Genomic DNA, 288358 nt, shown 5'->3' on the forward strand with positions numbered 1-288358 from the left:
TTGAGAAAGTGAGAGCAAAGTGGGCTGATAATTTAGGAGATTCTGAAATAGTGGTTGAGGACCTTCTCTTATTGTCAAAAGAGGCACTAATGTCTGCTAATTTAAAAGCCCAATTTTTAAAAACTTTGTTTTATTTATATTATACTCCCGCACGTATGGCTAAATGGGGCGAGGGAGTTGATGGAAAATGCTTTCGGTGTAAAGCTGATCATGCTGATAGTACACATATTTTTTTCTCTTGCCCTAGGTTATATGATTTTATAGGAGGAATTGAAAAATTAATCTCTTTAGTTCTTAACATCCCAGTAACAATACCCCCCGCTATGTTGCTTTTGGGGAAAATTCCTATAGATAGCCCTTCTGAGAGGCTATATCCGCATCGTCACTTAATTTTTTTCTCAATGACAGTGGCACGATTGCGTATTGCTACAGAGTGGCCTCAGGAAAAGCCGCCTCTCTATCAACAATGGAGATCTAGGATGTATAATTTATATAAATTGGAGTGGGGGCTTTTTTCAATTAGTGGCTCAAGGAGGAAAAAGAGAATGGGTTTAAAAATCTGGGGTGCTTTCTCTGCTTATTATGAGGATCAAGAATGTATTTAAACATGAAATGTACTTTGTCAATAATGGATTTACATGGATATCTGAGGATTAATCATTTGTCATATGTATAGCATAGATAATCCTTTCTTTTGACGGATCTTGATGTACTTTATCATTTTGTTGTTTTCTGATGAATTATGTATTATTGTTAATACTGTATATACAAAGCTTTGTATCACTTTTCTCTGTGAACTCAATAAAAAATAAATTAAAAAAAAGGAAATGTCAAGCGTGGTTTTGAACCTTTTACGCCCAAGGCTATCCACAAGAGAAGAACTGTGAGTATTCTGCACCGCACACGTACGACAATGTGAGTTTAAGTGGCGGTAATCCAATACCAAATGGTAAGAACCATCTGACTTGGTAACAGTAAAAAGCGGATTATTCATCGGAGACACAGACATTTCAATTACACCTTGATATTCCAATTGTTCAAGGATTTCGGCTACAGAGGCTTTCCCCTCACGCCATATGGGGTATTGGGGTTGTGGCTGTGGCATGGACCGCAAGGGGATCTCATGTCGAGGGGAAAATTTGACCCATCCACAGCGAGTATTGTACAACACCTGCGCAAGCGCCTAAGCCCATTCTTTTGCAAAATGCAGTGCCTGCTCCTTCGACACAGTGTGCGCGAAAGCGGGGAGGATCACCTCCTCCCCTTGTGGAGCGGCCAAGACAAAAGGTGGGGGCCAGTCAACCTCCGCCAACAAAATATTATAAGTAACCATTAGATTTTCCCAAAAACCCTTTTATGGTACGTTCTATGGCACCTTCAATTACAAGGATAATTTCATAAAGTCTTTCAGGGGGAGCCACTCTAATGTCAGCTGTTTCCCTACAACGAAGGTGACAGTCGCTGTCACCATCAGTAGTGGATGCAGCGCCTCTCGAACGATGGTAATCTCCACCGCGCTGTCCAGCAGGGTCAGAGCCCATGTCAGATTCCGTATCTGCGTTCTCACTATCTGTGGCATATCTCGCAGTTACAGCAGCAACTTTCTTCTTTTGAAACTGGGGTCTTTGACGTGGTGACTCATCCTGCTTGCCTTTTCCGTCAGCCTTACGAGACTGCTCACGGCTCTGTTGGGCACCTTGACCTCTGCTGCCGCCTCCTCCACTGGTGGCTGTTACCGATGTTTCATGCAAAGAGTGAGGAGAACGTTGTTCAGGAACCTGAAACCTATCAGGCGACTTAATAGTACTGCGGTTTCGTAAATCATATTTACGCTCAACAGGGGCAGGTGTAGGTGAAGCGGGACGGGAACCCTGTTTCTGCTGCTGCTGCTTTCCCTGTTTTTTGTTCTTACTCCAATTTTGTTTCTGAACCTTCGGGCGGTCATCCTTGCTGAGTTTGCTGTTGCTTTTCTTTTTTTGCGAAAGGCTTAACACGTAAAATATTACGGCCCACGTTCTTATAAGCCTCCGTAATCATTTTCGGCAACTGACGGGGTGTGTCGGCATCGGGGACCTCGCGCAGAGCATTAGAGACTTGGAAACTCAATGCATCCACCTTGACATTTGCAAGGATGAGATCGCGTACCATATCAAACAGTTCCACAAGTCGCATTCCCAACTCCACTTCTGCCTCTGGTCCGTGCTCATCCTGAACACGCTTGATCACAGTGGGCAAAACAGTCATTGACGGGGTGCCAAAAATCACCCCCCAAGTTGTACACTCAGTTACGTCAGGCACTAAGTCTTTCTGCAAACTCACGGTGAGAATCCTGTGTTTCTCAACAGGACTAGTATTTGGGAACACTGCTTCCAGTTGGTCAAATTTCTCAGCAAGCCAAAAAGGCATCTCTTCCTTATCCTGGGGACGCTTGCCCATAACCGCATTAACCATGACAGACTAAGTTTGACTCCGCCACCGCCAACTGGATGCGCCGCACCACCCAGGGCCCCACCCGGGAGGTTGCGACTAATGTAGTGAACCAGACCCCTAATAACTGCCACCGAAGAATGGACAACGGTCTATGTCCGACCACTGTAAGAATGTGTGGGAGGGCGCCATTAAACCAAACAGCATGCTGCCAAACAGAAATCGGAATTTCTACTGTCCGATATGGAGCGTAAACTGCAGAGCATCAGCGGGGGTATATGAGTGAAAAACACCAGAATTTGCATCGACCGTGGGGAACGTGACCCATGAGTAATACAACTCAAACGGGTACGCCTCATTGGCAGAGACCATAAAAACCACCGCCTGACCCTCTAGAGAAACGAGGTAATCCTGCCAAAGATTCCGCATAACTACACAACTGTGTGCTGGGATATAAACCGCAGCCATATTGAAACAGTAATGAAGAAGTACAATACAATACTATAACGCATAACTGGGAAGTAATTCAAATAGTAAACCTTTGAGAAGTATCAAGCTTGGAATAACCTATGTAAATATAGGTAGGTCTTTTATTCGTCACCACCGTCAACCGGAAACGATAGTGAGGGGGTCGTAGACTGATATAAGCACTACTCAAGTGTCTCACAATAAGACCACACTTGTTGGCGGCGCCATGTTACAGGGATTCAGCTCAGACACAGAACTGTGCATAGAGACTTAGGACCTCAGTGAATTAGGGTGTGCAAAACTCACCTTAGCACCCAAAATCCCCTACCAGACTAGCAATCAGTGTCACATTAGCAAAGAAACCAATGATTAGACAACCTAGAACAAGCGACTTAGGGCTATCTTTGGAATGGTAGGAAGTGAGAACACTCTTTTGTTATACGTTCATAACAGTCCACAACAGGAGTAAAATAGATACACGGTAAGGTTAAAATGTTTATTTTAATGAGGTGATCTCAAGCGCAGTATTTTAATCAATATAAGCATACATATGATTAAGAATAATACGGTCAGCATGGTTACAATTCCATAAAATACAAAAGGAGGAATCATATTATAATGATAGTGCAAACAGGTGATAAAAGCGCCTATTTGAAGCACCCTCCCTATCTAGGAACTATGTATTATAAAACTATAGAAGGTCTCTTGAGCTTTCTTAGTGAGGGACCCCATTTACCTGTCCGCTCAGTAAGTGTAAATTACATCAGGATCAGTTAATCTCTCTGCATGCCTGGAATCTTCCAAGTGTGTTAAATTCTGGCAAGTGTGCTATGATAAAGGCGCCAGAATCCTACTCGGCTTGTAGCTGCCAAATTGTTGTGTCTAGAATGTGTTACACGGATACGCTGATAAACAGGCTTGCACGTTATGATAACCTTGGTGGCTCAGCACTCACTGTACAGATTGGGGGCACGATGTATGTCTAGAGATGTCGAAAAACAAATCTTTTCTCATGTATAGACCTTTGTGAAAGCTAACTCTGCAAAAACAGCTAAGCAGTGTTGTGTGCAAAAAAGCAGCAAAAGGAAAATGGGGTTTAAACTCCTAATAAGCCATGCTAACTTAACATGCACGCAGAAAGAGGCCCATAAACCACACTACAGGCTAGCTGGTGGGGCTGTGTTTAGGGCTTGCTGTGTTGTTGGATATGCTGGCTCTGGGGTGTGTTCCACCTGGTGTCCCACCCCTCTTTTTTGTATTTGTGCTGCTTCTGACCCGGACCTGTGGTGTCCTGTGGTCTCTGCCTTGCGAGGTCTCAGCCTAATGGGTGGCTGGTCCCCCTGCGGTCAGGTCCTTGTGGGTGAGGGGTGGTCCTGTCATTTTTGGCCTCAGCCCGCAGTTCTGGATGGCCCGGTCTTTGCCTGTGCGACCGCACCTGTCTTCCCTGCATGCCCCTCAAGAGCCTGCTCCCAATGGTGGTGCCAGTTGGTTGGCGTGCGCCCTCAAACCCTGTCGGGGCACGGTCACTTGGTGTTTGTCTTGCCATTTTGGGTGCCTGCCCGTCTTGCTGCTGGTTTTCCTGGTGCTTGGCGCTGTGGTTCAGGCAGGGCCTTGTCTGCTCCCTCCTGTTCCTGGGCTGTTGTCCCTCTGCCTGCGGCCTCTGTTTTCTGGGTGGGAGTTTCACTGTTTTGTTGTTCTTGTGGCTTGCTCTCTGCCGTCTTGTTGTGTCTAGGAAGGTTGGCCTGTTTGGGGCTTTTCCTGTGCTTTGGGTTGCGGTTTTGCTTCTGTCCCTCTTCCGGTCTCTGCTTCCTCGTTGCGGGATGGGGCTGTGTGTCCTCTGTGTTCGACGGCCTTCTGGTCTGGTTGTGGGGCTTTGGCTTTTGCCTCTATGTGGGCCTGGCTGTTCTGTTCTCAGCCCTTGCTGGTCAGGGCTGTTGGGCTGGAGCCTTGTTTGTGTTTAGGTCCTGCGAGTTATGTGCCGGTGGCCTCTGCAAACCTCCCAGCCCTTTGCTTTTGCCTGTGCTCTGCATGGGCCTTCCCCGTGTGTGGGTTGGGCCGTCGGGCCCTCCTTACCCGGGCGGGTTGCTAGGCTTCGGGCCCTGGCTTCCAGCCACTTTTAGGGTTCTGTTGCCTTGGTTATTATTATTATTATACAGCTTATAGAGCGCCTGGTTACTCCATCGGAATGTCCCTGCGCTAGAACACCAGATTAGTACACAGCAGCTGAACCAAGCCCCCCCACATCCTGGAATCAGGACCCCCTAAGAACAGCTAACATCGGGCCTATTGCCCGCCATCTAAGGGAAAGCAGAATAGCCGTGTCTTGATTTTTTTTCTGAAACACCGTCTCCGACTGGCACATCCTTAGGTCAGCAGGAAGGTTATTCCAGGCTTTCACTGCAAGGAAGGCAAAGGGCCTCCTACCCGCCCTAGCCTTCCGCACAACCAGCTTCGCCGTGACCATGGACCTTAAGCAACGTGCCGGACTATAGACGATAAGAAGGGGGAGCAAAAAGCCAGGTTCTACCTTATTGAAAATCCGGTGAGTAAAACATAAGGCCTTAAAGATAACTCTAGCTTGTACGGGGAGCCAGTGTAATTTCCTCAGAGCCTCTCCTACCGAGGCCCGTCTAGGAATGTTCAGAATTAGGCGGGCTGCAGCATTCTGCACCTTCTGTAGTATGTGCAGATTTCCTTGGGTTACCCCTAGGTAAAGGATGTTACAATAGTCTAAGTGAGACGTGCCTGGAGCCTGTATGACAGTCCGTCTAGCCTCCACGGGGAGAAGATCCAGAATTTTCCATAGCATCCTCAGGGTACCAAAACAGGCACCCGCCACAGCTGATATCTGTTCAGAGAATGAAAGGGAGTCATTAAACGACACTCCAAGATTCTTAACCTTGGCCTTGGGGGTCGGGGGAGAACCCATCGCCTCCGGCCACCACAAGTGTGACCAAAGGGAGGGCTGCTTGCCAACTACCATCACCTCCGTCTTACCCACGTTCAGTTGCAGACAACTGAACTTCATCCAGTTGGCAAGCTCCCCCAAGCAGGCCTTGAACTTGGCAGCCGTTCCTACTTCCTCTTGCTCCACGGTAACTATCAGCTGAGTATCATCAGCATAAGATACCAGTTTTACCCCATGTCTCATCACAATGTTTGCAAAGTGGCTGGTTTCCTAGTCTGTCTTTCTGCCCTGGGGGTGTTTCTCCTCTGCTTCTGCCCTCCCCTGTTGTTTGCTGGGCCATGGCTTTGGTATGCCTGTGCGGTCTGCTTGGCTTCTGCCCCAGCTTCTGTTGCCTCTGAGGCTTGGCTGGTTTTGGGGGGGCTCTCTCCCCTCTGTGGTTGAGGGTTTCAGGGTGTTGACTGTTTGCCCAGTCCCACCCCTTCCGGGCCTGTGTGGGTCCCCATGTTGGTGTCCTCCGGTCTTTGCTGGCCTGTCTGTGGCTCGGTCGGCTGGCTGCTCAGTCCCTGTGGGGGCGTCTCTTGCTGGATTCTTGTTTTCTGCTGTTTCTAGTCTTGTTCTTTCTGCTACTGGTGGTCCCTTGGTGTGGCCATTGCTTCTCTGGGTCGATTGGTTGGCTGGCTGTTCAGGTGGGGGCCCCTTGCGCCTCTTCTCCAGTGGTCAGTGTGTGTGTCTTCTCTGGGGCTATGGTTTTTGCTGCTGCAGTTGCCCTCTGGGTTTGTGGTTGGGATGTCCTCCTGGGGGTGTGTTGTTTGGGGCGGGGTCTTCCCTATTGTGCCTCTTTGTTCTTTGGGTTACCCTGGTCTCTGTGGCCTTCGCGGTTAGCCTCACCAGCCCATGCTGCTCTGGCCTTTCGTGTCTGGCCCCAGTTCGGTTTGGGTCAGGGTCTGCCTTTCCTTTGGTGAGGCTCTGTTGCTGGCCTTGATTCCTTGTGGGGTGTTGGGCCTCACGGGATTCTGGTCTCTGGCTCTTCCCTCCCTGTCCTTTCCAGTTTGGTTGGGGCTGGGGTCTGGCTGCCTTGACCTCAACGTTGGTCTTTCGGCAGCTGGTTTTCTTTTAGGTGCTCGGGCCTGCTCCCTTCTGGCTCTGGGACCCTTTATTGGGCTGAGTTCTGTGGGTTGTGTCCGGGCTTCCCCGGCTTTCTTGTGTGTCCCTTGGACTTTGCCTCTTTGCCTGACCCTGGCTCCCTCCATGGCTCCTTCTCCCATGCTGGGTGCTTGGCGGTTGTCCTATGTCAGCACTGGTGGTTGGTGCTGGATGTTCATGCCCTGAGGCCTGGTCATCCTCTGTGGGGTTTAGGTGGTGGTGCCCTCTTGGCTCTCTGGGGGGGCCGGATCAGTCTGGTGAGGGGGGATGGTGATTGGTCGGTGCTTACTCCATTCCTGGTTTAGTCTGTGTGGCCTTGCCCTTAGTTGGTCCTTTGGGTTTGTGCCTTTGCCCTGTTGGCTGGCCCTCTCCTCCTTCTTTTTTGAGTTGATCTCTGGTGGGACTACCCAGTGGTGTTGGGGTTTGTCCTGTGGTTGGCCCTTTTCACCCTGCATGCCTGGTTGAGATGGGGGATGTGGGGTCTTCCCTTTCTTCCCCTTATCTTTCTTTGGAGTTGCTTGTGTGTCTGTTTGGCTTTCAGAGCTTCCCTTCCATTCTTGTTTGGGTTCACTCTGTGTTTGTTCTGCTGCGGGGTCAGTGTAGTTGCCTGGTGGTGCTGGGCTTGCCGGCTTTTTGTCCGGTGGGCACAATTGTTTGTTTTTCATGTCCTGTTAGGGCTTTGTCTTTTCTGGTCCTCTGGGTGCTGGTGGTGTTGGTTGCTTCGGCCCCTGTTTCCCTTCTGGGGCTTTGCCTTTTGGGTCTCTGTGGTATGTGCAGATTTCCTTGGGTTACCCCTAGGTAAAGGATGTTACAATAGTCTAAGTGAGACGTGCCTGGAGCCTGTATGACAGTCCGTCTAGCCTCCACGGGGAGAAGATCCAGAATTTTCCATAGCATCCTCAGGGTACCAAAACAGGCACCCGCCACAGCTGATATCTGTTCAGAGAATGAAAGGGAGTCATTAAACGACACTCCAAGATTCTTAACCTTGGCCTTGGGGGTCGGGGGAGAACCCATCGCCTCCGGCCACCACAAGTGTGACCAAAGGGAGGGCTGCTTGCCAACTACCATCACCTCCGTCTTACCCACGTTCAGTTGCAGACAACTGAACTTCATCCAGTTGGCAAGCTCCCCCAAGCAGGCCTTGAACTTGGCAGCCGTTCCTACTTCCTCTTGCTCCACGGTAACTATCAGCTGAGTATCATCAGCATAAGATACCAGTTTTACCCCATGTCTCATCACAATGTTTGCAAAGTGGCTGGTTTCCTAGTCTGTCTTTCTGCCCTGGGGGTGTTTCTCCTCTGCTTCTGCCCTCCCCTGTTGTTTGCTGGGCCATGGCTTTGGTATGCCTGTGCGGTCTGCTTGGCTTCTGCCCCAGCTTCTGTTGCCTCTGAGGCTTGGCTGGTTTTGGGGGGCTCTCTCCCCTCTGTGGTTGAGGGTTTCAGGGTGTTGACTGTTTGCCCAGTCCCACCCCTTCCGGGCCTGTGTGGGTCCCCATGTTGGTGTCCTCCGGTCTTTGCTGGCCTGTCTGTGGCTCGGTCGGCTGGCTGCTCAGTCCCTGTGGGGGCGTCTCTTGCTGGATTCTTGTTTTCTGCTGTTTCTAGTCTTGTTCTTTCTGCTACTGGTGGTCCCTTGGTGTGGCCATTGCTTCTCTGGGTCGATTGGTTGGCTGGCTGTTCAGGTGGGGGCCCCTTGCGCCTCTTCTCCAGTGGTCAGTGTGTGTGTCTTCTCTGGGGCTATGGTTTTTGCTGCTGCAGTTGCCCTCTGGGTTTGTGGTTGGGATGTCCTCCTGGGGGTGTGTTGTTTGGGGCGGGGTCTTCCCTATTGTGCCTCTTTGTTCTTTGGGTTACCCTGGTCTCTGTGGCCTTCGCGGTTAGCCTCACCAGCCCATGCTGCTCTGGCCTTTCGTGTCTGGCCCCAGTTCGGTTTGGGTCAGGGTCTGCCTTTCCTTTGGTGAGGCTCTGTTGCTGGCCTTGATTCCTTGTGGGGTGTTGGGCCTCACGGGATTCTGGTCTCTGGCTCTTCCCTCCCTGTCCTTTCCAGTTTGGTTGGGGCTGGGGTCTGGCTGCCTTGACCTCAACGTTGGTCTTTCGGCAGCTGGTTTTCTTTTAGGTGCTCGGGCCTGCTCCCTTCTGGCTCTGGGACCCTTTATTGGGCTGAGTTCTGTGGGTTGTGTCCGGGCTTCCCCGGCTTTCTTGTGTGTCCCTTGGACTTTGCCTCTTTGCCTGACCCTGGCTCCCTCCATGGCTCCTTCTCCCATGCTGGGTGCTTGGCGGTTGTCCTATGTCAGCACTGGTGGTTGGTGCTGGATGTTCATGCCCTGAGGCCTGGTCATCCTCTGTGGGGTTTAGGTGGTGGTGCCCTCTTGGCTCTCTGGGGGGGCCGGATCAGTCTGGTGAGGGGGGATGGTGATTGGTCGGTGCTTACTCCATTCCTGGTTTAGTCTGTCCAGCAACGACTGGAATAATCTACCCATCGAACTGAGGATGGAGCCGTCTGAAACCAGGTTCAGACAGAGGCTGAAAACCCATCTTTTCCCTAAGTTAAATCCAGTATAGTTCACTCGTGCTCCTGTGTTCACCCTCTGCGAGCCAAGCTGAAGAGATGTAGGTAGGCTCGTCAGCGCGGGGACGCACTGTTCTCTGTGCAACCAAGCGCTTAACAAATGCCATAAACTAAACTAAACTAAACTGTGTGGCCTTGCCCTTAGTTGGTCCTTTGGGTTTGTGCCTTTGCCCTGTTGGCTGGCCCTCTCCTCCTTCTTTTTTGAGTTGATCTCTGGTGGGACTACCCAGTGGTGTTGGGGTTTGTCCTGTGATTGGCCCTTTTCACCCTGCATGCCTGGTTGAGATGGGGGATGTGGGGTCTTCCCTTTCTTCCCCTTATCTTTCTTTGGAGTTGCTTGTGTGTCTGTTTGGCTTTCAGAGCTTCCCTTCCATTCTTGTTTGGGTTCACTCTGTGTTTGTTCTGCTGCGGGGTCAGTGTAGTTGCCTGGTGGTGCTGGGCTTGCCGGCTTTTTGTCCGGTGGGCACAATTGTTTGTTTTTCATGTCCTGTTAGGGCTTTGTCTTTTCTGGTCCTCTGGGTGCTGGTGGTGTTGGTTGCTTCGGCCCCTGTTTCCCTTCTGGGGCTTTGCCTTTTGGGTCTCTGTGGGGTGCCTCCTTTTCGGCCTTAGTTTCTTTGCCTTGTCACCTTTGTGGCGTACTTCCTTCCACTTGGCGATTTGGGGATTGCCTATGATGGGGCCTGGGTGCTCTGTTTTTTGTTTCTCTGGTTGGCTGCCTCCTTAGTTTCGCAGCCACCTTCTGCTTTCCGCGGTCCTGGTTTCTGGACCTTGGTTGTGTCCCTGTTCCTGGCGGGTTTGGCCGCTTGGGGTCTTCTGCCGTGTGTGGCCTCCTCGATGTCCTTTTGTTGTTGGAAGCCCTGGTGGTTTATTGGTGGGTTCTCCTCCTTCCTTTTTGGTTCGGGGGGGATCATGGTGTGTGTTGGTCTCCATCTGGGTGGTGACACTGTGGGTTTTCTCTTTTTTTAGCTTGGTCGTTTTCTGGTTGTTTGGGGGGAGGGGGTCCTGCATTTTGGAGGGGTGCTTTATGCTCTGCCTATTGTTTCCTGCGGTTCTCCTTTTTCCTTCCCTTGGGTTGCTGCTTTTGGTGTGGTTTCCTGGGTGTGCTTGAGGGTTTTCTATGGTCCGGTTTCAAGCTTTGGTGTTCTACACATGCCATGAATGGGACGAGGATAGGAGGGACCTGGGGTAATGCCCTATTACTTACCGGTCATCTTCATTAGTCCTGGGCCTGTTGTCTTTGTCCCATTGATTATGACCCGCCCTCCCACTCGAACGGCTGCCTTTCCTGTTGGGGGCTTGGAAGTTCAGGCGGAATGCTGAGTAAGTGCTGCTCATGTACTCCCAGTGGGAGGGGTTGGGGTTAGGGTCCCAGCATTCCTCTGTTTTTTTTCTGTCAGGAAATGATTATCTCCACATGTTGTAAATGGGACGAGGACAACAGGAACAGGGGTAATGAAGATTTCCGGTATGCCAGGTATGTAAGTGGCCACTTCTGGTTATCATTAATTAAGCAGATATAGTAGAGCTGGGGCCCAGGGGTTTGAGGGGCCCACTGCATCACAATTATGACTGTCTACCTTTCAAAATGGGGAATGGGGGCTTATTTTATTTTTAGCATTAGGACTGAGGGCACGTTTGCAGAAAAAAAGGGAGGCATCATGTGGGAGCTCTTTTTTTCTGAAAGGGACAGAGAGCCTGATGGTCAGGCACGGTGGGAAAGAGGTTAAAGATGCAGAGGCGATAGCCTGCTACTCAGGACTGTGGATATCATTAATGCAGCAGGTATAGTTGCTTTGGGATCCAAGAGTGTGAGGGGCTCAGAACACCCCAATTATGGGGAGCAGTATTTTTTGGATAATACATGTTTTTGTTTGATGTATTTGCTGTTTTATAAGCTTCACATTTAGGGTGGTTGATGAGCTATAGAAAAAGTACCCCTGAAATCATCTCATAAGTCCCGCCCTTGCACACAGCCATGTCCCTCCCGCTCCCCCAATCCTTGCCATAAAGGTTTGGAGGGGGGCCTGTCCTCAAAACATTTTTCTTGGGGGAGCAGAGAGGGGGGCTCAGAGCAAAAAGGTTTGAAGACCTCTGTCCTACAACTACACTAATTTCACTTAGATCATCTGCTAGCTGAAGAATCACTAAGAGCTTAACTCTTATGTCTGACCTCAGTCCTTCCAGCAATAGGCCAGTCAGTATCTTTCAATCACCTAAGCCTTAAAAACAGAGGCTCTTGCATGTGGAAACTGAGCCTAGTATCACCCCACTGCATCTGACTCCCTCAAATTTGGACCACCCCCAACACACACCACTGGTATGAGGAACCTAGAATTGATCATGGACACTAATATCTCACTTCTTCCACAAAAGGTCAAGTAACTAAGTACTTCTTCACCATGAGAATTTGTGTCAGACTCTCACGTGGTACATATCACCAGTGCCTTAATAGTCTTTTTCTAGACTAAATAAAATCATTACACTTTGGGGAACTCTCACAGTTCCCTTCAAGTGTTTCACTGGTAGTCACTGGCTGTCAGTGTAAAGATCTACTTTGCAAGACTCGCTGCATCGCCCACTGGGCCATGAACTGTACTGGATTGACCTTTACACAACTGAACTTCATAATTACCGATAAATAGACCCCCAGGTCAGACTAACTTTACTTTTGCACATTTCTACAAACATAAATTCTTGATTTGAAGGCACATAAATTTCAATACAAACAGGCAAGTTCTGGGACCCCGTCTGAGCAAGAACGAGAAACCTCCACAACCACCTCACGTTTCAATAACTTAGAAAAGATGAGGCTGTTCTCAAACACCGGACCAAGCGGCCACGCTGATCCCACGCGGTGACTGATTACACTTACGATGGCCAATAGGGAGATGTTATGTATCCACAGGTGACTCTCAATTTGCCATATACCCATGTGCTTTATTTCATGGCTAAGAGAAGTCAAACAGCTGAAGACAAGTCACTGAATCAGCTTCCAACCTCAAGCACAAAAAGCCAGTTCTCCTCACAAAACTGTCACACAATGAACACACACTCTCCCAGCGAGGAAGAAAAGCAAAGTAGTCTGCGGCCAACCTACTCAGGAGAGCACTACAGAGCTAAGCCGTGGTGTGATGCTCTAAACAAATGCTATACTTCAGTACAGTCTTTTAAGCATATGTTAGGTGATAAGCATTTTGAGTGCATTGTCCTTATAATGAATGGCAGTGGGAAGACAACAGCAGCGTAAGCATCTTATAACATTTTGTTTTATGGAGCCCTGTTCAATAAAGTTGTTCTCGTGTAAAAAAGCCTGGGCATAATTTCTGGTTGTTGATGCATAATTGTAATGTATTCCATGTGTGCTATATTATTTTCTCTTGAAACTTTATTTTGATCGTAAGATCATAAAAGTACAATAAACAATATACAGTAAACATAGTACATACAACAAGAAGGGTAGTTCCTCATTCCATATAAAATACCACAGTAACCAATGGGAGAAACATTTCACGCTTGGCATGAGCATGTTCGCTCAAAAGATCCTTATCTATTGTCAATAAAATACACAATTGTGCAAAGGCTCACTAATTTGATCATTATAAAAATTTGGTTCTTATCAACCAAAGAGAAAACCAGTATCTCGATAGACCAAATACCACAACCCTACTGGTGTCAGTACTCAGGGTTCTAAAGACCTCTAAATAGTGGGCTGGGCCAATAACCCTACATAGAGGGATTACCCATTTTCTCCTCAGGCCTTTGTAGATTGGGCAAAAAAACAACAGGTGTACAATTGTTTCTGCATTTAATTTACAGGCAGGACATAAGTCCTCTGTGGGTCCATCCTTGCCCCATTTGCTACAGAAATTTCTCATGGGTAACGTTTTATAGCAAAATTGCATAAGACGTTTCCGAGCCAGGGAGGGAGTTACCTCATCCAGAGTAGCCTCAAAACAAGGAGCGTTTTTAAAACAAAAAATTAGCAATGAGGCTATTCTCTTGCTTAATTTGTAAAAAAAGAAGTGCAGGTGCTAAAGATTTGCCAGGGAGGCCACCGCTCGCGTCTTCGTCCGGTGAGCCCCACTTTCAACACTCTCACTGCCTTAGTCTCTATCTTCTAACCTTGATCTGTTGTCTGTCCCCTAAGTCTTTGCTCTAAAAGTCTATCCTCTCACCTCTCTAATTATTTTCTAGCATCTTTGTCACACCCTGTATTTCTTATTTGCCCTCTATTCATTTTAGCTCTGCCCTTTTTACCCTCTACACTTTTATCCATGCTCTGCTCTCTCTTTCTTCAATCTTGGCTCTTTACTATCACTCTCTAGCAGTGATTAGCTGTGTCTCCATTTTATCATTTGTCTGCTTTTTTTCCTCGGTCCTGTCCTCCACATCCTTTCATTCTATCTTCTCTCTTTGTAATGCTTACTTCATGACTGCTTTCTCTTTGTATCTGATTTGCTCTCCTCCTTTTCTTCCACTTTGCTCCGTTATATCTCTCTCCTCTCTTGTTGTTTCTTCTCTTTACTCTTGCTGTCTCTTATCTCTAACAAGGCTGCTGCCTGTGACCACTGTCTTCAGCCTGTACATGTCCCTGCTATTCTGAAGTCTGCGTTTTCCTGTTGTCATTCCTAAAGAAGCGGAAGATGATGTGTTTTACTTTCTTGCCTACACCGAGTGTAAAAACAAAATGTACACCAAATGAAAATGCTTTTTTGCATATATTAATCAGTGTGGTATGACTGGGTTTATTGCGGAACAGGCGGCTGCTTGAGCACAACAGGTCATGTCACTGCTAGTGCTGCCTGTAATTAGTAGGTCCAGGGATGGCGATGGCATAGACATCCACTGCTCAGCTTGCTGTGACCCTGACTGCTACAGCACAAGCATTGTCCCCAGCAGTAATGCTGCCAATGCCGGTAAGTATGGGTGTGGTGCCTACTGGACTCACGCATGCTCCGCAATTACCATGCTGGGGTGCAGTGCACAGATTCTATAGGTGACGCCATGGCGCACAAAAGTTGTGTTGGGCCACAGCTGTATCGAGCACATTGAGAATAGCAGCAATGCAGGGCTGCCGGATATGCTTCTCTGGCTACGCAACAAATGGAAAGTCCACACTTACTTTCATTTATTCTTCCTCAAGAGCCCTTACTCCCAAGTTCCAAATGCACTCTTGCAGCTTCCTTGCCTCAACTCCGTCATGAGCCAGCCCCCATCTACAATTATCCAATGGGAGGTTTAGGATCAGGCAGTGGCAGGGTGCAGCAGACTAGGGGAATAGAATGCAAGCCATAGTTTGTCGATGACTTCTTGGATTTGTGTTCAGCGTGATGACATCATCACTAACGTGGTGATACACAATCATGCCTGCCTGGACAGGCGTATGCTGGCCTGCCTATGAATATTTACCAGCCAGTCACCATGCAATGTATGTTATTGTTTTAATTTTGAATTTGAATAATTAATATTGAGACCACCACCTGCAGGTTCAGAAATTGTAGCCCCGGCCCTGTGAAAGAAGTGCAGGTGCTGAGCACCTGAAAGCACCTGCTCAAAATAAGCACTTACGAGTGCTTCCCCATATTATCCCAGAACAGTGCTTTCAATCTGGTCTTTGATATAAGATACTGTGCTCCCAGGGTCTGTCCAAAAGCCCATCAGATCAAGCCTTTCCAATATAGTTCTTAGGGACTTGAACAAGGGTAAAGAAATGGTTCTTGGAACTTTTAGAAGATCTAGAATGAGCTCCCTAAAAGAATATAGATCTTCTACAGTCCATAATCTATACCAAAACATTAGTAATTTATAGCTGATTTTAAATGCTAACTCTCTATGAGCTAGATCAAGGTATAGTGGTACTAAGGGTGTATTTACAGGTAGGCCCAACAAAGACCTTATAAAACGATTTTCTATTGAGAATAGAGAGGTAATTGAGCCAGTGCCCCACAATTCTGCCCCATAGAGAATAACCCCACAAGATGTTTGCATTATATATCTCAAGGGCGGTAGTTGGCCTGCCCAGGTTTTGTTCCGTTTCTAACACCTTACGATCCTTGCACTGGCTGCCGGTCAAGACGAGAATTCATTTTAAGGTCTTATGTTTGGCCTTCAAAATCTTGAAAGGTTCTGCTCCCCAAATCCTTACCAACTTCTTGTCTTTGTATGTTCCGACACGCTCTCTCAGATCCTTGGGCCAGGCTCTCGCTGTGGTCCCCCGTTCAAGCTTTGTGGAGCTGGGGGCCGATCTTTTCGAGTATGAGCTGCGGCTATCTGGAACTCCCTTCCGGTAGAGATCCGTTTGCTGGAGGACCTCCTGCTGTTCCGTAAGGCCATTAAAACCTTCTTATTTTAAATTTTGCCCCCGCAGTTGTTTCTCTTTTCTGTCTTTGCAATTAGCGGTGTTGTGTTCTTCCTTGTCCTGCGCCAGGACGCTCCTTTGCTGGAGCATCTGTGCGCATTATAAGTGTTCATAGCATAGCATAGCATAGCATAGCATAGCTGCCTGGTCCCCGTTTTACTATGGATCTTACTGAGATTTGCAGTTTGATGAATAAGATGCATCTTAGCTTTTTCTATATAAGGTTCCTGTGGTAAATGCTTTCTATATCTTTTCCTCTCTACCACTTTATCAGAATGTCCTCTGACATCATGGAATGTTAGTGTGCCTCACTGAGGTTAGATTGTCAGTTGGTCATCTCAGGGTAGATGAGAGGCGTATACCCAAATAGTCAAAGCCTCAACTCTTTCTAACTTACTATTCCCCAATATAAGCATTTTGAGTGCGTTGTCCTTATAATGAATGGCATTGGGAAGACAACATCAGCGTTAGCATCTTATAACATTTTGTTTTATGGAGCCCTGTTCAATAAAGTTGTTCTCGTGTAAAAAAGGCTGGGCATAATTTCTGGTTGTTGATGCATAATTGTAATGGACTCCATGTGTGCTATATTATTTTATATTATCAGACAAAGCCAGCAATTAAACATACATTTATAATTCGATGGACTTTGGTTTATGTCACTTTATCAACACTACAAAACGATGGAAGTGGAGCTTGTGGTTTCATTAGGACAGAACACGACACTAAAAAATGTTACTATTAAATTGCAAGCCTTCTTTTTTTAATACAATATTTAGCGCTTGCTGAATGCTACTCTTTAATTTGAAAGAGTAGGTCGCATCGCCCAGATAACATATTTGAGCTAGTATTAAGGCCTGCCCTTCTTATGGTGCCTCTTCTTTTAGGTAAAGTACGACCTTTCCCCCATTTGAGTAGCAATTAGTAACGGCACCTCCTGTGGCTCTTTGTCGGCGAGTACAGTTGTACACTTATGCTCTGTATGAGCCGAAGCCCTCTACGTCTCAGAACAGCATAAAGCCTCCCAGAACCCTTCAGAACCTTCTGTGAATGGCGCATTCCAGTATCTTAGCCCTTGAACACAAACTAAGAAGCAACGCGCTGTGATTGGCTGTCACCATGGCAGCCGCTACTCTAACAGCGCGCCGGTACTTAAAGATGCGCTGCTGCCTCTCCTAGCTCAGTGTTTCAGGAGTTCCCGAGTTGCGCGGAGCTGCTCCGGGGAACAGCGTGGGTCACTGGTGCGCATCACTTGGACCTAAGTTCAGGAGGTCTAATACATAAGTTATTGACAGCAGGTAGCGCCTGTTGTTTTTCCAACACAGACAGGCAAGGCGGAGCTGATACCTGCTTCACATGAAGGCAGATGAGACTGGTGGTGAAAACTTGTGCCCCGAGCCCGACGGGCAGGTCCAGGCCGCTCAGGAGAAAAGTCAGGTGTGCCCGGGTGACCCACAGTGTACTGGACCTGCCACCCGCCAGAAACGCCGCAGTAGGAGAAGGCGTAGGGCGGGAAGCCGGAGACCGAACCGTGTGAGGCAGCGCAGGAGGCGCCGCCGGCACCGTGGCCGCAGACCCCAACGCCGCAGGGCGCGCAGAGCCCTGCGTGGGGCCTCACGCTCCCCGCCACCCTCGGTCCTCGCGCTGCTGCGCCCGGTCAACCTTTATGGCCATCGGGCTCCAGGCATGCGTGCCCCCCGCAACACCACCCAGTTTCTGATGCATCAGGTTTACCAAGATATGAACAAGAGCCGTCGGCAGGAGAAGAAGGAGAAGGAGCAGCCACCAGCTCGCATCCCGGAACCCAGCGACCTGCAGCAGGAGGAAGACCGTCTGCTCTGGCTGCAGTGCCTAGGGGAAGCCATGCACGAGATCCACGGCGCCACCACCCTCTTCCACCTGGTGAAGAGCTTAAAGAACGGGAACTGGGCCACCCTCTGCCCGTGGCTCACCGAACAGAAATGCTGCCAACCATTGGACACAGAATCTGACGTGGATCCGGAAAGCGATGTCGAGGAGAAAACTCTAGGACAATGAACTGTGTTCCGAGTCATATTAAATCAATATTCGAACTATATCTAACGAAGCACTGGTGTCTGACTCCCGTTTTTCACCCTATGCCAACATTACCCGACCTTCGTTTTCATTGCATTCCGCAATGTTCGATTAATTTTTTTACTCATTCCCCAGAAACTTTTTTCATTGATCTTGTTTCTCCAAGCCAAAGCATGATTTCTAGTATAAATCAATGGGAGATCGTGAAATGTATGAAGCCCAGTCTGTTTTTCACAAATATGGCATCATTGTTGTGTTAATATAACACATCCCCGTATGATTGCATACATTATTGAAAATAGTGCTACGAATTTGGAGAATACTTGCTCCACAAACTCCATTTTTTTGGTTTCTTCACAAAATCCAAATATGCTGTTTCTTAGATCTGAATGTGATTATGTGTATTCTGTAGAAGGTTTAAAAGGTCAAAATGTTAACGCTAAAGTACACAATTCAAAACGTCCTATATCGGGGAAAGCAAACAAAAAGGTAGCATTTTCAAGTACTGAATAACTTTTGCCACCTGTTTATCCCGTTTTTATGTTAACGCTAAAGTACACAATTCAAAACGCCTTATATCGGGGATGCAAACAAAAAGGTAGCGTTGTCAAGTACTGAATAACTTTTGCCACTTATTTATCACGTTTTTATGTTAGCCAAAAGAAGGAAGGAAATCTCAGCCCATGCTCCAATTAATGTCAGAACACTAATGGCACTGACTGCCACTGCTGCATTTGCTTTTATGATAAACGGATAAGTAAGTAATGCTATCAGGGCATTAGACATCCTAAGACTGAAACAAGTGTTGTGAGATACAAGTCAAAGAAAGTCAGAATAACTAAGTTGAAACTATTAAGGTTAATGGTTTAGGTAGGAAACAGGACTGGGTTGATAGGGTATTGTAGCAGTAGTTGTCCCTAACTTATCAGTAATTCTTTTCTAGGTTGTGGAACTCCTGGAGGGACTGGTCTAAGGCAAAATTAATGGGGCACCAAACAGAATGTTGTGAGGGGCACCAAATGCTCCCATATCTCACAGACCTTTATAGGCCTTGGGTTCAGTTGGGGTCCATTCAAGGATGGGGTCCCCCTGTGCTACAGGGACCTCTGTTATGGCACTTTTTGAGGGTTTTAAAACTGCAAGGACCAGAATGCAAACTTTGAATTCGCAAAAATTGCACACCAACGTTTTAGCAAATTGAATGATATTTTGCACGCAAACTATATACTATTTGGTTGGTTTGCAAAACCATTATTCAGTGTTGGTAACAAACAGTCTAACCTACATCATTATTATTAACGAGGTAGGTAGCAAATTGTGACTCAATCCAATTGGATGACATCGTAGAAATGAGGGACTACTGGGAAAAGACACCACCATGTCCGTGATCGCCTTTAAATAAAGTATTCTTTGTTTTAAATGCAGGCCATTTTCCCTAAGGAAACGGATGTGCATGTAAGAAAAAAATATTTGTATATTTTTTAAACTTTGTTAAGGGTTGGCAGTGGCCCCATGGACCACTTCTAAAACCTGAACCAATTTTTTTCATTCTTTTCACATTGGGACCCCTTCCACCTTTGCAACTCAGATAACGACCACCTATGAGGAGTCATAACCTTCCAATGGTTTGCAACTGAAATTGATGTTGCAAACTGTTGATACATTGCATCCAAATCTCAATTTGGAACTGAGGCCCTAAACAAACCCCTTCCAATTTGCAATTCATTATGCCCTTCTCAACCCTCTTTGGAATTCAGTAACCTGTTACCAAATTGCAAAATGGCTTTAGTACATAAAACAAAGCCATTCAGTGGTTGCAAACCCTGCATTATAGCAAATCTCAGGTTTTGCAACCATTAAATGGCTTTGTGCATCTGGCTCCATGCTCTTGAAGGCAGAGTGTTCCAGTGCTCACACTCTTTCAGATTGATGTATCTTTGCATTTTGTTGTCACAAAGCCAGCAAAATGCAAAATCACTGGCTACATGGTTGCCAAATGCAAGAATTAAATGTATTAAAGGCCTTTTGAGAGTCTGGAAAAAACCTATCTGGGTCACAAAATGCCTTTTGCATTGAACTATAAATTGCAGTTTTGAAGGAGCCTGATTCTGAGACGCAATGAAATGTATCTATGGTTTGTTACTGCAATTGTAGTCGTAAACCATTGAAAAGTTACTAACTCCTAGTCTGGTTTCACAATGTACTCACAAAGGGGAAGCCATCCAAGTGGGACAGCTTCCTCTTTAAGAATCATGGAACACAGCCTCGGAGAGCAGACAGTGTTAACAAGGACAACTGGAGATATGCAATTTCAAAGACTTCAGGTACATTGAGCACATACAGGCACACCGCTGCGCTCACAGTTATCAGGTTGTGCGATACCGGGTGAAAGTCTCAAGTCAGGCCAACCGCGATGGATCACAGGCAAGGTACAGGGGCAAGGGTAGTCCAGTTGAATATTTTACCTTCTAGAATTTAGTGCGAGGAGTTCCGTTCGTTGTGGAGCAGGCCGCGAGGAGTAAGGAGAGCATTGTGGAGCGTCATCGCTGTAGCGCGAAGAGCAGGCCAGGCATCAAGGACATTCATTGCTGTAGGGCAGATCCTGTCAGGCATTGTGGACAGGCATTGCTGGAAATTTGTGTAGGGACTCACTTTTGAAGAGGCCAGCAGAACTCAGGCATCCAGTTGCGGGTCCAGGCAGCGGGTCAGCTTGGCAGGTGCAGGGAGGTTTCTGGTGCTTGTTGTGTCCCTCCAGCTCAGAACAGGAGGTCAGTGAGCAGACCCTTAGAGTCACTCAGACTGTGATGAAGGCAGACGGTCCAGTCATCCATCTCAGTAATCAAGGCCCGCCTCAGCATCAAGGTAGAACTTCTGCTAGCAGGGCAGTCTTTTTCCTTCATAGGATCCACAGCTCCAGGTATGTACATAAATTGGATCTGAGGATCCTGTTTTTATTACTGATACCCCCTTTGAAGTAGGAGAAGCTTCAAGAGTTTCCCCCTTGCAGACGTTTCTGGAATTTCCTGCCTCCCAGTCCTGGTCCCAGATTGTCTTGGATTTCAATAAGCCAATGTGAACTCCTTTGTATGTGGGCTGGGCAGGAAACAACCTTTACGCTGGTGCTCGAACCCCACTGTCCCTTTGTATATGTATATGCTAAAAGTACCTGTCCAACTCTTTAAATACAACAAATCCTGCCCTATTGACCTTCATTAAAACAGGAAGAGTGAAGGCAAAAGTTTGGCTATGACCTTGCAGAAAGGTCATGTTCAACAGTCTCAATCTGGCCACCCTCGTCAATCTTCATGAGGTAGGTCGCAAATTGTGACTGAGTCCGATTGGTGGCCATTGTAGGGATAGTCGCCTGCTGGGTTCCACAGACCACCTTACTTGTGTTTGCTTTATAAGTGCAGCCCATTTTCTTTAAAGGAAATGGCGCTACATTAAAGAAAAAGTTTGAAACCATTAATGTTGATCAATAGATGAAGAAGAGACAGCCCAAATTTGTTGATAGGCTCCTGCGGTTGTGCCTGAAAGCCATTATTATACGACATGTAATTGTCACACATTAATCTTGAGGATCTTTGAAAGCCCTGTCACACAATTTAGTGCTTCATGTTGTCTCTATATTTATTATAATCCCTTATGCAATGCAGGGAAGTATCAAGACGAGGGCAAAGTGATCAATTACACTGGATCCCACCTTCCATGGGACTCCCCGATTAAGTGAATGGCTCAGTCAAAATTCCTGCCATAATATTGCTCATAAAAGTGCATTTCTTTTTCAAACAGCCAATAATGCTTAACTGAATCATGGCCAAGATTTACTAAGGGTTTGCATAAGGATAAAACAAAGCAGGATACATTTTTGCAACAATCTTTGCTTTCTAGCTTAAAAAAGTATTTTGCACCCAAAAGGTGTCCTTTTTCCAACACAAATAGTTTTTTGCAATGTATTGCCCCACTTTGCATCAAGGTGGGATTAATCAGGAGTAATTTTGCCAATTAGAACAAGTTTCCATATTTTGTGACGCAAATCTAGACGGAGGTAGCAAGAAATGTTTTCATTTCTCCAAACATTCCATACATTGAATGTGCACTGCACTGTACAGCACACATACAATATGTGGAATGTTTAAGAATTTTTCTAGCCATAGGATGTTGTGCTAGAAGGTTATGTTTCCAGTTAAAATCCTATGGTACACTGCATTAACATGGTGAAAAGGTTGTTTGTGTTTCTATGTAGCCTGCTTGCACGCCAAAGCAGGTGCAGTGAGCGGAGCAGTCCATTTGTTATCAAATAGGCTCAGTGCTATTTTCTATTTCTTGCTCATTGCTGCACAGCAAATCTGGTTGCTGCACTGCATTTTTCTAATAAATGGTAACTCTCTCCCTTAGTGTATATGAATGGCCTGCCCAGCATCACTCTCTATTTCCCTCTCTCACCCTCAACTCTCGACCTCATCCCTCTCTATACTTTAATGCTCTTTTTCCATCTAACTTTCCTGCATCTCTCCTCCATTTACTACACTTCCCACAAACAAATCTCTTTACTTCACCTCTATCTCTCCCCATGTCTCTACGACATTCCTTCTACCCCTGCCTCCTCTTCCTCTGCCTCGCCACTCCCCCTCATCTCTTTATCCAGTTTTTCTGTCTACCTCACATGTCCCTCACCTCCCTACTATTATCTTTACCTGGCCTGTTGTTCGATACCTCTTCTCATTTTGCTTTCTAACTCTATGTTTGTCCGTAAGTCTCTTTGTCTACTTCTTCCTCTTTCTCTTCCTCCTCCTTTCTGCCCCAACTAGTTTCTCTTACCTAGCTGGGTCACATATAACTGTCTGGCCAGGGAAGTGCATAAATAGAAAGATGGACGAGAAGAGGGTCAAGGCAGGCGACGAGAAATGAGGAGCACGTTAATATATTTTAATCAATGGAATGAAAAATCCAAGGAGCAGAGCTATGATGTTGACTTGCTGCAAGACGTCAGTAGTGAGAGCGATATATTTGAGATTACAAATATTCGGAAAAAGAAGCTACCATTTTAAGCCCTATCTGTATATGTCTCAGTTTAATATTATGCACTAGTCCACTAAATATCTAACAGGTTAGCCTTTACATCTGATTCTTACAGTGGCAGTAACAAGCTGGATGGACACTGAATTCCACATCAAATGTTGTTGTTGCATGTAAATAAAACAAGATCTAAACTCAAATAGAAATGGCTTTATCAATAGTTGTTTAAGTTTAATATAAAAATGTAACATTGTAATTACAAGGGCTGAGCTAAAAAGTGGGTAATAAATAAAACATTGTTACAAATAGTGGGCCCCAAAATATATCTTGTCCGAGATCCAAAATTCCTTAAGATGTTGCTGACTTCGTCTTTTCTGTAATTTCGGTCAATCATGCTTTGTGTAGGCCTGGGTGAAATTTAAATTATGTCTGCTTAATTTGCATAATTTCAGGAATTTTGCCTTATGCTTGTAATGTTAAATTCTTGTAATGACGCCATTATGCCAGTATTCATAATTATGTGCCATTCTCAGTATACATTTACAGTGAAATGCGCCATTCACGCTAAATATTTACTACAAATGCACTTGAACGACAGAAAGTGAGCGCTGTTGTTGTTGCACCAAATGTGACACAAGTACGCATTCTGTAATAAATTATAGCTCAAAATGATGGATTTACCCTTCACGTAATTACACATCATTTTGCAGAACTTTGCCACAACTTTGCGTAATTCTGCAAAAACAAATAAACCGAATTTCGCACACCACTAGTTTCCTCATAGCTTTCAAAATATGTTCTAGTACATGCCAGATTTTAAGGATATGCAAGTAAGATATATAAAAATGCTAATTGGGCAGAATAAAACAAATGTTCATAGTCAGTAATTAGCCTAAAAATCTGTTGTGGATCTAGCCCTGCTGCCTGGGCTGAAATCCTGTTCGTTTACAAGCGAAATAAACAGATTAATTCTGCCCAAGTTAAGGCACGCCTGCTCACCCTCTCTCGAGCATAAGGAGACTCAGAAGCAGCGAGCCACTTTACTTTTCAGTCTCAAAGTTCAGATCCTCCCATCACAAAATCAGACGTTTTAGGGGGTAGGTACATCATTTTGGAACTCAGTGCTGATTTAAGAACCCAGTCATTTCTCCTTTCCATTAAAAATACATAAATGGTCACCTCTTCATGTAATTTCTGAACAAATATTGTCAGACAATTCAAGGGCAAACTCTAAACAAACCATATACTGTAACGACAACACCTCTCTTTCCTTTGTAATTTGTCTCTCTTTTATGCAATTGGGCATTTGTTATCTAAATCTAACTTGTTATCTAAATCTAAACTCAATCTAAACACTGCTTTATTACACACATGTGTAATAGAGCAGTGATATAGAACTCTCTTAAATGAATATACAAGTTGCAATTGTCAGGATTTCCCCGTTGGGGCATATGCATGGATACTGTTCTTCTAGAAAACATGGAATAAACAGGTCCAGATGGGTTGGATTTATGCCAGGCTATTAGCATTACCACTGATGTTGTAAATGAGATTCAATTATAGCTATGCTGTATACGTGTATGCAATGTGAATATCCCTAAAATGTACAGTGGATTTGGTCTTTCTACTCCTTTATTGGATCGTATTAGGCCCATGAGATCTTCTCTCTAAGATGTTGCTGGAGCACGGTCGAAAGACTATATATTTGTTAAAGGTAGGTTTCACAAGAGCTTTAATTTGATGTTTGAAGGACCCATTAATTGAAAATTTGTGAGCAATAACCCAGGTGTCAGTTTGTTGATAACTTATTAGGTTATGTCAATGGTTGCCGCAGAATTGGTCACTACTTATTTTGGCATTGATTAAATATATGAAAATGTAAACTGAGGCCAATAGTTGAAGGGTTAAACTTGATTATACTATACATCTTCTTTTTATGAGAATGTATCCTACATGTTTATTTCTAGTTACTCTTTTAATTGAATGTTACTGTGACCAATGAATTATATTATTTATATTGAAAGCAAATAGAAAATCAAACATGCAAAAGGTGAAGGGAGGATGCTTGAAATGGGTTTAACCACTGGCAATTGCTCAGGGTATTGTTCCAACCCCTCGTTCTTTTGCCCACCATGTCGCCTCAGATTCAATCCAGCTATATACAAATCACGCCCTGCCTCATTAGGAATAGTCCAACATGAGCTGCCAAGCCAAGTCCTCTCTGACTCAGAACGCAAGCAACCCAAGACTGTTTTCACCCTGACTGGGGCTCTTCAGTAGCTTGGTTCCAGTGGCACAGGAGGCAACTAGAGAATAGCTGAACTGAAGCTGGTTACATTTGTCTCCCAACTTGTAGTCTTTTCTGGAGAAGGTAGTCTTTAAAACTTATGCTGCTACAGTATGCATATGAGACATGGACACCATTTTGCATCCTGCCTTTGAGTCCACCATCCCACTTGCTGGTCTGCCTTGATTCAATGGAGGTGAAAATGGTGTTCCAACTCATAAGCAGGGGCATTTGGCTGATGATTGCTCAAAGTGGTATTACCAACTTCATGTGCTAATAAATAAAGAATCAGATCTCTTATCGCTCGTACATGAGGAGTTTGGCAGGACAGGAGCACTGCAATAAATTAGTGGTGTTCCCACCCATCCAGACTAATGGTTCCCCCACTCCAACTAAACTCAGAGGAAGCGATGGGTTTCCGATAGTGGAGCTTCAGCTGGTTCACCCATCAGAAACTTCTGATTTAATGGTCCATCCCCCACAAGACCATCAGGTACCAGTGACCTTTACCCGACTCAATGTAGGGTTCCATGACCATTACTAGATTTTCCTGCCTGTGACTGTAGTTCCGTCAGTGAATTCACCCAATGCTCCCCAAACTTGCTGGAAAATCTCCCTGCACACCGTGGACATTGTTTCTTTTGTTTTTCAAGAAGAAGCCCATAGTTTGGAAGTTTATCCTTGAAAACTTAAAAGAATGGATACGTCAATCATGTAACATGCTTGGCAACCCTTCACAACATTAATTGGAGCCAGAACCATACCAGCTCCATTGAAGGCACGGAGATTGCTGCCTGTCTGGTAGGATCTGTAAGTATGGCAGGCTGTCTTTCACCTGGAATGTGAAGGTGAAGGCGTCTGCCCTCCTGATATTTAAATTACCCATTAATTCTAGACTGCTGTTCCCTATTTCCAAAAACTTTAAGTAACATTTTCCCGGAGCTCAATGATCAAAACAAAGGCCTGGAAGGATTACCTCCTAATGTATATGGAGCAAAGGGGGGTGATTTGAACACAAGGCCCTCTAGAAGTAATCGCACAAAATGCTCGTAACATAACAGAACCCAGGTCACCAAATTCAAACGTTTATTTCAGATAGAACTCAGAAACAACACATAAAACCAACAATACAGTAACAAAATGAACAAAAGGTTAAAACAATAGACAGCAATAATCATCACAAGCCAGGAACCTGCTGCCTAGAATGCCAGGCAGTGAGAATGTATCTGGCCACAGTAGCCTCCAACTCATAATGTGTAGGAAATTTCAGTATCTCCAGAGCGATTTTTAATTTTAGGACACCTGTCGCTCCTAATGGGGGCAACAGCCATTTACATCTTGGAGCAGTGTGTGCTATGCAAAAGAATATCAAGTGTGCCTATCTTCAATGGCACTAGTACAAATTGGACAAGGGGATTTGACAATAAGATGTGCCTCTTTGGAGATAAAATGGTTCAGTGGCAAAGTGCCCACCCTAAATTTAATGTTTTAAATAAAACCAGACTTATATCAACTGAAAATAGCTCAAATCTGGGCATGTGTTTTTGAAGTACAAAACTCTTGGTCAGGCTGCCATAATGTGCTTTGGATACATGATTTCACATGGATTACAGTTTATATGCTGACTTTACGTGTAAGGTGCTGCCACATATGATTATTTTAGGTTGGTCCCAAAATTGTGAAAGATCTGTTTACTCTTATTGTGTTCTCGACACACCTGAACCACCCCAGTTCAAGGCTTTCAGGAAAACCTAGTACATCAACAACAGTAACCCTAAGGTCGAGGAGCTACGGTATACCCAAAACTAGGGTTGGCAAGAGGAAAAATGTCACTAATAACAAAATCTAGTAACAAAGGGCGAGATGGGGTACTAGGTGGAAGTTTCAGCAGATTCATTAAGAACCATGTCTCATATATGGCCAAATCTGCCAAGTTTGAGTGGCCCCAAAGTTCATCAATGTCTAGAGGTCTGGCACTGTGCCTTATTTACTTCCAAAACAAATACAAGGAAATGATGGACAGAGTGCTGAAACTTTTCAGACCCTCACCCCCAGTCACAGATCTGGGTTGAATCCATTATCGTTCTTTATCTCACTTTGCACCTCAGTACAGACCCGGCCATATTCAAATTTGTCTTTACCCTATTCCTCATGGGAATAGTCCAGCCCGAACTCCCAAGCCAGGTCTTCCCTGGACCGGAAACAAGCATCCTGGGACAGGTTTCGGAGTAATATCCCTCATCAGATAGGCTAGCTTGAATCCAGTGGCAGAGTGAGCAAGGGACCCTCGTCTGGACATGCCCTGTCAACTAAAGATGACCAAAGCAAACAGAATGAGATGATGGATGGAGCACTGAAACTTTTTAGACACTCACGCCCGTCACAGATCTGGGTTGAATCCATCATCGTTCTATAGCTTACTTTGCCACCCCAGTTCAGATCCAGCCATATACAAATTAGTCGTGACCCTATTCCTCATGGGAATAGCCCAGCCAGAACTGCTATGCCAGGTCTTCCCTGGACCGGAAACAAGTCTCCTGGGACCAGTTTAGGGGTAACACACCTTATCAGTTAGGCTAGCTTGAATCCAGTGACAAAGTGAGCAAGGGACCCTTGTCTGGGCATACCCTGCCAACTTCGATTGGGGCGGGGTATGCCCAGACATGGGTCCTGTGCTCTCCATGCCACTGGAGTCAAGTTATCCTGGCTGATGAGGGGTGAAACCCCAAAACCGGTACTAGGTTGCTTGTTTCCAGTTGAGGGAGGACCTGGCCTGGCCTGGCAGTTCGGTCTGGACTGTTGCCATTGGGTGCAGGGTCAAGACTGATTTGCATATGGCTGGGTTCAAACTGGAATGGCATGGAGAGAGAAGAAGGATTTAGGCCCAGATCTCTGTACTGGGTTGAATGTATGACATTGTTCTTCATTCTGTCCATCTATTGTTCTTTTTGCGCTTTGTTTATTTCCAAAGCAGGTGACACAAAATGTCCCCCACTTTCGGCAGCAACGCGGGCTATGGCTCCTGCCCTTTGTGCCAGAATGTTCCTCAGTCTGGAGACTTGTGACTTCCACAAGGTGTGTGATGACAGATGAATCCATAAATAGGGAACACACCCACCTGTTCTAACCTAGAATTGATATGTGTAAAGTTGTTTCTCACACCTTTGTGTGGTCTAAACATTATTCATGTTGTCTTGTCTGCATTAACATTAATTATTCACCCCTTTTGTAGCAAAACTCAGCAAATGTATTTAAAATTGATTTGTAGGCCTTTAGAAGATTGATAGGCGAAAAGGCAACCTTAATGCCTGCTGGGTAATGAGCATCATTTATATACTGACTAACCTTTTCAAACACCTGATTTAAGTATAAGGTAACATGAGGAGGTTGCATGGGAAAAACCTTGTCAGTAATCTTTGCTCACTGGAAAGACTTTGTGTGTTTTCCCCCCCAGTTCCACATTTGACAGTGGCCAAATTCTTGATATGCAGATGAATCAAGATGTTTAATAAGTGCAAGGAAACGCCCATCTCCTGAATATAGTTCCATTATAGGTGGGTAGGACCCAGAGGTTTCTGGTCAGTGACATAAAAGCTTGGTGTGACAATTGGAGAGCTAAGAGGCGAAGATCACTTCATACATGCTCTATCACCATCATGTCGAAGATCAGGTGGCAGCTGTCAAGATCAATGAATACACAATCTATAATGCTCTTGCAAAGACCATTAGCAAAAATATAATGTCTGGGAGAATGTTGATTCTCACAGATTTATTGCATAGAGAATCATGATTTTATGAAAGACAAGGAATCTACCACAATGCATAATACCTTTATACACCACTTCTGAGCAGCACTTTAAAGAACTTTAGAATACAACCTTAACATAAACAATTGAAAAGAACACTAATGTCCAATAAGACTCTGCTGTCTGTCATCTTCTTCCTAGTTTGTTTCTTCTTCTCCAAACTTCTTTTTGAACTAATGTAACATCTTCTGAAAAATTACCCCTTATAACCGCATAGATCCAGAAATGAACCTCAAATTTTTGCAAATAATAAAACAATAAATTATTGTACCAATACTCTATTCCACTACATGATATCGTTTTTCACTATTCTGTATCTTACTTAAAACGTATTCTCAATTAAATATACGTCTTAAGAATACTCATCATAAAAACACAACTACCCCCTTCTCCAAACCCAAAATCAGGGTGGGAGGGAGGAATGTTGCTAGCTTCCTTCTCTTTAATAAAATCACAAATCTCAATGCAATAAATCTGTGGGAATCAACATTTTATGGCAAGACAGGAGGCTAGCACTATGCATGTTCAAAGCCATCTAAATTCTTTTTTGCAACATGCTCAACAGGTTTGAAATTAAACTTCCTGAAAACCTCAGCCAAAGACCAATCAGCAGCTTTTAAGATGTCATTTAAACTTCCTCCATTCAAGTATGCCTTTCTAGCCATTGCTCTCCTCACAGAATGTGCTGTAAAACAATCCAAGTCAACACCTGCTTCCTTCATAACTGATCTTACCCATCTTAACATACAAAATCAGCAACTGATCTACACCATGCACTCTATACACCTAAACCCTGCTCTCATATTTCTACAAACGTTTCACAATACAAAGCTTCGGGTACGCATCCAACAAAGGATAAAAGACTGTCCTTTACACTGTCTTAGTTCTTCTCCTAATCTCAAACACCACTCCTTGAGGATGATAAAACTTAGAACTAACATCCAATGCCTTTACATCTGATACTCTTGATCAAAATCAAACATAGCAAACTCGCCATCTTCCACCTTAATTCTCTCAATCCCATATACCAATTTGCAGGCCATCCTTCAAAAAACTTAAATATTAAATTTACATCCCAAACCAAACCATACTTAGGTTTAGGAGGTCTCTATAACCTAATACCCTTCATTATTCTACACTCCACTGGACTCTTTCCTATCGATGCCCCCTGGATTATGGTGTGCCCAGCCGAAATTGCCGACATATAACAATAGTAGTCCTGTGTGATAACCCTTTCTCAAACTGATCTGTTAACAAATTTGATACCATCATCTCATCAGCCTCCACGGGATCCAAATCCCTTTCCAGGCACCAACATAACCATACTGACCATGCACCCCTATAGCTCTTTCTAATCCTAGGTGGCCACGATTCATTGAGTAAAGCTGAAGCTGATCCCAAAAGGCCTAAGAATCTTTTGGATCTCCTGATATATTCCTAATTAGAAGGTTAAGCGAACCTTCCTCCACCAAAGGATTATCGATCCCTTCCTGACCAATCAACATTCCACTGTAAGCCCTTATCAAAAAAGATTTCTCCATCACCATCTCTAATATTGAAGGGAACCATGCCTACAAAATCCAAAATGGAGTCACCAACACAATCTGAGTAACCTGTCTCTGTACCGGTACCAACACCCTCTGAATCATTGCTAACATGGTAAAAGCATATCCCCTCCTCTCCTTCCAATTCTGAGTGAATATATCGACCGCTAAGGCCCCTGGATCTGGTCTCCAACTGAAATAATCCTCTAAGTGGATGGTCAGTCTGGAAGCAAATATATCTATATCCAGGGACAAAAATGACTCTGAATCTCCTGAAAAACCTCCTTGTCCAGCATCCAGTCACTGTAATCTATCAAATTTCTTGAGTACCAATCTGCAGCCATGGTCTGTTGCCCCAGTAGATCTTGAGCCTGTAGAGCAATTCTGTGTTCCATGCAAAATTCCCAAATGTCCTGTGCAATTTTTGTCAATCTCCTTTATCTGCTTCTGCTTAACTTGTTTATATGTGTGACTGCTGTGATATTGTCCATTTTTAGAAGGACAGAATTTACCTTAGAATTGAGACCTGAAACTTTGAAAAGCAAAACTCCCTGCCTTCATTTTTAAATAATTAATATGTTCCATCCTGTTCCAAACTCCACCTGTTCTCCCCAACCAAAATTGCTCGCATCTGTTTCCAACACAAAACTCAGTTTTGTACCAAAAATTTCTCGACAATTCCATGCTTCCAGATTTTCTAACCACCAAACTAGCTCTCTCCTTGCTTCTTCTGTTATCGCTACACAATCTCCATACCATAAACAAAATGCCAGATCCAAAGTCTTTAAGCTTTGCAAAGCTCTGTAATGCAAAGGCCCCGGAAACACTGCTTGTATTGAGGGTGATAAAAGACCTATAACCCTTGCTAACTCACTCAAACTTTTTTTATCTTCTTTTCTGGTAATAACAAATGTCCTGTATCCACTATAAAACCTAAAAACTCTAATGCTGGAGCTGGCTCTAAAATAGATTTCTCTACATTTATCAGAAATCCCAAAGATTGCAACAGCTCTTTGACTGTCCCTAATTGTGATCTCAACACTGTCATATCTTGATTAATAAGCAGAAGATCGTCTAAATAAACAATCATCTGAATTCCCCTTTCTATAAAAAAAACAACTGATCTCATCATTTTGTAAAACACCATGGGGCTGAAGACACCCCGAAAGGTAGGCAAACAAAGTGAAACACCCGTCCTTCCCACCTGAATTGGAGATATCTCTGACTTTCATTGTTAATTGGAATCATTAAATATGCATCTTTCAGATCCAAATTCACTAAACAATTTAAATCCTTTAAACTATCTTTCAACGAATGAGTTCCCTCCATCTTGAAATGCTTTGAATTTGAATTGAGGAGGGTGGTGGTAATCAAACCCTGTGTGGGACGTGCTACCAGGTTGCAAACCGGACACTTTGTACCGCCATTTTCGAAATTTTGCTGTCTAGTGGTTAAACTGGGGGAAATAAAACAGGACGCTGGGCGAGTGCCCTAGGCCCTGATATAGAGCAGTCAGCTGCTCGCATGCTCGTGTCTAAGCTGCAAATTTTGCTATTTTGCACATAATTTTGAAGCACCTACTTTGTTTTAAATTGTTTATGGCATCCCTTATTGTGTTTTAAACTGTTTTAAAATGTAAAAGTGTCTGCACATTGAAATTTGAATTGAGGAGGGTAGTGTGAATCGAACCCTGAGTGGGGCACGCTACCAGGTTGCAAATCGGACACTTTGTACTGCCATTTTTGACATTTTGCGGTCTTGTGGTTAGACTGGGGGAAAAAAATGGGATGCTGAGCAAACGCGCTTTACTCTAATACAGAGCAGTCAGCTGCTCGTGTCTTAGCTGCTAATTTTGCGATTTTGCACAGAATTTTGAAGCACCTACTTTGTTTTAAATTGTTTATGGCATCCCTTATTGTGTTTTAAAATGTAAAAGTGTCTGCACATTGAATTTTTAATTGAGGAGGGGGGTGGAAATGGAACCCTGAGTAGGACATGCTACCAGGTTGCAAACCAGACACTTTGTACCGCAATTTTTTACATTTTGCGGTCTGGTGGGTAAACTGGGGGAAATAAAACAGGACGTTGCGTGAGCGCGCAGTGGGTGTGCCGCTGGCGCGTCGAATGCGCGCCTCAAGCAAGCCCGTCTGCGCCCATCAGCGTCCCGGAGGTGCCCGGCACCGGAAAGGGTGTTGGAGACTCGCCGGATTCCAAGTATGGTATTAAGTACCACAGATCTGAACTATTAGCCACCGGTAAGTGCATGAGCGGCCACCCCCATCTATCTCTGTTAGCCAATGTGGACTGCCTTGCTTGTAAATTTTGTGGATGGACAGCCTCTCCCAGTGCGACGTGCACGGAGGCTCACCAGAAATCCAAAAAAGGCGCCCACCAGGATAGGACCTTAGGGGAAGGGAGCCCCCTGAAGGCTATCCTCTTCCCTTTTAAAACTATGACTCCTGAGGTGCGTGACTCCTTTGCCCGGGGGATGAAGGAGGTGGCACGCTGGATGGCAGCCAACTTCCTTCAGTGTAACGTCTCCAAAACCGAGGTTATGCTCTTCGGAGAGGCTAAACGCCTGTGGACTCCGGATTGGTGGCCTGAAGATCTTGGCCCCGTCCCTGAGCCCTAAATGGTGGTAAAAGACCTTGGAGTGAAACTGGATCATGAGCTTGCCCTAACACAACAAGCAAATCAAGTGGTAGGCTCATGTTTTCATGTTATTGGGATGCTCAGGAGAGTATTCCCTCTGTTACCGGATACCACCAGGAGAACGTTGGTCCAGTCACTGGTGTTAAGCAGGCTGGATTACTGCAATGGGTTGATGCTAGCTGCCAATGAGGGGATATTTGCCAGACTACAGGTTGTGCAGAACACTGCTGCGCGATTGGTTCTAAATGCCCCGCCTCGTACTCTCTCAAAGCCGCTGCTGACCAAACTCCATTGGCTTACAGTGAAGCAGAGGGTGATGTTTAAAATCTGTTGTGTTATCCACAAATGCCTCATCGGGAAAGGTCCTGGTTACCTTACTGAGAAATTCATCCCTTATGTTCCATCTAGATCTTTGAGATCAGGAGATCAGGAACTGTTATGTGTTCCCAGGGCCTTGAAGGCAAGAAAAGGAGGCAGGGCCTTATCAGTAGCTGGCCCCAAGTTATGGAACCAACTCCCAAAGGAAATCAGAATATGTAGGGAACATTTCCCTTTCAGAAAAAAACTTAAAACTTTCCTCTTTAATTTCTAGCTGCCTAGGGTTTACTCAATAAATCAGGACTAGTTGGCTGTCTTCAGATGCTGCCTAAGGCGCGGAGATATTCCTTCGGGAGTCGATTCCCAGCGCCATACAAACATGCAAATAAATAAATAAACATGCAAATAAACATCAGGTTATTAAGAAAACATGAGCTTCAGCTCTTCGACCTTTTAACTGACTTAAAGCCTGACATTATGTTTGTAATGGAAACCTGGTTAAATAATGGCTCCAACCCCACTATTACCAATGCAATTCCCCCGGGGTACAGGATCCTTAGAAAGGACAGATCAGGGGTGGGGGAGAGGCCATTATTTATAAAAACCTTTATTCCTGCTCGCTACTCCCTATCACAGAGATAGAGGGAGAAGAGGGACTCGGCTTCTTTCTAACTGTGTGAGCAAACCAATCCATCGCTGGAGTGGTAATCTTCTGACCCCCGGGTACGGCCGGAAAGATTTTAGAATCAATTGGTCTTGCTATAGCCCCTATTGCTACCAAATACAAGCATTGCCTGGTACTTAGAGATTTTAATATCCATATGGAACCACCTGGAGAACCGGAGCCTACCAAGTTGTTTGAAACACTGGGTATATTTAACCTGGCTCCCTATGTCTTCTTGCCCACTCATGAAAAAGGTCACATCTTAAACCAGGCTTTCTCATCAGTCAGTATAGAAATTGAAGTGCTTCTCCCTGTAATATGGTCGTATCACTTTCTGCTTACGTTCAGAGTCCCTAAAGAATCCAGTAGGCCTGTATCATACGGCAGACCCTGCCCAAATAGTTTTAGACCTTTTAAAAATTTCACGGTTGAGGCACTGGACAATGCTCTAAGTCTACATTCCATTCCTTCTAATGGAATGTTGGAGAGCGATGTACTCTCCTTGGAGAACTGGCTACAGCTCCGCTCGGCGGAGCTGGCCCCTCCGACAACTCGGGCACCTAATGCCAGTATGGCCTCCGCGCCATGGTTTACGGAGGCCCTTAGAAAAAGTAAAAGAGCATGTAAATGCCTTGAGAGAATATGGCGGAAGAATTTTATTTCCTCTGACAAAGCCATTTATAAACAGGCCTTGAAAGTTCATTACTCATAGGTCCGCGACGAAAAGAAACTCTTCCTATCCACCAAAGTTGAACAGGCGGGGAACAAGAGTAAGAAACTGTTTAAAATCGTTAAAGGCTTTACATCCCCGAATGCTATGAACAGCCCATTTATTCCGACCAGCGACTGGACCAACAGTTTAGCACAGTACTTCTTTGAGAGGATTAACGACATTCAAGATTCTTTTAAGGACATGCCCTGGGTAGAGGGATTAAACACAACTGCTCTCCCCAGAGTTAACTCTACGCCAGGGGTGTCTCTCTCACAATTCCCGCCTATCCCACTAGATAAATCTCTTGAGATAATGAAGGCTCTAGAATTCGGTTCCCCTGTGGACCCAAGTCCAGCGCGAGTATTGGCGTCAATTGCTGAAGTGATTAATCAGGCAGTGAATCGAGTTCTGAATTCCTCCTTGTCAGAGGGAATAATGCCTGAGAGCTGGAAACACGCTAGAATTCTCCCACTGTTAAAAAATACCTACAGCAGACCCTCTGATAGCATGTAACTAAAGGCCTATTTCACTGCTGCCTTTCTTTTCTGAAGTTTTGGAGAAATATGTAAACATAGTTACTACGGAGTTTGTGGAGGCTAATAACATATTACATCTGAGTCAGTCAGGGTTCAGCTCAAACTTCAGTGCTGAGACGGCCTTACTAGAAGTCTCTGAAACTTTAAAAACTACCTTGGATAGTGGGAGCAATACGGTACTGGTACTATTAGATCTGCCTGCGGCCTTTGATACCATGCCCAATGACCAACTCCTGGAAAGACTTCAGGACTGCGGTATTGGTGGCACCGTTCTCAAATGGTATACTTCCTTTTAAAGTGGCTGCCAGCAAACTGTATGGTCCCCCCTTTCTCAACCCGTATCACCCCCATGAAAGTAGGAGTTCCCCAAGGCTCAGTTCTAAGTCTGGCCCTGTTCAATATGTATATGGTCCCCCCTTGCACTCTTAGCGGAGGAATAGGGCCCTAAAATTGTGTCTTACACCAATGACATGCAACTTCTGTTCACCAGCGAGAAGGGCCCGTGTTCAGAGGCAGTGAGATAAACATCTGCCTAACGGAGGTCTTTTCCTTGCTCAGAGGGAGCCAATTAAAGTGCAATCCCGAAAAGTCTGAGATTATTTTTTTCGGTTCCAATTTGAGTGTAGAGTGGCGCCAGTGGTGGCCACTGGACATGTCCCCCCCCCCGAAGTGCTCTGTTACCACCGTAAAAAACCTCAAGGTGAAGTTGGACTCAGACATGTCCATGAAGACCCATATTCAAACTGTGGCCGGCACCTGCTTTGGGCTTTTAAAAATGCTGAGGAACTTCCACCCCTGCTCCCGGTCCCCCTCAGAAAGACGGTAGTTCAGGCCCTGATTGCATTAAGTCTGGAATACGCAAATGTCCTAGATTTAGGCTTACCGGAATATCTTCTGAGTCGCCTACAGGTGATTCAGAATGCGGTGGCCAGAGCTATTCTGATGATAGGACCCAGGGCTCATATGACCCCCCTACTTAAAATCTCTTCATTGGCTTCTGGTGCGTAAGAGGGTCCAGTTTAAGGCTCTTACCTTGGCCTTTAAGGCCTTACACAACTCAGGCGCCCATTATATTAGGAAAAGGATACAGCACTATGCCCCTCAACAGACATTGAGGTTCTCGATTCAGTACCTGGTGACTATTCCTAGGTTTTCCCGTTATTGCATGAGTGGCCGCTCTTTTTAATTGGTGGCATCCAGCATGTGGAACAGTCTGTTAATTTCTCTTAGACAGACATCTGACTTAGGTGTGTTCAGGAGGAAATTTAAGACTTGGCTATTTCAACAGTAGTACTAGCTAGTAGCCGTGAGTTCACTCTGCCTGTTTCAGTGGTTGTTAGCGCCGGGGCACTCCGTGGAGTAGCCATGCGCTTTACAAATACCCAATTACAATTACAATTTAAATCACATAACAATTTAGGTCCCTCAAATTTATGAATCCTTTTCTCCAATCACAGGGTGCAAACATTCTGCCCTCATAATATTACATTCACCCTTCTCCAGTGGTCTTCTTGACCAATGTCTAATATAATCCTGACCATCTTTGCTGTTGCCATGAACACCCTATCTCTGTGAGCCACTTGTGACTCCATTTCCTTCAGCACTGCAATCCAGATGCTTCCTTTTACTCTTACATTTACCTCCTTTATGAACCCTTTCTTCATTTTCTGAAACAGAAAACTACTCCTCCTCCTCATAATCACAAGGTCTCGTCATACCTGACATGGCAGTCTTTACAGTCTCTTGTGTACGTTTCTTGATCTCCTCAAATAAAATGTTTTTAACCATTATCCCTGACTCTTCAACATGCACCTCTTCCCCAGACATCTTATCTAAAAGCTATGAATTTAAATCACGAACAACTGTTTTGACCCCTTCAGCACAGCTGATCTACACCTAACACCTGCACCTTCCGTTATTTGGAACGTTAAAAGATTGCCTAGCAATGCTCTGATTTCTACAAAGAAAGCCCATCAACTCTAGAAAATAACCTGTGTGCATCACCCAAACTTGCCTAATCTAAAATGGCGGCGGCAAACTTATCTCTTATCTTTTCACCTTTATCCCATTATCTTTATACTTTCCTTTTTAAAAAAATCAAAAAACACTTGAATTATTTCAAATTCGTTATAGTACTTCTCTGTTTACATAAATAAAGTCACCGCTCGCCTAAAGTACGTTATGATGTACGTCACGCTCGTTGGCCAATCCTAAAATGGCTGGCCGCTCCACAGGCAAGGCACAAGCTCCCTTTTACAGAGCTCATTTCACTAAGATGTCCGCTCGCACTGCTTTCCTGCCTTGAGCTACCACGCTGGAATGATGCTTTCTGAAGTCTCACGCCAGAAAACGGTAAGCGCAACTTTAAAACAAAACTACTGTTTTCTTTTATTTGCTTTACTCGTTAGTTCCAAACTTTCGCTTGATAAACCTGCATTCGCTATGACTTTAATAACACATATACTTTGTTTCCAGTCTAGCCTTAATAAAATAAATAACATTTTAATTAAAAAACATAAAAAAATAAGAAAACACCCAAATCAACAAAGATTTAGCCAATAAATTTGACTCCTTTCTACAAGACAAAACTTCATACACCCATTCCGGCAAATTAAATAATAAAATTTAAATAAACATAGAGTACTTATCTGCTCGAGAAGCAGCAAACAAAAGAGGAAGAAGATGGCGGACACCAGGATCTTATGGCACATTAGTGTTATTTTCAATTGTCTGATGTTAAGGTTCTATTCTAAAGTTCTTTAAAGTGCTGCCCAGAAGTAGTGAATATGCATAATACTAGCCTTCTGTCGTGCCATAAAATCTGAATTTACTCTACAATTACATTCCCAGAGGCTATGTCTGAGTGTGAGATTAGAAAGTGCAGTATTCAATGTCCCCTCTCCTGTAACTCAGGAACACCCTTAGCCTGGTTCTGCTCTGTATTTCCTTCAATCGCTTGTCAGTTTGAAGTTGTTGAAATTATCAGACCAGTGCTGTTAATCGTGGGAGCTCGTCGTGAAGATTTAAGATGGGCATCCAGGTGATACAGGAATATGACTCTGCTCTTTTCTCTGTTTGTCTACTATAAATGTTGAAGTGGTGTTCTTTTTTATAAAGGATATCAGCAGATGTTTAATGTTTTATGTTTTGTGGTTATTTCAGTTATATTACAGGTGAACGTGGTACACACCCAAATTATTAGACCCCTACTGAAGGTCTGCCTCTAATGCCCTTTAAAACAGGGATGCAGAATGTTTAAAGCCTTGTTAGGGATCAATAAGTAAAACCTGAGCTCAACCTTTGATAGGTGTAGCACCGAGCAGGCAGGCTTAACTTAGGGGAAATGTGTAAAACATTTATCAGTATCAATACAGTTACAAAACAGAAAACACAACCCAATTAAAAGCCCACTACTATTATAAAAATAGAGTAACATTCACGAAACAAATCAGACACCAAAATATCAAAAATAGAATGTAGGGAACGGGAGATATGATTTTGAAATGTTTCAGTCAAAATAGCGCTAAAAAGCATAAAGTGTTGATCGTGTGTACCTGGTTGAACTAGATTGGGTCCAAGTCAATAGTTAAGGCCGGTCGTGAGCCACTTCCAATTGGGTACAGAGATCAGGTTTATCAAAATGGAAACTTTGTTTTCTGATTCACAAATAGTTTCTGCAGAAATGTCTTCGTTGACAGGTAGTCAGCAGATCAGGTTGCTGGCTAGATCCAAACCCTTGCTGGAAACTTGGTACAGTCATTGTCAATGGTGGGAAAGCTCCGAGTGGGAATGACAGGAATCTGTGCCCAGGAAGGTTTCTTCAGCAGTCGGATACTGTTGAACGTCAATCTCAGTGAAACTTCTCTACTTTGAGGGAAGTTGAAATCCTTTCAGTGGGGAAAACCTGCAAGTTTGACATTGACGTATAGGGCATCCGCATCAGTCCTGGCCTTTGCTGGTTCTCTGGGAGACAAAATTCTGAAAGAGTTTTTCAAGTGCCCAGTTTTTAGGGTCAGAGGAGAATACTCTATCATGAGCCAGGGGCCCAAGACCTTGTGGGCACCACTTGGGAGATAAGATTCACTCTTGCAGAAGCCACCAGCAGGGTCCAGGGCAAATTCAGTTGGAATTGGTCAGCTGGGCGATTGCAAAAAAAGTGACTTCTTGTGTCTTTTGTGATGCTGCAGCTTAACAGAAGGTCATCCAACTGACCTTGGAGTTCGCTTTTCTGTCCTGGGTACAAGTGGAAGTCGGTCCAGCCTTTGGGGTCTAACCCAACAGGTCAAACAGCAGGTGTCTTCCATTGGTCCAGAAGTGTTCTGAAGAAGATATCCAAAGATGCTACATTTACGACTGGCACTAGCTTGTGGGTAGGTAAAACTTCTTGACCAATAGGAGAAAAGGTCCAGGAGAAACTTTACCCACTTTAACATCACTTCCTATGTTTTTGGCCCTAAACAACTCCACAGCACAATGCTCTGCTAAAATCCAAAATAGAAGAACATTTCTTTTCCTGGGAAGAGCTCTAGAAACACCCTTGAAGTGTATCTATGAAATGAGAATCTCCCCCTGCAGGTGGAGATATTGAACCAGATGGTAATAAAGCTCTGCTAATAATTAAATGCAGGTTCAGAACTTACAAATCTGAAACAAATACTGCCCTGAAAACAAATGAGTATTTAACCCACTCTCCAGGCTGCTAGACCTACTCCAGGATCCAAAGTCAACAGACATGCAACCTCATTAACATTTTTGTTGTTGGGAGCACTGCCAAGCAGTGGAGGAAGATGACCTCTCTTCCCAGATTCCTCCACTAGGTACCCCATTGTTTCTCTTTTCTGTCCTTCAATATAGCAACTTTAGTCGCATTATATGTTAATGCCTACAATTCCTCAGGCAGAGGCCTAGCATTTATTTTACTCTTTTGGGCCAGATTATAAGTTATACAATGTACGGTTCTTAGAATTATGAGGGAGCTCAGGTCACAGGGCCTGGAATGGGCATACTGTTCTGTCCTACTCATATTCTAAACCAATGTTGTGTTAAATGTACATAGTGGCCCGGACTCTGTTAACCCCTTCCACCAGGTGCTATGTGTACTCTTTTATATATGCCCTCAGAAACTAAAGTCATGCTTGGAAAAAGCATGCAGTTTGTGCAGAAAACCTTTTTAAACCGAGAGTGCCTACCATGCTTTATTGACCTCATCTGAATTGAATTACTGAATGTTGCCCACTTTATGCTGAAACTCCTATAAAATGAGGTGTACTCCTGATTAAGCGTGGGCAGAGTTCTGCTCAGCAGAGTGTGGTAAGTCATGCTGCTCGCACTGATTATTAGCATCAGGAATTTGTTCTGCACTATATAATTCACGCAAACATCATTACGTGTCGCATCAGAGGGCGCTACTTCTTTCTTCCACTCGAGTAGACATCCTACTCGAGCAGCAGATTTCTCAACACAGAGGACAGATTTCTCAGCGTGAGTGGTTGGGACCTGCCGTGACCGCCCGCACTGAGAAATCTCTCTGAGAGGAGGTCTTATGTGCGATTTTTCTCACTTAGCATTGGCGAACCGTGCAAGAGAAACAAACTCCTCTCTGCTTCACTTCGTGAAGTTTTGCAGAACTGCGCATGTAGTGGGCAAAACTCCACAAACTCTGCATACGGAGCAGAATTCTTCACCCACCTCTACGTCGGATGCCACTTGCCAGACCTTTCCTTGCTTCTGCATAATAACTTTTGACCATTGCCAGTTGATTACATTTGTTGCAAGATATTTTATGCCATTTTCTTTTGTTGTTATACTTGGCTAAGTCTTGTTTGGTATAATTTTTTTGAATGTCTTTTGTAATGTGTTTCCTTTGTATGCCCTTTTCTAAGCATGCAAGGAGGTAAGGTTGAAATTGCTCATAAAGCTTGTAACTGCAGTTTTAAGGTATGATAAACTCTGGCACATGTGCTCTAAAAATGGGCGTGAATATGAATTACCAAATGAACAATATGTATACAAATAAATAATTGTAGCATGGCGAAAATTATGACTCATCAACGGTATTCCGATATTAACGGTCCAAAATCATTTGATTTGATAAAAAGGGAGCTCTTCTGTTATTATGTACATTTACAACTGTCAGACATCACATTGAGCTTTTTTACCCTTATCATATTTGTCAGCCCCAAAACATATTTGCATTGCTCTTTAAAGAATCACACTTCTACCATTTTATATGTGGAGGTTAGAATTTGAATAACCTCCTCATCCTCCCTTGCTTACATAGACCCCGCCATTCAGCACACTCCAAAAGACAAGGTCCGCCTACACCCTCACTGTTTCTTTCGGTCTTCAACAAACCTACACCAACTGTGTGTGGGGCAGTGGCTGCATCATCATTCCTCCATCCGAGGTTTATGGAGCGATGAGGCACTGCAGAGCCATCAGACACTCCATGCATGCTAGCTTCTGGACAGAATTAAGTTGCTTTGCAAATGGAAGACATGGTTGGTTCAAGGTGGACAGAGTGGTATTTGGATGGTTTAGAGGTGTGCCAGTGCTTGTCCCCGGTTTACAGGTGACATGATTCAGCGCTTGGGGCACGTCTTGGCTGCTGGAAGTAACATTGCACTCCCAAAGTAAGGTGCCCTGCTGCCAGTCATGTGAGTGCCCCCCGGGGTGATGTTTTTTTCTATGAGCATTTGTTTTTAGATAATAATGCATATTTACAGACTAAGTGAAGGCAGGTGTAACTAAGGGTATTTGACCATTGAAGATCTCTGCATTTTTAAGGCAACCTGTTGGACGTTTTGGACTGAGCAATTTCAAGAACATTCTGGAATATTTAGGGTCCTATGGTCTGCCTGGATTTATCTCAGTTGCGGAAGGTTTGTAAAATGGTTGGAAAGAGGTGTGAAAGAGTAAGCATATCTCCTCATCTTCTTCAGAGAATGAGATAGAACAGTTCAAAAGGAGCAGATCGAAAGGCCCTCCTTCCTTACCTACTCAGAGTTCTGCATACATATTGACCTCAAAAGTCCAAGATATGCAAGAGGTAGCTGCCTCCATGGCTCTGGTAGCAAAAACTCAGAACAATGAGAAGCATACTAAGGCTGCCAGATCCAGTGCTCATTCTGGGGTGGATCCTTCTTCTGTCTCAGATTCAAATGTTCCCAGAACTTCAGCCTCTGAGAAGCATGTTAGGATGGAGCTGTTGCCACAATTCTTGGATTGTCTCCCTTGCCTTCACCTGAGGACACAGAATAACATTTTTCTCAGTATGAAAGGCCTCCATCCATGATATTGCCATTGCATTAGAAGATTGGGACTTACTTATCAGAGAGAGGAAGGATTAAGAACACTCCGAGAATCTGAGAATCAATGCCATTTTAGCTCCTCTTATAGGGCGTCAAGCCAGACGATTGCTCCTCTATGTATCCTGTTAACAAAAATGTAGATAGAGCTCTAAAGAAGTCCTTTTCAGCAAATATTCTGCTTCTCAGAGCTGGTACCTATGCAGCCTATGCTTCTCAGTCTCTTGTGAGAAGTTTGAGAATTGGCGTAAGCCTGGGCGGAAGTGCAAAAAAAACTCCGAACGCACTACTCGGAGCACCGCAATCTGCGGAGTGCATGAGATAAATGCTGTTCACTGTGATTTTCTGTGTCAGGTGCTTGTCCGCACTGTGAAATCAATGCAAATGGCACCGTGCACCGTGCAAGCAGGAGCTGCTTCCTTTTTGCCGCTTGAGTAGATTTTAACTCGAGCTGCAGCTTTTTCAATGCGAACGGGCAGTTTCTCAATGCGAGCGGTGACGAGCATACGCGGCCACTCGTAATGAGAAATCTGACTGCCCGCGTTGAGAAATCTCACCAGGAGGTTGATTTTTTGTGCTCCCCAACTTGATGTTGACAAGCGTCTTCTGTAACTGCTACGAGAGCTGTCTCTGTCCCTAACTTGGGGCAGAAACCTGTCTGGGAGTCATGAAGTAGATTGTTAGACTCTAAGTAGTGAACTAGGATTGAGTTTATGTGTTTCTCAGTTAGCTTGCTCAGCTAGGGGAGAAGCGAAATGGGGCGATAATTGGCCATGTTAGAGGTGTCTAAATTAGGTTTTGTCAGAAGAGCTCTGACTAGCGCACATTTCCATGCCACAGGCACCTGTTCTGAGGGGATGGAGGCATTGATAGCATTCAGGATTACCGGACAGACAACATCAGTAACTAAAGTGAGGTGTTGCAGCGGAGCAGGGTCCGTGGGAGAACCTGAGGTTACATGAGCGATAAGTATATTCAGCAAACTCTCATCTAGCAGGGGAAACTCCGTGAGAGGACACTGTGAATCAGAATAGGAACTCTCGGTGCACGAGATAGTAGATCCAGTCTGGCCAGGTAGAAATGTTTGGGATATGACCTGAATTTTTTGATGGAAATATTCCGCCTAACTATTGCAGCAGGCTTGTGCATCCTCTGGATTGGGGGGTTTCTGCGGTGCGGTAATAAGAGATTTGGCAATACGGAATATTTCCTTTGGTGCATTTGCAGCAGCGCTGATTCTGTCCTCATTGAATGAGGATTGTGCGATCTTTATTTCGGCCTTGTAATTCCTGATAGCTACTCTATATACACTTTTGCTATCGTCTGCTAAATTTAGTCTCCAGCTACTTTCCAGTTGTCTACACATTTGTTTAAGCTCTCTTAATTTGAGGAGAACCAAGGTGCCAGTTTATGTTTGGAGTTCTTATAGGAAGGTTTCTTTGGGAGTAATGAGTCAAGCGACTTTTGTATCCAGAGATTGAAGTTACTGTTAGGCTTCTCAGGGTCTGGGTCCGAGACGGGGGTAGAAGCGGCTAACAATGAATACCACTCGTTAACGGAGGGGTTTGACCACTTCCTTTCCATTGTTTTTTAATTTCTAGATGGGTTAAGTAATATTTGGCCTCAAAATAAAGTAATCTGCAAATTTCTGGATCTATTGATTGCTATTGGCTTCCAGGTAATTATGTCTAATTGGAAATCTACGAACAATACCATATTACAACAGAGGTGGAACTTGGTTTGTCATAACCACCCTCTGGATTGTTACAATTTACACTCTTCATCGCTGTCGGCAAAATGTGTTCAACTTTGGAAACCACTGAATAGATATCTGTCTTTGTATGCTCGTACTACAACTAAATTACCCAATGCATTTCAACATACTGATTATAGGTTGTTGTTTGTGTATTGTCCTTTGGATTATATTGTTCTTTTTTACCATGTAATGTATATTTCTTAGGCGGTTTCCCTCAATAATTTAACAGAATTTACAGTTCTCTTCTTCTCTATCTGTTCTGTTTTCATCTCTTTACTTTACTCTCCCATTTTACTCTTTACCTTCCAGTTTTCGTTAGATAACATTCCGTTCAATCCAGTTACAAACTCAATATGTTCTGTACTCCCGATCTTAGCATGAGTATTTTTACTTAGTTCATTGCATACTGGTTTACTGGAATTCATGTATATCTTCCATTACTTCAATAACAATACTAAACTAGCAAAAACAAAAAACAAAGAAAGGCTATTTTACAGACTTTATGCCTGTCCTCCAGACTCCTGATCCATCCTAACTCCTGTTTCCAGGGATCATGTCAAGTGCCATGCCCTTTGGGAAGGGATCCAATTGTAAAGGAAAATGGGAACAATAATTTTGGTTCCACCATAAAAAATCAGAAGAGGAGTTAATTAAATTTAGGATCCTACAGACCAGTACATAATTTTGATTGAGGTATTTCTACCCAAGTGTTCATACTAAGGTGGAAATAACTCAATTAAAAATTGTGACATTGCAGTAGATCTCTGCGCTAATTTACAAAAGGGATTTTCACTTAAGTATAGAATTGGAGGATGCCTATCTGCAGACCCCCATCCATGCAAGGAACCAAGAATATTTGCATAGACAATCTTAATTTCCAGTTTATTGCTCTCTCTTTCGGGCTAACGTCAGCCCCAAGGATCTTCACCAAGGTTCTGGTGGCATTGGTAGCACTACTTTGTCAGAAGGGGATTTTCATTTACCCTGTTTGGAAGTTTGGCTGATTCATTCTCTATCACAAATTCAGATGGAAAGTCAAAAAGAAAGAGTTCTTTCATTCTTACGAGACCATGGGTTTTTGGTGAACCTGTAGAAATCTCTGATGGTACTATCTCAGGACCAACTTTTCATGGGGAAGATTTCAGTCAGACTTGGATTTGGTCACGCTCCCAGCCAAGAAAGTATCCAAGATCGACACAAGTTTCCTCTCTCTCAACTCTCCCGCAGTGGCAGATTGGTTACAGATCCAGGGAGATCAGACAGCAACCATTGTCCTAGTACCTTGTGTAGGATTCCACTTTGACTATATTATTGAAAGAGTTTTGGTTTCATTCCATGAGATAATACGAAGGCCACTCATCAAAAAAACATATTCAAAACTAAGCATAGAGATGCATGACTGTTGAAGAAAGTGTGATAAGTAAGGTGCAAGAGGCAGAGTGAAAATGGGTAGTACAAGTACCGATAGGAAGCAGAACTAGATAAGAGAGGGAAATGCACATGCCAAGAAAAAAAGGAAGGCAGGAATTGACAGAAGGGAAGGAAAGTAGAACAGCTAGCTTGATGTATCCAGTTAAACATGCCAAGTTGAAAATAGTAAAATACCACAGAAATGTAGAAATAGAAAGAGATTGCAATAAAATGGAGGGTAAAGCGGAGAGGAAAAGAGTGGGAGAAAGGGAGGAAATAAAGGAGATAGAGGGGAGAAGCGAGAGGGGAACACATTCACCCTGTGAGTGTAAACAAAAAAAAGGTGACAAAAAGCCAAAAGACTTTAGTCATATGATCACAGAAAAAAATAACATTAATGGAGGGGTGACACAAAAAGGATAGAGGTCATTCCAGAGAGAGACACCAAGAAAGAACACGTTTACTGATATAAAAGGAAGACAACTGAACATTATAATCTGTAAAGGTAAACATAAGGAACACAATGGAAGGGACCTTAGCAAACAATGGGGAAGACAAAGGAATTCATACACAACAAAACAGATGGACAACGCATATAGGGACGTCAGCATTGACAAGTTGCATGGGGTGAACATAAAAAACAAGAGAGAGAACATATGAGAGGACAATTAAGATTTCCTCAGTTCCATAGCTTCTCCTTTATGAACTTGAATGAATTTCCTAAGCTTAACAGGATCTTCGAAAGTAAAGGTTCTGTCCTTATACGTCACTTTAAAGAAGCATGGATGATTGACTGTTGCGAGCGTTCATGGAACTCAATGATGGTCTGATGTCTAGAAACTCTTTTCGATGATTGGCAGTAGGCTTGGAAACATCTTGACTGAAGAAGATGTTGTGGCTAGACCAGAGCATCTGTTTATGTTGCTTGGCTGTGTTGAGGATTGCAATGAGATCAGAATATAGTAGAAAATATGCAATGATTCCCTGTGGTTTATTTGAGGAAGATGTGTTCTGTGGGCCTAATCTGTGCGCTCTGTGGATGTTAAGATCAGCAGATTTCGACAGACCAACTATCTGTGGAACGTGAACCTTCAAGAAGTAGATCATATCCGAGCCTTCAGAACCTTCCGGAATTTTGTAAACTCGTAGGTTGTTGCGTCTATTTTGATTTTCTAAATACTCTGTAGCTTTGTTCAGTTGCGTAACTTCACGAGAAAGAATGTGCACTTTGGCAACAACATCTTGTGCATCATTGATTTTTTTGTTCCACATCCGAAAGTCTTGATTCCAACCTGGACCACTTCTCTTCAATTCTCTGAAGTGTTGCAGTAGTGTCCATCATAAAGGGTCTAATATAGCGCAATTTGTCCATGATGTCCTCCAACGTCAAAGAAACAGGTGCTTCCGTTGGGTTGGATGGATTTGTATTGACACGTTTGTCAGCACTACCAACCGAATCCTTGCACCCACCAGAATTGGAACCAACAACTCCATGAGTCTTATTTGAATGTGGAGGGTCCATGACAAGAGCACAGTGTATCAATGCAGCTTGTGAAAAATCCCCACAAGGCACAAAACTACAAGGTCACGTGCAATAGAGACTAGCTAGAGGTTGTGCTGACAAACCCTATAGAAAGCCTGACTAAAATTGCTGGCTGAGTAATCTCAGTGCCCCAGGGGGAGAGATGAATGTATTTAAGGGAGAAAAGACATTCATTGAAATTATGGCCATCTCACCACGAAGTAGTAGAAATTATGTTGAAAATGTCCCAAAAGGATAGGAAAGTCCAGTCAAAGGAATATAGCTGCATCGTCGCCCCCTGTGGAAAGTGTGGGTATTGAGCATACAAAATGGCTGCCGCAATGCAAGGCTGAATGAGGCAGAAAGAAAATGAAGAAAAAGTATCCAAAAAGACCTCTTGAAGCCAAAAAAAACTTGCCCCAGCACTCTGCCCATCTTCCGACGGGAGAATCCATTGTTATTTCTCCGCTCCGATGAAAAAGGAAAGCCTTTCGGCTCCGTCTGCTCCTCAGTGTCACGGAGCTGATTCACGGAACAGCCATTTTGGTTCGCCGCTGCAGCGCGCACTTCAAGTATGTAATTTATTAAATGCTAGCAAGGCTTTGGATATCACTTTTGGTTTTATTTTATAGCTTGCGTCAGAGAGGAAGGAAATTCAGAAAATGCGGTGGCAAAACACAGTCCTAGACACACACTCTCTTTGTGAATTGTACATTTATTCAAACCTCACAAAAAGTCAAGATTCCTACATAGGCTGAAAATTTTTTTGTTTTTTGCACTCACATCTGGGATCATTTACCAGCATGACAGCAATCCATGGAAACTACTTAATTGTACCTTGAATCACAGCATTAAAGATGAAATCAAGTCAACGCTGATAAAGTAACAGGTTAGATAAGCGGTTCTTAAACTTTTTACTTAAGTGGTCCCTTGCTAAATTATTACCTTGAAGACAGGGACCCCACTTACGCAATTTATATATTTTAATAAAAAAAACTATGAACAGAAACAAAGAAATTAATAAATATCAAACAGATACACAAACTATCTCACACAAAAAATACGAGAACATTCAAACTTTAAGTTTAATGCTAATGTTAGATCTTTTCATAACGTAGTTTTTTTGAAAAAATACGAAACAATATGCTAGCATATCACTGTCTTTTTGCTCCAGATGCATGGGGCCTCATTTATGAGGCCTTGCATCAATTTTGCAATTTTGATGCAGCACTTTTTGTGACGCATAGGCGGCGTAAAACATGCCTCCTGTTGCGCACTATTTACAAAGTGACGCATCTAAGCAGATGCGTCACTTTGTAAACCCCTGCGCTACATTATACCTGAGTCAGGTATAATGTATGCGGGGGGGGCGTTTCCCCACAAAAAGCCTTGTAGAAGTGATGGAGTGAAATCAATGAGATTTCACTGAGTCGCTTCTAGGACGCCATTGCGTCAAAATCTTACTCCTGCCTCACAGCAGGCGTAAGACAGACGTAGGCCCTTTCACATGGGGCTTGCCCCATGTGAAAGGACGCATTGTTTGAGTTGCGTCACTTTTGTGACACACTCCAGCAATGAGTCACTTTTGCGCCATACAGATACGTCAGAAATACTGACGTATCTGTAACTTTTTGCGACATGATGCGTCATACAGTAAATATGATGCATCAGGTGTGTCGCAAGGAGTGCGCACTGAGAAGTGGCACATCTCTGCTTTCACACAGTGATGCGTCATTTCTAATACATGAGGCCCATGGTCTCTTTTTGTTGGCGCATAACAGTGCTGCTTCAATTGCTGCTACTAATGCTCCATACTAGATACCAATCCCCCCCCTCCCCCAGCTATAAATACCCGCGGGCTTTGAGTGCAAGTTATTTATAAAACACCCATGCACACCTCCTGCCCTGCGCCGCACAGACTTCTTGGTCTCCCATATCCCACTGATATTCATAATCCTTGAAAGCCTCCCCCTGAAGAGTTGGGGACCCCTGAAGGCTGGGACTCTGCGGGGATTGCAGGGGCTTGTGGTACGCCCTTGCTAGTGATTTGTTTTTTGCTATTGATTTTTCTGATATTATTACAAACATAGGGGCAGATTTACAAGAAAGTGACGCATCTGTAGTGATGCATAATTTTGCCTTTGCCACCGTGGGAAACCCTTGCGCCTCCATGGATGCACCGTATTCACAGTATGGCATCCCATGGAGCAAGGATTGACAGATGCATTTTGAGGCCTATTCCCACTACGCTGCGTCACTCCTTAAGCCCAGGCGTAAGGTTTTGACGCAGTGGCGTCCTAGAAGTGACATTGTGAAATCTTGGAAACCCCCACCCTGTATACATTATACCTGACGCAGGTATAATGTGATGCAGGGCTTTTCAACGTGACGCATCTCGGTAGATGCTTTTTTACGCCACTTCTGCATTAAAAAAGTGACGCAACAGTATTGCAAAAGATTTGCAGGGGTCTTATAAATCTACCCCATAGCCTGAAGCAAGCACCAATGCATTCAGTCCTCCAAAGCTTGCATGACGACTCTCCAGCCTGCGCTTACGCGTTTAAAACCACCCTTATTCACAAATTCAGGCCACTGGTTTACCGATCTAATTTCCTAATTGGGGGCAAATTTTAATTTGTGGCCCGGTCCCTTCTTTCTGTCCCAGTGCATCTTGGTGTCTACAGTAATTGCATTTTGAAACCTCCCTTGCCAATGCATTCTAATGCAAAGACGAAACCACGCATGAGAGAATTGTAAACCACTGCACCAGTTTTCTCGACGGCAAGAAAGTGTTTATCTCTCTCCGACATGCTGCCATTTCACGGAATACTTTTTAAAATGTATTTGGTAAAGGACGTAGTATTGAAAAGTAGCACACGGTGGCGGTACAACCTCTCTTATTGAGTTTACGCTCCAAGAGCTCAGAGAGGGGAAGACAGCAATCCTTACAGCGAAAGCGGGCTCCGAAACATTGACTGCAGTGCTTACTTACATCAAGGAAGGTCACTTGCCAAAGCCTTAAAACACGCCTGTGAAATGCTGCCCAATGAGTCGGACCAGAATAAGGACAGACTTAGGAACTGCCACACCAATGTCCTACAAACATCTGAGTGAAGTTAAGTAAATATATCAAGTATGTTTGAAAAATAGATTAACAATAACTGCCCGGGCGGGGCCCTCTATGTTGTACAACTGGGAAATGCTGTGGACTGCTTACAATGCTGATGGACACCCACCTTAGCCGAAGCCTAAAGTCAGCTGTCCAGCAGTAGCCAGTGGAGATGCATTGGCATCCGCAGAAATGTTTCGGGGGGGGGCAACATTTTAACTTCATCACCATCCTCTGACATGATTGAGCACAAGTATTAAATACATAAGAAAACATCCAATAAGACAAAGAGCTTAAATAAACAAAGAAACGCATAGGGGGAAGAGAAAAATCTTGTGGGGCGCCACATCAGATGACCTGGCAACTACAATAAAACACAGGGAAAAACTAAAAATGACCAGAAAAAAACGAAGACATTCTAAATCAGGTTGATGCAGTTCTAGAGCATGGGTACTCACAAACTTTCTCTCGGGGGCCAAATTTAAAGTGTGGTTTGTGGCCGAGGGCCGCACCAGTGGGGGGGATCGGTCAGTGGGGAGGGGGGAGAGGATACAGCAACAAAAAAACTATGACCATGCGGTTGAACACAGGTCCCTGCAGTGGACGCCTTCGTTCACTTAGCCACCAGACCCGGCATACACTCATCTTTCTTTCTCTCTCTCTCTCGTGCTCTCTCTGTCTCTCTGTCTCCCTCCCTCTCTATCTCTCCCTCTCCCTGTCTCCCTCTGTCTCACTCACTCTGTCTGTCTATCTCTCTCTCCCTCGCTCTCTCCCTGTCTCCCTCCCTCTCTCTCCCTGTCTCTCTCCCCCTGTCTCCCTCCATCTGTCTCCCTCCCTCTGTCTCCCTCCCTCATTCTCTCTCTCCCTCCCTCTGTCTGTCTCTCTCCCTCTGTCTGTCTACCTCCCTCTGGCGCCCTCCTCCCTCTGTCTGTCTCCCTCTGTCTGCTTCCCTCTGTCTGTCGCCCTTTGTCTGTCGCCCTCTGTCTGTCGCTCTCTGTCTGTCTCCCTCTGTCTCTCTCTCTGTCTCTCTCTCTCCCTCCCTCCACCTCTCTCTGTCTCCCTCTGTCTCACTCACTCTGTCTACCTCTCTCTCCCTGTCTCCCTCCCTCTCTCTCCCTGTCTCTCTCCCCCTGTCTCCCTCCATCTGTCTCCCTCCCTCTGTCTCCCTCCCTCATTCTCTCTCTCCCTCCCTCTGTCTGTCTCTCTCCCTCTGTCTGTCTACCTCCCTCTGGCGCCCTCCTCCCTCTGTCTGTCTCCTTCTGTCTGTCTCCCTCTGTCTGTCACCCTCTGTCTGTCTGTCTCCCTCTGTCTCCCTCCCTCCCTTGGTCTCCCTCCCTCTGTCTCCCTCTCTGTCTCACTCTGTCTCCCTCTCTTTGTCTCCCTCTCTTTGTCTCCCTCTCTTTGTTTCCCTCTCTTTGTCTCCTTCCCTCTGTCTGTCGCCCTCTGTCTGTCGCCCTCTGACTTTTGCCTTCTGACTGTCTCCCTCTGACTGTCTCCCTCTGGCTGTCTCCCTCCCTGTGTCCCCCTCCCTCTGTCTCCACCCCCGTCTCCCTCCCTCATTGTGTTTATCTATAATTATGTCCCCCCCCTCTCGCCTCTTTTCCTATCTTCTCTCGTCAATCATTTCTCCTTCTTTCCTCCCCCCTCTCCGTTTGTCTCTACTCCCCACTACGTCTCTTATTTTCCTTTTGGTCCGGTCTCTCTCTTTATCTCTCCTCTGCTCTTACGTCTCCCTTGGCCTCAACATGGAGGGTTAATTACATTTTTCACTACCTTGTTAAAATCGAATTTTCATTTTTTTCCATTTTTAGTCATATTGTTCTTTAAATGTAGTTAGTTCAGTCCTTAGTGTTTTTTCCGGAGTTTTTTCACTGTTAGCTGTATACAGCATGCTCCCCCTTGCACAAACGGATGGAATTTCATAAGAAAGTTTCAATTTCTATCCGGTCTGTCACTTCACAGTTTTTAAACTAAGAATGTTTGCACTAACCCCGCTCCCCAAACGCCCCCACCCGCGCCCCGTAGCTTGTTATTTTATTGTTGTGGCCTGCTGTGAGAGACTAAAGCTCCCATCCCCTGCCTAAGACTTGCTAATTGCGCTGCTCATCTTCTGAGGCCTGGGATGGGCGGAGATGCTCCATGCTGTGCCTCCTCTGCCGGCCCATTGTCATTCTGCCCATGGCAATGGACCGGCCTCACTCTGTGACCTGCTGAGAGTCACACTCGGCGCTGTAGCGACCTTTCAGGTAGGAAAGTTGGCCCAGGTATGTGGGCCCATCCTCTAGAACTGGGCCTGGATACAGGGGGGGGCAAGCGCCCCCTCTTGCCCCCCCCTGCGGACGCCCATGTGGAGATGCCCAAAAAGTCCATTTCGGTACATGTATCTTTATATAGGTGCATATGTATGCGTGTATTGTAGCGTGTGTGTTGTATGATGCAAATAACTACCACCAAGCAACGAAAGCAGTCTATACACCAATCCTAATGAAAGATATGGCTTAGTTGAACTCTTATCAACTTTTTCCAAGGCATGATTGGGGTGTCCATCAAGCTGCCCAGTTCTGAATATATGCTTTTCTTTATTGTTAAACGTGTGGCTTACCTAACAGCCATGTAAGATGTTCTCCCAGTGCAAAACAAAATACATGTTGAAGCTGCTGATTATCTATCCCTTAATTAATCAATAATCACGAATACTGAAAGGGTGATGTTGCTGATTCCAAGCATTGAAATAATTCTGATCCAAGTAGAGGAATCAGTAGAAATAAATGCAACGTTTTGTGAATGTGTTATTTTTATCAAAATTAAATCTCCCAAAGGGTGTTCTTTCCACCCTCTCAGAAGTGCAGTACACAATTTAAATAGTGGGTGATTGTTGATAGGAAAAATGGCTTGATTTCTAAAATGTAATCTTAATATTCTTCTTATTTGACAACACCTTTAGCTTCACTCTTCAAAGGCTTTGGAATACGAATTTGCATACTGACACAATTCATAAGGTATCCCCAAATCCCTCAGCAGACCGGGAGGGCCAAACCCACATTTTGTATTAAGGGGAGATTTTGAAAGAGTGTCGATTGATTTTCCCTGCAAAGTATTGGGGCAGCCATGAACACGCTTCAAGAAAAGTTCGAAGGAGTAAGTTAAAACTAGAGGCAATCGGAGACACGCCTGTTTACTACTGTGTCTGATACAGAAGCTTTATGCCGAAGGCCCGTAAGACTGATTCGAGCCATCGCAGAGTTAAGTAAAGACTGGGTTCAAGATAGACTTTGTACTCTGATTCGAAACCTGGGAGGAGAGACCAGAGCAAGTACCACGACACTCTGTCAAAAGGGTTCTTGGTTATCCAACATGATATTTGGAACGTTTAAGTTATTAGCTTGAGGGATATTAAAAAAAAATGTAAACCATTGTACTGACATGAATTGTGTTTTTGACCTGAGCCTAAACTGAGCCTAAAAACCCTGTTTTAAAGATGGGGCGACTGCCCCCAAAATAGTAGCTAACAGATATATCTGTGAAACGGACTGGAGCAGAGGTGTAAGATAGTATGAACCATAACTCGTAGCCACCTTATTTAAACAAACATTTGCAATGCAATAGGTCTTGCATTTGCAAGAGTTGCTATTGGTATTGTAAATGACAGTGTATTTTATTTATGTGTTTTGACAACCTGCAAGCGGTAGTCAGTCAGAATATCTTTATTCGACTTATTCAAAGTCATACAAAGAAAAAACAATAAAACATTTCATACAGAATATTTTTCTTAAGAGCGATAATATAAATATACAATCCTTTAAAAAGTATTATACACCATTAAAAAATGTTACATACATAAAATGATCATACATAATGAAACATTTACTTTAAGGCGAAGTTTGGCAGACAGCTTTCACCCTTGAGGCTGCCACCAGGAAATGAGCTATGCAGAAAGTAATGCGAGGATTAGGCAGTAGTTGTAAAAAAAGCAGGGCCGGTCTCACTTGGGTGAAGCCAGCCTCTTTCAGGATAGGGAACAAATATTTTTTCCTCTGCTCTATATACAACCCACAAAACGTAACAAAATGCATTGTATCCTGCACAGAAAACTGGTCACAGCTACAGGGGGGGGCTAAATCCGGCTTCTGCCAAGTTTTAAAAGAACCTAGATAAAAATGTAACAAATTAAATCTAAACTTCGTTAATAAAAACCTGTGAAAGGGGATTGTGACGTAACTAAGGTAAGATGCAAGTGAGGATGGGCTGACCAGGAGGCAATGTTCCCTTACTGATGGTTTCACCAATTCAAATTCCTCTCGACGTGCTTCCTTCCTCTCCCTAAATGACTTTTTTATAAAGTCAATGTCTTGTACCTTAATTTTCTCTGGGGAGGAAAAAAGCTCCGAACGTCCCAAGCCTGCAAATGTTTTAGCTAAATAAGCCAGCCATGGGATCTTGTTAAATTTGTCCAAGGACAAAACATCGTGCATAATTTTATGGTTCAGAGGAAGATCTTCGTTCATCCACATTTTCAGCCAAAAAATCAAAGGGGACATACTCAGAGTATCTGACAAATAGGGTAGGCCCACTTCTTTGTGAATTGAGTAAGTTGGGGTTGACTGTGGTACAGAAAGCAGGGTTCTAATAAATCTGTTCTCTGCTCTCTGTATTAGATCTAAATTTACATACCCCCATAAAGCGGAACCATATGATGCAATGGCCACAGATTTACACTTATAGATTTTTAAAAGGGCTTCCATAGGCCTAGCCCCTAACTTGCCAGCAAAGCCCAGAAGAGCTGATGACGATCTAATTACGGCCAACCTCTTTGCTCTTATCTGTGGCCCCCAAGACCCTTTCTGATCAAACAGTACACCTAGGTAGGGGAATGTAGAAACTTTGGAGACAGTGTCCCCCCTGCAAGAAAATGTTTTATGACTTTTCTTGTTGCACTCTCGCCCCATTACCATTGTGTGCGACTTAGTTACATTTACCTTAAGGTCCAAACGCTCCATGAATGAGCCGAAAGCATCCAAAAGGTGCTGAAGGCCGACACCCGTGCGGGCGATCAGCACAGCGTCATCCGCATACAGAAGTGCCGGGATTTGGACATCTCCTGCATGCGGGACGTCGGCTCCCTGCCCCCTCAGGTGTGCACCCAACCCATTGATGTAGATGGTGAAAAGCAAGGGGGCTAGTATACAACCTTGCCGTACCCCTTTTAAAGATTTGAAAGGGGGGGTACGTCTACCATCGTTTGTTACACGCTCAGCTGCAGAGAGCTCCTGGTGCAAAGTGGCCATGAACGCAACCAAGGCTTCATCAATGCCCAACTCCAACAGGGTCAACCACAGCTTTGACCTATTGACCAAATCAAAAGCCGAGGAGAGGTCCATGAATGCAAGATACACGGACTCCTCCTTGGCCACGGTATACTTGGAGATAAGCAAATACAAATTAACGCACTGTTCAATGGTCCCTTTTCTTTCTCTAAAGCCATATTGTATCTTGGACAGCCCACCACAGCTCTCGACATTTCCCCTCAATCTAGCTTAAAGGACTCGTCCTAAGATTTTTACAGTTGAGTCCAAGAGGGATATAGGCCTGTAACAGGCGGGATCATCCCGCTGACCTTTGTTTTTAAAAATCGGAACAATAGTAGATGTAGCCCATGAGGCTGGAACTGGGTTACCATTAACTGCATTAAACACATTTGACAACACCTCTGCCCACAGTTTTGGTGAATGCATAAAAAAGTCGGCAGGGACACCATCAGGACCGGGTGCCTTGTGCTTTGTAGTAGCCAAAATTGCTTTTTCCACTTCTTGAGGGTTAAAAAGGATAGGGCAGACAGCTACAATGACCAACGGGACATCTTTAACTTCTTTATCCTCCTCCCCGTAAACATTTTTAAAATGAGACAGCCATTTTTCATCGGGGATGACGCAGTCCATGGGTTCATTATTATCGTCTGAAAATAAAGGCTGTTTAATAATCTCCCAGAATTTCCTGCTGTCCTTCAGCACTGCCGCTGAGAGGAGATTTTCCCATGCTTCGCCTTTGATGGTGTCCTTTCGTTTCTTTATAGCTAACTTGTAGATTTTCCTAAGTCTGGTAATGTCATCTTTTACCCTGGGGGTATTTTTTAGGGCTACCAACAGTGATCTGTGGGCGTTTGAACATGCTGCGTCAAACCAGCGCATATTCCTGGAATTCCTTTTTTTGGCTTTGCTAAAAGGTCCTGTGACACCTGGCCACATATTAGCTCAAATGACTCTACTATTTCTTTGCCCTGCGCACAATGATTTTTGCAGATCTCGACCTTGTCCTTGATTTTGGGGAAATTTTTTGCATAAAATTTTTCTGGGATCACTTTAGCCCATTTCACTCGCCTATCTTGGTCAGTAATCCTCAAGGGGTGGGCTAAATTTGCTATTGTTGGGGATGCTCCCATCTGGGCCCCCCAAGCCACTTCGAGTACTACCGGGTTATGATCGCTAAAGTGTATTTGTACTGTGCGATAATCCATAATCCGGTTTAATAAACCTTGTGAAACAAAGATGTAATCTATTATTGTGCCTTGCTGGGCACCAATAAAGGTTGGCAGTCTCACCCCGCCATCAGGTTCATAAAGGTCGAAGTTAGCTAGCAGGTCTTCTAGCTCCTCCCCCTCTGTAGAGTGTTCAAAGTGAGGGCCCTGTGGTCCCTCGTCCCCATCGTCACTACTTCCCCTACAGGCTAGGTTACACAAATGAATGTTAAAATCGCCTAATAAAATGAACTCAAAAACATACTTGATATTCTGGGTAACTTTTTTTAAAATACTGTCTAGATTAGACACGTTGCAACCTCTGTGATCACTGTTACCTGAGTTGTAGAAGTTTATGTATATAGTCCTGCTAGTATTGTTAATCACCCTTTCAACCATTAGGATATTGTGGGAATCGATGCTTATCTGCCTATAACTTCCCTTCAAGTCTAAAGAGAACAAGATCACTAGACCTCCCTTGGCTCTCCCCATGCGACTGGGGACTGCTGGTTTTTCGAAACTGGTGAACCCATCCCACCAGAGATTAGCGGAAGTATCCCAGGTTTCCTGGAGTGCAATGATATGGTGACTTAAAACGAAACTTGACCATGCCTTATCCTGTCTTTTGGCACTTAGCCCTGCTATGTTCCAGCATATAATATTGCAGGAATCTGTGGGTTTCTTAGATTCTTGGTACCCCGCCGGGGTCCCTTCAGCTAATCATGGCAGTTTTGTCCTCTCGTTACTTCCCGCTTGCGAAGGACTCTGTGAGTTATCGCTGGCAGGGCTCTGGGTTGCACAGTGCTCCGGCCGATTTAGTGTAAGGAGATAGTCATGATTTAATATGACTTGGCCCTGTGACACTGTCTGGGGGGTGAGCTCACTGAGGTCTTGGCCGTTGGTGTGTTGACTTCTCTTGGGTGGTAACATATTCAGAACATCAATTGCCAAATCAGTTCCATCTGTGAGTCAATCACAATCGTTTAGATTCGATAAAGGACCATACCTGTTCCCCATTCCGAATCCCCAATCAAAAGGAGTAGCTACCTGGCTCCATCCACTGGCTGTTGTATTCCATATAGGATGTGGGGTGTTTGGGCGCATCAAATACTGATCATTTCCCATCCGTGATATAAACCCATTACCCTGAGCTCTATCATCGTAACCCAGAATTCCAGGGCCCCAACCATTTGTAGTGGGCCCATGCGACATTACTGATCTGGCAATTGGCTCGATCGGGTAATTATATTTTCTTGTCTCATGATTTGGCATAGGCTGATAACGGTCATTATTATTATATCGGGGTCTTGTATCCCCTCCCCAGTTGGTGGTATTTATATATCTCCTGGATCTAGGTATATTGGGGAAGGTAGCAAACTGGGTCTCATTGTAAAAGAATTTTAGGGTGAGGGGAATTATGGAGCCATTTCGTCGTTGGGGTGGAAAGATGTTAGACAGGATATTTGGGAGAACCTCTGCGTTAGCAAAATTTTATATTACGCAGTCCCCTTTAAACTTTTTCGGCTTATTCCCAATCCATGAAACCCTCCTTGTCATAACAATGTCCCCTGCTAGTTGATCAAACCCTTGATATGCCATATGCATATTGTTTGTGAGCCAGTGTAACGCTTTATCTTTTAGACCCTGGTTAGATTCTTTTTTGTCTTGTGATAGAACAGGGACATTTGCCAATACCAGTACTACTGGAGAAGCTTCCATAATGAATTGGGCTGAGTCATCCTCTTGTTGCAGGCGTGCTGATGCAGCAGATGGTAATGCGGAGGCATCTCCTACTAGTTCCTGACTGGGCACAGGTAATGATGGTAATGATGGCGATGCTGTTGGCTGCCCCTGCGGTATAGGCTGTGTTTGACTTTCCAATGGGATATCCTCCGCATCCGCCTCCGTGGCCACCAGTTTTGTAACGAGGGTAGATAGGTTCTCCACCTCTTCGATCAGCTTACTTTGTGGCCCGTCCAACTTATTAACCTCGGAAGTTAATTTATCCAATTTCCCGATCATAGGCTTTATAATTGTCCTAATTTTCATGTCTATCATATCTTGAATCCTATTAAATAGGTCGTCATCAATGATGCGTCTTGACTCCTCATCAACATCAAGCTCTATGGTTTTCCCTTCCTGTCTTGGTGATGTAGCCAGCTTTTTCCTACCTTGCTGTTTCCCCCCACGCTTAGCTTGAGACTTTCTACAGGTTCTCACAGCCCGTACTGCAGGCAACTGGGGTGGTGGGACTTCATCCACCGTGTCTATCTGATGATTAAAATCAGAGACAACGTTTGTAGACAGATCTGCTAGTGGGTCTGAGTCACCGTCCTCCATGCCAATATCTTGAGGATTAGAGTCTGATATGTGTATGGGAGGGTTTTCGACAGGAATGTCGGGCATTAAAACACTGGAGGGAGGGCTTTCTGGGAGCAAAGTTGGCGATTGGCTCAAACCTAGGGATTGCCTTCTTTCATTATTGATCTTGCTGACAACTTGTACTAGGTAAGAGTCTAAGGTATTGAGTGGTTCAGTGGCAGTGGCAGCGGGTACCAATTTTTTGCCCATGATAGGAATAGGCTTTTGAGGGTTATCAGGAGGCTAAACGTTACTCCAGGGATGAACTCCAAATATTTTTCCCGGTATTAGCAGGGCAACAGAATGTAGCTATCATGCATCAATGTACGCTTTCTTATTCAACTCACGCCAACTCGAGACGCATGCTTAAGTAAGGATCAATGGATACAGTACCTTTGCAGCTCGGTGCAGGAAATATCAGGGGGATGGCCTTGACTGGCCTTTTCGTGCCTCTGAGGGCCACAGAGGGCCCGCCCTTTGCCCGGGCTTCGCCCCGGGCATCCCGCTCGCGTCCCGCGACGCTGAGGGCTTGCTGATTATCTAGCCCCTCCTGGCGCCTATTCCCCGTCAGGGAACGCGCCGCCGCAAAGGCTGCCGGGATATGGAGTCCCGGGGCGGCGGGCGCGCCTGAAGGAAGCGGTGACTGTGATCCCCGGTGGTTGGTCTGCTGGCAATGCGCTCCTCTCGGTCCTCTCTCCACTCAGGTAAGGCAGTAGTGGCGTTTAGGTCCCCACGCTCCCCCGAGGGCTTGCTGATTATCTAGCCCCTCCTGGCGCCTATTCCGCGTCAGGGAACGCGCCGCCGCAAAGGCTGCCGGGATATGGAGTCCCGGGGCGGCGGGCGCGCCTGAAGGAAGCGGTGACTGTGATCCCCGGTGGTTGGTCTGCTGGCAATGCGCTCCTCTCGGTCCTCTCTCCACTCAGGTAAGGCAGTAGTGGCGTTTAGGTCCCCACGCTCCCCCGAGGGCTTGCTGATTATCTAGCCCCTCCTGGCGCCTATTCCGCGTCAGGGAACGCGCTGCCGCAAAGGCTGCCGGGATATGGAGTCCCGGGGCGGCGAGTGCGCCTGAAGGAAGCGGTGACTGTGATCCCCGGTGGTTGGTCTGCTGGCAATGCGCTCCTCTCGGTCATCTCTCCACTCAGGTAAGGCAGTAGTGGCATTTAGGTCCCCACGCTCCCCCGAGGGCTTGCTGATTATCTAGCCCCTCCTGGCGCCTATTCCGCGTCAGGGAACGCGCCGCCGCAAAGGCTGCCGGGATATGGAGTCCCGGGGCGGCGGGCGCGCCTGAAGGAAGCGGTGACTGTGATCCCCGGTGGTTGGTCTGCTGGCAATGCGCTCCTCTCGGTCCTCTCTCCACTCAGGTAAGGCAGTAGTGGCGTTTAGGTCCCCACGCTCCCCCGAGGGCTTGCTGATTATCTAGCCCCTCCTGGCGCCTATTCCGCATCAGTGAACGCGCCGCCGCAAAGGCTGCCGGGATATGGAGTCCCGGGGCGGCGGGCGCGCCTGAAGGAAGCGGTGACTGTGATCCCCGGTGGTTGGTCTGCTGGCAATGCGCTCCTCTCGGTCCTCTCTCCACTCAGGTAAGGCAGTAGTGGCGTTTAGGTCCCCACGCTCCCCCGAGGGCTTGCTGATTATCTAGCCCCTCCTAGCGCCTATTCCGCGTCAGGGAACGCGCCGCCGCAAAGGCTGCCGGGATATGGAGTCCCGGGGCGGCGGGCGCGCCTGAAGGAAGCGGTGACTGTGATCCCCGGTGGTTGGTCTGCTGGCAATGCGCTCCTCTCGGTCCTCTCTCCACTCAGGTAAGGCAGTAGTGGCGTTTAGGTCCATAACACACACTTTGTACTTATAGTCCTTGCTTATGAGAATCAAGGCTGACAGTAAAAGAGATTCAGTTACTGCTAGCCTTGCTTCTCGTAATCAATGACTATAAGTACAAAGTGTGTGTTTACACACCGCTTGCAGGTTTTCAAAACACATAAATAAAAACTCATTGTTATTTACAATTAAAGTGCTCTAAAAAAGGCAAACTACTTGGTAAACCAAGCACAATAGTTAGTTTGGGCCTGATTCACAGAACTAACTTAAAACAAAATCCTAAACTTACTACCATTTTGGTATTCACAGAAAGCACTTACTCATTTCGGTATTCCCAGAAGTTAGGAGTCTTAAAGTTAGGACTCCTAAATGCCTTTTGTGAATGCCGAAAGTCTTAAAGTTAGGATTTTTCTCGGTTTAGGAGTAGTAAAGTTAGGTCTACTAACTTTAGGACTAATGAAAAAGGGGAGAGATTTCCCTATTGAACCCAGAAAGTACCGGGAAGTAAATCAACAAAAAAAGGAAACTTCCTTTCTGAGTATTACAACATTACAGTTGACATGAACGTTCACTTAGGCTTCTACACAACAACAGTTACCCCAGGAAGTCTTATTCAACCAAACCTAACAAACGTATGTATCAAAATATAGTTTTTATTTTGAGTTTTTTCAAAGCAAAGCAAATACATTCATAAAATTGCTAAACACATTTAAAATCCTAATGTCATGATCATAATTACATGGAATCATAAAAGTCCTTTTATACAAAAAAACATTTTATACAAATACATTCAGTTTATAAAAAGAGCCATAATCTTCTAATGTACAAAACACCAATTAATAGTACATATTAAATTAAAAAACAGTTTGTCGACGCGTTTCGGTGATATGTTCTTTAGAACACCTTCTTCAGGACTTTCTAAAGGATCTTCTTAATCTAAAAATAGATACATAACAATTTGTTAGATGTTAAACTATCGGGGGAGTTGTGCCAAATAACTGTTGACGATGCCCTAAAGTTTCTTACATTTAAAAGTGGTCCTTTTATACATTGCCACATCAGGGTACTGGAGTTAATACTGTTTACGAAAGGCTACATCAGAAGCAGTATATTTAAGCATATTGTTCTTTTAAAATTCATCCAGCTTTGAATAGCTGTACAATAAATGCCACAGCATATTACATGCCTGAATGCTGATTCTGTCACTATGTTTTGATTGCGCTGAAAATAAAAATTTCTGCCTGCATGTCAAGATGGTGTTCCTTCCTACTCTTTAAAACTCATATGGTAGTACTGAAGTCATTTTCGGATTCTGTTAGGGAATTTTATAAAGAGTTGTATGAAGTTAGAATTCTGTTGCAGAAGAGAAGGAGTGCTCTTTCACAAAAAAGATGATTTTATTGTGGTAACATTTGTAGGGCACAATTTATTTACCAAATAAACTAATAAGGCAGCGTCTTACAAATGAAGCATGCTGTTTGGTGAGACGCTGCTTTAGTCTTCATACTTTCTTTGTTAACTATCACGTTCTTTTTGAGGAAAAACTAATCAAATTAGGATTTGAAAAAGAGACTATTGCAAAACACAGAAAATACTTACTTATTCGTATTTTGCATCTAACGTAGTTGTTGTATCTGTATCTAACTCATTAAAATACATTGATAGAGGATTCTAATGTGAATGAAGCAAGATAGCTAGGGTATTAGACTGATATGGTTCAATCCTCTGTGTGTGTATACCCAGTCCAATAATAGTTTAGCTCAATTTGACAGGCCAGCCTCTCCTGGGATGATGGGTTTTAATTAGCTACCCTACAGTGTCAGAAATGAAATGAAGCCAGCCATGCTCACACTCTACTCAACAGAACACAAAAGTGATTGGTCGAATCCTTGCAAAAAGTTGCTCTTCAACTAAAACAGAAAAGTGTTGGATAAAATGATTGCAAAAGTCTTAGCCACAGGCAATCACTCGAGTCACATTTCAGTTAAACATTTTAGAATGATACTCCAGACAAAAGCCAACCCTATGCAAAGTAATGTTGCTCCTAATTCAATTAGACAAGTCTATCCTGTACGCCCAGTCCAGGCTTCCACTGGTCAGAAACACAAGCAACCCCACACCAGTTACGACCTTGTTGGCCCTAATGTGTAAGGTGCAGCTTAAGTAATATGACACTGAGCACAGGCCCCATGCCTGGGAATCCCGGTTGCACCTGGATGCATACATTTTTATAAGGTTGGTTTCTAAGCACATGGGTCCTGAGTTCGCTCTGCCACAGGACTCATGGTGTGCTTCATCGAAGAGGCCCAACAATGCTAAACCTTGTCTGAGGTTGTGTCACACTGGTGAGGCCTAACAGGGCGTAAACTATTCAGATATTTCTTGTGTTCTCCTCTTGAGGGGGCCTGTGCTGTCAGTTTGAGATAGACTGTAGCCACTCTGGAAGGACCAAATCTGATTTGCAGTTAGCTGATCTTTCTCTTGAGTGTCATAGTGGCCCAAAATAATCAATGGACTGAAATTGTGCCCTGAGTACTTCGTCAGTAGCTGAGCTTAATTTACGCATTCCACCCATCACTTTTTTATTTTGCTTAGTGAGATGCCTTGAATGTGATGGACATACCATTATGTGAGCCCTTGTTCACTGTTGGGATAGGCATGTCCTTTGCATGTTAAAATGACATGTACCCTTGCACTGTGTGCTGGACGTCTTGTGAAACTGGTATCCTGGCTTTTCTTTTGGCCCTGATGTCATGCTGATCTAATGTATATGAAGTAACCTAGGCCTGTTCATGGTAATATGAAGTCCAGAAAGTGTTATATGACCAAGCATGTCCTTATAATGGGCATCTGACTACTGTCCGTGTCTTGGGTGTATGGCATAATGCTGTGGTGGCAGCATGCTGTGTACTCAGTCCTTTTTAGCTCTCGCCTATGCAGCGCGCATGCACTGCATAGGAAAAAGACCTTTAGCCATCGCTTCAGCTTGCTGCCACAAACGTGCATTGCTTTCAATGGCAATGCATGCACGTTTGGCAATTCCCTTGCAAGAGCGAGCTTTAAAACCATCTGGTTTTAATTAACATATGGTCCCTGCTTGCTCCCGCAAGGGAAACAGATGCAGATCCCCTGCTGCCTCCTACTCTTTCAGCGCGAGGCTCCCACTGTTGTTGCTGCGTCTCTTTCCTAAAGCCACTTTTAATCAATCAATCAATCAATCAATCAGTGAACTTGTAAAGTGCACTACTTACCTGTGAGGGTCTCAAGGCGCTGAGGGGAGGGGGTGCTGCTACTGCTCGAAGCGGTACAAAAGGGGGTGGTGATGGACGGAGCATCTGAACCAATCAAACACTCACACCCAGTCAAAAGATCTGGGTTTGATCCATCACCGTTCTTTAGCCCACTCTGCCACCCCAGTTCAGACATGGCTATATGCAAATCAGTCTGACCCTGTGCCTCATGGGAACAGTCCAGCCCGAACTGCCAAGCCATGCCTTCCCTGGACCGGAAACAAGCTTCCGAGGACCGGTTTCTGGCATTACAGCCGTCTTCAGCCCGGCTTGCTTGAATCCAGTGGCAAAGTGAGCAAGGGACTCACGTCTGAGCATACCCTGCCACACTTATGGCGGCCAAAGCGGTACAAAAGGGGGTGGTGATGGATGGAGCATCTGAACCAATCAAACACTCACACCCAGTCAAAAGATCTGGGTTTGATCCATCACTGTTCTTTAGCCCACTCTGCCACCCCAATTCAGCTACTGCTCGAAGAGCCAGGTCTTGAGGAGCTTTCTGAAGGTGAGCAGGTCTTGGGTCTGCCGCAGATGGGTGGGGAGGGTGTTCCAGGTCTTGGCGGCGAGGAAGGAGAAGGATCTGCCTCCGGAGGTTGTTCGTGGATGCGTGGGATGGCGGCGAGGGTGAGGCTGGCGGAGCGGAGCTGGCGGGCGGGCTCTAGAAGTTGAGTCTTTTGTTCAGGTAGGCTGGTCCGGTGTTGTGGAGTGCTTTGTGTGCGAGGGTGAGGAGTTTGAAGGTGATCCTCTTGTTGACGTGGAGCCAGTGCAGGTCTCTTAGGTGGGAGGTGATGTGGCTGTGGTGGGGTACGTTGAGGATCAGTGGGCCAGACGCGTATTGGATGCGTTGTAGTCGTCGCAGGTGTTTGCCCGGGATTCCTGCGTAGAGTGCATTGCCATAGTCCAGCCTGCTGCTGATGAGGGCTTGGGTCACCGTTCTCTGGTTTCGGTCGGGAACCATTTGTAGATCCTGCAAAGCATGCGTAGGGTGTTGTAGCAGGAGGAGGAGATGGCGTTGGCCTGCTTCGACATGGAGAGGGAGGAGTCGAGGATGAATCCTAGGTTGCGTGCATGGTCTGTGGGTGTTGGAGCTGTTCCCAGTGTGGTCGGTCACCAGGACTCGTCCCAGGCGGAATGGGGTGGGGCCGAGGATGAGGACTTCCGTCTTATTCGAGTTCAGTTTCAGGCGGCTGCTCCTCATCCACTCGGCGACGGCCTTCATTCCCTCGTGGAGGTTGGTTTTGGCGGTGTGTGGGTCCTTGGTGAGGGAGAGGATTGTAGTGTAGTTCCTATATTCCCAATAGGCTCTGCGCATTGGAACAATATATTCAGCAGTGTAGACGTAGGACTGAGGTCGACTAGGTCTCTACTGACTATATTAGACTTAAGTTTTGCCAGCTAGCTCAGAGGTCACTAGAAACTTTCTCGAATAAACGAGGAGGAGTTTAACCTCCCTGGATAGACAAGAAGGGATTAGCTTCTGACAACCATATAACATGACAACTTTGCTCCCTCAGAATAAGAGTGTATCTCTAGAGTTGTGTGAAAACAATAGACAGCTATTTCACTCTGTCAAGTGTGCATACTTAGTTTCACCAGAGTGCAGAGAAAAGAGAGACGGGCGTTTTCAATAAAAGGTTGTTATTTATTGAGCAGTCTTCTTTCTCATGCAAGAGAAATGAATTGCCAACATTGCAATACTCATAGTAAAGTAAAGTGCGTACAGTAAAAGGAGGATTAAGAAATAATATTGTAAAAGCATTGATATGGTTTCTTAGCCATAAGATACTTTAAAATAGATAAAATAGATACATACTTATATACATTGACTAACGTACTCAACTGGTGCTTCTAAATACGCCTACCCCGGTGTACCTGACATAAGCCTAATACGTGGGAAGGAGTAAGTAAGTAGCAGTTTAAGTTAAGTTGGTTTTGCCAAGAATCTGAGTCAAGAATTCTCTCTAAGGTTTTAGTCAGCTCCGTACCTGGGTATTAGAAAGCAGGAGGTCTTGTATCTCTCTCTCAGGACTCGATATCCCAGTAACCCGCGAAGGTATCTGCAAACACCGGAGCTGGATTTCTCGGCAGGAGAAAAGACAGCGTCTCTCTCAGTGCGTCAAAAGGGAGGGGCAGCGTCCGTGGGCTCTCGCATCAGCTGGGCTCTCGGGCAAGTAGATAGCCGCTCTGCTCCAAAACCACCACCTTGTGTTTGCTTAAGGCAACGTTGGTATATTTATACCTGAAAGGTGCCGGGTTTTGACGTAAGGTTGGACATAAGACGTCAATAAAGATGTCACTAAGAACTGGCCGTTCTTAGAGTGCTCACAGGAGTTCTAGGACGAAATCAAAACAAAAGCAATGCGGAATTCCCAGGTTGCTGAGGTTTGGTTTGTTTACAGAACTTGTTGTACTTTATAGGAGCCTGGGGAAGTAGCCTTTGCATAATGTGGACTGCATGGGCTACGACTAAATATGGATATGATTCTTATGCCTTTATAGGGATATTATTTATTATAACCACATAAGGGCACAAATCAGGACTATGGAATTTAGGGTCCTAGATAGAACTACAACACCCACTCCACGATCTAATGTCCTTCATTACTTAAAACTAAGCAATAGTAAACATATAAACATATAATGATGCATGTGTTTTTCCAACCCACCCCAAAATACATAAATTTGCATATTGAAATGGTATATGGTAATACACGAAAGTGAGTATTGGTACTGTACGCTTTTTAAGCAGTGTTATCATTCAGAAAAAAGGATTGCATATAATTATCAGCTGAACGATTCGTGAAAATTACACATGAAATGGCTCTTAATACAGAAGAGAAGGTCGAGACCATTCCATCCCATAATAATACAAAATGCTGTACATGTGCTAGAGGCTGAGGTAATATATTGTCTCTAGAGTCCCTAAAAATAGAAGCTCTGTTCTCTAAGAATAGTTCTACTTTAAGCAGAGTACATGTGCCAGAAAAAGGTAAATATTTTGGAAGTGGAAAAAAAATTATTTTGCTTCAGGGGAAAAAATAGTTCCAAATATTTTCAGTAGCTTTTGTTTATCAAAGCTGAAGTTCGAATTCAGAGTTCAGGGAACGCTGTGTGCTTGTTGCTTAAAAAGTTATTCTTTCTGTTCAGGGGAGAACATCATTTCAGACAGACTCTCAAAAAATTGGTCTACTGCTTCAGGTGAAAGTTCGACCAAGTTTGAAAATGCCGCAACAGTACAGTCGTGAGAATGATTGCTATCATCGATGTCAGGATAGCAATGCTCACAGAAGGTCGTACCTGGGTGATGCTGCTCTCACCTCGTACATCACTACCCCCTAATCGTAGTGGTGAAGTCTCGATGAATGCCGTCATCAGAATGGGTAGCCGCTTGGGACAACACAATGCATGAGCCGTTACAGGACTTAGCAAAGTATCTGTATCCAATGGTAGTGCTGATGGTAGTGTAAGACAGACGTCCAACACACATTCTTCTCCGCATAGCATACATCGAAGCACAGGTAAGATGCAATTCTGCCAGATGGGTCTGAATGAAAGAAACCAGGTCATATTTATATCTCTTAGCCGGGCTAATCCAAGGACTTTAGTTATGCGGTCCCGATAGCGTATAGCTAGGATCGTTTCTTCCATTGTTGCTGGAGTCTTGTCTGCGACTTGGCTTGCCATATCGAAGCAGAAGGATCAAAAATAAAATTCCTGCTACGAGTCCCAAAAGAAGTGGTAGGCCGCCAAAGACAGAATGGACAAAATTAGGAAAAATACCCAGAACTGTTTCGAAGGGTGTTAACAGTCCCGAAAAAATTGCGTCTTAAATATATGTGGGATACCAATGGTATCAGACATATTTAGAATTTGGCTTAGCATTTCTACGAAATGCACGGGGCAATTTGTTGATAAAAGGCTATGTATCTCTGCTGTTGTCCTTGCAACTTGCAGATCAAACGTTGGATGTATGACGTTACAACGCAGGCTATTACAACGCCTGCCTTTACAACGCGGTTTTTACATTGCAAACCTTTACAACGCCTAGCGCTTAAAGGTGCTGGATAGTGAAAAGTTTAATTTTCTATTCCAACTTCAGTCCCCGTGGACACTAGGGAAGGTGTTGGATAGAAAATTAAACGTATTCCCTATCCTAGAGCGCCCCCAGCGCAATGCGTTGTAATGGTTTGCGTTGTAATGACCACGTTGTAATGGTAGTGCGTTGTAAAAGTTTCGTTGTAAAGGTTGTTCACCCATACGTTTCTTTTGATGACGTTAAGGGCACAGTTGTCTGTAAAAGTACAGACTTTATTCTACTTAAAGTATCAATTCGAATAGAAGAGATATTCAAAGAAGGCCAACTTGTTGCCTCCGTATCTGGAGTGCTGTTTGGATACAATACTTGCATACAGCAAGTGACCATGGAACTCACGCTCACGAGTTAGGCTTTTCCTGGCACCATGCCACAACAGCTGTGGTCCACTTATAGAATGTAACTCCCGTTAGAAAGTCGTCTAAAGAATGGCTCTATTTGTGTTGCAGGTGTGCCGTGCTGGTGACATGAAAGGTTATTTGAAGTCCCCTCACAGGCCCCATGCAGGTCAATACCTTGACACAGAAGTATACCGCTTAGTGATTGTTTACAATTATTTCCACTAAGAAATACATTCTGTTTCTTTTCACTGTAACATGTGTGTGTATAAGGTAATTTCCATGATGACCTAATGTACCCTTTACCCAACCTTTCATACAGGCCCGTTGGTATATACTCTTGGCAGTATTTAAATTGGAAAGTTGTTATCGGAACTGTAATTATTCCGTGTATTATCCATTCAATGACGGGTCTTTCTGACATTGTCAATGGTAATCTCTCAAGTTTTTCAATGCTCAGAATCGTATAGTCTGCTCCTTTTTGTGCCAAACAGATTTGTGTATCAATAAGGTTAAATATAGAGAATACTGACGTTGTGTTGATTAAACGCCAGGACACGTAGCCTGAACGCAGATTTTGCAACGTCCAGCCAAGCTGTACAATAGAACGTAATTGGGACTGACCGTGTTGTAACATTAGTAAGTCCTGCTCTATTATATCAATAGCAGATGATACAATACTGTCCAGTGAATATATTCTGGAGGACAGAGTCATTAACCCATTGTCCACAACAGAGAGTGATTTTTCCAAATTAATACGATCAATTTCTCGTATTTTTTCTGCTGTTTCAATTTGCATTACTTTCCAAGCTTCGTTGTACGTAGGGTATATACCGGCCGCTATGAAACGTTTTTGACGCTGTTTGTGTGGTCCCATTATAAAATCACGCAAGTCAGCACCGTCTTTAAGTAAAGTCAAGTGTTGCTTAATTTCAGCCAGTGTGGATTTCTTTAGCCATTCGAGGCAGAGTTTCCCTATACTGTATGTTGTAACTATCCCTGGATGTTGTCTCTGGGAGTATCTTGGGTCTGGCCTGGTCATTTCTAACCCCTGTATTTTGTTCAGGAATCTATCTTGACAGTTATTAGTGTCTGTTGGCCAGATCAACCATTTTTTCCAATCAGGATGTGTTCTGTTTTGGTTAAAAATATGGGATACGTCTATCTCAACATCTGTAGTGCTATTACTGTCAGGTGTTGGCTTTGGAATAAACGGTTTGTTTAAGTCTTTTATCTTGGCTAGGCCAAGACAGGTTGTCTGTTGAATGGTATCATTCAAAAATATAATTTGTTCTGGGATCATGCAGGCTCTAAATAATGCTTCTAGACCTTGGACCTGCCAATCGTTGGTACCCCCGATGGTTTTTGTTTCAATGGTGTTTTTCCAGAAATCAAAACCAAATGTAATCATTTTTTCTTAAAATGTTTCCGAATAGATCAATTTAGTATTAGTCAGCATTGTTTTTACCCCTGTCGTATTTAACAGTTTGAAATAAAACGTTTCTGCATCACTTGTGTTAAATCCTGAAAAATATGGGAATTTCCCATAAAATGTTTTCGAACTGCTTTTAGGTGGAGTTGCACAATGTTCCCATTGATTATAATTAAAAACATTTCTAGGCTGAGCAGATTTATGCAAATAGTGATGTGCAAAGTGAATATAACAGTACATTTCTTCATAATTTGATGAACCCTGTAAGTAATCATGTTCTGTAAATATTTCTGACATTACTAAATCTGACATCATATCATTAATACTTTCAAAGTCCCAATCATCAGAGAATGTACTTGGTTTTAAAAAGTCAGTTAATGAAATCTTTAACTGATATGGATATTTCAAGAGCTCAACCGGGCCATAGATTTCATAATCCGTTTTGTCCCATGCTACCCCACCGGGTATTGGATTGGCTTTGACATTCACTGATGATAGTTCTCTTTTCTCGATGTGAGATGACTTGTGAGGCTTTAGGACCAAGTTGATGTTGTGACTTGCTGTGTCCATTGTACTGTATTTTCCCTCAATTAATTTTCCCAAACAAAGAACCATGATGAGCCAAAGTAGGAGGAAAAGTACACCTAACATAATCCAAAATTCAATCCATGGAGAAATCAGATAGGTTTCTTTGAGTTGATGTTGAAGTTCAGTTATTTTGTCTTTAAAAGTTTTTGTTGCTGGCATTTCTTCAGGCTCGCTTGGATCTTCAGAAAAGTTATCGAAATTGATGAAGTAGCCAGATGCAGTTCTGTCAATTGTTGGAATTGCTTCCGGATTTTCATTTGCTTTTGCATTTTTTGTTTCATTAGCATAGTCTGAGGCTACATCATTGTAGACAGGTGTTTCTTGACGAACTGTTGCAATTTGGGTTTCAAGAGGCACAAGTTCCATGGCATTGTTGCATAGTCCTTTTTTATTCACTGCAGGTTTATCATATGTGATTAGTCTCTCAGTTTGAACCTCTTGTATTGTAGCAAGTTTTGGTACTCTGCTACTTCTTGGGAGTCCACTGGGTCTACTACTTATTATTGGCCACATGATTGTGGTTTTACCAGGTCGATGGATACAACTCGGTTCTCCTTTTTACCAGCAAGGGGCGGTAAAACAACTGATCTTGTTCCGCTGATAGCTAAGACAGGTACTGCTTTTCTGTAAGAAGGCCCAAATTCCTTCTTCACCGCGATCTTCTCTCTGACCAGATCCCCAATCTTTGGAATCCAGACAGGCCTTGCTGGGACAGGTGGTTTATCTTCAGTGGCTGTTGGCTGCTGTTTTAACTTTACGTTGCTCAGGTCTTTTCTTGTTTCATTTAAGTCCTGTAAAATAGCCAAACGATCTTTGATATCAAAGCATTTTTCTTCTACCACTGAAGTCTGACTATCTAAGTCCTGAATATGCATTCTAGTCCCGAACAATAGTTCGTACGGACTGAAACCTTTTAGAGAATGTCTTGGCAGATTATTAGCACTACGTTGGACACTTGTTAAATGTTGGACCCACCCATCACCCGAACCTAATACCCTCGCCCTTATAGATTGCTTTATGTCCCGGTTTTTTCTTTCCACAATCCCATTTCCCTCAGGATGGAAGGGACAAGAGTACCGCAATGCAATGCCCATGCTGGTCATGGCCTCCTTAAAAGTTCGAGAGCTAAAAGCAGGACCCTGGTCAGAATGTAGCATGCCAATTGCGTATGTGCCGATATGGACTCGCAAATCTTTTATAACAGTTCCGGCGTCAGCCGAGCGCTGGTGTCTACATTTTAAGTGAATCTGGTCTTAAACATAAATGGGACGCATTTCTCCTATTGGATTTCTGCGTATAGATAGCCTTATGCTTTCTAAAAGAAGGGTCCTGGCATTACTCCAGCTGGTTCGCCACTGCGATCTCTGTTGCAGTTTTGACAGCCCATCGCAAATCTGTAGTTATGCAGGCTCATCCCCGGCCACCAGTATTCTGATTGTAATTCTTTCAGAGATGTCAAGATCTCCTGGTGCCTCAGACCTAATCCCATATGTGCTTCTTGAATCAAGAAGATTCTCCTGTTCGTGTTTGGAATCACTCTATCCCCCACTTCAGGGATTCGAGCAAAAGGAACGGAGTTTGCATCTATTACGTATGTATAATTGAGTGGATAGTTCACGGGTAATGCTGCACAATCGCCCTTTGAAGACGTTTTTACCGCCAGCATGGTTTCCCCATCTATGTATTTTTCTGAATGCTTTTTTGTGGCTACGGAAGCCGGATTAGTTGCTTCCGCTGTGGCTGTGTCAGCCAATGAAGTCCCTGCAACGTGAACGCCATCACGCCGATGACTCAGTGTATGTATCACATGAGTCTTTTGTAGTTCCTTCTGCAAGAGAACTACTTGTTCCCAAAGCTTTTTATGCTTTATTGTGACACATGTGTGATCTTTGTAATCGTTTTTAACCCAGTTCTGCAAGTCATTATTGTAAGATTTGACGCAGTAATGCGACTCACACACTATTAGTGTGGGGAATTCGCGATCAGCATTTTCAAGCGCCATCTTTAAGGATCTTATTTCAGCTCGCTGAGTTGAACAGTTTCTGAGTGATTCAGTTTTGGTAATTAGCGGTCTGAATTTACCCAAGCGCCAGTGACCTTTAACGATCGCGCACGCAGCGTTGTAGGATTTTTTCTCTACATCGTAATGTTGTGCAAATCTATCCATGTAGATTACACATTTATATTGTTTGAGAGGTAGAATGTCGATTGGCAGAGGATATTCTTCTTCATATTCTAGATTTTCTAGTTTTTTCATGTTCGGGTCAAAATAGTATTTAACGTCTTCTGCAGCAAGAGAATTTTCCCATTTGATCCATTTTGGATCTAATGCCACCTTAGTCATATTGCGTGGGCTTGTTAATGCCTCAAAGGCTGATTCTGCTGTTAAAACAGTTATCCTTTTGCCTTGTGCTTGGGCTCTTTCTTTTGCTACAGCAGTTTGAACCGCATTTACAATGCTTTCCGTAAGACTGAATGTTTTTTCAGCTTGTGTATACAAGTGTGATTTGTAAGCTATTGGTACCTTTTCTCCCTCATTAGAGGTCAGGTACGTGAATCCGCATCTTCCTGGGATGACTCGGATTACAAGGTTGCGTATGTTTTCGCGAGTTTGTAATTTAGTTTTACCTAACATGTCTGTTTGCAATGATCTTACAATTTCTGTGTGTTTTTGAGTCCAATTGATTGGTTTGAAATCATCTGGCTTGGAGACAGGAAACAAAGGATTGTTCATTTGAGAGGTGCATGTTTCAATCACCCCCTGATATTCAAGTTGATCTAAGATCTCCCTGACTTGCGTTTTAGCTTCTTGTTTAATTGGGTACTGCCTTTGTGCAGTGGGTTGACATTTTAAGTCCTCATCCCATCCTACATGATTTTTGTATAATGCAGGAGCTTGGGCTGCTGCCCATTTTCTTGCATATGTATATTTTCTATGAATTGGAATATGATTTGAGAAGGCAGGCATAATCATTTCTTCGCCTTGTGGGCACTCCCTGAGAAACTCTGGTGGCCAGTCTTTCTCAGCTAAAAGGATGTCATAGCCTTTCAAAAGATTATCCCAAAAGAGACCTCTTATTTTCCTGGTCTTATCTCCCTCTATACGTAAAGTTATCTCGTATATTTCATGAGGTTTGCTAACTCTGGTATCTGCAGTTTCCACCTGAATGTATTCATTCGTGTCCACTGTCTCCAGATGATTCATCAGGATCTTGCGAGCTATTGTCACTTCTGCTGCACTGTCTAGCATTGTCTAGCATTGTCTGGGCCCAATCTCCGTTTTTCAGTTGTGTCCTCAGTGTCCTCGGCATGTTTAATTATTTTAATACTGGCTACCTTCTTTCTTGGAAATTGTAATTTTTTATTTAGATGAGCAGGTTCCTTGTCTTTGGACTTGACGTGCTCTTCCCTGTGTTCTGACCGTCCTCTTCTTTCCGATTTCTGTGAGGAAGTCTGAAAAGATCGAGAGGGACGTGTATCAATATCTTGATATCTATCAGGTTTTTTCAAATTATCCCTATTTCTAAGGTTGCATCTTTTCTCAGAGGGCTCCCTCTGGGGAGACTTGTGCCCTTGGTCCGGAGATCTTTCTCTCACCGAGGAGACCTTCCTCTGGACTGGAATCTTTTTTCTTTGGGAGTTGATTGTTTATTTCCATCCCAGTTCTTTTTTGGAGTGTTTAGATTATTTTTAATAAATATATTTTCAGGATTTTCAGTTAGTTGGGGTTTCACTGGTTTCCCACCCAAACTATCTCTTCCTAGTTCTTCATAGGATTTTTCTATGATTCTGGCAAGTTCAAATGGCTGTTCTGCTATATCTGTTTCTTTCCAGTTCTAGCGGATCACCACAGATGCTGCTTCTCCTTTTATGTTGGCTAATAATATAGCCGAGACCTGCTTGAAGTCTTTCAGTAGTTTCATACCCAGAGTTAAAGCAGGTTCTGGACCGTATTCATTTTGAATCTGTCTTAGTACATCTGGTATTACCGCCATGGACGGAACACCATGTGTTTTTGTGTATATGGAAGCAAAGACTGTGCCCCAAGTGTCACAGTCCTCCACATGTGGTGCGATCCCCATTGGAAGACAGATAGTCAGAATTCTGTGTTTCTCAGTAGGGGTAGTATCCGGAAATACTGCCTCTATTTGAGTTATTTTTTGTGCTAACCAGAATGAAATATGTTCCCGTTTTGCGGGTGTTTTACCAAGACATGATTGTATGTTCTGTGGTGTTATTTTGTTTGTGTTCCCCTGATGAGGGGTCAGCTGTGGAATGTTAATTGCTGGTTGGACTGTTGTAGTCTGTATTACATATTGGACTAATTGTCTATGTATTTTAATCAGTTGTTTTAGCTGTGCTAAAAGTTCTGGTACTGACATTTTTTCAATGTCTGGATGTGGTGTGTAGCTGGTTAGAACCGGCCACGTTGCTCCTGGTCTACCTAGTGGCCCGAGCCTTGTGATGTGATTGTTATGTTTAAGGGCGCCATTAAATCAGAGTAGGTGCTCTTGGTAATTTAGTAGGATTTCCACCTCCTCGAAAGGGGTGTACTCTTCCGGAGGTTCCTCTATTTTGTAATAGTGGAACTCGTGTGTGACAGTGTTTGCTGCTGGAAAGTTTATCCATGAATAGAATACCTCTGTCTGCCGATATTCATGGGCCTCTATCACGAATATGACTATACCACCTTGTGATGTTAGTCCGTTTTCTATAAGTTTAAGAGTTATAGTTTTTCTTATGTTGACCGGAATGAGTTTAACATTCGGGTCATTGTCTCGGAGACTTGTGTCATCCGCTTGGAGTTGAGCTGCTATTCTAGCTGCCTCCCTTTCGTCTTCACTTTCTGATATTTTTTACTGACAGAAAGGTTTTTGTTGCAGATCAAGTTTCAAGGAAACAAAGATTAGGTGCACAATATTTTGAAACACTGTATCCTTCAACGTTGACTAAACCAAAAACTATACATAGGAATCTCTTCCTACTCTTCAACAATGCGAAGTTTGTAGCCTGTGTTGTTTATGGGCCTAACAAAGATGAACCCAGAATATTCGATCAGCTAAATATAGCATTATTAGACTGGGAGGGAGAATTAATAGTCATGGGAGACTTCAATTGTATCTTGAACGGTCAAATAGATACTACTCGGCCGGGTAACCACAAACGAATGTCCAAAACTAGAGCATCTATTTTAGATCTATGCAAGGTACATAATGTTAGAGATGTATGGAGATATTTATATCCGAACTCTCCTGGCTACACTTACTACTCAGCTCCTCACAAGTTATGCTCTCGCCTAGACATGGCTTTCGTTTCAGATCTTCTGATGAATTCTGCATCAATAGTAATCCACCCCCGTATAACATCTGATCATAACCCCATCATGGTCGAATTTTCTACTTCTATGAATCGTAAACCTCCTAGACCTTTTATGTTCCCTAGGAATTTAATATCAAATACGTCTTATATTTTGCAGTTAAAACATCATATACCAGAATTTTTAGACATCAACAGGAACACTGCTTCATGCTTAATAGTATGGGATACGTGTAAAGCCAGTAGCCGAGGGTTTACGCAATCATTTGTCCTGAAACAGAATTACGAAAGATATAAGAATAATATAGCCTTGATATCTGATATTGCTGCTGAAGAGACACGGTTAGCACAAGCCTTAAGAGATAATTTATCTACTCTGGAAATCTGCGCAAATCTTAGTCAGTTAAAATTTAAGACTAAAGAAATACTTCTAAAAAAAAAAAGTGCTCAGATACACAAACATACATTTTTTAACTATGAGGGCGGAGATAAAATAGGCAAAATTCTAGCATTTAAAGTGGCAGAAGATAGAGTGGAGTCTACGATTGCTCAAATTACAGGGCTTGACAATAAGAAATATAATCAGCCAAATGATATCATCCAACAGTTTGCTAAATATTATGAAGCTCTGTATACCCCGGAAAGCATGCCTAATGGTTCTGTAATTGAGGATTACTTAAGAGAAAATTTAACGAATCAGCTAACGGCGACTGAAGTAGATGATCTGGCTATAGAAATAACGAGAGAAGAACTAAAGGAGGCTATACTATCACTGCCTATAGGTAAAGCCACGGGCGAAGATACCATTCCATTGGAAATTTACAAATTATGCCTAGATGAACTAATACCTTCTCTTTTAGAAGTGGTAATACATATTGGCAGAACAGGGCTGGCCCCTCGCTCCTGGAATAAAGCTAAAATAATATTTTTTCACAAAAAGGGTAAACCTAAAGAGGAGATGGGCTCATATAGACCGATATCCTTGATTAATGCAGACGCAAAGGTCTTCGCAAAATGTTTGGCTAAAAGACTTGCACCACTAATGCCCAGAATTGTAAACACACAGCAGCACGGGTTTATAGTAGGGAGGGACACATCAGCCCATGTCAACACGGCAATAACAGCATTTGACATAGCAGAGGTAGAGGCAACACCCCTTGCTATGATAATGCTCGATGCCGAAAAGGCACTTGACCGAGTGGGATGGGACTATTATGGCGTACATTGGGATCTTTGGGGTTTGAAGGAGAATTTTTAAACGGGATCCGCGCACTCTACGACAAACCAACGGCATACACCAGCTATGGAGGGCTCACCTCGCCGTTCTTCCCAATCTTGAGGGGCACTCGTCAAGGGTGCCCCCTGTCACCTTTACTATTTGCCCTCTCACTGGAACCGTTCTTAAAGGCTCTGGATACCCAACCTGGAATAACACCATTTAAGACTGGCACGCAAAGTCTAAAAATTACAGCGTATGCAGACGATATTGCTATTTATTCGTCTGAAGCAATCGAGTCCTTAAGAGCTATCAATCTCGGAGCACTTAAGTTCGGTATAGTTTCAGGCTATAAACTGAACGTACATAAAACCCAAATAATAGCCAATTTTGCCCCCCCGACACCGGTACCAGAAATCTGTAAGGTTGCAACCTATCTTGGAGTTAAAATCACCTCAAATATTAAAGAACTCATTGCTATCAATTATAAAGACTTAACGAAAACCACCATCCTGACTTTGAAAAAATGGCATCGACTTCCACTAAGTCTTATTGGTAGAATAAACTTGATTAAAATGAAAATTATACCCAAATATTTATATTTATTTAGATCAATCCCTTTGATACTGAGCAGGCTTTTCTTTAAATAATTAGATGGGATTTTTGGTAACTTTATCTGGGGGTACAAGAAGGCTAGGAGATCACTAAAGGTACTGAAAAATCAGATCGGATCAGGCGGCCTTAACTTTCCCGATATGAAATCATACTTTTGGGTATCATTTGTAAGACGCATACGGTCATTACTAAACATTGAGGACTTGCTTTTTTACCACCATCTATTACTAAAAGGCGACTCTAACCAATTTCTACTTCATAAAACAGACCCCAACTACTACAAACGGGTCAAGTTCAAGACCGCACGTGATATAATAAGAGTATGGAAGGATATTCTTGATTATTGTAAAACTACTATATATCACTCTCAGCTGATTCTTTGGAACAATCCTGGTCTACCGAATATATTTAGCGATGGGGAATTCCGAAGGTGGCAGCTGAAAGGCGTAACAGTTTTGGGTGATCTTTATAATTCTCAAGGCATATTAGATTTTTCTACTCTAAAACACCTATACTGTTTATCTGAAATACATAGGTTTAAATATATACAAATCTATGACTTTTTAGTGTGTAAAAATAGAATCAAGAGCGTGTCGAGCGGTGGTATCTGGGACTGTTTAAATTCTAGGAAAGAGAAATCAAGTATTAGTTCGACATATAAATATTTCATTGGCCTTAGATCTGACGATAGCGATGTACTTGCTAACAAGTGGAACTCAAAACTTGGAACAAATTTTACAGGAAAACATATAATTCAATCTTATACTAATATCCATAACTCCGTACGGTCATCTAGCTTACGACTTCAACAATATAGAACCACCTACATGCTCTATTATACGCCAGAAATTTTTTCGAAATGGTCGTCAAGTAATGCCTTGGGAGATAAAACTAAATGCCCGAAATGCGCCGAATATGCGGCAGACTTGGTACATATGTTGTTTTCCTGTCCAATGCTTGGGAAATTTTGGGAAGAAGTGGAAAAAATTTTAGCTGCTAAAAACATTCTTAGCTTCCCTATAACGGCACCTATGGTAATATTTGGCTCACATCTGACTAACCAACCACACTATACATTAGTATCAATACTAATTTCATGTGCTAAATTAATCCTAGCAAGGGCCTGGATTAGCCCTAATACACCTAATGCTATGGAATGGTGGTACTTGGTCAATGAAATTAAAACTATGGAGCGTACTTTAGCAGAATTAAGAGGCATTCAGTCGCTAAAGAAATTTGAGAAAATTTGGGGGGACTTAGATTGAACTGAATGACCTAAAGACTACTTCTAATTGTCTTTCTGATGTTGATGATATATCCTAGCGTCTTTATTTTGAAATTTGAAATTTGATTTACATATTTCTGTTTATGTATATGAAATATTTGATGATGTGAAATCATTTTTGAATGTATTATTGTCTCGTACCAGGTGAAAATTAAATTTAAAAAAAATAAAAAATAAAAAAAGGAATCTCTTCCTACTAAGTTCCGACGGATTTTAACCTTTTACCCACTCCAGACGTCTTTTGGAGTATTTACGGGAAAAAGGGGTCTGTGTGAAAAAGCACAACTGAGTTACTCTAACGTCTTGCATTAGATTTATCGCCTTACCAAACGTTGGGCGCCATGTAGTGTAGTTCCTATATTCCCAATAGGCACTGCGCATTGGAATAATATATTCAGCAGTGTAGACGTAGGACTGAGGTCGACTAGGTCTCTACTGACTATATTAGACTTAAGTTTTGCCAGCTAGCTCAGAGGTCACTAGAAACTTTCTCGAATAAACGAGGAGGAGTTTAACCTCCCTGGATAGACAAGAAGGGATTAGCTTCTGACAACCATATAACATGACAACTTTGCTCCCTCAGAATAAGAGTGTATCTCTAGAGTCGTGTGAAAACAATAGACAGCTATTTCACTCAGTCAAGTGTGCATACTTAGTTTCACCAGAATGCAGAGAAAAGAGAGACGGGCGTTTTCAATAAAAGGTTGTTATTTATTGAGCAGTCTTCTTTCTCATGCAAGAGAAATGAATTGCCAACATTTCAATACTCATAGTAAAGTAAAGTGCGTACAGTAAAAGGAGGATTAAGAAATAATACTGTAAAAGCATTGATATGGTTTCTTAGCCATAAGATACTTTAAAATAGGTAAAATATATACATACTTATATACATTGACTAACGTACTCAACTGGTGCTTCTAAATACGCCTACCCCGGTGTACCTGACCTAAGCCTAATACGTGGGAAGGAGTAAGTAAGTAGCAGTTTAAGTTAAGTTGGTTTTGCCAAGAATCTGAGTCAAGAATTCTCTCTAAGGTTTTAGTCAGCTCCGTACCTGGGTATTAGAAAGCAGGAGGTCTTGAATCTCTCTCTCAGGACTCGATATCCCAGTAGCCCGCGAAGGTATCTGGAAACACCGGAGCTGGATTTCTTGGCAGGAGAAAAGACAGCGTCTCTCTCAGTGCGTCAAAAGGGAGGGGCAGCGTCCGTGCGCTCTCGCATCAGCTGGGCTCTCGGGCAAGTAGATAGCCGCTCTGCTCCAAAACCACCACCGTCTGTTTGCTTAAGGCAACGTTGGTATATTTATACCTGAAAGGTGCTGGGTTTTGACGTAAGGTTGGACATAAGACGTCAATAAAGATGTCACTAAGAACTGGCCGTTCTTAGAGTGCTCACAGGAGTTCTAGGACAAAATCAAAACAAAAGCAATAGGGAATTCCCAGGTTGCTGGAGGTTTGGTTTGTTTACAGAACTCGTTGTACTGTCTAGGAGCCTGGGGAAGTAGCCTTTGCTTAATGTGGACTGCATGGGCTACGACTAAATATGGATATGATTCTTATGCCTTTATAGGGATATTATTTATTATAACCACATAAGGGCACAAATCAGGACTATCGAATTTAGGGTCCTAGATAGAACTACAACAGGATGAGCTGGGTGTCGTCGGCATAGGAGATGATGTTCAAGTTGTGCTGGCGGGCCACTTGTGCGTGGGGGGCCATGTATATGTTGAACAGGGTTGGGCTGAGGGATGAGCCCTGGGTTACGCCGCAGATGATGTCAGTGGCTTCGGAACGGAAGGGTGGGAGGCGGACTCTCTGGGTTCTGAGAGGGAGGACGTGGTCCAGTCCAGAGCCTTCTTCTGGATTCCGGCTTCTTGAAGGCATGTTCTTAGTGTGCGGTGGCAGACCGTGTCGAAGGCGGCTGACAGGTCCAGGGGGATGAGGGCTGAAGTTTCGCCGTTGTCTAGTTGGCGCCTGATGTCGTCTGTAGCTGCGATGAGGGCTGCCTCGGTGCTGTGGGTTTGTCTGAATCCGGACTGGAGTGGGTCTAGGATGTTGTTGTCCTCGAGGTGGCGGTTCAGCTGCATGTTGGCGATTTTCTCGATGTCCTTCGCCGGGAAGGGGAGCAGGGAGATGGACCGGAAGTTCTTGAGGTCTTTGGGGTGCGATGGTTGCGTCAGCTTCGTTGAAGACGTGATGTGGGCAGGGGTCTGTCGGGGATCCTGAGTGGATGGAGTTCATGACCTTGCAGGTTTCGTCGTCGTTGACGTAGGACCAGGAGGCCAGCTGGTTGGTGCAGGTGGCGTTCATGGTGGGGTCTGTTGTGGTCGGGGTGGATGAGGTGTTGAATCTGTCGTGGATGTCAGCGATCTTGCGATGGAAGAAGGTGGCCAGTGAGACGCACAGATCTTGCGAGGGCGGGATGTTGTTGGTGTTGGCGCTGGGGTTGGAGAGTTCTTTCAATATGTTGAAAAGCTCTTTGCTGTCATGCGCGTTGTTGTCCAGGCGGGTTTTGAAGAAAGATCTCTTGGCTGTTCTGATGAGGTGGGGATGTCTGCGGATGGCGTCCTTATGGGCTGCGTGGATGTCTGGTGTGTGGTCGTAGAGCTATTTCTTCTCCATCTTCCGGCATGTACGTTTGGAGGTCTGGAGTTCTTTGGTGAACTAGGCGGCTTTCTTGCTGGGGTGGTTGATGGAGGGTTTCTTGAGCGGGGCCAGAGTGTTGGCACAGTCGTCGATCCACTGTCTGAAGTTACGTGCGGCGGCATCTGTGTCGGTGGGGTCAGTCGGTGGGTTCTGGGTGAGGGTGGAGGTCAGATGGTCTTCGGTGACTTTGCTCCAGCAGCGGTGAGGCAGCAGTTGGGTGTGGCGGTGTGTGGTTGGTTTCTTGAAGGTGAAGTGGATGCAGCGGTGGTCGGTCCAATGGAGTTCGGTGGTGTGGTTGAATGCAATGTGGGTGCTAGTGGAGAAGACGGGGTCGAGCGTGTGGCCGGCGGCGTAGGTAGTTGACGGAGACCGAGGTTGGCGAGGTTGGCGATCAGGGTGGCGGAGTTGGCGTCGTTGTTGTTCTTGAGATAGAAGTTCAGGTTCCCAAGGAGGATGTAGTCCGTGGAGGTGAGTGCGTGGGTGCTGGCGAGATCTGTGATGGAGTCGCTGAAGAGGGCCCAGGGTCCGGGAGGTCTGTAAACGAATGTTCCTCTGAGGGTGGTGTTGGGGTCGGTTTGGATCCGGAAGTGAAGGTGTTCGGCGGAGTTGAGGGAGTCGTCTGCGAGGGTTTGGACCTGGAGGGTGGACTTGTGGACGATGGCTATTCCTCCTCCAATTCCGTTGGTCCGGTCTCTGAGGGAGATCTTGTAGCCGTCCGGGATGGCTATGGTGATGTCAGATGCCGAAGAGTCGTTCCACCAGGTCTCGGTCAGGAAGGCCACGTCTGGGGCGGTGGTGTCGAGTAGGTCCCAGAGCTCGATGGCGTGTTTGCGTGCAGAGCGGGTGTTGAGGAGTATGCAGTGGAGGTGGTTGGGACCGGTCCTTGGAGGTTTGGTGGTTCTGTCGCAGGTGAAGTTGCAGGTGTGGCAGGCGAAGGGTCCGTGGGTGCGTTTCAGGGGGGCCCGGAAGCAGTGGTGGTCCCGTCCGGTGTCGAGAGCATGGAGGGTGTTGGCGTCGTATCGGAGTCTGGCGTCGTGGCGGGTGCGGGGTCCTGGCGCTGGGTGCGGTCCAGGCGCGGATGGGTGCAGACGGGCTTGCCTCTGGCCAGCGTCTGGTGTGGCCGCTGCGCGGCCTCCTCTCAGCTTGCATAAGAGGAGGCTTGGGAGGGAGGAGCAGCTGGGAGGCAGGAGCGGGGAGGCCAATGGGTGTGCTGGGGGTCGGGCCGCAGGGAGGCAGCGGCAGGAAGGCTGTGACGGGTGCGGTGGGGTGCAGGGGGAAAAAGGAAACTGGCGCGCAGGGCCGGGGAAGCCCAGGGACCAGGAGGCGGCAGCAGGGGCACAGGATCAGCTGGTGATGAGTGGCGGAATGGCGGTGTGGGGGCGACCTGCCTGCAAGCAGGGTTAATGAGCACTAGTGTGTGCCCCGCCCTGTCTTTGTGCATGCCATGCTGCAACTGTCTTCCCTCCTCTTGTGCTCTTGTGCTCTGTGCCCCTTCTGCCAACTTCCTGTCTCCGTGATTTGTTCCGCCATGACAGTGCCCGTTCAGTGTGTGTGTATGTCAAAGCGAGGGGCTCAGGAGGCTCAGCGGCAACTCTAGTGCCTGCCGTGCTTCTCCTCCTGTAGCTCCTCTTATGTTGTGAATCCAATCTGCCATGAGCGCGCGCGCCCTAACTTTACAACGACTTCTTGTCACAAGGTGTCAGCTAAAGACGCATCTGACCAGAGTAAAGTAAACACCCCTCGCCGAAGTACTCTCTCCCGGCCGGGGTCACATGAACATCAAAGCCCCCATTCTCCACAGTGCGGGTCCCTGTCCTTGCGTGGAATCATGTGGGTCAAAGCCACCGCGCTGCGTCCTACCCATATTCCACAGTGGGGTACCCGGCCCTTTGAGGGGTCATGAACATCAAAGCTACCCTGCTAGCACCCATATTCCATAGCACAGTGGGGCGCCCTGGCCTGGCATTGGTTGGGGTTGCACTAACCAGAGGAACAGACAATGCCTACATTCCATAGTGGTGTACCCTGACCTTCCACAGAGGTCACATACATCAAAGCCCCTCTCGCTAACACCCATATTCCACAGTAGGGGGTACTGGTCTTAATCTGGGGTCGCTTACGTTGAAGGGAAAAAAGCCCGCCAACGCTACATAGCTGGGCACCCTGACCTCGGCTGACCGTCGTCATTAACACCCGCATTCCGTAACGAACCGTGCCCGCGTTGTCTGGAAAGGAGTTACGCGATTGATAAAATCTTCAAGTCCTGCCTGGTGTCTTAATTTACAATGAATGTTAGCCAAGGCTTCGCTTACAGTGTTTAACAAAGAGTAGGCCCCACCGTCCCAGGAGGTGCGGGACTCCCAGCTCTTCTGAGCACATTCTTGGCAGAGGCCTCCTCAGTTCTTCCAGAGAACACGGTGTCCGGGGTTTGATCTGGCATCCCCGTCTCCGGCTCTTGCCTCATTCTGCCCTAACTAAGATCTCCCACCTTTAGGTCAGGCTAGGCCAAATTCACAAATGAACGGAAATTGAAAATATACAATTTCTACTGATAAATCCAATCGTACCCTCTGACGTTTTATGTAACGCCCTCTCACCGGCTAGGCTTGTACATGGGCCGGGTCAACCCAGAAGTTAATTAAACCCCTACGGTTCCCATCACAAGGCATGCACTTGTAGCCTGTGAAGATGTCCTGATGGATTATGTAATGCTAGGGCTGCTTCACAGGCAGGATAAGCCTGCTTTAAGGAAGATGTGGTGAAACCCGAATGTAGTGGCAGGTCTCTCGCCTTGCATTCATTTGAGGAGATGGGCAGCCTAAGTAGGGACTGTGGTTATGCTCTGACAGTCTGCGCTCTGCTTATTAGGCATCATCAATAAGTCTTGCATTATTTAAAGCAGTAGCAGCTGGCCAGGGAATATGTCCATCTCCGCACATGCTGCGGTGAGTGGAAGAGGCGTTGTGCGCTTGACTTCTTTAGTGATATAATGCTTTTAGATCTTGTTTCCTGTGCATCACTATGCATTATTTGTGCTTTTATTATTCTACATCATTTAGTTTGGGATTATTTATTTAATCTCTTGCTTTCTGAGTACTTTACTCGAGTGACACTTTAGTAGTTTCACATAGGGTTTGTGTGCTTCTGAGTTCTCATGCCCTGAAACATCATTGTTACAGAACTAGATTATGTAAGGACAATGCATTTCATAGTTAACAAGCATTGGCATAGCCAATAGGTCTCATCTTTGGGACCTTAGAAGTGTTTAGACATGCAACAGTTGATGTTTTTGCACCAAGGATATTGTGCTGCATCACTAAATACTTATAAGGTCCCAAAAGCGAGACCTATTGGCTATGCAAATGCTTGTTCATTGAGTTAAGGAGAGACAAACCTCCTTGCTGCTTTTATGTAAAGTTTAGCTGCTATGTGAAACTCACAACCTTGTACTGATATCCCATGTACCCGTCAAGCAAGCGGATGAATGCGCAGTGTGTGGGTAGCACATGTGTCATAATTAGGGGTGGGCAGTCAGTGATTTACTCTGCAGAATTCCACGGTGTTACATAAAAAGTCAATACAATTCTGCAGAGTTCCACCCACCCTAGACTACGCAATAACGCACAGACTTGTTCTGAATTTTTGCATGTGCTCTTCTAGATGTTCCATTCCTGTCCCTTCTGTGTGAATGTGTTTCACACCGTCGAGTTGTCTCTGTTTTAAATAGAGCTCGGCGAGTTGTGGACCACGGGCAAAGAGGCTCAGCTTTGCAACAAACTGCCAAGCTCGCCAGGTACACACAGCTATTGTTGCTAGTCCCCATGCTCACATTTGTCTTCTGGCAGTTGCTATAAATAACATAACGGTTTGTATTTCCAAGGAAAGAGACCCAGCGGAACAAAATGGTTACTGCACAGTTTAGTAGATTGCAAAATAAACTTGGGCTTGGAAAAATAAAATGCACCCCAACATGAATAATTGGCAGGAAAAACATAATTCAGAGGAAGAGACATGTTGGTCGAAAACAACAAGTGGATGCATAGGTTTTCTCTAAAGATATAAGTGGATAAGCAATGTATATGAACGCTAAGGCACTTAAATATTTAATGTGATCCATATTCTACACTTTTTTGTTTGCATTAGCTGCCGGACAGTAAACTAAATTGTTGTTTTTCACGTAACATATTCTGGTTGCCTTGAAGTTACATAGGCTACATCTTACAGCGATGCTGTTGGCGCCGATTAAGGTTCATCTTCTATTACATTTCTATTTTCCAATCCACTCACAGTCATCCTTCCTGAGTTTTTTGATGCTCTCTGAAGTAGATTCGGAACGTTCATTTCTAGCGGCAGCTCAACAAACATTCATACCAACAAGCCATGGATCTGCTCTAGTTATGCTGCACGGTTGTGTTCTGCATGCTCATGCCACTATTCCTTTCACCCTGATAGGCTCTCAAGGCAGCTCCTCACCTGCTGCTTGCAGCCACAATGTTGAAGAGGTATCTGGCTAGTTTGGTTGTTATAGCCAGCATCAACCCCCCCCCCCACCCCCTTCCCCAGGGGCAGCAGAATCGCTCATTGTGACTTCTGAATGTAGGGGCATATTAGCAAGAACCTCGTAAAAATTGGTGCAGATTTTAGCAGCAGGAAACTGCTGCTCAAACGGCGATAATGGGCTTGCTAATATGCGTTATAGAATTCCAATAGAAGCCCAGGTTAGATGTCCTGCACATCTAACCTCGGCTTCTATTGGAATTCTTTAACGCATTTTAGCAAACCCATTATCGCCGTTTTAGCGGCAGTTTCCTGCCGATAAAACAGCGATAATTTTAACGATGTTCTTGCTAATATGCCCCGTAGTGTGTTGGTTTTTCCCTAGCATGTTTTTTGTCTTTTCCTAATGCACACACTCTGATTTTTAGATTGCTTCTACCTACAGGTTTCTCAGCATGAGTGGAGCAGGCCGGTTTCACAGATGAACCAGCGGTCTGTGCTGCTGATTTCAATCCTTAAACTTTGTCAAGTCAAGATCAAGTGCTGGTGTTGCCCCTCTCCATGGCAAGGTATTTCTCATGAGAGTAAACCCAATTGCGGCTTGAGCGTCGCCCCACTGAAGAAAAGAAAAAACAACATGATGATAACTATCGTTATTATCATGTCATTTTTGCTGTAGCTGTCAGACCAATATCCCTGTTACCCGTATTGGGGAAAATTACAGAGAAAATTGTATATAAGGAATTGGCGGATTACTTAGAGACGACAAAGGCTCTCCATCCTTGTCAGTCTGGTTTCAGACCAAAATATTCTACTGAGTCAGCCTTGTTGGAGATAGCAGATACCATCAAATGTATTCTGGCTGAGGGAAAGAAGGCAGTTCTGATCTTGTTGGATCTGTCAGCTGCGTTTGACTCGATTTCGCATAAAATTCTGCTCGCCAGATTAAGTGCATGTGGAATATCAGATCAAGTCCTGTCATGGATATCATCTTTCCTGACTAACAGGACCCAATCGATCACTCTGGGGCCCTTCAAATCATCAGTCCAAGTCATCTCTACAGGGGTGCCGCAGGGGGCTTCTTTGAGCCCTTTGTTGTTCAATGTATATATGCCCCTCTAGTTTCACTGATATCTGACTATAGGATCGAGACAACATCGTATGCTGGTGACACCCAATTGATCCTCTCCCTGGATAAGACCACCTGTAAGGCAGAGGGGAATTTTAAAAACTGTCTGACGGCAGTGCTGCAATGGATGAGGGAAAATCATCTCTGTTGTAACACTAGCAAGACAGACATTTTATCAAATGGGAAGGACAATCTTTTTCATCCAAATGATTGGTGGCCAGATGACACCACAGCACCACCATCAACTGTGGAAGTTGCCAGAAACCTAGGCATATGGTTTGACTCTCGTCTGTCCTTTAAGCCTTATGTCTCGAAACTGACTGGGACCTGCTTTGGACTCATAAAAACCTTGAGGAAATTTCTTAATCTGATTCCCCTGGTGGCAAAAAAGACAGTGGCAGTGGCCCTCATATCATCTAGGTTAGACTACTGTAATAGTCTCCTTGTGGGAATTAATAAAACAATCCTAAGGAGTTAAAGGTAGTCCAGAATGCAGCTGCCAGACTGGTGTTGGGCCTACCACGTAAGGCATCGGCCACAGTGGCATTGAATACCCTCCACTGGCTACCGGTGTGTAAGAGAATCCTGTTTAAACTGTTACTAACAACCTTCAGAGCCTTTCATCAACTTGGGCCAGATTATCTCTCAGCAAGATTTAAGCCATATACAACGACGAGAACATTAAGGTCAACCACGGCTAACTTGATCAGAGTCCCAGTATTCAGGCTAGCCACCAGAGGCGGAAGGTCAGCAACCGTTCTGGGAGCTAAAGCTTGGAACAGTATGCCCAACACACTTAGGTCCATCAAACAAGAGGGGGCGTTCAGAAAGCAGTTAAAAACATGGATTTTCGGGTTGTCAGTGGATTGCTGCCAAAAGCTTATTTAGGCTTTCATCACCTTCTGACTAGTTGTTGTTCAGCGCCAGGAGACTTCGTTAGGAGTGACAGTTAGCGCGTTATACATTTTCATTTCATTTCATTTCATTTCATTTCAGTGGCTCTGGTGCAGGGCGGGGCTGAGCAGAGTAGAGGAGGAGTGGTGTGTACTCCCTAAGTGCGAACTGTTTGGCCGGCCCTCATGGGCCGACCAAATAGTTCATGAACACTTTGCATGTTCCTACCAGGCTGCATTACACAGCTTGGTGAGGAACATGCACAGACTCCCTGTTCCAGTCTGAGCGCCGATCCACAGCGCTCAGACCAATCGCAATGCTGCATTTCAGTGTTGTGATTGGCTCAGGGCAGCTTGTGTGCCGGGTGCTTCCTGCTGCTGGCTAGGAGTCTGCAAGAAGATAACAGAGGATGCAGGAGAGGCCGCAGCTGGCCAGTCTGCCAGCGGTTCCAGGTAAGTGGAATTTTTATTTTAAATCTTTCGTTCCCGCCCACCACCCAGGTCTGGCAGCATCCACTACTGAGTAAACCCACTCCGTATTTCTTCAGTGCAGCCCAGGTAGGTGTCATCGCTCACTTCTCGTTGTAGAAACCCGAGCCCCATGTTCTCCACCATGACAGAGCACACAACTGCTGTCAGGGGCTCAGTATTGGTTTTAGGGTGTTTTAGACCGCTTCAGCATGCCAGCAAACCCTGCATAATCTGAGTCGCTAAAGCAGGCCGACTGCTTCCAGTGTGTGTGCTACAGCATAACGCGTGATACGGGGAGAGCGGATAAATCATCCATCTTGGAATGCGTAGAAACAGTTACTGTACTGGATACATGGGTGTAGGAAGTGTGAGAGACGCGGGGGATATATCCCCCCATATTTTGGAGTCGGGGGACATGGTGGACAAGGGTGGGGGGGACAAGGGGACAAAGGAATTTCCTCTCTCCCTTCTGGTATTCGCAGGGCCATTAGCACGCTAAAGCGTTACCTAATGGCACTGCACTTGTCCTGTATGCTGCCTGCAGTCAAAGAGGCCACCTGCCCTCTTTTTCCTTTGTTATGCTGCAGTAAGTCTTCCTAGGTCTGGGACGGGCAGAGAAGGAAAACAACTCTTGTCTCTTTTCCTTCTCAGAGAAGGCAAGGACAGTGTGCACTTCTCCTGCTCTGCCTCTGGCAGCTGCCCTCCTCCCCTCTCTCTCTTTATTCCTCCATCTCTTTCTGTCTCTGTCTCGCTCCTCCTTAAGTTCTGATTTCAAAGAGACAGCTGTTACATACTCTCTCTTGCCTCTCCTTTTCGTTATTTGTTCCCTTATGAAATGGATCCAAAAAACGAGCACAACACTTTGCTGGAAATATCTTCATTTTCAAAATAAGAAAAAATATTAAATACCCTAATAAAGCAATACAGAGTGATCATCAGACAGGCAATATTGTTATTTATACCCATGCACCTCAGCGCTGCTTTACAGAGTTTTCCAGTGAAGCGCTACTTTCTTTTTATCTTCTTTCTTTGAACAACATTGTTTTCCCAGGTTTGTAAGTGCACCATTCCAAAAGGGACTGCAATACCTGGTTGATGGGTGGAGTAGAAAACGTTTAATATGATCGTTTTCAACTGTTTTAATTATTTTAGCTTATAAAATGTGTACAGCAGCTCTGTGTTTAGGGATGTGGTCTTTTTTAAACCAAACTGCTTACATTTTGTAAGGATATAAGCAATGGACATTGAAACGGGTCCCTTCCTGGTCCTGTAGTCATGTCCTGAACTTTTCAGGCAAAATTACTTACTGGTTTGTGAATAATGAGTTTAAAACCATTAAGGTAACCATGTTGTTCCTGCTTACATTTCACATGCTTTGCTCATCCTTGCATTCCTATGAGTGTTTGCATTTTTCAGGGTGTTAATACTTTTTTTCAGCGGTACAAAAGGGGGTGGTGATGGACGGAGCATCTGAACCAATTAAACACTCACATACTTACTTTTTTTCAGGCAGCATTTTACTTTTGTCTAATGCATAATTTGAATTGAGTCACACAACAATTGGGTTGTAGCTGAACGCAGAGCGAGTTTCTCCCAGTGGGGCAGTATGGTGTTCAGTGTGGGAGAGGATGCGGCACTCTGGCCAGAACTGCCAAATTTGGAACAGGAGAACCATGTTCAGCCTTGTTGACCAGTCCACCAGACCACTCTCCTGACAGAGCACATTCTGATGCTATACCTTAGAAGGCCTGATGGTCCTTGGAAGCCTTGGTGTCTTAGCACCAGTAGGTAGAACTTAACGGTGGCAAGTGTGGGTTAACCTTGAAGGCCTGTCCACCACAATCCATGCAGTTCACCTCCAGTCTAATGGGCAAGCATACAAAGAAGTACACACTAGAGCGACAGTGACTCTGTCACTGAGTTCACAAGACCCTTGAGGCCAGTCCACCTCACCCATTGGTACCTCCATTGGCCTTTTTCAGCACTTGTATTGCAACTTACCTGGGGTTGGCAATGTAGGATTTGCATGCACACCAACCTTAGGGGGTGATTATAATGGTGGTGGGACCGCCACATCACCCCGTCGGTGACAGTCCCACCACCATCGGTGACTACATCACTGCTTGCCATATTACAATGGCCGGTGGTTTCCTGGCAGTCGGAAAGACCAATCGCCACGCACCCTGCAGGCTCCTTGAGCCCCCTGTGCAGCGAAGGGGCTCGTAGTTCCTACAATGCTGGTGGTGCCTACCAGGCACTGCAGTAGGGATTACGATGTCCCTTACCCCGCAGCCTATCCATGGCGGTTCACCCGCCATAGAAAAGCTGACGGAAAGGGACATTGGGGGGCCCATAGAAGGCCCCTTTACCCCTGGCTCCCATACATGGGACCTGGGGGGCACCCCTACATATCACTGCACCATGCGGCACTGCCACATAGTGCAGTGATATCTGTAACATGTCCCTTTTTTACATTGCGGCGGGTGAGGCAGCCAGCAGCACCTGAGCAATGTAAAAGATAGGCATTGCGAACACCGTAGTGGCGGTCGCATTGTAATGCCTATTGTGGGGCCGCCGCTTTGTAGGCGAGCGGTCCCATTCCCCATTCGATGGCAGACGGACTGAGGTCCCCCTGCCGTCGTAATCAGTCCCTAGGTTTCGCAAACATCATGGTGTCTGCTTCGTGCACAAACACTTTTAACATGTGCAGCCTGCTTTTGGGCCACTGGAGTTATGAAGCAATGGAGGCCAAAATTATGTTGCAGTGTTGACTAAATTATGCAGCAAAAAAAAGGCTGCAGCGTAATGCGGTACATTTCATGATACTTTATCATTTTGACATAGTTATATATACTAACAGCCTCTGCAAATCTTTTGCCTCATTAGTATCTGGGTAACATACAAATGCAGCAGTGAGAAAGGTGACCAGTCAACCTTTACAAAGGGCCCTACACTTCACAGCAACATAAGTCACATTTATTTTATTATTTTTTGATCCGTTTGAGCTACGATATGAAGATATGATAAAATTATTTGTTGAGCGCACGTTCACCAGCGTTTTCTTGGTGCTTAAGCGGAGATGCTTTGAAAAATACAGTTAGAGGTAATTAGTTATAGGCCTGGGAAAAAGAGCCACGTCTTAAGGGATTTCCTAAACTGAGGATAGGAGGTAACTTGGTGCAGTTCGGGGAGAGGGTGTTCCAGAAGTGCGGCGCCAGCGTCGAGAATCTTAGACCGCCAAGTTTTTTTCGTTTGAATGGGCAAGGGGTGAATAGATTCAAACTGGAAGAACATAGCTCATGAGAGGGGGCATATGGCTGTATTCTAGTGGCAATAAAGACAGGTCCATGGGACGACAAGGCTCTGTGGATCAGGCAGCCAAGTTTAAAGAGGCTGCGCTGGGTCACTGGGAGCCAGTGCAGACTCTTAAGCAGTGGTTTCCCGTGGTGGAATTTCTGCTGGCCGTAAACAAGCCTAGCGGCTTGATTCTGTACCATTTGTAACCGGTGTGATATGCAGGGATTCCGGCGTACAGTGAATTGGCGTAATCGATAAGCGACATTACTAAGGCCAGAGTAACTTGGATAAGAGCCTCAAAGGATAGGAATCTGCTTATTTTCCGAATTCATCGCAAGTGAAAGAAGCAAGCGGAAACCACTGAGTTAATCTGGGCCTTCATGGTGAGGTCACTACTAATTGTGACACCTACGCTTTTGACCATGCTGACTGGGGAGGGTGGGCATCTCAAAGAATGGGGCCAGAAGTAAGAGTTCCACAGGTTGGCTGAAGACCCAATAAGGACCAGCTCCGTCTTGTCAGAGTTTAGCTTTAAATGGTTCAAGTTCATCGAGTTGCTGATGAAGTTCATGGTCGATTGAAAGTTCTCCATGGAGCAGGGTGATGAATCAATGTTGAAAACAAGCTGGAGGTCATCAGCATAATTAAAAGTAACTATTTCTCTCTTTCGAAGGTCTAAAATCAGGGGAAAATAAACAGATTAAAAAGAAGAAGGGAGAGAGAAGAGCCCTAGGGGACCTCGCAGGTCAGTCTTTTTTTCTCAGATGAAAAATTAGAGAGACAAACCGCTTGGTAGCGATGGCTGAGAAAGGGGATGATCCATCTTAGCGGGAGGCCCCAGATGCCGGCGCTGTTGACCCGATCAACCGGCAAGTTATGGTCGATGGTGTCGAAAGCTGCCGACAGATCCAGGAGCACTAGTGCCTGTGTGATGTTCTGGTCAGCCCCCTTTCTGAGATCGTCGTGATCAGCCAGAATAATGGAGTCGGTAGAATGTTGGGCCTGAAGCCTGCTTGATGTGAGTCTAAATAGTGGGATTGTTCCACAAATGTGCTCAGGCAGTTTGCTACATAGGCCTCCAAAATTTTACCCAGGAAGGGTAGCAGCGATATTGGGCGGAAGTTGCTAAGTACAAGGGGGTCAGAGCCTACTGTTTTTTAGGTTATGTACAACTTCCGCAGTCTTGAAGAGGTTAGGGACAATGCCCGTGGTGAGGTAGTTGTTGAGGAGCGATAGGGGAGGTTCAGGAATGTGGGAAAAGACCTCCTGAGCGATGTGAGAAGGACAATTGTCCGTCGGGGAGCCTGAGCGAATCCTTTTGAGGAGGGAGAAGAAAACCTCCTGAGTAATCGGTGGGATAAGGTCAAGGTGAAGGGGATTACGGAAAGCACAACCGGGATCAGGGGGTGGGGTGGCCTTGGGGATGCTGGCTTTGATACTGATAATTTTGTCAATAAAGTTAGCATTAAGAGAGTCACAGAGGGATTGTCATGGGGAAGGTTTAACAGTGACGCGGTCAGGTTTAACAAGTTCGTTGACAATGGAGAAGATGTCTTTAGCTTTGTTAGTGGATTCCAGAATTTTCAGAGAAAAAAATTCTGATTTGGCTCTGAGGATGGCACTTTTATATTCTTTAAGGGCTGATGTAGGGCAATAGTGCTGTCTCCACTTACACTCAGTTTGGCGCAAGGCGACTTTCTTGTCCTTGAGGTTGTTGATAAACCAACGCTGGGTGTCGTGGTGCCTCTTGTTATTGAGCTTTATCAGCGGAGCCAGGCTATCTTTCGCCGAGGCCAACCAGGCATTGATGTTTTCTACCTGAGTATGTGGTGAGACCGGATAGCCCGTGGGCTGAGAGGTGCAGGGCAAAGAGGTGGCTACAAGGGTGCAGAATGTTGTGATATCTACCAGGCTCCAGTTCCGGACCATAAACAAATCTGGAGGAGGAGCTTTGGTGACAGGGTATTAGAGATAGAAAAAGAAAGACAGTGGTGATGAGACCAGGAGCAGGGAGTGATTCGGAGGTCAGTGATCTCGAGATTGGAAGTCCAGGCCTGATGCAGGATATGTCCTTTTATGTGGGTGGCTACTTTGATGTGCTGGGTGAAGTTCATTCCTTTCAGCAAGTCAGTAGAGTTTGCAGAGCAAGAGCTTTCACACGAATCATATGGCCAGTAATTAAAATCGCCTATGATCAGTACTCTGGCATGGTTTATAGCCAACTCCGCAATCGCATTACCAAATAATTGCGGAAAATTGGGCATGTGTATAGGGAGTAAAATAACGCACAGGTAAAGGAGGAACTATTAGATTCAAACTTAAAAAGGAGCTGTCAACAGAGGGGATTACTGATGTGGTTAAATAAGTAAATTTGTGTGACTGTGATATTATGGCTGCAACCCCACCCCCCACCTTACTCTCAAGCTTGTTGGCCTGTAGGGCATAGTAGTTGTCAGAGATTGCAGCTAAGATGTCTGGGGTGGATTCGGCTGTTAGCCAGGTTTCCAATAAAAGGAGTATGCCAGGCTTAATGGTGTCTAGGAGATTAAAGATCTCTAATTGATGATTGACCATCAAGCAGATGTTGAGGTACCAAATGGTCAGATTGTCCTGGCTTATGCTGGTAAGGGGGTGGGAGCTTTGGGGAGAGCGTCCCTCGGGCTAGTAGGTAGTGTGTGATCAGAGGGATTGATAGTAGATCTACAGGCGGTGTTTTTGCGGGACAGAATCCCTAGTTTATCTATGAAACTCCTAGTGTCCGGGTTGATGGCCCACTCCCCTGAAGGGAGTTAAGCTTAGCTGAGGAGTAACGGAGAGGAAAATGGGCATAAAGCCTGGCCCCTGGCCGCGGCCGGCCGCAGACGGGTGCAGATGGGCTTGCCTGAGCGACGGGTAACACCTTGGCAGATATAGGCTGCAAGCACGGCGCTAGATGCGGTGCTCCGCCCCCAACTGACCCTGAAGAAATCCTGTCTGCCTGTGTCAGCCTGCACCCTCCACAACAATCGGGAGAGCCCCATGGTGGACCCGGGTGCAGGCGGCAATACAAAGACTGAGGGTGAGTAGGTATACTTTGAAGTCAGTAAAATGTGCATATGAGCAAAACAGTTTTAAAAAGAACAATCAATTTAAAAACGATACTGTGAGGCTAGCGGTCTGCTATAACTAATGCTGGGCATAAGAACTCACCAAGCCTTACATAATTACATAGTCGCTGCAATTGTCAGCGCGCGTCCACTTCAAAATTGTTTTTGGGAGAAATTGTTAGAATATGCAGCAGATGATGTATTATGTGGCAAATATGGTACAGCCATAATTAAGTGGAAAACATTTTTTATTCTAGGATATTTTACCATTCATGTTTGAACTGCTCTTGTGGAATAAGTGAGTAGAAGTGCTGATGATAGAGACTGCATGGCTCGGAGACAAATGGTTTGTGATTTCACTTTTTAGAGTATTAGGCACAATCTGTGATTGAAAACATATCTCTCTTTGTGAATGTATTTTAATGTCAATAACTCACACTAACCCTTACATAAGCATGTGTATCTATTGGTTGAATTAACTGGTCAGTGATATGCCAAATAAATACTAAAAATAGGGAAGTTTTGTTCTTTCTGACCACACCTCTGACTTCGACCACAGACCCATATCTCAGGTTATTCTCGCACTCTGATTCTCTGCCCACAGGTCTTCTACTTTTTTTTCTCCACTTCAACCACTGCTTCCTGCCTATTGTGTTTTGAATGTCGAGTCCTTTCCAACTGAAGTATTATCGGAGCCTGTGGGGTTAAGCGCCACACTCGCAGATCACAGTTGGCTCATGTGGGAACTGGGGCTTGCAAATAGGAATCACAGACTGCATAGGGCACTTTCGCTGTGCCTTCCTACTTCACTCAGAAGCCTAGTAAAGGTACCAGATGATACTGTATCAGGAAAAAATGCTATTTTGCAGTCCCCGACTTTCCTTAAACACAATAATGCATTCTGGGATAGATATTCTTGCATTACATCAGCTTAACCAAGTGGATTAATACACTGAGAGCAATGTCAGGAAAAGGGAACGCTGATGACTTGACCCTTGTGTCTCTTATGATATAATGGAGTTCTCTGGTAACATAAAAGCTGAGCCACACTTATTCAAGCAGTACCACTGTGAACACGGATAGAAATATGAGGGCCCATTTTGCAGGCACACAAAGTGTAAACTAAGTTGCCCCATTATCGCGTCTGAACCATTAATGGCCTGACAATGTTACCAATTTAAAACTTAATTTTCCCACTTAGGCCTGTTGTGCTTGTGATTCACAAAAAGTGCAAGAGATTAGTCACAATATTGCACCAACAATCGAAATGTCCCCACTGCGCCATTTGGCGCCCTGTCTACCTTTAGAATTTTCAGGCCTGCTCGGGAATCTTCTTTAAATACTCAATAAAACATGTGCCAAGTGCTTTAGCACCACATGCCCTCTGTGCTGTCTCTTTGTGTTTGTCTAGGACAGCTGTGGGTCTTCTTGAATTAGGGACACTTAAGTGGGCTTTTGTTAAGAAACAATTCTTTTGAATACTGTACAAATCAGATTTTCAGCAGAATAACTTAAAATGTTAAAGATCCAAGTGGACAAGAAATACAGATGAGATCATCAGCCAGTCATGGCTCTTTAGCCAGCAGCCCTTTGCATACTGGTACTTGCAGATTTACATTGTCTACTGTGGGCATGGACTTTGAAATCCAGGTATGGAAAGTACAGTGGGACAAAAATCCAGAATGACCTGAAGGGCCTACATTTGACATGTGGCAAATTGGCAGCTAGGAGTGTAACAGCTCTAGCTATGAATCTGGGTCCAGGTTAACAGATGGATGATGGTTTTAAAAGAATGCAATCTGTGGAATTCACTTTGTCAACAACCTGGGGCAGTATGAATACTACTGAATTGGCTATCGGGGTACAAACTCAGCAGGCAGTTGTAAGTGCTGTACACATCACTGGTGAGTCCTAATCTGCAGTATTAGGCCAAGTCATGTAGGTCATATCTATAAACTTTGGAAAATGATCAATGGGCCAGTCAGGGACATATTCAGACACCCTCATTCAGGGGGACACAGACATTCAAGAACCAATAAAACAATGAGGAAACAGGCCTACACCATCTCACACACTCAGAATCTGTAATTACATCTGTGTATCCATTAGGACCACCCCACGTATACTTCAGGTTAGGAAGGATCTGAAGATGCATATTTTTAAAGAACACTACGGGCCCTATTCACAGAAATAACTTAAGACAACATCCTAAACTTACTGCCATTTTGGTATTCACAGAAGCTACTTACTCATTTTGGTATTAAGAGAAGGCACTTACTCATTTCGGTATTCACAGAAGTTAGGAATCCTAACTTTAGGACTCCTACATGCCTTCTCTGAATACCGAAAGTCTAGGACTCCTAACTTCTGTGAATACCAAAATGAGTAAGTGCCTTCTGTGAATACCAAAATGGTAGTAAGTTTAGGATTTTGCCTTAAGTTAGTTCTGTGAATCGGGCCCAATATCACAACACAGTACAGAGTTCACCTCCCATCACAGAACGCAGGACCTCCCACCCAGATTCACTTTCTGGTTGTATCTCTGCCTTTGACCATGTAAAGCTGTCCATTGCCTTTGAACTACTTGTGCACTTTACAAATACAATTAATGAGAACAACCACTGCCTGTACAGGTTAGACCAGAGGGGCCGATAAGAAGGGGGAGATTTTGACAGACAACGAGGGAAAATGAATTATTTAAATTTTCCTCGTGGACGTCTGTCAAATCCCCCCCAACCGGGCCCCACCGTTCTTTCCTGCATGCTCCGCGGCTGATTGTGAATATGATGGCATGAGGTTCAAGCAACAAGTCCTGCCTGTGGAGGCTCTATGGGGCATATTAGTAAGAACCTCATTAAAATTATCACCATTTTAGCGGCGGGAAACTGCCGCTAAAACAGAGAGAATGGACTTGCTAATATGCGTTATAGAATTCCAATAGAAGCCCAGATTAGATGTCTTGCACATCTAACCTTGGCTTCTATTGGAATTCTATAACGCATAATAGCAAGCCCATTATCGCCATTTTAGCGGCAGTTTCCTTCCGCTAAAACAGCGAAAATTTTAACGAGGTTTTTGCTAATATGCCCCTATATTCTTACATACTGTGGGAGGGTACGTGGGGGGAGGCATGAATGAGAATTAGCAGAAGCTATACACAGCGCAGTTGGCAAGCATTCTTTAGTAGTGGAACCCTCCGACGATTACAGACAAGAGACTGGTAGCTGTTGATGCTCTGAAGCAGCATTCACTCTGATGGAAATAGTAATGTAGGTACCCCAGCAGAAGTAATAAGGATTGGAAAAGATACATTAAAATGGACTCTTATTTACACCAGAGTCAGTTGTGCTGAGTAAGAACAGTTAACTTGGAAGACTGTTTTAAGGAGAAAGGGGGAAGGGACTTTGAGATGAGGTTGGCCATGTGGCCCTTATTTTTGGTCATATGCCATGTTTTCTGTGCTACTGATCCAGCGGCCTATCGAAAATATATCATAAACAACGCTACCCAACTTCATAACCTATAAACAAAATTCTACACTAACTTATGGACCCATTTATAAACATGACATATTTTGGGCCTACTGAATCAGGTGGTCAGACTAAATCTTTATACACATTATCTACAAACTATATACAATTTTATACATCTGTGGAAAGAATATTGTCATTAGAATAAATCCTAACCATTTAAACGACCACCATTGGCGATGGGATCTAGCTAATAGTAACCTACACTTCTGAATAACCAAGACCAGCTTGTTTGTCAAAAGTAAGATTTTATTTACTAAATTATGGTATTTCAAATTGTAATTTTATAAATGCATTTTTATTAGCATTAAAGTAAGCATGTTTGAAAAGTTTCATAAGAAAAATACATTTTAGTAAGAAATTCAAAGTTTAAGTAAGATTTTAAAAGTTTAGCATTTCTAAAGCCTAGGGGCCAGATGTAGGTAAAACTTATTTACCGATTCTTAATTACCGAATTTTACCGATTCGGTAATTAAGAATCGGTAAATAAGAAGTGGGGGTATGTAGGAACATCCAGATGTTCCATTTACCGAATAGTTAAGAATCGGTATTTACCGATTCGGTAAATACCGACCGGTAATGCTCCATTCATTCCTATGGGCTTTGAAGCCCATAGGAATGAATGGGGCATTACTGGTCGGTATTTACCGATCGGTAAATACCGATTTTTGGCAAGGGTGCAGGGGGTGTCACTTTGACACCCTCTAGCACCCCCAAAAAAGGTTCGGGGGCCATATGGCAGGCAGACCTGCCCTAAGGGCAGGTCTGCCTGTCATATGGCACAGGTGTGCATGCACACATGTGCATGCACACCTGAATCGGTATTTCACCATCAAATTGAATTTGATGGTAAAATACCGATTTCTTAGGCCTTGTGGGACTCAGAAGAGTCCCACCTACATATCAATTTTACCGAATCTGTAAAAATACCGGTCGGTAAATTTACCGACCGGTATATTTACAGATTCGGTAAAATTACCGATTTGCCCAGTTTACCTGCCCCTACATCTCGGTAGCCAAATACCGGTCGGTAACGGCCGAATTCGGCCGTTACCGACCGGTATTTGGCTACCTACATCTGGCCCTAAGTCCCTAGCCAAGCTAAATAAATGGAAAATATAGTAAAGTTCTTTGAGGATTCTTACGTGCTCCACGCAAAGTCCAGCAGCACTTCACCCTCATCGGAAAGTCAGAAAGCAGCAGCCAGCCCATCCCTAGGGGCATGACTTTTTATACCTTTCTATGCTAGCTAAACTGAGCAAAGGAAAGTTTTCAAAAATCCTCGAAGTCCCATTGGCTGAGAGTGACAAGTGACATGTCACCCATATTTCAAAAGTTCCATTAGGTCACGTTTCTTAAAGACCATTGTCTTTTCCGAATGCAACCAGGAGCTTCCTTGGTTTGCAACAATTGTAAATCAATATTCTCACAGTGTTCATTTCGTTTCCGCGGATGCCAAGTTAAAGCTGACAAAATTGTCCTTTATCACATATCCGTCCTTGGCCACGTCCGACAGAATGATGACAGCACATCAGTTTTTGCTTTGTGAATGCAGCTTTGACGAACACTTTTTTCAGAATGGGCTTCTCGTGACTTGTGCAGAAGTAAAATTCAGCTTTTAGCAAACTCGAGTAAACTAGGCCCAAAAGTAGTCAACTTATGCTTTCTAGTAATAAACAAAAACAAGAAAAGTATTAATTAAAGAAATAATGTTGGTTCTGTATCCACCCTAGGTTTACTAATTAATTAACCCTCCCAATTAGTCTGATGTTACCTAGCAAATGCAAACAAATAAAGCAGCGTTTATATCTACCAGTCTTCATTAATCCATGAGACTTATGTGCACCTAAAATAGTAGAAATGACATCACATAGACAAGGAAAAGCAAAATAAGCACATGCTTCTTTAAGTTTGCTGCAGTTAGTAATGACAAAAACTAAAACGACAAATTATTTTTATTATTTTGCACGAACAAAAAGATGCAACATTTATGCACGTTTATGAGCACACATGTTAGTCCCCCCATGTGTAAAGTTTAATCTAGGTTGTATTAATACAATACATCACAAATCATTAATATTATTATTCATGTTATGGAAATGTGACTTTGCGAGTTTAAACAAAATTTTGTTTTCTATCTCGCTCCATCAACTCCCTCATCTGGTGATTAACAAATCACCACACCAACACCCAAAATTTTGGTAATTTAGATTTCCGAGAAATCGATTCAAATTCATTTGTATCAGTAATCCTAAAAGTCTGTTTCTGCATAATCTTTGGAATTAGCATAACGCTCTCTATGTAACTCCTGTAATTCGATCTAACTTTCTTCTTCTTTTCTAAGTTTATAGATTCTTTTCTTTTCTTTCAACTGCTTCTTTCTCTTATGCAACAAACAACCTATTTTTGTCAAAATAAAAATGAATACTATTATAATCAAAGGTGCCAAAATCTTGCCAAGAATTGAACTACCAATATCATGAAACCAATTTTTAATAGCTTGGAATCTTTTTGAAAGTTTCCCTGTAAAATCATCTTCTTCTAAAGGAATTATCTCTGAATGCATTTGTGTAATGTTTTTAATGTACATCTCTATATTCTTACTTTCATCAGGTATATATGTGCAACAATGTTGTACATGTAAAATGCCACAGACTCCTCCCTCTTTTGCTAGGAGTATGTCTAAAGCAAGACGATCTTGAATCACCATAGATCTGATTGCAACTACTTCAACATTCACTAATTGGAATCCATCAGCAGTGTCTGTTGACAATCTGTCAACAATTGTGGACAATTTTCTAATTCTCCCTGCATTTAGAGTTATACCAACAAAAGGTATCACTGCTTGAAAAATATCTCCCAGAACTTCTGTAAAAGTTTCTCTTTTGACTCTATTTACGTAATTATGAATTTTGAACAATCCTTCTGAATCTCTATCAACATGAAACACTTTAGGAAAAACAATTCCCACATAACAAGTTCCATACCAGTGGTCTGGAAGGTTGTAGTAGGCTTTGTCACCACAAACAAAATAAATCCCAGGGAAGATTGGATCTTTTCCACCTTTGAATCCCCAACCTCCCAAAATCTGATAAGTATCTTCACAGTTACTTGCACCTACAAAATAATTATCAAAAAGTGTATTATCTCTTCTAATGCAAAGCTTTCCACTAACTGGTTTATCTATGTGAATAGCAACATTTTCAAGCATTTTACCATTTAATTTCTCATCCTCTTTTTGCCAGAATTTTGACTTAGTCTGCTTGACTAATTCATTTCTTTTGTAAATTGCTCTTCTCTCTTCAACCATATTCAAAAATTTCTTTCCCTCAGCACTCAATTTGCATGTTAGATTATTCTTGTAAGCATACTCGTAAGTGAGTTCGTTAGTAACAAGGAAAAATTCTTTCATTTGTTTTGCTTTCTTGTGTTTATTTAAAGCACCATCAATCTTTATATTCGCAAAAATCTCGTCAAAATCTGAATAGTAATATTCTAAGCGTCCAGTTTGATAAAATAAGCTAGTTAACACACTACATGTTACACCATATGTGAGAGGAAGCATATTGTATGTCACTCCCTCAGAAACAGAAGCAGGTAACTTGACGCAGACATAGCAGTCTTTAGCATCCATTACCTTGACATATTCACTCAAAAGCTTAGTGAATGTATTACTTGAAAAATCACTAATAGATTTATCTTGATGAAAGTTAGGTTGATGATCAATAACTTTAGCAGATGCACTATGTTTAGTTTGACTAACCAAAGCTTTGCTTGTCATGTTAACTTTGTGTAATTCTCTATTCATCTCTAATGGGATAATCACAGCTAAAACTAACCAGAGCAGAATTAAAATGAGCAGACACACCAGAGTCATCTTACAGCATCTCTTAAAAACAGAACACTTTGAAGTGCTCTCCTTAATATAAGGCATTTTGGTTAGTTTTGCCACAAAATTAAAAACAAAATTAATTTTAAAATTTCTAAGACTTAAACTATTTATACCCCCCTTTTAAAATAATTTTATTTTTAAAACCCTAAACAAGTTTTCTTCGACCTTATGTCATACATAAGATTTCTTCAACTAAACAGTTTTTCTTCGACCTTATGTCAGCTAACAAAATTTCTTCAGCCTTTTGCCAAATTAAAATTTCTGTACTTCAATCATTGTCACTAATTTCCTCTATTTCGTTTTCTTCTTCACTACTACCATAAATGTCAATAACGGGTGGAATTACTAAATAAGTCCACTCAGGAGACTTGTATTTCTGGTTTGGTCTCACTATTCTTTTTCCTTTTCTCGACACCACTTCAATTTTCCTTCCAACTCCCACTTCTTTTCCAGGACTCTTTTGACTACTGATTTCTTCAACTTGTTCTTTAGGTTTCTTGATCAACCTGACTCTCAATCTTCCACCAGGCCAGTAGTCTGCTTTTCTCACGTATTTCTTCTTTGGTTCAGAAGCATTTGATTCTGACTTCCAAGCCCTTTTCTTTCTGTTTTCACTTGCACCATCCACGTCACTTTCTTCAGTTTCGTAGTCTGAAATTTCAATTGACTCAGGAACTTCTCTATTCGGCAGTTTTACTCCTTCAGGAACACTTCTCTGATTTCCAATACTGGTACTTGGTAATTCGTCTTCTTCTTCTTCTTCAATTACCTCCAACTTCCCAGACTTTGGATCTCTATTCCTTACTTCAGAGCTTGTTTTCTGCTTTTCGATACTCTCCTGGTCTGAAACTTCTTTTTGTTTCGCTTCTGTCGCTTCTCTGTCTTTAATAGAAACAACTGAATCCTCAGTTTTCTTTCCTTTTAACAGATTCTCTTCACCTTCAGAATCGATTTCAATAATTTCCAAGTCTTTTCTTGTTGAATTTTCATTCACAGATACAGGTTCCAGATGTCGACCTTCTTGTCGATCTTCAAGATCTGGATTTATTTCACCTTCTGCTTCAGAATCAGAATCATCTGTAGTATCACTTTCAACATCAGAACTTTCAGGAGTCGGTACTGGAATAGTATGACTTGGATGAATCCAACGTTTCAATCCTTTGCATTTTACAGCATTAGTAGTGATCAAAATTATTTGCCTAGGCTTCTGCCATCTAGGAGCCAGACAATTTCTTCTCCGATGTACTTTCGTTCTGACCCAGTCACCAGGTCTCAGGTCATGTGTCAAAACTTTCTCATTTGATTGTGCTTCAGTTCCCACCTGATTAGACACAGAAGTCACTATATCAGATAACCTTTTACAGTAATCCAAAATAGCACTGTCATTTATGCTCAACAGTTTACCTACAGGTACAAAAGCTTGTCTCATAACTCTTCCCATTAAAATTTCATGAGGACTCAAACCTGTCTTTTTATCTGGTGTACTTCTTAATGACATCAAAACAAGTGGAAGAGCATCTGTCCACTTTACACCTGTTTCAAGACACATTTTTCCAATTCTGTTTTTAATCGTTCCATTAATCTGTTCAACTACCCCAGATGCCTCTGGTCTGTATGCACAGTGTATTTTCTGCTCAATGCTCAAAGCTTCACAAATTAACTTCATCAGTTTGTTATCGAAATGGCTTCCTCCATCACTCTCAATAGTGACTGGAAAACCGTACCTTGGGATAATTTCTCTGAGCAGTAGTTTTGCTACTGTAATTGAATCACAATGTCTTGTAGGAAATGCTTCTACCCATCTTGAAAATAAACAAACGATTACAAGAACATATTTTAAGCAATTGTGTAAGGGCATTTCAATGAAATCCATCTGTAACCTGGTAAAAGGACCACCCTCTCGACCAATTATTCCTGTCCCCACCAATGATTTTCTGTTTGGATTCATTTGTTGGCAAGACAAACACCTTTGACAAAAAGATTCTGCAATTGTTCTGAATTTAGTATTGAACCAAGTTTCTCTGAAAAGTCTAATCATAGAATCTCTTCCAAGATGTGCTGGACCATGATATAATCTGGCCATATCTGCAATTAAACAATTCGGTAAGACTACTCTGCCATCTTTGTAAACCCACACTCCATCTTCTTCACGTGGTCTACAATCTGATCTTAAGCACAGATCTTTTTCCTCATCATCTGCTTCATTTTGTAATTCTCTAATCTCATTCCATGTTTCTACAACTGTTGTTAGCATTAATGAATTTGAATCAGTTTCTTTACTCCTTTCCCGATTGTAAGAATAACCTTTTCTTGCACAGAACTTTGCCGTTTCATCTGCAAATGCATTGCCTTTTGAGATATAATCAACTCCTTTTGTGTGCGCTGCACACTTGACAATTGCGATTTCTTTCGGCAATTGTATTGCTTCAATTAATCTCCTAATGAAAATTGCATTTTTAATTGGAGATCCTGCTGATGTCATATAGCCTCTCTGAGACCAGAGTTGTCCATAATCATGTACAACTCCATACCCATACTGACTATCAGTAATGATGGTAACTCTTATATCCTTTGATACTTCACAAGCACGAATTAAAGCAATCAATTCAGCCACTTGTGCTGATCGAACTCCTTCAAGACATGATGCTTCTTCAACTTCTTTAACTGTACAGACTGAATATGAGGCTTTCAAGACACCTCCTTCTGATCTTAAACAAGAGCCATCCACAAAGTAGACAAACTCTGATTCAGGTAGAGGTCTATCTTTGATATCATGTCTTGGTTTCGTGCAGAATTCCATAACATCTAAACATTCATGTTCTGTTTCGATGTTATCAATGATCTCAGAATCAGGCAGTAATGTAGAAGGGTTCAGATTCAAACATCTTGAAATTGAAACATTATCTGCTCCTAGTATGATTTTCTCATACTTTGTCAATCTGCTACTTGTCAGATGCTGAGTTTTACCTCTTGTCAGCAATATTTCAACTGAATGAGGCACAAAAACTTTTACAGGAAATCCCATAATGATTCCTTCACTTTGCTCAAGACTAACACTTGTAGCTGCAACTGCTTTCAAGCAGCCTGGTAATGCTTTTGCAATGGGATCAAGAACTGCAGAGAAGTATGCAATAGGCTTCTTTAAATTCCCATGTCTCTGAATCAATACAGACAATGCACATCCTTCTCTCTCACTGCAATACAGTTCAAAATCTTTCTCATAATTCGGCATTCCTAAAGCAGGGGCTTGGCATAAGCTCTTTTTCAAATTCTCAAAGGATTCCATCTCAATTTCATTGAGAATGATTGGATCTTTTACGTCGGACTTTGTCAGTCTTTGTAGTGGTTTTGCAATTACTGAAAATCCACTTATCCATTGTCGACAGTAACCGACCATTCCTAAGAACATTCTGACCTGTCTTTGTGTTCTTGGAGGTTGCATTGCTTGAATCATTTTAATTCTCTCAACTGTTACTTGCCTTTTTCCCTTTGCAATTCTGTGACCAAGGTATTTTACTTCTTGTTTGCAAAATTGTAATTTTGCTGGAGACACTTTATGTCCCTCTTCTGCAAGGCGATTTAACAGTATTATTGTGTCTGTCACACAATTTTCTCTTGTCTTTGCAGCTATCAACAAATCGTCAATATACTGCACTAACGTAGACCTACCTGGTAAATCCAAGTTTTCCAAAGATCTTTTTAACAACTCATTAAAGATTGAAGGACTTTCTGTATAGCCTTGTGGGATTCTTGACCATCCGAGGGTCTTACCTTGGAATCTGAAAGCAAAGATTTCATAACTGTCTGGATGTAAGGGAACAGTAAAGAATGCATTGCAAAGATCAATGACAGTATACCATTCAGCATCATGTGGAATCTGGTACAGAATTACTGCTGGATTTGGAACCACAGGACAACATGGAACAACTATTTGATTAACCTTTCTCAAATCTTGTACGATTCTAAATGTTCCATTAGACTTTTTAACTCCCATAATTGGTGAATTACAAGGACTACTCTCCATTTCTATTAATACACCTTGTTTGATTAATTTTTCAATTATAGGTGTAATACCTTCGATTGTTTCTGCTTTCATTTTATACTGTGGAATGTTAGGAAATTCTATTCCCTGTTTCAATGTAATTTTTACTGGATCTACGTTTTTCATCAGACCCATCTCGTTTCCAGTAAAATCCCATATATCAGATTTCACTGTTTCCTTGAGCTCTTCAGGCAAATTTTTCTCTTCAAATGCAGGAAACAATTTTGTTTCTTCTGCTTCCATCATCATCATTGTCATTCTGTACAAACCATCTTCCTCCATTGTTTGTAACTCAACTCCATCAGGAGAACAATATATTCTGCAATTCATTTTACACAGAATATCTCTGCCTAGTAAATTTACTGGACTACTATTACAAACCACAAATCTGTGTTTGTCTCTATAATTTCCAATTTCAACTGGAACTGGATCAGTTAAATCAGTTTTAATTTGTTGATTGCTTACTCCAACAACTTGGATGGTATCCCCAGAGAGAGGTAGGTTTTCAATTTCCACTGATCTAACAGTAGAACGGGTAGCACCAGTGTCCACTAGAAAAGTGATGTCTACATCGTTAACTTTCCCATTTACAAATGGACCGGACTGGTCAACCTCAAGAGTGGCTCCAACAACACACTCTTCCTCCTCTCTCGGGCACCGTCAGCAATAATCATCAGAATCACTGTCTTGGCTTTCTGTTAACAAAAATTGTTGTGAAGCATTTTGCATTTGCACTCTTTGTTGTTTTTGCTGTTTTTGTGGTCTTATTACCTGCTCATTTCCCTGAAATCCCACGTTTGGATTATATTTTTGAACTCCCCCACAATTCGGAAATGGTGGTTGTGGCAATTGATCCTGGCAGTTATTCACCTGTTGTTGTTGCTGTCGCTGAATGTTTAACTCGTTTAACCCCTGTTGCATCTGTAGCTGTTGCTGCAGGTCAACACCATTCTGCATCTGTGGATTTAATAAGGGATTCTTTAAGTTTCTAGGAGGTTTAGGACACTCGTCTCTCCAATGTCCAATTTCGCCACAATTAAAACAAGGTAATCTTTGTTTCAACTCCTCAATCTTTGGGCTAAATTTTCTTGGAAAAATATTACCTTTAAGCTTTCCTTGTATCTGGTTCGTATTTCCAGTTTGAACAAAATTTGTGTTCTTATTACCCATGCTGGCAATTTGTTGCTCAGCTACCTTTACCTGAGCCCACATGGCTTTCTCCTTGAGCTTCTTTTGTCTCACTTCTAACTCATCACTGCAATACTTAGCTTTTCTTAGAATATCGTCCACAGAAAGTGATTGCCATCCTACAATGCTATTCCTAATCATATCTGCAATTTCAGGTTTTAGTCCATAAACGAATCTATAGATAAAATGACTCATGTCCTTTTCATCTAATTTTTCATAGCCACTGTATTGTTTAAAAATTAACAGTAACCTCTCATAAAAGGAATGAACTGATTCTTTTGTTTCCTGATTTGTCCTTTCTATTTTAACCCAATCAACTTCTTTGGGTGGAATTTTGTTTTTCATCCAAACGATCACTTTTTCGTAAAAATCCATTACAAGAGGATTTGGGGCACCTGTTTCTTTGATTCGTTCAGGTTCTGTTTTTGGCCAACTTATTGATATTTTACATTCTGTCCAAAGATCTGATGGTACGACAATGTCGAAAAATCCATCTAAATCAATCCACAGAACTTTTGACACTTTGATAAATCTATCCACTTGTCTATACCATTCCACTGGTTTCTCCCTCAATTTTGGAAAGTCATTTGTGAATAGCAGTATGTCCTGTCTTGACCAAGGGACATGAACATATCCTCCACCTGCAATCTCTCTCATTGGAAATTGTTTTGACAATTTTTCCAATCTTTCATCCTCCTTCTTTTTCGTCCATTTTACTCTCCATTTATTGAGTTCTCCCAGCTTTTTGATGTAAACAATCAAATCTTTTATATGTACTATTCTTCCCATTGAGTTCAAACTCTCAATGTCACTTTCTGAAAAGTCTAGTCTGTAATGTTTTGCAAAATTCTTTTGTTTACTCACATCGATTTCAAGTTCCGCTGCTAGATCTTCTAATTGATCATATTTATTTTTAGTTTTCCACTGAATACTTTTACAAATGAACAGTAGTTCATCATCTCGGTAATAGTTTAAACTATCTGGACCAATTGTTCCAATTATTAATTCTTCGATATTTGCTTTTAATTTAGCCACATCAAGTTTTGGAGTAGTTACCCTAATTTCAGGACTTCCTACATCTGAAATAGCACCCATTGGTGTTTTTGGAGATAAATCTTCATTAAAGGTTAAATCTGGCATTCTCGATCTCGAAGAGTTTATTTCGGATATGTCTGAGTAAAATTTTTCAGCAGCCTTTTGAATTTCTGCATTTAAAGGAATAGTTAACCCTGTTTTGTTTGATTCTCTTTGGTCAAATACAGGCTGAACAGGACCAATCGTTACTGGAACTGTCACAGCTTCCATGCTTTTTGTCATTTGTTTAATTAATTCTTCTTTAGATTTAAAATATTCAGCAGAATCAACAGCCTCAACATTTCTTGTTTCCCTTGCATAGTCTTTTGGAGCTTCCCTTGCTCTTGGAGTCATTGCAAAATGTCTACCTTCATTTCGAACATTATCAAATTCTGGTCTTCTTGGGGTTTCAATAATTTCACAATTATTTGGATAAAGTTTTGGAGCTTCATTAATTGGAGGTGCACTCGGTGAAGTTTCAGTAGAAACCACCGGAGTAGACCATGATCTAGGAGGTCTTAAAGGTTGATTCTTTCTAGCTGTAGTGTATATTTCTTCCATAACTGCATCTTCAGATTCGCTTTCTATAGATTTCCCAGCAGGAGTACCCATAACCATTTCCTGAATTAAATATAATCCTTCACTCATGTTTCCCTGCCTCCACATTCGCAATCTGTCTTCATGAGTTTCTCTTCTCCAAGGTGGAGTTTTAGTAGTTCTTTTAATTCCACTAGCTTCTCTTTGTAACTGATACATCTCATCTTCCCACTCAACTAAAGCTTCAAATTGAGTTGGTCTCGGTTTTGGAATAAGAGCATTCATTTTCTCTCTTAAATTTCTCAAGACTTTTACGTTAAATGAACCATCATCAGGCCAAGTTAAAACACCGTCGTTCTTTGTATAGCGTTTCCAGCTATCAAACCATAAAACAGTATGATATCCATATTCACCTTCCATGTACGCTGCAGGTGTTTTATACTTATGAAGTAATTTACCACCTCGCGTTTCGATTTTCTTGTCAGGTGAGAATACGTTTTTAAGTTTCTGAAATAATGTTGGCTTTTTCTCAACATGTTTAAAATGATAACTCATTTTTAAAAGTTAAATTTAATTCGCAAAATCGTTCGTAAAATATTTCCGGGATGTTCCGCAAAGCAACCAATCCGTGCGCGAAACACACCAACAAGCCAATGACGGTTGAGCTACGTCAGTTTCCTGCTCAACGAATAAAAATGGAGTTTTTCTGAAGGACCAATCAGCTTACAGGTCGTCAGAGACTCAAGAGCCAATCAGAATATAGCTTGTGACGTAGGTCACCCAATCCCAGCGCGGCTCTGTGACGTACACAGCAGCTGCGGTTTCTTGCTTCTCACTCCTAGCGCTTACCCCTCCTTTACAAAATCTTTTCACAGCGCCATTTTAAGGACACTTTTTAGTGTAAATTAATTCTTAAACAATGACAATAAGGACTCATCTGTTTGTTTCACTATTTAGGATAGTTTACATACATTCAAGTATCCACACTTCGGAATAGTCGGCGCTATTCACACTAAGGATAATTTTCAATCGTCGGTAGAGTAACTCTTACCCCACCCTTCTAACACGTAAAATTATGAACTCGTTTTCCTCTGAACGCACCGCGAAGTGACAGTTCTAAGAGTTCCACTTGAACATAAATTACAAATCAAATTCGCACTTTCACACGGAAAATTCCCTAATTTCAAACACACATGAAATCCGTACAGGACTCTCACCTGTTTATAGAAATCATGCACCGTTAGCAAAATAACGACGTTATCCGTACAGGACTCTAACCTGTTTATAGATATAAAACATGTACCCCTACAGGACTCTAACCTGTTTATAGATAATCATGCACCGACGCTACTCTGCCCTTCATTCAAGCTCGGATATAACTAATACTTTTATCACAGTGAGTTTTATGGAAGGCGCTTTGTCCCTATTCTCATGCTGCTCTAATTTCTTAGAAAACCCTCACTTTACAAGATTCACACCTAGCCCTAACACTGTGCTGCTCGGCGACAACACTATGGTACACGGCGATACCTCTTGTGATACTCGGCGATATCACTGCAAACAGAACAGATGACTTGCGTGACTAATTTCTCGCCACACAATCTATACCGGTATAGCTTACAGATAACACGAAAAACAAACTCAACATGTGTTAAAACATCGATCCTATTTCCATACCATAATACTTTAGTAACCCTTAGCAACCAACATATTACCTTGGTTACCCTTAGCAACCATCAATTTCTGCTACCAGAGAATTGATCCAGCGGCCTATAGAAAATATATCATAAACAACGCTACCCAACTTCATAACCTATAAACAAAATTCTACACTAACTTATGGACCCATTTATAAACATGACATATTTTGGGCCTACTGAATCAGGTGGTCAGACTAAATCTTTATACACATTATCTACAAACTATATACAATTTTATACATCTGTGGAAAGAATATTGTCATTAGAATAAATCCTAACCATTTAAACGACCACCATTGGCGATGGGATCTAGCTAATAGTAACCTACACTTCTGAATAACCAAGACCAGCTTGTTTGTCAAAAGTAAGATTTTATTTACTAAATTATGGTATTTCAAATTGTAATTTTATAAATGCATTTTTATTAGCATTAAAGTAAGCATGTTTGAAAAGTTTCATAAGAAAAATACATTTTAGTAAGAAATTCAAAGTTTAAGTAAGATTTTAAAAGTTTAGCATTTCTAAAGCCTAAGTCCCTAGCCAAGCTAAATAAATGGAAAATATAGTAAAGTTCTTTGAGGATTCTTACGTGCTCCACGCAAAGTCCAGCAGCACTTCACCCTCATCGGAAAGTCAGAAAGCAGCAGCCAGCCCATCCCTAGGGGCATGACTTTTTATACCTTTCTATGCTAGCTAAACTGAGCAAAGGAAAGTTTTCAAAAATCCTCGAAGTCCCATTGGCTGAGAGTGACAAGTGACATGTCACCCATATTTCAAAAGTTCCATTAGGTCACGTTTCTTAAAGACCATTGTCTTTTCCGAATGCAACCAGGAGCTTCCTTGGTTTGCAACAATTGTAAATCAATATTCTCACAGTGTTCATTTCGTTTCCGCGGATGCCAAGTTAAAGCTGACAAAATTGTCCTTTATCACATATCCGTCCTTGGCCACGTCCGACAGAATGATGACAGCACATCAGTTTTTGCTTTGTGAATGCAGCTTTGACGAACACTTTTTTCAGAATGGGCTTCTCGTGACTTGTGCAGAAGTAAAATTCAGCTTTTAGCAAACTCGAGTAAACTAGGCCCAAAAGTAGTCAACTTATGCTTTCTAGTAATAAACAAAAACAAGAAAAGTATTAATTAAAGAAATAATGTTGGTTCTGTATCCACCCTAGGTTTACTAATTAATTAACCCTCCCAATTAGTCTGATGTTACCTAGCAAATGCAAACAAATAAAGCAGCGTTTATATCTACCAGTCTTCATTAATCCATGAGACTTATGTGCACCTAAAATAGTAGAAATGACATCACATAGACAAGGAAAAGCAAAATAAGCACATGCTTCTTTAAGTTTGCTGCAGTTAGTAATGACAAAAACTAAAACGACAAATTATTTTTATTATTTTGCACGAACAAAAAGATGCAACATTTATGCACGTTTATGAGCACACATGTTAGTCCCCCCATGTGTAAAGTTTAATCTAGGTTGTATTAATACAATACATCACAAATCATTAATATTATTATTCATGTTATGGAAATGTGACTTTGCGAGTTTAAACAAAATTTTGTTTTCTATCTCGCTCCATCACTACGTCATGGGGAAAGGAGAAGGCTGTGGTCCTTGTGTCTTGCAGAAAGGAGGGAAAAGACTGTAAAACCAAACAAGAGAACGGCATCAAGATTTTTGGTGAGAAGGAGGAAGGGAAATATGAAAAACAGAGAAGAGGGAGAAGGCAAAGATAAGAAAGAACCTGGAAGAGTGGGATAATGTGGAAGGTGAGTATGTTGGTGGATAAAGGAGGCAGGAGCTGAAATCAAATAGACAGCCTTGGTATTCAACAACCCAGCTCCGCCACGGATTCCCTCACTACCACCCTTTATTAGTGCTGCTGAAGTCTCCATAACCACTCACTCAGATGCATTTAATTAGTTATATAGCGCCATTCATACCAGTGCAGGGTGTCAGCACTTTACATCACTCACACCACACAAAAGCAGTCAATGAGAGGTGTGTAAATCTGTGTATAGGAAATGTTACATAAAACTACAGGGTGTAGGAGTCACATGTCATCCATACTTGTAGACAGTATTGTTCAAGAGTGCTTGGTCTGGAGGTTGGAAAGTGGGTTTATAGTAGAGGCAAATGTATATCTGTCCCCGATAATAAGGCCACTACCTCAATATTTGGCTCAGTACTGGTCTTCGAAAATTATTCCCATGCTCAACCCTTGGTAGCTTGGCTGTGAAAAGGTGGGCTTCACTTCAAAGACAGATATGTAAAGCATTTAAAAACACCAATTCAGTAAATAATTAAGACACAACACACAATAAAAATGCAACACCAATTTATAAAAATAGGAAATATTATTCTCTTTTAAATGAAATAAAATCCAATGTAGAGAACCAGGGATACTACTTTTTAAAGATTTAACACTATATTGCACATAGAAACGTATAGCCCCTTTTGGTACATTTGGTCACGCTAGACCTGCTCAAAGTCTGATTCGGTGAGGATTCGACGAGCTCCCGGTCAAACTTATGGAAGTCCAACCTCCGGAGCTTTCTAGCGGTACGAGCCAGGACCCAGGCTGGCACACACTTGATGGTGGGTGGCTTGGCTCTCGTGATTGGTCCTGGTCACCTTTTCGACGTTCGGAATTAGAAACCTTTACAGAGCTTTTTCTTCTGGGGTCCCTCGATAGTTTTTGCTAGGCCAGATTCGGTAAGAGTTCGCCAGCTTGGGTTTCCGCCTACACCCGATTAAACTCTGGAAGTCGGACCCCTGGAGATTTTTAGCTGGAGGAACCTGGACGGCAGGCCAACTCATGCTTGATGGTTGCCGGCTTGGCTGGCCAGGGTAAGTCGGTCCACTTTTGGAGGTTTTTTCCAAAGTTGCTCCAAACTTCTCCAAATCTCTGGGACTTCTTCCTGAAGTTTTCCAAAGGGTCTCAAAGTGTCCAAAATGTATTCCAAGTGTCTGGAATCTCCAAGATGGTCCTTGAAAGCGACTTCAGTTCCCACAATCCACTTGGACAAAACCCTTACAAATTCACTGGTAGTTCTCCAGGCTGGGGATTCTTGGTGGTGATGGTCTAGGTGAGCTCTGTTAACCTTCAGCTTGCAGGGAGTCCACTCTTTAGTCCTTTTGAAGCAGTGTAATACACAGGACTGTAATTCCAGATTGTGCAACAGGCACAATCTTCAGAGTCCAGGGCCTGGTTGGTGCGAATCAAACTCCTCAGCAGGGACCCTTCTTCTCCCAAATTTGAAGCAGCATCATCTGAGAGGCTTGGTCCCTCTCAGATACTTATTCCAAGTTCTCTGGGTCAAGAAGGAGGCCACTCCTGTGCAATGAGGTGCAGGGCAATGTTCCAGGGCATGACAATATCCTCTAAAGTGTGGCATTATTCCATTACAGAGAGCAAACTTTCTTCAAAATTCATCCTGGCTAAAGAACTAACTAAACCCGCCTACAGGATGGCTTCATCTACCTAGGTCCACTTCCCTTACATCTGGGAATTCCTCCTTAATCCCCCATCTGGCTGTGGGGCAGGGGGGAGCGGTGTAAATGAAAGTGATTTCTTCAGCTTGTCTCCTTCACCCCTTGAAGAGCATTATTTACTACCCCTCCCCCTGGCTCTGGCATTCCCAGTCCCAGCAACCTCTCCTCCCAGAAAGGCTTCCTAACTCCAGGGGTCATTTATCACTTCTTCAAACAGCCAGGCTAATCCACTTACCTTTGACCAATCAAGGCAGAGCACTAGAGGGCTGAATTGTGGCTTACAGACAAGAAAGTCTGATAACTTCTTGTCTGTACATTTTATAATAAATTCAACAATACCACATTGTTTCATGTATCATTAACATTCTTCTGAGTCATTTAATCCTAGTTTTATGGCTTTCCTTTCTCCAGTTATTAATTAATAACCTCTTGCAATGTTAGCCTATGGGTAGGGGATCTGCAGTGGAAAAATGAACAGGCCAATTTTTCCAATACCAGGGCCTTTAGAAGGTCCCTGCTTATACCTATTGAACCCCCCACCCCTGGACAACCCAGGAAAGACTTTAGAGGTTCTGATTATATGATAATATTGCAGATCCTCACTTCACAGTGCTCCTAGAACAAAAGCCAATTTGGGAAGCACTTTACTACAATGTAGACAGTGAAATGTGCAATTTCACTAAACCCAGGGCATATAAAACACATTTTATAAGGGTCCCCCTTGTAGATACCTAACCCCCGACCCCTGGGACACCTAGGGGAAACCCTGGGGATACCTAATATACCCAAATATTATAGTTTATCGATTTGCAAATACCCCAAACCCAAAAGTCAAGTTTGGGCACAATTTGCATTTTAAAAGCAGTCCTGCAACACAGACCTGCTTTTAAACTGACCTCAGGCTTCAGCAGTGCACACATGCAAGTGCAGGAAGGGCTGCTGGCCTCTGAACCCCCAGGCCCTAATATATACTAGGGACTTAAAGATAGTTTCAATCCCCATGTCCTATTATGTACTAAGGCCTTATAGGAGAGGAGATGCCAATCATAGTGGTAACCTAACCTATAGTGCACCCTAGTGTATGTAGGTGTTTTCACTGTATTTTAAAGTGTCTCTTTCAGCATAGCACTGGCCCTGGGCCTGGTTAGGCAGAGCCCGGGGTCAGTCAGAGTCAGGTACCACCAGTACCAGTCAGCAAAAAGTTGGGGTGTGCCCAGGACACAGGGTGGCTTGTCAACACTAGAGAAGCACAAACTCTCTTTAATAATCAGAATTGATTTAGATCCTAATGAACCCATTTTCCAACATTAGGATAATGAAAGACATTGGGAAAAATCATAAAGCTCTAATCTACACCTTGCAGTTTTCATGTAGCTCTTTGATGACGGTTAATAGCTCACTGTTCAATGTTAGGATTTTAACTTATAAACTGCAAATAGCAAAAGAATCTATCAGACAAGAGCAGTAACTCACTGACCTATTTACATTATATACATTTTATGATCTGTGTGGTACACGTTCTTTTCAGCAGGCATATTAACACACTGTGGCCACTATTATCATGAGTCAAAACTTTCACAAGTCAAACCTCTGATCTCTCCCAATAAAGAACATTAATCACCGAAGTTATCTTCACATTTTCATTGTTGCCTGAAAATTGCTGGAGACCAGGAATGCAGCAGCTGGTACTTTTCAAACCATAATGCACTTGCAAACACGACTCCCTCACCCGAAGTCAGCGCCCTTTGTTTGCTTGGTGCATGAAGATGCAAGATTCATGTACATGTTTTCTTAACATTTGGTCTCATTACTATGTAAATGTGAATAACAATAAAGCATACATGCAACCCGTGACTACATGCCTGCTTTTCTCAATATTTCACTTCAAAACTATGCGATTGTATTTGTTTAACAGGCAGTGATTTGTATGGTCACTGGAAAGTCCACAAGATTGTCCCTGTTCCCTCCCAGAATTTTAGTGTCTCCTATGCCCCTGACTGGATGTCGAGCTGTGCATTTCCAAGACACACACACACTCTCTCTCTCTCTCTCTCTCTCTCTCTCTCTCTCTCTCTCTCTCTCTCTCTCTCTCTCTCTCTCTCTCTCTCTCTCTCTCTCTCTCTATACCTTTCTTGGCTTTTCTTTATTGGCATTGATGGTGTTATATTTACCTACTGTCTGTGTTTTCCTTGGAGTGCCTCTACAACAATTGGTGACAAGCGACTTGTGGACTTTATATATTTCAAATCTAAGTCAATTGAGTCGATTTCCCATGGTTTCAATAGAGAAAAACTTGTGGAATGATTCCTGATCCAGAAGAATTTCTGTGAGTTAACTTTCTCTATTTCAGACTCATTCCATGATTGGGCTGACATGTACAAGCAGCAAATTTGATCTTCCTTGAAAGTAAGCAGTTAACTGTAAATGCACTGTGGAGTGAGACTTGCCCAGCACGCAGGCATGTCCTTTAAAACCCAGTTATTAACACTCTGTCTGTTTGCTAAGTGTTAACTGGATGGATATCACACCATTACCCAAGATGCAGTGCGGGTTATGCTTAGTGCTGATTAATTCCGCATTACAGTGTAACTCTGAATTACTAAATTCCTTCTATTCACCCAGCGGAATAAAATATTCTGCCCACCCCTAGTCATAATGGGTCTATTTGGGTAGTAGTAATATGAGCACTGAGGCCAGTGGGCTCCATTGTGGATGCTTCTGGTTTAACATGATACAGGATGAAGGTTGAGGACAGTTACACCCAGACAGTGGAAGTATATTGCCTGCCGTCTTCTGACTGGAGGATGGATACCTAGACACTGAAGCAAAGGAGGATGAAGACAGTGGTTCCATTACAAATTAAATGAGGACCTAGTTTGCAAAGGTCTAATGATGAATCCTATCTGAATAATTACATTGTGTACATGTTAATGGTGAAGGGGGGACTACAGTTTCTGTTGTTGAAGACGAGGAGGTTTCTAGGCTAGGCTTATCCCTTTGCATGTCCCTGATTACTAGTTCAGGAAGGCAGAGGACAGTGTTGTGTAGAGATCTCATACTCAATTGTGCCCATGTTTTGATACTCCTGCTTGAATCCAGCCTAATTGTTACCTGCTGGATGAGCCATTACCTTGCACAAAGGTTATGTCAGAGGCCAGAAGATGATAGTTGAAAAAGAACCAGCTCAACCCGTTTTTTACTTTCTAGAAAGTTTCTTAAAAGTGGGAATTCAACCACCCAACTTTGTTCCAGTTCAAAGTTTTTCATGAGCAAGGTCTCTGCAGAATTCTTGAAGAGCTGATGTGTGACCATCACTAGTGTATACATGACAGCCCTTCTCCCGTAGTTGAAGGGATATCACCTGAAGTCTGCAGAACATGCTTTAGAAACTGAATGTTAGACTAGGCAACTTTGGCGTGGTTTACCCTGACTTTTTGCCTCTCCCTCATGCTGTACTAGATTTAGTTTTTGCTGGCTTAGATGCTTTGGGCACTTTGCCACTGTTGATCAGTGTTAACGTGCAAGGCCTCCCTATGTAACTTGTTATTACAACTGGTTCTCCCTGATTGGCATATTTGATTTACTGGTAAATCCCTAGTAAAGTGCACTGAAGTTTGTCAGGGCCTGTAAATCAAATGCTACTAGTGAACCTGCAGCACGGATTGTGCCACCTACATGAGTAACCCAGAAAAGGTAACCCAGACCTGCCATTGCAGTGTCTGTGTGCAGTTGTTAACTACCATGTCGACCTGGCAAGTGAACCTATTTCATTGACACCATTCTCAAAAAATATCTTGAAAACTGAATTTTGGGCATAAACACAAAATAGTATTTTCCAAAGTTCAGAAATTGGCAGATTGACATCCCAGTTCCTCCTTACAAAATAACTTCCATTATTTTGAGCAATAGCTGGACAAAGGTCTACCTCAACTGGCAAAATCTTTGTACATGAAGTTCCGCTATGGCGTTTGCAAGTACATTCTAACACAGCAAAATGGGCACATAAAAATGGGTTTTGACAATGATGACTACTGCCCTTTATGTCAACCCCATGCAGTAGAAAATGATTCCCATATGCTATTTTGTTGCCCAGTATATGTCATCCCAAGGTGCAAATGAGTCAAACCTATTTCCTGGGACTTGGGAATTAGGTCTTGTTCAGATGCAACAAGAATTCTAAAAACAGACACTTCATAGAAAATTGTTTTACCTGGCCCTGAAGGAACAGGTACTGTCCAGGAGGAGAATCCCATGTAGTTCCTGAAATAAGAAGCATTAGACATTGCTGTCTGCCCTTGGGAGCAAAGCAAAGCTGAACTGTATAGTAATGGTTCTCCTTGGCTTCCATTGCAGCCTCTTACAATGGACTACATACAGAAAGGGGGTGCTGAACCCTTTGTGTGGTTCAGCACCCCCTGTGGAGTTTGAAGGTGTAGCGCTGCTACTGCCAACCCATAGTGAATCTCAAGGAGGAGATGGTTTTGATGCCAAAGCGGAAGCCAATCCTGGCCTGAAGGCCATAGCTGCCTGAAAAAACAAACCAATCCCTGTGTGAACCTACCCAGAGGCAGAAGCTGCAGCACTCATCAGATCTCAACCTGGAGGCTGCATCAGCTGGGATGGGCACCTGCCAGACAGTCGTTCTGTGCTGCTCCCTCACCACAGTCCCAGCTCCAAGTTGAACTGTGACAGCAGTACTGTGTCAGTGGAGACACCACTGAGAACACTAATTCAATGATAGCTCTCCAGTGCCATTTGATTGACAATGTGAGCAGGTAACAATGCCCTACTTGATATACTAAAGCAGAAAACCAGATCATGTTCTGCGGTGGGTTGTTCTGTTGAGGTCTTCTTCCCACACTACCTCCCTGAGAAGCCTTTGACAGCTCTTCCTTGTTACCCTGAAAGTCAAATCTGGAAAGGGTGTACTTTGTCAAGTTTTCAGAGTCCTCCTACTAGGATGGCTACCAGGACACCAGTGACAAAGGATCTCAATCACCACTGTTGCCACTGTCTGCCCCTCATTTAGCACCCAATGTTTTACCTGGAAAAGCCTCATGCTTTTAGCAGCTGGAGCTTCCCTAGCTGAAATGCTTCTGATCCTCAGAGTTACCACAGATTATCTAATCCTGACTGCACCATAATTGCCTTTCTCTTAAGAACCCATTAAGTATATGGCCAGTAGACAGAGAAGAAAATAGAGGACACTGATTTTCGTACTGCTATAATGGAAAAGGTCTGCTATATGGCTATAGAGAAAATGCATCCCTGCCCTCAGTTCCCCATAGCAAGCTCTGAAGGCTTTTGACTTTTAGCTTCAATACACTATACAATCATGTATGGGCGGGGAAAGCTTTCTATTACATGGAATCCACCAAAGGCCAGACCCCTATGGTAGGGAGGGTAGCATACAGTGAACCCTCCTTTACTGAGAATGACTAATGTCAGCTCACCGGTCTCTTGAGCACTGATAGTGATGGCATCAACAGATTATACTGTCAGGGTTTGCCACCTTCCAGGAAGAGTCATCCCCTGGCCTCTTCTGTGTTTTTGATTGGGTTTGCCAGTTTTCTTCAGTTGAATTTGTTACTCTATCCATGTGGGTCACAGATGTTGCAAGTGTATCGGTATGTGCAGAAAACAGTGCATGGAATTAGATGTGACTGTAGTTACACAGGAATCCATTCTGATTCTGTAATCAAAGTGTTACATACAATGGAAGTTGGAGAGAGCATCTGAGTAGGAAAGTGCCTCTTTTTACATGGTTTGCCCCCACTTTTGCCTGATGTAATTTCGAACTGTAAGTGCATTGGGCCCCTGCTAACCAGGTCCCCAGTGTTAGATCACTTTTCCCAAAACTGAACCACGATTGGCACAACTTCATTGGCCCTTGTAAGTCCCTAATAAATGGCACCCCTGGTACCCAGGGCATGGGTACTGAGGAGAGGCCTCTAGGGATGCAGCACTAGTTGTGCTACCCCAGGGACCCCTCACCAAAGCTATGCGCTCTGCCATGTTTTGGTGCATAGTAATTTGAAGAGTCGACCTGGCGCACAGCCCTGTGTGCCATACCTCCCATACATTGTATGGTATATAGGTAAGTCACTGCTACTGCAGGCCTTTAGCCCTACGGCAGAGTGCAATATATCATGTGTGGGCATATCAGCATAAGCAGATATGCCCTTACAATGTCTATTTCATTCTGGGATGTTGTAAGTGCAAAGGGAAGCTATAAAGAGTACAAGGCTGGAGACTTGTCAACACGATTTTCCTAGCTCCATGACAGCTTCAATGATTTCTGCAATGTAGGATACCAAACATCTTGTATTAATTAACCCTCACTGATGCCAGTGGTGGATTTATGAATAAATTCACACAGAACACTGTTTTAGAGGATCCCCTGAAAACCTAAAAAAGTACTGGTGTTGTTAATGACTTGTTTTAGCCAACCTGCCATGACAAGACATGTTTCTGATCTCATGGGGTGAGAGCCAGCGTTCTCAGAGGACAGAGACAAAGCTTGCTCTGGGCAGAGGTGCTTCACATCTCCTCCAGGACAGGAAGGCCTTCCTGGACGAGACACTTTAAATGCAATGCAGCCTTTTAAATCCAATCCAGATTGTTGGGGAAGCCAAGACCCCTTTCCTGCTCCACTTTTGGCGGGGAAATTAGTTAGATGAGGAGGAGCATCCCCAATTAGCCTACACTACCCCTAGGGCAGGACACGTGATGGGAACCCCTCACCTGAAATTCCACCATCTTGGAATGTTGGAGAAACCTCAAATCAGGGCTAGGGCAGTGCCTCTTCCCACCGAAAGTGGTCACTAGAGGATGTAGACACCCTAAAGGTAAGTAGCCCATTGTCTCCTACCTGTCTCCCCTTGTAACACCCCTAAATTCAGTATTTAGGTGGCACCTGAGACATGAACATTAGATTTAAGGGACAAGAGAAGACCAGGACAAAAAATACCCACTGCTCGAGCACTGAAGCACTGCTGCAGAAGAAACATATGCCAAGCCCTGCATGCTGCTCCCATGACTTTACAATCACTGCTGCTGTGTCATCCTGAAACTTGAAAGAACTCAAAGAACTCAGGAACACCTCCAGCCTTCAAGAAGTCACCTGGAAGGTCCTTGAAGGGAAGGTATCACTACCCGCCACACCACAGACACAGATCCTATGAAATACGGTTTGTCGACTTGCTGCTCCCTGATGACCTCAATGCAGCACCAAAACAAGAAGAGGCACAACAGCTCCAGCAGGTCAGATCTGCCTTCTCACGATGTTTGGAGGCACCAGGACCTATCAGAGCCGTGGTGTACCAATACTTGGAGTACCGGACCCCCAATGATAAAAACCAAGAAGAAGAATCCACATCAGACTCCCAAAAGACAGAGGCAAGCACCCAATGAGGGATATCGAAACACCTGAGACCCACTTCCTGAGAGGCCCAGCTGTCCCGAGATCGCCTCTCCAAGTTTCCTTCTCCTGGTTGTGAGGGCTTCAAGATGCACAACTCCTGGCTGACCTGTTTGCCCTGCACCTGGGCCCACCAACCCCAGCACCGACCAACCATCCCTGCTTACAAGACCTCAGGGTCTCTGCTCCCAGCCAATCTGAGATGCTCCCGAGCTTCCCCTGCTGGAACTTTGGACCTGGGGCCAACAGCAACCTAAAATGAAAAGGTGAACTTTGTGTAAGCATTGCCTGAATTTCTGTTCATTTTCCTGCTTTTCCCCCATTGGTTCATATGTTGAGTAATTGCACATAGATGTCAAATATTTTCCAATCTATGAAAAAATCATAACTCCAATAGTACTTACCTTAGAACTGTGTTTATGGTCTTAGAAATTATAAAAATCGATGTTATTTTTACAAATTGGTCACACATTTATTTGTAGGTGTGTATGTCATTTATTGCCTCTGTACGTACAACACATGCTTAATGCTACCCTCGGATAAGCCTAAGTGCTCGCCCACACTACTACAAAAAGAGAGTTAGTATTATCTACTTAAACCTTTACCTGCCTTTTGTGGATCCCTCGCACTCTCTATATAGTGTACTTAATTTTAGTACACTGTACAGAGAGGCTGTTTCCTACAAACAGACAGCAATGTTAGCTGCAAAGCTTCTCTAAAGCATAACTAAGATCATTTGTTAAGATTCAACCTTTAAGCAGTGGAGGAGAGGGGAGCGAGAGGTTCCTTTTGAAGCTTAGGTACATTTCTCTGCTGTGTCCTGCTCCTCTATTCCCTGGAAAGGCTACCACCACGGTTAACTTGTAGTTAAATAACCTCTATATCATGTAGGTCCTTCATTTTGATTTCTCCTGCCAGAAGACTCCCCAGGCTTGCAACTTGACACCAATTTCCTTCTAACACCTGAACATAAAGACTATGGCTGGAATAGTCTGTAAGGAATCAGGACAAGGGAAGATGTGACCGAAATCAGTTTCAGAGATGGATGCATAAAATACACCATCTCTTCCTGCAACCTTGATATAATGTTGGTACAGAAAATACCAACCAGTATACCAAGATTTTTCTAATAGATCCTGGAGTTCCACACCAGTGGAGACCAAGAAGCTGTTTTTATACCATGTTTTAAATCACTGACTGCCAGATACCGTTTGCCAGATTCAGAAACAAGACCCTGGAGATGCTGCAAGTATGACATGCATGGCCGTCTGAGGTCTGTAGGGAGGATAGGAGATGACTGACTGCTGAGGAGGGGTGTTGGAGGTGCCCTTTTACAAAGAAGATATTGCCTTGATAAGAAGGACTTAGAGTAGCTGGATAGGGCATCTGCATCCCAAGGGAGGATCTACACTGCCAGTCCAAGTGGTGGGCCTTGTTACCCTTTCGCCCGATGCCAAGAAGTGAAGAGCTTGTGAATGGTAGTCACCTTAATTGAAATCTAGGTCCCCGGGAGAGAGAGTGTGGGTGCTACAGCAAGATTATAAACTGCAATTAGTTGTTCCCAATGACCTCCACTGGGGCTGGAGGGGGGCGTTAGTTTGTTGAGCTGAGGAGTCAGAAGTGCAAGGTTTTACTTGTATGGCTAAACTAAGGCTAAACTCACTACTGGGTATAGTTGCCTCTCCACTTGTATATAATGGAAATTATGTAAGCTCAATGAGCAGCTGACCATCGAGGTGCGAAACATGCTGTTGTAATTTACTGTCTATGATACTATTAGGTAGTGCAGCTGTGTAATCCCTGGCTACTTTCCTTTCTTGTTCATCAGCGAGGACCCACCTGGATCTGAGCAGTGCTGGCCCATTGCAGCTTTTATCTAAACGGAACACGTCACCCTACTTTCTTCACTGAATCATGAGCCTGAGCCATTGACTTGAGTCCGACAGCATCGACAGTGTCGGCTCGCATGGGACACAGTCAGCGCGCCTGCTCTGGGTGGGCGATGCAGTACCACACGCAACTGGGGGCTGTGCTGCCTTGCTAGCAACAGCCAGATTGGAATGAGCCACTCAGAACAGACAGACACTGACATATAGTGCAAAGGAGCGACCTTAAAGGAACTGTGAGATTTCTATGTACCATATCTTCCTATGGGAGAAATAGAAGGGGATAGAAAAACCCAGAAATGGGAGAGCAGAAGACCTAATTCCACAAGTCCCTGTAAAGTGGTAATTATACTGTCTAGCATTCACTATTACCCCGACAAAGTGGTTGTCACATCGATAACGGTGTATTATATTTTTCTTTGCCTTTAATACTATACAGTGTTGTTATTTTTTATGACTGAAGTAAGGTACTTTTTTCTCTTTGAGAAAAAGCACTATCTGGACATTGATTAACAGATGGCTAAAAGATGCTAATTGAGTTCTGAGCCTTTACTACACATCACCTGTCTGAGTAAGCTTTGCCCATGTGCTCAGTTGTGATCTCAATAGCAGGGTCAAGCACAAGGACATTAGTGGTAACAGGTTCTGATTGTCACAAAAAGCTCTCAAATTTGGTAGCAAGCTGTGATGGAGCACTAGATTCCAGTGAACACGAATTGCAGTTAATGCAGCCAGCCTTTTCCACACAGTCTGCAGAGATGAAAAACCTGTCCCCAGATTAAATAATAAGAGGAAGGAAATGTGTTGGGATAGAAGATGGAGGGGCTCCAAGATCCACGGAAAGTTAAATCATCTTAGCTTTGAAAATTGAACAATTGGAGAAGCAAGCCTTCACAGAGACAGAGAAGGCAGCAAGAAGCTCAGGGTAGGGCAGAGTTCTGCAGATGCAGGCTCTAACAGGCCTACATTGCAGACTTTCCCTATACTGTCTGCCGCTGGTATTCCTTAGATTGTTTCCTGGAATTTCTACTATACTGTGTGCTCCACCATTCTCTAGGGTACCTACGCCCCTTGATATCGAGACCATTTACTTAAGAAGACTAAGCTTCAGTGAAACCCTGAAACATGAGCTAGGGAACCAAAGAGCTGACAGATTGCAGGAAAATGACTTGAGAGTTTATAGGGGAGAAACTCTGCTTAGCCCACCTGAAAGAAGAGGAAAGAAATGTGAAGTAAAAGGCCGGGTGAATGGGCAAGAAAAGATAGAAAGAGGTAAGGGAAAGGACAGGAGAAATAGACAGATAGTGAACTGGAGAAGAAGCAGAGAGACAGAGATAAAGAGGTCAGATTGGAATGAGAAAAGGGGGATTGCTATGGCAATAGTCGTGCCCTCTTCAAATCTAAGAAATACACTACTAAAGTACCAAAAGGTGTGATATGCATATAGGTACCAGGCACAGACATTTTTTTGGGGATGGTTCCACAGTCTTGTGATTGAATGTAAGGTGCCACCCTTTTATGCTAAGTCCAAGGCAACCACTGTACTGAATCACCTTCTTTCTGCAGGGAATAAGGTTTTTCAAACGAGGCCAGAGAATGACAATCTGACGAACGAATGCATGAAGGAAACTCTGTTTTGTCAGTCCAGTACTTACAGAGGCTCTGGGCAATGAAGACGATGGATGCCGTTCAGTTAGAGAACTAGGGGCCATATGTATTATGCCCAAATGCGTTTGCAAACGCCGAAATTCGCAGAATTTCGGCGTTTGCGAATGCATTTTCGCAAAATGGAATGTATCACCCAAATCTGCATGCAAAATAAGGAATCGCAAAATTTGCGATTCCTTATTTTGCGATTGCATTTAAGGAATCGCAAATTTTGCGATTCCTTAAATGCAATGTAAGAGGCCAAAACAATTTGCTAAATGGCCTTAAGGAATCACAACTTACCACCAACTTCTAGTTGGTGGTAAGTTGCGAATTCCTTGAAAAATGCACATTTTTGCATTTTTCAAAGTGCCATGTGCCGCACATACATGCCCTTAGGGCATGTATGTGCGCCACATGTGCACCCATGCATATTTCAGGGGTGCAACAGGGTGTCCTCTGAAATTATTCTCAATTTGCGATTCGCAAATTGCGAATCGCACATTGAGAATAACTTCTCATTCATTCCTATGGGCCTCCTGGCCCATAGAAATGAATGGGAAAGTATTCCTTAATTGCGAATTCGCAATTTGCGAATTCGCAATTAGGGATTATCAAGAAATCACTAAAAAATTGCAATTTTCTTGATACATACCAGTTAGCGATTCTGAAATAGCGATTTCTTGAAAATCGCTATTACAGAATCGCTAATTTTGGTACCTTGATACATATGGCCCTAGATCCATGACATGGTGCGTGATTGTAGTGCATGGTTGAGATGTATGAAACCAAAGATTACTAGTCCCTCAATTATCTCATGAAAGCTGCTCCTAGTATTTGTATTTGTCTGATGTGACAAGGAGGGAACCAGTGAAATTGACTGACAAGTAGTTAGCTAACTGACTTACCAGGGGGCTGAGTGGAAGAAGAGCTCCCAAAAGACTAGTTATATGCTAGAAAGAAAAGGTCTGAATGGTTTCTGTAGGTCACTGCCAGGACAGAGTCTTAAGGGGGAGTGGATTTCTAGCTAGGACCAAAAAGAAGAAAGGAGAGTCGCTCTTTGCCCAAGGTGGTAACTTGGTTTCGGTACCAACAGGAATGGCAGTACAAGAATGTTTAATCAGCTAAGTACCCATTTTCTGCTGCACTAATGAAAGGTAGTATGCTGTCAGTATGGGTGAGATGGGATGACTACTAGTAAAGGTCAAGTGTCACGCAACCTAGACACCATGGACCCAGATGCTCCTAGGCACATCCATCCAAACACCATATGGTTTGTCAATTTGGTGGGTATAAAAGGAAAAAAGGTTCCTGCCCAGAGTTATTCTGGTGAACGGAAGTGTCTCACACCCAAGATGTTCTCGCTGGTGTCATAAGCAATGGCATGGTAGCTAGGGCAAATGGCATGGGGTACCTGCTTGCCAGGCTTAGGTTGAAGTCAATGGCAAGATGGCCAAGGCCCACATTTGCGTGTGAGAAAAACAGAAAGTTTAATGCTTGCTGAGCAATGACCTGATTGTGCCCAGAGCAGTGAAAAAGGTCAAATGTCTATATAGCACAAACAACATAAACTATGCTTACTAGGGCACAAGCTGCATGTCATCATCATTAGAAGGCTATGGTCACTCCTGGAGTGAAAGGGTCAGAGAAGAGCAGTATAGTGTGGAGCAGAGCAGTCTCAGAGAGAATACCGGCTGTTGTGTCCATCATCTCTACACCAGATAGACCAGGTAGAGGAAGATGAGGCTCAAGATGCAGATGATGTGTTAAGGTTGGGGGTCACTGTGACTGCAGGAGTTGTTGGGAATTGTCACCCAGTAGAAGTTTTGCTAGGCACAGGAACAGTGCCCTACTCTGGTGAGCTTACACAAAGTGACCCAGGAACACACTCCCATAGGAGCGATTGGCAGACACAGTATGATGTGGGAGGAGATCCTGCTGGCTAGTGAGCCTTTGCACCCAGAAGGCAGTGCCAGCAACAGTCTTATGGCACCACAAGCTCAGAAGAACTTCTGGTTGTCATTACCCCATGCTGTACCTTATCCAGGCATGTGGGCATAAAGAAAACTAAGGACAGGTTGCAACCCATGTTCTAGTGGTCAGAGGTATGACAACATGTGAAAGTTTTGATGAATCTGCCCAACTTGTCATGTGAGTTGCAAGCCTGGCAGCCAAACTAAGGCACTGTTAGTGCCTCTACCAACCCATCTCTAGGGTTGGACTTTACAGGACTCTGGTCCCTGACAGTGGGAGGCAAATCATCTGTTTATACATGAATATGATTTGACAGCAAGCTTCAGTAACTCATAATTTCTCCACTGAGTACCACCCCTTGCCCAGTGAGCAGGTAGACCAATTTTACACTACTCTGAAGAGCATGATGAGATCTCCATCAGAGGCTCTAAGAAGGAAATGGAATCTCCTACCATTTATTTTCGTATCAGACAGGGAAATGCCACAGAAGGAGCCCTTTGAAGTTTTGTTTTGGATTCATGTCAATCAATCAATCAAGTTTCTTGTGAAGCTTGACTACTCACCAGTTAGGGTCTTAAGGCACTGAGTGGGGGCGGGGGTAGATGTGTGGTTCAGTCAAATACCCAGGTCTTGATGTCCTTCCTGAATTGAGGCAGTGACGATGATTGCCTAAGATGGAGAGACAGGGAGTTCTAGGTCCAAGTAGCGAGGTAGGAAAAGGATTTTCCTCCAGCCATGGTCTTGCGAATCTGTGGGATGGTGGCCAGGACCAGTTGGGCGGAGTGGAGATGTCTGGTGGGAGTGTAGAAGGTGAGGCAGCTCAACATCCTGTGATTCTGGACAAATCACTTAGGGCCAGAGGTACGACCATAGCATTTTGCAACTCACAAAATGTGCCTCGCAATTGAGAACAATTTGTGAGTTGCAAAATGCTATGGTCGTACCTCTGGCCCTAAGTGATTTGTCCAGAATCACAGGATGTTGAGAGTCATTGCTGAGACTCGAACCTGGTTCCCCAGATTTGAGCTCTACCATCCTAGCTGTTAGGCTACATCCTCTCCAAGATTAAATGTTGTTTGACACAGGTGGTACTCCGGAATCCAAGAAGCGATCCTTCTAAACCAGAGGTAGTACTACAACTAACATCCTGGGAATGGCAAAAGAGGTTGAGGAGAAGAGTCAACCCCCTCAGACCAGTTATGGAAATGATGGCTCCGTAGATTGGATAAACGTGACCCTGACCTTACTAATTAACAGCAGATGTAGACGTTTTTCTGGCCTGGATTGAATCCAGTTTGTATCCATGATACAGTCACCAGGGATAGTCTGCATGTGAAAAACAAACATACGAAATCTGACCAACTCCAGGGGTCCTTAAAACATGTTGCCAACATGTAGGTTCTGAGAGTCATTGAGCACTCCCATAATCAATAGGATAGTTCTGTGATACTGATGCCTATGAAGGGGTTGACTGTATTCTGTTTGTGCATGAATGATCTGGCTCTCAAAACTGTCATGAATATGGATGATCATCCTATTCTATTGTGCAAATGAGCTGGTGGATGGAATGGTCACAGCCAAGTACCTCAGTATTTTTGATCTGAGTGGTAGCTATTTTTGGGTTGCCGCAGCACCTGGAGCCAAAATAACAAGGACATTCTCTACACTGGCGAGCCTGTGCCAGTTTTATGTCATGCATTTTGGGCAAAAGAATGCTCATGCCACTTTTCTCTATCTGATTAAGTAGGTTTTGTTTGGCCTGCATATGTACTGCATGGCCTGATTGAAAGACATTGCTGTTCGTGCAAGGACCAGCTGAAGCACCTAGAGAGTAAGAGCAGGCAAGAATGCAGTGGGCAAAACTTACCATCAAGGCTATGAAGTGCCAGGTCCGTCAGTTCTCTCTTGTCTGTCTTGGACATCAGGTAGGGAATAAAAGAATTTCTTACTAGAGGCTAAAGTGAAAAGCAGCACTGGATGAGGTTCTCATGACTCAGACCCAGGGAAGAGCTTTTATAAACTTCACCAGGGACCACAGAAACCTTGTGGACAACTCTATGCCATACATGTTTTGTTGACAGCTCTGACCTCAAGGAAACAGGCCAGGAAGATGATCTGGATGGAGGACTGTGGGAAGTTTACAATGCACCAGATTTGAAGGCCCCTGACTGCAGTCAACTTGCAAATGTGCAAATGTATGCTTCTGACAGGGAAGTTTGGATGGCCCTCACCCAACTCCAGGAAAAGGACAGGGCACATTTGGTCACCTTCATCAGCCATTGGTTACTGCCTAGTGAACAAAACTGTGCTGTCATTAAAAGATGGCTTTCTAATAGGTGGGCTCTTCACTAGTTCTAGCTTCACTTTTGTAGAATGAGGTTTGTGGTACAGACAAGTCACAAACCTCTAAGGTGGCTGATGACTATGAAAGGAGAGACTTTCCAGTTCCTGTGATTGATGTTTTAGTAGAGATTGGATGTTACCATAGCGCACAAGATGGGATTACATCTCAAGAAGGCAGAAGTACTTCCCTATCAATTTTCCCAATGAGATGACTGGGCTTCCCCTATGGTGTGTTACGTCCCTGGACTTTCCAATCTTGGGGCGAGGAAGCATTTTTTGGGACAGTAAAGATTCTTTAAATAATTTTGACTTGAGTTCACTATTGCAAGTTCTGCACGTTTTTTTCTTTTGCCTCAGTCCACATGAAAATCAAACCTGTTTGCTAAGGACCTCGAGTTCTATGAGATACATCCCAGGACAGGGATTTGTTTTCTGAAGGGGCATACCAAGTGTGCTTTCCTTTGCTTAGAGGGCCTATGTTCTTCTCATCAGAATTTTTAGGGCTGGAAGTGGCAGCAGCAACAGATTAAAGTGGCTTAAGGTACTTTTTTACTTGTCACCTGCCAGAGATATTGATTACTGGCCTCCTAACTGGTTGCTGGATGTGAATGTGTAACTCTTGTGCAGAGGCTGTGCATGGTGTATCGCCTATGGGTGGCTTTGACTACTCAGGAATGCAGTTTGATTTCCTAAGCCAAAGTAGTGCATAAAGTAGAGGCTTGAGAAATCCCAAGACGGCAACCAGACTTGCAAGACTTTTTCAAAGCATTCCTGAGGTCTTTTGTAGTGAAACAGCTTCTAGCTTATGAAGTATAGGAGAGAAAGGGTCCACTTGAAGTTTTTGGAAATTCCAATGCCGTTCCTGATTTGCTGTTCTCTGGAATGGCTATTTCTCGCAATTTAACTGATAGTTAAGCAGTGCATGTAGGAGGGGGGTGGGCGCACACTGCCTAACACTCCAGCACTTAGTTTGCCCCGATGCATCATGATAAATGCAGTGCATGATAACACGTTCTTCGGTGTCATGCTTTAGAACACAAAGAACGTGTTATCATGCACTGCATTTATCATGATGCATCAGGGCAAACTGAGTGCTGGAGTGTGAGGCAGTGTGCGCCCACCCCCCTCCTATTGGAAAAGGCTCACTTGAGCTAACGAGCTGACAAGCTCTGGTTGATGCACCTGCGCCCAGCGAGTGGTACTGAGACCTGAGAAGACTTTGGCAGCATCTCCAGCACCCCCAAAAAAAGTGTTGCTCTCTACTGAAGAAGGACAATTATCCTGAAAAACGTGTGTAGAGATACACAGGACTGGCTGCACCAACAAGGGTGAAAAACTAAATCCTGACACCAAAGAACGTGTTATCATGCACTGCGTAAACTGAGTGCTGGAGTGTGAGGCAGTGTGCGCCCACCCCCCTCCTATTTGAAAAGGCTCCCTTGAGCTAACGAGCTGACGAGCTCTTGTTGATGCACCTGCGCCCAGCGAGTGGTACTGAGACCTGAGAAGACTTTGGGCAGCATCTCCAGCACCCCCAAAAAAGTGTTGCTCTCTACTGAAGAAGGACAACTATCCTGAAACACGTGTCTAGAGATACACAGCACTGGCTGCACCAACAAGGGTGAAAAACTAAAGCCTGACACCGAAGAACGTGTTATCATGCACTGCATTTATCATGATGCATCATGGCAAACTGAGTGCTGGAGTGTGAGGCAGTGTGCGCCCACCTCCCTCCTATTTGAAAAGGCTCCCTTGAGCTAACGAGCTGATGAGCTCTGGTTGATGCACCTGCACCCAGCGAGTGGTACTGAGACCTGAGATGACTTTGGGCAGCATCTCTAGCACCCCCAAAAAAAGTGTTGCTCTCTACTGAAGAAGGACAATTATCCTGAAACACGTGTCTAGAGATACACAGCACTGGCTGCACAAACAAGGGTGAAAAACTAAAGCCTGACACCGAAGGACGTGTTATCATGCACTGCATTTATCATGATGCATCGGGGCAAACTGAATGCTGGAGTGTGAAGCAGTGTGCGCCCACCCCCCTCCTAGTTAACTTAACCAATGCATGTTCTCCCTGTATTGTGCCCTTGTTTGGGTTTCTTCTAACAGGAGGAGACTTCCAACTCCATCCCGTTCTTCTCCTAACACCTGAAGACAGTGGGCCTGATTCACAAAGGTAAACTTAGACATGAAGTCTAACTTTGGACCTTAAATGTAAGTTTAGACCTACAGTCTAACTTCAAACCTGAAGTTTAACTTTGGAACTGACGTCTATGTTTAGACTCCAGGTCTAAGGTTAGGCTTCAGGTCTAAACTTAGACTTAAGGTCTAAACTTAAATTTCAGGTCTAAACTTAGACTTCAGGTCTAAGTTTACCCTTGTGAATCGGGCTCAATGTCTATGGCTGGTGCAGTGTGTCTTTCTTCTAGCCTGGACGTGTGTCACCCTACCTGGTCCCTTGATACAAGGCTGGAGTCCTTGATTGTGACAGCAGGATGTGCAGGACCACATAAGAATGGGAGCAATACTGTCTTGCCTGCAGAAGCAAGAGTGGACTGAAATGCTCAGAACAGATGGAGACTAATGTAAAAGTGCAAGGGAACAGCCTCAAAGGAATTGTGACATTTTTCTTTGTGAGACAGACACATACCATATCTTCTTGTGAGGTGAGTGGAAGGAGAGAGGGAAACCCATTAATGTGGGACCAGAAGGCCCCTATCAATTCCTGTATAGGGTCCAGGCTGGAACCTGCATTGAAAATATTGTTTATTGCTTTTGCTTTGGGAATAGCAATTGATAGCAATAGCTAGAACCCCTTCAAAGTAATTGCTACATTGATAATTGTGTAATGCATTTTGTGGGATGTATGACATTACAACGCATGCTTTTACATCGCATGCCTTTACAAGGCAAGTATTACAATGCAGTCCATTACAACGCATAGTGCTTTGGGGTGCTGGATAGTGAATAGTTTAATTTACTATTCCAACTCCAGTCCCCGTGGACACTAGGGAAGGTTATTGGATAGTAAATTAACCTATTCCCTATCCTAGAGCGCCCCCCAGAGCAATGAGTTGTAATAGTTTGCGTTGTAATGGTTGCGTTGTAAAGGCTCTGCGATGTAAAAGTTGCGTTGTAAAGGTTGTTTACCCATTTTGTGCCTTCTAAAATGGTATGTACAGTTGCATGATTTACTGATTGTTAATAAATATTTACGTTTCTACCACACACCATCTCTAACAGTAAGCGATTGGGTGCTTGACTTTGCTACCCTGTGGGTCAAGTGGTAAAAGCATGTTCATGGGTCTCATGCTCATGTTTGGCTTCAACAATAGAGTTAAACCCCAGCTGCAAAAGTCTCTGATTGTTACAATCTGAGCCCAGAATCCAGGTTGACCTTGGACTCCTATGATGAGCAAAGCTAACCTTTTCAAATTAGTTTGCTAACTTAAATTAAGAATATAATTGGAATATAATTTTCAATACTTCATTTCATACTTTTTTGGATCGTGCATACTACAATTGGATGCTCATAGGCATTTATTTGGAACACATACTTTAGTCAAATAAATGTGCTACTTTTAATGAATTCTGTTCATAACTCAAGAAACATTAAACACAGGCATATACATCAGGTGCACAAATATGTAATTGCTCAGGCTAATCTCGTGTCCCACACCTTCTAGGCATTATGCATCAAGCCCTCAACAGCATAACTCTCAGTACAGCACCACTTTCTATATTAGATCTCAGGTAGATGGATTAGGATTGAAGTATTAGGATTAGGAGAAGGATTGAAGCCAAAAGTATCGTAGTGCCGTGGTGGACTTGCCACTCTCAGTAGGGTCATCCCAAAACGTTTTCCTTCACACCTCCCATTTTCTGAAGTCATTTTTGTTTGCATTAGGACTCTGTGCACTTTGCCACAGCAAATCAATGCTAAAGTGCTTGTGCTCACTCCCTCAAACATGGTAAAACTGTCCTACACCTGATTGGCACATTTAATTTAGGAGTAAGTCCTAAGTAAAATGGTATTAAATGTACCCAGAGCCTGTAAATTAAATGCTACTAGTGGGCCTGCAGCCTCATTGTGCCACCTACTATCGCTGCACTTTAAAAAAACATGTCTCAGTCCTGGCATTGCAGCCAGTAGTGTAGTTTTTATCTGCCAATACGACCTGGGAAAAAAAACCTTTTTCCAGGCACAAACCTTACCTTTTCATGCATATAAGTCACCCCTATGGTAGGCTCTAAAAAACCAATGGACAGGGTGCATTGCATTTAAAAAGCAGGATATGCTGTTTAAAGTTTTACATGTCCTGGTAGTGAAAAACTCCTAAGTTCGTTTTTCTCTACCATATGGCCTACCTCTCCCATAGGTTAACATTGGTTTACCTTATTACATTTATCAAGTGCTAACCAAATATTGAGAACAGGTAGAAATACTGTGTTTAAACGCACATAAATAGAAATTTAAAATCCTCTTTAATGCTAAAGTCAGATTTTAGATCATAGTTCTTCAAATGCCAGTTTTAGAAAGTTGTCATTTTCTTGTCCTATCCATTGTTACCTGTTGTCAGTGTCCCTGGTCACGTGACTGTGAATGGCTTGGCTGTTGGAATTTGTGTATTCCTCTCAGACCGTGAGACAAAGAGGATTAGAAGTTGGAAGGGTGGAAGATCCTGCTTGGATTTCTGGTGGCAAAGCTATTTCCTGTACCACTTGAATTTCAAAGGGCTGCAACCAGCACACACACAAATGCACCTGACGCTGGAATTTTAACACCCCAGATTTCTTACTACCATGGTAGGGGAAGAGAAGAACTTCCGGTAATCAGATGTAGGGGTAGCCTGCAGGATTCCCCCACCTCAAAGACTGGCAGAAGGTATAAATATTTGACCTCCAGAGCCATTCTTAAGAACACTCCCGGACCACTGGAAGACTTCAGAAGGATTTCCTCGACTCCCAGAGGACTGCCTTGCTGCTTGTGGCCTACCTTGCTTCCCAGAGGACTGCCCTGCTGATTGGGGCCTGTCTTACTGTTTGAACCCAGGACTGCCAGAGTGACTCCAAGGGCTAGTTGACTAGTCTCCTGTGTGACCTACAGGGACATAAGCTCCAGAAATCTGGAACCCTGTACCTGGTCTCTACTAGAGTGATTCCTAATCCACCCAAGTGTTGCCCCCCAAGCCTTGGACCATTGGATGTGGTGTTAGAGGTGCTGCTCCTGCCTTACCCTAAATGATGGGACTTGAAACAATGTTCACCATAAAGTCCCAGAAGAACCGATGAGACTGGAACCTCCCTGCTAGTTGATCCACCCAAAGTGCATTGCGAGGTCAGCCTGACTTTACAGTAGCTCCCATTACGTTTTTCTTCGCAACAGCAAATCCTATTCAGCAGAACCTCTGAGCGATGGTATCCATCCTTTTGGAGCCCTCTTCAGCTACAGGCTAAAGCTTTGCCCTACTGGAGATTTTCAACTTCCAAAAAAGTTACTTGTTCTGCACTCTGACAAGGATTGGGGTTATTGCTTGAGTAGGGGTCTCACCCCCTAAACCAATAACCCAATTTATTAGATATTCCATAGATAATCACTGACTGAAAATCCTTCTTTAAGAGGTTTTCATTTTTCTAGGCTTCATCCTGAACATATGAAGAGGTTAAATAGTTTGGAAATTAGTATGATATTGATTCAGAATAGGCTAGACCACTACTTCCCCATACAGTTCCAGATGTTCCAAACATAAATTAACAAATGCTAACTTTCCCATCTAAGAGAAGAAAGATCGCAAAAAGTGTATAGACAAAGCTCTAAGACTTTGCCCTGATATACTATTGGACATTCTGGGAACTCTAATGAATGTTTTAGAGTTAACTGAAGAGATAGCAGTTTCAGGCCAGCTTGTGAATATCATTGTTTTCGGAGAATGGAGACAAAAAGCTAATTGTTTACCAGAGAAAGCAAACATTCTGTTTTGGTGGAACTACAAAGATCATTTTTGAAACAGATCCTAAGCTTATTGAAATAGAAGACTATCAAGATTCCATCCCTTTGTGCCCAAAATAGATTAAAACTTTAATTCATTGAATTGTTCCCAGTAATAGCCTCTCCATGTGAACAGCCTAGGATTCCCTACATTCGACTTCCAACATGGTCCTTTGGTTTAGGGGCAGAAATTTCCATACGTGATCAGTGCACACCCCTTGTTTTGAAGCAGGATTTCTTTTAACTACAGAGACTCTACAGGAGATCTTGCAGGAACCACAAGCTCCACCAAGGTTCACTATACCTCGGCTACCATTTTGTGCACAGCTGCTTATTTAGGCCATGCCCACTTACCAATGTGTGCTTGCTAGTCCTGTGAAGTAAACTCCACTCCGCCCGCGGAGTTCACTGAGTTTTTGCCACTCTGCACTCAGCTTGAGTATGGACCTCGGCAAAAACCTCCACCTAAACCGTGTGGTGGAGTTTACCGAGTTTTCCTCACACAGGATGGTACGAAAGTTGCAGGAGGCTGTGGTGGGTTTTCATTTTTGTATTAATTTAAGGCTGATTGCAGACAGAGAGGTGACACAATGTGCAGGGGCCAATGGCAGGCTCGCTCCCCTCAGATAGTTAGAAGAACAGCACTAGCTGCAGCCACGTCACAACTGGGTGTGGCCAGGGCGGAGACTGGTCAGGTGTCTTACTCTTCCCGGAACTCTGCACTGGGCCCCTGTGTCTCGATACCAATGCCTCTAAACAGGCCAGATTGTCGAGGGCAGAAGTCCTTGTCACCCCGGTGGGACAGCAGATGCAGCTTCCTCCCTAATCAGTTTATGTGCTGCCCTTGGGTGGAAGCGGCAGATATATCTTGAGGTTACACAAGAGGACCCTTGCTGTCTTCGGAGCGACTTGAGGAAAGCGGAGCAGAATGTTGCTGAAAAAGCCCAGAGTTTTACAGTAGGGGCCACAACGCAGGGTTGGTATGAGAAGGTCGCCCCCGGGAGATGAGTGTGCGACACCGAGAGGGGCTCAAGGTGCGAGCAGCCTGGTACCTGCGTGCGATCATTGGACTGCCATGCGAGAGGAGGCATTGAGGAAGCAGGCTGGCTGTATGCCAGCCGGAATTTGCCTCCCACTGCTCACAGACTCTTATTACTGCCTGCAGGTACGGAGGGGTGTCTGACCCTGCGGGGCATATAACAAGTGGAGCGGCTCCTTGCTGGCTATAAGTGGCAGGCCCCAACCATGAGGGAGCACTGGTGGCAGCACCCCAACATCTGCTTAGCGATCGGTCCGGAAAAGGTCTGGTTTCGGGCATACTAGCCTTCTACAGTCTTTGCGGTATAATATATTTACTCGTAGCCATGAGTTTAAAAGTTGTTTACAAATTGGGCCATGTTTTGTTGTACCTGTTTCTAAACTTATTTGAATAATTACAGTTACATTACAACCTGGTGTCCAACTATCCATCTTCATGTGAGCAATATGCCTCAGTGTGACGGCAGCTTTAGGACGGACAGAACTCTGGAATTCCACAGACTGAAACTCTGCGAACTCCGCCCACCCCTAGCTTGCCTTAAGTCTGCATAGGAAGCACAATTCATGGCCTATTTCGTGATACCTTCCTACTGTTTAGTCTCCTTATACTTGGAGATTTCTAGCATTCCAGATGGCCTTAATAGGAGTTCCTCCCTGACACCTCCAGGGCAGTGTCTGCAATTTGAAAGGAAACAGTGGTGAAATCGAACCCAAGTAAAAGCACATTAGAACTATAAAGCTATGCGTTTAAGAAAGCTTTTTAGAACTTTACCAATTCCGAAAGAATATGTTGCAGACCCAGAATACAATTTAAGATTTGTCTCAAAAAGGAACATGCATTTTTAGAAGCCATTATTTTACACTTCAGGTTAAAATTGAGGAAATGTTATTTATTCAAAAAACGTTGCTTGTTGCGGCACTAAAGAAAGTTGCATCACAAGTGTAATTAAGAGACTATGGATCTGATTTATATCTTGGCAGTACGGATACTCCATTGCAATGGAAATGGAGTATCCATACTGCCATGACTGTGGTCCACTCACCCAATTTAACTTCAGGCAGACCTTTGGTTTAATCACGGCAGAGACTACTCTGTCTCCACTGTGATTAATCCCCTTTGGAGGCCGACCTCTAATTCCGGTGACCTGATTTAGATGGGTGGAATTAGAGGTTAGTTTTCACTGCCCATAACCACCATAAAAACCCTGTCAGTCAGGATCAGTGGAAGCCACAAAATCCACCCCTCACCATGAGAGAGGACTCCCATGGCGAGGGGAGCATTGTCTTTTTTTATTTTCAAAAAGAAAATCCAGCTAAAAAAGAAAACAGACTGCCATATGGCTCCGTCATGCTTGAAAGTATATTACTCAGGTGCCCTGACTGTCAAACCTCCATCAGCCAAATTACAAATCATCCCCTACACTTGGAATAATTGCACAAGATTGACAAAGTGAGTGAGAACCCCATGAATGTAGATTCAGTAAAAACCTAGCGGCTTTTCTAGATGAATTTACAAAAACAATTGCATATTGGATGTACTTAAGATACTTTAAAGGACTCACGAATAAAAGGGTTACCATGTGTCCTTTTATATCACCGCAAGAATGGGGTTCAATTAATCAATCAATCAATCAGTCAATCAAGTGTCTTGTAAAGAACGACTACTCACCCCTGATGGTTTCAAGGTGCTGGCGTGTCACTGCTGATCCGCCGAGGGAACTGCGGTTCAGTCGAAGAGTCAGGTATAGAGCTCCTTCCTGAATTGAGGCAGTGACAATGATTTCCTGAGGTGGAGAGGCAGGGTGTTCTAGGTCTTTGCTGTGAGGTAGGAGCAGGATCTTCCTCCAGCCGTGGTCTTGTGATACATGCAACGGTGGCCAGGGCCAGTTGGGCGCAGGGAAGGTTTCTGGTAGGTGCGTGGAATGTGAAGCGGTGGTTAAGGTAAGCAGGTTCTAATTTGGCGTGCTTAGAGTTTGCTAAATGGATCAAGAAATAATGATTTACAGACACTTTCATACACCTTTAAATGACAAGGTCTTGGATGTCTAACTGATAAGCAAAAATAAAGATCTAGACCATTTGCAGGTACTGAGCTGTGGAATTAAAAATACATATTCAAGGTTAACACTAAAGGGTAATATCAGAGTTGTATTCTCAATTGGGCCAGGGAGAACTTGCAGAGTTTTGCTCTGTGGAATTCCACAAAGTTCCAAAAACACTCTGTGAGATTTCTCAGAGCTCCGCGAATGGGCGGAAGAATGCTTGTCTTCACATTTGCTTTGTTTCTACTAGGCCAGTAGCCAGTACCTTACCAAGTGGTGCCACCCTTGGAAGTGGGCCTAAAGTGTTTCTAGAGTGGAACCTATGCATCCTCTGCTGAGCAACTCATCTCCGAGCAGAACCGACTCATGACTTCAACTGAGTGGTGTATTTTCAAGCAGGACTGACGCATCACCGCTGTTGCGTGAGTTTGACCCGTCACAAAAGACTCACATTGCTGCTGTATCCTGCCACTTGGGACTGATGCACTGCCTCTGGATCCACCACTGCGCAGCTCTTTTCCCAGCACAAGCTCCTCCCATCCCTTGTCAACAGCAGCCTCGACACCAGACCTCTGCATCGCAGCTTCACTGCTCATCAGAACTGATGCATTATTTCAGCTGCGCCTTGCATCCTCAACACCGGCTTTCACATCACAAGCCCGGTTTACAGGATGGTCAATGAAGGTACGTCAAGACCTCGCACAGCAGTTTTGTCAGATCTTGGAACTGATGCATTGCCTCTGCTGTACAATGCCTCTACTACGCGGACCCATGCAAACACTCCACAACCAGAATTTAATTTACTTTGGTTCAGGTGGCCTAACTGAGCCCCTAAAGCTGACCCGTGCTCCATCGCGGTTGGCTAAACTTTTGACTTTGACCCGGTCTGGTATAACCAGATATTCCAGGTTGTCACTTTCTTTTTCCAAGCACTATATTACAGTTTATGCTTTAAAAATTCACAACTCAAGTTCTACTCATCGGACTTTTGTCATTTTGTTCTAGTTTTATTTGATAAGTTAAGCTTTGTGTTTCTAACCTGGTGCGGAATATTTTTTTGTGGTGTTCTTACTGATTTACTGTTTGGAGTTTTGCAAAAATACTTTTCACATTCCATCTAAGTTAAGCCTGACTGTCCTGTTTGCCAAGCAAACAGAGGGTGAGGAGTTGGCCTAACGGCTAAGGCGCTCGACCTAGGACCTGGGGATCTGGGTTCGAGTCTCGGTAACGATGCCAAAAACCTCCTGTGATTCTGGGCAAATCACTTAATCTCCCCGTGCCTAAAAATGAAAGTGTGTCCTCATGTAACGTAACTGGTGCTATGTAAAGTGCTCTGATACCTGATTCGGTTCGGGTCTAGTTCGCGCTATATAAAAAAAAGATAATTTAGGGTTTGCTTGTGCCTTACCTTTGCTAGGAATTGTGTTTATTGCTTGACCAGTGTTTATAACCCAGTCAACTAGTAACCCAATTTCTAACAGTAAGGATCAATCAATTCTCTCCAGAAAAATACATTGTTGAGTCTAACGATGAGGAGAAAGAAAGATCAACAATTCAACAATTTGACACTGTTGACTATGACTTTGGCCTTGCAGTGAACATATTCAATAATCATGAATACACTATTCTCTTTAAATAGTGGAGAACTAGGTGAGATCTTCTTAGCATAACTATTTAGGGTGGTGTCTAGTTCAAGAAGCAGAGATAGAGGTCATATGTGAGAATACGTTGCTGATGTCTTTCCATAAACAAGGCTATGAGGATGTCTAAAGGTTGCCCTGAGGATGGGGTAGTCAATCTGATAAACTTGCAATAGACGGGGAAAAGTCCTTGTCAAAGTTTTAAAAGAGGAGGACTGTCTGTTTTTTATGTCCCTAAAAGGAGCTCACTTGTAGTAATAATGTCTGATCGATTCATGGGCCAGTGAATAATTGCCAAAAGAAAACTGAATAAAGGGAGACATGTAAAACAACGGAATTCCTTCTCATTTCCTCTCCCAATCACACAGCCAAGATAGACTTATGGTTGAAGCATCTTACTTCCTTTGACTGTGCTCCTCACATCATTGACTCTGCGAATCCTTGGTAGTCACCATAGACAACTACTTGAACATGCAGGCACAAATAAATATTGCCACTGAAGAACCGGGGTTTAACCCAGCGGCGTCAGGGACACGCCTAAGATCTTCGAGTTCACCTGTCTTGGTATTCAAAGACATGGAATACTTCTGGATGGCGTCAGAGACCAAGTTTATTAGCTGCAGCTAGTAACAGTGATCCTAGAAATACATCACTGTGTAAATTCTCAGGAGACTGCTCATTTTACTAAGGCGAGACGTCTCCTTTTATACCCAATATTCACATTATCAATGTACACCCACTGCACAAAATTCTAACCAATAAGATACTTTTTCAAACAAAGTATCACATAGCAAAAACTCAATTTACAGTATCCCAACCCAAAAGTTAATTATTAGGAATGTCCCAAATTCAATCTCTACCAGCCGGACAAACCTATAATTGAAAGCATAACCCATGTAATGAAGAAACATAAAAAAGAAACAGTAACAGATGCTGAACAAGATAAAGCATGTGCAAGGAAACTAAAAAGATAACGATGTCCTGAACATTGATTGGCAATCTCAGATAAAGATCGATCAGGGAAATTGGCTTTGCGAGGTCAGTTTCAGGTGAAGAGGTCAGTTTCTTACAGTTCATTTCAGAGTCAAAAAGAAACCTAGTTAATGTATACATGAACTAAGAAGGCCAGGCCACTTCGTTCGCCAGGTTACCTTTACAGGCCTACGTGAGGACAACACAAAATGGTGGCACAGAACAAAACTGAGTCAGACTCGAGAATTACAGAACCTCAGACCCTCTTTTTGCCATTACGTAGGCAATAACCTAAGACTCATGTTAATCTGAATCTAGGTCTATATCAATATTCATTTGGTCATCAAAGTGTTGCTGTAGCAACATTTTATTATTCTCTACTTCTCTCTGTAGTGTAGTTCCTATTTTCCCAATAGGCTCTGCGCATTGGAATAATACCTACAGCAGTAAAGGCCTAGACCAGACGTTAACTAGGTCTACTACTGTCGATACTAGACTTAAGTTTTGGGTTTGCCAGCGTAGCTCAGAGTTCGCTAGAAACTTTCTCGAATGTTCAAGGAGGAATTAACTTCCCTGATTAGACAAGAAGGGATTTAGTTTCTGACAACCATAGAACATGACAACTTTGCTCTCCCCTAATCAAGAGTCAATCTCGAGAGTCGTGTGAGCACAAGGCAATTATTTTACTCAGTCAGTACGTGCATTCTTAGTCTCATCAGATTGTAGAGAAAAGGAAGAGACGGGCGTGTTCAATAAAAAGGTGTTATTTATTGATCAGTCTCTTTTCTCGTACAAGAGAAATGGATCGATATTATTGCAATACTTATAGTTAAGTAAAGTGCATACATTAAAAGCAATAGTATAAAATAATACTGTAAAAACATTGATATGGTTTCTGAGCCATATGATGTTTAAAATGATTAAAATATATTTACATACACATATACATTTGACTAAACGTACTCACCTTGTGATTCTAAATACGCCTACCCCGTGTACCTGACCTAAGTCTAATGCGTGGGCGGGAATAGAAAGTTACAGTTTAAGTTAAGTTTGTTTTTGCCAAGTGAATAACTAAAGAATTCTCTGTGAGGGGTTATTCAGTTCTGTACCTGGAAGTTAGGATGAATGAGGGATGGTATCTCTCTCTCTGTTCTCGATATTCCAGGCTGCCTGCGAGGGCTGCCCAGAAGCGCCGGTGCTGGGTCTCTCGGCTTGAGATAGCAGCGCGTCTCTCAGCGCGTCAGGAAGGCGGGGCTGCTGCCAGCGGGGTCTGCTCCTGCTCTCGGCTTCGGCAAGTGTGGCTGCTCCGTCTCGTCACCACGCGTGTGTTTGCATAGGGCAAGATCGGCAATATTTATACCTTAAAGGTGCCGAGATTGACGTAAGGATGGACATAGATACGTCAATAAAGATGTCATACGACTTGCTCGTTAGCACATTCTTTACTAAAGTTCTCTGTGAAATCAAAACAATGGCCGCACGGATTTTCCAGGTTGTCATAGGTTTGATTTGTTATGAGAACGCCGTATGCCTTATCAGGGGCTGGAGGAATGTCGCTTGTCTAATTAGATCTCAAGCGTTATTACCTAATCAGATAACACGTTCCTGTGCCGTAGTGTGACTGCGTCAGATAACGGTATCTGCATCATGGGGGCTTTTCTTGCCTCATGGGCTGACTGTTAGTTAACTTGATAGTTAGTTTAACCAGAATAGGGTCAGGAATAGGGGGATTGATTCAGAACCTATAGGAATACATGACACCCACTCCACGCTAACTATGGTCATATTTACTAATCTATGCATAGTATAACATAGTACAACATACTATAGAGTATAGTGTATACCTTACCACCCCAAAATACATAAATGCATTTTGAAATTTTCAAATATACTGAAAAATTTCAGTCATATATATTGTATGCACTTAAGCCATGCTACGCATTTGTAGACATTATTGCTTATTTGGTATATGAGAAATACACATGAAATGGCTCTTAATATGGCTATACAGAAAGAAAGTTCGAGACCATTTCATCACATAATAAAATATTTGTGAACATCCCAGCGGGCAACTAAAGTTCATAAAGTATCTAAAAATAGAAATCTTAGTTCTCTAGGAATAGTTTCTTACTTTAAGCAGAAGATAAGTGTCCCGAAAAATTTGTGAAAAATAATTTGGGGCTGCTGAAAAATTGTTGTCCGTGAACTGGTGGGAAGAATTGTTCATGTGACTTTATTTTTAAAGTTGAAGGCCGAATTCAGGGAACGCCGTGTGCGAGCTTGCTCAAAAGTCTCTATTTCTGTTCCGGAGAGAACATCATATCATTAAGGCTTTCGAAAAAACTGTCAACAGCTTCATGGGAAAGTTCCACTAAGTCGGAAATAGGGGTAACCATGCATTCGTGCGCATGATTGTCTGCATTGACATTCTGTATCGCATTGCTGACAGAAGGTCGTACCTGTTCAATGCTGCTTTCAACTTGAACTTCACTACTCTTCAATCGTAGTGGTGAAGATTCCAGGAATGCCGTCATCAGGATTGGCAGCCTTTGAGGGCAGCACAAAGCGTGAACCTTGGTAGGAACCAACAATGTATCCGCATCCACTGGCGCATCCTATTGTAGCGTCAGACAGGTGTCTAACACGCATTCTTCTCCGCATAGCAGACATCTCAATACAGGTAAAACACATCTTTGCCACATTGGTCGAAATGATAGAAACCAAGTCATGTTCAGGTCTCTAAGCCGGGATAGTCCCAGGATTTTTGATATCCGGTCCCGGTATCCAATGGCTAGGATCGTTTCTTCCATTGTCGCGAGAGTTTGATCTGTGACATGGGTTGCCATAACGAAAAATAAGGACTAAGAATAGGATTCCTGCAATTAGTCCCAGGATCAGGGGAAGTCCGCCAAAAATCGAATGGACGAAATCTGGAAAAATACCCAGTATGGCTTTGAATGGTGTTAATGCCATCGAAAATACTGTCTTAAATACCTTTGAGACCCCAGTGGTATCAGAAATATTTAAGATTTCGCTCAGGATTTCCGCGAAATGTACGGGGGAATTAGTTGATAATAATGTATGTATCTCTGCAGTCGTCCTTGCGACTTGTAGATCATACGTTTCTTTTGATGACGTGAGCCTTGTCGGCGTCTGAAGAAGCACTGTTTTCATTCTGCTTAAAGTATCTATTCGAATAGAAGTAATTTTCAAACTGGGCCATGCCCTTGCCTCCCTGTCTGGAAAGGAGCTGGGGAATAAAGAACGTCCACAGCACTTGACCTTCGCCGTCGTAGTGACTAGATAAGGAGTCCCGGGCATAAGACTACAACATCTGCGGTCTACAATAAGAATGTAACTCCCATTATAGAGTCTTTGAAAGAATGGTTCTATTTCAGTTGCAGGTGCGCCTTGCTGGTGACATGAAAGGTTGTATGAATTCCCTTCACAGGCTCCATGCAAACTAATTCCGTTACACAGAAGCGTGCCGCTTAGTGACATAGCACAATTGTTGCCACTAAGAAACACTTTCTGTCCTTTATTACTGACACATGCATGTGAATAGGGCAGGTTCCAAGTTGTTTTAAGGTACCCCTTTCCCAATTTCTCGTACATGCCAGCCTGTATATATTTTTGGCAGTATTGAAACCTGAAGGTTGAGATTGGAATATTTATGATTCCGTGGATTATCCATTCACTGACAGGTTGTTCTGACATTGTCATTGGTAATCTTTCTAGTTTTTCAATGCTCAAGATTGTATAATCAGCACCCTTTTGCGCCATACCGATTTCTCTATCAGTAAGGTTAAAGATTTGGAATAGTGACGTTGTGTTGATTAAACGCCAAGGCACATAGCCTGAACGCAGATTTTGCAACGTCCAGCCAAGCTGTACAATAGAACGCAATTGTGACTGACCATGTTGTAATAACAGTAAGTCTTGCGATAATATATCGATTGCTGACGACACAATGCTGTCCAAAGAAAAAATTCTGGAGGACAGAGTCATTAACCCATTGTCCACTACAGAAAGTGATTTTTCCAAATTAATACGGTCAATTTCCCGTATTCTCTCTGCTGTTTCAATTTGAGTAACCTTCCAGGCCTCATTGTATGCTGCATATACAGAGGCTGCTATGAAACGCTTTTGACGCTGTTTGCGTGGTCCCATTATGAAATCACGCAAGTCAGCACCATCAGTAAGTAAAGTTAGGTGTTGCTTAATTTCGGGCAGTGTGGAAGTTTGTAGCCATTGAAGGCATAATTTGCCTACACTGTAGGTTGTTATTATCCCTGGGTGATGTCTTTGGGGATATCTAGGGTCTGGCCTGGTCATTTTGAAACCCTGTGTTTTATTCAGGAATCTATCTTGACAGTTATTTGTATCTGTGGGCCAGATCAACCATTGTTTCCAATCAGGATGTGTTCTGTTTTGGTTTAATATATGGTTTACGTCTATCTCTTCCTCTGTATCAGAGTTATTGCTAAACATTATTGGCTTTGGAATAGACGGTTTATTTAAATCTTTGATTTTGGCTAAGCCAAGACAGGTGGTTTGTTGAACAGTGTCATTTAAAAATATCATTTGTTCTGGGATCATGCAGGCTCTAAACAAAGCTTCTATACCCTGTACTTGCCAATCTTTTGTACCCCAAACACTTTTCAAATCAACATTTTTGTCACAATAATCAAATCCAAAAGTATTCATTTTTTCGAAGAATGAATCTGAATATATCAACTTTGTGTTGGTTATCATGGTTTTCATCCCTGTCTTGTTTGACATTTTATAATAAAATGTTTCAGCATTACTTGTGTTAAAACCTGAAAAATATGAATATTTGTCGTAAACAGTTCTTGAGCTCCCTTTTGGAGGTGTTGCACAATGTTCCCATTGATTATAATTTAACACATTTCTAGGTTGTGCAGATTTATGCAAATAATGATTACCATAGTGGTTATAGCAATACATACTATCATAATTTGTAGAACCTTGCAAATAATCATGTTTTGTAAATTTAGCAGACATTACTAGATCAGACATCATGTTGTTAATACTTTCGAAGTCCCAATCATCAGCAAATGAGTTTGGTTTTGCAAAGTCACTCAAGGAGATCTTGATTTGGTGTGGATATTTCAGGATCTCGACCGGACCATAAATTTCATAGTCAGTGTTGTCCCAGGCTACCCCACCAGGTATAGGATTGGCTGTGAAGTTGGCTGAAGAAAGTTCTCTTTTCTCGACGTGTGAAGATGTGTGTGGTTTGAGGACCAAGTTGATGTTCTGGCTTGCTGTGTCCATTTTAGCATATTTTCCCTCAATGAAGCGTCCCAAAGTAAATACCATGATGAGCCAAAGTATGAGGATACATGCACCAAAACCCACCCAAAATTCAATCCATGGAGAAATCAGATATGTTTCTTTCAGTTGGTTCAAAAGTTCCTTAGCTTTGTCTTTAAAGGATTTTGATGATGGCTGTGTCTTTGATTCACTGAAGCCTTCAGAGGAATCATCGAAGTTGATGAAGTACCCGGATGCAGTTCTGTCAATTGTTCCAATTGCTTCAGGATTTTTGTTTCTTGCATTGTCATTTGGTACTTCATTGTAGATTGGTGTGTCTCTGCTAAATGTTTTTATTTGGGTTGTCAGAGGTCTGAGTTCTATTGCATTGTTGCATAGTCCTTCTTGTTCTTCTGTAGGCGTGTCGAATGTGATGAGCCTCTTTGTTAGGACCTCTGTACTGGTAGCAAACCTTGGTGTTCTGCTACTTATTGGGAGTCCACTTGGCCTACTGTTTGTTATCGGCCACATGTTGTGGTTTTACCAGGTCAATGGATACAACTCTGTTCTCCTTTTTACCAGCAAGTGGCGGTAGTACAACTGATCTTGTCCCGTTGACAGACAAGACAGGAACTGCTTTTCTGTAAGAAGGCCCAAATTCCTTCTTTACCGCGATCTTCTCCCTGACTAGATCCCCGACTTTTGGAATCCAGACAGGTCTTGCTGGGACAGGTGGTGGTTCTTCAGTGGTTGTTGGCTGTTTTTTCAACTGTATGTTGCTCAGGTCTTTTCTTGTTTTGTTTAAGTCCTGCAAAATAGCCAAACGGTCTTTGACATCAAAGCTTTTTTCTTTAACCACTGAAGTCTGACTATCAAGGTCAGAGATTATCATTCTAGTTCCAAATAATAATTCGTACGGACTGAATCCCTTCAGAGAATTTCTTGGCAAGTTATTTAGACTACGTTGGACACTTATTAGATGTTTGACCCACCCAGCTCCCGAACCTAATATCCTTTCCATTATAGATTGCTTTCTGCCTTGGTTTTTTCTTTACACCATCCCGTACCCTCAGGAAGGAAGTGAGAAGATTCCCGCTGGGCTGTGCTCATTTGGCCATGTTTCCCCCCCGGCCGGAGGGCTTGAGTGAAAACAATGGTCAAACGTAACAAGCTCTTAGCGTATATGCCATTTAGACTCGCAAATCTTTGTATAACAGTCCGGACGTCAGCCGAGTGCTGAGGATCGACATTATAAGTGGAAACTAGCCTGTATATGTTAATCGCAAGCCCTGCTTTTTACTGGTGATATTATCTGCCTTGATACGACGAGGTATTAAACTGTTTCTCTCCCCACTGCGATCTCTGTTGCAGTTTGGGCAGTTTTTAACAAACATGGTGTAATGCAGGCTCATGCCTGGCCACCAGTACCGTGATTGTAATTCTTCCAGAGAATCTTTCAGTTTGAGGTGTCTGAGACCCTCGCCCATATGTGCGTCTGCGATTAACAAGCTTCTCCTGTCCATGTTTGGAATCACTCTATCCCCCACTCCAGGGATTCGAGCAAAAGGGACGGAGTTTGCATCGGTTATGTATGTATAATTGAGTGGATAGTTGATCGGTAACGCTGAGCAGTCGCCTTTTGATGACGTTTTCACTGCCAGCATTGTTTCACCGTCAATGTATTTTAATGTACGCTTTTTTCGATCTACGGGCGCCGGTATAGTGGCTGCCGCTGCGGCTGTTTCAGCCAATGAATTCCCTACAACGTGAACGCCATCACGCTGATGACTCAGTGAGTGAGTCATGTGAGTCTTTGGTAGTTCTTTTTGTAAAAGAGCTATTTGTTCCCAGAGCAGTTTCTGCTTTATTGGTGCATCTGTGTCATCTTTGTAACCGTCTGAATCCATGTCTGCAAATCCTTGTTATATGCTTTGACGCAGTAATATGAATCTGACACTATAAGTGTCGGGAATTCGCGATCCGTATTATCTAGCGCCATTTTCAAAGCTATTATTTCAGTTTGTTGTTCTGAATTAGTTTCTACTGAGTGCGATTTTGTTAATAGAGGTCTTAGTTTACCTCCGCGCCACACTTCTTTTGTAATCTCACATGTGGGGTTGTATGCATGTTCTCCCCAAACGGAGGGTTGAGCATGTGCGTCTGTATAGATTACACAGGCGTAATGTCGTAGAGGCAGAATGTCGATTGGCAGAGGATACGTCTTTTCATATTTTAGATTTTTTAATTCTTCTACTTCTTTATAAAATTGTCAACCAGGCTATACTTGATAATTCATATCCTACGTATAAGACCGTTAAATGGGCAATTCTGGATTTTTTAAAGTTGAATTTGTAACCCTCTGCTGCGAACCCAAGTATTATGGTGTTCACTCTTTTCAAGAGAGTATCCAAGTCATCATCTGTTAAGTAAATGTCATTGACATAAGATAACGCTTCATTATCATATAATTGTAGTAATTCTGTTACTCTCGCTGAGAATACCCCCGGGCTGTTCTTGTACCCCTGGGCTAACCGACAGAATTGCTTTTGAGTGCCATTTACTGAGAATGCAGTTAAATATCTGCTCTCTGGTGCTATGTTTTGACAAAAAAATCCATTGGAGATGTCCAAGGTTGTTTTGTATTTTTTGCGCACTATGTTATTCATTAGTGCAGCACTGTGTGAGTTTTGCACTGCAAAGGTTTTGCAACATGTGTTAAGGTGTCGGTAATCCAAAACTAGACGATATGAATTGTCTGGTTTGGAGACCGGAAACAAAGGGTTGTTCATTTGTGAGGTGCAAGTTTCAATCACCCCCTGGTATTCTAGCTGATCTAGTATTTCATTTACTTGTTTTTTAGCTTCTTGCTTAATTGGGTACTGCCTTTGTGCAGTAGGTTGTGATTTTAACTGGATTTTGTGAGGAGGAGAATCCTCATCCCATCCTACATGATTTTTATATAAAGCAGGTGCTAAGGCCACTGCCCACTTTCTAGCAAGTGTGTATTTTTTATGAATCGGTATTTGATTCGAGAAGGCAGGCATAATTACTTCTTCGCCATGAGGGCACTCCCTGACAAACTCTGGTGGCCAGTCTTTTTCAGCTAGAAGGATATCATAGCCCTTGGAGAGGTTATCCCAAAATAGTCCCCTTATTTTCCTAGTCTTATCTCCCTCTATACGTAATGTTATCTCGTATATCTTGTGGGGTTTGCTAACTCTGGTGTCTGCAGTTTCCACTTGAAGGTATTCATTCGTGTCCACTGTCTCCAGATGATTCATAAGGACTTTGCGAGCTATGCTCACCTCTGCTGCGCTGTCTAGCATTGTCTGAGCCCATTCTCCGTTTTTCAGTTGTGTCCTCAGTATTCTCGGCATTGTTAACTACCTTGATACTGGCTACCTTCTTTTTTGGAAATTGTAATTTCTTTTTTAGTTGAGCAGGTTCCTTGTCTTTGGACTTGGCGTGCTCTTCTCTTTGTTCTGATCGTCCTCTTCTTTCCGATTTCTGCGAGGAATTCTGAAAAGATTGAGAGGGGCGTGTATCAATGTCTTGATATCTATCAGGTCTTTTAATATTATCCCTATTTCTAAGGTTATATCTATTCCCAGAGGGGTCACTCTGCGGTGACCTCTGTCTTCGGTTTGGAGATTTCTCCCTTCGCCTAGGAGACCTTCCTCTGGACTGGAATTTCTTTTCTTTTGGATTGGATTGTTTGTTTCCATCCCAGTTCTTTTTTGGTGAATTATTATTAAAAAATATTTTTTCTGGATTTTCAGTCAGTTGCGGTTTTACTGGTATTCCACCTAAACTATCTCTACCTAGTTCCTCATAGGATTTTTCTATGATTCTGGCAATTTCAGCTGGTTGGTCTGCTATATCTGTCTCTTTTAACCTCTGGCGGATTGCCACGTTTGCTGCTTCACCTTTTATGTTGGCTAATAATATAGCCGAGACCTGCTTGAAGTCTTTCAGTAATTTCATACCAAGAGTTAAAGCTGGTTCTGGACCGTATTCATCTTGAATTTGTTTTAGCACATCTGGTATCACCGAAATGGATGGAACACCGTGCGTTTTTGTGTAGATGGAAGCAAAGACTGTACCCCAAGTGTCACAGTCCTCTATGTGTGGTGCGATTCCCATTGGGAGACATATAGTCAGAATCCTGTGTTTTTCTAGCGGGGTGGTGTCAGGAAACACCGCCTCTATTTGGGTGATTTTCTGTGCCAACCAGAATGGTATCTGTTCCCGTTTAGCCGGAACTTTACCTAGGCAGGATTGGATGTTCTGTGGCGTGATTTTATTTGTGTTCCCCTGGTGAGGGGTCAGCTGTGGAAGTTTAATCGCTGGCTGAATTGTTGAAGTCCGCATTACATACTGAACTAATTGTCTATGAATTTTTAGTAATTGTTTTAGCTGTATTAACAGCTCTCCTGTAGACATTCCTTCGATGTCTGGGTGTGGTGTGTATCCGGCTAAGACCGGCCACGTTGCTCCTGGTCTACCTAAAGGACCGAGCCTGGTGATGTGATTATTATGTTTTAGGGCGCCATCAAATAAGAGCAAATGCTCTTGAAATTTGAGTGGTACTTCCACCTCCTCGAAAGGAGTGTACTCGTTAGGAGGTTCCTCTATTTTGTAATAGTGGAAGTACTTTGTTACAGCATTTGCTGCTGGAAAATGTATCCATGAATAGTATACCTCTGTCTGCCGATATTCGTGTGCCTCAATTACGAATATGACTGTGCCACCTCTAGGTGTCAGTCCATTTTCTATAAGTTTTAGAGTTATAGATTTTCTTTTGATGACCGGAATGAGTATTATATCCGCGTCTGCTGCTTGCATGGTAGCATCAGCATCTGCGATTTCAGTTGCTAATCTAACTGCCTCTCTTTCTTCATCACTTTCTGACATTTTATTGTTAGAAAGGTTATTTTGTTTATTTGCAGATCAGGTTTCTCAATGGAATAAAGATTAGATGCACAATATTTTGGAACAGTGTATCCTTCAACGTTGACTAAACCAAGAACCTTACATAGGAGTTCCCTCCTGCGAGGTTTTGGAGGATATTACCTTTCACCCACTCCAGACGTCTTTGGAGTATTTGGGAAAAGGGGTCTGAGTGAGAAAGCACGACTGAGTTACTCTAAATGTCTTACGTTAGTTTTATCGCCCTTTCCAAACGCGTTGGGCGCCATGTAGTGTAGTTCCTATTTTCCCAATAGGCTCTGCGCATTGGAATAATACCTACAGCAGTAAAGGCCTAGACCAGACGTTAACTAGGTCTACTACTGTCGATACTAGACTTAAGTTTTGGGTTTGCCAGCGTAGCTCAGAGTTCGCTAGAAACTTTCTCGAATGTTCAAGGAGGAATTAACTTCCCTGATTAGACAAGAAGGGATTTAGTTTCTGACAACCATAGAACATGACAACTTTGCTCTCCCCTAATCAAGAGTCAATCTCGAGAGTCGTGTGAGCACAAGGCAATTATTTTACTCAGTCAGTACGTGCATTCTTAGTCTCATCAGATTGTAGAGAAAAGGAAGAGACGGGCGTGTTCAATAAAAAGGTGTTATTTATTGATCAGTCTCTTTTCTCGTACAAGAGAAATGGATCGATATTATTGCAATACTTATAGTTAAGTAAAATGCATACATTAAAAGCAATAGTATAAAATAATACTGTAAAAACATTGATATGGTTTCTGAGCCATATGATGTTTAAAATGATTAAAATATATTTACATACACATATACATTTGACTAACCGTACTCAACTGGTGTTTCTAAATACGCCTACCCCGTGTACCTGACCTAAGTCTAATGCGTGGGCGGGAATAGAAAGTTACAGTTTAAGTTAAGTTTGTTTTTGCCAAGTGAATAACTAAAGAATTCTCTGTGAGTGGTTATTCAGTTCTGTACCTGGAAGTTAGGATGAATGAGGGATGGTATCTCTCTCTCTGTTCTCGATATTCCAGGCTGCCTGCGAGGGCTGCCCAGAAGCGCCGGTGCTGGGTCTCTCGGCTTGAGATAGCAGCGCGTCTCTCAGCGCGTCAGGAAGGCGGGGCTGCTGCCAGCGGGGTCTGCTCCTGCTCTCGGCTTCGGCAAGTGTGGCTGCTCCGTCTCGTCACCATGCGTGTGTTTGCATAGGGCAAGATCGGCAATATTTATACCTTAAAGGTGCCGATATTGACGTAAGGATGGACATAGATACGTCAATAAAGATGTCATACGACTTGCTCGTTAGCACATTCTTTACTAAAGTTCTCTGTGAAATCAAAACAATGGCCGCACGGATTTTCCAGGTTGTCATAGGTTTGATTTGTTATGAGAACGCCGTATGCCTTATCAGGGGCTGGAGGAATGCCGCTTGTCTAATTAGATCTCAAGCGTTATTACCTAATCAGATAACACGTTCCTGTGCCGTAGTGTGACTGCGTCAGATAACGGTATCTGCATCATGGGGGCTTTTCTTGCCTCATGGGCTGACTGTTAGTTAACTTGATAGTTAGTTTAACCAGAATAGGGTCAGGAATAGGGGGATTGATTCAGAACCTATAGGAATACATGACATCTCGGGACAGGTCTCCGAACACACATAGTAGGACAAAGACTACAAATGGCGGGACCACACTGGATGCAAAGACAACAAGAGAAAAAGATGGCTAAAACCATACCAAGGAATGTCAGAATCTTCCATCCCCATTTGGACAGCAGTCCCCAAAACCACCCCGTCAATGACCAGTTTTCTTCGTCTACATGGATAGACTCAGAGATCTTATGCAACCTAGAGATGGCTTGGTACACTGTAGGGGCATTATCTGGTATGTAAACACAGCAACTAGATCCAATCAATTTACATACTCCTCCTCGATCTGCAAGTATGATGTCTAATACCATAAGGTTCTGCAAAGTCATAAGGCGGTCTGCTTGAAGCTCAGCTGTAACATTACTAAGAGCACCTGCTGTCTCATTAATAGTAGCTTCAACAACGCGGACGAGCTGTCGAATATGCCTACTATTGATCATAGGACCCCAAAAGGGCCCTAAAAGGAAGCCCTTGAAGAAATCTTCTACTTCATGTGCTGCAGTATCTTCCTGATTGAAGACACCTCTACCATATCTCGTTCTATGATAGTCTGAAGCAGTAGTGTATGTAGGGGGAAGCAAAAACGCCACATAACATGTTCCTGAAAAATCAGGTGGCAACCATGTGTTGGCTCTGTCATGACAAACAAAATATGTGCCTTTAGCTGGCACAAAGGGTGGAGAAGTCTGGGATGAATAGACATAAGTTTGAGCACACACACTCTTACCTAGCTGAGCATTTTGCAAACAAAAATGTCCTCGGTGGGGTACAATCCAAAGAGGGGGAGACCTTTTTCGTCTCTCCTTCTCTGTCAAGCTGGTACTATATCCAGTCACGTTCCAACCAAAATAAGCCTGCACCTCATCCTTGGGGATAGTATTATATGCATCAATATCTCGTATCATAGCTACTATTCCCCTTATTAAGGCACTATTGCTGGATTTATCTTTAAGGGAACGTAAGGGGCGTACCTCATTTGCATAGATAAACATGGTCTGTAAAGCCCACACAGACCCATTAAAAGAAAAAGGCAAAACCAAATATGGCATACCTTTATCTGTCGTGTGAGGCATTAGACCACAAACCCAACAATTAGTCGTATTTACTACTAACTGATGCTGATGCAACAACTGTATGAACGAGTTGTTGACAAATTCTGATCTCCTTGTTTGTTCATGTTCAGGCAACGTATACAACTGGTGCAAAGAAACAGTAGTGAAAGAAAGCATAGGTTGAGAGGTGGGTGCAGATGTCTGTTGTGTAACATAGACAATCCAACCCACACAAGCTAATGTGATACTTAAAAACATCAAAAAGCACAATATTATAAAACATTTGCTATATATCAATGTACAAAATCATGTCTTAAGATCTATTCTCTCAACATCTCTTTCAGTTACAACAGACTACATCCTCTAATGTGCTGCTCGCGGCAATTTTCCTTCTCCACTCAAGTGTGCGTCCAGGCGTCCTAGACGTCCCTAGAACCGCAGACCTTTCGTCAATACGCGGGCTACCCCTTATGTCTGATACCGCGACCCTGCAGCTGAACCCGGATGGTGGATCAAAAAAGAAAAAGAAAAATTGTTTTTTGTCTGAAAGAGTGTAATTCACAAAAAAATTCAGATTTTATTTGTCCTTTTTAGACCTTAAGTTGTAGCGTTCTTTACCAGGCACAGTTTGATCCTGAAAGAGTGTCTCTGGATACATAGTATCAAATCTCAAACACGGCGGCACAGCTTCTTGCAAGACTTAATTATCCGCATGTTCTGACTGAGTCCATTCCAGATGTGCACGCTAAAAAGTACAAATCTTCAAACCTTTTCACTCTCGGAATCGGCAACACCTTCCCGGACCCACTTATCGTACGGTAAGGGCAAAGGTATCTTCTTGCAATGGGTACCATGTACCCAGTTTTTCTTGCCGAACACCTTAATAGCAGTCCGAGTTGATAACAGGACTTGGTATGGACCGGTCCATCTTAGTTCCAAGTTCTTTGACCTCTGGAAATTCCTGGTTAGAATCCAGTCGCCAGGTTGAATCGTGTGGCCTGCGTCTACAGAAACTGAAGGCAAAGTGTCATGGACCTGTTGGTGAAGAACACGCAATTTAGCAGTCAAACAATGTAAGTAGTTAACCAACATAGGGTACTCGATATCACTGTACTTCTTAGGCCTCGGCACACCCCAGACATTCCCCGGGCGTCCAAAAACAATCTCGTATGGGCTAAGTCCCACACGAGAATGTACTGTCGTTCTCGTGGACAAAAGTGCCAATGGTAAGGCATCGGGCCATGTAAGACCAGAGCTCGCTTGCACCTTGGCCAACTTCAGCTTCAGAGTGCCATTATAGCACTTGACCAGGCCTGCTGACTGGGGGTGATTCGCAGCGTGAAATTTCTGCTTGATACCCAGACCCGCACATACTTTCTTCATAATCTGACCCACAAATTCACTTCCATTATCACTCCATACCATCCTCGGCAAACCATATCTGGGAAAGAATTCTTTGAGCAAAACCTTGGCTGTAGACAAGGCAGTATTATCCTTTAGGGGGTAGGCCGCTATCCATCTGGAAAAGGCACAAACAACCACAAGAACATACTTCAAGTTATTGCATCTTTCCATATGAATGTAGTCTATCTGCAACACCTCGAACGGATACGTTGGAGGAGCGAAATAACCCGCTGGAGTTGGGGTTCCCTTTCCAGGATTATGCATCAAGCAAATCATGCAATATTTAACCAAATTCTCAGCACATTTAGGAATTCCACCATTCTGCCAGACCGGAGCCAACAACTTACATATCCCTTTTGAACTAATGTGAGCCAGCCCATGAGCCATAGTAACCACCGGAAGCACATCTGAATTCGGCAACAACCATCGCCGGTGCTCTGACAACTCAACCCAACCGCCTGTCGGATCCAACATTCCCGTACTCTCTATCCACATACTCAATTCTTCTTCAGTAGCTTCTGCCTGGATCATCTTCACACTTTCTGTTGTATCTTCACACATTCCTCCTTCCATAACCCATCTGGCAGGACCTGCAACATACATCCGACTCGTCACATCTTTCGCTGTTTCTCTCACTACTTCATCTGCAAACGCATTCCCTCGACCCACATCATCCGTAACCTTCTTATGCGCACTACACTTTACTATCGCAATTTTAGTCGGCAAAGTAAGTGATTCAAGAAGTTCACTCACTAATTGTCCATGCTGAATTTTCGTACCATAGGAGGTAAGAAATCCTCTCTCTTTCCACAAACGACCAAAGCTGTGAGCCACGCCAAATGCGTATTGGCTATCCGTAAAAACATTCACTCTCTTTCCTTTTAACAACACACACGCTCTAGTCAATGCTATCAACTCCGCTGCCTGTGCTGAATTCTGTGCAATACGTGCTGTTTCAACAATCGTGTGCAAAGTTGTGACAGCATATGCTGCAGTCGTCTCTCCTTTCGGAAGCTTAAAGCACGAACCATCTACCCATAGGGTACCATCAGGTTTCGAAAGAGGAGTATCTTTCAGATCAACTCTACCCTTCGTTTCCTCCTCTGTCCAGAGAAAACAGTCATGCTGTTCCTGAGCATCTGTCCCTTCACAAATTGGCAACAATGTAGCTGGATTCAATGTGTTGCACCGCTTGATGTGCACTTGGCTAGCCAAAAGCGTCAACTCATAACCTGACAAACGTGCACTGGTAAGATGTTGAGTCTTTGTTCTATTCAATAGGGTATCCACTGCATGTGGGACCATCACAATCAATGTATTATCCAATACCAAACCAGCAGACTGTTGGATGGAAACAGCCGCTGCCGCTGTAGCTCTTAGACAACTAGGCAATGCCCTAGCTACCGGATCTGAAGTGGCTGCAAAATACGCACATGGGCGCTGCTTGTCTCCAAATTGTTGCGTCAACACTAACAATGCACAACCTTCTCTCTCGTGTACATAAAGTGTAAAAGGTTTACTATAGTCGGGGGTACCCAACACCGGAGCAGAACACAATGCATCACGCAATTCAGAAAAACTCTTCTGACATTCGTCAGATCAAGGAAGAGGGTGTGGTGTGTCCTTAAGAGTAAGTGCCAACAAAGGTTTCGCTAGCAAAGAAAAATTCGGAATCTACTGTCTACAATACGAGGTGATACCTAAAAATGCACGCACCTCTCTCTGTGTGCATGGCACAGTCATTTGGGCAATCGCTTGAATACGCTCTGGGGTCAATCGTCTTCCCTCCTTCGACAAGAGATGACCTAAGTAGGTCACTTCTTGCCGGCAATATTGCAATTTCGAAGGTGACACTTTATGATGAAGGTCAGACAGGTGTTGCAACAAAGAAAGAGTAACTTCTTTACAAATCTCTTCATCATCAGCAGCAACCAAAAGATCATCAACTTACTGGATAAGAGTAGCACCAGAAGGCAATGCAAAAATATCAAGCTGAGTTTTCAAAGACTGACTATAAATGGAGGGACTCTCACAATACCCTTGAGGAGCGCGATTAAACCGGAAACTGCGGCCTCCTAAAGAGAAGCCAAAAATATCCCTACTTTCCTCAGCAATCGGAATACTGAAAAAAGCGTTCTTCAGATCAATAACAGAAAACCAAGCAGCTGAGGCAGGGATCATAGTCAATAAAGCAGTAATGTCTGGGACAACAGGAAACTGTGGCACAACAATCTTATTGACCTCTCAAAGGTCAATCACAAACCCATACACAGGTGGCTGAGAAGAGTCAGTACGCTTAAGGACAGGCAGAACAGGACTATTACACACATTGCCTCTCGTTTCTTCAACCACACCTTTCTCAACCAAATCATAGATAATCGCTAAAAGAGCTCTTTCGCCATCACTGGAAATTTTGTACTGAGGAATGCGAGGTAATTTAGCATTCGATTTAAGGGTAACAATGTAGGGTGGAATCTGCAAAAGACCAACATCATTAGGACCTGTAGCCCAAAGTGTATCAGGGAGAGAACGCAGTTCCAGTGGAAGGCGATCCTTAGACAGATACATCGGGGAAATCACTTTCTTACGCACCGTAAGGTGTACTCCCAAAGGAGAACAATGTAATGTTGCATGCAATCTTTTCAACAAGTCCAAACCCTACAAATTCTCGCCACAGCCAGTCGTTAGAATAAGGGGAGCCTCCAATTCACAAGGACCAATAGAAAGGGGCAAAGGACAAGAAACCGGGTTACGAACTGGGGCGCCCGAAAATGCTACCGAAACATTAGTCAAGCCACACAAGGGTGCGCCAGGGAGTTTAGAGTGCATGATAGAACTCTTTGCTGCACCAGTATCCAAAAGAAAAGGTTCTGCCACACCTGATGTAATCATTTCAACATAAGGTCCACTCTGGTCTACTGGAACTGACACTACTCCCTCCCTTTGTCCATGGCTGTCCAAACTATCATTAAAACCAGCACTCTCACTTCCAACATAATAATCATCAGTGTTGTACTGAGTTGACTGGACGGTCGGAACATTCTGTTGGTCAAAATAATTTATAGAATTCTGAGCAGAAAAGGAACGTTCATTCTGGAGAAACGTACCACGTCCCCTACCCCTAGGTACTTGTTGGAAACCACCACGACCTCTCAGACCAGACACACCATTCACACGCTGTAGCAAGATCGGGCAACTATTCTTGAAGTGACCTTCCTTTTTACAATAAGCACACTGATTAGGGTCAGGCGGGAGTCGCGAAGCAAAAGACTCAGGCTTCTGCAACAGTTTCTGAAACTGTGAGGGATGCTGAAACTGACGCTGATTAGGGCGAGGCGGATTAGCCTGCTGCAGAAGAACTTTCGTTTTTAATTCTCTAGTCTTCTTCTCTACTTTATCCTTCTCATCTTTATCTCTATTCTCATAGTATTGTGCAGTAGCCAATATCTGGGCCGAAGAAGAAACAGCCCATGAACTCTCAGAGTCCTTTAACGTATTAGAAAGTTCAGGAAGTAAATTAAAAACAAACTTATCTACAAACAACCTCTGACCACCTTCTGTACTCATGTCCTGACCACTATGATCAATGAATGTTTCCTCAAACCTAGTGAAGAAATCAATCACAGCATTTATATAGCGCACTACTCACCCGGAGGGTCTCAAGGCGCTGGGGGGAGGGGGTCCCCTACTGCTCGAACAGCCAGGTCTTGAGCTGCTTCCTGAAGGTGAGGTGGTCTTGGGTCAGGCGGAGGTGGGTCGGGAGGGAGTTCCAAGTCTTGGCGGCCAGGTAGGAGAAGGACATTCCTCCTGTGGTAGCTCTTCGGATGTGGGGGACGGCGGCGAGGGCGTGGCTGGTCGATCGAAGCTGGCGTTTGGGAGCGTTGAAGTTAAGGCGGCTGTTGAGGTATCCTGGGCCTTGGTTGTGTAGGGCTTTGTGTGCGTGGGTGAGGAGCCGGAAGGTGATTCTCTTGTTGACCGGGAGCCAGTGCAGGTCTCTCAGGTGTCCGGAGATGTGGCTGCGGCAGGGGATGTCCAGGATGAGTCGTGCTGAGGTGTTCTGGATCCGCTGGAGTCTCTTCTGGAGTTTGGCGGTGGTTCCGGCGTAGAGGGAGTTGCCGTAGTCCAGACGGCTGGTGACGAGGGCCTGGGTGACCGTCTTCCTGGTCTCGGTGGGGATCCATCGGAAGATCTTACGTAGCATGCGCAGGATGTTGAAGCACGACGAGGAGACGGCGTTGACTTGTCTGGTCATGGAGAGGGAGGAGTCCAGGATGAAGCCCAGGTTGCGTGCGTGGTCTGTTGGTTTGGGTGCGCTGCCTAGGGCGGGGGGCCACCAGGAGTCGTCCCAGGCGGAGGGTGAGGATCCCAGGATGAGGACTTCCGTCTTGTCCGAGTTCAGTTTCAGGCGGCTGTTCGACATCCATTTGGCTACGTCTGTCATCCCTTCGTGCAGGTTGGCTCTGGCGGTGGCGGGGTCGTTGGTGAGGGAGAGGATCAGCTGGGTGTCGTCGGCGTAGGAGATGATGTTGAGGTTGTGCTGGCGTGCGATGGCTGCGAGGGGGCTCATGTAGACGTTGAAGAGTGTTGGGCTGAGCGAGGAGCTTTGAGGAACGCCGCAGATGACTTCGGTGGCTTCAGATCTGAACGGGGGGAGGCGGACTCTCTGTGTCCTTCCGGCGAGGAAGGAGGTGATCCACTCCAGTGCCATCTCCTGGATTCCGACGTTGCTGAGGCGCTGTACTAGGGTACGATGGCAGACAGTGTCGAAGGCCGCGGAGAGGTCCAGGAGGATGAGGGCCGCTGTTTCCCCGTTGTCGAGCAGGGCTCTGATGTCATCGGTGGCTGCGATCAGGGCGGTCTCGGTGCTGTGGTTGGCTCGGAAGCCAGACTGCGAGAGGTCGAGGGAGCAGTTCGTCTCGAGGAAGGCGGCCAGTTGCTTGTTGACGGTCTTCTCGATGACTTTTGCCGGAAACGGGAGCAGCGAGATGGGGCGGTAGTTCTTGAGGTCGGAGGGGTCGGCTGATGGTTTCTTGAGTAGAGCGCTGAGTTCGGCGTGCTTCCAGCTCTCCGGGAAGGTCGCGGTGTCGAAGGAGGTGTTGATGATGTCCCGAAGGTGGGGTGCGATGACAGCGTCGGCCTTGTTGAAAACGTGGTGAGGGCATGGGTCTGTTGGAGATCCGGAGTGGATGGAGTTCATCGTGCGGATGGTGTCTTCGGTGCTGATGGGGGTCCAGGCGCGGAGGGTGGTGGTGGGGGGCGGTAGTTCGGTCGTGGCATGCGTCGGATGAGTGCTGAAGCTGTTGTGTATGTCCGCGATCTTGTTGTGGAAGTAGGAGGCGAGGGAGTTGCAGAGGTCTTGCGAAGGGGTGATGTCGTTGTTTCCGGCGTTGGGGTTGGAGAGCTCTTTCACGATGTTGAAGAGTTCCTTGCTGTTGTGTGCGTTGTTGTTCAGTCGTTCCCTTAATGCGGTTTTCTTGGTGGTGTGGATCAGTTGGTGGTGTTTTCGGGTGGCGAGCTTGAGGGCAGTCATGTTGTCCGGTGTTGGGTCTCTGCGCCAGGTTTTCTCGAGTGCTCTGCAGTTCTTCTTGGAGCTCTTGAGTTCGTCGTTAAACCATGGGGCTTTCTTGCTGCCGGGTCTGCTCGGCGGGGTCTTCAGAGGGGTGAGGTCGTCTGCGCAGTCGCTGATCCATTTCGTGAGGTTGGTGGCCGCTTGGCTGGGGTTCGTTGTGTTGGTGGGCGGGTTCTTGCTCAGGGAGGTGGCGAGCTGGTCTGCCGTGATCTTATTCCAGCTTCTGCGGGGAGCCTGTTGCTGGTGATGGTGGAGCGTGGTCCTTCTGAAGCTGAAGTGTACGCAGCTGTGGTCCGTCCAGTGGAGTCCCGTGGCGTGGCTGAAGGCGATGTCCTTGCTGGAGGAGAAGACCGGGTCGAGTGTGTGTCCGGCGTGGTGGGTGGGGGTGGTTACCAGTTGCTTGAGTCCGAGGTTGGCAAGGTTGTCCAGCAGGGCGGTGGTGTTGCGGTCGTTGTTGTTCTCCAGGTGGAAGTTGAGGTCCCCGAGGAGGATGTAGTCGGTGGAGGGGAGGGCGTGTGGGCTGATGAAGTCGGCGATGTCTTCGCTGAATCGTGTGCGTGGTCCCGGGGGTCTGTAGATGAGGGTGCCTCTGAGTGTGGTCTTTGGGTTGACGTGGATCTGGAAGTGCAGGTGTTCGGCGGGTGCGAGGGTGTCGTCGGAGTTGGTCGTGATGCGGATGGTGTCCCTGTGGATGATGGCGATGCCTCCTCCAGTCTGGTTGACGCGGTCCCTCCGGATGATCTTGTAGCCGTCCGGGATGGCGATGGCGATGTCGGGCGCTGAGGAGTCGTTCATCCAGGTTTCCGTGAGGAAGGCGACGTCGGGGGCTGTGGTGTCGAGCAGGTTCCAGAGCTCGACGGCGTGTCTGTGGACGGAGCGGGTGTTGAGCAGGATGCTCTTCAGGTGGGTGATGCTGGTGTTTACCCATCAACATATCTTTGTCAGCTAAATTCATAACACATGCATCAACTGTCTGAGACAATTCCTTGTAATAACCAGCAGGATTTTTACTGGGGTCAGGCAAGGTCTGCTTAAGAGCCAAGACCTCAGCTCTCTTCCAAGGGACATGCACCCACACTCGCTGAAAATGAGCCGGTGCAGCCGTAATACCATGAGCGGCATCAGCCACAACTTCTTCTCTCCATACAGGGAAAACCTCTCTCATAGGATACTGCTTCACTTTTCTCCTAACAGAAGGGTCAGGTTCGAACAATGACTGAGGTGGAAGTCTGGACCTAAAAGTGAGTAGTGTCACTACATCTTCCTCAACATCGGAACCCACTATCATTCCTTTAGCAAATTCAGACTGAACATTAATAAATTCCAGTGGAATTGAACCCAACTCATTATCTTCCCACTCCTGACAAAGGAAGGTACACATGACATCAAAAACATACCTTTGTTTTGGTGCCTCCCACTGTAGGAAGATATCCATAACCACTTGTGGACCGTACTTGGAGGAATTTGAAACCCATCTACGAGCAAGGAGATCTAACACTGCCCGCTCTTCGGGACCAGGAAGCTGACAACGTCTCTGCTTACATTCAGAAACGGGGGTCATATTTAGTGACCCAAAAAAAGGAGACAAAAGACTAGTGACAGTCTCAGTTATTCGTTGCCGAGCAGAAGGAGAAGAAGTTGACATGAGGACAGAAGACAAAGTGTTTTTAGGCAAGAGAGACGTAGGGACAGAAATAAGAGAAGTTGAAGATAAAGGAGTGTAAGGCAAAAGAGTTTGAGGCAAGGCTGGTGGCAAAGCTGGAGGCCCTGGAGGGGGCTGCACCGCGGAAGGAAGAGCCACCTGTGAAGCAACAGGTGGCGGAACAACAACAGAGGGTTTAACAACAACAAGGGGTGCAACAACTGGAGGTAACGGAGGTGCAGTAGCACCCTGCACATAAGGGGGTGGTAATCTCAGTAAATGTGACATCAAAGGTTCCTTTTCAGGGTCTTCAGTCACATCTGAAAGGGGAGGTGGCAAAGCCGGGTAACATTTGTCAATAGCCATACAATGTTGTCCATCTAACACTTCAATTGCATGATCTTCTTCATTTTCCTTAAACTGCCTAGCAGCTTGCATTACCGACATATTCCTTTCCTTCCTATCTCTCTTAGCTTGCTTAATTTCTCGCTGTTTGGCTTCCTTACGCCAAAGGCGGAAAGAGTCAAACATCGCCGGCCGGGCTTTCTTCTTAAATAGCGCAACTTCTAGGTTATCTAAAACATCTGATTCAAAACTACCATGTTGGGGCCATCGTAAAACACCATTTTTCCTTGTATAACGGACCCATACTTCATTATAGGTAATGGGACCCACACCATGCTTTGAATAGAGCTCATAGGTTGGAGTTCCAACCCGAGGTATCGGACACAAGTCCTCCAATCGGGAATCCTTATTACAACTACAACAAAAGCATTTCCTAATTTTGCCAAAACCAGGCATCCTTAGCTCACTAATCTTGCTTCAAACTTCAAGGGGTTATCAAAAAAATGATACACTCGTAAATATACGAACCCCTCGGCTTCGACTATTGCAATGGCCGAATCAAAACCAAGAAACAAAACAAAGTCGTGGGAGCGACCCACTTATACTTAACCAAAATGTGTGTCACGCCACCAGAAGACCGTCTAACGTCTCGCCTTACAAATCATCACAAGAGGGTCCAAGACAGGGCGACAGTCAGGGCAGCAGTCCTTCGTAGCCGTCGGAAAGGGGAAGCCTCACAGAAAAAAACCTTCGGTCCACGTCGACATGCAGGGGTCAATGAAGTGGCGGCCGTCCTCCAGATTTTCCTCACGGGGCTCCTCACAATCTTCAGGCTTGGACCAGTACCGCTGAAGTCGCCCTGCGTTGGGCGCCAGTTGAAGAACCGGGGTTTAACCCAGCGGTGTCAGGGACACACCTAAGATCTTCGAGTTCACCTGTCTTGGTATTCAAAGACACGGAATACTTCTGGATGGCGTCAGAGACCAAGTTTATTAGCTGCAGCTAGTAACAGTGATCCTAGAAATACATCACGGTGCAAATTCTCAGGACACTGCTCATTTTACTAAGGCGAGGCGTCTCCTTTTATACCCAATATTCACATTATAAAAGTACACCCACTGCACAAAATTCTAACCAATAAGATACATTTTCAAACAAAGTATCACATAGCAAAAACTCAATTTACAGTATCCCAACCCAAAAGTTAATTATTAGGAATGTCCCATGTTATTTTGGTCGACCGTGTCGAGAGTGCTGGCCTACGGGGATCCGCCCTGGCTTGGATTTCTCATTTCTGGAGAACCGCTATCAGGCGGTTCAATTAGCTGGCTTTTCAGCCACAGCCTGCCACATCACTTGTGGTGTTCCTCAGGGTTCTTCTCTTTCTCCCCTTCTTTTCAATCTTTATATTCTTCCTCTTATCTTGGCCCTTCACAAACTGGACATCACCGTATTTAATTACACTGACGATCTCCAGCTTATCTTTAACATTTCTTCCTCCCCCTTTTCCATTCTCAATTTTTAATCTATCATGACCTTTATCAGCGACTGGATGAGCATGAACCATCTCAAGCTCAATCCAGATAAGACCGAGCTGGTCCTTACCGGTGGTGTCCTGAGTCCCTGGTCTTCTACCTTCTGGCCCTCTTCCCTTGGTTCTCCCCCTTCCCCTTCTCACACTGTCAAAAGCGTAGGCATTAAAGTCAGCAGTGACCTTTCTATGCATCACCAAGTCAGTGCTGTGGTGTCCTCATGTTTTCTTCATTTGTGCACTATATACAAGATTTCTCGTTTTTTTCTACTAAGGCACTCAAATCAAGTTTGTTAGCTATGGTTATCTCGCGTCTGGATTATGCGAATGCTCTGTATGTCGGTATACCCGCCTACGAGCTGCTCTGTCTTATTCAAAATCAAGCCGCAAGGCTAGTTTTTAAACTTCCTAAATCCCATCACATCACTCCCCTTCTTAAATCCCTTCACTGGTTACCCCTCACTGAACGCTCTTTGTTTAAGCTGGGTTCCCTTTTAAGGCATCAGCTGGATCTGCCCCTTTGTGTCTACCAAACTCAAGCCTTACATTCCCACCCGTGATCTTCGCCCCTCCACAAAAAATGTATTGCAGGTTCCCCGCTTTAAAAGGAAGAAACATGGTGGCCGGTGCTTTTCCTATCTGGCCCCTGATTTTTTAAACTCCTTACCGTTCACTATTAGAACTACGGCTTATTACATGGAGTTCCGTAAATTGTTGAAAACCTGCTTGTTTTCACAAGCCTTTGCCGAGTGAGCAGTTCTCCTTTTACCTCCGTCCTTTAGCGCCAAGAAACCGCTTGGTCATCGTGCGCTCAATAAATTCCTTTCAATTTCAATTTCAATTTATTTCAATTTCCTATTCCACCCATATACTCCTATATACCTCTTTTATACTGTATTACGCAACAACTGTATTCAGTAAAGCGCTCTGATACCCTCGTGGGTCATGTTCACGCTATATAAAACTTTATAAATAAATAAATAAATGCAGCACCAGCTACCATGGACAATCAAGCCTGAATAGTTCATGAATAAAGGCATCCCCTGGCAGGGAAATATTTATTGAAACTTAGGGCCTTATTTAGAGTTTGGTGACAATGAAAAATCCTCTGCTGTCCAGAGCAACTGTCAAAACTAGAGAATAACATCATCAAACCTTCCTTCCATATGAGGGCTGCATGGTGGTGGAAATTCTATTATAATATTTCGATTTGTTAAGGACTATTTCTCCTTTGAGTAATGTGCTCTTCTTTACGCAGATTGCTCTGGTTTAGTTGTTGAGGTAATCTTCCTTTAGCAAAGTTGTTGCTTGCAATGCAAGGGCAAATGAGATATCTTCCTAATACATTCTTCACTTAGTTCGGCAATGAAAGACACAGTATGTATAACTTGATGTAAACTGAAAATTAATTGAAATCTAATCATATTTAAAAAACCTTAATCGCATAATTGCATTCGAATGGCTGACTTGCATTGAAAGCATGCCCGCTACTACACTTACAAGCCAATATCTAATTAAGCAGGAAGTATCTCAAACAAAAAAGGCAAATGGCAGTGGTACAATTTAAGACTATTCTAAATGGATTAAGAATAATATTTGTCTAACTCATAAAGTGCATATGTTTTTTTTTGTTTTTTTTTATTTTCAAAAAACCTTTATTGAGGAATTTCAGAACAAACACATTACAGTGTGCATCAGGTCAGAACAATATACACAATACGTTCCAAGACAGGCTCATATATGAAAAGACACTCACACCTGCCAATCAACAAATTTGATATGATACTGTGTGGACATTAACATTTCCTAATTTTGTCCTTCCCCTCCACAGGGGGTTGCAAGCGAGGCAACCCCCTATAGTGGACAGTGCAGCGGGCTAGGGACACAGAAGGGGGAAGGGAGGCAATCCCTGACCATCACCGGCGGTCGCCGCGGGCGGGGCGCCGGCAGGGAGCGCGGGAGAGGCAGCACCGCTAGAAGGGGCTCAGGAGTGTAGGAATGTCATTAGGGGTCCCCATATATCAACAGGGCGAAACCTCGTGGGCAGCAAATCCCAAAATTCCGACAGCAAGGTCTGGCACCTCAAAGCATCCTCCAGCCAGTGATCAATCTTGGCGCCAGTCTGCGGCCCCAGCACATGGGCACCCTATGCCCAGCAAGGACCAGCAGCATCTCAATCAAGCGGCGAGAGGCATCTGGGCAAAACTTGACAAAACCCAACAGACACAGGGGAGGGTCAGGCTGCACTATCGCAGAGGTGATTTCAGAGATGGCGGTGCATAATGCCTGCCAAAAATCAGACACCTTGGGGCATAACCATGCTAAACGGGCAAAATCCACAGCAGGGGCAGCACAGCGCATGCAAGCGTCACTGGGTATTAGTCCCAGTTTGTGAAGCTGGGCAGAAGTGCGGTACAGCCTGTGTAAATATTTGGGTTCTGTTGAAGGTTTTCATGTATGCAGTAAGAATGGCGCCTTGACTGGTAACGGTAGGTATTAGGTGAAAAGCAACAGTGATGGACCGGTGCTACAAGGTCAGAGGAGACCCCAAAACCTCTGCAGAGAGTGGCATGAGCCCACTCAGTAAATACAGCAAAAGTCCTGTGCACACACTGTGGTAGGTATATATAAATGTCGTAACAAGCAAAGAATAATTTTTAGTTAACTTGTTTCATTAACTACGAATTGTTCTTCGCTTGTTATGACATTTTTATATACCTACCATAACGTGTGCACAGGACTTTTGTTGCGTAAATATTTGAAATGTATAAGACAAAGCTGGTAATTTGGTGACAGTTTCTTCGTCTGATTGCAACAATAGAGCTAGTCAGCCTGCGAAATGTCAATGCCTAGGTCCACATCCCACGCAACACGCGCTCGATCTGTAGAGATGGGGGCGTACGACAACGTGATGGCATATAATTTAGGGACCATTTTGTGTGGGGTCGGAGATGTGTATATGAAATCAAGAGCAGGCATCGTAGGCGGGGGCTGAGGGAACGTAGGGTGCAGTTTCATGCAGACAGGGCGCAACTGATAAAACACTAGTGTGTCTAGTGGGCCAGAAGAATCTGGAAGAGAGTAAAAGGTATTCCCCGGATATAAGTCTGCCCCTGTCAGCAGGTCCAGTCGCTGACTGAAAAGAGGGAAAATCAGTATGATGCACAATTGGCATGGTGTTAGCGGAGAGAATCGAAAGATTGGAGAAACGGCGCAGACCGGACCAGGCCCAGCGCAGTGTTTCAACCGTGTCCACCTCCCCACGCAGGGTCCCAGCCGGATCGAATAATGCCGTGGCCTATGGCCAGGGGGATGCAATATCCATCTCCACAGCTACATGCGGCTGATAGGGAGAGGGATGGATCGAAAAGTGCAGAAAGCTGGCTTGAGCACATAAAGCGTAAAGCTTGAAGTCGGGAGCGCCCATACCACCAACCGACGTTGGGAGCGTGAGGATATCGTACACGACTCTTGGTTGCTTGCCGGTCCAAACGAGTGATATAATTAATGAACGTATCTTGCGGAAAAAATGAGCAGTAGGGAGAATAGGGATGTTCAAGAACAGATAGAGGAATTTCGGTAGGACTACCATCTTGGAAATGGCAATCCGGCCGGCAGAAGATAACGGTAGCCAGCTCCAATTCAGAATCCTGAATTCTAGCTAATCCACGCGCACCCAAAGTTGAATCTCCAGAGTTCATCTAAGTCCCTACTCAGCCAGCTACCCAGATAGCGGGTGGGGCCGGAGGCTCACAGAAAGGGAAAGTCCGGCGTGAATGGTTTGGTGGCATCAGTGAGAGGGAACAGCACAGACTTGCTCCAATTCATCTGTATGCCAGACAGTCCGCCAAATTGTATGATCTCACGTACAAGAGGGCTAAGATTGGCTTGGGGATGGCGAACATACAAGGTTATGTCGTCCGCATACATGGAAATAAGGAGGGAACGGGCTAAGAAACCTATACCACTCTGAGTGTGGTGCTGCCGGAATCTCGCTGTGAGAGGTTCCATTGCAATAGCGAAAAGCATGGGTGATAGAGGGCACCCATGCCGAGTACCGCATTTGATGCAAATGGGATCAGAGATCTGCCCATTTATTCTGAGACGAGCCGAAGAGCTGGTGTAGAGAAGTGATATCTTACGAATAAATATATTGCTAAAACCCATGCGAGGCAGGAGGAAGAATAAGAAGGGCCACTCAAGTGTGTCGAATGCCTTTGTGGTGTGCAACAGCGCAGCTAATGCGGGAAGGCTGGGGTTAATCTGGTGTAAAACCTAGGAAATTGTTTGGAGGTTGTGCGAGGTAGCTCTGCCAGGGATGAAGCCAGATTGGTCAGGAAGAGCAATGAGGGGCGGGAGGAAATTAAGTTAGCGAAAATGTTATTGTCAGTGTTAATAAGAGAGAGAGGGCGATAAGAGTCACGGCCGTCAGCTGGCTTGTCAGGCTTAAGTAGTAGCATTAACATGGCCTCACGTAGGGACTGAGGGAAGAGGCCATTATCAAATGATTCACTGTACATAGCCCCCAAGTGTGGTTCTAAGAAAGAAGCATATGTTTTATAGAAGGAGGCTGGGAGACCATCCAGGCCAGGGGGGCTACTGATGGCCGCAAGTATCTCCTACCTAGTGAATGGCTTGTCTAAGAATTTGCGATCATAATCCTCCAGCCAGACCAACAAGATGGTATCAAAATATTGTTCGAAGGTCTCGTGAGGGGGGGACAGCAAGCAGGATAAAGCTGAGAATATAAATCCAGGAAGCAGGTGTTGATTTCATCTGGTGGATCCTCTGTCACTGAGAGCCGTGATGTATGATGCTGCACTGGGAGGGCGTAGGAGGTTCGCTACATTTTTTTCAGGTCTTTCCCCCTCTCCAAAGCGCTGCGCTCATCCCTCTCTGCCAAGAAAGGCAAGTTCTCTGTCAGCTTCTTCAGTAAATTCTGTGTCTTTCTGTCTTAAGAGCGCAAGGTTTTCAGGCCTGGGGTTTGCAGCGGTAGCTGAAACCAGAGTCTTAATTTCAGTCTCCAACTTAGCAAGGGTGTTGCGGATAGAACAGAGGACACCGGCCTGTTTGGAAATGCAAACAAACACAAGAGAAAGGTGGATTTGCTATTTTGACTCGCACATCAACATGAGTTCTCATTAGTCAAAGTCAATTAAATTATACACACCATGAACAGTACAGAGTGCTACTTTGGCATTGGATGCACATCCACCAAAGGCATCAAACAGTCACCCACTGCCCCAACCTCAATTCGGGCTGTAGGTTGACACAAAGTTGAGAAAACACCCGTGCACCTCCACAATAGTCACTTTGATCCTTTCGCTATTATAGCGTTTGACAGCCTGTGGCTGTGGATCATAACGTTTGCAAAATAAAAGCTTGAACTTTTTACATCGTCTGATTTTGTGGAAGTGGCTTCTGACTAAGGATATGGACTGTATGTCAAACGCTATAATAGCCAAAGGATCAAAGTGACTATTGTGGAGGTGCACGGGTGTTTTCTCAACTGTTTGGAAATGCACTCGCCCCGTATAACAGTTTTGAAGCCTTCCCAGAGTACAGAGGCAGATTCAAGGGAACCGACATTTAGTTCAAAATAATTGGTGATGGCTGTTTGGATATCCGTGCAAAAAACAGTGTCGTGGTGTGCGTTTGGAGGGAGTCGCCATGTGAATGCTCGCTCTGGGGAGTGGGGGAGACGGAGACTAATTTGAACCGGTACATGATCCGAAAACGTGTGTTTCATGTGAGTCGCATCGATAAGCCAGGCGAGGACATCCAGGGAAGTGAGCCAAAGATCTCTGCATGACCAGCAACCCCTGGCTCCAGTGACACAGGTGCCCTTATAGGTATCAGGCCGCATATGGCGTCAGGCATCATAGAGCGAGTTGTCAGAGAGTATGGACTTAAGAGTATCGGTAGCGTGCGGGTGAGAAGAGTGAGAACTGGAACGATCGAGCGCCGTTAAAAGAGTGACATTGAAATCCGCCCCCCCAGATAATAGCTGCTAGGCCAAAAGAGGAGACAAGGTGCCATATGTGATTAAAGAAGTCTGGATCATCTGAGTTAGGACCATAGACTGCCACAATTGTAACAGGTTGAGACAACAGAGAACCATGCAGAATTACGTATCTACCATCGGGGTCAGTGAGTGTCTGAAAATTATGCCAGGGAAGGCTTCTGTGTATCAAAACGGAGACCCCACTTGCATATGAGGAGTAAAAAGAGGAGTGTGATTCTCCCCAGTAGCGTGCCTGCAGTCTAGAGAGAGACCCGGACATGAGGTGCGTCTCTTGTAAGAGCCATATGTCCCCCCTATGTCGCTGTAAATGAGAGTGGATGAGCCTAGCTTTTCAGTGGTCGTTCAAACCACTCACATTCCAGGTCCAACAGATGGTGTCAGCCATTTTGTAGTGGACATGAGTGTAATGCTACGCAGCGCAAGTGGGAGGTATTGCAGGCGGAGCTGATGGTGTACAGCCACGTGGTGATGTCTGCATGCAGAGAAACAGTGGAAGCGCCCCCAGACAGTGGCGTGGCGAGTAAGGAACATATTGACAGGGCAGGCCAAGTGACAAAGGAGACCCCCAATATGCACAAACCAGGTGAGTGGATCAGATCGGAGGGGGGAGGGACCAGCAGATCTATTTGTACAAAGAGGAGTGTCATCAGCCGGCTAATTTCAAAGGAAAGCAAGGAACACAGTGCAGTGTCATAATCTGAACAGAAGAAAACAGTGTAGATTGACCAAACAATACCCAACACAACAAGGAATGCATGAAACCCATGATAACCCCCACCCCAACCCAACCCCCCTCCCCACAGCAGAAACCTCCCCCAGAGCCCCCCAACCCACCTCCACCACAAGAAAATAGTACCAAAAGTTCCTCCACCCCCGCACCCACTCCAACCCCCCAATCAGGCTGAGATGCCACCCCTCCCCACCCCGGGAACCCGCAACTTGGGAAAGGGGAAACCCTGTTAGATAAGGGAATTATTCTGTGAGGGCATGGCAGGGCTCGGTGAACTTCCCCGCGTTTAAGCAAGGTGGCAAAGCTACAAAAAACAAAGAAGTAGTAGACTGCACAACCAGTTAATCATTGTCACAGAGGCGGATAGGTGCTGCACTTATCGAGCTAGAAGGTGAGGCGCAATGAGTTTTGTCAAGTTTCTTGGCATAAACGAGAGCATCCCTGGGGTCCGAAAATACATGTGTCTTTGCACACGGTCGGACTCTTAACTTTGCCAGGTATGCCAAAGAGTATGTGACTTCGTGCTTTTGAAGGATTTTTTTGGCTGGGAGGAATTTACGTCTGGCCGCTCGTACTGCCGAGGTGTAGTCAGGGTAAAAGGAAAGCGAATTGCCCTGGTGACAAATTTTGCCCCTGTCTCTGGCCGCACGCAGAATGGCATTGCGGTCTCTGAAATTTAAAATCTTTGCAATGATGGGACGAGCAGGTAATCCAGGGCCGGGGCGTGGGCCAAGGGACCGATGTGCCCACTCGACGATGAAGACAGGGGAGAGAATGTCACCAAAGAGTTCCCTTATGAGCTGCTCAACAAAGTCCTTCATGCGGGAGATATTGGTGGACTCGGGAACTCCTGTGATGCAGAGGTTGCTCCGCCGAGAGCGGGCCTCCAAATTCTCGTTTTTGCTCCGAATAACTTCCAGGATTTTGTCCATTTGTAGTATCTTCTGGCAATCCTGTGTTGCAGCGTCCTCAGTGCCAGATACCCGGGACTCAACATGCAGGAGGCAGGAGGGGCGTGAGTCCACTCGGGCCTTGACAGATTCCAGGCGGGCTGACAGTTGGTCCAATGAGCTGCGATTCCGGTAAATGTGGATTTGACATCGAGCATGATTGCTTTCAGGTCATCCTCGCGAGCTGGAGGAGCATCCATGTTGGCTGCGGGATCCCCTCAATCCGAGCCCGCACCATCTTGAGGCGTAGATCTGCGCTGGTCGAAGGTGATTTTTGGTTGCTTTGTGTCTGTCCTCCCCATGGCCGGTACCGGCGGTAGGAAGGAAAAACTAAGAGTGGGAAAGAAGAAGGGTGCCACATGGGGCCGATGGTGTTTGCACAAAATAGGAATGTTGTCGGCCGGCAATCGCAGATGGTGGAGTATGGCAGGTACCCTTTCTCTGGGGGGTGGCAGCTATCAGTTCAGGTGACTCAAGGATGAGGATTAACGGCAGCAGGGAGCAATATATGCCGTGGAGCTGAATAGGCAGCCATACCGGGTAACACCAAGGGAAAGGAGTAGGAGTCTAGGGGGCCCACTGACCAGCCCTAGGGTATGGCAAGTGCCCAGTAGAGGTCCGAGGGCACGGAGTCAGCAGCAGCTAGTTCAAGTAGTAAGAGAGCGTGAGGAGCTACGAAGAGCACAACACAATCTGCCCCACAGCAGCCACCAGCCCAGCATGGAAGTTTATGGTGTAATTGCAGCTTCAAAAGGACAGCTTCAGAGACAAGACCAAGCGAGCCGAAGGCACAAGCTGGCCCCAAAGTTCCAGGTCAGCAGACTCCCTCCCGTTGGGCCACACATAAACGGATGCCAAAATTGAAGGTGAGGGACAGGCTCAAAGCAGTGCACGGCAGTAGTAGGAGCCTGAGGCAGGGCCCGAGGCCGAGTGGGCGGCGCAGCATGCCTCTAGGCAGAAGACGTGGGAGGAGTATGTTACGGGTCTCTGAAGGAGGTGGAGGAAGGTGCTTCAGGCTCTAACTCAGTCCCAGTGCCCCGTGGCTGATGCAATCACACCTCTCCAAACTCTCCAAATCCGGCCAGAACAGCAGCGAGAGGCGTGTGCCAGGCACTGGCGCAAGTCACTGAAGGAAGGCCCCAGGATGGTGATGGCTTCGCTGGAGAGTCAGCACTTAGGGTGATGCAACTATGGGCCAACAGACCGCTGAATGAGGTCGCAGGAGTGGGTGCGCAGTGGAGTACCACTGCAAAAAACACAGTTGATGGACAGAATGTAGAACAATGTCATACATTCACCCCAGTACAAGGATCTGGGCCTAAATCCATCATTTTTTTGCACTCCACACCACCCTGGGTTAGACACTGGCTATATGCAAATCAGCTCTGACCCTGTGCCTCATGGGAACAGTCCAGTCCGAACTACCAAGCCATGTCTTTCCCAGACCGGAATCAAGCATCCAAGGACCGGTTTCTGGCTATCAGCCTTCATTCAGCCTGGATAGCTTGACTCCAGTGGTGTGGAGAGCCTGGGACTCACGTCTGAGCATACCCAGCCCACTCGGGGTGAAAATTGCAAAAAACACAGTTGATGGACAGAATGTAGAACAATGTCATACATTCACCCCAGTACAAGGATCTGGGCCTAAAACCATCATTTTTTTGCACTCCACACCACCCTGGGTTAGACACTGGCTATATGCAAATCAGCTCTGACCCTGTGCCTCATGGGAACAGTCCAGTCCGAACTACCAAGCCATGTCTTTCCCAGACCGGAATCAAGCATCCAAGGACCGGTTTCTGGCTATCAGCCTTCATTCAGCCTGGATAGCTTGACTCCAGTGGTGTGGAGAGCCTGGGACTCACGTCTGAGCATACCCAGCCCACTCGGGGTGAAAATTGCAAAAAACACAGTTGATGGACAGAATGTAGAACAATGTCATACATTCACCCCAGTACAAGGATCTGGGCCTAAATCCATCTTTTGTTTGCACTCCACACCACCCTGGGTTAGACACTGGCTATATGCAAATCAGCTCTGACCCTGTGCCTCATGGGAACAGTCCAGTCCGAACTACCAAGCCATGTCTTTCCCAGACCGGAATCAAGCATCCAAGGACCGGTTTCTGGCTATCAGCCTTCATTCAGCCTGGATAGCTTGACTCCAGTGGTGTGGAGAGTCTGGGACTCACGTCTGAGCATACCCAGCCCACTCGGGGTGAAAATTGCAAAAAACACAGTTGATGGACAGAATGTAGAACAATGTCATACATTCACCCCAGTACAAGGATCTGGGCCTAAATCCATCATTTTTTGCACTCCACACCACCCTGGGTTAGACACTGGCTATATGCAAATCAGCTCTGACCCTGTGCCTCATGGGAACAGTCCAGTCCGAACTACCAAGCCATGTCTTTCCCAGACCGGAATCAAGCATTCAAGGACCGGTTTCTGGCTATCAGCCTTCATTCAGCCTGGATAGCTTGACTCCAGTGGTGTGGAGAGCCTGGGACTCACGTCTGAGCATACCCAGCCCACTCGGGGTGAAAATTGCAAAAAACACAGTTGATGGACAGAATGTAGAACAATGTCATACATTCACCCCAGTACAAGGATCTGGGCCTAAATCCATCATTTTTTTGCACTCCACACCACCCTGGGTTAGACACTGGCTATATGCAAATCAGCTCTGACCCTGTGCCTCATGGGAACAGTCCAGTCCGAACTACCAAGCCATGTCTTTCCCAGACCGGAATCAAGCATCCAAGGACCGGTTTCTGGCTATCAGCCTTCATTCAGCCTGGATAGCTTGACTCCAGTGGTGTGGAGAGCCTGGGACTCACGTCTGAGCATACCCAGCCCACTCGGGGTGAAAATTGCAAAAAACACAGTTGATGGACAGAATGTAGAACAATGTCATACATTCACCCAAGTACAAGGATCTGGGCCTAAATCCATCATTTTTTTGCACTCCACACCACCCTGGGTTAGACACTGGCTATATGCAAATCAGCTCTGACCCTGTGCCTCATGGGAACAGTCCAGTCCGAACTACCAAGCCATGTCTTTCCCAGACCGGAATCAAGCATCCAAGGACCGGTTTCTGGCTATCAGCCTTCATTCAGCCTGGATAGCTTGACTCCAGTGGTGTGGAGAGCCTGGGACTCACGTCTGAGCATACCCAGCCCACTCGGGGTGAAAATTGCAAAAAACACAGTTGATGGACAGAATGTAGAACAATGTCATACATTCACCCAAGTACAAGGATCTGGGCCTAAATCCATCATTTTTTTGCACTCCACACCACCCTGGGTTAGACACTGGCTATATGCAAATCAGCTCTGACCCTGTGCCTCATGGGAACAGTCCAGTCCGAACTACCAAGCCATGTCTTTCCCAGACCGGAATCAAGCATCCAAGGACCGGTTTCTGGCTATCAGCCTTCATTCAGCCTGGATATCTTGACTCCAGTGGTGTGGAGAGCCTGGGACTCACGTCTGAGCATACCCAGCCCACTCGGGGTGAAAATTGCAAAAAACACAGTTGATGGACAGAATGTAGAACAATGTCATACATTCACCCCAGTACAAGGATCTGGGCCTAAATCCATCATTTTTACCACAGCACAGCACGGCAGGGATGCCTCCAGGGTGCGCACACCGCACAGGCAGATGCAGCAGGGGGCACTGCGCTCACATCTCAGGGCCCGGGAAGCAGTCGCCGGTATCGTCAGCACCGGTGTTGGTGGAGCAGGGTGCTACAGCGGCACTGGGTCCATGCCAAGCGGTACAGCCTGTGGGCCCCCTACCCTGCCGCAGGCAGCCTCAGCGACAGCAGCACCCACCGGGAGGCGATGAAGGATCTTCCGGTGAACCCTATAGGAAGCGCGGGGTTCCAGGTCACCAGGCAGACCACAGAGGGAGAACGACCAGGCCTCGCCAGCCGGGGAGGCCCAAGTTCGGCGCCGCGAGCAGACGGGCACACACAGTCCCGTCAGGACAAGAGCAGCACCGGGCAACACCTCAGACACCAGAGGAGCAGATGACGCTGGTTGAAGGTAGTTCAGGTACCGTCGTCTGCAGGATACTTAAGGATTATTCGCTTGGCCGGCAGAGCCCATTTAGAGTGTGGCTATCTTGCAGCCGGCCAAGCCACGCCCCCTCATAAAGTGCATATATAATCGATATCCTGCTCAAAGAAATTGGGAGAAGCAATAAGAAGGGAATCGTGACTTCTATTGTACAAGTAAACCATCATCAGAAAAAGACATTGCCTAAGGGGCAGAGCAAAATGGATAACAATATGGTCACGTCTCCTTAATGATTCTGGCATTGCCCCTGATCCCAGGGATGCTGTTTGTAGGAGGCTGGCTCAGTACGTAATGTCCACCTATAGTGAGGCACTGTACACTGAGTCCAGGAAACCCTTAGTTATAGTGATTAGGTGCCTGATAACCAAAGCTCTCAAGGGGTAGAGACGGTAAGGTTTATTCAGGAGGGTGTAAAGCAGGTACATATACCACTTAGTCAGTAAGCAAGCCTTCTCTCAAGAAAGAACCGAACAAGTGTTTACAAAAATACAGTAGTATTTATTATCACAACACGAATAACTAACTTGGTATATCTCCTATCCGGAGATATCAAATACACACAAGAAATACTTTAGAAGCAGGTAAGTAGAATACAAAAACACATGGGGCCATATAGGGGGGCCAAACCACATACTAGGAAAGTAGTACAAGAGGTAAGTACCAAAACAAAACTGCTATCCAATGATGAAGTAGCCCAGGAGAAGCCCAGGAGATGTAAGGAACTCATAAACGTGAGTATCTGGGGACCCTGGGGCAACCGGGTGCAAAGTGGGTACACCTTGTCAAACGTCCATAGGATGACCGGGTAAGTCACAGGAGGTATTTTCTTGTTTAAGGACCCTTCCTAGGATGACCCTGAGGACACCAATTGGATCATGGGAGGTTGGAGAGTCACCCTGCCCATGCCTACCCAGGGAACCAGGATACCTACACCAGGGAGCCGGGTGGATACAGACGAAATGGTGTCGGAACCGCGCTTAGAAACCAATAGAGAATCTTGGAAGTCCAGAGGCTGCAGTGACTCATGGACCAGGATGGTGGAACCCAAATGTGGATTCTGTTTGAGAAGTACCTGAAAACAGAGGTGACAGAGTCTAAACCACCCGAAGGAGTCCAGGAGGAACAAGAGCACAATGCAACCCTTTGTTAGTGATACTTACTGTAGCACAACGTCTTGAGGTAGCAGCAGTCGAACCCAGGTGATGATGCGGGCACACAGGAGCCATCCATGAGCTGTTCCACGATAGATGAGGAATGCAGGAAGAACAGTGGCTGGCAGGGCCACCAAAAAGCCTTGGAAGCCGCAACAGTCGGATTGAAGAAAAAGATGTTTGAATGCAGACCAGCAAGGTCTGTGGGACTAACCCAGCAAGGGTAAGTCAGGGCCAGCCCCAGCACACAAGAGAGCCTTCAGCAATCATTGGAGCTCCCTTGAAGAACCTCTGGCACCAGGCACAGGGAGTCACTGGAAGCCTCAGCAGTATACAGAAAATGGAGGGCCATGGTGCAGAGGATGTAGGCAGGCGATTGTTTTTGGAGCTGTGCAGTGCTGGAGGCTGGGGCTTCTTGGAGCTTGAGGATCTTCTGTGAAGAAAGACAAAAAGTCTTGGCAATGGCAAACAGACTTTGTGCACAGGTAGGCAGTTCACGTTGACTGGAGAGGGATTATAGTCACCCAAGTTGCAGGGAAGACTAGTCAGCCCTTTGGAGAGCCAACAAACCACCACCTGTGTTGCAGAGCTGGGTGATGTCCGTGGGACACCAGGATCAGCAAACCAGTCATCGACTTAGAGGTGCCTGCAGATGCAGGAAAGTGACTCCTTCACTCCAAGAGGGATTCCTTCTTGCTTGGATACAGGTAGAACACTTGCTGACTCGGAGGATGCACTGCCACAGAGTTGCAGAAACTTTAAGAGCATGGAGACAAAGTTGCAGCAGGAGTCTTCCACCGAGAGCAGTCTTGTCTTTAGTCCTGGCTCAAAGAAGAAGCAGAGTTCCAGTGTCCACCAGTAGAAGAGTCTTTAGACGATCTTAGGAAAACAGGCAGTCTGTCCTTGAGGATGTTGTAAAGACGAATCTAAGGAGAACTCTCAGGGGAGCTCTTGAGAAGCCCCAAAAAGGTGACCCTCCTATCGGTGGAGTCAGGGAAGCTACTCAGCTGGCCTAGACAGTCAGGTGCTTCCAGGGGCCAAAATTATACATGGCAGAACCAAGTGGCCACCTGGATGTGCTTTGGGTACCTTCCTAGGGAGGAGCTCAACAGGGTGGTGGGCACTCCCCTGTCCTTTGTGTAGTTTCACACCATAGTAGGAGCCAAGGACTCCTGAACTGGGTAAAACTGATTTATGCAAGGAGGGTACCAAATGAGCCCTTCAATGCAGTCTGTTGACGTTAGGTCATGCCCCCACCTTACCTAATTCTAAAGGAGAGGTGGTCACACCTCTCCTTCGCAAGAAATCCTTTGTCCAGCTTCCCCTGCCTGAGTTATTCTCATCAGCAGGAGGGCAGAGCACTCTCTAGGGTCTGCAGCAGCGCGGGCTGTCAGACCCTGTAAGCCTACACAGGTAGGTATTGGGGGATTCTCTAAGGAGCCCACAGTACATGGTATCATGCAAATAACACTGGAATTGATTTAGTTGCAAGATTCCAACATGTTTGATACCATCATGTTTGAGCAGCCATTATGTAGTTGGACATCCTGACTTGCCAGTGTCCACTACATACCTTAAAATGGCTGTCACACACTTATAAAGCTCAGGTAATGGATGCTGGGGTTTGTAGGGGTACCTCTGCTAATGCAGGAGTACCCACACACTTAGAACCATTCACCGTGTCTTTGGACTGAAGGCCTACCTTAGGAGTGACTTATAGGTTAAAGTGCAGTGACTGGTATATAATGAAAACCACATATCTAAAGTGAAAGGTGCATGCACCATTTCACAAAGACTATGATAACAGCTCTGCAGACATATTTTGCATGGACTCCCATGGGTGGCACAATACATGCTTTAGCCCATGGATGACCCCTATTAGTACCTCAGTATGCCATTGTGGAGTGTACAAAGTACTTACTATCAAATTTAGATGAGAGAGCATTGCCACTGGGGTCCTGGTTAGCAGGATCCCAGTGAACTACAATCAAAACATACTGACTTCAGACAAAAAAAGTGAGCGTGTCTATGCTAGAAAGATCCTACTTTTCTGCACAGTCCCCTTTCCTGAAGTCTAATCCTTCCAAAATGTGGACAAGACGTTGTCGGAGCTGGTAGAAAATTGGCTCTGAATGACATCTGAAGGTGGCAATGGGGAGATGCATAACTGGGCGAGGATTACATGCCCCAACGCCAAAGACAATCCAACATGGCAAATATGGAGAGAACCAGAAAATACACAGAAAGGTTGTGATCTGAGCAGCACAGGCAGGAGATCTCTGACGTACCCTGATGACTTCAAGATTGCAGCAGCAGAAAGGGATCCTCCTGTATATACAGCAATCGCTGGATTAACCAGGGCCAGAGAGGGATCGGGCAGGGTGAGGAGCAACAAGGGAAGAGAAACAGCATGAGGAGACATCCCTATGGAAAGAGATGGAGTTTGGTAAACAACAGGAGCTCCACAGTGCACTGACAACTACGGTACTACCTTGGTAATGGCAGAAAATGGGTTAAGCAGAACAAAAATGTTTTTTAATACCGCTGCCTGGAGTAAAAAGGGATAAGGAGAAAAAGATAATGCAAATCTCTGGGAAGAGGTGGCTCAGAGACTGGAGTGTGGATGGGGGAGGAATGACAGCACTTAAAAAAAAATTGTGCAAATTAGCTACTGTGGAAAAATCGACAGCAGTGTTGAAATCCTCCTAGAAAGGATGGAAAGTCAAATGATTGATATTGAGAGGTCTGTGAGAGAGCTTGAAACTGGACTTCAACAAACAGAGGACCAAGTGATTCGTGTGGAGGAAGCAATAGCGGAACAAGCCAAATTTAATAGCAGAGTGTCCAAGGCAACATTAATGCTAGGTGGTAGGGTTGAAGCCATGGAGACCACACAGTCCACAGCCCAAATATGAGTTGTGGAATGTTTATTGATGGAGAATAACACATCTTGTCACAGAGGCGATAGAGTGATTTTTAAAAAATCATCTTCTCCCTCATGAGCATGATGACAATGACATTGTCAGAAAGACTTGCAGGCTCCCATCAAAAGCTGTGGAGTACACAAACAAGAAAACTGGAGGGACAATCATAGTAGTTCTTAGAGATCTGGACCTTTGAGACCAGATTTTACAAGTAGCTGCATAGTTTGTGGAGGAATACATCAGTGATGGATATCACATTTTGCTCTATCCTGATTTGAGTCCGTCCACATGCATTAGACATAAAGAGCTCCAGATTGAACGGAGAGGATTGTTAGATTTGGTAGTTCGGGCTTACTTCTGGTACCCTGCATGGTTGAAGCCCTTAAAGAAGGGAACTCTTATGTCTTCATTTAAGTGGAGACATCCCAGGCTTTCCATGGTTCATCAACTTCCTCGCACCCCGCGCTCTCGCCTCCACAGACTCCATCATCTTTGGCAACCTCAACTTTCACTTGGACAACTCCAAAGACAAAAACACCCGATCTCTAATGGAGAACCTCACCACCTTCGGACTCAAAGAATGGGTCACCTCCCCATTCCACTCAGCCAGACATACACTCAACCCCATCCTCTCTGCCAGCAACAACATCACCTTTAGCCACACCACCGAGCTTCTGTGGAACGACCACCACTGCGTCCACTTCTCCTTCACCAAACCCACCATACACCACCACTCCCACCACTACCCTAGCAGATGCTGGAACAAGATCACAGAAGAGCAGATCACTATCTACGTCAACAAAAAAAAACACAGACATCCATGGATGCCAATACCTCAGCACGCAGCCTCCATTGATGGATCTTCAACAACGCTGATACCCTAGCTTCCCTGAAGAAAGTGTTAGGCAAGCGACACCCCAAGAAAGCCAGCTGGTTCTCTCCCCCCTTCATGAGTTCAGACACACCTGTAGACAGCTTGAGAAGAGATGGAGGACCAGCAAAACCCCGGAAGACCACTAAGTCTTTCAAAATTACCACCGTCACCGCACACCACAACCTCAATTAAACATCAAAGAAAGCAGCCCTACAAGAAAGGATCAAAGCCAGCGCACTCAACAGTAAAAAATTCTTAGCCATGGTCAAAGAATTTGCAGCAGCAGGCATCCCTCCCTTCCAAGACCTCTGCAACAACCTAGGTACCTTATTCCACCACAAGGTTAAGGCGATATGTGACAGCTTCGACAGCCTTGATACGCAGGACCTTCTCACCCCACCCGTAACCACTCTACCCAATGACACTGGACCCCAGCAGATCCTCCTCAGCTGGACTCCCCTCACCACAGACAACACCCTCAAGATTATCCATTCCGGAGCACCCTTGGACCCATGCCCACACTCCACCTTTAACAGAGCCGGCACCACCCTTGCCCCCAAACTCTGCAGCACCATCAACTCATAAACGTGAGTCTTCTGGGAAGCTGGAAAAGGTGATGACCTTTTCCAGCTTCCCAGAAGACTGGTAACATGCAGTGATCAACCCCTTGCTCAACAAACACTCTGCCAAAACGAAGGACTTCATGAACTTCAGACCCATCTCTCTCCTCCCCTTCATCGAGAAGGCCATCAAGGCCCAACTTTCTGAATTCATCGAATCAAAACAAATCCTGGACTTCTCCCAATCTGGCTTTCCGAAGCAACCACAGGACTGAGGCCACCCTCCTCGCTGCCACAGATGACGTCCGCATCCTCCTTGATCAAGGCAAAACCGCAGCCCTCATATCTCCTGGACATCTTGGCTGCATTTGATACCGTCTCTCACTGCACCCTTTGCACAAGACTCCACAACGCCAACATCCGTGACAAAGCTCTGGAATGGACCTATGCTCACGACAGCCAGTTGATTCTCTTCATCACCAACAAACCGACAGTCACCAAGACCAACTTCCACTATGGATGCAGGCTGTGGCCACCTGGATGAAGAACAGCTGCTTCAAGCTCAGCCCAGAGAAGACTGAAGTTCTCATCATGGGTTCCACCCCCCTTCACAGACACTTGGTGGCCCGCATGACTTGGAACTCCCCCACACCCACAGACCAAGCACGGAACCTATGTTTCATCCTAGACTCCTCGCTCACAATGAACTGCCAGATCAATGCTGTCTCATCATCCTAAATCCACATGCTGCACCTGATCTTCAAGTGGACCCCCACATAGTCCAGAAAGATGAGCACCTACACACTCATTAGCAGCAGAATTGACTATGGCAATGCACTCTAGTCTGGCATCCCCCAGAAACTCCTCAAGAAACTGCAGAGCCTTCAGAACGCCTCCACCAGACTTCATACTCAATATCCCCTGCTGCAGCCACATCACTGGGCAGCTGAGAGACCTCCACCAGCTCCCAGTCAACAAACGAAACAACTTCAAGCTCTTCACGCACACCTACAAAGCTCTACATAATGTGGGACCTGTGTATCTTAACCCACCTTCTCGCATTCCATACACCCACCAGAGATCTCTGCTCTGCCCAACTGGTCCTGGCTACTATCCCACCTATCTGCAAGACCATGGCCGGAAGAAGATCCTTCTCCTATCTCGCAGAAAAGAGTAGACCTGGAAAACCCTGCCTCTCCACCTCAGGCAATCACCTTCACTGCCTCAATTCAGGAAGGACCTTCAGACCTGGCTCTTCGACTGAACCACAGCGCCTCTGGCAGTGGCGTAGTGAGCACGGGACCCACGTCTGGGCATCCCCTTCCCACATCAGTCTTGACTCTGAGGCACAGGGCCAAGACTGATTTGCATACGGCTGATTTGCATATGGCCATGTCTGAACTGGGGTGGCTTGGGGAGCAAAATAACGCTGGATTAAACCCAGATCTGTGACTGGGGGGGAATGTTTTGCCATTGTGCAACATTCCGTCCATCATCTTGTGTGTTTTACTGTTCACCCTATGTGGGAAGGGTATGCCCAGACATGGGTCCCGTGCTCACTAGGCCACTGGAGTCAAGCTATCTTGGCTGAAGACGGCTGATAGCCAGAAACCGGTCCTAGGATGCTTGATTCCGGTCCAGGGAAGACATGGCTAGGCAGTTCGGTATGGACTGTTCCCATGAGGCACAGGGTTAAGACTGATTTGCATATGGCCATGTCTGAACTGGGGTGGCTTGGTGAGCAAAATAACGATGGATTAAACCCAGATCTGTGACTGTGGGTGAATGTTTTGCCATTGTGCAACATTCCGTCCATCATCTTGTGTGTTTTGCTGTTCACCCTATGTGGGAAGGGTATGCCCAGACATGGGTCCGGTGCTCACTAAGCCACTGGAGTCAAGCTATCCTGGCTGAAGACGGCTGATAGCCAGAAACCGGTCCTAGGATGCTTGATTCCGGATCAGGGAAGACATGCATGGCTTGGCAGTTCGGTATGGACTGTTCCCATGAGGCACAGGGTTAAGACTGATATGCACATGGCGATGTCTGAACTGGGGTGGCTTGGTGAGCAAAATAACAATGGATTAAACCCAGATCTGTGACGGGGGAGAATGTTTTGCCATTGTGCAACATTCCGTCCATCATCTTGTGTGTTTTGCTGTTCACCCTATGTGGGAAGGGTATGCCCAGACGTTGGTCCCGAGCTCACTAGGCCACTGCAGTCAAGCTATCTTGGCTGAAGACGGCTGATAGCCAGAAACCGGTCCTAGGATGCTTGATTCCGGTCCAGGGAAGACATGGCTAGGAAGTTCGGTATGGACTGTTCCTATGAGGCACAGGGTTAAGACTGATTTGCATATGGCCATGTCTGAACTGGGGTGGCTTGGTGAGCAAAATAACGATGGATTAAACCCAGATCAGTGACTGGGGGTGAATATTTTGCCATTGTGCAACATTCCGTCCATCATCTTGTGTGTTTTGTTGTGTTTAAGCACACATAGCAGGTGCAAATAAGCACAGTGATTGCATGCAGAAAAAAAAGCAATACCTAATTTTTGACTTGGATCACAGTCACTAGTATAGTATTGTCAATGGTTACCTCACCATGATTGAGTTGGTCTGTCAAAGTCAGTCTATCTCTTCCTATCATGCACTCCCAAACGCCTTTCGCAGGCCTCATCTCTATCCCTCTTGGAGGCTTCGGAAGGTGTTGTGCTCCGAGTGGTGCGCCTCCTGCATGTGGTGACTGGCACTGACAGGCTGTCGAGGCTGGATGCCTCCTCACTCCCCTCTCCCCCATCACATTGCTGCCCCCAGCAGTAGCAGCCTGGATTTGTTCCATGGCATTAGTTACCTGGGCCAGTGCCCTCGCCACATCCCCTCAACAATGGCTCATTTTCAGCTGCATAGTCACGGACCAACGGGACAGCAGTGCAGTGTTGCTGCTCAGGTGGTTGTTAGATTTAGTGTAGCCTTCTAAGCGCATCATTAATTGGTGATGTCTTCTCTTTTGTGTCACCTGGCCGTCCTGCATTACCCTGCTCAGCTCCTGCAAGGCGGCATTGGACTGCCTGTTGCCTTCCACCACTGCTGTTGAGAGCTCTGTCACACAATCACTCATGACTGCAATGTTGGTTGCCATTTTGCTGAGTTGTGCTGCTTTGACCTCATTTGCTTTGCCTGCAAGCTCTGCAACCTCGGCATCTGGCTCTCCAGCCCACCCCAGACATTTGGACTTTGATCCTCCTGCAATGTGAAGCGTGCCCTTGACCTGTCTCTTCCTCTCACTCTCTGTGCACTGAATGAAGCATGGGCTGGATGACTTCCTGGTTGTGATGCCTATTCCAGTAATTGCGACTCGCTATTGTATTATTGCTATTGCGATTTTTAGCGAATTGGTTTAAAAATCGCAAAAACAGTCATGCATTGGAGATAGCAAATTCTTAATAGCGAATCTTTAATATTCGCTATTAAGGATTCGCTATTTCGGAGTTTGATACATGTGCCCCTAAAACTACATTCCTTTCCATAATATTAGCATTTTAGCAATATGGCGGCCATGACATTTTGTGACCCCCCTTGGCATATTGTGAGATTTGGATGCGTTATAGGGGCATTACACTAAGGTAGCTCATGTTGGTATAATCTGGCCATTTTGGCCATTATAGTGGCACAGTCAAAAAGTTGTCCTCATTGGCGAATAACTAGCTTTATAGCCTACAGATTTGTCACCCCAGCATAACGGTGTCCCTTGGAAGAGAAGACCATCAAGGCATATTTTCAGCATTCTTGTCATTAAGTAGATTAAACCCAGTCTGGTCTTGACCTTCTTTGACATGTGCAGACCACTCATATCTCATGATGGGCACTCTGGTATAAGAAGGGTATATGTTGCATTTGTGGCTACCACAAGTCCATGGTGCACATCCCTTTCATGACCTTGAGACACTTAGGGAAATGAGGCATATTAAAGGCCTCATTTAAAGATCAAAATTAGATCCTTCACCTGACAAACTACTGTCAGACAAATTTAGAACCTACCACTGACTCAGCGTGACCTCTCAACCTTGAGAACTGCCACCATGTTATTTCCTGTCAAAGTACAGAATGTTTGGTGGATCACTGCCATCAGTTTAGACAGCCCTTTACCAAACTTTATCAACGTTTTTCTAAAACAAACCATCAGAGTTGGTGTTTGTTATTTGAAAACAAACAACAAATGGCCCCTCACTCCGGGAGATTTTTTTTATGGGTTTACCGGTCATTATTTGTTTTTTCCTCTCTCACTGCCAGGTTTTACTTGATGGTGACAGACAGAAAGCAGTGGACCACATCATTCCCCCTAAATTGGGCGGCAATGTAATGTTCTTTCTGTGACGGCCCCAGCTCTGTCAGGCTGACGGAGGTAGCCTTCCATCAACAGGGAGAACAAGGGCTTTGCAGATGAAAAGCTGACCGTCCGCCCAACTGTAAATAAGCTAGGCAGACCAAAGGTTTGGTGAATAAGGTATTCTGTCACATTTACGGCACAGTCCCATGTCCAGCAAACTTCAAATCTGGCATCAGTCTATGCAATGCACTAGTACATGTGAATACATGTTAAAAATGGCATGCTAGGATTTAGGAGAAAACTTGTGGATTTCCAACAAATAACAAAACTTAGTTAGCAGACAAGTTCCAAATCATTGTGACTCCATTGTTTTAATCTACACCTAATCATGCCCCATGGTGCATCCCTAGAGGACATCTCGTCTTTTCCTTTCAATTACATATGACTTCTTTGGCGAGTGTGCTGCACCAGTACCGGCTCTTGTTCTTTATGTACACTGACTACCACACCTGGAGACCATGCTGGAAAGTCCATTCACATTGCATGTCCCCTTTTACAGTGTGGATGTCACTCAAAGCGAAAACCCTCCAAATCCGATATAGTTAACTCTGCTCTGTCTCCGAATGACCCTGTATAAAGATCTGTCCCACTTTATACTATAAATGATACCAGCAAACTCTTTTTAGTTTGATGAACTAAATGCATACACCAGTGGTTGGTTATAAGTGGTGCTAGGTTTACTCTAAGTCTGAGATGGAGTAAATGTACTACTGTTTTGGGTCCATTTTTGCTGAAATCGCTTTAGAAGTGTTGTTTGTGAATTGCAATGGGCTTACTTTTTAATGGATGGGTGTCTGTACCTCCCGAAAATGTTCTTAGCCTTCCCTAAACCCCTTCTTACTTCTACCTAAACACCTCACATTTAGTAGTACATAGTCCCCATTTTCAAAACCCCCCCAGTCAAACCACATTTACTACCCATTCAAAATTTAGGAGAGGTGTAGGTGGTGATATCCACTTATAGGTTGGTGAACTGCATTTTATAGTTAGTAGTACTACTGTAGAACTACTTTAGATACTAGCAATGCAGCTTGTGAAGAAGAGCCGTGGACTTGTTTCCTCACCTTGAAACTTTGAAGCTGACTGCCCCTCCTCCGACAGCAAACACTTTTAGAAACATATATGTATATATTTTCTGCTATCAGTAATTCCCTCTGTAGAGTTACTTTAAGTCTGTAATTTTTCTTCACAATGGCTAGTGGGCCTTTCCTCAGCACGACTTGAGTCTTTACCATAGTCAGTTGATTAAATGGTTTTGCTGTCACAAATATGACCTATGTTAATTGCACAAGGGTATTTTTACACTTGTCCCTTTCTCTGCCAGAGCTCAAAGCGAGCACATTCAGAGCTGCCTAGACTTTTATGTTGTCGATGATTACTACTGTACTTGCCCATCTTATTAGTTAGTCAGGTGTTATATAAGAGATAAAGTTATAAGTATATTGCAAGTTACCCCGAGAAGTTCCATAACCATATAGAGGAACAGAGTTAAAGGCTAAGTTCCCCTATGACGTTATGTAACTCCAAGGTGAATTGCAATGCCACACCATCACCTTTTCCACAAACAACTTAAAACCTTGGCGTTTAGCTCTTTCATTTGAAAGAGAAAGCATGTACGCAGGCATGAGTAATAAAAACACCTGATTGATATTTGTTACAAACAGATACTAGAAACAGTTCAATAGCAGCCACGGCCGGCAGTGGGAGTACCTGCAGGGCGGTGACGTGGGGAGGGGCAGTGTGGGGGGAAGTAATGTATGGATTACGGAGTTTTACAGGTAAGTAAACATTTAAATAAATAAAACGAATGTTGTTGCACGCACTGCATCGCATTTGGGGATGCAGTGCACTCAACGAAATTCGTTTTATTTATTTAAATGTTTACTTACCTGGAATGCTCCGTAATCCATACATTACTACCCCCCACCCTGTCCCTTCCCCTCCCCACGTCACCGCCCTGCAGGTACTCCCTCTGCCGGCCGCGGCTGTCCAAAAGAAGCCATTAAAAAAGTTTCAGTAGCTTGGAATGCATGGAAACATGCAGAAAGAACAAAAACAAAGAGGGTTGAGGCAAAAAACCTGCACCCATTATTTTTATTGGCTTAATAGTATGACGATGGTGCTTACAAAACCAGGAAGTACACCCCTCTTTAATTCCTATTGGGTAAAACCTAAATACAAAATACCGTATTTGTGGTTAAATCGTTGTACAGCATTCGGGCATAGACGTCCTGAATTGCTGCTGGCCACCTTGCCTACTTATGTTACTTTCTTCTTATCGACAAATTCAGACTATTATTGGTACTTGATTTATCAGTGTCATTGAATTCTATTCTCTTTTTGAGTGGACACGATTAAACCACAAATACGGTATTTTGAGCCCTGAAGAAGTCTCAACAGAGATGAAACGCGTTGGCTAAAAGAATCAGTCTATGATCATTTGGATTTTAAATGTCTGAATTTGCCAATAAAGAGCCTTTTCAACTACAAGTGAACTTTGGACCTGCTTTTTCTATTACTCTCCATGGACTTGTTCCGTTCCAAAGAACAATGATGGTATTTTCAAAATGATGGGTGCTAATTCCAATTGTGTGTTTAAACATGCAGAAAGATTCTAGCTTTTATCTGTCTAAGGAGTACAAAAATATTCAGAGCATATTCGCTCTGGTTGTCATTGTAATCCATTAAAATAGAGCAGAAGAAAGAAAAGCAATGCTCGATAACCATATAGCGTAACAAGGCCAAAGGCCGAGTTCCTTTTTAAGGGTATGGAACTCCAAGGTGATGTGCAATATGCTCATCATTTATGCCAAGGGTCATTTTATCCCATATAATACATTGTCACACCATCATCTTTCCACAAACCATTAAAAAACTTGCTGCACAGCTCTTTTATATGAAAGAGGGAGTATGTTTTCAAACTTGAAAATAAAAATAAAACTTCGAGAGCAAAATTAAACACATCAGAAATCTGTTAGATATTTGTTGCAGATAGATATTAGGAACAGCTCAATACAAGTGAGTTAAAAATAAATAAATGCTGCAGTATCTTGGACTGCATAAAAACATGCAAAATTAATATAGCTTTCTCTATCCAAAGAGTGCATCACAAGTCGCCAATTATTAAGAACTAAGAGACCTACGTCTATACAGGAATTACAGAATCCCATGTATTATAAAGAAATTAGAGAGGAGCATTTAAAATGGATTATACAGCCCCACGTATTATAAGGGCTCCTTTTATAAATCTCTTCATTGGCCTGCTAACATTCAGTATAATATTCTGTAGTGCAGCACATTGCCACTAGATGTCACACAATACCTAACACAAGCTACAGTTCGCACCCACTGAGAAGTCTGAAGGCAGGTTAGACTCAAGATGCCAAATCATTTCTTAATAATCCTCGTGCTGTATTTATGAGCAGAGCTGAATTTCATCCGTGCATTTTTTTTCTAGTTTTATATAGGGCGAATTTGATTCAAGGGCAGTAGAGTGTTTTACAAGAGAACTAAAAGACACATTTTTATGTCGTTTTATTCACGGGGAGGCTCAGTGATATATATCCTGAATCACATGAAATTGAGCTGAGACTGTTATTGGAACCTGATTTCCCAGCTCTAAAGGTCGGCAGCTTTTAGGGGTTGGCCACACCCCTCTGCCCCCCACCACTATGTCTGTTTCAAGATCCCCGAATCACAAACATCATTTGCCTTCTTGCAGGCACACACACATCGCATATTTTGTCTTCATTTACTGGAATCGTGCATCATGTAAGCAACCATATAAGGTGCTGGAAATTGCCACTGTATAAAGGAGAAATTATGTTTTTATAAACTAAAATTGCGAGCAATATTCATAGTTACACTTTGGTTGGCTTTGTACAGAATAAAGAAACGTTTATTTTTAGTGGCGATGACTTACTTCACTTGCTGCATAAATCATCTGTTGAATCGCTGAACACGAGCATAGTCGTCAACTCGCAGAATGCCTGCGATAGCTGCAGTAATATGCATGCAGTGATGCTTGCATAGCGAGAGCCTTGCAGCAGAGGGCTGAACAGAGGACGTGTAAGAGCTATAGTACTGCAGGCACATCAGAGCTTCTTTCTAAACTGCAGGAGTGTCAAGGTCAGTACCTCTGTCTGAAGTGCAGGAGTGTCAGGGTCAGAGCTTCTGTCTGAAGTGCAGGAGTGTCAGAGCTGTTCACTTCTTATGTCGATGGGGACGTTGTTCCAGATTCTGATTGAATATATGGAGATAGCCTTCTTTGTGATATTCTTTTCTTTCTTCAACTCTATTCCACCATACCCTGATTCCGAATGTGGAGCTGTCTTCCTAAATTGGTTAGTGTTGGACTTGGCCCATATTGTCCCAAAAAATTTCGCCTTGCCCTAGCCTCTTTACTGACAAGGTGTGTCTGAACTGAAAATAATAAATGTTGTGCAATGGTGTACGCACCTTTATTTCCACCATTGTAGAAATGCACCTTTGTAAATATCACTTTTAAAACGGACGCCATTTCAGTCTACTTGTGCCGCCTGACTGAGGTGGGTTGGTGGTCTTGTGTTTGAAGGGTTTGAAGTGACAGAGTGCCCTACACCTCGCCCCACAGTGACAGTTGGGACTGGGACTGCCAGGAGCCTTCTAGTATGTTCTAACCCTTTCTGGTAGGTGGGGTGAGGGGTGTATAAATAGTGGAGCTGGGATGCCATGTGCTTAGACTGAGCGTGGACCTGAATGAGAGGGGCACTCTGCCAGGAAGTACCGCCGCATGGGCCTGTGCTGGCCCCTGTGCCCAACTGTACCCCTCTGCTGTCCACAGGGCTAGTGAGAGCCCGGCTGCTGGAGTAAATTCTGCTGTACCAGGAGAAGTGCCACGTTACAGAGGATGACGGTTCCCCAGAACTGCAGCCCTGTTCTGATGAGTGCCCACTGACCACTGATCTTGCCCAGTAGTGCCTGCTGCTCTCCTGCCTAGCGCCTCGTGATCGCTAAATCGGTGCCCTGACTGCTGGCTAGCGCCTGGAGAAGAAGAGCGCTTTATCTTACTGCCCACGAGGTGAGGAGCTGACACCTGCAGCGCAGTGCTACGAGAGCGCTATTTTTCCATTGACTGTGCTTTTCTGCCTGCTCCCTAGCGGCTTGTGAGCGCTCTATTCACATGACCAGTGGAGAAGGAGCGTGGATTCTGCAGCGCTGAGGCTGCGACATGGGTGGGATCTCCCCTGGGATTTCCTGCCTAGCGCCTCGGGGCACTGCATTTAACGTGCTGCCAGGGAGGGCTGTTGTTCTATAAGTACGGCGGGAGCCCACCCCGCGTTATTGCGCTCTTGTGCCTAATTGGTAATAGCAGGAGAATACTCCGCGTGACAGCCTAATTAGAAACCCAGCAGGTGCCCACCCGCGGGTTTATTGCCAATGGAAGCGGGAGCCCACCCCGCGCTTTAAGACTGTCCGAAATCACCGCCGCGGCTGAGCCGCTACGAGAAGAACTGCCTATTTAAGTGGATGCCTACCCCGCATGTATGCTGAAAAGTGGGTGCCCACCCCGCATGCCCGCAGAGGAAAGGAATCAGCAAAATCACCACCCTAGGAGAACAGTCCCGGCCCAACCAGGAAGCCAGATGCGATGTGTGCCTCCAGCCGCGTCCTTCTACCGGTGGGGGGCCCGGTCCCACCCGGAACCCCAGGTGAGTGTAGCCGGCTCAGGGAGCCCACCCCTGGCTGCTCAGCCCATGTCTTGTTCCTCTTCGCGGGGGCCCGGTCCCACCCCGCATGGCCAGCGCTGCTCTTCTGGTTTTGGGGTCTCGTTCCCTCCCGGGACCCCTCCTGCATCCTTGTTGGAGGGCAGCCCAGGGAGCCAACCCCTGTCTGCCCCTGCCAGCTCAGCGCCCAGCCAGTACTCTCGTATGCTGCCACGGGAGCCAGCAACGCAGTTCTGGTCTGCCTGCTCCAGTGGGCAAACCAGAACTGTCTGCTCGCTGGAGTCTCTGTTTGTCCTATCAAACAGCGACACATCACTTCACTGCCCCCGCACCCTCCTTCCTGCCGAGGCCTCTGAGTTGGTTCAAGATGGCGTTGTCCTGGGGTCTCTTGCCACATGATCTCTGAAAGCCCCTTCCCCCGCGCTGCCATCTCCCTGCATGTACAGAGGTGTCTGCATGTAACCAGCCCGGTGCCCCTTACTCCAGCTGCTGCTCAGCGGCCTAGTCAAGCTAGGGGGACAAAAATTGCCAATAGGTACACCCCCAATAAAAAATAGGATGCAAAACCAATGGAATGCAGATTGGAGCAGCCAGGGTCAAGTGCAGCATAGATCAGCAACCTCCCTAGGTCCCCCAACAGCCTGGATGACTAGCCAGAGTCTGAGGGGAAGAGGACACCCAGGGCTACCTTCATGAAAAGAGGCACATCGCTGGGCAAACCAGTGATGCATCACTTATCATTGCACACTCCTTGCAACACCATGGCATCCAAAACCATAAAAGCGTGGACAGTCTCTGGGGCCCAAAGGCCTAACTGGGCCTGCGTCTGGACCCCAGAGTGAGATGCTGGCACGTGGTGCTAGACATTGAGGCATTGGCGATCACCCTTTCCTGGTGGGAAGTCTGCCAGGTCTTATGGAGACATGTTGCTGACCTGTGTGAGAAGACCACCTAGTGCCCTTTGGAGCTGTGAACAGTAGAGGTACTCCTGTGCACCAACGTTGGGAGGTCTGCTTCCCATACCACGTGCCACCACTACACCAGGGTGCACGGAGGAGATAACAAATGGTGGGCTATGCCTCGCTGCATCACAGGCTGGAGGATGTTGCGCTGGCTGGACCCTGAGCTGCTCCGAACTTGTGTGGCAAGAGCACTGCAACTTCATGCCTAAGGGGGCCCTGTTCCATACCTGCATCCAGAGGTTTACCAGCGGGCTTGGCGTCGACTGCTGTACCTTGGCTTGTGAAATCCCACCTGGCTGAGGCTCCTGCTGGCTGAGTCATAGATTTGTCAGACAGTGCAGCAGATTGCACCACTGTGTCAATGGCCAGGTGGGGAGAAGGTGAAACGCATACCGGAGGAGGCCCAGGGCTCAGGTTGGGCCCAGGCCTAGCACCTGTGGGTGACGCACCCCGAATAGCAGCTCATCTGCTGTGACAGAAGAGCATTGCCCCACTGCTTTCAAGCAGTGCAAGAAGAGGAAATATAACATGATGATAACTTACTGATGTACTCATGCTATGTTTCCTTTGCTCGGGGCTGCAATACCCACGGAGCAGGGCAGGGGCAGAGGGGTATGCCCACTCAAGTGTGCAATGACTGGTCGGTCCTCTCAGGTCACCCAAAACAGTTATGCGTATCTCCCTGTTCGCAAAGAAGGCTACATTATAGTCTGCATGGGGAACATGCCCACCCCTCCAGCCACTGGCTGAACACCTTGACACGGTGCTCAAGAAGAATCACAACACCTCATTGCAGCATTTTGATTGGCTTGGAGGAGGGAGCCTGGCTGCCTGCTTCCTGTTCTTGAAAGCAGACTCAGGAGAGCAGGAGCACAGAAGACGCAGGACCCAGCCTCAATAAGAATTAAAAATATATATTTACAATACCCGCTCCCCATCCAGGGTCCTTTCCAGCCTCCCAGCTGTTCTGTCCCCCACGCAGCACTACATAAAGGCAGCCACTGTGTGGCCATGCACAGTGGGCATTCCATGGTGCGGAAAAGGCAACCTCATCTGCGTCCGTCCACCCCTGGTCTGCACCTAGCTCCAATGACCTTTGCCCTTGGACACTCTACCACTACGACACCAGCACCCTCCTCGCCATCAACTCAGGACTCCATACAGCCTGCCATCTAGCAACACTGTGGAATTCTCTTGCACCCTGCACTTGTCGAAACTGTAAGCGCACCTTCTGCAACATTGGTACATCAGTGCCTCCTACCCCCCATCCGAACAACAGGGCAGCCAACTGGCTCAATTGCATCCTCCTCAACATGCGGTCCCTCCACAAACACGCAACAGAAATCTGAGACTTCCTCTATGCCACCTCTTCAGACATACCTTCTTCACGGAAACCTGGACCAACCTCTGCTCTGGACCGAACATTGCCATCACCATCCATGATGGTTACAAATGTACTCACACAGTCCACCCCGAGTGGCAGGAGGAGACATTGTCATTGTCTGGAAAAGGCACACTCCAACTGACCATGCACTCTAATAACCCGATGGTGACCATGGAACACCTCCACTTCCAGATCCATACCAACCCCAACAACACACTCCGCTGCACCCTTATCTACAGGGCCCAAAGCCATGAACCCCCATTAACCGATGCCATTGTAGACCTCATCGCACCCCAGGCTCTCCCAGCCACCGACTACATCCTATTCTGAGACCTCAAGTTCCACCTGGACAACCCCAGTAACCAGAATACCTCCATCCTCCTGGGGCACCTCGCCAACATCGGACTCAACCAGCTAGTCACCACACCAACCCGCATAGTCTGACACACTCTCGAGCCCGTCTTCTCCAACAGCTGGAAGTTAAACTACAGCCACACCACAGAACTATCCTGTCTGACCATCATTGTTCACATCATGCCTTCACCATGCCCACCGTACACCATCGCCATCATTGACTCCTGTTGTGGGTCGATCAAGGGCACCAAAGAACTTCCCATCAACTCCCTTAGCACCACAACTCTGCCAACGCTAACAGACACTAACACCGCAACGCGCAACCTCCACCAATGGATCTCCAACTGTGCCAACACCCTGGCACCCCTCAAGAAAATACCAGGCAAACAACACTCCAAGTAGGCCAACTGGTTCACTCCCCCCCTCCACTAGTCCAGCCCCACCTGCAGACGTCTCGAGAAGAGAGGGAGCCACAACAGCAATCAACTTCGCAACATAGTCACAATTGCACTGTGGCGCAAGGGTGCCTGCGTTGGTGCATGGCAGCCATTGTGCGCCAACTTAGGGGAAAAAGACAGGGGGTCTTATTCATGAGCCTCTTCGGTGCGTCATTTTCTTGATGTACTTGCAGCGTGATTCTTGCACCATGATGCGCAGTATTTGCAAAGTGACTCATCGAGGCATATGTGTGACCATGTAAAGCCCTGTGCCACATTATAACTGCATCAGGTATGATGTATGCAGGATGTGCAACAAAGCCTCATAGGAGTGATACAGTGAAATTCATCAAATTTCACTTCAACAATTGTAGGACGCCAATGCGTCAGTATCTTATGCCTGCCTCATGACAGGTGTAAGGGTGACACAGTGCCACATGGATAGGCTGGCCCCATGCATTGCAGGAGTTGTGTCATGCTTGTCATACAACTGCAGCAATGCGTGACTTTTGCGCTGACAGATTCGAGTAATTGATTGTGAAAACAAGCGCTGTACAATAAATACAGAGCATCAATGGTGTCGCAAGAAGGGCATAGTGAAAAGTGTTGCAACACTGTTTTTTCGCTGCGATGCAACACTTTTCATGAATGAGGCCCAGGAATGTGCCCTATCTTATTGATGGTGCACATTCCTGCCCTGTAGTTTTGTGGCAGGACAGTGCCGCAACATTCCTTGCAGCATTGTAGAGCACCATGACCTTCTTAAATGAGGCATTACACCATTTTTAAGACCAGCTATTTTCTGGTCTTAAAAAACTGCCTCTAACTGGAGTTAGAAGCAGTTGTTTTGGTTTTGCACCATACAAGGAATTCCTTATAAATATTGCGAAGTAGGGTAGGCGGCTGTTTTTGCATGGGAACACCTACCTTGCATCCCTTTTTTGTTAAGTCCCGTGAACGGAATTGTCGATCTGAAAATGCACGTTCACGCCGGAAAACTGCACTTAACTGCGGTTAGCTTCAACTTGTAAACACAGCAATAAAAAACAATTGCTGTGACGTAAAAAAGATTGACGCTACGGCGGTGTTAACTCCTTGTACATATGCCCCAAAGTACTGTGTCAAAAAATACAAGCGATGCATTGGCTCCTTACACTCAGGGAAGGTGATGCTTCGGTTCCTTGCTCCGGGGGGAGTGGTGCGTCGGTTCCTTACTGCTGTGCAGGGGAGGTGATGTGTTGGTTCTTTACCAGAGAGTAGGTGATGCATCCGTTTCCTACAGTGTGGGGAGGTGATGCATCGGTTTCTTACTGTATCCCCGTCGACGTGACAGGCTTGGCGCTTTGATGCGATGAGTGACGATCTGGTGCAATGCTTCAGTTCTTCTCCAACCGGGCCTGCGTCAGAACCTGTGCGAGTATCTCGGACGTCGCAGATCAATGCACAGGATTTTTCACATGGCAGACACTTCAGTTGCGAGCAGGCGCTGCTTCGACTCTTCAGCGAGGGCGAAGCATCTTCTCTCGCACCGCTGCAATGCATCGGAAATAGGCAATGAGTCGATTTTCACAGTCCTTGCAGTTTCCAGTCCCAAAAACACCTCCATAGGCCCAGAACACTGGCAGGCACCTCTCGGCAGGTCAAAACTCCCAGCAGAGGAGTACAGGGGAGACTGGGGTTGAAGTCTTTGTGTCCCTGATACTTCAGAACAGGAGGCAAGCTCAATTCAAGCCCTTGGAGATCTTCTTCAAGCAGGGGACACAGCAAACAGCAAATTCCTTTCTTCTTTCCTTGGCAGCAAGAACCCCCACCAGGCCAGCCCCAGACAGCAAATAGCACAGGGGCAGTATTCCTCCCTAGCTTCGCTGGCTCTTCTCCTTCGCAAAGGTTCCTCTTGATTCCCAGAAGTGATCTACAAGTCTGGGCCCCAATATTTATACCCCAAAATCCTTTCTTCTCTGGTTGCATAGAAGCCCTGTGCCCAATCAAAACCAGTTCTGACCTCTCTGGTACAGCTTTCTGGCAGGAGGTGGGGACAGCATTGTGGAAGGCAGACCAGGTACATTCAGGTGAAAGGAAATCTCCTCCCCCTACTCTAAATGCAGCCCAGGTCAATTTAGCCCAGCTCTGACTCATCTAGATTCTCTGGAGGAGCTGCACATCCCCAGTCGCTGTCACACCAAAGCCAGACAGTCAATACACATCCTAGCAGAGGCACACTGGATGGCTAAGCAAGAAAATGCGTACTTTCTAAAAGAGGTATTTTAAAACACAGAATGTAAAAATTGCCCTCACTAAAAGATGTTTCAGGCATACTAAACTTTACTTTCCTACCTTGCTTCCAGGGGCAGTTATGTTTATAAGATGGTATAAGTAAACTCTTCATTCTATCCTATGGGAACAGATAGCCTAACAATAGTGAAAAATGAAACTGGCAGTATTTCACTATCAGGACATGCCACACACATCAAGTCATGTCCTACTTTTCACATACACTGCACTCTGCCCACAGGGGTACATTGGGACCACCTTGGGGGTGACTAACGTGTAAGAAAAGGGAAGGTTAGCACCTGATAAGTGGGTGCACTTGCCAGGACAACATGGCAGTACTAGATTGCTAACAGCTCTGTAATGGCAGGCCTGAGCTACATTTACAGGCTTCTTATGTCGGTTGCACAATCAGTGCTGCAGGCCTACTATCAGCATTTGATCTACAGGCCCTGGGCACACACAGTGTACTGTACTAGGGACTGACTAGTAAATTACATATGCCAATCAAGGAATCACCAATCCATAACAACAATTTAAAAGGGAGCACTTGCACTTTGGCACTGAACAGCAGTGGCAAAGTACCCAAAGTATCCAGACCAGCATAACAAAGTCCAACACACAACAAAATTACAGGAGGCAAAGGCAAAAATGCAGGGGAGACCCTTTCCAATGATGCCAGGTCTAACACATGTCCCCTCCAGCTGAAATGTGGGGAGAACTACTTACTTTCTTGGGAGTTCTCTTCACTACGGTGGAAATATCTGGACAGACCATCAGCATTGGCGTGTTCTGTACCAGGGCAGTGTTCCACCATGAAGTCCATACTCCAAGTTTGGATTCTCACCCCTCATCTGTATCAACCATCTGAGGGGCCTGTGGTTGGTCTGAACCCGGAAGTGAGTCCCAAACAAGTAGGGCCTCAGCTTCTTCAGCTCCCAGACCACAGTAAAAGCCTCACGCTCAATCACACTCCCTCTCTGTTCTATTGGAAGTAACCTTCTACTGATGAAGGCTACTGGTTGATCAAGGACCTCCTAATTTAGCTGTGGTAGCACAGCCCCTACACCATGCTCTGAAGCATATATCTGTACCAGAAATACCTGTGAGAAGCTGGGTGCCTTGAGCACGGGCTCCATGCACATGGCAGATTTCAGGGCATCAAAACCTTTTGGCAGGCGTCAGTCCAGTTCAATTTCCTAGGCTGATTCCTGGAAGTCAGCTCTGTTAAGGGTGCAACAATGGTGCCATATCCTTTAACAAATCTCTTGTAATACTTGGTGAGTCTTAAGAAGGCTCCCACCTCTGTCTGGGTCTTGTGGGGTTTCCAAGCCAGAAAGGTATCAATCTTGGGCTGTAGGGGCACCACCTGGCAGCTCCCTACCTGGTGTCCCAAGTACACCACTGGCCACTGCCTGATTTGGCACTTGCTTGCCTTGTTCATGAGGCCTGCCCTTTGCAGAGCCTTCAAAACCTCCCAGAGGTGGTGCAGATGTTCCTCCCAAGTGACACTGAACACTGCAATGTCATCCAGGTAGGCGGCACTAAAATTCGCCAGTCCAGCCAACACCTGTTTGACCAACCTCTGAAAGGTGGCAGGGGCATTCTTCAACCCAAAGGTCATCACCAGGAATTGGTAGTGCCCCTCTGGCATTGAAAATGCTTACCTCTACTTTACCCCATCAGTTAAGGCAATCTGCCTGTACCCAGATGTAAATTAAAACGCACTGAGTTACTTGGCAGCTCCCACCTGATCAATGAGCTCATCAGTTCTGGGGATGGGGTGTGCATCAGTCCTGGTGACTGAATTGAGCCCTCTGTAGTCCACACAGAGCCGGAGTTCTAGCATGGCATTGGGTTCGGCAGCCTTTGGGTCCAAGACCACTGGGCTGGCCCAAGGGCTGTTTTAGGGCTCAATCACCCGTAGCACTAACACCTTGGAGACCTCCTCCTTGATGCAAGCCTTGACCCTGTCAGTCACCCTGTAGATTTTGTGCTTCACAGGAGGACTGTCCCTAGTCTCAACATCTTGGACACACCACTGAGTGATACCAGGGGTCAAGGAGAAGAGAGCTGCAACCTGTCCCAACAGTTGGCAGCAGTCACTCTGCTGTTCAGGAGTCAGGGTGGGGGAGAGGGTTACACCGTCTACTGACCCATCATGTTCCTTAGCAGACAGGAGGTCAGGAAGAGTCTCAGTCTCCTCATCTATTCCAGCATCTGTTGCCAGGAGCATGCTCACTTTGGACCTCTCCAAGTGGGGCTTAATGTAGTTCACATGCAGGACCCGGGTTCCTTGGAGACTGCTAGTCCACCAGGTAGGTGACTTTGCTCTTGCACTCCACCACCTCAAATGGCCCAGCCCACTTATCATGGAGCACACAAGCCTCCACTGGGGCCATGACCCACACTTTCTGACCAGGCTGAAACTCAATCCGAGTGACATTCTGATCATACCACCGTTTCATCTCTTCCTGACTGGCTTCCAGAATCACCGGATTGAGTCACCTGAAGCGCTTAACTGATTCTTGAAGGCCAGCATATAGCTATATACTTGCTGGAGAGGTTTACTGAGAACTTTCTCCCAGCCATCTTTGGCCAGACTTAGAGGTCCTCTTACAGGATGCCCATATGTAAGCTCCAAGGTTACTGAACCCTAAGGACTTCTGCGGTACCTCCTTCTAAGCAAACAACATGCGTGGTAAGAGGACATCCCACTTATGCCCCATGTGTTCACCAAGACCCATAATTATGCCCTTCAGGGTCCAGTTGAATCTCTCTACCAGTCCATTACCTTGTGGGTGGTGAGGAGTGGTTAACTTGTAGGTAACACCACCCTCCTGCCACAGGGACTTCGTATACCTGGATATGAAGTTGGTACCCTGGTCAGACACCACCTCTCTGGGGAACCCCACACCTTTGAAAATCCCCATCAATGCACGACCCACCTAGAGGGCGGTCGCAGTCCGGAGATGGAAGGCTTCCGTGTACCGGGTGGGATGGTCCGCCAAGACCAGGATGAACCTGTTACCCATGACTGTCTTGGGATCCCGAGGCCCACAATGTCAATACCAACTCTCTCAAATGGGGTGCTGATTACAGGGAAAGGTTGGAGAGGAGCCTTGTACCTCCTCCCACTCTTACCACTTGCCTGGCAAGTCTGGCAAGACCTACAATGTGTGTCAGAGTCTTTATGTATTTGGGGCCAGTAAAAGTGGGTGACAAGCCTTTCAATGGTCTTGTCTTGCCCCAAATACCCTGCCAATGGCACATCATGAGACAGACCCAGTAGGAAGGATATGAAACGCTGGGGTACCACCAGCACACGGGCTGACCCAGGCTCAGCAACCTTAGGCTCAATCTACAGGATACCATTTTCCAAGTAAATCCAATGTGATGAAGACTGATCACCTGATGCTGGTTTGTAGCCTGCAGCAGCAAACCAACAAGAGAAGGGCATTTCTGCTGCTCCTGGCAGAATTTCTCCCTGGAGGGGCCCCCTTCCTGCTGCCAATGGGTCAGCTCATACAGGTCCCCCAGTTCGGCCACTTGCTCTCCTGTAGGCTCTAGGGGATTCCACCTCAATGTTTTCCTCCTCTTGGACCATGGGAACTTAAGGGTCGGTTTGCAACGCCCCCTGCCTCTTCTCTTTCTAGCAGGCACCTTGGCCACTCTTTCAGGCTCCAGGTGCTCCTGATTGTTCTTACAGGTTGCCATAGACTGAGTGATCACACACGCCCACTCAGGCAGACCCAATTTCTCCAAATGAGACTTCCCCTCCACCATTTTCTAAGGGGAGCTCTCTAAATTGTTGCCTAGCAGACAGTCAGTAGGCATGGCTGGCCTCACAGCCACTCTCAAGGTACCTGAGGACCCCCACCCCACCCACTCAAAGGGAACCTGTGCTACTTTGCATAGGGACTCAGAGTTGTCAGCTGCAACTACTGGGTAGAATGTGTTGGGGACCACCTGCTCTTCACACACTAGCCGACAATTGAAAGCTGACACAGTGGCTCCAGTGGCTCTCAGAGCTTCCACTCTATAGCCATTGATGGTCACCCACTGCCTATATTTTTTAGTTTTATCAAGCAGATGAGCTCTTGAAACCATCTCACTCTCTTCTAAAGAGACCAGGGGCATCTCTGTGGGCCTCACTCCTCTTGGGCACTTGAGTCCTCCTGCACTACACTAGCCATCTCCCGGGGCAGTGCACCAATGGGTGCGGTGGTTATCTTTTTGGGACACCTTTGGTCCCCCTGGAAGTGACCTACCTGACAACAACCATAACATGGGGCTCTTCTGATCAGGCTTACCTGTAGGGACCCATGGCTTCTTTTCAGTGGGCGGCTGGGAACCTTTCCCTTGGTGCCCATGAGAATTAATTTGGCGCCTTACAAAATCAAAAACACCATACAAACAGCTGTGCGCCCAGTTATAACCCTTTGTATAGATTCATTCTTCTGCATCTACTGGTCAGCACGCATACAAAATGGATGAAATATTCAACCTCACAAAAACAAGAGCAGAAACTTTCGCGTATTCTAATGATGAAGCCAGCAGAATTTATGCACTCATCAACGAGGAAACCACCGAGTTAACCACGAACCGCACTAAGGAGCAGAACATAAGACAATTGCTGTACTTATCTAAGAAGCTAATCAACCAACGCCTGCATGCGAATACCATGGTCAAGTACCACAAAGCCCAGGGAATTCCGAGGGGTTTAAGGATTCCATTAAAACCATCTCTATGCAAAAATGTCCAAAAATTCAAAGACCGATGGTACGCCATCCTAAACAAGTGTAGCCCAGACCTTATATTATTGATAATTGAGGAACTCTCCACTATCCTAGAAGAGTTATCCACCGACATATCTCGAGTTAAGATTGAATTGGAAAACAGCTACACCACGGAAGAGCTCAAAAAAATCATGGATGATATTAACGTACAACTGAACAAACACACTGCGGAAGTCAGCGAACGTAAAATTCGAAAACTAAGGAAAGATACCATAGATTATAAAATGGGCGAGGTGTACACCTGGGCAGACATCTATGCCAAACGACGACAAAATAAGCCCTACACTGCCAACACGGAGACTTCATCCTCTGAGGAGGATACAACCAATCAACAAGGGAGAAGACCCAGATTTACAACACATAAACCAGCATCCAATGTTCAAGGTACCACAATAAACATTGAAACAGCTTCAACATCAGCGGAGCCTTTTTTAGAATTAGGCCAGGATCCACGCGAAGAACCAGGAGGGCAAAAAGAAAAAACCAAAGAACCTCCACAAACGAGAACATTAACGAGCAAGAAAGACAAACCCAAAGTGAAGTAGACGATAATCTCGTCATCAATATTTCCGATTACAACTTCAGTAAAACACAAACAAGGATTTTACAAAAAGGAACGTCATTCATCCCCACAGCTCAAACCAACAAACTCGAGTTGGAAATAGCTCTGTATAAACTCATGAGAAAACTACGCCTCAAGCATTTTTTTCAAAACGTGGTACAAACACCTGCTGATCCACCATCAGATCAACTTAGAGGCCTACGACCCAAAAGCAATTTCCTAGCACCAGTCTCACATAAGACTCTTGATACCTACGAGACTTTAGTCAGGAACGACTTATCAAAGCTCAACTGCAACCGTTCAGTAAAAAATAAAAACTACACCACTAAGGAGATCGAAACCCTTAAATCTATTTCCAATAACACCGAGATAACCTGTGTCAAGGCAGACAAAGGTGGAGCCATCGTGATTCTAAACACATCATATTATGATCAACAGGTATCCCTTCACCTCTCAGACACCAATACATATCTCAAGCTACACAATAACCCCACTGCCCAATTCAAGGAAAGACTTGATAACATACTCAATTCAGCCCTGGAGAACGGAGTGATCTCTGATAAAACATTCAAATATCTAGTTACGAAATATCCGAAAAGTCCCACGTTCTTTTTGGTACCCAAAATACATAAGAATCTCCAGGCACCTCCATGCAGACCCATAGTCTCTACATGTGGCAGCATCCACGATCCAGGGGGTACATTTTTAGACAAATACTTACAGCCGATTGTCATTACTCTACCAACATTCATCAAAGACACCACAGACTTTCTAATAAAACTTAACCAAGTGCCAATAGAGGACCACAGCCAACTGTTACTATGCACAGTGGATGTATCATCCTTATACACCTCCATCCCCCACTCTATGGGCATAGAAGCCATTGAATACTGCTTGTTGAGAACTCAACTTAAAAATGACCTAAAACTTTTTTTAATGGAACTGTTACAATTCACATTGTTCCACAGTTACTTCATCTGGAAAGACAGTTGGTACCAACAAATGACTGGAACGTCCATGGGCAATTCAGCAGCACCAGCATATGCTAACATTTTCATGCACAGATTTGAAGAAGACAACATCCTCAACAAGACACAATGGAAAGATCACCTCAAAATGTTTGTGAGGTTTATCGATGACATTTTCCTGATCTGGCAAGGTCCACAAGACATGTTGCAGCAACAATTATGTGAACTCAACAACATTGATCAAAGGATCCAATTCACCCATGAAATCCAAACTGATTCTATAACATTTCTTGACGTCAAAGTCACTAAAACCACCACAGAATTCAAGACCAGTTTATTCCGTAAGACTACTGACAGGAACAACACCCTACATTACTCAAGTTTCCTTCCCCAACCTTTGAAAAATCACTTACCATATAGTCAACTCATCAGGGCAAAAAGGATTACCTCTGACACTGACCAGTTTAAGAGGGAAGCTCAAACCACCATACAGAGATTCAAATCTCGAGGGTACCCTGACCAAGTCCTCGAGCAGGCCAAACAACGATGCGAAACAAAATCCAGAAACGACCTACTATCCAGCACAACCACACCCCAGGGAGATTCCATCACCGTTGTGTCTAAATACTCGACATCCAGCAATAAGTTCAAGCAGATCATCAAAAAGCATTGGGAGATTCTTAGAATAGAACCTGACTTCAACAAGATTTTTGATGATCACCCAATCTTTGCCTACACCAGAGCAAAACATTTAGGTGAAGTTCTTAAATCGTCCAAACCCACAATCTCTGACTTCAAAGGAACAATTCCATGTAGAAACTGCAACCACTGCAATAGTGTTATTCAAGGCACTACTATAAACCATCCCATGAAAGGCCATAAAATCAAGGTTAGAGCAACAGCGACATGCGATACCACTAATGCCATTTACATGCTAAAATGTCCATGCGGGAAGATTTATGTTGGACAAACGGAGAGAAAATTGAAAACACGTCTTAACGAACATAAATCTAACATTAGGACCAAACAACTCAAATCCACGGTGGCACAGCATTTCCTTGAAGCAGGACATGGAATCAGCCAATTAAGATATTGCGCCCTGGAAACAGTTACCAAAAAAGAAGGCAGAGACAATCATATCGAATTATTGAGAAGAGAGAATTTCTGGATTTTTACCCTGTGCAGCATGAAACCACACGGTCTTAATGATCGCGTGGAATATCTATGTTATCTATAATAGACTGTTTTTTCAGACTAACGCTCCCTTAATGCGCCCAGTGACTAGCTCAGTCACCTTTATGGTCACATCACCAGTATTGAAAACTTTATTAGTCACAACGCCCTTGTGTCACCTAGTTTACCTTTTGTTTTTACTTTGTTGTTTTTTCTTTGATTTTTCTTTGATTTTTAGTTTCGAATCATATGCATTTGTCGTTATTATATATATTGATCCGTAGATTAACGATCATGTATTTACCATTATTCACTTTTATATATACATTGTTCTCTTCACTCCGTTAGGCACTACCATGAATTACCTTTTATATTCTGCCGATCGCGTTTTTCTTACTAAATCCTCACTTGGGACTAACATACTCTGCACCTTTAAGTATTGAGCCCTACCCATTTGTGTAACCTCCCCTTAATCACTTCCGGAGTTCAGCTTTCACTAATCCCGGCATGAGAACACGGATACACACGACACGGAACCCGTTTGCATGTTTAACGGTAAGCCACGCGTTTACTGTTTGGTTACTTTGAACAACTGCGTTTTTTAAGCATCACGTCAAATAATATCCTTCACGCTGAACCCTTTTTATGAACTCTTGCCGCGCTACGCGTCTTTTCCCCGAGATTGCGATTTATCCTAGTTGGGTAATTGAACCACCACCATCCGCCACTCGCGCATTTCTCCTTGATATTTAATAGGCAAGTTATGAGCACTTCACTCGTTCTTATTCTGTTCTACACGTTCACTGCCCTAACCCGAACATTTCACTTTGTCAGCACAAGCAACTCACCCCTTTATTCAATACTTAGACCATTTTCGTTTCCTTTGTGCCAACAGAACTTGTTCCCTGACGAAGGCATGATTGTAATGCCGAAATGCATTGGAACGTTTGAGTGCTCTTACTGAATTACGATGACATCATGCAATACATACTTGTGATTTCAACGAGATGTATGGAAAAAATATCCGATTAAATATTTGAACTTTATCATCGTGTAAACTTTACTATTATCTTTATACTTAATCCTGTAAGAAACCTTCTTGTAAGGACATTTGAGGAGCCCGGAGGACACTTCTCATCATTGAGAGTGCTACCCCCTCATATTATTTACGCCTCCAGTCAGAAGGCGATACTCTGGAGCACCTTACAAAATCAAAAACACCATACAAACAGCTGTGCGCCCAGTTATAACCCTTTGTATTGAACATCTTGGACACACCACTGAGTGATACCAGGGGTCAAGGAGAAGAGAGCTGCAACCTGTCCCAACAGTTGGCAGCAGTCACTCTGCTGTTCAGGAGTCAGGGTGGGGGAGAGGGTTACACCGTCTACTGACCCATCATGTTCCTTAGCAGACAGGAGGTCAGGAAGAGTCTCAGTCTCCTCATCTATTCCAGCATCTGTTGCCAGGAGCATGCTCACTTTGGACCTCTCCAAGTGGGGCTTAATGTAGTTCACATGCAGGACCCGGGTTCCTTGGAGAGTGCTAGTCCACCAGGTAGGTGACTTTGCTCTTGCACTCCACCACCTCAAATGGCCCAGCCCACTTATCATTGAGCACACAAGCCTCCACTGGGGCCATGACCCACACTTTCTGACCAGGCTGAAACTCAATCCGAGTGACATTCTGATCATACCACCGTTTCATCTCTTCCTGACTGGCTTCCAGAATCACCTGATTGAGTCACCTGAAGCGCTTAACTGATTCTTGAAGGCCAGCATATAGCTATATACTTGCTGGGGAGGTTTACTGGGAACTTTCTCCCAGCCATCTTTGGCCAGACATAGAGGTCCTCTTACAGGATGCCCATATGTAAGCTCCAAGGTTACTGAACCCTAAGGACTTCTGCGGTACCTCCTTCTAAGCAAACAACATGCGTGGTAAGAGGACATCCCACTTATGCCCCATGTGTTCACCAAGACCCATAATTATGCCATTCAGGGTCCAGTTGAATCTCTCTACCAGTCCATTACCTTGTGGGTGGTAAGGAGTGGTTAACTTGTAGGTAACACCACCCTCCTGCCACAGGGACTTCGTATACCTGGATATGAAGTTGGTACCCTGGTCAGACACCACCTCTCTGGGGAACCCCACACCTTTGAAAATCCCCATCAATGCACGACCCACCAAGAGGGCGGTCACAGTCCGGAGATGGAAGGCTTCCGTGTACCGGGTGGGATGGTCCGCCAAGACCAGGATGAACCTGTTACCCATGGCTGTCTTGGGATCCCGAGGCCCACAATGTCAATACCAACTCTCTCAAATGGGGTGCTGATTACAGGGAAAGGTTGGAGAGGAGCCTTGTACCTCCTCCCACTCTTACCACTTGCCTGGCAAGTCTGGCAAGACCTACAATGTGTGTCAGAGTCTTTATGTATTTGGGGCCAGTAAAAGTGGGTGACAAGCCTTTCAATGGTCTTGTCTTGCCCCACATACCCTGCCAATGGCACATCATGAGACAGACCCAGTAGGAAGGATATGAAACGCTGGTGTACCACCAGCACACGGGCTGACCCAGGCTCAGAAACCTTAGGCTCAATCTACAGGATACCATTTTCCAAGTAAATCCAATGTGATGAAGACTGATCACCTGATGCTGGCTTGTAGCCTGCAGCAGCAAACCAACAAGAGAAGGGCATTTCTGCTGCTCCTGGCAGAATTTCTCCCTGGAGGGGCCCCCTTCCTGCTGCCAATGGGTCAGCTCATACAGGTCCCCCAGTTCGGCCACTTGCTCTCTTGTAGGCTCTAGGGGATTCCACCTCAAGGTTTTCCTCCTCTTGGACCATGGGAACTTAAGGGTCGGTTTCCAACGCCCCCTGCCTCTTCTCTTTATAGCAGGCACCTTGGCCACTCTTTCAGGCTCCAGGTGCTCCTGATTGTTCTTACAGGTTGCCATAGACTGAGTGATCACACACGCCCACTAAGGCAGACCCAATTTCTCCAAATGAGACTTCCCCTCCACCATTTTCTAAGGGGAGCTCTCTAAATTGTTGCCTAGCAGACAGTCAGTAGGCATGGCTGGCCTCACAGCCACTCTCAAGGTACCTGAGGACCCCCACCCCACCCACTCAAAGGGAACCTGTGCTACTTTGCATAGGGACTCAGAGTTGTCAGCTGCTACTACTGGGTAGAATGTGTTGGGGACCACCTGCTCTTCACACACTAGCCGACAATTGAAAGCTGACACAGTGGCTCCAGTGGCTCTCAGAGCTTCCACTCTATAGCCATTGATGGTCACCCACTGCCTATATTTTTTAGTTTTATCAAGCAGATGAGCTCTTGAAACCATCTCACTCTCTTCTAAAGAGACCAGGGGCATCTCTGTGGGCCTCACTCCTCTTGGGCACTTGAGTCCTCCTGCAAGGCTACACTAGCCATCTCCCGGGGCAGTGCACCAATGGGTGCGGTGGTTATCTTTTTGGGACACCTTTGGTCCCCCTGGAAGTCACCTACCTGACAACAACCATAACATGGGGCTCTTCTGATCAGGCTTACCTGTAGGGACCCATGGCTTCTTTTCAGTGGACGGCTGGGAACCTTTCCCTTGGTGCCCATGAGAATTAATTTGGCGCCCTTTCTGGAACTTCTTTTGTTTACCCTTGTCCCCCCCACTCTTCTGCTTTGGACCTTGCCCCCTTTCGTGTAGTCTCCCACATGACCTTTTTGGACCCTGTTAATGACCCAGCAGTCCGCTTCCACAACAAGCTTCCTGGGGTCAGGCATCTTACTGTCAATCAAGTGCTGGCATAGCTCTGGAAAACAATTATCTGACAAGTGCTCCAATGCAACCAAACCATAGTTCCCCTGAAAATCATTTACCTTGCTAACCTTCACTCATCCATCCAGTGCTCTGCAAAAATAGGAGACATACTCCGCCCAAGAGCTTGACTCCAGCTTCTTACAAGCCCTCAACTTCTGCCTGTATTATTCTGGGGTCCAACCATACCACCCTATTAAGGCTTCCTTTATGGGGGCATAGGACATCTGATCCTCAGTGGGCAATGCTAGCTATGTTTCCCTCCCTTCAGTGGCAAAATGGCTCCACAACCCCACTCCCCGTCTCTCTCAGGGACTCTGTATGACCTCATTGCTACCTCATATTCTTTAAACCACTGACCAATGTCCTCATGCTTCATAAAATACTTAATAACCTCCTTGGGGATGTACACCCTCCTTTCTCCAGGCACTGATGGTGCGCTGCCACCATTGGGATTGGAATCTAGGCTTTTTGCTGGTAGATCGAGTTCCGTCAAACCTCTTTCATGCTCTAAGAGCATCCTTATCTCCTCCAGGGCTAATTTCTCCCTCTGAAATGCCAACTGCTTACCCTCATTCCCCAGCCTGAACTTTGTGAGCTCCAACTCATGCATCCTGTTTTTTTCCCTGTCCTCCAGCTCTTTTGCTGGAGACAGGCCCTTTGAAGAGACACTGCTGCCCCCGGGAAGGTAACCTCCCCCATGCAGACCCAATAGCCTATTCTGCTGTTCAACTAAATCTTCCACCTCCTCCACAGGTTGGTAGTCATGCCCTCTGGCATGCCTTGACTCCAACCCAGCCCTCAGCGCCTTTTGGAATTCCCCCTTCCTGGAGAGGCCTCTTATAGAGATGTTAAACTTTTTGCAGATAGCTTTTAGCTGTGGAACAGTGTAGGTTTCAATCCTATCCTCCTCAAATGCAATATCCACCGATGCTAATAATGCTGGCTTTGTCATGATGGCGATTGGCAGTTATCAGTTGCAAGGGAAAAAATATAGTCCCAAAGAAAATGTTCCACCAATTGTATGTGGTTGCGTGACGGTCTGCACTCTACTAGACGTGTACACCAATCACTGTATGTAAGACACAAATGCAATTCCAGATTCTCACTGTTGACCACCCAGGTTAGAAATGGGGGTCTCTAGTTGGCAGAGGTAGGCACCTTTGTCCAAATAGGAACCCTTGCTTCTAGTTAGGGTAAAGGGGATGCACTTCTAAAATAACCCCTGCTGACCCCCTTGGTAGCTTGGCACGAGCAGACAGGCTTATCTCAGAGGCAAAGCATTTGTGAACACATACAGTAATACAGTGAAAACACTACAAATGGATGCCACACCAGATTAGAAACATATGTAATCTTTATTTAAACCAAAACAAGACCAAACAATAAAAAATCCACAACACAGCACTAAAAATATGACGTTCAAAAATTAGAAACAGTTCAGTTCCAAGAAAATGTCAGATGCAACACTTTTACACATAGTATCTTGGATGCGTTTAACAATGCAAGCAAAAAGGGTCGCAAGGAAGGTGATGCGTCGGTTCCTTACACTCAGGGAAAGTAATCTGCTGGTTCCTTGCTCCGGGGAAGGTGATGCGTTAGTTCCTTACTGCTCTGCAAGGGAGGTGATGCGTCGGTTCCTTACCGGAGAGCAGGTGATACATTGCTTTCTTACTGCTTGGGGAGGTGATGCGTCGGTTTCTTTATGCGTCCCCCAATGATGCGACAGACTTGGCGCTACGATGCGATGTGTGACGATCCGGTGCGATGCATTGGTTCTTCTCCAACCAGGCCTGCGTCAGAATCGGTGCACTAATCTCAGACGGTTGAGTCCGGTGCACAGGATTTGTAGAACGGCAGACACTTCAGCTGCAAGCAGGCGCTGCATCGATTCTTCGGTGGCAGCAATGCGTTGGAATTCTTCTCTTGCACTGCTGCGATACGTTGGAAACAGGCGATATGTCAATTTTCACAATCCTTGCAATTTCCAGTTCCAAAACAACCTCCTGAAGCCCATAACACTGTAAGGCACCTCCCAGCAGGTCAGAACCCCAAGCAGAGCAGCTCAGGGGGGACTGGGGGTGAAGTCTTTGTGTCCCTGAGACTTCGGAACACGAGGTATATCAATTCAAGCCCTTGGCGATCTTCCTCAAGCAGAGGACTTAGCAAACAGCAAAATCGTTTCTCCTTTCTTTGGCAGCAAGTAGCCACTGCAGGCCAACCCCAGACAGCAAAAAGCACAGGGGCAGTATTCCTCCTCAGCTTCTCTGGCTCTTCTCCTTTGCAAAGGCTTCTCTTTATTTCCAGAAGTGATCTAAAAGTCTGGGGTCTGGTCCTCCCCCTACTCTAAATGCAGCCCATGGCTATTCAGCCCAGCCCTGACTCATCCAAACTCTCTGGAGCCACTGCATATTTCCAGCCCTCCCAAAGCTAGACAGTCAATACACATCCTAGCAGAGGCACTCTGGATGGCTAAGCAAGAAAATACCTACTTTCTAAAAGTGGTATTTTCAAACAAAGAATGTAAAAATCACCCTCACTAAAAGATGCATTTTAACATTCTGAATTCAGGCATACTAATCTTTCCTTTCCTACCTTGTTCCCAGGGGTATTTGTGTTTATAGGATGGTATAAGCAACTCCCCATTCTGTCCTATGGGAACAGATAGCCTTACAATAGTGAAAAACAAAATTGCTAGTATTTCACTATCAGGACATGCCATACACATCGGGGCATGTCCTACCTTTCACATACACTACACCCTGCCCACAGGAGTTCCTTTGGCCTACCTTAGGGGGTGACTAACATGTAAGAAAAGGGAAGGTTAGGGTCTGGCAAGTGGGTGCACTTGCCAGGCCGGCATGGTAGTGTTAGACTGCACACAGCTCTGCAATGGCAGACCTGAGCTACATTTACAGGCTGCTTATGTGGGTGGCACAATCAGTGCTGCAGGCCCTTTAGCAGCATTTCCTTTACAGGCCCTGGGCACACACAGTGCACTGTACTAGGAACTGACTAGTAAATCAAATATGCCAACCATAGAATCACCAATCCATAACAACAATTTACAAAGGGAGCCCTTGCATGTTGGCACTAACAGCAGTGGCAATGTGCCCAAAGCATCTAGACCATCAAATGAAGTCCAACACACAGCAAAATTACAGGAGGCAAGGGCAAAAATGCAGGGGATACACACACCAATGATGCCAGGTCTAAAAACAATGTTCTTTGCATGTCGTCTTTTGTCAGCATATGCTTTCATCTTTTTTTTCTGAACCAATTCCTTCTCATAAGTTGCGTTCATGTTTTTCTGTCTTTGATTGGTCCACTGAGGTATCTTGGTTGTCCTCACTCTCTTAAACATCAATGTTGCAGGACGTACACCTGTGGTCAAGTGAGGAGTTGAATGATAAGCTCTAAAGAGAGAATTTAAACAGTCTTTAAACCAAGCTCTTCAAGAATACAACGCTGCATTGCTTTCTTTAAAACGTTCAACTAGTCCTTTGGCCTGCGGCCACAGAGGTGCGCTCTTCTGATGCTTTATACTAAGATGCTCCTAGAAATCATTATTTATTATTTATTTATTTTGAAAGTTTTATATACCGCAAACATGACCACCGAGGGTATCAGAGCGCTTTACAGATTATGCATCACAAAGGTTTTAAGCAAACAAAACAGAAGGCAACAAAATCAAAGTCTAATTGACAAACATTATCCTGAGGGAAAATCAGAAACAACAGAATTGACAGCGCAACAAGGTCACAATCTAAAATTGTCCCAAAAACTCGTGAGCCAGGAGGCAGGGCCAGAATCCATGGGTATGAACGCAGACCAAATGAAGGAGCCATGCTAAGGTGGAAATTTCTTCATCCAGAGCCCTTTGACTTCTTTTTGGAAGAAAAGAGTGGAGGGGTTCACCTTGACTTCCAGTGGAAAGGAGTTCCAAATCCTCAGAGCCATCCCTGAGAAGGTTCGGTTATATGTCTTTTTATTTTTATTTTTTGTGGTTTTAGCAAAAGTGTGCTGGCACTTCTGGAGGCTCTAGAACCACATGAGAGCTCCAGTTTCTGAGCAAGGCACAGTGGGGTCTTGAAGTGGATGGCCTTGTGAGCCATGCATGCAATTTTTAACTGTATCTGACCTTCGTATGGAAGCCAATTCAGGTCCCGCAAGTCCGGAGTGATGTGGTGGCATTTTTTTGTGCCAGTTAAGAGCCTAGCAGCAGAGTTTAGGGAGGCCCTAAGAGGAGTCATCCTCACTCTAGGCAGGCCTCAAAGTCTTGCTCTAGCTTAGTCCAGCTTTGATATCACCAATGCTTGTACTGCAACGGCAGACCTGAGCTACATTTACATGCTGCTTATGTGGGTGGCACAATCAGTGCTGCAGGCCCTTTAGCAGCATTTCCTTTACAGGCCCTGGGCACACACAGTGCACTGTACTAGGAACTGACTAGTAAATCAAATATGCCAACCATAGAATCACCAATCCATAACAACAATTTACAAAGCAGGGAGAAAGGGTTTGAGTTTCCTAAGTAGGCTGAGTTGGAAGTTCACTCCTTTGGTGAGAGAACTGATGTGCTTCTGCATGTTCAGACTTTTGTCCAGAATGATACCCAGAGAAGATGCCGAGTCCACAAGGTGCAGTCTATCATTAAGAACAGTCAGATGATTCAGCCATTGCTCCATGACAGGAGATTGGTTGTGGGGTGATATCAGTAAGAAGTCTGTTTTAAGAGCATTTTACTTTAGGTGATTACTTGTCAACCATCTTTGTGTTTCCAGAAGGGCTGAATTGAGGGACTCGATGTGTTCGGGGGAGACGATCTTCAGGTATAGTTGGTATTATCATATGATAATGAATGCTGGATGATTTTAGAATTTCTGTCAGGTTAAAGGTGAACAGGTTAAAGAGCCTGGGGGACAGTTCTGAGCCGTGGGGAACCCCCGAAGTGACCGGTGTAGGATGTGCCAGGGAGTTGTTCACCTTGAAGCTTTGGGACCTGTTGTGAAGGAACAGAGAACCAGTTTTAAACCGGCCCAGACAGCCCGTTCCTATGTTCCAGAAGGTCAACTAGTTGATCGTGTTGGACAGTATCAAATGCTGACGAGAGGTCAAGAAGGATCAATAGGCACGCTTCATTGTGATCCAGCATTCTAAGTGCATCAGCTACAATGTGTGTTATCTCTGACTCCGTACTGTTACCTAGGCGAAAACCAGATTGGCATTGGTTCAGGAGCTGGAAGTGGTTGATGTGATGACATAGTTGGATGAGCAGACATTTCTCCAGGAGTTTTGCTAAGGTGGTGATGCTGGTGATTGGGAGACAGTTAAGAAGGTCCTTGGGATCAGCATTTGGTTTCTTGATGATCGGGGTAACTTGACCTGATTTAATGCAATCAGGAATAACACCTTGCATAAGAGAAGCATTGACGATCGTCGTCCAGAGTGTTAGTAAGGAGTATCGCACTTCCGGGAACAGGTTTGATTGCAAAGGGCTGTTGTAGTGGTTGGAAGGTTATAAGGTCAACAGCATTTTCATATAGTGGGTTCATCCAATGTTTTGAACAGACTCCAAGATGCATTGTTTTTGGGGAGGAAGGGCTGTGAAGGGTCAGTATTAGTCAACTCTGAAGGGCGAAGGATGTTCAGAGGACCACTCGGGAGGAGATCACAGGCCAAGCTTAATTCCATCTCAATCTTAGTAGACTTATCAGTGAAGAAAACAGCAAATTCTTCGCAGTTCAGGAGTGTCACTTGACCCGGAGGGGAGACGTTAGGATTATTGTTAGCTTGGGACTTGATGAGTTCGAACATTTTTTTTGGATGTTTCTTTGATTGATCTAATTGAGTTCTGAAGAAGGTGGTATTCGAGTATCTGATGCGTTTATTGTATGTGCTTCGCAAGGATCTCAAGTGACATAGATGTTCAAATGAGGGATGTGATTGCCATTTCTTTTCTGCAAGTCTTAGATTTCTTTTTTCAGCATTGGGCTATCATTGAACCACGGTTTGGAGCATTTGGAAGACACTCGTTTACGCTGAAGTGGAGCTACTGAGTCAAGTACATTAAGCATTGAGTGGTGATAGTGGGCTGTCAAGTCATGGACATCCGACATGTTCAAAGGGGGTGGCAAGATGCTATAACAGAGCCCTGCCAGGAATTGCGAATTGATGCTCCTTAAACATCTTTTAAACTGTGTTGGGTTCTTAGGTTGGGATCTGCTTGCCCTTAATGATTCAAGGACGAGGAAGGTGATGCAGTAGTGGTCCGTCCAGTCACATAGCAGGATCGACTCCATGAGGAGAGAATTGGTCCTGCCAATGACCAGATTTTGCGTGGCTCCTTTGTTATGCATAGGGCTGTGTTAGAAATAATTAAAATTTCTTTAAAGATTTGAAGTAGCTTTAATGCTGCACGAATAAAAAGGTCCAGCTTCACCAAGTAACAGTCTTCACTGGCCTCATACAATTCTATCTCCACTAGCAGCCAGACTAGAATGTAGAACATGTTGAAAGGAAAATATGTCTCATGCAGTGGCTCACGCAGGAGCATGCAGGACGGGCTGATTCATTTAAAGCAATACTACTAAATAATAAAACTGAAAATGCAACACATCTCCCTATTGGCAAAACAAAAAAGAAAACAAAAAAAACTTAACCCTAATATATACATTGTGGTAAAATAGAAATATACAAAACGTGTGAGAGCATGAATTAATAACATAAAACAATTACATAGAATCTGTAAATCTTTTAGGAACATTAATGATTTATTTCCTTAACTCTAAATGCAATGGAATCATTTTTCCGAATATGTACTTCTTCACCAACCACATTTTTATCAAGAACATTAGGTCTTGGACATTTTGCTAATCTCCTAAAATTCCATGTCCTACCATCTTGTGTCATGGCACTATTATTGAACACTTTTTTCACTTGTATAGGTTCCCTGAATTTATCAGAACCTTTACTCACCAAACCAGGTTTACGAATTCTCGCCCACTCTCCTACAAGAAAATCTTGTGTCTTAACCTTCCACTTTTCATCATACCATTTCTTTGTTTTGAGTTGTTTATTTTCCACACGTTTAGCAACCTCATCAACACTTCCTTTGTCAACAATAAAATAATGAGATTTCTCTCTCAACCACCATGGTAACACTTTAGATGCTGGGTTTCTTCCTTTAAACAGTTTAAAAGGACTCACCCGAGTAGTCGAATGGGGTGTAATACGGTAATTACACAAACGTTCTCTCAAAGCACTTACCCAATTCACACCATACTTGACCGACTCCATAATGAAACTCTTCAACACGCGATTGAACCTTTCCACTTGGCCATTTTCATGTGGTTCATAAACAGATGTACGCCTGTGGATAATATCACTTTGTTTAAGAAAATTATCCATTTCCAAAGAAGTTAACTGGACTCCATTTTCCGTAACTAAAAACAAAGGATAACCTTCTCTAGTGAAAATATCCTTGAAAAAGTTTATAACCGCATCAGTGCTGGCCTTGGGAACAAACTTTACTTCAGGCCACTTTGAATGATAGTCAACAATGACTAATGCGTAGCGTGATGACTCTGGCAACATGTGGAAAGGACCTGATATATCAAACGCTATTTTCTCCCACGGTTTGGATGGCCATTTGACTATTTTCAAAGGTGAAATATGTACTTAAAGCATTCTTTCACTTGAGCAACACTCTGTGCACTCTCTAACCGTCCTGTCAATGAACTTGTCAACTCTTGGCCACCAAAAATAATCTCTAACTAATCTTTTCATGGAGGAAATTCCAGAGTGAGTTTTATGTGCAATTTGTAAAATTGCATCATACATGCCTTCAGGAGGAATACACTTTCCTGATTTGAAAATGAAATCTCCGTCTAACTCTAAATCCTCCAACACATTGTAAAAAGTAAAAAGCTCAGGTTTCACTCTATCTTTCCTTGGCCAACCATTCTTAACAAACTCTCTTACTTCTCTCAAATTATCGTTTTTCTGCTCACATTCCTTCCAAAATGATTCTGTGATGTCTTGAAACTTTTCACTTACCATATCATGAATGGTGAGAACAAACTCACATTCACTTACCAAACTGACCTCCTCCTGTTTGCACGGTAAACGCAACACACAATCTGCTGTGATATTCCTCTTCCCAGGTACATATACTGTAGAAAAATTATATTCTTGTAATTTGGATGTTAATCTAGCGATCCTAGCTGTTCCATTCCACCCACCGCCAACTGACAAAATGTTGACCAAAGGTTTGTGGTCAGTTCTAAGTGTAAACTTGGAACCCCATACATAAAACCTAAAATGTTCTATTGCCCACACACAAGCGAGCAATTCCCTCTCAATGACGGCGTATCTGCGCTCACACTCATTTAGTGTTCTCGAGGCAAACGCAACATTCCATTCCTCAACACCCTCTTTTTGTGAGACCACACTTCCCAAACCATATAAACTTGCATCCACTGTTATCACACATTCTTTTTTCATACGAAATGGTTTGAGTGTGGGAGCATGTATAATATCATGTTTAATTTCTTCAAATGAACGTTGTTGAGACTCTGACCATTCATATTTCTCCCCCTGTCCAAGTAATTTCCTCAAAGGTTCCATTTTTGTAGCAAAATTAATCACAAATTTGCTGTAGTACTCGCACATACCATCAAAGGAAAGTTACTGGTCCTTGTTTTCTGGTGCTGGCGCTTTAACTATTGCTTCCACATTAGATTTGTTAGGGACAACTCCATCACCAGAAAGTGTGTGTCCAAGATATGCTACTAACTCCTTAAACAACTTGCACTTGTGTGCTTTAAGTGTTAATCCACTTTCTTCTAACCTTGCACAAACCACCTGTAAATATTTCTCATGTTCGATGGTATTTTTAGAAAACACTAAAATGTCATCCTGAAAACATTTTACAAAACTGTCCACATCTCTGAAAATCTGAAACATGATGCTCTGAAATACAGAAGCGGCAGATGCAAGGCCAAATGGCTTCCGCTTGTATTGGAATAGAACCTGTGGCGTAATAAATACTGTAAGCTTTTTGGAGTCCTCCGTTAACTCAATTTGATGGTAGGCTGATCGGAGGTCAAGGGTCGAGAAAATACATGCACCATCAAACAAAGAAACCAACTCATTAATATTAGGCAAAGGGTGACAATCAATTACAATATTCGAATTTAATGCTCTTAAATCAACACATACCCTCAATGTTTTGTCTGGTTTTCGTAACAAAACTATGGGAGATACCCATTCTGATGATTCTATGGGCTCTATGATGTCCTCCTTCAAAAGTTCATCTAACATGTGCCTAAGTTCCTCCCTAATGTTGATGGGAACACTTCTAAGTTTTTGCACCACTGGAGTATGGTTACTTTTCAAAACTGTTTTATGTGCGAAATGTTTTAGTTTACCTAAATTGTCACTAAAAACATTGTGAAAACCTTTAATAAGGTCATCCGCTTTCCCAGAATAGGTTAGTTCACTGTTAGCCACATTTTCAACAACTGAAATCGTATTCATTAAATTTTCTTCACATAAAGAAACTTGTTCTTTTGAACGGGGATTTAACATTATCCCCAATTTCCATTGGTCAAACCACCCTAAAACATTCACACCTTTCTGGGAAATATATAAATTAATATCTGCCTTCCTGTGTTTAAAACATAGTTCTACTTGGAAAAAAACCACAATGTCGATTTTTGTACCACAAAAACTTTCAGCAATAATGTCAGACTCTTTGAGATCCTGCATGAGCAGAGAATTGGATAACATAACCTTAAAATAGTCCAGAGAAATAATGGTCCATGGTGAACCTGAATCAACCATCAAAGACAGATCAATTCCGACCACCTTGAAAATGCATTTTGGGGACCTTAAAGACATTTGTGTGTAATTAAAATTAAATTTTGACATTGAATTTGTCGATTCTTTTTTCGACACATACTTATTTCCTATAGCGCAAATTTCTTCTTCCTGAGTTTTCTTTTTTTTTTTATTTATTGGTATTTCAAAAACAACATAGGACATATAATGCCCAACAATGAGGCGTATCTGCCCCATACAACTGTACTGCATTACAACACTCCATGTCCAATAGGGCTCTCTTTGTACATATTATATCACATCAATATACATTCCAACGCAATGTTTTTACAACTGTTCATCCAACGCAGTTACGTAATCCACCAGATAATGCCAGTAGTCTTTCGGTCGTGCTCGTAGCGGTAGTTCGGTGTCATACAGTTTTAAAATGTCCTTACAATACACCATATCGCTTACCCATTGTCTTCTTACCCCCCCAACATACTGCTATGTTACATTTGGCCATGAGGAGGGCTAGTACACAAAACTTGCATTTTCCTGCTTGAACATTCGGAAGTAGACTCAATAGGCACGATCATATAGTACAGGGTATCCTGCTATCTACCATTTTCCCCAGTAGTTCTGTAACATCTACCCAAAATTGTGCCACCCCCCTACAATACCATTGCCATATGTATAAAATCAGCGTCTTCCATTCCACATCGTTGACATCTGGAGTCTGCTCTCAGACCATATTTGTGCAATCGTTGTGGCGTGTGATACGTGTGATGTAGGTGTCTAATGTGTATTAGCCTTAGGTTCCTGTTTGGTGTGAGTATTTCAGTGATTGAGCCTGTTGCACTCGATTCGTCTTCCGTTAGTGGTGTGTCTAAACACATATCCCATTTCTGAATCGCTTTACGTGCTGTATCCCCTATTTCAGCTTGCAACGCAGCATACAACCTTGACACTAGGTGTCTGGAGTCGGATGATGTTATGAGCATTTGCAGAGTCAATAATATGTCAGGTTCTGCTGGATAGGTCGGATAATGTGCTTTGAGTGCTCTCTGTAGTCTATAGTATGTGAATCTAAAAAGCGATGATTGATTTTGAATAAACGCTAGGTCTTCTAAAGTTTTAACTGTTCCTTCGTGATATAAATCTCCCATCTTATCAAATCCTACCTGTTTAAGGAGTTCCATCCCCACTTTCTCTTGTGTAACCGACAGTGCCGGGTGATGATGTAATGGCATTTCTGGAGTGTATATTGGTCGTTTGTTCACTTTTTTAGCTATCAGACGCCATGCTGCATGTCGTAGCATCCACTGTATTAATATCTTGTTTATGCAATGGCAGTCTGATATGTGTCAGAATGGCATCTAGGGATATAGGGAGGGCGTCTCCTTCCTCCACCGCCACGTTTGTGAGGAATGGGACGTTGTGGTACCAAAAATTGGCATATTGGGCTTGCGCACACAAATAGTACAGCAGAAAATCTGGGACCTTAAATCCCCCTTTCGCAAATGGCAATGTTAGTGTGTGTAGGTCTATCCTAGCAGTTTTTCCTGCCCTAATTAATTTTATGGTTGCTGATTTTATCGCTCGAAATACTGGCGTTGGTGGCCTTATCGGGATATTATTGAATAGATAGAGTATTTTTGGTAGTATCACCATTTTTACTATTGCTATTCTGTCCGCCATAGACAGTGGCAACTGAATCTGTCTATTTTCTGCTCTAGCCCTGCCATCACTCTACCGTAGTTTGTGCGGATCACTTCCTCAGGGTCTCTATGGAACCACACCCCCAAGTATCTCACGGGGTCTGTTTGCCAGTCCAAGGGGTAATCCAAGTGCAATGGGAGAGTGCTTTCAGTGAGCGGTATTATCGTGGATTTCGCCCAGTTAATACTGAGTCCAGATTGGTATCCAAATTTGACATATTCCCGTAAAAGCGGGTTCAGATTATCTTTTGGATCTCGCACATACAGCAGCACATCATCCACGTAGAGCGAAATGTGAAGCGGTCTTTGGGGAAATTGCAATGCCGAATAGTGATGTTCCTGTCGAATTTTGCATGCTAGGGGCTCTATTGCTATGGCGAATAGTAGGGGGGAGAGAGGGCATCCTTGCTGAGTGCCCCTCTCTATAGCTATGGGGTCCGAGACATATTTGTTAATCCAAATGCGTGCTATGGGTTTTGCGTATAACAGCTCCATCCATTGGAGGAACATTAGTGGCAAGCCCATTCTACATAATATAGTGCGCAGGTATGTCCAGGCTATGGTGTCAAACGCCTTGGCAGCATCTAAAAGCACTGCCGCAGCTTTCGTCTCAGGGGTCAAATAGTGAGACAGTGCGAACAAAGTTCTTGTGTTGTGGGAGGTCGATCGGGTGGGAATGAAGCCCAATTGGTCGGGAAGGATTAATCTCGTCTTTAAACATTGCAGCCGTGTCGCCAGGATTTTAGAAAGTATTTTGGTATCGACATTTATTAGCGACAATGGCCTGTATGATTCGCACTCAACCGGATCCGTGTCTGGTTTCAACAGCGCTAGAATCATAGCCTCCCTTAGGGAAGATGGCAGTGTTCCCTTCTCATGTGCATCTCCCAGCATGGCCACAATATGGGGGGCCAGCATGTCTACAAAGGCCTTATAAAATTCCCCTGTGTACCCGTGCGGACCAGGAGCTTTGCCGTTCAGTAATGATTTTATGATCTCTGTGACCTCCTCTACTGTCACTGGTTGGGATAGGTACTGTCTCTAAGCATCCGATAGCCAGGCCAAGGAAACCGTGTCACAGTATTTTGCTATTTCATCCGCCGGAGCAGTTGTGTCAGCTGTGTACAACTTCCCGAATGTATGTCGGAATGCGTCCAATATTCCCTTCGTGTCATGTTGCAGCACCCCGTGTGCATCACACACTGCTTCCACCACCGGTGGCGGCTTCTGCGCACTAATTTTGGCCGCCAGTATAGCTCCAGGTCTCCCAGCCTCCCCATAGCATCTTGCTATCTGCCGTTTATGTACATAATTTAGTTCTGCTTCTGCATGTTTTTGGTATTCAGTCAGTTCTATTCGAATTTTACCCAATATCCCCGGATCATGTGTCCTTTCATACTCCAACTCCAGTTCTCTTATGTTAGCTTCCTCTCTCGCCAATTGTTGTCGTAGGTCTTTCAATATACCCACATTTATGCTGATACAGACCCCTCTAATTGTGGCATTAAAGGCCTCCCATAAAGCCCCGGGTCGTCTGTGGTGGGTGCATTAATCTCAAAATATTCCGCTATGGCCTTACCTAATGTGTCCCTATATATCGGGTCAAGTAGGGCTTTCCCATTGAATCTCCAACTGAACAGGGGGGCATATAGTTAGGCAGTTCCATTGTTAGTAACACCGGATTGTGGTCCGAGGAAAGTGAGTGACATCCACCGTCCATTGTAACACTTCCGTCGACCCAATCCAGTAATCTATCCGTGACCAGCTGCCATGAGCCGCTGTTGTGTGTGTAGCCTCCCGTTTGTTCGGGTGTTTCGTTCTTCATAGATCCACTAGTTGCCTATTATGTCATGTAGTTTTTTCAACGCTCGTTTGTGGGTCTCTGTCGATGTACTCGATCTATCAATATCATCATTTAACGCCATATTAAAATCCCCTCCCCAAATTACTGGGACAGCCGGCAGTTCAGTCAGTTTCCTCCAGATAGTATTGAAAAACTGGGGATCGTCTATATTTGGGGCATATATATTCAGCAGAGTCGTTCGATGTCCCCTAAGGGTACCCGTGACAGCTACATACCTCCCTTCACTGTCTGTGTGCACCTGTTCCATTTTGAAATTCAACCCTCTTCGTATCAATATTAACACCCCCTCGAGTAAGAGGAGTATGCCGCTCCATATGTTGCCTCCGCCCATCTGGCCCCAGTATGTGTCCGTGCATGAGGATCAGCATGAGTCTCTTGGAGAAAGGCTATGTCAACTTGTAGTTGCGTCAAGTATGCTAGTATTTGCCTTATTTTCTTGTTTTTTTTTTTAAGCCACGTACATTTCAGGATATTACCTTTAATCTACCTGACCGCTGCGTCTCACTCATATCCTGTCTCTAGTTCCATCATACTCAGGCTGTACACAGTAGCTTTAAATGTGAGATGTGATCTCTGTGGCAGTCTCAAATTAACAACAAGTACATCCCTCCCTTGGATTCCGGCAGTGTCTCTTAAATGCAGTGTTACAAACCAAACTTTCCCAACCCCTCCTCGCCGCCCGACCCACTTCAGCACCCCAATCATGCCAAAGACATACCCTTACATTAACCGGTAACAGAACAGTACCATTGTAGGGGGTCACCCTATTGGGGGGTCCACTTGGGTCACACGACTGCATCCAACATAGTGGATGTGGCCAGAGTTTCGTTTGTAGTGCTAGCACATCTTTATTCTCAGACATTTATTCCGTATGACTGTGAGAGGCAACAGTACCAGTGCCCATCATTTACCTCACTTACACTGTCTGCTGTAAACAGCGCTAAGCAAAATCAGTCTAACCCGCAGAGGCACCAGTGTCCAGTGCAGGACGTCCAGCAATTGTCTTTCCTCCTCCCCCTCCTCTCCCTAATTTTCCCAGCCATCAAGCCAATATCTGGACTCCCCACTAATGTGTACATTACTTTACCACACTTCGCCGTTTTTTCCACGCAATTCCAGGTACAGTGCGACACTTCACCAGTGCACCATGTCGGCCTCCCCTTCTGCAGTGTCATAGCCGTTACAGCAATTTTCTCCCCAGCCGTAATCTCGATATCGCACGTTGTGCACACTTATTAGAACAATGTTTTTACTGCACCAATGGGGGGTCTCAGTTCAACCCATCCTCCGGCAAATTGTTCCTTTCTCCCACGAGTGGTGTCACAATAGTTCTGTGGTGTGATGCGCATCTTGCCGCAGTCATATTCCTCGCCATTCCGTCGCAACTTTTCCTCCTGCTCGCGACTTAATCTGAGTCCTGGTTTTGCTCCTGACGTCTTTGCTCCCGCCGCCGCTGTCCCAACTTTTTAATGTATTCGTTCGCTTCCTTGGGAGTCTGGCATATCACCGATTTTCCATCCTTGGTTATTTTCAATCTGGCCGGGTAGAGCATTGCATAGTCAATACCCAACTCTCTTAGTTTCTGCTTCGCCGACGTGAATTCTTTTCGTGCCATCTGCACGTTGATTGTGAAATCTGGGTAAAATTGTAGCTTGTTCCCCTGATGTTCAATTGTCTGTTTCTCCCTTGCCATTCTCAGCACTGCGTCTCTATGCCTGTAATTTAGCAGGCGCGCAACTATCGGGCGCGGAGGAGCTCCTGGTTTTGGTCTCGGTGCTAGCGTTCTGTGCGCACGTTCCACAATAAGCACTGTTGACAATTGCTCAGTCCCAAATATCGTTTTCAGCAGGTCTTCCACGTATGTCTCCATCTTCCCAGTGTTGGTTGATTCAGGGGCCCCTGCTATACTTACATTTTTGCGGCGGGATCTCGCCTCCAACTCCTCAGACTTGTTTTTAAAGACTTCCAGCACTCTGTCCATCTCAGAACATTTCTGCGTTGTCGTGCGGGATTCATCCTCCACAGCCGACAATCACGTTTCAGCCTCCTCTAGTCGCTCACCGCGCTTGTCGAGTTTCGCAGCCATGTTGTCAACTCTCTGCGTGATGGAATCCAATTTACCATGTACGTCCTGCAGGCTTTTGTGGATCGCTCTCAGTGTTTTCTCCATGCTATTATTCGATTCTGCGTCATTATCCATTTCAGAGTCTGAGGGCGCTGTGGCTCCTTTCGTAGCCTTTTTATTATCAAATGCCAGCTTGGTCTGCACTTTTTCTGGCTTACCCATTCTTCTGGCTCACTATTACCCAGCAGTCGCTGTATAGGACTCACCGGGCCGTGTGGGTAGGCGGGTATCGGTCACAGTGCACTTCCCAATTACATATAGTGTACTGGCAATCTAGTTGTCTATATTGTCCGTGTGTACGTGTAAACACTTCACTCCCTTCACTCACAGGTCGGCAGATTCCATATTCCAGGGTCCAGTCAAGCCCAGTGTCACCTCTGCGTTATGCATGCGCTGATAGGGGATGTTGACTCACCAGTACATCGATCATCTCTTTGCCTCTCAGTCTTTACCTCGCTGGCGCTAGCTGTACTGCTCGCAGGGATCCCGTTTATCGTCTCCTCCTGGTATGCACTTTTCCGCTCGGTTAGAACTTTTTTCGCACCCTTTTTGGTGTTTGGCCGCTCACTGAAGTCCTGTGCACCTTCGATTAGCCCCAGATTAGTGAGCAGCCATCAGGGGCTCTCCTCGTTTTTGCTGTGCCGACACCTGCAGCGCACCCCATCCGTTCTCTTCCACTCCCACTGTCCACTATGAGTTTCACGCCGCTTCGCCGCCTCCGCACCTTACTTGTTTACGGGTGCCGCCATCTTTTGACTCCAGTTCGTGCCCCGTCCCGCTTCAGGCGTATCACAGGGGGTATTGATTTCCAATCATCTTCAGGGATGCGTCGCGTGTGCACCCTTCACCTCGGTGGATGAAATACAAAGCTGTGCCAGTGCAGGAGTTCCGCCGTTATTCCAAGGTCAGTTTATAGTTTCTTTATATGCGCTATCTTCGTGTTTCACACTCATTGCCAGTCATCTGCGCTCTGGCACAATTTTTTCCGCTTCCCACCGTCAAGCAACAATGTTCTCTAGTCTTCGCTGCCTCTAACACCGCCACTTTTATGCCCCATGATGTGTACAGCGCCCCGTTCCCTCGCAGTGAGACGGTCCGGCTGGTCTTCCCGCACAGAGAACTCTCGGGGCCGCCATCTTAGTTGAAGTCGGTTGCTAGTCACTCCGGTCTCTTAGGTCGATTCCGGGTCCAACGAGGTTCGTTTCAAGTATTACTGTGTGCCATCACGTTCCCAGCACCTTCCAATATGATTATACACCGTTTTCGGTATTCAGATCGCCAGCTGTCCGCCAAAATTACCCGTTATATGCCTCTGGCCGGCGGAGCTGTCTCAAGAGGCAGCCATTCCGCTGTGCGCCCTCTGGCGCCCCCCCCTTCCTGAGTTTTCTTTCCTGATAGTGTCCATCCAAAGATCTGATTGTTCTTGAGCCTTAGCAGTAGCGATAGTTTCACTGAGACTAGGGTTGCCCATGACCCATAACTTGTCCTGAATTATTTTACACTTAACATGGACAATGATCTGATCATGTATCATTTCATCTGTCATGGTCCCAAAGTTGCAGTGAACGCTCAGAGATCTGAGAGAAGTCAAAAAATCATCAAACGATTCCTCCTCCTTTTGTTTCCTAGTGTAAAACTTGAAGCGATTTAAAGCAATGCTAATGTTAGGTTTGAATCTCTTTTCCATTCTAGCTAACGCCTCTGTGTAAACATTCATTGAATCGCCTCCACCTTCATTTTGCGTTGTAATTTGAGGAAGGGACCTGAAAATCACTTGGCCCTCGGATCCTAGGCAATGGAGAAGAATGCTTTTTTTCCCTTTCCGAACCCATTCTTTCCCCATCGATAGCCATCATGTATGTAAGGAATTCTCCCTTCCATCGGGACCAGGGCATGGGTGGATCACCCTTTAGTTGAAGAAATTTGGCAGGTGGGTCAAATTGCATTTTTGCAAGAAAAGTAAAATCGGGTGTACCCATGCACAACACCAAAATTTAGATAGTTTCAATGTCAACAACTCGTGAAAGTAATTTAATACTGTTAAAGCATCGTTGAGTATAACATTTCCCTTTTAATGAAGCAGAGTATTCAGTTATGAAGTGAAAACAGCTGTGTCTTAATAGTAATAAAATAGTTTGTTAAAACTGTGTTTTTACTTACTGAAATCCGTATTTGTACAACCAAATCGTACGTTCCGATCTGCAGCTCTTGTTGCTATGGTGAAGAAAAACAAAATGTCCGACAAGCGATTGATGTTTCTTGTTGGGTTGTCACACGCTGTCAGTGACTTGAAAAAACGGAGTACGCCAGGAAAAGGAGCTGCGCATGCTGAAAGAATGTTGCAGTTTTGCGGTAAGATGTTTATTTGTGAATAGCGCTGCAGGTAACAAAAGCCAAACGTTGGCTGTAGAAGTGAATTCTCCAAAAAAATGAAATAATACAAATCGGAGACAAAAGTCAATGCGCGCAGTATTATCATTCAATATTGTGTGATGCAAAGCTGAAAATGTCTCACTAGAAAGTAATAAAAACGGAAATCCAAAATCTCCAAAACGCAATTTAAAGTGAAATGCGAATCTAAACACAGTCGCCGCGGGTGCAATCAAAGCACAAATATCAGCCAGTCAGCTGCTGGTACAATCAGAGTACAAAAACAACAGAAGTGAGAACATACCATGAAATGCTTCGATAATTTTCCAAATTAATAGGGTTCAATCACCGCTCGTTCTTCATGCTGCAGAGTGGTGCTCCTCGTCGCCAAATTATGTTAGAAATAATTCAAATTTCTTTAAAGATTTGAAGTAGCTTTAATGCAGCACGAATAAAAAGGTCCAGCTTCACCAAGTAACAGTCTTCACTGGCCTCATACTATTCTATCTCCACTAGCAGCCAGACTAGAATGTAGAACATGTTTAAAGAAAAATATGTCTCATGCAGTGGCTCACGCAGGAGCATGCAGGACGGGTTGATTAATTTAAAGCAATACTACTAAATAATATAACTGAAAAATGCAACAGGCTGTCACATAATTGGGGAAGGTTAAGGTCAAGTAGGAAGAATTTAAACTCAACCTGTTAAATGGCAGGACATAATGCTTCAGGAGTTCTGATATGTTTAAGGTATGTTGAATAACTTTAGTAGAAATGTAGGTGCACAGATGACAGGCCTTTAATTCCTTCTCAACCCGCTCATCAAGATACAGAAACCAGATTTGGTCTTGGAGAGCTTGTTTTGTGGGAATGATTCCACAATGTAATTTGTGGGCTGCTTCAATCACCTACTACCTCATACACTCTGGAATCGGGATTCCAGACCCTCACAATAAGACTCCTTTTAGGGTTATGGACAGTTAATGTTTGACATTTTTGGATTTGTGGTATTTACTCTCACTATCAAGAGGTTGAAGGTGTTGACTCCATGACTGATGTGTGATTATATCCTTCAACTTTAGCATTTCACTACCATGGTTCGTGGCAGTGATAATTTGGGCTAACGAAATGGCTGCTGGCGTGTTTGATTTTACAATAAAATTGATAGGGGTTTCAGCCATCTTGGATGGAGTACCATATAGGCACTCTGGAAAAGTAGCCAGAAGTGTTCAATTCTTTCCCTGGACAATGCACAATATTATAAATGCGCTCTTGTAGTCTTAGTCCCCATCATTCAATGTGAGACGGCATCATGGCCTTTGGATTGCAAATATAGTTAGTGAAGCTTGATGCTCAGTTACCAGTGTAAAAGGTGTTCTTTACAGGAATAAATGGACATGTTCACAAGCCCATAACACAGCTAAACTTTCTTCTTCAGGTTGTGAATAAGCATATTTGTTTGGGACAAACTCCTACTTGCATATGCCACAATATGCCTTTGGGCATTTGGGTGTCCGCTGTGCTGTGCAAGGATGGTGCCTAACACGACTGGACTAGTGTTGACAACAACCTCTGTGTGAAGCTTCGGATTGAAATACACCATTTCAGTAACATTTTCAATTGCTTGTTTGATTTTCCTAAAACATTTCTCACATTCATGTGAACACTGACATGAAACTTTTTTTTCCTCAACTTGCTCAATTGAGCACTTACAGTTTGAAAGTCTCGTATATATCTGGAACTGTATCTGATTATGCCAAGAAATGAAACATGTTGCGTGAGATAAACATTTGACAGCGCTTGTACTTTAGCAGTATTGGGTGTTAGATCCCCATCACAAAAAATATGTGGAAAGAATTTCAACTTTGTCATGTGCAACTCACATTTATCTGCATTTCAAATCAAACCTGCATCCGAAAGTAAAGAACAGACTTGTGTAAAAGCCTTATCGTGCTCTTTTTGGGTAGCTCCGAAAACTAATATTTCATCGCTGTTGGACTTGGCCCTTTTGGCCGATTCACCCCTGAACGTTTTGCCTAAAGCTCTGACATAGCGGTAGTGATTTTTGGCCTCTGTGCACTTTAGCACTGTGGCCCAGTGTAAAGTGCGTGCGCGCTCTGAGTGTGTGTGGTAAGATTGGCCTGCCCTCCCATAGGAATGCATGGGGAATATATGTGTTTCCTTGGTAATTCCTGATATGGGAGGAGTGCAGGGGCGAGTTTAGTATGTATGAACTCGTGAGGATAAATGGTGCGCAAGGGTGTGCGCAGATTTATGGTGACTGGTGGAGAAATGCCACTTTTAGAAGTTGGCATTTCTGTGTACTGTGTGTCTGCCTGCCTGGTGTGAATTGCATGTCTGACTTGTGATTGACAGGAGCTGAGAGGTGTGGGTGGCTCTAGGAGCCAGGGGGAGTCAGCCCAGTGGTGAATAGAGAGATCTGCATGCAGATGGGAGGGAGGAGCTGCACCTGGGACCTGAATAGGGCTGTGCCTTCCCTCCACAATGCTGGCTCCGCCCCCTGTGGTGCATCTAATCACTGAGCCCCCACCTGACAAAGGAGAGAGGAGCTGAGCAAAACAAAGTGCTCCAAAGCTTCCCTAAACCAGTCCTAACTGGTATTGCCAAGCCTTGTGTTGTGACACGAAGGAAAAGGGCATATAAATATAGGGGCTGTGACCCCATGAAAGGTGGCTGTTCTGTTCCTGATTGTTAGAAATAGGGTAGCATGGTGCAGAGCGGGCGGGCCAAAGGACTCCTGGGCTTCTCCTGTGGGTCCTCGAGGACTTCCATGCGGTGCTGGGGAGGGGGCAGGCACCGACAATGTGCCTCAATGCCCCCCACTCCTTCACTCTCTGCAGCAGCGAGCATGGCGGGGCTCTCCCCTTCTCACAGGAGCCCCGCAGACTCTCCCCAGCACTCCTTCCCGGGTGGAGGCGGGGTAGGCTCCCGCCCTCCGTGCTGCCTTCTCTCACCGCTTCCCCCCGGGGCTGCAGGTGTCTTCGGAGCTGCTGGGCCAGCGCGGGGTAGGCTCACGCCTGGCTCCACTGTCAACACAGGGCTCCCTCATCACCACGGGAGCCCCGCAACGCCCTCTCTTGCTTCTGGCTCCGGATGCCGGAGAAGCCCCTCCCGCCTCCAGGCAAGGCCTCCGGTCGCTCCTTCCTCTTCCGGGCCGCCGCGGCGGTGATTTATTCCATAGCAGCAATTATGCAGGGTGGGCACCCACTCGATTTGAAAGCACACCAGGTGCCGTCACTACGCAGGGTGGGCACCCACGCGGCAACATTTGCACAAGGCGGGGTAGGCACACGCCGGTGTTAATTAGTCAAAAGCACACCAAAACGCGGGGTAGGCTTCTGCTGGGGTTAAAGACACGGTACTCTCCTTCTTCCTGCTCCCGGGCTGCGGGGGTGATACCGGGCAGTCTCCAAGCATGGGGTAGGCAGCCGCTGTATTGTTAGGACACAAAAGGGCGGCGATATGCGGGGTAGACTCCCGCTATTTTCTTCAAATACACGGCTCTCCCGGGCAGCACGCTCCTCACCTCCTTTGGGGGTCGTGGAGTATAGCGCTTAACAGGGGCTAGGCAGCCCCACCTGCTTCAGGAGGCAAAGGCAGTGCTCCTCTTCTTCTGGCCAGCACAAATACAACGCTCTTCTTTAGGGCAATGACAGATAGCCCTCCAGAGGCGCTAGGGAGCAGGTAGCAGGGCACAGTCACTGGAATTTTCACGCTCTCGCAGCACAGCGCGGTAGGTGCAAGCTCCTCACCTCCTGGGAGCAGAGTCCAGTCCAATATAGCTCTTTCTCAGCCTAGCACAGACCCTCCTCTTCTCTTGGCACTTGCAGATGTAGCGCTCCTTCCTTCTTCAGGGGCCAGGTAGCAGAGCAGCAGGCACTACTGGGCAAGGTCAGCAGTCAGTGGGCACTCATCAGGACAGGGCGGTAGGCTTTAAAAACTATCCTCCACTGTAGCATGGCACTCCTCCTGGACAGCAGCCTTCACTTCTGCATTGGGGCTTTCATTAGCCATGTGGACAGCGGAGATGTTTCAGTTGGATGCAGGGTCCAGCACACAGGCCCAAGTGGCGGTACCTCCTGACAGCAGGTCCCCTCCCGTTCATGTCCAGGCTCTGACTGAGCACATGGTGGCACAGCCCCCTTACTTATACGCCCCTCTCCCCACCTCCCAGACAGTGCCAGAAGCTTCTAGAAGCATCTGGGGAACTGGTTCTAACTGGCTCAGGAGGAGGAGTTGAGCACCCTGGGTGCCAGGCTTTCCCTCCAAATGGTGGGATGGCTGGGAACCGAACATCTAGACTGCTAACCCACTGCAGTCAGGTGGCACCACACACAGCCATGGCATCCATTTTAAATGCAACATGTTACCAGGGTACATTCTTACAATGGGGGGGTTAACAAGTGCGCACACCATTGCATTACATTTACTAGGGCATCTCACAACACACATGGCCTATAAAACTCTCTACCATGTGGGAGACATCCTAAAATAGGTCGGTGAAAAGTGAAAAATTTCAGGAAATTGGGCCAAGTCCAACACTGATCCTGACGGAGGGGGGCTTGCTGTTGCTGGGGCCCAGGAGGGACTGCCATGGGGGCTGCCTCCCTACTGGAGGGCCATGTGTGCTGGCCCCCGGGCCCATCTATGCCCCTTCCTCTCTATGGACCTATTTCCTTTTTCTACAGGACCTTATGCTTTTACCCCTAGCGCCTGGGAGCGCTTTATCTTAATTTGCCCTTTATTTCTAGGAGGAACCTTGGTGCCTTGCCCTTGCAGTGCTGGGCTGCGATAGTCTTCGAAGGAATCCCCAGCATAGGGATTCCCTCGTCATGCGAATTTAACTGTGGGTGCCCACCCTGCGTATGGAGCTTAATGGCGGGTGCTCACCCAGCATTCTTTTCATGCTTTGTCAGTGCCCACTCTGCGTTTCTGCTGAGTTTTGCTTTTACCATGGAGGCGCATGCCTACCCCCATTGTTTGGCCTCTCGCGAGTGCCCACCCCGCTTAATGCTTTACTTTCATGGCGGGTGCCCACCCCGCTTATGGCACAGAAAAGAAATCACTGCCACGGCCCGAGTGCAGAAATAAATCTTCGGGCCGCTGCAAAGTGCGACCCTAAAGACAGGCATAGTTGCCTGATTGTGGGCAGGAATTCCTGTAGACGGCCGTGGAAGGCGTAGGTCCGGAGATGTCCGGCGGGGCTGTGGTGAAGCTGAGGGAAGCCCCACCGACACTGCCAGAGAAGAGGATGAAGACAGGCGGGAGCCCACCCCGCCTGCATGGTAGATGCAGAAGCAGCCGGATTCCCAGTGGGGCTCTCACCAGCAGAGAGAGCACCGCGTGTGGCTGACCCGGTGAAGAAGAGACCGGGAAGAAAGGAGCAGAGTCCCCACGCAAGCCCCGGTGAGTAGGAGCTTCATCCATGTTGTGGTGCCTTGTGAGGCCCAGTGCTGGGTTCCGTGTCCCAGCCTATTTCCAGAGCGGCCCCCACCTGATAGGGGGTCGCTCCAACGATGGGGGACATTTGTTCTTTCTCCATGTTGTGCCCAGTTTTGTGTAGAGCACCAGTGCGCTCCAACGTGGGCATGATTGTCTTAAAGCGCCAATGCGCTCTAACGTGGGCATGATGGTTTTAGAGCCTCGTGGGCTCCAACGTTGAGGGAAATTTCTGTTCCTTAAAAGTCCCGTAGTGGGATTCAAGACGGCACGTGTAGTACCTGTGCCATTTTTATCTACAGTGAGGGCCAAATTAATTTTGAAGCCCAGTGGGGCCCTGAGGGCACAGATGTGCCAGGGCCCCTTCACTCTGTTCTCGTCTGCAACGTTTTGCGCACCTTTGCACAAGAGGGCACAGTGGTGCCCAACCTTATTATTTCACAGCTGCCCAGCAAGTAGTGGGCAGCTGCACCGTTTAGGTAATTCTTTCTTTTGGGGCATGTTTGAAATTAGGAGTGAGGTGTACTCCTGTGCCCTATACTTTCCCAGCGGCGCAGCAATTAGTGCCAGCTGCATAGTTTAGGCCTGCGCAGAGTGTGCACCCTTAACTTCCACTGCATTGGCAGCGCGCCCTGACATTCTGGACACAGGGCATTGGAGCCCCTTTTTGAGGTTTCCAATTGGCCAGGGAGACTGTTAGGTTTGTAGGGCGCCAGGCCCTGATGTGATTTATAGGGTGCTAGGAAATGTAATGTATGTACTATGTTTTAGAGTTAAACAAGATTTGTTCCCTTGGCAGAATTCTAATTAGTGACGGAATTATCACATGGACCCTCTTTCTAAGATTGCCTACTTCTAAATTTGTGTCTTCTGGGCAGTGTTTGCATTCATACTTAAAGTGTACCACCCACCTCATGAAGATAGAACCACAAAAGCACTATATTATTACAAATTTAACCTGACAATGTTGCTCACATGTGAATTTTGCTTTTATTAAAAACATATATCAAATATCCTGTGTGTATTAAAAACAATTGTTTCTTGGTAATATCAATTCATACAAAGTACATAACATGCGTTATTGAATAAAGCATTTGCAATCTAATGATTCCACGAAAATTAAAAACACATTTTCATATACATTAGACACCAATACCAAAAAAGAAAGAATGCATATATGTTGACGCTTTGAGTGGATCTTGCTTATTATGCACCACGTTCCTCAGGATAATGTTGAAAACACAATATGTGAACAGAAATTAAAAATACACAATCACTATTACATAATCAGATTTTTCTGGAGCACATTTCACCAATACTGTCAACATTGTTTTGGCCAAATCCCCATATTTGCTATTTGTGGTACTACTTTCCCCTTAAGATTAAAAGTCCATTCTAACCATTCAACAGCGTGATCAATGTCCTTCTCATCGTATTCGTGTCTATGCATGAATGTCTACATACATACACGATGAACGCTCCTATTGGTTGCTTTCTTATTGTACTAAATATTCATCAGACACTCATCCGTTCCCCCTCATTCATTCCTAAGTTATCAACTTGGTACCCTTACTCATTCTTCGGCATACCTTAAAACATTCTGTCAATAACTCTTCCGTCTGTCTGGGGAAGATGCAATGTATTCTACACCCCTCTTCTGAAAAGATAAAATCATATTCCATCTATTTCTGTATTCCTATGTTTCTAAATGTTAAATTCCATTAAAAATTAGGTATCCACTCACCGGGATAAAATCAAGTGAAAGTGAAGGACTTTTCCCTCTACAGTCAGGTACAGTCGCCGGTGGCGTTTGTTCTTAAATTTGACTGTTTACACAGTTAAATTACCTATTGTAAGAAAGGACATTTTTGAGGTTACATGGTGTGCTAGGATTCCGAAAGTGATTAACAGTTTTTATTATGTTAAAGGCCTAATAAGAAAGATCCACCAAAACGCGTCGACATATACGTATTCTTTCTTTTTTGGTATTGGACTCGAATGCATAAAAAAATGTGTTTTTAAATTTCGTCGAATCTTTAGATGGCAAATGCTTTATTGAATAACACATGGTATGTACTTTGTATGAATTGATAATACCAGGAAACAATTGTATTTAATACACAGAGGATATTTGATATATGATTTTAATAAAAGCAAAATTCACATTTGAGCAACATTTTCAGGTTAAATTTGTAATATTTATTTATTTAGGATTTTGTAGAGCGCACAGCTACCTCCGACGGAGGTGTCCCGGCGCTGAAGACATAATCTCAGGAGGGTCGAGAAGGAGTGAAGTGAGATCATTAGATCTGTGAGAATAGCCAGGTCTTTAGTTTTTTTCGGAATTGGGGTTCCGACGTCAGGAATCTTAACTCTATGGGAAGCTGATTCCACAGTTTGGAGGTGGCTACTGCCAGGGCCCTTCCTCCTGTACGTGAAAGGCGAAAACGGGGGCAGATCATCAGGCGGAGATGATTGGATCTTAAGTTTCTTGGTGCTTGTGAGAACCTCATTCTGCGACGTAGGTAGGTTGGGCCTCGGTCATTAAGCGCTCTGAAGGCCAGAGTTAAGGCCTTGAATTGAATACGGAGTTTTATAGGGAGCCAGTGTAGTTTGATTAGGTGGGGTGAGATGGAATGACGGTATGGGATATTGCAGATCAATCTGGCCGCAGCATTCTGGACTTTTTGAAGCTGGTGGATGAGGTAAGTAGGGGCGCCTACGTATAGGCTGTTGGCATAGTCCAGATGAGCAGTGATGAGGGCATGAACTACCGTTTTACGGGACTCAAGTGGTAGGTATGGGATGATTTTTTTTATCATTCGAAGTTTCCCGAAACAGGCTGATGTAACTTTATTGATTTGAGTTTTGCAGGAGAGGGAGGTATTGAATTGAAAGCCAAGGTTGCGAGCGGTTTGAACTGGTTCTGGGGGGGGGTTGAGTTCAGTTGGCCACCAGAGATTGGAGGGTATGGGCGATTTAAGATTGAAGAACAGGACCTAGGTTTTGTCAGTATTGAGTTTTAGATTGTTAGCCGACATCCAGGAGGCGATGTCGAGCATACAGAGGCGAAAGTTGTTAAAAGATTTTTCAGTGTGTTCTCTGAAGGAGAACACTAGTTGGGTGTCGTCAGCGTAAAAGGTTATTTTGACGCCCCAGGATTCAACAACTTTAGCCAGCGGTTTGAGGTACACATTAAATAGTAGTGGGCTAAGGGCAGAGCCCTGTGGGACACCCCAGATTAGCTGTTTTTTGGAGGATAGAAAAGGTCCTAGCATCACTTGCTGTATTCTGTTTGTGAGAAAAGATTTTATCCATGCGAGAGGGGGCCCGCCGATACCAACTTCTTGTAGTCGAATCAGAAGTTTGTCGTGTGAGATGGTATCAAACGCAGCGGATAGGTCGAGGAGGACCAGCATGGCCTCCTCTCCCTTGTCCGTGCATTCCCGGATGGATTCGGATACCTCTAGTAGCGCCGACTCAGTGCTATAGTCTGGTCTAAAGCCTGATTGAGTGTCGTGGAGTAAGGAGTGGAATTCCAGGTAGTGGGACAGTTGTTTTTGAACGGCTTTTTCCAGAACTTTTGCGGGTTTGGGTAGGAGTGAAATAGGTCGGTAGTTGTTTAGACAGGAGGGATCAATGCCGGTCTTTTTTTGAAGCGGAATTAGCATGGCGTGTTTCCAGGCAGAGGGAACAACCCCAGTGAGTAATGAGGCGTTCCAGATGTCCAATAGGGGGTTAATGATGATGGGGGCAATTTCATTCATGATCAGCGCTGGGGCAGGGTCCAGGGGTGAACCAGATTTACAGTCCTGAAATAGTTTAAGGGCCGTTTCTTTGCTGAGGGGTTGGAATGCGGTAAATGCATGAGAGCTGTTGAGGGTAGAATCTTTGGTGGTATCGGAATCTTTCTGAAGGATCGCTGCCGCTATGTTGGCAATTTTTTCTTCGAAGAAGTTAGATAGGTTTTCACATAATGTCTGTGACATGGGCACTGGAGTGGAGAGCGCGCTGGGGTGAGTAAATTCTTTTACTATATTAAATAGGGTCTTGGTTGAATTTTTTGCCTTGGCAATTGTTTCGGAAAAGTATGTGCTCATGGATTGGCGTTTGAGTTTGCGAAACTCTTTAAGACTTTGTCGATAGAGGGCCTTAGCTCCTGTATCATAGTTCTGTCTCCATTGACGTTCCAGCTTCTTGCACAAACTTCTGTGTGCTTGTAGTTCTTCCGTGAACCAAGGGGCCGATGGTTGTTGTCTACGGGAGAAGAGGCTTTGAAGAGGCGTGATTTTCTCGATAGCGGACGTAAGGTCGCTGTTTAATGTACGCACTGCTTCATTAAGGTCTTCCGGGAGAGGGAATAAACTATTATGGTAGTTAGGTTCTATGGCAGTAAGTGTGATTTTGTGCCATTTCTTGCCCTGAGATCTGATGGAGGATTCCTGTTTTGTAATTAGAGTTCGGGATAGCTCAAAGGGTATAAGAAAATGGTCGGACCAGGATAGGGGAAGGGAGGGGAGGATTATGAGTTTCTCGCTGTTCGAGAAAATGAGGTCGAGAGTATGACCTGCTTTATGAGTGGGGCCATTTACTTTTTGCGTAAGATTGATGTTTTGCATAGATTCGAGGAGTTGGGAGGCGCGGTTACAGCTACTTACATCAACGTGGTGGTTGAAGTCTCCCAGTACCATGAAGTGGGGATGTTTGAGGGAGAGATCTGCTGTGACAGCCATTAGCTCTAGGTTAGCAGGTTGAGGGGAGTTCGGGGTGTTATAAACCAGAATCCCTGAGCAAACTGCTGTGGTGGAGTCGGTGATAGAGAAGTACAGAGCTTCAATGGGGTTAATGTTTGAGATTTTTCGTGAGGTGATTTTCAGATGTTTCTTTAGAATCACCGCGATTCCTCCTCCTGTTTTGGAGCCTTCACGGCTGAGTCCTGTGAAACTGTAGTCAGTGGGAAGAGCTAGGGCGATATCAGGATTGGAGGAGTCTTTAATCCAAGTTTCTGTTAGAAACAGCGCGTCCCAGGATGAAGTGGACAGTAGAAGCCAGATGTCGTTGGCATGGCTGGGTAGAGAGCGACAATTAACCAAACCCATGGAGTAGGAGTTGGTGGGGGGGGATTGCTTAGTTGCTGGTGAGCTGTTTCTGGTATAAGACCAATCGGGACAGAGGGAGAAAGGACAATTAGGGCATTTGTGCCGGAAGGGGCAAGATAGAGGAAAGCTACAAGTGAGGGGAGACGGGCAGGCTGTCTTGCTTAGGTCTTGTAGCTGTGTGCTGGTCCATGTGATTCTCGGGGCTGGTAAGGTACCGCCAGTATGGATGGCCCTGGGCCCGGAGCTGGCGCGGACGGGCGCAGACGGGCTTGCCTTAGGCGCGCCTTCGGCGCGCAAACGTCGCACCCGCTGCGCTCGCCCGCTGCGCGTTCGGTATATGCACATATTTTATAGAGAAAGGAGGTCTCGGTGGAGGGGCATGGCCTCGTGAAAGGGGCGTGGCCTCAGAGTGCGGCGGGAAATGGTGGCAATGTTTGTTTACCCTGCGAGTCCTCGGCAGCGCTAAGATCCGCTGTGAGGCTGTGGGCGGGTGAGTGGAGCTGTGTTTAAGGTGAGGTTTGTGGAATCAACACACACACATTCACACAGTTTTGTCAGATCGTAGTTTTGTCTAAAATACAAGTTATTGTGACCCTCAATGTTTTTAAAAAAAAGAGCGAGTGCTCGTGCCTGTAGCTCCCGGCTTTCCGCCTCAGGAGAAAAGGTCTTCTGACCAGAAAGTTGTTTTTCGCCGTTTAAGTACTCAGGGGGCGTGGCCTCGTGAAAGGGGCGTGGCCTCAGAGTGCGGCGGGAAATGGCGGCAATGTTTGTTTACCCTGCGAGTCCTCGGCAGCGCTAAGATCCGCTGTGAGGCTGTGGGCGGGTGAGTGGAGCTGTGTTTAAGGTGAGGTTTGTGGAATCAACACACACACATTCACACAGTTTTGTCAGATCGTAGTTTTGTCTAAAATACAAGTTATTGTGACTCTCAATGTTTTAAAAAAAAGAGCGAGTGCTTGTGCCTGTAGCTCCCGGCTTTCCGCCTCAGGAGAAAAGGTCTTCTGACCAGAAAGTTGTTTTTCGCCGTTTAAGTACTCAGGGGGCATGGCCTCGTGAAAGGGGCGTGGCCTCAGAGTGCGGCAGGAAATGGCGGCAATGTTTGTTTACCCTGCGAGTCCTCGGCAGCGCTAAGATCCGCTGTGAGGCTGTGGGCGGGTGAGTGGAGCTGTGTTTAAGGTGAGGTTTGTGGAATCAACACACACACATTCACACAGTTTTGTCAGATCGTAGTTTTGTCTAAAATACAAGTTATTGTGACTCTCAATGTTTTAAAAAAAAGAGCGAGTGCTTGTGCCTGTAGCTCCCGGCTTTCCGCCTCAGGAGAAAAGGTCTTCTGACCAGAAAGTTGTTTTTCGCCATTTAAGTACTCAGGGGGCGTGGCCTCGTGAAAGGGGCGTGGCCTCAGAGTGCGGCGGGAAATGGCGGCAATGTTTATTTACCCTGCGAGTCCTCGGCAGCGCTAAGATCCGCTGTGAGGCTGTGGGCGGGTGAGTGGAGCTGTGTTTAAGGTGAGGTTTGTGGAATCAACACACACACATTCACACAGTTTTGTCAGATCGTAGTTTTGTCTAAAATACAAGTTATTGTGACTCTCAATGTTTTAAAAAAAAAAGAGGGAGTGCTCGTGCCTGTAGCTCCCGGCTTTCCGCCTCAGGAGAAAAGGTCTTCTGACCAGAAAGTTGTTTTTCGCCGTTTAAGTACTCAGGGGGCGTGGCCTCGTGAAAGGGGCGTGGCCTCAGAGTGCGGCGGGAAATGGCGGCAATGTTTGTTTACCCTGCGAGTCCTCGGCAGCGCTAAGATCCGCTGTGAGGCTGTGGGCGGGTGAGTGGAGCTGTGTTTAAGGTGAGGTTTGTGGAATCAACACACACACATTCACACAGTTTTGTCAGATCGTAGTTTTGTCTAAAATACAAGTTATTGTGACTCTCAATGTTTTAAAAAAAAGAGCGAGTGCTTGTGCCTGTAGCTCCCGGCTTTCCGCCTCAGGAGAAAAGGTCTTCTGACCAGAAAGTTGTTTTTCGCCGTTTAAGTACTCAGGGGGCGTGGCCTCGTGAAAGGGGCGTGGCCTCAGAGTGCGGCGGGAAATGGCGGCAATGTTTGTTTACCCTGCGAGTCCTCGGCAGCGCTAAGATCCGCTGTGAGGCTGTGGGCGGGTGAGTGGAGCTGTGTTTAAGGTGAGGTTTGTGGAATCAACACACACACATTCACACAGTTTTGTCAGATCGTAGTTTTGTCTAAAATACAAGTTATTGTGACTCTCAATGTTTTAAAAAAAAAAGAGCGAGTGCTCGTGCCTGTAGCTCCCGGCTTTCCGCCTCAGGAGAAAAGGTCTTCTGACCAGAAAGTTGTTTTTCGCCGTTTAAGTACTCAGGGGGCGTGGCCTCGTGAAAGGGGCGTGGCCTCAGAGTGCGGCGGGAAATGGCGGCAATGTTTGTTTACCCTGCGAGTCCTCGGCAGCGCTAAGATCGGCTGTGAGGCTGTGGGCGGGTGAGTGGAGCTGTGTTTAAGGTGAGGTTTGTGGAATCAACACACACACATTCACACAGTTTTGTCAGATCGTAGTTTTGTCTAAAATACAAGTTATTGTGACTCTCAATGTTTTAAAAAAAAGAGCGAGTGCTCGTGCCTGTAGCTCCCGGCTTTCCGCCTCAGGAGAAAAGGTCTTCTGACCAGAAAGTTGTTTTTTGCCGTTTAAGTACTCAGGGGGCGTGGCCTCGTGAAAGGGGCGTGGCCTCAGAGTGCGGCGGGAAATGGCGGCAATGTTTGTTTACCCTGCGAGTCCTCGGCAGCGCTAAGATCCGCTGTGAGGCTGTGGGCGGGTGAGTGGAGCTGTGTTTAAGGTGAGGTTTGTGGAATCAACACACACACATTCACACAGTTTTGTCAGATCGTAGTTTTGTCTAAAATACAAGTTATTGTGACTCTCAATGTTTTAAAAAAAAAGAGCGAGTGCTCGTGCCTGTAGCTCCCGGCTTTCCACCTCAGGAGAAAAGGTAATAATATAGTGCTTTTGTGGTTCTATCTTGATAAGGTGGGTGGTACACTTTAAGTATGGATGAAAACACTACCCAGCACGCTGACACAGCGATGTGGGTGAAACTAGATGAATTCCTAAGCACCTATAAACCCCCTTAGACAACCCGAACGTAGCAAACAGCCCAAAGGAACTCTGGCTTTCTGTCACCAAATAACCATCACTTAACTCAATGTCTCTATGTCCCAACTAAGTACGAGCCCAGCCGCAACACTCTATATGGTGTATGTTCTATGTTTTTTATGTAAACCAGACCTCATGGGGCAGACAAGAAGAACCTGACTAATAAGATAATCAACCTGTCCCCGGATAACGGAAACTGCAACATTCTATACCTGTATGTTCTATGTTTGTCATTAATTAGAATTCTGCCAAGGGTACACATCTTGTTTAACTGTTGTTATTGACCCAGCTCCCTTTTTTTTGGTTAAAGGGTTACTCTCTACCTTTTTATACTGTACTATGTTTTATGCACCCTGTTTGATACCTCTGAATGTGTTTTTATGATTATGAGGTTGTTTTGCCTATTATGGTTTATGCAAGTAAGATTATGTTCCACTGTGTGCTTATTTCCTAATGTGAGTTATACTTAGGAGGTTAGGGTGTAAGGCGTTTAGACTTGTGAGATGATTGCATAATGTCTTTATGCTGGTGAGGTTGGTGCAGAATGTAATTCGCACCTGAGGTGATACTGTTCATAATGTAGTTTATGTTACATGCTGATGCTAAGTACAGTGATTACCAGTGGTTACTGGTTGTACGTTTATGATCTGTTTTACTTTTACTAAGTTCTCTTTGTGATGGTTCTGACAGGGGTCCAGTGGGCCCTGTTAGGTATAAATAATCCCTTGTAGATATGACCCAGTGCCAGGTGGTACCATGTATATTATGTGTTTACTATTCTAATGTGTTTTGAGAATACAAAGGCTATTTTTGATATAACCTAACCTTGTGTGGAGTTCCTTTTGTAGTGTGCCTGGGATGTTGTTGCTGTGTGCGTGCGCAAATGCTTTACACATGGCCTCCGGGATAAGCCTGACTGCTCGTGCCAAGTTACCAAAGGGGTGAGCCTGGGTTATCTTTGGCGTGTAACTCCCTTGCCCTGACTAGAGTAGTGGACTATGCCTGGCTATGGTGCAAGCCTCAGCCAACGAGAGATCCCATTTCTAACAATCGCTATTATTGAAAGTATTCATGAGAGGCTGTATGATGCGTTGAATGATGTCTTGGAAAGGTTCTGCGGCAGATGACACACCAAACCTTAGTCTTTTGTATCAAAACAAACCAACATGTGTAGGAAGGGCAATGTTCTCAGATTTTCTTTCAGTTCCAATTGATGATTACCTTAATTTAAATCAAGGCGAGGGAAGACATTGGCACCATTTAATTGTGCTATCATGTCAACTATGTGTGGACCTGGATGTCACTCTCGTTCAATTGCTTTGTTTGCCTGACGCATGTCAACGCGTATGCGTACAGCTCCTTCAATTTCCTTATTGGGCACTACCACGAAGGGAGAAACCCATGGCGTGGGACCAGTAGATAGCTTGATGGTATCATGCTTGAGTAATGATGCAATTTTGTTTTCAACAGCAAATTTAAATGAAAAGCAATTTGTCTATGCCTTTGAGCAACAAGACAGACATCTTTATTATTATGCAGCTTTACTTTCATAATCTTGAGCTTTCCTAAAACATGAAACAATAAAGGCAATTGACTTACTCATTCATGGTGAGCATTAATGTTATAATTAATTTTCTTTTAAAAGTTTCTTTATTTGTTTTTCTTGCACAACAACAAACAAGCATTTCTGTATTACTCACATTCTATACCCCTCACAGCACCGACCCCTTTAGGCAGGAGAATTACCTCCCACAGTCTTCTTATTCATGGTTTTATATTCTAATGATCTTTAAGCATGCCCCCGCTAGTCCTTTCCCCTTACAACGTGCAGCAGTTGGACAGGGGCCCATCCTGTGCTATTCTTCGGGGCCTGCCGGTTCCATAAGTACTGGGTAATCTAACTTACCATTAGCGGACCCCCCTCGCGCCCCCCTCCCACTCCACCCTCCTCCACCAGTGTGTCCAACCCCCAATTATCTGTACAATCTAAAACAACCTTACCCTCAGCAGTACTTTTCACGGTAATGAGCTCAATACGTTATCACTTCTAATCACTCCGTTGCAATGACTGCAGAGCATGTCTGTCCCAGGGGAGTCCCCACTGCTCTCATAGTTCAAGATTGCCCGGTTGTGTATGCAGGACTGAGTCCACCTCTGAATCTACCTCTGGCGCTTGAAGCACCATAACTATGTCCTCCCATGCCCTTGCGGACTCCATTGCCATATCGTTATTAGTCCGCTTGGCTTGCTGAAGTCTAACTGTAATTTCACTAGACGCCCATTTAACTAGCTCTACTTTCCACTTCGCGATGCTAGGCACTTCCCTTGACTTCCAATGTGCTTTTATATCCTTTTAGCCAACAGTAAACCCAGATTTAAAAACGTACTCGTCACCTTCAGCTTGGGAATATGCAGAAACGAGTGCAATAAGCCATGTCAAGCTCAATCTGTCGTTCCGTGGCGTCACAGAGCAAGTCCATTACCTCCTCCAAGTATGTCCACAATTGCGGACAGCCCCACATCATGTGACAAAACTCCACCCCTCTACACGACAACGCGGGTACTGGGCAGTATCTATTTTAAAATACTAGTTAATCTCAGCAGGAGTAAGATATGCCCTGTGCAATATAAAAAAGTGAACCAGCTGGAATCTGGCATTTCTATTACTTTTCCACGCTCTCCTGTCTATTTGAGCCCATGTCGTCTCGGGAATCTCCTTGCCTAAGTCCGCTTCCCATTTCCGTTGCAGTTCCCTCAGCGGTTCCATTCCCTCCCCCACCATGCGCCTATATAGATATGTGACTGCCTTGAAGGTCCCCGCTGCCATCACTACATACTGACACGCCATGGCCGTCCTTGGTTCCGCAAGGCCCTCTCTCAAGTGCCGCTGCACCACAGTAACCGGAGCAGAGTGCAATAGATATTCTCCCCGAGGGAGTCCATACCTATCCTGCAGGGCTTGGTAGGGCAACAAGGCACCTTCTTCATATAAGTCCCCTAATGCCTGCACTCCCAAAGCCTCCCACTCCACCAAGGCAGTCCAGTCTCCCCCATGCGGGAGAGCTGTACACATACCTAGTGGTATCTCCTGGGCATAGGGCAAACGATTCCAGCCCTGCGTTGGCTTTGATTCCAACATAGACTCATTATCCGCTCCTCGTTGGAAAGCATCCCAAGTAGCAATTGCTGTTGAAGCACTATAAAGGACAACACATAGCGTGGTATCCATCTTTCCTCTGGGTCATCAGGGCCCCTAAACTCCACTGCTGCCGTTTGGGTAAGCCACTGTAGTAGGGCTGCAAAATAATAGAGCTCAAGATTTGGCACCGCTAAACCCCCTCAGCCGTTGGGCGCATCATGGTACCCAGTGCCACCCGCCGTCTACCATTCCCCCACAGAAACTCCCCGATAATTGAGCGGAGCTGTCTAAAAGTGGATCCCGGTACCCATATCGGCAGCGTCCTAAAAAAATACTACAACCGGGGAGTGCCACCATCTTCAACAGGGCTACCCGACCAGCCACAGAAAGCGGCAAAGTGCTCCAAAATGTTAGACTACCCCTAAGCCCTCGCACAGCGATGTCTATGTTACCTTCCAGTATGTCGTCATGCGCATGGTAAATGTTAGTTCCGAGATAAGGCAAACACCGGGACTCCCACCGAATGCCCTTAACATTGACGGTGCCAGTACCCAACCAAGTCACTGGGAACAGGCAAGTCTTCGCCCAGTTCACCCCAAGCCCTGAGACCCTGCCAAACTCACGAATCAACATTGTCGCTCCATCCAGTGCCTCCTCTGTGTTAGCTAAAAACATAAGCAAATCATCAGTACTAAAGTGAGATATATAGCACAACCCCACGCAGGCCCAGCCCAAGATAATTCTGCTCCAATCTAGCATGTGCTGCTAATGGCTCAATGGCTCAATGGCTAATGCGAACAATAAAGGAGAAAGTGGGCACCCCTGGCGCATTCCTCTCCCCACCAGACAGGAGTGGGAAATCATTGTCCCCGTCCGAACTCATTTCATGTTATAATTCATGTTTTAGCTTATGGAGATCAGTTCCATATCAGCAGCTGTGTTCAAACTGAGCGGACAAGCACTTGCCACTGTACCTTGAAGCATGTGAAAGAGTGCTGCACCTTTGTCTTCTTGTGTTTCATCATCGCTACAATAAACCTTGGCTTTTTAAGGGCGATGATGCTGCCCATTTATACACTTCGAGGGTGTCAGTGGCTATAATGGAGGTCAGTACATTATATTTCTCCTCAGGCAAAATGTTTATCGAGGCACCACTGTCGATGATTAAAGGTGTCAGACAACCATTTATTTTTAGTGTATTCGTTGGACAATGTTTGAATGACCTTGGTGCTTTAGCATGTCGATTTTTCTTTGACTTACATTTTTGTTCACATGCAGCCAGCCCAACTTGCATATGCTTTTCTGAGGTGAACATCAACATTGTACAAGCATTATTTTCACCTTCACCTGATACTGATCAAGAATAAACTCTTGATGAAGATTTAGATGACAATCAACTTTGTTCAGTGTCGATTTGTCATAATTGATGTTGCTGCTTGGCCTTGCAGGTGAGCATCAAACGTTGCTTTCAGAATGTTCTGGCGGCCTTTTTGCCTTCACACCATGACACATTAGCTCTTTCCTTTGCTCTGCAGACCATCACAAAATGGTACATCTTCCCACAAACTATACATATCTGTCCAATGGTGGGAAATTTACCTTTGAGTGCAAATAAAAATCCACATCTGTAACACAACTTCTTTTTAAGTGTAGAGATCACCTTGTGTCCTTCAGTCTTTGGCTAACTTTTTACACTAATGACTGATTCATTCTAGGCTCCTCCGGCATTCAAGTCAGCAGCTTGTTGATTGGCACGCTCTTTGGCTGTAACCTTGACATGGCTTGGCATGGCTCTGTTACTGGTAGTAGAACAACACTGCAAGCACTATGCTGTTAATGCCATGCCATGATGGGAATGGTGATTGTGCTACAATGATGGCCCGTACACAATGCCACACCCTGGTGGCAACCTGCACTTCACTCCATCCGCTGCAAAAGTGGGACGTCTCTACCTTCTAAAAAGGTGCAAAATTGTTCTACCATTCTGGATAATTTACATTGGCCACTTAACCTGCCATTGAATCGTTCTCACGTTTATCCATGCCCCCAACCACGCAGACAATCACCCAATGACAACGCACATTCCCTTACATGGCAGACCTTTTGATTTCCCCAATGCTTGTTTATATTTGGCATCTCTCCAGAGTTTGTTTACTACACTGATTCTATGCATTTCAGAATTTTATACAGAGAACCATGCTTGGTTTTGCTATATCACCAACAATCAAGTGTTCATCACTGAAATGAAAATGTGTGGATCCCTGCAGAGTTGATTCTGAGTAGCAATATTTATCGCACACAGGGGGGAATGCTGATAAAGTGGTGCATGCTGCTCAGATCCAAATCTGTCAAACAACCTTGAAGATGCTTGGCAGATATGTGAGCGTTTGCTTATTACAGACTATCAAAATGTATTTTAGCTTGCTTCAACATAAATAGGATTGGAAAAAAATGGGGATTCATTTCCGATTAGCCACGGCTATTAAAGATGCATCAGACTTATGGAGAATTATTAACTGGATATACTTTGGCACAATAAACGGGTCCGCATAAGACTAAAGCGTCATTTGTCATCCAGGCAATGGGAGCTGATGCAAGTAAACATGTTTCATGATGTTTCATGCGGCTAATCCATTTGAGCACGAAGGCTTCTTTCATTAGGACTTGGTGAATTTACAACTTGCTGAACATTTCACTTAAAACGTTTGCCATAATGGAGCTCTTCCCTTGTTTGAAATAAGTGACATCAACAAAATCTCATTAGGGCATGCTCCAAAACAATAAAGAGAACGCTCAAAAATATTGTAGGACAGATACAATCCTGCAACAGAGACGAAAATCCATAAAGTTCATTGGTGAAGTCTCACATGTAACAGAACAGATGAATGCATAACAAATGAGTTCGCAGTTGTGATGGCTCTTAGAATTATTTATTTCTGAATTCCAGGCCAGTGATTCTTATCCTTTTCACCTCGGTGGACCTCCACTCAATCATTACCAGGATCCGGGGACCCACACTGAGTCATTATTTGAAGACGGGGACCCAGATTTAATCAATTTCGATGATTTGAACTTCAAAACATTACACAAAAACACAGGCACAAACATTCCTCAAACAATCAAATAAATGATGAAAAATTGCATTTTGAAACACAACCAAATATATATAACATCATTTTATTGCAAAGATTGGGGCTTTGCAAGGTTAAACTCCGGCCATTTATAGTCCATACTATATTCCATTTGATGCACCAACTTCCTCCTGCATTTTTACCTTTTGCGTCTTTTTTTATATTCAATTTCTTTTTTTTTTTTTTTGTCCTCACCTCCACCATGGTTGTAATCTGTCGAGTTTCTGGACTGGGAAGAAAGAAAAACAGACAGTGGATATGGCACGCAAACTCAGTATAAACTGGTAGGGGTGCGACCGGTTTGTGGAATTACCAAAGCCCAGATGCAGTGTCAATCACTCTGCCCATTCTACCCCCAGCAGCTTATTGGACAGATGCTTAACGATCGGCCAGTTTCCTTATTGCTTGGATCAACCTTTACACCCAACAAAGAAGGCAAGGTTGCAAAGCAGAGAAAGTATATCATGGCTTCGTAATCATCGGACGTGGGAAAAAAAAAACCCACACCTCTAGCGAGATTAATCGAGTAAGTGCAAAAAAGCTCTTTTTTCTGGTTTCCCGGCTCTGGCAAGATCTAATTTAGATACTTGTAGCATTGAAGTGCGCCAGTCGTGTACGGAAGGGGGAGATACCTCTTTCCATCGTTTGCAGATTTCTCTGCGGGCCACCAGAATAGAGAAAAATAAAAGATTTTTGGTTGCACTTCGTTTCTGATCTACTACTCCGAAGATTACTAGCGGAAGATCGATGGACACCGTGGAACCGATGGAAGATGTAAGTTTGTTACTGATTTGATCCCAAAAAGACCTGAGTTGGGGGCAATCAAAAAACATATGTGCGTCAGAGGCTGCCACTAGGCCGCACCGCGCACATGCGACCGAACCCCCTGAAGAAAATTTGGAAAGCCTCTGTGGCGAATAGTAGGCCCTGTGAATAGTGAAAAGATGGTTTCTGCGGAGCCAAGCAGGTTTAACCAGGTCCCACAAAACGTTACATGCCATTGACCATAGATCGTTCAAGTTCAAGGATGGCATCAGGGACCCCCATAATTTTACGGGGAGATGAAAATCCCCGTCAATCTCCTCCAAGATTAAATTATACCATAGGGAGACTTCCTTTGCTGCTGTTGGTTTATCTAGCAAGAGGGATTCCAAATGATTGCCTTCACCTAGAGGTCTATTGTGAAGCTGAGCGGGTCTATCTGGCTGTGCTTGGGCTTGAGCCCAACTTGAGATTTACAGATACTTTAATCTATACAGGCTTGTACCTGTCTTTCATGCTAGATGTTCCCATGGCAGCAAGACTCCATCCACGAATAAGTCACCACAAGTTGAAATTCCAGCGTCTTTTAGTGGGATTACCAATGCATCGGTAGACCAGTCAGGGGGTACAGGGAGATCCCATGTTGGAGATCTATTTGAATAGTATCCTAATTTAGTTACAGATCTTAGATTGTACCAAGTTCTTGCAAGACCCTGCAGCAACTTTAATTTGATCTTCTTAAAAAATTTGAGGTCGCCGAACTTAAATAGGAAGCCTGACTGCCTGACTTCTTCCCCTTGCAACAATGCCTTAAACATCGACCCTATTCCTTGGTCTGCTGGAATTTTTACCAGCATTCGTTCATGTGTCATCTGAAAGGCCCAGGCATATATCTGAAGATCGGGACCGGCTAAGCCACCTTTCTCCCTATGTCGCTTTAATTTCTTCCACGCTATTCTTACAGTTTTATTTTTCCATATAAATGAAGAGATACTGCTTTGCATCTTCGCCACTAATGATGTGTCAAAAAATAATGGTATAGTGTTAAAAATAAAAGTTAACTTAGGTAAAATTGACATTTTCACCAAGTTTGCACGTCCCAGTCAAATTGATGTCTTTAATGATTCTTAAACCAAGATATCTGAGATTACTACTAAGTTGGCCATTGAAACCTGTTAGATCGCTGTTCCAAGCCATTGTTTCCATCTTAGATGCGTTAACCTCGTACCCTGAAATTTCCCCGAACTCCAGTGCTAAGTTTATGGCTGCTGGAAATGCGGTGCTGATGTCCGACGTCATGATCATAACATCATCGGCATACAGTGACACCTTTTTTTCCCAATCTCTGTACTTAAAAGGCTTGATGTTATTAGCCTGGCGGATTTTCTGCGCAAAGGGCTCAATATAAAGATCGAAAAGCAGAGGGGATAAGGGGCACCCCTGACGTGTGCCCCTTGTGATGGTAAATGGCTCAGATAGTCCTCCGTTAACCAAAACTAAGGCAGTTAATCTGTTAATGTTTTTTAAATTTCTAAGCTGGAGAGGACGCCCTAAGCAGGCGTTTCAAACCTTCATGGTACCTGGACCACAGTTTAAGAACCGCTGTCCTAGGCCATTATCAAATTGCACTCATGCTGGACATTTAGGGTTCACCAGGGATTGCAGCTTCCAACCTTGGCGTGCTCCTTGCTACACCTGGTACTTCCTTGCAACTCATGGCCTCGTAGCTGCAAAAGCAGTATCAACTAAGAAGGTACATAATTTCCCGATGAGCACTGTTTATGATCTGCTGCTCCCACTAGGGTCCATACTTTTAATAAGAACATTCAGCAGAGGAATGCCACTCTTCTGAAAACAATGGGGCATATTATCAAGGGGGTTTATCTCCGCTTTTTTAGCTTTAAAAGCCAAGAAAGCGGAGATAAAATTATCTCCCTATTACTTAGCTGTCACCAACACCAGTTAGCGACAGCTTGGGCCCCGCTTTGCATGTCAGTGAAATTTATCACTAATGACATGCAAAGTGGGCGTGCCAAGATGTTAGCGACTGGAAACAGTCGCTAACATCGCTATCTCCTATTAGCAACTTTTGGAGATATTCGCGCTAAGCGCGAATATCTCCAAAAGCTAACACCTGCCCCTGAGCAGTTCTTAGCCATGTTATCCAATGGTAGGTGGATAACATGGCTAAGAGCATTAGCTCGGTAATGCATGTATAACTCTGACTTTTCAGCGATATTCATGCATTTCGGCTGATTTTTATCGCTTAGGAGATAAACCTTGATATTAGCAAGGTTCCTAAGCGATAGAAATCGCCGGCAGCTCGGCGATAAAAATATTGTCGCTAAGCAAACATAGCGATAATTATCGCTAGTTGTTGGTAATATGCCCCAATTTTTTTAAAATAAAACACTTTGTTGAACTACTTATGTTTGTATACTGTGAAAAATAATGTTCAAAGCATGCTCATACCTGTGTGCTTAGTAATATTGAATATGTGGTCATAAATAAAAATGTTTTATCAACCATCCCCCAGATGCGCAAAACATCCATTTTGTGATTCCTTATTAGCGAAAAATAAGGAATCGCTAATAAGGAGTAGCAAAATGCCATGCATAAGGAACTCGCTTAAAAAATAGCGATTTCTTAAAATTCCTTACTTGCCACAAGCAATTTGCGAGTCGCAATTAAGTAATACCTCCCCATTCATTGAAAGGGAAGACAATCTCAATTTGCGATTATCAGTCATAGAATCGCAATTTGAGATTGCAATTTCAAGGGTGCCAGGGTGTCAAAAGGACACCCTGTTGCACCCCTGAAATCTGTATATGGGTACATCTTGGGTACATCTTGCACACACACTCCCTGCTCTGGCGAAAGTGGCCGAGAGATTTGCACATCGGACGATTTCCAATTTCATCGAAGGAAACAACCTGTTGCATGACACGCAATCGGGATTCCGTGCAAATTTTAGCACGGAGTCGGCTCTTCTCGAGGTCACTGATGCCATCAGGGAAGGACTCGACTCTGGGGGAAGGACCATGTTGGTTATGTTAGATTTGTCGGCGGCTTTCGATACCGTTCCTCATGATCGCCTCCTTATAAGACTCTGGGAGAGCGGCATTCGGGGAACGGTGTGGAAATGGCTTAAATCCTTTCTGGCCGACCGCCGGCAAACGATCTGGGCGCCCCCTTTTTCCGCTGATATGACTCCGCTAGAGGTAGGGGTTCCGCAAGGTTCCATTCTTAGCCCCATGCTATTTAACATCTTTATGGCCCCTCTGGCGGTAGTCGCGGAATCCTTTGGCGCCCAGATCGTATCTTACGCCGATGACACCCAGCTCCTATTCACTTGTGATAGGGGCGGGTCATTCGACGGCGTAAAGATCAGAGATTGCCTTAGCGCGGTCTTTGAGTGGTTCAGGTGTAATGGACTAAAGTGCAATTCCGATAAGTCGGAGCTGCTCTTTTTTGGATGCACCTGTGAACCAGATTGGAAAGCTTGGTGGCCACAAGACTTGTTCCCTCCTGACAATGTGTCTTTCAAGGCAAAAAATTTGGGAGTGATTGTGGACAGTGAATTGTCCTTTGGGCCACATATTTCGTGCCTCTCAGGCAAATGCTTTGGCATTTTACGAATGCTGAGGAAGTTTCTTCCTCTAGTGTCTTTCCAGCATAGGAAGATTATTGTCCAGGCCTTGATTGGATCTCGACTAGACTACGCAAACGCTCTTTTTTTGGGTTTACCAAAATATCTTTTGAACCGCTTGCAAGTAGTCCAGAACTCGGCAGCCCGTGCTATTTACGGACTTCAGAGAAGAGCAGGAGCCACAGTTTTACTGAATTCTTTACACTGGCTGCCGATCGCTAAAAGAATTCTTTTCAAGTGTCTGACTTTTGCCTTCAAAGCCTTACATGGATCTGGCCCTAAGTACATAAGGAAACGCCTCTCACGATATGTACCCAGCAGATCTCTGAGATCATCCTATCTATCTCAAATGACAGTCCCAGAGATCAGGCGTGCAAGGATTGGAGGTCGATCCTTTCGCTATTTAGCCCCGAAGGAGTGGAATGAACTACCACTCTCTCTCAGACAGGCTCCCAATCTCCTTACTTTTAGAAGAGAGCTAAAAACGTGGCTTTTTACTAAATAAAACTTGATCTTTCTCTTGTGTCTGCTTTTAGTTGTTATGTGGTTGTTTTGCTTGCTGTTCTTTCTTCACCAAAGCGCCGGGATGCTCCTTGGAGTAGCCGAGCGCTATAGAAGAAATAAATTAACATAACATAACATAACACACGTGCCCTAAGGGCATGTCTGTGTGTAGTGCATTTTTCAAAGTTTTTGCAAATTACCATGAAGTTCAACTTCATGGTAATTTTCCGCCCCTATTAGCGAAATCGCTAATTATTTACTTTAATGCATTGCATTTAAGGAATCTCAATTTGAAATTCCATAAATGCAATAGCAATTTAAGTAATCGCAATTTTGCGATTTCTTAAATTGTGATTTTTGCATTTGGGATGATGTATCCCAAATGCAAAAATACCGGTCGCATGGGGCAAGATTCTGAGAATCTCCCCCTTTGCGAGCGGTTTTTAGCTTGATGCATCTGGGCCCATAGGACTACTGTAAACCAATACATTTTTGTTTCTTAGCACTATATGATCGAAAAATAAGGAATCACTAATGAGGAATAGCAAAATGCCATGCATGAAGAACTCGCTTAAAAAACTAAAGATTTCTTAAAATTCCTTACTTGCGACTCGCAAATTGCGAGCCGCAATTAAGGAATACCTCCCCATTCATTGAATGGTAAGACAATCTCAATTTGTGATTCTCAGTTAGAGAATCGCAAATTGAGATTGCAATTTCAAGGGTGCCAGGGTGTCAAAAGGACACCCTGTTGCACCCCTGAAATCTGCATATGGGTACATCTTGGGTACATCTTGCACACACACATGCCCTAAGGGCATGTCTGTGTGTAAAATAGAACTTTGAAAAATGCAGTTTAGTGCATTTTTCAAAGTTTTTGCAAATTACCATGAAGTTCAACTTCATGGTAATTTGCGTCCCCTATTAGCGAAATTGCAATTTTTTTTAACTTTAATGCATTGCATTTAAGGAATCTCAATTTGAGATTCCTTAAATGCAATAGCACTTCAAGTAATCGCAATTTTGCGATTTCTTAAATTGCGATTTCTGCATTTGGGATGATGCATCCCAAATGCAAAAATACAGTACGCAAAGGGGCAGGTTCTGAGAATATGCCCCCTTGCGAGCGGTTTTTAGCTTGATGCATCTGGGCCCATAGGACTACTGTAAACCAATACATTTTTGTTTTATAGCACTATATGATCGAGTTTAGAAGAAAAGAAATGTGTAATGTTTTTCTAGCGTATCGTGTCAACATGCAAATTAGAATACAGCAGTGTATAACAAAGACTTCTTGTGGCAATCTTAACCTCGGCGCAAATGTCATGACATCTCTTACTGTAACGTCACTGAGGTCAAAGGATGTGTGATGTAACATCTGCTACTCCTAGCGTTTTGGTGAATCGACACCCGTGGTTGCTCTGCCCAATAAGAACCCCACAAGCAATGTTACATAGCTTGATTCCTCTAGATTGGAATGTAGCAGCAGTGCAACCACAGAAGACTGGGCTTCCGTCTGCTCTTCTGGAGAGGGGTGACGGCATTCCCCTTTTTAGGTTTCGCATAGCGACGCAGCGCATGCACTGTCGCCCTGGCGATATCTATTGTTGTCGGTTTTTCAGCAGAAGATGGACAGGAGATGTGCGCATGCGTCTCTTTTGCTCACGTTAGCACAAGAAACAGCCGATATGCGTGTACGAAGGACAGGAGATGTGCACGCGTACGGCTCAGGGCGTTAGAACAACTCCTGCTCGCCCCCTCCCTCCCTGTCTGCGCGTACGGAGGACAGGAGACGTGCACGCGTACGGGTCGGGAAGCGCCGTGCCTGCCTGCCTGGGAACTCTGCCAAGGGCTGCGTATGCAGTCCCTATGCACATCTGACCGACGACTGCGGGTGGCAGGCCACTTTCCCTCTCTTGTAGCTGGAGACGGCCATTGACGTTAACGAGCAGGTAATCAGTTAAGTGTCCATACCACCCAGAGGAGCGGAGCTGCATGAGCAGAGGGAGTTCTGTGTTAATAAAATAACGTGCAGCGGCCTGAGCAGATGAGCTTTCACGGGGACCTCACCTGGCAAGATGATCAATTCTGGACTCAGCTGTAATATTCACTGCACCGATTTTTCTGGTCCTGTCTCTCCCCTCTCCCTGTGCCCACACTCAATCTCTCTTAGCACTTACATGCAGGGCCGGACTGGGAACCACAACCGGCCCTGGCAAAGTGCTCGGCAGGCACCCCCTCCCCACTCGGGGGGGGAGTTGGAGGTGCTGCCGAGCTCTTTCCCGGGGCCGGTTGTCGGCCGATTTTGGTACAGGGACGATTTTGCCGCTATGCTGCAAAAACGGCCCTGTAACAAGAACGGCCCCAGGGCCCAAAACCGGTCCCCACCCGGGCGGCGCACCGGGGGATTGTCCGGTGCCCGCTATGGCCAGTTCGGGCCTACTTACATGCCTGCTGCGAGGCATCGACTCCAGCTTGCCCCTTTTTACTTCTTCTCCCCCCTCCGTGCTGTGTGTTTGCTCGGACAACAGGCAGCTTCCTGTGCAGACTTTTGGTTTTAGCTGCAGTGCACAGCTCCTGCGGTGCTTGCTTGGCGCCCTAGTCCTGGGCTGCAGATTTAAAGAAAAAGGTAATATTCAACCCCACCCACAGGAACACCGCCGACATGGACACTCAAAGATCCATGTGTCGGTGAAAAACCAAAAAAAACCAAGGTCCTAATATATGGTGTGTCTTTATACACTTGGGGGGTAAGGGATTATAAAGTGCTAGTAACAATGCTGACATCTTGAGAGCCCAAACATGCAGGGTCAAGATTATTCGGTAATGTTCGCATGGTGCAAGAGAGAATTCTAATACTTCAAGCACTGTTTTAAGGTTTAATGATTGTATTTCATTTTAGGTTACTTACAACACTCTGGCCTAATTACACTGTTGGACAACCTACCGCGAAATCATTCAAGGTTTCCTCCACAACGGAACTCAGGGTCAGATAAAATCCTCTTTTGTGGCAGTTTGCAGAGTGTTTTTTTATACTTGGCTGTTCGAGTGGCATTAGGTTGTGTTTGGGTGGCCTTGGGCACATGTTTGTTTAGTAACTTGCATGCTCCGTTTTCGTATTTAAAGCATTCAGTAAACGGGAGGAGGCACTTTCAACTGTTTTCTTTGTGTATGAAACCTCGTAGGCTGGTTCTGGCTTTGTACGTCCTTTCACCAGTTGGCAATTGGTAACAACTTTTCATAGACTTTAGTACTCAGAGTTTCACCTTCTGTTTTTCACAGGTGAATCTCGTTACTCCTTTAATTTCATTTACTCAGTATCTCGTTTCAGACAACAACCTGCATTGAATCAAGCTGGAAAAAGGTATGTTTCCATTTCACGTGTATGTGATTCCATACTCAATGCTGTGTCTTTGCAATTTCAACTCCAAATGCTTTTTGATAAATGGGTTCCCCTTTATCCTGATACACATTAATTTCCTCCCTCTTAAACTATAACAATATAACAGTTTAGTACTAAGGAACTTTAAAAGAATATTTTTGTTTTTGTTTTAATATGGTCATTCAGCTGCACATGTCTTTTGGTTTTTGGCTTCCAACAGTCAAATGATCACTCCTACCCCGAGATTAAAGGGGCTGTAAAATGAAGACATTCCTTAGCCCTCTGATTCAGAAGCACTTATAAATGTGAAATACACCCAGGGAGAGGCTGGCTTTTTCGTACACACATGCTACCTTCCTGTCCCACCTCATGCTGGTCACTGGTCCACCTTTCGCCTCCCCCTCTGGCTGACCCCTCCCACGCGTCCGTCTCTCTGTCTTGTAATCTCTCATAACTCTCACACCTCTCTTGCACTCAACCTCACTTTCACATTGGTTCACTCCAGATCTTCAAGCACAGTTTCCTTCCTGTGCCTTTTCAAGATTTCCGTCCCTCAAACCCATGCTCTCCTCCTTTTTTTAGGGTGTCTTCTGCATACACAGGCGCACCCTATGTATGCTTCTGTGGCTTGCTCTCCCTATCTTTCTCTTTTCCTCACACACTCTTTCTGCTTCTCTATACGGAGTTCATTCACCACTTCATGCACAAAGTACCTATCCCTCTCTATCACCCTTTCTATCAATTCTGTACACCTCTCATCATATCTAATCACCGTGCCACATAATTCCACTACGCACCACACAATTCCATCCCACACAATTCAACAATTAACAATTCAAACCACATAATTTCACTCCAAACCACATATATCCACTCCACTCCAAACCAAAACACATGAGAAAAAGACATTGTAATTTACAACGCCAATAGCTCTAACTCTCCTAAATGCAAGACCTATTACATTGTAATTGCTTGTTTTCAATCTGTTGACAATTCTCCCACTCTGCAGCTGCCTGCCCCGGACTGAAAAAAGGAAGCAATACAGGTGAAATGCCCCGCAAAACAATAATTCGTTTTGCACGTTGAGCAATGCACAGAAAGAAGTATTTCTGTGCCAGCCACCCAGCAGAGATACATGCTGGACAATGTACATACCTTCGTGGTAATTACATTAAGCTAAATACAATTGATGACATCTGACAGTGCTCTTGAATGCGACTTTCCCCGTGTGTGGTGCATGCCTGCCAGGAGGGCACTGCAAGCAGTTGTGGCACATACGATTCCCTGCTTGGGACGTTGATTTGAAGAGTACTGTTATGTGTCCGAGTAATATATTTAGGTAATGCCGTTACCAGTAAGATAAATAAATTGCCTAGACCTTCACGGTGCTTCTAGAAGCAGCTGTGTCAACGCTAACCAATTTCCAAGCTAAAACTACACTTTTTGTTGGTGTTTCCATGTTCTTCATGTTACAGAATAAGTTACATAGAGTTTTCTGAAGTTGCACCTCTGTCGCTCATCTATTCCAGATCAATGATGTGTATACTGCTGATGCCTAGTAGTGGAATTAGTCAGTCAATGATCCAGTGGCACTTATTTATTTCTCTTTCTGCCAAGCTTAGATTTACTCTTTCAGTCTCTCTGTTGGGTTTTCAAGCAGTTCCTCACTTTCAAGAAGGGAATAAGCTATAGATCACTCTCGAAGTAAACTGGGGGTTGACTGAAATAGTGTCAGGAATGAAAAGTGATTTTATATGGACTATATTCTTTGTCAATAACATTTATACCAAGTCTCAAAATGTCCTGTGTGACCACACCATCCCCTTCACCTGCGAAGATATGAGCTCTTGTTCTATAACACCCTATTATTTCCCATTCCTAGTTGTTTTCTTGCTGGTGGCACCTGTCAACGGGCTATTGAATACTATCTGTCAGAAAGAATAAAACATGAACTCTGGATCCAAAGGGAGCGATGCATTTGCCCATCTCTCTCTGCCTTTGCCAATTACCAAATACGGCAAGCTATGAGGGCCAGTAGCAAAAACAGGGAAGTGGAAATGGGATAAGAGAGAAAACAGAGACACTAGAAAACATCACTCTGACTTGTTACTTCTGCTGGTATCAACTTATAGAGTCAACCCAGTAACCCTAAGGACCAGGGTAATTATGTAGATCGAAGGCGTCCAGTTTTGATGCGGTTTACAGATGAATTCGAGCCTGTCTCTTCCAAGACACAGGTGGGTTGGATATCCACCATTTGGTAGATCTCGTGCAGTTGATGGCATAAAATGATTTCAGTTTAAACTAAAAAATGCTTTTGGGAAATTTCCCTACGAACCATGGGATTTACAAGTGAATGTCAAGAGGATTCATCTGATAGCTGTGCACTGGTGATTAATTCCCCTTGTTTGTTGCACCTATAGCCTCCAGAATAGTACGCCCTTCTCTGTTGGCCGCACAAAGTATCCCTCGATTGGATGGGGTCCTGCTCTACATCTTTTATTTTATACAAACTACGTTGCATTCTCTGAGGGGGTGACATAATCCTACCCTATTTTTACTAATTGTAGAATTTTGTTGTTGTTTGTATTTCGCGACACTATGTCCAAATGACGACCCTGGTCAATTCTACCTCTGGGAAAACGTCGACCTATAACTAATATGGACTGCTGAAATTCTTTGAAAGTTTTGTGATTGCATTACTCAATTGATTTGTTATTAGATTCAACTGCCCTTGTTACTTTGTTGTTGAATCAGTGGCAGCCAATTACTTTGTATATTCTGTATAAGTATTATGTGTGTTGCTTTAGAATCACTTTTTCTGATTAAGTTCCTTTTTTTTGACCAACCTTTCATATCGTGTATGTACATTTCAGTGGCCAATAATATTAGATTAATTGGGTAAAAATAGAATTTCTTTGTGCATTACTTTACTGTTTGTTGTTGGGTGTTTTTTGTTTCCTGTGTTAAACTTGTAACTTTAAAGTACATGTGTTCTGATTCAATTATATAGCATCACCCCTTGTGGCTGATACTATTCCAAGTGAACCATCGCCTTCTTACTGCTGCTGGCACTGAAGTCTGCAGGGTGAAATGGGTATCTAAAGGTGGTAAGAAAGATCCTAAGTAACCTGCCATGAGAACACCTAAATGTAACAGTGAAATTCTATACCATAACTATATCTTTGTATGAACAAGTCTCTGTGCTTTGATGCAAGCTTATCATTCTTGGAACAAAACACATAAGAGTTGTGCATCTTACATATATGTTCACCAACTTCTCTCTCTAGAATAAAAGTAACTACTTCAATCTTCATTACTATGAACTGCGGAGGGGATGTGAGTTTAATTTCTATCTGACTCGTGTGCCACTTGAAAAAGCTAATTAGCAAGCATTGATGGTGTGCAATTCCTATCTTAGCAATTTTTGTATCCAAGACTAGAACTCTGAAATGCACTATAATATTTGACTATTGTGCATATTATCTTGTCCTATAGAATTCCTTCTAGTCCCACATAATATTAAGCACAAGTCAGATGTAACACTCTCGAAAGTCTTTAGATAATTCTGAAGTTAAATGTTGAAAATAATTCAAAGTTTGTTTTCACAAATTGACTCAACTTTCTGAATATTTCTCAAATATTTTCCAACAAAAAGGCACCAGTTCTTGTATAAAGGAAATCCTTAACCAGCAACACTGTATCACGATAACATATGAATATCGTGCATATTATCTTGTCCTAGAGATTTTCTTCTATTCCCTCCTAATTTAAGCCAAAGTCCCGCCTTTACTGCCATCCCTGCTGTTGCTTTGTTGCCTTGTTGAAGGAGACGCTGTGAGGTCCAGGGAGACTACACTGCCCAGCCTGCCTTGCCCCGCATCATCTGGAACACCTGAAAGCGCCCAGAGGCGCTTTAAAACCTGCCGTGGGACGCACACGGGCGTGCCCGGGCAAAGCCAGCGCCAATGGCGGGCCCGTCTGAGCCAGTCCGAGGCGTGTAAAGGCTGGGCTGGGTCCAGACCCCTAAGAACTGGGACTTGTAACTTGAGGTACTCGATCTTATATTTGGCTTGTATCTTGATCAGTAGCCCCTATTCTGTTTGCCCTCATTTTTTGACTGCACTTTGATCTGACTATGAGTAAACGGAAACACACTACAGGGCAGGGGTTGGTGGGGACATTAGATGCATTTATTTTAAGAGCTGAATCAGTTCTGATACATGAGATCGAGCAGGCTTTCACTAGAACCTCAGCCACCGCTAACCAAGTTAACACAGAATGTTCCCTCTGTTAATTCTATCCAGCCTGACAACGTTATGGTCCCTAATGAAACCTTATACTTAGACACTGTTACAGACACAGTTACAGAAATCCTACCATTGTCAGAGCCACATAACACTTGTTACAAGTCTAAATCAATAGCCTTAGGGCAGGAAACTGACATCGCGCATAACTCCAGTCAGGAACCACCCATTAAGAAGAGGAAGTGTAGGGGTGCACAGACTACATCCCAAAAGGCAGATAGCTCGGGAATAACTAGGCGCAAGGGTAAAACACTGGCTCAATTAGTCAACAGCAATCAAGGGCAACAAACAGCACATCACCACTGACTCCGGACGATAATTTCTGGAAGGGAATGGAGACGATGATATCAGTTTTGTTGGACCCTTTGGCTCAGAAATTGGCTCTATTTGAAGATAGGCTCATGAATTTGGAGGGTCCTGTTACAGATATCATTTCTGATATTAATAAGATAGCTAAAGGAAGGGAGGCTGGGACAACCATGGGACTCTCAGGAGTTAATCTCCTTTGAAGTAGCTAAATTTCACCAACCCCCAAAGGATTATACTTACAATTACCAAATATCATTCATCAATAATCAGTCGATTGGCAGTGTAGAAAGTTCAATCGTTTATTAGCAAAAATACACTGCCAGAGGAGCTCCCAGCGACCTCACACCCCGAGGACCGCCGAGAAGACTGCTGGCACATTATCAGGACAACACGTATATACTATCACATTTTGCAACCGTCTACCTAAGAAGGAAAAGTACAAGTTGGTACAGGAGGTGGCAAGGGATATGACCATATATGGAACACAAAGCTGCTATCTGAGCCCAGTATAGCAAGGTCACGCTGGTCGACTCCCTTCTCGTAGTTTCGGTGAGAGTCCGCACAGCGCTTGCAAGAATGTGCTTATCTGGCTGGCCCCCTCCTATAACCTTGACTGGCCCAAAAGCAGAAGCAGCTGCTTGCTACATATGTTAAGCTAGTTCTCATGAGAACAGGGAAACGTGAAAACGCAGAGCCATGGAAGATTTCAAACAGCATTACAGGCTGACTAGGCGCCGGTCCTGCTAAGCAGCGCTAACCTATTTACAAGGAGGGGTTAGAGTATGATTTTCATAAGGGATGGCAGAGTGTAACTAAAAGGGTATCTTATGCCATAGAGGCATACGTAGCATGCTAATTAGTTGCATCACGCTGAACACTAACTAAGAGACTACGATCTAGGTCCCCGTGAAAGGCCTAATTGAATTCCTATTCCTCACCTTGTAACTAACTGTGCGTCTGGGCGAACTAGTAATCAGCAGTTAAGTTCAACTGCGGTACTAAATAGTGACCTAACTAGAGCCCAGGTGCAGAGTCAATCCACCACACAAAGACCTCAGCCACCTTGGTATCTAATCAGCTGCTTGGTGGTCGATTAATCCATGGAAGCAAGGAGGGCCCCATACCCTCCACAATGGCTCCTCCAATAATTAGTGGAGGTCTTGCCTCGAGACAGGGAAATTAACCATTTGTATCTAAAAACACTCCCGGCTATATCCATGGCAATCAAACCAACCTAAAGGTGTCTCTGGACCTTTCCCCAGAAGCCACTCCCTACACGATTGTATTAGCCAATGTGAAACCTCTACCTCAAAATGATGTGGAACACTGGTTCACTTTAAGGAACAGGTTACTACATCTACTATCTAACATGACTGGGATGACTGATATTCTTTTTACAGAATTTAAAATGGTGCAGCGCATATCCTGGGTTGGTAAATCACAAAAGAATTTGGAAGGAGACTGTGTGGTGCTAACCTTTAGATCCCCAAGTTTAGTACAGTCCATTCTCAACATAGCAGGGACACAGTTTATGTTCACACATAACATTAGTATACTGCCCTCGGGGTTCTTTTACCAACCTTACAGCTTCCCTGGAAGATTCCAGAGGAATATCTCCGTGGCGGATCGATATCCAAGTAAAGATTGGTGTACCTACCTCATCCCAGTTTTTAATCGCTATGGTGTTTTGGGTACGTTAGATGAACAAGATTGACTCGATTACTCATTAAGTCTCACTAGGGGAAAAATTGTTCTCATGTTAATATGCATAACAGCTTAAATCATATAATTGAGACAGATTCCTCTCCTTCTATCTCGGAGGCTCAGGATATGGTCCCTAAGAACTCAGCTAATAAGACCATTAGTGAATGTAAAAAATGAACACACCTGGTCCTCCCCCATTAAATGGAGATAATGAGCATAGTGAACTTGTGCGACAACCAAACATCCCTGTTAATCAGATCACTGTAGAGAAATCTTGCTGGGATAAAGTATTATGGAACATCGCTGGCCTGTTAGCTAAATATTCTAACCCACTTTTTGGGGATTTTATTAGTACCTTTTCTATTATATGCATGCAAGAAATGTGGGCTAAGGAGCCAATCCATATTAATGGTTTTAAGACATTGCATACCTAAGCCGTTGCAGGGCTCATCGGTAGAGCGAAAGGGGCCTTAGGAACGCACATCTCAAACAGGTTGGGTCCTGAAAAAGATAGTATTCCAGGCTGAGGAACATTACTATCAAGTAATCTTATTCCACGTTGATGACACCCACTGAATATTGCTTGTGAATATTTATAATAACATACCGCCCTTGCTGGTGAAGGAAATTTTAATGCAATTACATAATAACTTGCAATCCATACATGGAAAAAAATTATACGATTTGATGATTTTGGTTGGGGATTTCAACTGTGTGTTGTGTTCAAGTACAGGAGATAACATTTGCGGAGTTGCATTAGAGGATGGTATGTCCCTCACGCATTTTTGTCACTCCCAGCTGGATGATATGTATAATAATCTGGTTTTTAGTATCAATGTGGGCTTTGCAAATGATTCAATTAACAAACCCATTCCCATGCCCACCACCTTCAATGGGAGGGAATTTAATTCTACCATAGAGTACATTCTAATATCAAACAGCCATGCACATAGAGTGAATATGTTTTATGTGGATGATATTTCCTTGAGTGACCATTTCCCGATGTGCCTCACAATCTTATTACCAACGAAAAAATTGAACAGGGATGATCAATTAGACAAGATCCTCTCGGAAATCTTGCTCCATAACACCAATGGTTATAGCATGCGATGGTCAAAAGTGGACCCTGTAGCCATCACCAGTAAAGTGATAGGCAAGTGTAGACCAGCCATTAGCATCTGCCTGGATGAGACCACATCCCCAGCTGGTATTCTTTCCTCCTTTGTGTCAATCTCTGAGGCCGTTAGAGACTTACTATCAGTCTCTCTAAAGAAGAAAAAGAATTACCGGGGTTGGTTTGATAAAAAGTGCTCCAAGGCCTTCACTAAATTAAAAAGGGAACTACACAAGATTCCCAAAAATGTGGAGAATGTAAGCATGGCTACAATGGAATATAGAACTGCCCTTAGAGAGTGCAAATCTACAGTTAGGAATAAAACATGGAATTGCTCCATGAAGCATCCCTAAAGGGTGATAGCTCGGCGTTCTGAAGGGTGGTAAAAGCACCCTTTCTGAGTGCGGGGGAGGGCCCATCGGTAGACAATGCCATTGCTGAAAATGAATGCATTGAGTACTTTTCAAGGGTGTATAATATAGATGAAGCCTCACTAAGAAACCCTGTGGGTGCTCACGAAGAACCTACTAGTAATCCGGAGGCCATGTATGCTGACCTTAATTTTACACTGGAGGAGGTTGAATCACGCACTTTCTGCTAGCTCGTGGGGAAGGCACCAGACCCTGATGGGTGTCCCCATAGACCTTTTTAAATTTAACGTTGATTTGTGGGGACCAATTGGGTGGAATCAACCATTATTAATTTTTAAAAAAGGGGGATCGTTAGGATCCAAACTGTTACAGGCCCATTTATTTACTAGATGCCCTGACAAAAGTGGCCGGTCGCATACTGTTAGAACACCTGAATGATTGTTCTGAGGACAGTAACATTCTGTCCGACATTCAATATGGTTTTAAGGTGGGATTAGGTACAGTGGAGCAGAGTCTTAATCTATCCATCCTGATGGGGAAATATACTTGAGTAAAAAAAGGTAGACTTTTCCTAGCCTTCGTCGATTTAACAGCTGCTTTTGATTCTGTAAGGTATGAGGAACTGTGGGAGATACTTGAACATCTAGGGGTACATGTACAAATCATTCTTTTTCTCAGACGCCTATATAGCGGTACTAGGGCGCGGGTGCACTTTGGTATAGGAGGAGATCGAACGGACCCAATCCCCATTAGAAATGGGGTTAGAAAAGGGTGCGTCTTGACACCCTTTCTTTTTTTAATCTTTATACTAATGGTCTCTGTGCTGTCTTAATCAAGGATAATTGTGATTTTCCACAAAAAGCCGCACGTCCCATACCTGCACTTCTCCATGCAGATTATGCAGCTTTAATGTCACTCACCCAAATAGGCTTACAGAGGGTTTTAAATAGTTTCACTTAGTTTATGGCCCAATTGAATCTTAAGGTCAATACCTCCAAGACATACATCATGAGATGTGGACCAGGGAGCTAAAAAGGCAGGGATATGTTCCTGGAAGGTCAGAAAATAGAACATACCCCTAACTTTGCATACCTGGGAATACTGTTTGACCACTGTGACCGTTGGTTGCGTCCAATCTCAGCAAAAAAACTCAATCTGGCAAGATCAACGATGGCTCTTGCCAGTTTTGCAAAAAAACTGGGAAGGAGGTCACCACAGGAGTTACTGCAGATTTACAAAGCAAAGTGCATTTCTGCAGCTATGTACGGAGTGGCGGTTTGGAGCTTTGTGGATATGCAGTCACTCTAGACAGTGGAAAATATTTTCTTGAGATATATTTTAGCCGTCCCCAATAGTACATTGGCATATGTTTGCCACATAGCACTGGGTCTCCCATTTATCTCAGACCTTATAAAAATAGAGCCTATTCTGCCCTGGCACAGAATATGGTCTAAACCGGAGACAAAGCTAAATCAGGATATCTTAACTGATAGTATGAAACTTGAAGGTGCAAGGCTGATCCCGTGGCGGAGATATATAAAAAAAATTGTGTCTGATCTTGGCCACTTGGAGTACTATAAATCCCTGGGTACAATGCAATCGATCTCCAGAAAGGAACTAAAAAAACAGGGATTGCTATTTTTAGACACTGTAAGACTGGTTACTGAGACTATAAAACCCTCTGTTCAGCACAACCAATTGATTTTATCTTCTTTCAGTATTCAGCTGTACTTATTGTTTGTACCTGGTGGTTTTGACAGATTGCTATTAACTAATTTTAGACATAATATCTACCACAGGCTTGTGAGTTTTCCCAGTATGAATGATTGGTCACGAACCTTAGGCCCTTGCCCGTGTGATAAATGTTCAGATCAATCGACCATACATGTATTTTTATTCTGCAAATTTTATAGCAGCCTGACGAAAGTCTTGCTCGTCCTAATTATGAGGCAGTTCGGTCTGAGACAATGCCGTCCAGCTTTTCTTGTGCTGTAGTTATTGGACAATATCCACCGGGCCTGGAGGACATGTGTGTTTTTAAAGAAAGTAATCATTCACAGGAGAACAATTGTACCGTAATCATTGACTGTAACATGCTCTCTTTTTTTGTATAAGGATTTTTAACTGTGCATACATTTTTTAAACTTTGTATAATCCTCAATGTCTTCTTTTTTATTGCTGCTAACATATACTTTTATGATTGTCTTACAAAGCAATCGAATAAAGTCAATTCCGATTCTGATTCTGAAGCCAAAGTCAAATGTAACACTCTCGATACTCTTTAAATAATTCTGAAGTTAAATGTTGAAAAGAATTCAAAGTTGGTTTTCACAATATGACTTAACTTTCAGAATATTTCTTTGTATTCTCAAATATTCTCCAACAAAAAGGCACCAGTTCTTGTGTAAAAGGAATGCTCAACCAGCCTAGCATGGTCCTGGTTTCAGCAATTCTGTAAAACGATTGCCTAGAAAGGTTGCTGTGAAACACAAGGGAAGATATACTCAAATACCAACAATGGCCACTGCCTTCACTACTGTGAGTGTTCAGGGACTGCTGGGAAATTTAGATTGTTCTCCTGGCAATGTCTCATTGAGCGTTCTCCACACAAACAAAACCCCACACCAGACCAGACAGAATCAACAGTCTCCAAGGCTCACCAGCCTCTCTTTTCCTTAGATGGACTCAGTTTGAGCAGGTTTGGAGTATCGGTCCTCCTGCCTGTCGAGTATTAAGCAGTAAGTCATATGTCCTGACAAGTCTCCAGAAATGCCTCTGACCTCATCTCATCAAGTTTGGCACCCATATATGTCCTTGGACCTACAGCCTATCAAATTCAGTACAAGGCACCCACACATTTTTATAGGTCTAAATACTTCAAAGTATATTATTTCTATACTTAGTCAGCTCATTATAGGAAATTGGCATTCTAAGGAAGTGTGGGGCATATTATCAAGGGATTTATCTCCGCTTTTTTGGCTTTAAAAGCCAAGAAAGCGGAGATAAAATGATCTCCCTATTACCTAGCTGTCTCTAACACCAGTTAGCGACAGCTAGTAGGAGATAGCGACTAACTTGGGCCCCGCTTTGCATGTCAGAGATATTTATCACTAATGACTGGAAACAGTCGCTAACATCACTATCTCCTATTACCAACTTTTGGAGATATTCGCGCTAAGCGCAAATATCTCCAAAAGCTAAAACCTGCCCTGAGCAGTTCTTAGCCATGTTATCCAATGGGAGGTGGATAACATGGCTAAGAGCATTAGCTCGGTAATGCATGAATATCGCTGACTTTTCAGCGATATTCATGCATTGCGGCCGATTTTTATCGAATTTGCGATAAACCTTGGTAATACCAAGGTTTATTTGCGATAAAAATCGCCGCAGCTCAGCGGTAAATTTTTGTCTCTAACCAAGCAATAGCGATAATTATCGCTATTGCTTGGTAATATTCCCCTGTATCCTTTTGAGTGGCTGTTGGATATGGCCCATTTTGCAGGGTCTCCCCAAGAGTTTTGCCTTCTTTGCTCTACCTGTTTTTGTTGGCATTAGTGCTGTGTGCACTTTTTAACTGCTGCTAGTTGTAAAAGTGCTTGTGCTCTCTCCCTAAAACATGATACATTTGGCTTACACATGATTGGTACATTTAACTTACTTACACATCCCTACTACCTGGTATTACATGTTTCTAGGGTCTGTAAATTAAATGCTGCTAGTGGGCCGGCAGCACTCATTTTGCAACGCATTGAAGTAGTCACATCTCAGGCATGCCATTGCAGCCTGTAGTGCAGTTTTAAACTGCCATTTGACCTGGAAAAATAAACCTTTTACTAGGTCTATTACTTCATTTTTAATAGGTATAGGTCACATAGGGCAGGGTTTATTGTATTTAAAAAAAAAAACGTGTGTTCAAGTTTTACATGTCATAACAGTGAATAACTCCTAAAGTTGTTTTTCACTGTTGTAAGGCCTATCTCTCCCATTGACTAACACTGAGTTACCTTATTAAGTTTATCAAGTGATAACTTTAGTTTAGGAACAGGGAGAGATAAGGCGATTACACTCAAATTGATTGCAATTTAAAATACTCCTTAATTGTAAAGTTGAATTTTAAGTCCTGATTTTGAAACTGCCACATTTAGAAGGTTTCCATTTTCTCTTCCCAATTATTTTTTCCACCTGTCAGTCTCCTGGATCACATGATTGTAAATGGCTCTGCTGTTAGAGGTTGTGTATTCCTCCCATACAGTTACACAAAGGGGGGCCCAGTGTGGGCAGGATGGGTCATCCTGCTGGGGTGGCTGGGGCTGCAGCTGTGACTTGTTCTACCTACACTTCAAAGGGCTTGCCTCCAGCACCCAAAAAGATACCTGACACTAGTCTTTTGTAATCCCAGACTTCTTGGAGCTTTGACAGGGGTAGGAAAGAACTTTACAGAACCAGATAAGGTGGTATTTTAGTGAATCCCTACACTTCAAAGGCTGACAGCAGGTATAACTATTGGACAAGCAGGGCCACTCTTCAGTATACTCCTGGACATGTGGACATTACAGAAGAAGGAGTACATTGCCCCCCAGAGAACAGCCTTTGTGCTACTTGAGAACTGCCCTGCTGCTTGAGCACTGCCTTGCTCTTTGAGTAGAAAGACTGGATCTCCTCCTCCATAGGCTAACCAAAATGACTACAAGGGTCAGTTGGCTAGCCTCCAGTCTGAGCTACAGGCACACAACACGCTCCAGAGGCCTCCCTGCAACTGTCTAGACGACCTGCTGCACTGGCTCTGAAACTCGTCTTGTCTGAGTCCTGCTTGCCACTGCTGGGGTGAGTTCCTGATCCCCGAAAGGTGCCTACCCAGGTCCTGGACCCTTTGCTGGCATCAGTTTAGCTCCTCCTAAGACGAAATGTGAACTCCTGAAGTTTTGGGCTCTAGGCCACAGTGAACAGGCTTCACACCGAGACTCTGCTGCCTGTGATGACCGCCAACATGAAGTTCTGCTGAACCCAACTCTTCACTATAGGACTACGGACGATGAGCATCAAATTGAGATCTGCACTTCCCTCTACAGCAACAGCAGCCTGTGACGACTGCCACCGCAAACCTCCAGCGTAACCGTCCGTGATGCACACATGTCCTTTGTGCTAAAGCAATGACAGCCTGTGCCAACAGGGCTGCTCCTTGTGCTCCGGTAACGACTATCCATGATGCTCTTACTGTTCCTTCCAGCCTCCACTGTGAACAGAAATGTTTGCACAGGACTTTGAGGAGGTTACTTTTTCAGCTGGACTAACCTTGTTTCTGAATCCAGCCCACACTCCATTGCGGTCAGCCTGAATTTGCGACTTTTCCCTGGTGTATCAAGACTAGATGACCGCGAGTGGCACTTTGTGTTTCTAGGCGCTGTTTATACTAAAATCTTTGAGATAACATATCTCCAGTTTTTCGTACTGGATTTCTGTTGTTATAGTATCATTTTATTTATTAAAATGTACTACATTTTTCTAAACTTGCTTGGGATTTTTCTTGGGTTGTGCTTTCACTTATTACAGGTTGTGTGCTGCATAAATACTCCACACTTCTCTCCTAAGTTTAACTTAGTGACTTTTGTGGTTCACCCTGACAAGGATCGTGGTTAATGCCTGAGTGGGGCTTCCACCCCCCCTCAATGAACAACCCAACATCTTACAGAGGCTTCCCATTGATTTGGTCAGGTTTTACTGGAACATTTGACTTGGAGGACTGGGAAATGTACTCCTGTTCACCATTCAGGTGCATGTGCTTTGAGAGCTAAAATGTGTGAGGGATTGGACCTACCAACTTGCTTTGTAGACTTTATGTAGGGCTCTATTAACATGTTGCATGAAACACATTGGTGGCACACAAGTGAAATGACACATGTGCTACAATTTACATTTACATCACTCACATGAGTGATTGTCAAAGCGTGGCTTTATTTTAACATTATAGCCTGACTGGCTTTTGCCTAACACACTGCAGCAACATACCAGAATAACATTTTTTGACATTTACATTTTTTATCTGTCTCCACATAAATAAGCCTTGCAGTTGCCAGAACCACAAAGTGTCTTTTCACTTTATAAGCCATTGTGACCTTTCCTAATAAGCTCATTTCTATTTAGAGGCACCTCATAAATATGGACAGGAAAACTCTACAGAGTTCATGCAATCATTGTTATTATATTGATCAAACATCTTCTTAAGTGTTGCAGGAAGATGTTGGCTAAATATTGGGCTACAGTAATTAATTTGGAAACAAAATGATCCTTTTGTGTTACCTCTAAGCCTTTGCAGTTAAATTCAATCAATTTGCTGGGTGTGTCCTTACTATTAGCAATTGTTCCTCTAATCAGGTGCTGAATATGTCCCTGCTCAAAGATGGTGGACCTGACTCTGCTCACAGGAAGCCTGGGAGGAGCAATGACTGGCAAGACTATAAAACAGATGCTATCACAAAGACCGGGATGACCCCTAGCCTTTTCACATGTGTATGCTAATCAGGATGTTGTCTAAGGAAAGCTTTTAAACTGGATGTCAGTTTTTCATGATTCTCCAGGAATTGTACAAAGCTCAATAGAGGCCCACTTTCAGGCAATACTGACTTTGCTCTCTGTGACAGGCACAGTTTTGAAGTGCCCAACAAGGGTCAAGAGAGTGAGTGAGGGTCAGATAGAAAGGACATTTGAAACCATAAAGGTGAAACAAGGCAACTGGTAGCATTGAGAACACCTGGATTGCATTTTTATCTTGCATGTTTAACTGAGTTATTCATACCAGAAATTCCTGAGGGGTGGGGTAAAACCTCTTAGTTACCCAATTATGTGGGTCTATGTTAAAAATGGGGTCTCTAGTTGGCAGTGGTTTGCACTCTGTCCAAGTAAGGACCCACACTCTAGTCAGGTAAGTGTAGTACACACTAAATTTACCTGTCCTCACCCTCGAGTCGTTTGGCACAGAGCAGTCAGACTAAATTAAAGAGGCAATGTGTAAAGTATTTGTACACACACAGTAACACAGTGAAAACACCACAAAAGTACTCCAGACCAGCTTAGAACATTAGCAGATATTTATCTGAGCAAAACAAGACCATAATGATATAATATCCAACACACACAGGCCAAGATATGAATCCTTTTATATTTAAATACAGTTTAGCAATTAGAAAACAATAGCTCCAACTGGGGCTATTTGATCCACTTGACCGATGCTAATCCACAAGTGCAGTCCGATTGTGATTGAGCATGGGCCAGTTAAAGGAGTCACACAAACCCCAGTAGAGTACCTTGGATGCGTCACAAAGTCAAAAATAGTGCGAGGCACCGAGGAGGTGAGGTGTTGGGAAGTCAGGTGATGCGTTGGTCCCTTACTGCTATGTAAGTCGTTGGCATGTTGGTGCCCGGGTACGATGCTCTGCACAAAGGAAGTGAGGGGTCACTATAGCAAAGTGATGTGTCAGTTTCTGGAGGCGGTGCTGGGTCATTAAGATGCTAATGCCTGCGGATGATGGGGGCGCAAGGGAGGTGGTCTGTTGGTTGCAGGTGCATGACCTCGGGCTCTGAAGGCAACGCAGTGTCATTGATGCATCGATGTTACAGTGTAGTGGATTCATTTCATGGCATTGATGTTGTGCCACTAGGCCACAGGCACTGTGTAAGAGTCGAAGCAATGCGTCACAAACTTTGGTGAAGTAGTGCTCGAGATCCATGCAACAGTGGTTCTTAGGAGGCACTGCGGCACTGCCAGGGCTTGTAAGTTGCAGTTGTTGCATTGCACACTCAGTGAGCGGGGACCATGGCTTTGGTGCAGGCAATGACAATGCATCTATTTTGCAGGGATGCACCAGTTCTGAAGTGACGCTTGGAGTTGATGCGTCGATTTCTTGGTTGCAGTACCAGAATCACCTCCAATTGTTCAGGACTGGGTTTGGCTTCACTTGGCAGACCCGCACTCACAACGGAGGAGCCCAGGTACTGGTAGCAAAATGCAGATGAGGTCAATGATGGCCCTTAGACCTATAATAGGAGGCAAGCTAAACTCAAGCCCTTGGAGAAACTATAGAAAGCAGAATGCAGAGAGTAACATCCAGTCCTATCACTCCCAGGCAAGAAGCGGCAGACAACAGGCCAATACAGCAAAGCAACCAGCAAAGTGGCAGTCCCTCCCGGCAGTCCAACTACTCTTCTTCCTGGCAGAATGCTGTCAGTAAAGAAATGTTTCTATTTCTCTAATTATGCTGTCAGAGCTCCAGTACTTATACCCATTTTGGCCTTTGAATTAGGAAGACTTCAAAGAAAGGTCTTTGTAGTGCACTAGACCCTGTCATTCCTGGCTCTGGCTATAGCCACACAGTACAGGGGAGTATGCAGTTATTTTTGTGGGGATATGCACGGCCCTACTCAGGTGCAAGTGTCAACTCCTCCCACCGCTCTAGCTCAGGAAGACCCATCAGTTCGGTGATGGTCCATCAGGATATGCAGGGCACAACTCAGCTCCTTTTGTGCGTGCCTGCCTAGAGTGAATACACAAAACCCAACTCTCATTCAACCCAGACGTCTATTCTAGGGACAGGCAGAGACACTGAATGGTTAAGGTAAGAAAGTGCCAACTTTCTAAAAGTGGCATTTGCACACTTGCAATTTAAAAACCAACTTCACTAAAAGATGCGTTTTTAAATTGTGTGTCTAGAGACATCAAACTCCAATTTTCTATCAGCTCCCTATTAGAAAATACCTGTGTAAAATGCTACAGGGCAGCACCAGTGCTAACCTATGGGAGAGATAGGCCTCGCTGTAGTGAAAAATGACTTTAGCAATTTTTCACTACCAGGACATGTAAAACTTAAACGCACATGTACCACATTATAAATGCCCACCACTTGACCCTGGGGCTACCTAGGGCCTACCTTAGGGGTGCCTTACATGTAGTAAAAGGGAAGGTTTTGGCCAGGCAAGTAAGTGTACTTGCCAGGTCGACATGGAAGTTAAAAACTATGCTTACCACCCCTGCTGAGGCAGGCCTGAGACATATTTGGAGGGCTACTCATGTGGTGGCACAATCAGTGCTGAAGGCCCACCAGTAGCATTTGGTTGCAGGCCTTGGGCCCATGTAGTGCACTGTACGAGGGACTTACTAGTAAATCAAATATGGAAATCATGGAGAAACCAAATGCCATTACATTTTAGACAAACATGCACTTTAACACTAGTCATCAGTGGTAAAGTGCCCAGAGTCCAAATACCAGCAAAACTAAGTCCAGCACACAATCAAATACAAGAGGTTAGAAGCAAAAATACAGAGCAAACCAGGCCAAAAGATGCCCGGTCTAACAGTCTACAAAAGATTGTGGTACATGAACAAAAATTAGTAGTTTAATTGAACACTCATGGGAACTTACCAAACAGTCTAACTTTGACTTCTTTGCACAAACTCAAGGTAATCTCATGTCATCAAACTTCAACATGGTCTTATGAGTGTTCATACATATTGTTCTATATTTTTGTCTTACATTAGATGTAAATAAGGCTTGTTTCTAAATCTTTGACTCTATGCTAAGTGTTACTGCACAGACGTTTATCCATCAGACCTTTAAAAAATGTAGTTCATCAACAGAGGTCAACAAAGTTCACAGCAACTTAAGGACTGGTTATCCTTCAACTCTCACTACGTAGAGTGTGACCAAAAGTTTCCCATCACACAAAAACTGAACTGCGTGTAACAAACCCGTCTATCACACTGGTGTCCAAGCCTCAATTCAAAATAAGCTCACTCTTCACCAAATCCTTTCTTCTCTGCAGAAGATTGTAGCTCCCTATTTAAAGCCAGACAGCAGGAGCCAAAAATGTGATCATTGCTAAAGTCGAACCATGAACCTGATGCTTCAGAATACTGATCACTGGTGTAGGGCCTGATGGTAAACAACGTTAATGACAAATTTCTTTTCCCGCATGGAATCACAACGCGGTCGTTACTACAGACTGGAGTTGGAATAGTAAATTATACTATTTCAACATCTAGCGTTCCCCCTCCGCAAGTCGTTGTTCCGACTTGTGGAGTAACGGTATGCGGATCACAACACGGTCGTGGTAACAACGCGTTGTGATTCAATGCAAGAAAAAAGACTGCTGGACAAAGAGCTATATTCGAGCCTGATCCATGTGAATAAAAGTAATGACAAAATGCCATTGACCTTGTAGCCATAAAACTTGTAATCCCTCAGCCTTTTCAAAAGTGTAATACGCACATGTAAAGAAATTCTGGAACTACTTACGATCACAGGACTACAAAGTATGTATAAAAATGTCCCAACATTCTATTTGCCATATAGAGGTAGAGGACTATGCTCATATGGATGCCACACAATGAGTCCTATGTCTTTTTGTCTATTGAGTTCTTGGTCTTCCAATGGAATCTGTCCCACCCATCCGATCTCCGCTTCAGTTGAGAGGATCCTTTTTCCAGAACCAGTCAGGGAAGGTTTGTATAGTTGGGGTTGCATTTCAAGAAGATAGCCCTATTGTGTGGATCAGGAACTCTGGACAATGAGTCAGGGCTTGTGCTAACTTGGAAGGACTAAAACCAGAATACTCTGAGATGATCAGCAGAATGCAAGCAGAAGCTACTTAAAGCCTGTGCTGGCTGGTCTGTGGGAAATATATGGGAAGCACATTAAGAGATGTCACCAATCACTATCTAGTGTGTTGTATAAGACAAAATTTGCACCACTGGTGCCTCAGAACATAACTTGACAAGTGAAGAAACAGAAGAAAGTTCTATTTGGATCAACCTGTCGAGAGGGCTAAGCTGTCAGCTGCTCTCCTCTTGTACCCAAGGTCTGGATATGCTCTCCAAGACTCTTCTATGTATGACTCTCAGCCTTCTGAATGATGTGTTCTGGCTTGTATTTTCTTTTCTGTGAGTATTGTTGTTCTGTTGTTTGTTCCGCAAATGGTTTGAGTTTATTGTCTGGACCACCTTTTAGCATTTGTGTCAGAACTTTGAATCAAACTTCTAATTCTGTACACTATATTTACCTAATACCATTTGTCTATTTGTTCCAATATCTTTTAACTACTTATGTGAAAACTCACATTTAAGGTGAAATTCGTCACTTCTTTATCTTAGGCCTGATGAATTGTATTTGTCAGCTGCTGCCTTGATTGCATTTTTTCCAATTCAACCAGACTACTCGTGAACCCACCTATCCCTCTCCTATGGTCTCACCATTGCCCTATATCTTTACAGATCTCTCTGACCATACCATTGCAAGTATGAAATGCAGGCAAGCAGAATAGGATACGGAAATGGGCAAAGGTCACCCATGCTGCCTTCACGGAGGTGCTGGAACCGTAACACCTTATTTTGATGGACTGTGTAGACAAAGCTAAGTCGCAACTTCAGGGGTGGATAACAGGTGAACTTGCTCAAATTGCACCTATTATAGAGCACGCTGTCAGACAAACCAAACCCTCATGGAATGGTTCAATGAGGACCTACTTGTGCTAAAAAAAGTCCTGTAAAGGTTCAGAACATGCATGGCACAGAAACTTTAATTCCATCAGTAAAGACAACTATCAAGTGGCCTCGAAGGAATATCACAAAGAGATCAGGGCCAGTCGTCGTGATTTCTATGCTAGAAAAATCGAAGACGCTCAAACTCTTCTCTGAAAATCTTCTCCATCGTAAAGTTGGTATCCTTTTTGGATGGCATTTCAGCATCCAACATCCCCTCAGAGGAAGGATGTAACATGTTGCTCAGTTTTTTTCTGACAAAATTTCTTCCATCTATGCCACCTTTCCAGAGGTAGTTAGAAACGCCCTGTGTCTTGAGGTTTGGTTTGAACGGTCTGGGGATAGGGTAGGGCTTTCCAGCTGTAATCCTCAAACTATGTAAAATTACTTCCAATGCTGACAGCTGTTAAATCAGATGCGCCATACAATCCTGCTCTGCCCGCTGTCCTGGAACAAGGCATGGATGCAATATTACCCTTGCTTCAAGACTCACTTAACAGCTCTTTTGAGTTGGGTTGACTTCCTCTGAGCTAGAAACATGCTACCACAGTACCACAAATAAAAAAGCCTCTGCTGGACCCCACTAAGCCGGAAAAGTTTAGTTCCATCTCTCATCTTCCTTTTTTCTTTGAAGTAGCAGAGAAGTGTATAATTCAACAGCTTTCGGGCTTTATTAAAGCAGAGGAATTTCTCCATGGGACCCATTCGGGTTTTTGCTGTCAGTTCAATTAAGAGCCTGAGCTGTTGCTAGCCTCTGAATCCATCCGGAATGTTGCTGATTGTGGCAATACGGCAGAATTGCTAATGCTTAGTGCGTCCTTCAATACTGTGTCCCACAGCCTTTTGCTTGAGCGGCTGTGGAACAGTGGAATCAGAGCTGATGCCCTGCGATGACTAGACTCCTTCTTACAGAACCACATTTCCCAGACAGCTCAAAAACCTTTTTCATCTAACATTTTTGGCTGCAGCAGGGGGTGCCTCAGAGCACAGCATTGAACGCTACTCTATAGGTCTTTATATGCGCCCGTAGCTGATATCATCAAGTGTTACAGCTTTAACATAACATTGTGCAATGCACCGATAACACACAGATTTTTATCACTCTGTCCGAGGATAAAGATAATACAGCAGCTCTGCTAAGGTCCTGCTTGTCAGAGCCGGCTGAGTGGATGGAAATCAGCTGTCTTAAGTTAGCTAAATGCAGGAAAAGTGGAGGTCCTTATCGTAGGTAAGCGATGTGGTCCTCTGCCTGGTGGGCAGATTCACTTGGGCCACTACCTGAACTTAAATCAAAAGTCAAGAACCTTGGCATCTGGTTTGATGCAAGGCTCTCACTTCATAGTTAGATAACTAATCTAGCTGGAAAATGCTTTGGGACCTTGAAAACTCAAAAAAAAAGTTCCAGGGACTTTTTCTGGAAGCCACGAGAAAGTCAGTAGTCCAGGCTCTGGTAATCTCCAGACTGGACTATTGCAAAGTTTTGTATCTGGGAGTCTCACAATCCAGACTGTTGAGACTCTAGAGAGTGCAGAATGTGGCAGCTCGACTGCTGCTGAATCTCCCAAGGGTGATTGCCTATGGGTCCAGCTCTCGCCAAACTGAATTGGCTCCCTTTGTAAAAAAGCATGTCCTTTAAAGCCATGTGTTACTGCCCATAGAATTTTTAATACGAAATGTCTCGATACCTGCACTCTTTTGTTAATCCTTATCGGCCTGGCAGAAATCTCAGATCAGATCACAGAGGCCTTCTTAGCCTGTATCGCTATGGTAAATAGAGCAAGCATAGGAGGATGCTCTTTTGGTTTTCTAGCTAAGCTGTGGAACTCTCTGCCTCTCAGACAGGAAAGTACCGAATTAGCCTTTCTAAAAAACCTAAAAACCTGGCTGTTCAGAATGACTTGAATGGTCAGTTTTTGCGCATACCCATCCGGTCCTGTATCTGAGAGTGAAAGCTTAGTGCAGGGGTGCTTTGTAAATTACATTATTATTATTATTATTATTAAGCTTATGACGCTTTTCCCTTTACCCTATCTTTTCCTCCTAATTTGGCATTATAGCTTCCTTGAAGCAATAGAGAGTCTTCATATGCATGGCCATTATACCATTAAATACTGTTTGCAGAGGATTCTAGTGGGGCTACATAGTTCTAGTTTCAATCTCAGTGTACCCAGCATCAGAGAGAACTTTAAGTGACTGCATTTTGAGCATTCCTCTCTTTCTTCTCAGGCCCTTTTGTAGCTTAGGCAAACGCGATGCAAATGAAGTATATATTTATCACCAATGATTGAATCACTACAGCCATATACCTTCATTTCTTGGACCGTTTTGTTTAATTTAGGTTCTTTGTGCCTCAAAGGTATATACTCAGCTTTCTACCTCATCAATTGGATGGCACATTGGTTTGAGATTATTCCTACATTGTGAGTACTCATGTAGATGCTGGTGATTGTCTGGGCAATGCAAAGGCATGTGCTTTTCAAAACCGCTTCTATGAATAGAGAGTTAACACTTCCACACCACTCTATTTTCAGTGTAATTTGCCTCAATGAGTTCCATTACCAGAGGAGACATTGCAGTGTCCCTGGAGTACAGTAGAAAACACCTTCCGGTATTACCCACTTTTGACTGAGAATTATTGTGTGGTACTACCTTTTCACCCTGACTGTCAGTTGGTTGCACTCTTCAGAGCTTGTTATTTTGCTATGTGGTAGTGAAACCCATCAGGTCAAGGAGTTTTCAGAGACACTTGTCTCTGTTCACACTACAACTGAATTTTCTTGGTTTTCACAAGCTAACTCGGGGTCAGGAAGCATTGTAGATTCTGCCTTCTGGCTAAGGGGATTGGCCAGGCATTCTCAGTGGCTTATGCGATTACACCTGTGGGTACGTATCCTTGCATCGCCCAGACCTCCAACATATCACCTGGACTGAAAGACTGTATATTGCCATGTGACCTAGGAAAATCACATCACACATATTTATCACCTAAGCCCTGGTTTATCAAGTGCTTTTCTGATCTGATAGGATTCAACAAGGTTCCTTGGATAGAGAGGACTTTAGAAGGATAGTTGTGTAACATCTGGCTAAAAATACGTGAATTGAACAAATTGCAAGAACAATCTTCCTTTACAAGAAAAGCCTACTTTGATGAAGTAAATAAGAAATGTAATTTGTTATTCATCAGATTCGATTAAATGGAGTCAGCACATTCTAATGTTGAAGATCAGCAGTTGACTTTTCACAAGATAACATATTTTATTTAACAAAAGAAGTGGCAGAAATTAAAGCAAGTCAAGGCAACTTTGAAAGCAGTTTGTGTTTCTCTAACTTATGTAGTCTAACCCAAATTCTGACATTGAAGGAATCCAACAATTAATTGAAGATCATGTCTTTCCAGTGAGACTCAATGATTATAAGAGACACAGGAAACATTAAGATACCCTAAATTATCCTGATTATCTTCACTGATGTTGAAATTAAGGAGCATGTTTTGTATCAAGCAAGCCAGAATCGTTCTTTCGCAAAACTTATAGAAATGTCTTCTTCTAAATCTACTCAGATGTGACATTTGAAACTGCTAAAACGTGGCTTGGATTCAGACGTAAAAGGGCATATGTATCAAAAAAGAGTTTTGCGATTTTGAAATTGTGATTTTTAGCTAATCGCAATTTGAGAATCACAAAACGCGATTCTAATAAATGTTTGCAATAATTTAGCGATTCCTTAAAGTTCACAGAATTAATTTGCAAACGCCATAGTAGCGGTTCCTTCTTTGGGAATTTGCTAATAAGAAATCGCAAATTTCAGCGAATCTGCTATTCAGGTGCAGCTTGATGACATCACACCCAGGAAGTGTGACTGCCCATGCTGTTCCTGTTTGCCTGAGTGTGTGTCAGAGGCTGGGAAGGGGAGCACACCACTGTGGACTGCAATACCACCACAACCAAATGGATCCACAGGAGAAGGAGAAGTAGGAAGCTGGGAGGAAAAGGTACCACAAATTCAGTAAGAAGGAGCAGGAGGTACTCATTGAAGAGATGGTCTATAGCCATGAGTTGCTGTTTTGGAAAAAATCACTTCATGCCCCTGAATCATAGAAAAGGAAAATATGGCTGGACATACCAGCAAAGGTGAATGCCATCGGTGTAATCCAGCGCTCTATTGCTGACCTACGCTGGCACTGGTATGACATGCGCTCCAGGTCCAAGGACAAGGTTGCAACTAGGCTTGCGGAGGTGAAGAAGACTGGCGGGGGTGCATCCACAGAGACAGAATCCACCCCCCTTGAGGAGTTGGTGGAGTCCACCATACAGCCTGAAAGCATCAGTGGGGTGGCTGACATTGACAGCTCCGACATGCCCAACACCAGACAAGGTAAGATGCATGCTAAATCAGCCCTGACACATTACCAACTTAATCAGACACTCAGGAATGCCCCACCTACAAAGTAAATGCAACTCCATACCACATTTTCCAGTCCACCTAGCAATGCATCATGGGAGTCACACACATAATACAGTGTAGTAATGAAACACAGCAATGTATAAGCAGTTGAATCAAATTAGTAATGGCAAAAATGCAAGACAGTACTTAGCTTACCTAAATCCAGAAAACTTTAGTCAGTGGACAATGGGAAGCAGAACACAAAATAGAAAGTGCTTTATCATTTACAGTTGAACCTGAAACACAGGCTGACAACACTGAAGCCGAGAAGGCAGCACACACAGAGGACCAGGCAGGGGGAGAGGACACAGCAGACGACACTGGCAACACCTGTCCCACTGAGACACCGTCAGATTTTGCTTCCACTCCCACTGTTGGAGGGAGAACCAGAATCCATAGAGGATGAGGCACAGCTAGAGCAGAAAAATTGTGCACATCAGGTCCATGATCTGCCTCCTGTGCACCGTAGGGACGAAAGTTGCAGGAGACTCAGGCCAAGGGCACACACCAGTGCAGACGCTGTAGAGGATCCTACGGTGTTTTCTGGCCTGGAAGGCACCATGGTGAAAGTCCAGCGCCTGCAAGCCAGAAGTATGAAGTCAATACACAGGCGGCTGGTCTCTCTGAACCATAACCGGACTGACATGAAGGAGAGACATAAGGCCTGTGCGGGTAGCATCAGGGAAATGACGGGAGCAATAAAAGAACTCTGTGCCACCATGAAAATAGACCAGGCATCAAGATGCAGGGGAAATCAACGTCTGTTCATCCGTCTGGACACATATAGCAAGGCAGTCAATCGCATGTCTAATGGCACTTCGGTGCTGTCACACCGCACAGTAACCAGGCAGGTCAAAATGGAAGAATGGGGGTTGGTAGCACACTGCCTCACAGTCCCAGCACAGTTCGCCCCTTTGCATCCTGATAAATGCAGTACACAGTTCAAACTTACTTCAAAATAAGCTGGAGTTTTTCATCAAAGTTGGTGCAGACATTGCTCTATATCTCTAGACATGTGTTTCTGGGTTAAGCCCGTCTTCGGTAGAGAGCAGCAGTATTAGAGAGCAAAGAAAAATCATCTGGGGTTGCTGGAAATGCTGCCAAGTTTGTCTCAGGTCACAGAACCACTCACATGCACACAGGTGCATCTCCAAAGCTCGTCAGCTTGCTGGTTCAAGGGAGCCTTTGAAACAGAATGGGGGTTGGGAGCACACTGCCTCACAGTCCCAGCACAGTTCGCTCCTTTGCATCCTGGTAAATGCAGTACACAGTTCAAACTTACTTCAAAAATTAGCTGGAGTTTTTCACCAAAGTTGGTGCAGACATTGCTGTATATCTCTAGACACGTGTTTTGGGTTGAGCCCGTCTTCAGTAGAGAGCAGCAGTATTAGAGAGCAAAGAAAAATCATCTGGGGTTGCTGGAAATGCTGCCAAGTTTGTCTCAGGTCACAGTACCACTCACAAGCACACAGGTGCATCTCCAAAGCTTGTCAGCTTGCTGGCTCAAGGGAGCCTTTGAAACAGAATGGGGGTTGGGAGCACACTGCCTCACAGCCCAGCACAGTTCTCCCCTTTGCATCCTGGTAAATGCAGTACACAGTTCAAACTTACTTCAAAATTAGCTGGAGAGAGGTACTGAGACCTGAGAGATTGTGGCAGCCTTTCCAGCAACCCCAGAAGGAATTTTCGTTTTTTATCTCTACTAATGAAGGATAAAATCCAGAAACACGTGTGTCCAGAGATTTACAGCACTAACCTGCACCAACTTTGGTGAACCACTACAGCTAAAATTCAAGTAAGAAATCACTATGAAGTGCATTTATCACAATGCTAAGGGGCGAACTGTGCTGGGAGGTAAGGCAGTGTGCTCCCATTCCCCTTCTGTTTGAAAAGGCTCCCTTGAGCCACTGAGCTGACGAGCTCTTGGAGATGCACCTGTGTGCCAGAGAGAGGTACTGAGACCTGAGAGACTGTGGCAGCCTTTCCAGCAACCCCAGAAGGAATTTTCATTTTTTATCTCTACTGATACGGATAAAATCCAGAAACACATGTGTATGGAGATTTACAGCACTAACCTGCACCAACTTTGGTGAACTACTACAGCTACAATTTCAAGTAAGAAATCACTATGAACTGCATTTACCACAATGCTAAGGGGTGAACTATGCTTGGAGGAGAGACAGTGTGCTCCCATCTTCCTTCTGTTTGAAAAGGCTCCCTTGAGCCACTGAGCTGACGAGCTCTTGGAGATGCACCTGTGTGCCAGAGAGAGGTACCGAGACCTGAGAGACTGTGGCAGCCTTTCCAGCAATCCCAGAAGGAATGTTCGTTTTTTATCGCTACTGATGAAGGATAAAATCCAAAAACACATGTGTCTAGAGAATTACAGCACTAACCTGCACCAAATTTGGTGAACCACTACAGCTAAAATTCAAGTAAGAAATCACTATGAACTGCATTTACCACAATGCTAAGGGGCGAACTGTGCTGGGAGGTGAGGCAGTGTGCTCCCATCCCCCTTCAGGTCAAAATGGCACACTGCAGCCAGAATGTGGCCAAAGGGCTGGTGCAGGTCACAAATGCAGTAGACCAGCTGCAGACAGCTACCATAGATGGCACAGATCTCCTGGGCTCAGAGGACAGTGAGGAGCTCTCCAGCCGAAGCAGCATCACCCCACCAATTGCAGAACCCAGACAGCATAGTGGGAGGCAGGGCACACCGTAAGATGCCTCGAGGGAGAGCAGTCAGCACCCTGAGCGTGCAACTCAGGATGTGCCGCAAGAAATAAACTGTCACCAACGCAGAATGCTAATGGGTGAAGTAACCCATGGCATATGGACTTTTGTTTACCCATTGCACATGCACTGTGTACATGATATGTGCAACTGAATGTGCCACACATAAAGTGTGTTTGGAGGCTGTGTGTCTGCTAATTACCTGAAGCTAAGGTACAATAAAACACAGTCATGCCCAAATCATTATTTGCATTGTGTCATCATTACTCACCTAGAAATAGTTGTGTGTTATCTCATCACTTCTCCGTTAGCCCACAGCTGCCCCTACACCACCTGCTGGTCTGCAACGTGGACTTGGAACCTCATCTGATTCTGTATTTGTGACTTCCACAGGTATGCCTTTTCAAGTCGCAATGTTGTGCAGGATGTCCACGTAGCCACAATCTTGCTGCAGGTCTCTGGGCTGTATTGTAGTGCTCCTCCACTTTTATGCAGGCACTGGAACCTGCTCTTGAGAATACAAAATGTCAGCTCAAATACACAGCGCGTTAACTTGTGTGGGCGATTGCATCTTCGCTCTCTCGGATTAGCCGTATTGAGGTACGGTGTGAGGATGAAGTCACGGACTGCATAAGCACTGTCGCCTACAGGATGATAGACTTGCGGTTAGTCACTGTCATCTCACTACAGCCCTTAACTATATGTAAGAGTGATTGACATGCATTTACCTAGCCGGTAGCCCTCGCCAAATTCTCCCCCAGTGAGACGTGTGTATATCCCAATGTGTCTGAAAATGAAGGAATTGTGTGTACTGCCAGGGTATTTTACCACTTTATCAGTTATGATACATTTAGCGTTGCAGATGACCTGTATGTTGAGTGATTAGAATGATTTGCGATTTCTGAAAACGTACTCATTGTTTGAGGGTGGTGAGAGGGCTACATGGGTGTCATCTATGCAACCAATGACATGGGGAAATTGGGCAATCTGGTAGCAGTCCAGTTTGGTTTGATGCAATGCCTGTTGTTTGGCGGGGAATGTGAGGTGATGATGTAGCCTCTGTAACATTGCATCCAAGAATGCATGGAAGATGCATGACAGGCAGCTCTGGGAGACTCCTCCTGCTGTCGCTATCACCCCATGGAAGCTTCCGGATGCCAGTTTGTGCAGTGAACACAGGATCTGCACATATGGTGGTATGGTTTGGGACCTGCCGTTGGGTGTTCAAGCACAGGTTTTAGCTCAGCAATCAAGTCCAGTATGTTAGCTGAGTCCAGTCTATACTTCTCATGTTTCTCCTCCTCTGACTGCTGGTACAGAGTGATGTACTCTCTGAAGACCTGTTCCTGTCGCCTCTTTCTCTGTGCTGCTGCTTGAATCTACAACCTCCAGGCTATCACATACAGCGCTGCTATTGTGGATAGCCCTGTGGCATTGTGGGCATGTTTAAATAGGTTGCACCTGGTTACCACCTGCTCTGAGTTGGTGGTATTATTCAAGTGCAAAATTGTGAATTTTTAAGATTCGCAATTTGCAATTTTTTCATACATATGTTTGCAAATTCGCAATTTGTTAGTACGCTTTTTACGATTATCGCAAATAGAGTGGCACTATTTGCAAACTCACAAAAATTACTTGCATATTGTGCTCCTCGCAAAATAGGGATTCACCATTTTTGTGAATACCTATTTTGCACTGCTATACTCAGTTATACATAGGAGGAAGCTATTTTGCTATCGCAAACACTGTTTTTTTGCGCTTCGCAGTGTTTGCAATGGCAAAATAGCTTGATACATGTGCCCCATATAGGATCTTAAGCACAGATGTTCCAACAAGTAAAACTGAAAGTGTTCTTTAAACAGAAATGGTCAGTATTTTCAGACGTTTCAAACGCTAAAAAATGTTGGTTATTAATTAATTGATTGTGGTTTATATATATAAAAACATCCAGAGTCAAGGAAAGGAAAAGATGCTCCTCATATCAAAGTGGTTCCAAACGGTTTAATGTGAATCCCCTTGATGCGCTTTGGCCTTAAAAGGGCCTTGATCCATGGTAAGTCAGACTTTAGATGCTGTCTAAATAATGTAAAAGGAGCATCTGGTCATTTTCTAAGGTTGTGCCATCTTGGAGTAGTCAAGACCTTCACCGATGGTAAAGTGTGTAATATCAACCTGGCACCTAATTTGTGCAAAACCCTGGTAAAAAATAAAATAAAATAGAGAAAAACTTAAAGGAAATACACTGAGTATTACATCTCTGAATACAACTAAATGCAGTTCGTCTGACAATTGTACCGGTGACTGTTGGTTTTTGTTGGTGTCTTCGCTGGGGCAGTCTGTATATCAGCATGATGCCGATACACACAGCCTCGGAGCTCAGAGTATATACCGGTGCCTAATGGCAAGCAGAAAATATTCTCATTGTACAATTATTTTACCAAAAGTTTGACTCACCGCAGTGATGTTCAATTCTTGAGGCAAAATGAGGCTTGCTCTGGATTGTTCTTTTTGAAAGTTGAAGCCGATGGTATAATTGTAGATGCCATGTTGGACTCAAACAGTGATATGCAAAGCACAACTGAAGGTATCAAATAATGTGTGCATAGTTTTTATAAGGTACTTCATAGCTCTAAACTATCTGACAATGCAACTGCAATTCTTTTCATAAAACATTTGCAGTTGTTTTTGTCTGAAGAGGACAGAGAAGAACTAGTAAGCATTTTTTTTTTAAATGAATACATAGAAAGAGCTATACAAAGCCTTCTGATGGTTCAGGTTCTCCCCCTCATCCTTCATTCTATGTTCCATGGACCTATGCACATCGACTGACCGGTTTTCACATTGTGAGCATCTTTGCTTGCACCTGAGGTCACAAAGACATTGGATTCTCATCATCTATCCCTCAATTCAGTCAGGGGCCCTTTCACACAAACGTAGCTCTGCGCAACGGCACTGCAACATTGCAGTCCACAATACCCATTAAGCTCCACTGACTGCAACTCGCTGGATTTACCCCAACAGTATTGCTTCTATCCCCTTTCATTTTCAATACCTTAAAATGTCAAAGGGCTGGCCTTCCAGGCAATTTACATTCTCTAAGGTCCCTGACAGGTTCTTAGGGGTAAACAATGTCAACCCACTAGGGAACCTGGCCAAACCATAACCCTGGATACACTCATGAGAGAACTTAAAGACATTAAGAGCTCTTTGCAAACAGTGGAAAAATGATCACTGGCTACGATGTCTGACCTGAAAAAAATACATCCTGAACTGTCCACTTTCAAAACCAAACTGGATTCAACGGGAATGAGGATCAGTGCACTGGAGGATAAACTTTATACCTCTCTACATTGGGGTCAAGCAATTTGAAAACTGCAACGAATCATCACAACCTGGAAGACCGCAGAAGGTGCAATAACGTTACACTTTGTGGCCGACCGGAAAACAAGGAAGCGAGGATATACACAATTTTATAAGGACTCTTTTACCACAGTTACTAAATTGTCAACTACCCTAAAATTTGAAAGAGCCCATAGACTAAAGCAACACATCCCCAGTGACCTGAACAGATCTAGACCAGTCATTTGGTGTATCTTGCACAACAGTCAAGCCAGACTGATACAAAGGCACTTCTACACTCCTTTTCTGCAGATTTCCCATATGACACACATATTCTGCATAAAACATTCCTCACCTTACACCCCTCTTTCAAACAGTTACAGTCCTAGAACCAGCCACTATGCTTCTAACAGCTGATGGCAAAACCCGGAAGTTTGCAGACCCCCAACTTCTGGAGGACTTTTTGGCCACACAAGATCACTCATCAATGGAAACGCATACACTTCCCATGCATAGTGTTTCTATGGATCCCCCCTTACCAATGGACTCTTACCCCTGCATCAAGATGATTCAGCTCAAGGGCCTCACAGGACAAGACAAACACTGAAACACTCTCCGCACTCAGACCCGGGCAGACAGACCCTGGAGCAGGACAAGTTTGATTCACGACTGAAGCGTTAGCTGCTCCTATGTCTCATTCTAGTGCCCCCTCCTTAACTCCCCCGATATGCTTGATACCTACAGGGCACGGGAACTGCGGACTCAGAGGTTACTCCCCTAATAAAATGTTCCACAGTACTGTACAGGAGTACACAACTGTTAGATGACCTATCTCTCAATAGATACCCCACACATCCTGGAACAAAGGAATGAGGCTACCCTACTATTGATTTTTTTTCTTCACTTCTCATCCTCCTTGCCCCTTCAATCTCAACCTTTCCTGGACTCTAAACACTGCCTCTCCATATGTTGAGATGACAGTATTTATTGATCTGGTCTTTAAAGGTTATTGATATGACCAGGTAGGTCCATAGAAAGAAAATACTATCCTTCCTGGGATTCAAGAAGCCTGACATGGCGCTGCTCCAGGAAACCTAGCTGTCTCTTACAGAAAAGTATAGATTCCGAAAGGGGCAGGGTAGGTGTGACAGAGAAAACGAGCCGTGTTATGAAGGATGGCCTGAGGGCTCTGAGTATACACGCACTAGTGTTTCGGTTGTGCGTGACCTGGATGTTCCTGCTCATCCGTCTGCTAACTGCTTGTATGCTGGACTCAGGTCACTTCTCGAGGCCAAAATAGGATGAGAGTTTTATCCTGGGACTGAGCCAGGTAGCGGAAAAGTGGAAGAGGCTGTGAGGCAGATGGCAACGGGTTGAGTGAAGCTAGTTGTAGTGAACAAAATGGATGTGAGTTTATCCTTTTTGACCCGGAGTCAACAGTTATATCACGTCACCACTGCAGTCATGGCTTCCGTTCCTCTCCCATCCCTATCTACAGAAACACTAGGCAAGGATGCCCACTCTCCTCCTCTATTATACATATTGGCATTGTAAACCCTGGCTATAACCACCCCAACATCACTTTGAATAGAGGGCATATCTGTAACTGTGGGAGATCTGAAATTGATGTTATACTCAAAAGATATATTGTTAACCCTGTAATCCCCTGCAGCCTCTATCCCAGCACTAAAGTATATGGGGAAAAGCTTTCCCACATTCAGTGGCTACCGCATTAACTGGTCGAAAATTGAGGTGCTCCCCATTTCACCAGCCACAACAGCAGCTTGTCTCACTGGGATACAGTTTCAATGGATGCGGACACAAATGAAATATCTAGGAGTCCTCATTAGCACTTCTCCTCACCATATGATGATAGCAAACTTCTTATCATTCAGATGCTTAGCAATTTCACCAAATGGGGACACCTACATCTCTCACTCTGGGGCCACAACCAAACAGTCAAAGGGTGGTCTCACTTCGTTTTAACAATATTTTCATGATGATGCCAGTACCCGCTCCCCACTTGGGGCAACTGGATTCCCAGATACATTATTATGTTAGGCAAGTAGAAACTCAGAGACAGGCAGCATCAAAGCTTTATGTCTTTACAGGAGCAGGAGGGCTCTGCTTGCCATGGCTGGAATTGTACCATGCAGCTGTACATTTCTTCCAATTAGCCTACTACTTCCACCCTACACTGAAAATCCCAACCTTGCTACTCTTAGAAAATTATTTACAGGGGCATCAGATAATGTGTTGTAAGAAACTTGGTTGCTGGTTGACTGGCGTATGAGCACTGGTCAAGCAGCAACCCCAATCGTTGTCATGGTAAGGCACAAGCAAACCCCAAATTAACCTGTGCTCAACCCCTTGGTAGCTTGGCACAGAGCAGTCAAGCTTAACTTAGAGGCAATTGTGAAAAGTATTTGTGCAACACTGTAACAGTAAAACAGTAAAAACCCCATACAAAAAGATCCCACACCAGGTAAGAAAAATAGATCTGGATTTAATAAATAAAACAAGAAAAAATTACAAAAATATAATCAGCAGAATGAGAGATATGATTTTTTTAAAGCATAAAGTGCCAATCGCAACCAGGTTAAAGTCAAAAGTTGAGGTCTACCGCGATTGAGCTCTGTTTGGATACATTCCCAGATTAGCCTCGCTGAAGGTTTACCTCCTCAAGTTTTGTGCCAAGAGTCCTGTTCACGTTGGAGAGGGTCACAGTGAACAAGACGAGCGATGCAGGCAATTGGCAGCTTGGCACAAAGACCAGGCCTAGTGTCATAGACTGGCATGCTGGAACTTCGCGGTGGCGGTTCCCAGCGGGCTGTCAATGCTGCTGTATGGACAGATGGACTGGCAGTGGATCACTTTGGATTTCAGTGTGAGTGCAGTAGTCTCGGTGCAAACACACTG

The sequence above is a fragment of the Lissotriton helveticus genome, chromosome 1_1, assembly GCF_964261635.1.
Source record: "Lissotriton helveticus chromosome 1_1, aLisHel1.1, whole genome shotgun sequence".
Taxonomy (NCBI): domain Eukaryota; kingdom Metazoa; phylum Chordata; class Amphibia; order Caudata; family Salamandridae; genus Lissotriton; species Lissotriton helveticus.